General features: G+C 37.7%; 1 protein-coding gene across 2 annotated transcripts; it reads left to right on the forward strand.

The window, feature by feature from the left end:
- Nucleotides 1-12,278: 12,278 nt before the first annotated feature.
- Nucleotides 12,279-152,278, forward strand: Dph6 (diphthamine biosynthesis 6). 2 transcript variants are annotated; one of them, XM_021156493.3, is made up of 9 exons: nt 12,279-12,389; nt 19,511-19,605; nt 22,458-22,651; nt 95,521-95,594; nt 96,950-97,068; nt 127,429-127,490; nt 142,283-142,377; nt 148,903-148,990; nt 150,714-152,278. In XM_021156493.3, exons 1-9 carry the CDS (start codon nt 12,367-12,369, stop codon nt 150,765-150,767), a joined length of 804 nt encoding a protein of 267 aa, XP_021012152.1. In that variant the 5' UTR covers nt 12,279-12,366; the 3' UTR covers nt 150,768-152,278. The 2 variants fall into 2 exon arrangements, with proteins under 2 accessions (XP_021012152.1, XP_029330253.1); XM_029474393.2 differs by lacking the exons at nt 127,429-127,490; nt 142,283-142,377; nt 148,903-148,990; nt 150,714-152,278 and adding an exon at nt 118,281-118,713.
- The last annotated feature ends 136,080 nt before the right edge of the window (nt 152,279-288,358 follow it).

Consider the following 288,358-nt stretch of genomic DNA (forward strand, 5'->3'; position numbering starts at 1 on the left):
ATCCTAAATGTCTCTTTCCTTTTTACTATATGAAAGTTAAAAGAATGAGATAAGTATACATGGAGTGATAGAGAATAATGTCATAGATATAGCTGGAGTCACAGAGTATAGAACAGTGAATATAGCATGCTTCCCTGGAGAAGTATAAAAGTAATATATGCAAACACATCCATAAGCTCACTATAGAGATACAGAAAAATGTGCATCACGAGGTGGGAAGAAAATAATTGTATTTTTTGCTCTGAAATCTACATTGTCTAACACATACATCCATTCCACTTTTATTTCAAGTACTGCTTACATACTGTTTGTTTCTTCATCTTTTTGCTTTTAATATATCTGAGTTTTCATATTCAGACTAAGGCTCTTGTAGATCAAATACAGGTGTGTATCCCTTTTTTGTTCAGTCTATCTCCATTTTAGGTCATTATATATTTATACTCAATGACTGATATTGTTGGGTTTAATAAAATCAACAATGGTATATTTTGTGTCACATATTTTCTTCTGTCTATTTTGAAAGCTTTCATATTATTTTTTAAATGATTATCTTGTGGCTGATTAATAAATGTGAGTTTTTGTATTATCGAGTTTTTAAATTGTTTGCTTTAAGACTTGCGGGTGTCAAGTATACTGGTAGGATTTATTCCTTACCTCATTCACTAAGCATAAATATACTGATTTTACAGACAAAGGAAAAAAAGCACATTGAAACTACAAAGTGGTTTTTCAGAATTAGAATCAAACCTAGATTTGTCTAATTCCCAGTTGTGTTTTGGAAGCTTAGGGAAATATTAGAAATTCTTTCAACCTTCTGTACAATCAACTGTCTATGGGGGGGCATCAAATGAAAAAAAGTTTAAATGATTGAATACATATACAAATACATATCATGGGTAGTAAAGGCATCAAATATAATAGATTTCCTGAATTTGGGAACAAACTAAAGAATATGATACTGCCTATCACTCTTTCTGAGAGAGAATATCAAAACAATGATGAAAAGATTAATGCAGTGCTTTACACTGTGTTAATGATGATGTTAACGAATGCAAATGTTCTTTCGATGGTTTATAAATGATGAGTATCTGATTGAACTGAAACAATGCAGTACTTAGAAATTGTCATTAAAGACAGATTGGGAAGTTTTATATTTTATAGGTCCCCAATAATCTCAAAATCTTCTTCAAAAAAAACTCAAGCAAAAAGTGAGCTTAATATAAGAATGCATTCTGGAACAGGTATCATTCCCTACATTTCTAAAGTATCATCAATAAAGAAATTCTAGAACTCCCCTTGGTTGGGGCAAATAATTATAGGGAAAGGATGTTCCTCTAATTTATGTAGGTATACTGGCCTCCTTCAAAGTCTAACACCATCTATGCATTACTGAAAATAGAATTAATGAAGTGATACTATTTATTAGACAAATGAACATGATTTTATTGTTGTGAAATTATTATTTTGTTAATGTGATGTTAATAGCATTTAAGAAAAATCTCTACTTTCAATCATGCAGTTTGCTGAATTTTGTCAGTTCAAAAGCATAGCAGCACTGCAATGATCAAAGTTCCTCGCAGGAAAAGGCACAGTAGTACTATGACTATCACATTCTCGCATAGGGAAAGGTTTCTCAAAGGCATTTGCCTTTGCATGGACTTCCTCTTTTGACATCTCCTCTATAGTAACCTAAGCATGCTGACCTGCTCTCTAACATGGTAATATTGCCTTCGCTAAACTCTATGTAAACTTATCCATATAAAGCAAATGCTTGTGTTTGACTGTTTTTCCTACCATAATTTTAAACTTCATTAGTATCCTATGCATAATACTGATCAGTATTCTATGTTTATGCATAGAATTAAATAATTGTTTATTTAGTTCCCAAGTGACAGAAATTTCAACAATGATGCTATATCACTCATGTATATATTTTGAAGGACAAGTGTGTTCATTTCTCTAGAATAAATATCCATGAGTAGAATTACTGAGTCATAGAGAACAATGTGCTTACCTTATATATGGTAAGGCCATACTATGTGTCAAAAAGATTGTATCATTTATGCATTTCAACTAATAATGCATCTCAATTTCTTCTGGTCAATACCCTTGCCAACAAGGCATTGCATTTCTCGTGGCTGCACATACATATCTTTTTCATTCTAATTTACCCAGCAAAGGTTTGATGAAAGAAGGAGCTATACTTCCAATTTGAGCTTTTCCTATTGGCAAAGGAAAGGACTGGCTTACATAGTACAATCTGTTTTATTAATGAGTCTTCCATGAATATGGAAGTCCCTTGTAGGACTAGATTGGAATAAATCATAGCTTTGAAAAGTTCTGAAAATAACAGGATATACTACATATAGTGTGCCTTTATCATATCCATCTACCTTCTATTGCCAGCCCATGGCACCCTTTCCAGTACCTAGCCATCCCAATTTATTTTCAGTTGGTTTTAAGTCTCTACCTATGAGAGAGAACATATGGCAGTTGTCGTTAATTTTGCTTAACATGATGTTCACTAGTTCCTTTCATTTTGCTGCAAGTGGCAGGATTTCATTTTTCTTTAGTGCCAAATATTCCACTATGTATATCTACCATATTTGCTTCAGCCACACATTTTAGGCTAATTATGTATCTTAGATATTGTGAACAATGTCACAACAAACAGGAACATGCAGACATCTCTTTTGTATGTTGACTTCTTTTTCTTCACATATATGCCCAAGAGTAGGACAGCTGGGGCAGATTGTAATCCTATTTTTACTTTTCTGAAGAAGTTCCATAATTTTCATAGACATTTCACTAATTTGCATTCCCAGAAAGAGTGAATCTTTGCCTGTACCAGTATCTTGACATGTTTTCCTTTTATTTCTTTCTAGTGGTTTCAGGTCTTATATTAAACTTTTGACTCACTCTCAGTTGATTTTTCCATGAGGTGAGAGATGGGTCAAGTTTAAATTATCTATATAGGATATCCAGTTTTCCCAGAACTATTTATAAAGGTGGCCATCCCTTCTTCAGTGAAAGTTTTGGGCTCCATTGGTGAACTAGTTAGCTTTCAAAGGGTAGGCTTTTTTTCCACCTGACATCTCTATTAAGTTTCATTTTCTTGGTGTCTGCCTTTACTCTGCTGTATTAGGGCTGCTATGAATAAATAGCATGTCTTGAGATTATGTCAGATTCTTATAGCTTGGTTTTTTCTTTTTTTTTTTGGCTCAAAATTTTTTAATTCATTTTAGTTATTTAGGAACTTTTTGCCATCATATGAGTTTAAAGATTTTCACCCTAGTTCTTTGAAGAATGTCATTGATACTTTGATGAGGATTTCTTTGAATTTATAGATCATTTTGGGCAATCTGGTCACCTAAAAATAGTCATGTGTGCTTTTCTTTTATGTGTATATTTGTCTGTATTTTCTTCAAGAAATAACATACTAAGCTGGGAATGCAGTTCAGTGGTAGGGTACTTGTCTTGTGTATCCAAAGTTCTTGGCTCAATCCCCATAATAATAGGTATACAACAGAACTCTGTATGACAGCAAAGATATACACAAAAACTGAAAGGGAAATGATAGAAAATTATATTCTAAACAAATAGAATCTAAAGGAGTATAAGAATATCTATATTTTCTTACAAACGGAGTTGGAAATAAAGTAAGATGAGATCAGTACAATTCATTAAAACACATAAAATTATAAATCTAAACATACACAAAATAAACTTTCACTTAATAAAATAAACATTCTTGAGGCTAAAGTGAGAGATGAGCTCTTATATAATAAAATTAGTTGAATTCAATATTTTATTTTTACCAATGGATAGACTAAGCATATATCAAGACCAATAAAATAAAATAAATTAAAATAAAACAAAATGAAATCAAGAACTATACCTCAAGTGGACCTTAGAGAAATTCATAAAGCATTCTATCCAAAACTGAATATTAAAAAATAAATTCAATCATTCACTAATGATCATTCAACTTGATTACATACAGTGATCAAGCAGGTTTAGTTTTAGTCATGCAAGAATAGTTCAACATATGCCAAATTATAAATACAATACATCACACAAATAGAATGAAGGATAGGATTGTATCATCCTCTCAACACAGATAGAAATATGTTAATAAACTTCACAAATCCAAACATATTGCAACATGCTGAATAAGAAAAATAAAAGTATCTCTTCCAAGATTAAAAACAAAACAAAATCATTTACTATTACTTTAAGCAATGCATGCATATACCTTCCTTAAACAATGGGAACAGGTTGCTCCATTCAGTAACCACTTAATGAGTGCTATGTAAAATGCCCCCTTCTTTAACTCAAAAAACTCAGGAACACAATCTAGAAGCTATGAGCCATGGGTAAGTGGGCTAGACTGGCAATATGTCAGGTCTGGCATTGCTGTGTAATGGGAGGCATGACACAGTTCCTGCCCATGAAGCATTGCCAGGCTGTTGATCCAGGTGATCCCCACATGTGCCAATGACTGCTGCTGGCCTGAAAGTTGATCGGCTGTCTCTTCTATGTTATTTTCAATCTCTCTTTCTGGGGAATACAGTTCTCCATTTCTCAGAGCTAACCATGCCAGACTAAACAGATGCAGTTCTTGGGGATGAGGAATGGAGGTGGTCATGATGCTGTGGAGGACAATGAGCAGTCCTTCCACTTGGCCTTTAGGACTATGGGAAAGAAGCTAGAAAACATAACCACAGAGGCCATAATGGTTCTTTGTAGAAGTTGTTAATTGTGAGACTTGGTCTTGATTTGAAGATACTAGGAGATACATGTACTCTCCTGTCCAATGACTGCTGCATTAATTAGCTAAGGTGGACTTGGGGACATCAGGGATAGAGAACTAAAATAGTCTCAAGAAGAAAAGGCATGACTAGGAAAGGAAGGAATCTATAAAGTACAAGCAAATGATAGATGGGTTTATTTTACAAGAGAAAGGCTTATATATGATCTAGGAATAAATAACATGGGAAGGAAAAGGAATGAGAGGGGAGTAAGGCAACAACACAAGAAGGGAGAAAGCAAACGAATGAGAGAAGAAGGAATTATGAGAATCCTCCAGGAAAGAAAGCACTTGAACTGACAGTTTGCATCATGACTGAGTCAGCACCACTTCCATTCCTGCTTTACTCAGGACCCTTCCCATGTTGAAGCTGGATGTCAGCAGTATTGGGTATTAACACAATAAGGCAAAACTTTATTCTCCAGTGAAGTTTTGGAGAAATTTCCCTGTTTGTCATTTTATACCTGTAAATATTGGTTATGTATATGAATAAGCTCACACCCTATTCAACCGCAATATGTCTATTCTTCTAGTGGTATTTATATTTTCATATGGCTTTCTGGTGGTAATTAACTTTCTTCAACTTCTAGGTAAAAGATTTCCTTAAGAATCTTTCATAGGAGTAATATGGTGGTCATGGATTTCCCTTCTTTTATCTTTTTCTTTTTTTCTTGTAGTTTTTAAGATTCTTTTCCTCCCCTCCCCCTGCTGTCCCTCCCTCCATCCCCCTTTCTCTGCCCCACCCCCCACCCCCGTGTGTGTGTGTGTGTGTGTGTGTGTGTGTGTGTGTGTGTGTGCATATCCTTCAATTCCCAATCATAACCTTGTTAGGAACACTAATAATGGGTTTCAGATTTATTTTTTTAACGGTTTGAAATAATCCTTCCATGCTATGTTAAGCTTGTAGAATTTTTTCTAACAAATGAATTAATCTAATGAACTTTCCCTTGAAGTTCACTTAGTATGTTCTCATTTCAAGAGTTTGACCATAGATGGCTTAATATTTTCTGCTTATGTCTATCAGAAATTATAAAGTTATGGGCATCTATTTCTTTCCCATGTTTAAGAACATGTCTTCAATCATAATTTCTCTGCCTTCATATATGCCAGTGATGTAGGAGTTTGATCCTTTAATGATCTTTTAAGTATTTATATGATATTGTTATACTGTTCCTCTTTTCTTCACACTGGAACATAATATCACAAGATATGGTCCATACCCTTTTTTATTCCAGTTGATCCAGTATAATGGTGATGCATTCAAATGTGTCATCTCATCTGATGTACTCTAAGACTTTCAATTCTAAGAATTATGATCCGTTCTTTACAAGACATCTTTGCTGAACTTTTAATCCATATCCCAATTTCATTTAATTATTTATTTCCTTTGGATCTTGTGGAGTTGTTTGAAAAAAAAAATCTTTCTTTTGAGTTCCCTGTCAGTTATGCCAACCACTTTGATAGCTTTGAAATCTGTTACTGGAGTTCTGGTCTGTAGGAAGTGTTACATTATTTTTAATGTTCCTGTGTTTTTTTCATTGGGGATTGCATGTATGGCATAATGGACATGTCTAAAACTTTTATGGGATAACATTCTTAAGAAGCAGCTTTCTCCTAAAGACATGCCAGGTTATGTTAGCTTATTCTCGGCTTTGGACTGTAATATAATCTCCCCATGGCTCTTCAGCACCGATTCCAGGAGATACAGGGTTGAGTATAGTACAAACTGTATAAAGTAAGAAGGATCCATTGTCTCTGTTATTTCATACAAGGGTGGATCCCCTCTGTCATTGTCAACAGGAATAGATCTAGAATCAACCAGGAGACAAGTCTCTGGATGCAACTATGAAAAATGTCCTTGCTTTGGTTAATTGGCGTGAGAGGGCCTCTATGAAAAGTGGGTGGTACCTTCCAGTGGCAGCCTAGATATAATGTGGTCCAAGGGGAAAGTGTTTAACTCTTTCCTCTCGCTTTTACTTTTCACTGACTGGCAGGTTTGTGTACTCTGTTGCTGTCTGTGTTGTTGCTGTCTCCACCCGTCACTGCCATCAGAACTCAGCTGCTTCTTTGGCCTCTCAATATGCACCAATGACCAGTAGTTCCCTAGGAATTCTCTGGGTCTTCAGCATCAGGATGGAATCTGTGTGGCATCCAGCTTAGTGGGCCTTGGAGCTATAGGTTCTTATGATCTCCCCTATGAAGACAACCACTGTTGGCCTACTCAGATCGTGTCATGTCTACCAATCTAATAACCCCCCTTTTAATATATATATATATATATATATATATATATATATATATATATATATATATCCATTCTGCTGGTTTCATTCTTCTAGAGAACCCTCATACACTGTTATTCAATTTTAAATCAAGATTGAGAAAGTATGTTGTAGCCAAAGCAATGCAAGGCCCTCTGGTAAAGGTATTAATCCAATGGGTACAAGTCTTCTCATATTCTGATGGCTCCAAATTTATAAATATTTAAATAAGTGTGGCTTAGACAGCAAAGATCCTTAAGCCATTAGTGTCTTTGTAGAAATAAGTATGAAGCATCATTCTGACAACTTCCTGTCTAATATGTTAGGGAAGACACACTTAGCTGTTTTCCAGGCTGCTATGGAGTAACTACCTGTAGTGTTTCTTATGTGATTATCTAAGTCTTTATCAATCAGTACATCAGTGAGATATACTGCCAAGGAAGCAGAATTCAGTGACAGCTTGCAAGCTTTTATTACCGGCAACAGTGTTTGGCTGTGGAGAGTTTCCTTAAGTAAACTGGCAAAGGACTGAGGTTTTTTGAGACAAGTTTTCTGTTCACCTGCTTTGTTGGCCCTATGAGCTAAGCAGTATTCATTTGTATGTAACAGTTTTAGACTATAGAACATGAGCACACAATGTGCTTGAAAGGTGGATCTTGGGGAAAACAATTCATTGAATTACAAAATAAAAATCACTATAGTGAAAAGAAACCTTTTAACTTGTTGACATTTACTGGGTTGAAGTTATCTCTATGGCATCTGTGTAGAAAACTATGTATATAGGGTTTTTACTAAATCAAGTGTTCTTAAAATCTGAGCAAATTATGTCTCCGCAAATGGATAGTAGTTAAAAATAAGTTTTCCCTATTAACTTATGAGAGTTTTAAGAAACACTTTGCCAGGATCCACTATTAGTATGTTAGTTTGATCAACATTAGTACATGTGTTTGGAAGTAAACTAAAGCATTTCCTTGAAAATGTTGTTTTTAAGTTAGACATTCACAAATTTAGGCTGGCCCTCCTTCAAATACTATTCTTGGTTTGAATAAACTCTTCTCTGTATGTTTCTCGAGAGAGCAGAGCACAATGTGAGAGTCTACATTTCCTGCTCATTCTCATGTGGGTTGGAGTCATTCTGATTCTTTGTGGTAGGCAAGGAGGAGATGAACTCAGAGCTATTTCCAACAACATCAGTTATTAAAGCCACAGGTGAAAGCCACCAGATGACAATCCTTAACAGATTCATCAGGGTTCATTCAGGCCGTACTTTCAAGCTTCTCCTAACCTTCGCCCAGGCACAATAAATACCCAAAACCTTTGTGTTGCCCTGTCTGCACCACTCTACATGGTATCATTGGCAGAATTCCATCGTAGGCATGGAATCCCCTTGAGCTGAGTATCCACAAAAAAAAAAAAAAAACAACAACCCACCTCACTTCACAGAAAAGGAAGTACAGAATTGGGTCAGGTGCAAAGTATCTAAGTGGTACATATTGTGTTTATTTAAATAAAGCTAATCAAAGTCATATGTAAATCAGTAGCTCAGATGAGAATCTGCAAGGGTGGGTGTGGTGGTCATGCCTCAAGACATAGGCATAAGTGATAAATCAGATCTCTATGTATGACATACTTTAGGAGGAAAACATGGATCTGAGAGCAAAAGGCTGAAAGGTACATTAGCCAAGGACCTACTAAGGAAACCTCTTCTATACCTCTCAAAAGTTTTATCAAGATATTTCTAGGTCTTGGTCTGCAAAGAGGGCAGAGCAAGGAGTCACTGAATTTCAGAATTCAGAGTCACTTTAAGTACTCTGCATGCAAGGACCTTCAAGCTGGAGTTATGAGGAGGAGTAAGGATTCTCAATTCACTAGGGATAAAGTCACCCACATGTGGAACCCAGATGATCCACTTGGTGCCTTTTTCCAATTGTACCTGTGAAATGACACGTACAGCACACCAAGACTTTAAAGAATCTACTGGGCAGTGGCTGAAACCCAATGGCAGGTATAGAATGATACAATTAAGTAATTGCTGATGTTATGGGGAATGTGGTATAGATAGAAACAGATGTACCATGTAGACAGGTGAGGACTGGAATGAAGTACAATAACAAATGCTGCCACTTCTCCAGGTAACCTCCATTTCACACGTCAGTCTTAGAAGGAATTACAGACATCATGGAGCAGCTAGGTCTCCACCATTCTTGGCAACTATTTTAGAATTTGACTGCTGTGCTTTTAGATCCACTACCAATGCCCCACCAGGGCAGACTTTTCCTGCACTGCCCTCAGACAGAGTGAGTACAAATGAGATATTAGATATTAGGCAGGGAGAAGCAGGAAACCTCTGAAAACTGGATGACCTTGGAAACGGGCGTGAGCATGTTATCCCCTCACTTATAGATAAGCCTCAGTATATACACATTATACTAAGTATCTTTGATGAGATTACCCTAGCATGAGGCTAAACACAGAGAAACAAAATGTAATTCTTAATATGCAGCTTTAGGAAGAACAAGTTCTTTTCTCACCCTCTCTTGAAAAGTAGCAAGGAAAAACAATTTTAAATGGTAGAAAATTAAAAAAAAAAATGAGTCTTTGAGGCACTTGATGCTTATTTTATCAAAATAGTCCACATGTTAATTACTGATAATTCACACAGCTTTCTAAAATTGATGATAAACAGCTAGACTAACTTTCCTGGTATTGTTATTACTCCTAGTGGCATTTCCTGATTCTAGATAACTGGGCATCACCCTGACTGTTCAATTTGTCTTCCTCTCTGACCAACATAACCTCTCCACCAGTGACGCTAAACTCTTCATATCTTTGTTTGAAGATGTATCTGTTTCTCCTGTCCTTATCTTTCAAGTCCTATCCTACTCTAACTACCCATCAGTTCAATGGACTCAACTCCCAATGATTTTGTCATATGTATTACATAAATTGATACTTTCAAAATTTGATATGCTGTGCTATGAATGTATAATTTGAATGCTTTACCTCTAACCAGACACCAACATCTCAAATACTTAATTGATTTGGTAAATAATTATAATCACAGATTTTTTTTTGCACACGTGATTATAATACTGATACTCATAGCAAATTATCAATGCCATAATGATGCATACCGACTATTTGGAGCCAATAAAAGCACTTGTAGCATGGCAAGAGTGATTGCTAATGTGTATCCCACACAATGTGAGGTTTCTCACACATTCTACCTTTAGTTCATGACATTGTTCTCATTTCTCATGGCTTTCTTTAGTAACCCATATCTGTCTATTCAACTATATTGACTCTGTTTTTAAAATACTAATTCTTTTCATGTTTTGCCAAATCCATCATCTTGTTTTTAGATCACATCACATCATCTCTCCTGGAACATTAAAATAGATTTCTTCCCTAATAGATGTTTTCAACACTGCAGTGTTATAAGAACCTGTTGTCCTTTTAAAACCTTCAAAACCTGTGCTATAAAGTCTGAGATGGCCTACACCACCTTGGATGATCTTCTTTCTCCACCACCCAGACTTCATCTTCCATCATGCATTCTGGTTACTCTTCTCCAGTGATGGTAACCTCACCTGTTCTTTTGTCATCAAACCTTCAGTTCAAAACCTGTGCCCAATTCATGTCCTGCCATTAGTCTTTAATTAAAATACAATTTTAAAAGCCAGGTGAAGGGCTGGAGAGGTGGCTTATCGGTAAAGAGCACTGACTGCTCTTCCAGAGGTCCTGAGTTCAATTCCCAGCAACCACATGGTGGCTCACAACCATCTGTAGTGGGCATCCGATGCTGTCTACGGCTGTGTCTAAAGACAGTGAAGTTGTAACCCACATGTATGAAATAAATATGGCCAGAACCAGCGGGGTTGGAAGAAAAAGCCAGGTGAAAAGTAGAAATCAGAAAGGGAGATTTATTCAACATGGATACATTGGGAAGACAGATTTTGAGAGATTGGGCATTCACTGGAGATATATATATATATATATATATATATATATATATATATATATGCAGATATAGATATATGCACACACACACATATATATGTGTGTGTTACATGTATAAAATGTGTATATACATAGGCAGTGGTGGCCCACACCGTTAATCCCAGCACTTGGGAGGCAGAGGCAAGAGGATTTCTGAGTTCGAGGCCAGCCTGGTCTACAGAGTGAGTACCAGGACAGCCAGGGCTACACAGAGAAACCCTGTCTTGAAAACCATAACCATATATATATATACACACACATATATATATATACATATATATATGTATATATATATATGTGTGTATATATATATATATATATATATATACACACATATTCTTTACATATGGATAATATTCAAAGGTGTATATGTTTAAGTTAGTTTAACTCACCAATAATGCCACGTGGACCCTCTATTTCTTCATTTTTTTCTGTCTCTCTCTCTCTTTTTGGTACACATTATTTTTCACTTTTTAACATACAATTCTCTTTTTAAATGTACAGGGTATCACCTGCTTCTTCCTAACCTCTACACAAACTCCTTGTTCATGGATGTAGGTAGGCATGGTGGTCTATATCATACACCAGTTGATCCCAGGAGCTCCAAAGAGTGCTTAGTACATTCAAATAGCTAAGTACTGGCAAATGTATTTTAAATTAGATTTTCGTTTTGCTTTCTGGAGTGCAAGTTTTTCAGTTTCTGTATTGGGAAAATGCAAAAACACAGTACAGGAGGTGGAGGTCATATAGCCTCACTGGTTCAATGGGCAGAGATGCAAACCTCGAAGTTAAAAGTGTTCAGGTGTTAGTGGGGTTTTTTCTTTTTTGGGGGAGGGGTGAGTAGGAAGGGCGAAAAGATTTCTTTCTTGTAGTTGACGAAGAAAGGAGAGAGACTAAATCCCCTTTCCAAGGTAGTGTTTCAAATCTTAGAACTTGTGACTTTGAATTTACTACCCAGACAATCCCAGCACCCTCAAGCGGTTTACCAAGGACCATGCCCTACCCTTGGCAGCTTCACTGCCCTTACTTAGGTGGTTAGGCTGTGCCTAAACTTTTTTCTTTTTGTAAATTCTGAGCCGTATATCCATGTATCAGGGAACAGATGCTGACACTACCTAGCCTCTACACCCGGGTGTTCAGCAAGGTGCTGAAGGGGCAGTAGGCATGGTCGCGGGCAGGCAGTGCAGCAGACACCAGGTAGAGGACCGCGCGTGTAGGTCCAGCCTCCGCGGGATCCCGGGCCTGGCGTCTGTGGTTACCGCACGCACGCACGTACGCACGCACACTGCGCCCAGAATGAGGGTCGCGGCCCTGATCAGGTAATGAGGACTGGGGCCATCGCTTTACTCCTGGGCAAGGCTATATCCTGACGCGGCCACTGTAGAAACGTCCGGAGCCACTTCTTGGGGCGCCGCGTGGGCGGGTCGGCGCCACGGCCACCGGAAGAGGCGGGGCGATCTGCTCGGTCTCCCTGGCCCTGGCGGCGCACGCGCCTCCTCTCTGGCATCTTGGCAAAGCTAAACAGCCCTAATTCCTGGGTCTTCCTCCTCCTCCTCCGTGGGCGCATGGTTACCATGCCTGTTGGACTTTTTATTCGCTCTGAACTTTGAGAGCCGCTGTTAACTTCACTTACTTGTTAGCAGTTTTTGTCCTCTATACTTCTCCTCAGTCTTGATCCTTTCCAGGAAGGAGGAATGCAACCTCAACTCTCTTCTCACATCTGTGGCTTGCTGGGACCCCTAGATGGTTTGAGATTGCTTTGCTCCTATGTGTCAGACACCTCCGTTGGAACTCAAGCTACTGACATGTATTTCCTCCTGGTTGAGTTGAAAATATGCTAGGTTTTTCTAAATACTCTGGAGTGCGTTGGATACAAATTTACCTTACTGACCGTGGGCAACCCAAGTCATATTCCAAAAGTAGTTTGAAATCTAGTAACTTACTTAAAAGCCCAGATACTATAGCTGATAAGCAGAGCTATCCTTGATCTGTTTCAGTGCCTGGCAGTGATAAGGGGCATAGCAATATTAGTTTAAGACCCTTAAATGTATTGTTTCTTGAGATTTAGACCTCAAAAAAGTGTGAATTCCACTTTATTGCTACAGTCTCTTTTTGTTAGCCTAGTGAAGCACACGTAAACATTTGTTGTTAATGCCCTAGGTAACTGACGCTAGTTGACAGTGGGTGACAGTCTAGGTAAGCCATATTTCAGTTTTTCTAGTGGCAGGAAAATGCCAGATCTGTTGATTCTGTGCCATTTTAAGGAAATGAAAACCCACCATAACTTAATAAATTTTACACATAAAGGGAATAATGAAACTTTAAGCATCACGATTATTTGGTGAAGAGAGATAAAAATTAAATGTGAGCCAGGAAGGCAGCCATGGAACTTAGTTTACCAAAGCTCAGCAGAGTAGTAAAACATGTGAAACTGGAGAGAAGAAAGTCTCAGTGGAGCGTGTTCCTCAAAACACTCAGTGGATAGGAATTAAAAGGTGCTGTTTGAGAAATTATACAATTCTTAAAAGCTGCATATTAGGAAATAAGAATGCACAAAGTAAATATACATACACTGTGAATGATTGTGTATAACATGGCCATATATTAAAGCTTCAGTTTGATAAATCTGTGTGCATTGTGTACGTACGTGCATGTATTTGAATTTGTATGTACAACAGTTGACAGGGTATGAGTGTATTTCCAGGACAAAATGAAACACATTCTTATATATCACTAAGTCAAAGGCTAAAAAAGACTCAAAAAAAAAAAGATGTCCTGTTGAATGAAAGCTTGAAGATTATCTAGGTAGGCTATTTTAGATTTATTCTGAAGCATAGAAACCCAAATATATTGTGATTACATTGTCTGCCTTTGGAATCCTCTGCCCGATTTGGGCTGCATTGTCTGGTCTCCAAGAAGAAGCACCTAATCTTATTGCAACTTGATATGTCAAGGTTGGTTGGTCCTTAGGAGGCCTCCCCTTTTCTGAAAAGAAGGGGTGGTATGATGGGTGGAGCTAGCATGAGAGGGAGGTACTCATAGGAGAGGAGGGAGGAGAGGTGGCATCAGGGTGTAAAGGAAATGAATAACATCATCATAATAATTAACAGTAAAAGATTCTTTGTTCCTGAATGCTTTTTGTTCTTTGAGTACTCTGTATTCTGTAGAACACAGCTTGGGAAATACTTTGAAAGGATATTTAAAGAGTTGACATATTTTAAACCATAAAGTTAAGAGGTGATTATGGATGTTCACCCTTGAATCTATAACATATTTTAAAGCATTTTTTGTTTGTTTGTTTGTTTGGGGGGGAACATAGTAATAGGATCCAATAGAGAAAGTTATGAAGACCTACTTAGGCGCATATCTGAAAAGATGAGGCCTGGGATTTATTTATTTATTTATTTATTTACCTGACTGTCTTAGTCAGGGTTTCTATTCCTGCACAAACATCATAACCAAGAAGCAAGTTGGGGAGGAAAGGGTTTATTCGGCTTACACTTCCATACTGCTGCTGTTCATCACCAAGGAAGTCAGGACTGGAACTCAAGCAGGTCAGGAAGCAGAAGCTGATGCAGAGGCCATGGAGGGATGTTCTTTACTGGCTTGCCTCCCCTGGCTTGCTCAGCCAGCTCTCTTATAGAACCCAAGACTACCAGCCCAGAGATGGTCCCACACACAAGGGGCCTTTCCTCCTTGATCACTAATTGAGAAAATGTCTTACAGTTGGATCTCATGGAGGCATTTCCCCAGCTGAAGCTCCTTTCTCTGTGATAACTCCAGTTGTGTCAAGTTGACACAAAACTAACCAGTACAGCTGATATTGTAAAACTATTTTAATAGAGCTTTCTTTCTTTTTTTTCTTTTATTGGATATTTTCTCTATTTACATTTCAAATTTAATCCCATCCTACCTTCCCCTGCTTCACTGAGGGCACTCCCCCACCCACCCACCCACCTACTCCCGCCTCCCCACCCTGACATTCCCCTACACTGGAACATCAAGCCTTCACAGGACTAAGGGCTACTCCTCCCATTGATGCCCAACAAGGCCATCCTTTGCTACATTTGCAACTGGAGCCATGGGTCCCTCCATGCGTACTTTTTGGTTGGTGGTTTAGTCCCTGGGAGTTTTGGGGGTTGGGGGTTGTCTGGTTGATTGATATTGTTGTACATCCTATGGGGTTGCAAACCCTTTCAGCTCCTTCAGTCCTTTCCCTAACCCCACCATTGGGGACCCAGTGCTCAGTCCAGTGGTTGGCTGCAAGCATCCACCTATGTATTTGTCAGGTTCTGGCAGAACCTCTCAGGAGACAGCTATATCAGTCTCCTGTCAGCAAGCACTTCTTGGCATCCACAATAGTGTCTGGGTTTGGTGTCTGTATATAGAATGGATCCCCAGGTTGGGCAATCTCTGGATGGCCTTTCCTTCAGTCTTTGCTCCACATTTTGTCTCTGTATTTGCTCCTGTGAGTACTTTTTCCCCTTTCTATGAAGGACTGAACAAGCATCCACACTTTGCTCTTCCTTCTTCTTGAGCTTGATGTGGTCTGTGATTGAATCTTGGGTAGTTGAAGCTTTTGGGCTAATATCCATTTATCAGTAAGTGAATACCATGTATGTTCTTTTGTGACTGAGTTACCTCACTCAGGATAATATTTTTCTAGTTCCATCCATTTGCCTAAGAATTTCATGAAGTCATTGTTTTTAATAGCTGAGTAGTACTCCATTGTGTAAGTGTACCACATTTTCCATATCCATCCCTTTTTTTTTTTTTTTTTTTTTTGAGACAGGATTTCTCTGTGTAGCCCTGGCTGTCCTGGAACTCACTTTGTAGACCAGGCTGGCCTCGAACTCAGTAATCCACCTGCCTCTGCCTCCTGAGTGCTGGGATTAAAGGCGGCACCATCACGCCCGGCCCATTCCTCTTTTTTTTTTTTTTTTTTTGGTTTTTCAAGACAGGGTTTCTCTGTGTAGCCCTGGCTGTCCTGGAACTCACTTTGTAGACCAGGCTGGCCTCGAACTCAGAAATCCGCCTGCCTCTGCCTCCCAAGTGCTGGGATTAAAGGCGTGCGCCACCCATTCCTCTTTTGAAGGACATTTCGGTTCTTTTCCACCTTCTAGCTATTGTAAATAAATCTGCCATGAACATAGTGGAGCATGTGTCCTTGTTATATGTTGGAGCATCTTCTGGGTATATGCCCAGGAGTGGTATAGCTGGGTCCTCAGATAGCATTATGTCACATTTTGTGAGGCACTGCCAGACTGATTTCCAGAGTGGTTGTACCAGCTTGCAATCCTACCAGCAATGGAGGAGTGTTCCTCTTTCTCCACATCCTTGCCAGCACCTACTATCATCTGAGTTTTTGATCTAAGCCATTCTGACTGGTGTGAGGTAGAATTTCAGGGTTGTTTTGATTTGCATTTCCCTGATAACCTAGGATGTTGAACATTTCTTTAGGTGCTTCTCAGCCATTTGGTATTCCTCAGTTGAAAATTCTTTGTTTAGCTCTGTAACCCATTTTTAATAGGGTTATTTGGTTCTCTGGAGTTTAATTTCTTGAGTTCTTTGTACATATTGGATATTAGCCCTCTATTGGATATAGGATTGGTAATGATCTTTTCCCAATCTATTGGTTGCTGTTTTGTCCTATTAACAGTGTACTTTGTCTTACAAGAACATTGCAATTTTATGAGGTCCTATTTGTCTATTGTTCTCAGAGCATAAGCCATTGGTATTCTGTTCAGGAACTTTTCCCCTGTGTGTGTTCAAGGCTTTCCCCCACTTTCTCTTCTTTAGTTTCAATGTATCTAGTTTTATGTGGAGGTCCTTGATCCACTTTGTCTTGAGCTTTGTATAAGAAGATAAGAACAGATCAATTTGCATTCTTTTACATGCTGACCTCTAGTTGAACCATCACCATTCATTGAAAATGCTGTCTCCCCCCTCCCCCCCCCCCCCCCCACTGGATGGTTGTAGGTTGTAGCTTCTTTGTCAATGATCAAGTGACCATAGGTGTATAGGTTCATTTCTGGGTCTTCAGTTCTATTCTGTTGATCTACCTGTCTGTCTCTGTACCAATACCATACAGTTTTTATCACTATTGCTCTGTAGTACAGCTTGAGGTCAGGGATTATGATTCCCCAAGAAGTTTTTTTATTTTTGAGAATAGTTTTCACTATCCTGGGTTTTTGGTTATTCCAAATGAATTGAAAATTGTTCTTTCTAACTCTATGAAGAATTGAGTTGGAATCTTGAAGGGGATTGCATTAATACATTCCTCTGCCCTTTGCATTCCCTTTCTTGTAAGGAATCCTATAATGCAGTTGTCTGCACAGCAATGGCTGAAACACTAAGTATATTGAAGCTTGACTTGATATATGTCACCATTTGGATTTTCATTGTATAGAATTTAGAATCAAGTCTGTCACAGTCTATTATACAGTTTGAATTCGGATTTTATATCTGAATATCATCCTTTGATGGGCATTGGTAGCCAATAGTTAGGTTTCATGTAGTTAGAACAGATTTCAAAATGTTTTATTTATGCATGATATGCGTACCATTTGCTGTTTGTGGAAGCAAGGTATTGGATACCCTGGAACTGGAGTTACAGATGGGTGTAAACTGCCATGTGAGTGCTTGGGATTGAAGACTGGTCCTCTGGAAGAACATCTTAACTACTGAGACATCTCTGTAGCTCCTAGATTTTTTTTTTAATTAAGTACTTTCATTTAAGGAATATATGAAATAAGTGTTTGGAATATCATTCTGGATAATTAATTATGTGCACAGCACTTTTTTAAAATTTAATTTTATTTGTAATTCATTTTTTTTATTGTTTTTTTTTTTTTTTTTTTTTTTTTTGGTTTTCCGAGACAGGGTTTCTCTGTGTAGCCCTGGCTGTCCTGGAACTCACTTTGTAGACAAGGCTGGCCTCGAACTCAGAAATCCGCCTGCCTCTGCCTCCCAAGTGCTGGGATTAAAGGCGTGTGCCACTTGTAATTCATTTTTTACACGCCATATTCCATCCCCAGCCCATCTCCATCCACCTCTGATTGCTCCACATCCCAAACCTCCTCCCCACCCCACTCCATCTCCACGTGGATGCCCCATCCCCCACCTCACCTGACCTCTAAACTCCCTGGGGCCTCCAGTCTCTTGAGGGTTAGGTGCTTCATCTTTGGATGAATACAGACCTGGAAGTCCTCTACTGCATGTATGTTAGGGGCCTCATTATCTGCTGGTGTATGCTGTCTCTTTGGTGGTCCAGTGTTTGAAAGATCTCAGGGGTCCAGATTAACCAAAACTGCTGGTTCTCCTACAGAATCACCCTTCTCCTCAGCCTCTTTCAGCCTTCCCCAACTCAACAACAAGGGTCAGCTGCTTCTGTCCATTGGTTGGGTGCAAATAACTGCATCTGACTCTTTCAGATGCTTGTTGGGTCCCTTGGAGGGCAGTCATGATAGATCCCTTTTTGTCAGCATTCCATAGCCTTAGTACTCAGTGTCAGGCACTGGGACCTCCCCTTGAGCTGGATCCCACTTTGGGCCTGTCATTGGACCTTCTTCTCCCCAGGCTCCTCTCCATTTCCATCCCTGTAATTCTTTCAGACAGAAACAATTATGGGTCACAAGTGTGACTATGGGATGACAACCCCACAAATGTCCTGTCTTCCTATTGGAGGTGGGCTCCACAAGTTCTTCTTTTAGATTCAGTGTATCTGGTTTTATGTTGAGGTCCTTGATCCACTTAGAGTTCAGCTTTGTACAAGGTACAAATATGGGTACATTTTCATTCTACACACAGACAGCCAGTTAGACCAACACCATTTACTGAAGATGGTTTCTTTTTTTCCATTGTATATTTTGGCATCTTTGTCAAAGATCAAGTGACAGTCTTTATTCTATTCCATTGATCAACATGTCTGTCTCTGTACCAATACCATGAAGTTTTTATCACTATTGCTCTGTAGTAAATCATGAAGTCAGGGATGGTGATTCCCCGAGCTGTTCTTTTATTGTTAAGAATTGTTTTCACTATTCTGAGTTTTTTGTCTTTCCAGATGAATTTGAGAATTGCTCTTTCCATGTCTTTGAAGAATTGTGTTGGCATTTTGATGGGGATGTGCACAGCAGTTTTTATCTTATATAAAACCACTGTAACAAATATACTTTATATAGAACTTCTGTATTGTTGCTAATGCATGTAATTTCATAAATTCCTAGAAGTGGCAACATTAGACTTTCAGATTCATGTGGTCAGTGTTCTTCCTACTTACAAATGTGTGTCTTATTGAGCACTAATTGTGAAACAATCCTTCATGGATTCTGAAAAGCCAAGTAAAAATGTGTTTGATTTTGATGTCCAGTGATTCTGTGTTTACTGGTGATCAGAGGCCTGACACTCATACCCTTTTCCCTACTGACTTGTTTTACAGTGGTGGGAAGGACAGCTGTTACAACATGATGCAGTGCATTGCTGAGGGGCATCAAATTGTTGCATTAGCAAATCTAAGACCAGATGAAAACCAAGGTAAGAGTATGATTTTTTTTGTTGTTGTTTTTTGTTTGTTTTTGATCAATTTCTAAATGGTTGCAACTCAACTTCATTATTTTAGGTTTTCAAGAAATAATGAAGAGAAAACTCTGCTTCATTGGTTCTTGATTTACAATATTTGAATGCCACTATTAAAAAGATGTCCTTAGCTCTCTTAGATGCAGTGAAGCATGCAAGTCTTCCCCTTGCACCCTCCCATAGTTTATACGCCTCTTGAGAAGAGATGTAGTGCCTTAAGTCTTTCCTGTGGGTGCTCCTCAGCCCTTTAAGCTCCATACCTGTGGTAGGTATTCACTCATAGTGTACTGATAGACCAGTGAGTATTAAACTCATTTGAATGAACCAGTTTACTTCTGTTGGATATTTGAACAATTCTGAAAGTGATGTGGAAAGATGGAAATTGGGAGTATTTTATAGGAAGAAAGGAAATGGGCTTACAAAACCATGTAGGTAAATTTATACGTCAGGGCTTTATTCTAGGCTTTGGTGATGATGAGCTAGGGTTTAGAAGTAAGAGTTTTCGGAGAAAGACTCTGGTACTAACTTAAAATATGAGAAATGGACTACTGCTGCTTTAATTGCAAAGAAGCATAATCAGTTACAGATTGTGCTGTAATGGTGAGACCTTGTCTGTCCCTTTCATCAAGATGGACAAGTGAATCTTCATTTGACTTGAGAATTCTCAGTACTGAAAATGAAACAAAACAAACACACAAAAGCAAATCAAATCAAAATACTTATGTTCACAGGATGTGTACTGCATATATAAAGTTATTTTTCTCTCTTGAATCAGTTATGTCCAGCTTTCAATTTCAATATTAGATTATTGTGACAAGATTATTATTGTATAATCTCCAATGTGTTCCTTTTGCTGACAGAACAGTAAAATAAAAAGCAAGTATATCTTTTAAATTATACTTATTAATAGAATGAGAGCATTTGGTAAAATATTATTAGTATGAAAACTTCAGTAGTAAATGCAAATAGAATATTATGAATTAACAATCTGGGACTCTCATCTGACAATGTAATTGGTTTAGAAGACAATAGATTGTGTGGATCAGTAGATGTACAGGGCTGGGTAATAATGACTTAAAGTCAGCAGGATGTTGGAACTGTTGAATTAGTTACTGAATGATTTCCCCTTTAAGTGCACTGAAAGGAGCCTCACGGAGGAATGCATGGCTCCATTGACAAGCAAAGCTGGGTGTAGTGTATTCGCAGCAAATCATGATTTTCACAATATGGGTTTTCAGTAGGTACTCTGGGAAAGAATTTATTCCCATCAATGAGATAATGTGCAGTTGTCATAAACTGTACAGAGCCATCCCTTTAAGTCTGTAGTAGGGGCTTTGTGGTATGTTAATTGAAGTGCTTTAGGCAACAGTGGAGCCTTTTGGTTTTGTTTGCTCTTACACCAGTTGCTGCTGTATAGCTTCCACTAATGAAGTTATATTGTGGTAAGGACTCCATGGAGCCCTAATGAAAATATATCAGGTTTTAAAGCCATTATACTGTTTCGTAGTTGTATTAATTTCAGGATGTTTCTTGCTATGAAGCTCGAGTTTCTTTGAATAAATTTATTTGACCAATATCCTTTAGTGAAAATTCATTAAATACTCACTCTAACTTGGTAGGAAGGAAGAGTGAGTTTTTAGAGTGGTTTGACTAAATCTCTGTTTCAAACTGGCATGAGGAGTAGACTTAGAATAATGATGGGAGTATTGTTTAGTAGGAAGCCAGGCAGGGGTGGGGGTCAGAACTGTGATAAACCAAACTGAGGTGGCGTATGATTGTTGAAAGACATTTACAATGCTATTTTTTCCCTTTGATTGAATGCTTCCACATTTGAAAACATACATTTTGTAGTCTACTATTTTGTAACTTAACAAACTGTCAACACGCTCAATGGCACTAAATAGTAGTCTCCATATAATTTCTCCTGTATCTTCTCTATATGAAATGAAAATGGTGTAAAGATCATTTGAAGAGGTAAGTCATACTTTGTCCTTATTGGAGGAACTGAAAGCATATTAATCTACGAAAAATTTCAACAGAGTCACGTATTTAAAATTATTGACCTACATACTTTTAAAACTTATTTGACATACAATCTTTTATCCCCTCTTTTGAATATTAATGTGCTATAGAATTCATATTCTGCAGAGCACACATTGGAAAATGTATGCCATTTTATTATATGACTATAATATAGTTCTTTTTATAAACAATTCTGTAATGAATGCTTTACCTATAATATGTGTGGAATATTGAGATATAATTAATGATTGTATCATTTATTAGATTCAGTTATCATGTTTCTAAACATATTTGTAACTGTTCTAGTAAATACTGAAGATACATGTATATGCTTTGTTGATGTATTGATTATAAGTCATATCAATTATATCTAATTTTTCTGACAAGTGTGTATCATTTACTAAGCAGATATTTACTTAAGAACATTTTTTATTAAGAGTCTAGATGATTTTTGAATAACCTGAATGATATGTAATACAACTTCTAACTGAATAAACTAATTAAAAGTTTATTGGATGCATTACACTTATTTTTAGATGTTGTATATAATTTTAATGCTATAAATATATTGTTTATAATTAGAAACATATATTATTAAAGCTGAACTTATCAAAATTTATCTATGGACAAATGTGCAGTGTTTATATATTATTTCACTTATAAAAGCAGAGAGATATGGTTAAATTCTTAAGTTTAGTGTTGACCATTCTTCAAGTAGTAAAAGCTACTTCCTATGGTCTATTTGTTTTACTCTGTCGTGATAATTAATTTTCCTTTAACTGTTGCAGTGGAGTCAGATGAACTGGATAGCTATATGTATCAGACAGTGGGTCACCATGCCATTGACTTGTATGCTGAAGCAATGGCGCTGCCCCTGTACCGCAGAACCATCAGAGGAAGGAGCTTGGAGACAGGAAGAGTTTATACCCAACGTGAAGGTGATGAGGTTGAAGATCTCTATGAACTGCTGAAACTTGTTAAGGTCTGCACAGTGACTACCTTATCTGTTTTGAACTTGGTAATTTTTACTTATTGAGTTATTTATTATTAAATAACTTGCCCATTTTCATAGCCCAGCTCTTCTTTGAGAGAATATTTTTCTTTTGAGTGGAAGGTAACAAAAAATCTCGTTAGTATGTCTTTATATTAGACTACAGAAAAATCAGACATTGGGTATAGATTTATGTCTAGGCCTGTCACACGCTTTCTCCCATTTTTTCTTATTTTATGTGTATGTGCTTTGCCTGCATGTGTGTATGTACACCATGTGCATATCTGGCACCTACAAAAGGGAATTAGATTCCCTTAAATTAGAGTTATAGATGGTTGTAAACCATATGGATGCTAGGTACCAGTGCTCTTAACTGCTTAGTCCCCTTGTCAAGTAACATTTCTTTATCTTCAGGAGAGTGGAAAAGATAGGGTTTGAGCTTTGTTCATTAACATATTTTATTTGGTATCACTACTCAACAAATGGATGCATTCTGTTTCCTTATTACATTACACTTTCTCGTGCAAGAGTAAGACAAGGGCCAGACTAACAGCCTGGCTGATGGTGAAGAGGGCTGTAAGAAGGAATGAAGGTATGCCAAGTTGGTAATGTCTGCTAGCAGGAGGGAATGTTCTCATGGGATCGTTGTGTGATGATCATGTGGTGATTATGTGATGGTCATGTGGTGATCATGTGATGGTCAGATATGGTTAAGGTTAGGCAGACTGGAAACCAGTCTTATGAATCAAATATGCCATTTTATTGTCCATCATTCATTCATGAATAGTTTCAGCACACAAAATTTCAGAGAGAAATGTGGGCTTGTCTCTCTAGTAGATACTACACTCAGGAAATGTTAACAGAGGTTATATTGAATAATCATTCTTGCCTTCTCATTAATAATCAACTGCTTGACGACAGTTTGGTATTCTTCCCTAAATACAAGTGCTTATTCACTGACTATATGTAGTTCATATAACACATATTGATGGTGATCATAAGTCTGTGTGTACTGCAAATCTTAGTATTTTACAGAAGAAAAAGTTCCATCCTTCTGGTACTGTTGCATCTCCTCACTCTTTAGAGAATTCAGCCCTTTCCCAAGTTTTGTAATGAACATTTCATAATCTCAAATCATTGGCGCTAGTTAGAGTTTTATACTGATTAATAACTTTGATCAAAAAATACCAGATACTAAGTAGGCTTACAGTTACTAATTAAAACAGTTTCTATTTTGCATGTCAGAACATTTTTATCTTAAAAAGGAGCACAGGCAACTATTGCTTTACAGTGTGCTATTTAGTCAGCTAGCAGGAGGTGGACACTCTGCAGAGGTTGTCACTGGAAGCTGCATGTTCATTATAACTACTGGGATTTCTAAGCTGGGGGACAGAAAAGACTTTTGCTTCCAGTCATTCTCCAGAAAGCTGCAGTTAATGTTATTCACTTGGAGATGTAAAAACTAAATACAGACCTTGTATTTTCACATTTATTTTTCGAAATACACTGCAACTGAATATTAACATTTCAATATAAATAAATATTACAAAATTGAAGAACTTAAAAATCCCAAATGTAACTTTAGAGAAACCCTGTGATAATAATATCCATCCAGGAAAGGGAACGATAATAAATTACTAATCAGTTTAATTAAAAGTGAGCCGATTAGTAGTAATTAAGAAGAAATCCCCTTTCTCTCCATGCTGTCTTTGGAGAAATGGATGCTTTGCCATTATCTTCATAGTAACCCGTCAATTATGACATAAATTAATGCTAATGTTAAATCTTGACAAGTTCTGCTTTGGAATTTCATACATGATAATTATAACTATAGTTGAAAGAGATGTTATCAAGTTGTCTGGGACTAAATAGTTCCTTCTTTTCCTGTGCAAAAATATTAATTTTACTATAGGATATTTTAAAGACATCAATATCAGAAATATATTACTTTAATGAAAGAAATTGTATAGCTAGGCTTTTAGAGTTAAATCGATTTGTGAAACTATGGTGCAAAAATTCCAGTAGAGGTCTCATATACTCTAATGAATAACTGGGTAATTATGGAAGAAAAAAACTTAGAAAAGCTATAATTTCCAAGTTTGTTTCAACTTGCTCTAAGCAAAAGAACAACATTTTAATCTTTTGAGTGTTAATTCAGTAGTAGAAGTTTCTAGACTTTGATTTCATTGTTTCTTCCTAACAGGCTATACTTTTGTAAGTTTTTTATCTGTCTTTTGTTTTTATCAAGGGTGTACTTTATTTTGCATACAAAATAATTTGTCTAAGTAGCAAAGTCTTAGAACTATAAACTTCAGAAAGTTTAGAGTTACAAGTTTCCTGTGTTGTTGAAGTCAGGAAAGCTAACAGCAATGTCGTAATCCCTCTTCTCTCTCAATTGCTAGGTAACTGTGGATCTGAAATATAGATATCTGAAGCTGTTTGTAACATATTTGGTTTTATGACTTATCTTTTGTCTTCTAGTATTGAAATGTAACTTTGATTCTTTTGTAGTTTAATATGGTGTAGCTTACCTTTTCTAAAATGATTTATTAATCATATGTTAGTTTTTGTTTAAAGTGTAAACAACATAATAGTTATTAAAAGATACATAGTAGCATCATTTTTCTATAGAGTCATTTTTAAGGATCAATATATTTCTCTCTTTCTCTATTGATTTGGTGCTGTTTTCTTTCTAGATATGTGCTCTCTTCCCACCATCCCCATTTCAGTAGAACCTTTAAGAAATTTCCTAATGGCAAATCCTTTCAAATTCTTACACTTTGAAATGTTCATATTTTAATGAACATTAAGTGTGTTTCCTGTGACTCTTCCATAACTGTTTAGTGATAAAACATCTCTTTGATAGCTTTTCCTTGGTTGATGACTATCTTTTTGGTTTTTCGAGACAGGGTTTCTCTGTATAGCCCTGGCTGTCCTGGAACTCACTTTGTAGACCAGGCTGGCTTCAAACTCAGAAATCCGACTGCCTCTGCCTCCCAAGTGCTGGGATTAAAGGCGTGCGCCACCACGCTGGGTGGTTGATGACTCTCTTACAGTCTAAGTGAAAACCATTTACAATAGGATGGTGCTCTGGCTATAGTGACTGGATCAGGAATGGTCTGGCCCTAACAGAACAGAGCCAATGGTGACTGGCAGAAGGTAAGCTCTTCCACTTCCCTGCAGAAATGAGTGACCTGGACCTAGAAATTTAATAGCCTTTTGCTTTTGCCTTTTTTTTTTTTTCTTGAAAAGGAAATACCTATTGTCAGATATGTCAGAGAAAAATAGCACAGCCAGTGGACTTAAGGATGGCTCTGAGGTTACTCCTTCATTATATGTGATAATTTTCTCCTTTTAAAATTTCTTCATGCCTTTTCCCCTCCTGAAACCACTTGGTCAGAAATTATACCTTGTAGACTGAATCTTTATCTAACTTCTACTTTACAAAATATTTTTTGTTTCTGTGTCATATTGTAAAGACAATACGTCCCTAGGTAGAACAGAAAGGGCATGAACTCCTAATAATATCTCTCTGTTATGTATATGCTCTGTGTGTGGTGGGGGGAAGGGAGTAGGGGACAGGAGTTGATATTAGATGCCTTCCTCAATGGCTTCTCTACCTTATTTTTTGACACTGAATCTTTGGCTTGGCCTGAAGCTCACTAACTGGACAGAATACAGAGCACCTGGCTAGCAAGATCTAATAACCTCCCTTTTCTGCATCCCCAGCACTGGGCATACAGTCGAGCTGCTGTACCTGGCTTTTACCTCCATGCTGGACATCTGAACTCAGGCAGTGCTTGTGTCCGCATTCTGCCCAGAAAGCTTCATATCCACTGAGCGGTGTCCCAGCTCCTTTGTGTCTTTTTGTTGTATGTTTTTGAGAGTGCTTCTGGAATCTCTTTTATTTTTGTGTTGAACATTTTCAAAGTCATGTGTCTCCCAATAGCTAAGAACATTATTCATTGATTTTTACTCTTTTCATAAAAATGATTTTCTTTTTCTGTAGTAGTCACATTCCTTAACATGGTTCTTAAAACATAAGTAAGAGATTTTAAATATTATCTGTTGCTCCCCCAAATACCATTGTTTCCTTTGTGTACTTTTCTCATGTTGAATAAGAACAAGAAAAAGAAAAGCTGACTGGGAATATGTAGGTTTTAGTTTTTCCAGACTAATGTCTAAAACTCATAATCCTGGATGGAGTTAAGGCTAGGGAGGCCTCACCTGGCTCCTTAGCCTCGTTGTCTTCCAGACAACAATAGATCTCCCTTTCTCTGCTGATTCAGCAGTCACCATTCTGTCATCTGCTTTCTGACTCATCAAGAAGTGGAGACAGTCTAGCTCTTGTAGCTCTGCCCTTTTCTTTTCATGAGAGATTGTACCTTTGTTTCATTTTAATAGAATTTCAAGATCCAGTAACCTGTGTGAACTTCATTCTAATGGAATATATTTAACATGCCTCAGTAACTTCAAAGTTCAGTTTCAGCTCTCCTCTCTGAACCACTGACACTTCTTTATCCATTTTCTCATAGGCATCTCAAGTCAACTTGGCACTAACCTTAAATTCCTCAATGTACACATATAACTTAAATATGCTAATTAATTGCTTTTTATTCTTAAAATAGAATATTTACTGTTGAAAGAATAACTGAAACAATCACTTTCATTTTTATTTATTACTTTTTATTGAAAAATTTTATATCAAAGTATATTCTGATTATGGTTTCCCTTCCCCAACTCTGCTGAGATCTTCCCCACCTCCCCTCACATTCTAAACTACGCCCTTTCTGTTTCTCCTTATAAAACGATCAGGTATCTAGAGAATAATAAACAACTAAAATAAGATAAAACCAAAGCAAACAAACAGAAGAAAAAGAGCCAAAGAAAACAGAAAAAGCATGAGAAACATATATAGACAGAGAGACACACATTAGCACACACAGGAATTGCATAAAAACACAAAACTGGAAGCCCTGATATATACAAAAGGGATCTCTAAGGGCAAGACAACAATAAAGAAATAAATACCTTGACAAAGGACCACAAATGATGCCATTTGCCATTAAGTTTGTATTGGCCATCTACTGCTGAACATGGGGTTTGTCTTTAAGAATGGCTTATATTGCCAGGCAGTGGTGGTGCACACCTTTAATCCCAGCACTTGGGAGGCAGAGGCAGGAGTATTTTCTGAGTTCGAGGCCAGCCTGGTCCACAGAGTGAGTTCTAGGACAGCCAGGGCTACACAGAGAAACCTTGTGAAAGAAAGAAAGAAAGAAAGAAAGAAAGAAAGAAAGAAAGAAAGAAAGAAAGAAAGAAAGAGAGGGAGGGAGGGAGGGAGGGAGGGAGGGAGGGAGGGAGGGAGGGAGGGAGGGAGAGAGAGAGAGAGAGAGAGAGAGAGAGAGAGAGAGAGAGAGAGAGAGAAAGAAAGAAAGAAAGAAAGAAAGAGAGAGGGGGGAGAGAGAGGGAGAGAGAAAGAAAGAAAGAAAGAAAGAAAGAAAGAAAGAAAGAAAGAAAGAAAGAAAGAAAAAAAAAAAAGACTGGCTTACATCTCCAGTGAGGCTGTTGGGGAGAACTGTTTGTTTCCTTAGTGAGTAATGATCAGTTGAAGATGGCTTCTGGACTAGGGATGAGGATGAGCATGTGTCTGATCCTTCTCTTGGCTCTGGGCCCCATCTTGCACAGGCTGTGAATGCTGCCACAGTTCTCTTAGTTCATATGTCCTGCTGTATTTAGAAGGTCTTGTTTGTTTCCTTTATATACTCTTATGGTCCTGACCCTTCCCCTCTTCTTCAGCAGAGTTTCCTGAGCCCCAAGAAAGAGGGATTTGATGAAGATAGCCCATTTAGGGAAACTGAATGTTCCGAGATCTCTCACACTCGGCATGGCATCTAGCTGTGGGCCTCTAGTTAGTTCCCATCTACTTCAAAATGTTTTAATGATTTATTTATTTTAATTCTATAGCATTGGTGATTGTGGGAAGCCACATGTGCCATTGCAGGGTGGCACTGGCTTCCGCTGGCCACCACGCATACTTAGGCAGTAAAGTTCTTTTGCCAAGATGAGGTTTTGAGAATTAACTAAAATTAACCAAGCAGATGAGAGACAAGTTAACCAATCAGATGAGAGCGAAGTTAACCAATCAGATGAGAGAGAAGTTAACCAATCAGATGTAGGCATGCAAATGAGGTGAAAAGCATAACCCAAGCACAACCAATCCAGGTGTGAGACACGCCTCTCCTAGGCCTATATAAGCAGCACCAGTTCTGGGCTTGGGGTCACTTCCCCTCTGCAATCAAGCTCTCCCAATAAACATGTGCAGAAGGATCCTGTTGCAGCGTCTTTGCTTGCATGCATGTCTGTGTGAGGATATCAGATCCCTGTGGCGTGCAGTCATAGAGAGCCATGAGCTGTCTTTTCGGAGCTGTGAGTTGACCAGTACTTTGGAAGAGTAGCTAGTGTTCTCTACTGCTGAGCCATCTCTTCAACCCAGAGGAGGAAGCTCTTTTGATGACAGTTGATAGATGATGACTGATCTGTGGTATATTAGGATGTTAGTAATAGTCAGTATATGGCTACATTGCTTTAGCAGAATAGTAGTCTTTGTTTTTTCCTAGGTCTCTAGCCTGTATGGTTTCAGGTTCTTGGCCTGTTGAGCAGTATCAGAATGAGGTCCATCTCATGGAGTGAGTCTTCTATGAATCAGATATTGGTTGGTTACTCCCATAAGCTTTGTGCCACTGTTGCCTTAGCAGATCTTGTAGTCATTGTAGATGGAAGAGTTTGGTTTGGGGTTGGTGTTTACCTTACTCCTGCCTTGCAGAGTACTATCTAATACCAGTATGTAGAACATAGGGATGAAGTGTCTAGCTTGGCACCGACTTAACATCTTCATGTTAAATGAGTCGTATCTTTAACAGTAGGGCTTTGCTGTTAGTTTTGGAGAGTAGCCAATAGTTTTGGCAATAGCATGGGTTGTTTGGGGGGTTTCTGTGGAACCTTGGCGAACAACTCAATTAAGATGTTACCCAGTCCAACTTTGGAAGTTTCATATGGTGATGAGAGATGTCCAGTTGTAGCTCTGTCTTTTCTATTTAATCACTTTCAAATAAAATATAATCTATTGAAAGTAGTATAAAGGTAAGTTTAGCAACAAGTAAAAATATGGGACTTGATTAGTTAATCAAATGTTTCTTTTTTTTTCCGTTTCTATAATCTGTTGACTATTCATCCAGTCAGGACTCCTGCTGTTAGAGGTTAGCTTCTATTTATATTGGTTCAATTCTTCTAGGAAAAGTTCTAGTCACCTTACATAGCTTAAAAAGAAAAAAAAATCCAGTTTTGTTTCATTGGCCTGACACAGCATCCTCAAGCCAAGGTACTATTTCTAGACATTGATTTCATTTGTCTCTGCAGCCCAGACCAGACATTTCTGAGTACAAAGTAAAGAAATGATTATTGAATTCTGTTACTATTTTCAAGGCATACGGAAATGATGCGTCTTCCATTTAAATCAGATTCTTGCTGGCAGACGGATGGACTTTGGTAGGGCACAAAGGGCAGCAGGTTTCCAGAATCTAGTAGGTTCCAGATGTGGACATGGTGGGAGCCATGCTGACTAATTCTTCCTTGACTTAGTTCCCTGCTTTTATGGCCGCTCTCCCCACTGCTCTCTTTTTTTTTTTCTTCTTCCTTCATATTCCTTTCTTTCTTATGTATGTATTCAAAATAGTAACCATTGGTTTGACAGCCTTGGCATCTTTATAATTTAGATATTCATGATTTCCTGAACTTAATATCCTGCATGTATGATGAATATAGCAAGTTGAAAACATGAAATTTCTGTAAAAGAATTTCATATTTTTATATTTCATTTTTTGGAAAACATCATCATATACCCCATCACTGAAGGCAAACCCAAGTCCCACTATCAAACTTGAACTTTTTCTTAGGTCTGCCTTTTACCTCAGCCACTACCATTAGAACTGTACGACCTGTTGCTAATACTTCAGTGAACTGCCGATCTTGCCATGGCTGCTTGTCCACACGTATTATTCAGCAGTCTCCTAGTGTGTCATCCACATGTGCCCCCCCCCCCAGCTCATTCATCGCAGTGCTCTCAGGTACACTGCATACAAGCTTATGCTACCTACTGTTAAGAAGACTGAGCATTAGTCCCTGCAGTTCCACTTGTCTGATGCCGTCATTCCCATACAAACCATTCTGACAAACTATAAGCAGTAGCCACTTACATTTAGATTTTTTTAAAAATTCCTGTATTTACAACCTGTTGGGTTTTTGTTATTGTTTTTAATATTCTTTATTTTCCTGGAAGTTTAAGTTCCTGAAGAACTTCATCTTTTGTGAACTCTTCTGTAATTTTCCTTAGTCCTTGTCTCTCATGGCAACTTGTATATTTATCTGCGTCTCCGAGCTTGTTCCTGTGATTATTTCTATGGCTGTACTTGCTGTTGGACTACAGGACCTTTAACGGCATATGTAGTGCTCGCTCTTCCATTTTTGTATCGTTAAGTGCCTAGGAAAAGTTTGGCATACACAGGCTCATAAAGGATTGTTGAAAGGGTAGATGAGTCAAAAACTATCAAATTATTTTTTATTTCATGATTTATCTAACTCAGGGGGACCACAGTAGTATCCCATTTATGTGATGTAAGTCCAGTGAGAAAGTTTAGCGTTTTTGTTTGTGTTTTGTCCAGATACTTCAGGGGCCTGGGCATCATAGTAGAGCTTTGTTGATAAGGTGTCCTTGCACTTGGAGTGCGATTTGTGTCTGCACTAAGAGGGAGCTCCAGCTGCAGAAAATTTTGAACAAATGCTGAGCAGACAATATTTCAGAATAACTTTATGTTAGAAAACTTGCTTATAGTTAAAAACTACCCTGTGAGTCCTTTCACTTCAGATTCTGGGGGAAAGGGTCTAGAAACTAAGTGGCTTTGCGGTCAATCCAGAGTGTTTGAAATAGGAGAAACATGTAATAAGGCTTCAAGATTTATCAGAAGGACCCAGACATAGTGCTAATTAAATAGGCACATAGCCCTGTACAAATTGCTCCTGGCTCCTCAGGACTGCACAGCTTGTCTCAAGCCCTGTCAATCTCCAAGATATTGGACATTAAGCCTGGTCCATTGGCACAGTAAATGTGTTTCTAGTGTTGATTCTGGACTCTAAACAGGAAGCGCTGGCATTATAGCTGGCCAGTGTCACTTTCCCCCAGGTGCAGTGTTATTAAGGCTGTAAAGTATTCAGCCTTTTCAGAGGGTAACGTTGGACATGTGTGAGGAAGCACAATGGTGGAGCTGTTTGGGAAGCAGATGTTGTAACTGCTTCTTCACCTTCTCACTGGTCTAGACCTACCTCATTCATTATCTCTCTCTCTCTCTTTCTTTCTTTCTTTCTTTCTTTCTTTCTTTCTTTCTTTCTTTCTTTCTTTCTTTCTGTTTTTGTTTTGCTTTTGTTGTTGGTGGTGGTGGTGGTTTTTTCTTATTTTGGCTTTTGAGACAGGGTTTCTCTGTGTAGCCCTGCCTGTCTACTCTCTATGCTGGCCTAGAACTCAGAGATCCTCCTGCCTCTGCTTCCCAAATCCTGGGATTAGAGTTGTAGGCCACCACTACCCCACCTGGCCTAGACTTTATAGCAATACATTTTTCCTAAATCTACAAAATAAGACTCCTTTATTTTGAGAAGTTTATTATTTCTCATCAACTGTGAACTGTCTCTAGTTGGTATCTATAGTTGCTGACAGTATCTATAATTTTTTGTGAACTCTACCTATATATTACTTCTATCTTTTCCTCCTCTGATGACCTTCTCAGATTTTACCAATTGACTTTTTCCCTGTATTTCTTTCTTTAGGCTCTCCACTCTCCAGAGAGATCTGTCCCATTGACTTTTTTGCCCCTTTCCTGAATGTGTAAGCATTCATTTTATGGCTAAACATTTTATGGTTCTTGGCTTCTGGAGTTGTATCACCAAAGATGCTAAATTTATGTTTCTAGTCTTTTCCTTTTTCCCCACGGGTAATTTGGCCTGCCATTTGGTGTGAGATAGCTAGATCATAGGATAGCTCTACAAACATTGCCAAAGAACAGCTTTGGCACCATAGAGTGGGTAAGCTGAGGCAAATAGCCAGTAGAGGCAGTGCCCAGAGCTGCTGATGGGGGTCAGGCCAGGTACTGACTAGGGCAGCTGCCTATGGCTACCAGTGATTTTTATCAGGGCTGGCATTTCCTGTGGCAAACCAAACCAAACCAAAGAAAAGAAAAAAAAAAAAAAACCAATAACAACAAACAAAACAAAACACCCTGTTGAACTCTGTTAATTCCTCGGGGCCAGCAAGAAACAAAAGAGAGAAAATTGATGCACATACATATATTTACATACACACTGAGTGAGTGAAGCAAAAGGTAGACTCCAATAACCTTATATATACAAATGCAAACATGCGTGTATACATATAAACAGACAAACAGACATATAATATTCATACATGAATGGCTGGAACACTTCAGCAAACAGGCTCCTAGCATTTCACTTATATGCATACATACATACAGACAAACAGACAGGCACAATTGGTGGATGGAGCAAGTTCTAGCACACCAAGACAAGCTTTACTTATGTACATGCATACAGATTTGATGGATGGAACAAAGTTCCAATATACTTGCACACAAACTACACATATCCGTACATACACATACATGTATACACATATACATGTTGATGGATGAAAGAACTTTATTCTTTCTCCCATGACTTATATAGTGCAGCCAAATCTTTTAACGAGTATAACATTACAATGTGATTATGCTCTAGTTTTTTTTTTTCTAGTGAATGACTATGAAAAAAACAGTATGTTCCCCAATACCTTTACAAGAAATAACATCACATAGTACAGGTAAAGAATGCAAAGAACCCACTTACATTCATAACTAAGCAACTTGTTATAATCTCACAAAGTGTGAACAAGCAGTTTCTCTTACTGGCAGGCAGCAATGCACAGTTACAAAGAAAGGATTAAATATTTTATTATCTATCTTTAAAAGTAATCTTACATGAATCTTAAAAGAATCACAAATCTAAACTTTTATATAAAAACCAGTCATATCTATTTTAAATCCTCAGAATACATATCTACTCATAAGGAATTCTATTAAATCATATCAGGAAGCTGAGGGGAACAATGGGTACAAGAAATCAGTCATCACCAGTCCAGCCTCAGTGAGACACTGTAGCCAGTGCTGCCATTGTTCTTGTTCCCTGACCATGAAAGAGTCCCGAGCACAGTAATTAAGAGTGTGCCTTCTGAACTTCAAATTGTTCCCTAAGATTTTCTACATCAGAGTCATGAGCAAAAACATCTCAACCTAGCTTCACTAATATAATTTATTTTTCCAAATGCTTTCTAAGGATGATGGTCATAGCTGACAACCTATATCTCTTAAGTTCTTTCCTAGGGTGGTGATAGAATCATTAATCTGCCCCAGCAGCAATGCCTGAGAGAGATCAGGCATTATTACTGTGAGTGCCAGAGATGCTGCCCAGTGAGGGACTGGAAGTCCCCTTAAAGTTATCATACAGTTCTTAGATTAAGAGGAATTTGAGGGCAGTGGGCAGAGCAGAACTCCATAACAGCATGAAATCCTCTGGACACGTAGTCCTCGGAATCAGACTTCCACTGAGGCACACCCATCCTGGCAGTTGTAACCTAACTGGTGAGTTGGATTCCATGAGTTCTAAAGCCATGTGTCCTTCCTCCTACATCGCCCTTGACAATACGTCTTTCTATATTTTTGCTCTGGAATTGAACCCAGAGCTTTTTGTGTGCTAGTATATCCTCAGTTCTCTTTCAATTGTTATTTTAAGACATGGTTTTACCAAGTTGCTCAGGCTAGCCTTTAATTTACTTTATGGCCTAAGCAGGCTTTGAATTTGCCACTCTACTGCCTTTGTCTCCCAAGTGTCTAGCATTATATAGGCCTGTACTACTAGGCCTAACTAATTTAAAGTTTCAGAGTAACGTCTTTATTTTTTTCACAATATCTGTACTCATTTCCATTTTACCATATCCTCATATCAGTTTCTAGTAATAGCTATTATGACTTTGGTATGATATATCCTTGCAGTTTTGTTTAACATTTCCCTGATAGTTAATGATACTGAACATGTTTTTTTCATACTGTTATTGACCATTTTTTATTTACTTTGAGAAGTATCTAGAAGAGTTTTAAAGTTTGATTATTTGGATGCTGCATTTTGAGTTTCATATGATACTAGCTGTTAACCCTGGTCAGGTGATTTGTTACTGAGTATTCCCTTCTGTCTGGCTGTTGTTTTTCTTTGTTGTTGACTTGGCTGTGGAGAAGTCTCACACTTTGCTGTAACTGCATTAGTCTGCTTTTGTTTTTGTTTTAGGAAAACATGACAATATAGCCTTACTACTGTTCTCCTGTGCTCTTGTCTAGTAGGCTCGTGGTTGCTTTCACTTACACTCAACGGCTTGATCCATTCTGAGTTATTTATTGTCCATGGTGAGAGATAAGGGTCAGGTTTAATTTGCACTTGGTTTTTCTGTGTTCTCAGCACCATTTATTGGGGATGCTGTTTGTTCTTTCTCCAGTCTATGTTTGTGGAGCCTTAGATAAGAATCAATGCTATATAGATGAATGGCTTATTTCTAAGCTTCTGGGTTCTTCTCTGTAGGGTTGTTGTGTTTTAAGGACACCACCAAAGTTTCTGGGCTACCATGGTTGTACCTTGTGTCTTGAAAATATGCCTAACTTTGATCTCTTTTGCTAGATTTTTCTGGTTGTCCAAGGTGATCACGGCTGTCATATTAAGTTGAGGATTTTTTTTTCAGTTATGTGAAGAAAACTATAGGTATTTCAAGAGAATTTCATTATTTTTATACATTTGCTTTATCTATTATTTTTTATAATTCCTATATATGAAGTTCTTTTCCTTATGTGAGTGATGCTTATTTCCTTCTTTCAGCACTCTGTAATTTTCATTTTAGAGAGCTTTTGCTTCCTTAATTAAATTTACAGCTAAGTATTTGTTATAGTTTTTGCGAATACATTTCTTTATTTCTTTCTTGGCAGTCTTATTGTATATAAATAAGACTATTTTATGTATTGATTTTTATGTCTTGTAACACGATGGATTTATCAGTTCTGAAGAGTTTAATGGTAGAACCTTTAGATTTTCAGTACATAATACTATGCCATTTGCAGATAGGAATAGTTTCACTTCTTTTCCATTTGTTTGTCTTTAATTTCTTATTTCTTTCTCTTTCTTACTTGATCTAGCTAGCTCTTTGAGCACTATGTTTTATGTACATGCATATAATACTGGGTACTTAACTGTATGTAGCTACATTAAATGTGTGCATTCACATATATGTATTTCTTACTGTTAATAAATTCTTATAGTCAGGATTAAAAGGACAACTAAGAAGAGATTACCTAAGGAGTGACAGGGTTGCACATTCACTTCAGAGATTTCTGGCTGAGTTAATAGTAATGCAAGTAAGAGATTAGAGAAATGCAATTCTGTAAGTAAGTTCAAGTTGTAAATGAAGATGTCAGGCTAGCTGGAAAGTTATATGGGTAGTTACCAGGCAAGTAGCAATCACAGAAATGATGGGTGTACATTGAAGGGAATTAAGAAAGCTCTTTGATGGTGATTCAATAGTAACAAGAAGTTCATGTAAGTTGTATCTTAAATGCACACTCTCATAGCTAACTTGCACAGCTTTTACTGGGTAATATTCATAATCAAAGTCAATTATATTGCCATATATTATAAATATTGTGCTCTTAAATTTTATGGCATTCTGTTTTCTCCTTAATCTCAGGCCCGATGGTTTACAGTCTGCTTCATATGATTCTGGATTCATTTACTGAAGTTAGTGGTAATAAATTATTATCTTGGTAGCTCTTTTTATTGAATATTTAACAATCTCTTATGAAAAATATATGAAATATATATCACCTAAAATGTTTTGTCTTTGTTTTTTAAAACAAATTGTGTAAGTTCTCAAAAAGATACAAAGTGCTTGATAGTAGTGTATTCTATCATAGTAACATCCCATGTAGATACCCAATTCAAATTACTGCTATCATTACATATAACAGTTATTCACAGTTAAATTTTGCAAAATAAAGAGTCAATAGGTTTCATAAACCTGTGCGTCATAAGAGGTAGAACCTTGCTTTAAGCTGCTAAGGAATTGTTGCCTTTGTGCTGTGTTTATGGTGTCTCTCCCATGGTTTACTGTCTACACTGTACTGTATAAATTCTGCTGAAGTTCATTCTTCTTAAGTGTGGCTAGTCACATTTCTCTCTCCAGTAAAAACTATTTTTGCTACTGTAATGGTTAGGATTCTTGCAAAACAACTTTCATCAATTATCTTTCATCTTTCACCATATTCCCTGTTTATTTAACGCTATAAGTAATTTGAAAGGTTGGATTTGTAGCTTTTTTTTCCTTATGAGATTCAACAAAAGTTGTGGATTAGAAGGGGCATTATATTGAACTCTCTTCATCTCGAATTCAGTCATTTTGTATGCAAAATGTCAATCCATCTTTCCTTCAAAAACATGTATGAATGACTCTTTAGAATCTTTTGTTATTTTATTTATATGACTGTTTTGCCTGCATATATATCCTTGTACAACATGCATGTCAAGTACTGTGGAGGCCAGAAGGCAGTGTTGGATCCTCTAGAACTAGAGTCACAGATGATGTGAGATGCCAAGTAGGTGCTGGGACTTGACCAGTCATTTGGGAGAGCAGCCAGTGCACTTAACCACTGAGTCCTAGGATGCCTCTTAAGATCTCTAAAGCAAAGATGGTAGATTAGTTAGCTTTTAATTTTCCTTTCCTCTCACCTTCATGCCAGTCTCAGGTCTTTTTTCTCCTTTATTCCTTAACCCTCAAAACAATGAAGTAAAGTTCTGTGGAGTTATTTATTTCATAACATACAGAGCTCCACTGGAATAGTCCTATTTGATAGTAGTTGTAAGTGAACACCAAGAAACCCATAAGAATTATTACCTTTAGTAATAAGTTATGCAGAAGAGGAAAGAATAATAGTTATCCAAGTTGTAGAAGAGCATTTATTGATGGCATCGAATACTATAGTTTGGGTTGAATTTATCCAGTTTCATTCCTCACCTATGGGTGGTGTTCCTCTGGAGTGTCCTTTAGACTCCTTCAGTGTGTAATTCAGCTTCCTAAGACATATGGCATTAGTCTTTCCTCTCAGGTGTCCCATGTGAGGGTTCTGATGCTTGGCCTATTCTCCAGGGAAGTTAGGGAGAGGTGAGCCCAAGATGCCAGATGTCATCATCTGATTTTTTCCCTTGAACTTTACTTTTCCAAGTTCTTTTAGAATTTAACTACATTATTAATTTTAGCAATTATCCACATTATCTATAATATAGAGGGAGTGTATTTTCATTAATTCATTTGTAAAGAGTCTTAAGCAAGGAATTCCTTTTGAAAATTAGATGAACTGAGAGCTTAGAGGACTTATTTTTTTCCTAAGAGAATATAAAGAATATGAAAATGTATGTGAAGAGTCTTATAAAGAAACCATGACCTGCTTGTTATACAGAGATCACTGAGCAGCGGCAGAACATCGTAGCCCTTTGCAGTGTCCATGATGCATTTGGGGCAGTTACTGCTCTGCACGTCGTTGTGAAGTTCAAGTTGCTGAATGGATGATCTAACTTCAGACAAAAGTCAGTCCAAAGCCATTTCCTTAGATGTCAATTAAAGGATGTTGACAAGTCAAAAAGAAGACAAATGATATACACTCACTGATAAGTGGACATTAGCCCAGAAACTTAGAATACCCGAGATACAATTTGTAAAACTCATGAAACTCAAGAAGAAGGAAGACCAAAGTGGATACTTCGTTCCTTCTTAGAAGGGGGAACAAAATACCCATGGAAGGAGTTACAGAGACAGTTTGTAGCTGAGACTGAATGAACAACCATGCAAAGACTGCCCCAGGGGGGTGGGGTCAAATCAAAAAGAAACTATTAAACATCCAATTTTTTTTTTTTCCTCTCATAAAGACTCTTCTGCTGCCTACGTTACTATTGGTTCAGAAACCATAGCAAGAACCTCTGACCATTGCTGTAGGAACAGCTTCCTTGCAGCCTTTTCCCTTAAAGCAGTTTCCAAAAAAGACCCTTATGCTGGTTATCTATCAGTTTATCTTTCATCCCAGAATGTCACAGTTGCTATTTCTATTAAGTTGCACTTTCTGATGAAAGGTTACTTTTTTTTTTTTCAGAAATAAATGAAAATTTTAGTGCCTAACCTTCTCCCCAATTAGAGTCATAGAAGTTTTTTTCAATATTTTGCAGGAATACCTTTAAATGAGATTTGAACCACCACCAAAAGGAATAACTATTTCTTTCTCCCTCTCCCCTATACCAAAATGTTTAACAACTGTAGTTTTTACCCCTAAACATCATTTATACCATTTTGAAGGAAAAGATCAGTATTTTAAACAGCTATTTCATATGTAACCTTTTAAAATAAAGGTAGTATTTAAGTATTAAAGAAGAAAACAATTCCAAGGGTTGGAAGGAAGGTGACTTTTCATCATTTCAAAAAATAACAACTGTTTTTGAGCCAGTCATAATTTAGCTGTGTCAGACATTTTTTTTCTTGGTCTCTAGTAAATTTTGTGATTGCCTTAGGCCTCATCCCAATGCTTCTGACTTTGAAAGGTCATAAAACCCGAGCTTGCTCATAGATATCTAGTAGGAGTTGGATTTGTGGCTTTCTGTGGAAGATAATATGATTCTTTAAGGTGGCGTTTCTCAGTCTGAATGTTAAGAGTGAATCTCGTGCAGACTTTTGTACAAGTAAATTTGTGGGGAGAGAGCTCTACGTTTTCATCTTCGATGTAATAGTACTCACTCTTTTTTATAGTTTAAAACCAAAATTTTAACCATTAGTTTCAGAAAACCTTCGAAGCCAGGAATATGACCTTTAATTGGAAATCAGTGGCTCTCTGATTTTTCTTTTTATCACATGGTCATGCTGTGTATCTGATGATGAACAGAGAGCCTTCTGGAACTTGCAGAAAGTGAAGATTCATTGTGTGGCTAGAACAGGTGAGGATGCTGTGGAAATGTCTAGGAAAACATAATGATCTCACAGGACATAGTTACAAACAGTATTTTAAGATTGTAGCTATGGAGTAATGGGGACTAGTGAACAGGATATTGACTTAAACCTCTGGTCCCAGTATTGGGAGGCTGTGGCGGAGGATCACCATGAGGTGAGCATGAGCCTCAAAAGAGCAAAGGAAAGTGTGTGGGTGGGTGGGGGAGTACCCCCATAGAGGCAGGGAGAGGGATGATAGGATAGGGGACTTCCCGAGGGGGGGGGAATCAGGGAAGGGGATAACATTTGAAATGTAAATAAAGAAAATATCAAAAAACAAAGCAAAAACAAAAACTAGAAGTGATAGCAGTTGAGGCCTGTGGAAAGAGCTACAGGTGTGGGAAGCTGGCTGTCAAAAAATAGACCTATAGCTATTATATATTGGAGGGTGAGGGACACTGATGTAATAGACATCACTCCTGATGTTCCCATGTCTTACTTTCCCTTTTCTGAGTAGTATAGTGCTTTTGTGAGTAGTTATCCTACTATACTGTATTTCATTATTTATATGAATAGCATATTCTTTGTATTCATCCATAACTTTGAATTACAGATGCCTGTTTTTCTGCTTTTGGCCCTCCTCAGCATTCACTGTAATGTTCTATTTGCTCTAGGAATGTTCTCAATGATTTTCACCAATCACATAGTCAATTGTATCACAAATTAAAGGCGAAATTTCTCTTAGAACTTAGTGTTTGTAAACATTTTGCCTTACTATCTAACTGCTGAGTCTTTTCCATTACATTAACTCTGTCAATCATGCAGATCGTTTCCACTTTATCTTGTGCATTGAAAAATCCACAGTATTATCCCTACAATTCACACATTATCTCAATGGGGTATATTATCTTCAGTTTGAAGATAAGCAAACTGAGATACAAGTTAAGTAACTTGTCTAAGTGCCTAAGGTTATTCAGCTGAAAAGTGATAGGTCATGCGTCTATACTCGTGTTGGAGTATAGTTATAGCAGGGCGTGTACAGTGTAATCCAATATGCTTTATAGATTGACAATTGAAGACGAGGGCAGCCATGTGACTTGGTAACAGGTACATGAGAGGTCCTCAATTCAGTTATTGATATAATCTGTGTATGTTGATCTCCTAGACTTTCAGAGTAATTTTGGATCTTGACTCCTCAAAGGATTGTGTAGGGACTGATTGGGTATCGGGGTGCTAGTTCAGCATAAGATTTATAAAGAATTTGAGGAAAAGCACATAGAGATTTACAGTAGCTCCAATAAATAATTTTATATTATATATACATTGAATCTATTAATGAAATTTTAGTTTTATGCATTGTGTTGCCAGTAATTTTATTTCATGATTTATTTATTTTTTAATATATTTTACAAAAAGCATATTTTAAGTGCTTACATTTGTTTTGTTATTATTTTTTTTTGTGTGTGTGTATGTGTGCTCCGCAGTACACTTGTTCAGGTCAGAGGACTATAGAGGGCAGACAATGCTTTCCTTCTACCATGTGGGTCCACGGATGAAACCAAGCTTGTCAGATCTGCCAGTAGTCCTGTTTGTCTGATGGATGACATGCCCTGATATCTCTTAACTTTACATTTTACAAAACTGTGCCAGTTATGGTGGTGTGCACCAGTAGGATATGCAGGAGACACAGAGGAAGGAAGATCAAGGAACATGGCTCAGAGGCAGAGGTTTGCTTAGGATGCTTGCAGCCTTGGGTTTGGTTCAATTGGTATCCTCCAAATTGAATAACTCATCTTTCTTATACTTAATATGTCTTACAAGAAGCGTGTATTTTATTAAGATCTTGATTCATGATAAAAAGCATGAAGATCTTATCCATCATTGATAGTTGAAGTTTTCTACCTTGATTTCAGTGATATCTCTACTAAGACATTTAACATATTCAAACACGTCCACATAATCGGGCAGTAAGTTAGTATCCAAAGAAACAAGCAAGCAAAGCTTTGGATATGAACTGGAGATTTTCCCACTTACAGAAAAGAGAAGTAGTTCAGTGAGATAATGTTGGAAATTCCAAAAGAATTTTTAAATATTTTACATGAGGTAAAAATTATACATCTGAAATACAAATGTATATGTGTGTATTACATGCATATACACGTATGTGTATTAAGATTTGTTCATATTATCAACCTTCACAAGGTCTTTAAATGTTCATGCTGAATGCCTCCTTGATGAAATGAGCATTTGATAGAGAATACCTTGGTTTATTTATTTGTTTGTTTGCTCTTTTTTGCTGTGTTGCAGCATACATCTAGAGAGTGATATGGACTAAGAATATGAATAGAACTTCACGTGGGAAAAAAGTTTAGAAGTACAAGGATATTGATGTTGAGAAGTGGGTGCTATCATTGGTTTCTGAGACTCCGGTGTACTGGCTCAGGTTTCCTGGAGAGTAATTTAGCAGAACTCATCGACACAAAAATGTGGATTCCACTTGGGAGATTTATCCTAAAGAAATAAGATATATATAACAGTTACATAATTGTTGATAAGTGACTGGCTATCAAAATTATGATATGTATGATCCATAAGGTTTGGAATGCTGTATGGTGTCAAAAACCATCTATAATACCCGAATAAGGAAACACATCTTTAATATTTGGTGTAGGGTGCATTTGTATAGTGTATATGTCGAACAATATCTGAACCATGTGGCTCAACTGTCTAAATGGACTGTATTAATAATGTTTGTTTTTGCATTTTTGAACCTGTATTTTTGTCCTCTAACAGGCATTCTTTGCTTTGGGGCTTCTTTGTTGAACATTTGGCTGGTATTTTTAAATGTCCAGAATGATAGGGGGGGAAAGAAACCATAACAACCAACAGGATGTCAGCCATCCCCATGTCCTGTGAAAGTCCATGAGGAGCCTGTTTTCCTTTTGGAGCTGGTCTATGGAAGCTGTGTTTGAGAGATTTTTTTGTTTTGTTTTCTGTGACAAATGTCTGTCATTTCCTAAACAAGAGAGCCAGTGTCCTAGTTAGGTGTGCGGAGTTATTTTCATTCACTCACAGTCCTGTTGTGTTAATACTGAATAAGCAGAGACAGCCTGACTGGTGGTGAAAGATGGTAAGCCACCCTCAGGGCTTTTTCTGGTCAGTCCTAACCCTCTGATTGCCATGGCTTCCTAATTTCCCATTTCCAGGGCATCACTAGAGTGACCTTGCTTGCTCAGTCTGCTGCTCTGAATCCCCAAGCCTTTCACATGCATTTGGAAATGGGCAGCCAGGGGTTGTTTACAGGACTCCAAATGAACTGTGCACTCACAGCAAGTTTGATAAACACACATTTCCTCCTTTTATCAGTGAGATTGCAGAATGTGAAGTATGAGTTTCCAGTTTTACTCATTCCTCTCAGCCCTCTTCCTGTTTAAAAATATAGACGTACTAATTGCATGCTGGTCTGTCCCTGTTTTTCATTCTGCTTACTGGTAGTTGACGGTTTACCCCGATACTTACCTAGGCATAGTTTGGAAAACTTGCAAAAATAAACTTTCCATGTATTCAGCTTAAAGGAGATTCATCCCGAGTAATGTAATGTGAGCACTAATTAACGGTAATGACTGCTAATCACTTTGCTTTTATACTCCTTCAGGAGCACTGCTATTATCCAACGTAGTTAAGTAAAATGGTTGTATGTGAATCAACACTGCTGCATCCTCCTAGCAGCTATTGCTCACAATCAAGCTCTGCATAAATTAGAGTTAACGAAAATTGATTTTAATATGCTAGGTTTGTAAAACAGTAAACTGAAATATCTTGTTAAAATTCTGACTGTCAAAAGGCTATTGTCAGCTGATTTTGCAGTTATCCTTGTAGTAGATAGAGAACATCATTCCGCATACACTGCCCACAACCTGTCCTAGATTTCTTTGAAAACATATGTGGCTCATAGTCATGATAGCACTTTGATTTTGCTGAAAACGTTTATTTTATCAGATCAATGAAAAAACAATAGGCTAATGTTTAATATTTCTAAATTTTTCTATTGACTTCCTAGAGGGTCTCCCAGATATTTAAAGTGATATAGTCCATTTATATAACCTTGATTCATGGTATTGCACATTAATCATTCATTAAAAAGGGTTGCTTTGTTATGTTTAGACCCCTATAAAAGCTTTCTGTTTATTTATACGCATTCCACATACCTACACACTGCCTTGCCTCAGGAGAAGACTAAGTAAAACTCATAAATTAATAATTTAAGGGAGCAGTACTCAAGTAGCATTTTGGTTAAGCTAATAAGTTAAAGCCTCGAAATTGGTACCAGCAACTTTAACAATGCTTTACTTTTGACTTTTATTGGCTGAAAATAACTTGTTAAACTGGGGCTTTTGTACTAAAATGAAATCTTCATGCAGCCTTAAATCCCCTTCCCCTCTTTTTGATTTACAAGCAGGTTGACTTATTGTCGAATTCTTAACACTTTTACAGTTCTGTGCTTTGATTTCAGAGAAGGTGTTAATCTCCCTGGACATTGGAGAGTAACAAAGGTGTGTTATATAGTGAGTGGCTTTTCTAGGGAAATTTGGATTTTATAGTAGAGGTCCAAGCTTTATGATAGTACCTATGTACATGGTGATGTATGGAGCATGGTGTACTGGTGGTGTGTTTGGTGTGTATTAAAGGATTATCTTCTTGTCTCCTTTTGCATATTATCTCTAGTTTTTGGGGCATGACATTACCATTCTCTTAACTAGTGAATAATTTGAGATATTAGTTTTTAATTATCCCAATGAAATATTTTTTGTTATTGGTGGTATCAAAAAATTAAATCTGGCTAAATAAGGAAGTGTAAAAAATTTTAAATGGTGATATAATATGAAGCTTTATATCATGTATACTAGGTTTATTGTATATATTGAAAGCATAGGTATAAAACAATTGGTACTGCTTATAATTGAATTTAGTGCCAAAAAATTGTGACAGAAATGATGTGAATTTTTATTGAATAGTATCCATAAGTAATTGCTAGGTTTGTAAGTACTGTGGGTAACACTGGCACTGTTGTCCAGTAGATGTTTTTGAGAAAAACTTGCATTTTAAAATTATGTTCTGTATTTGTGTATTCCTGTGTAATAAAATGTTTAAAAGGTAAGGATTTCAGTTCTCAGTTTTTGCTTTTTTCCCAGTGTTTACTTTCACGTGAGAATGATTGATCTGTAGCTGTCATTTTACCCAAAGAGGGGACAAATGCAATTGGCCTTTTAGACAAAAGTATGCAAACAGGCTGCATTCTCTTCCTGATAGAATTATGGAAGGATTGCAGGAGGTGCCACACTCCTTTTGGGATTGACTGTGAGGAGGATTCTGCAGTGGGTGCTGTTTGCAGTGGACAAGGAGCTGCTATGATTAGTTCCCTTTCTTGGGAAAGCACTACAAAGGAAAAGGAAAGGGAGCCCGCTCTGTTCTCAGTCTGACACTTGTTTTTGTTAAGTTTTTCCCCTTATTGAAGTCCAGTCTCTTAGAAAAAAAAATATACTTTTGGTTTTTCCCCTTTATATTAAGCTTAGTAGATTTCCATTCCGTTTGACCCTTTAGAGAAATTATAGAATGTTTTTTCTTAAGGCTTCTATTGTAAAGCGTCAAAGCTGGTGCAACAGTGCCCTCTATAGTCTTTTAGGCTCAAAGAGAGATGTGGATGAATTTGCAATGTCAGGTAAAGAGCAAGATATGTAAATTTAATTCCCCCCCTCCTCCCCCCAAAAAACCCACCACCACAACCAACAACAACAACAAAGAAACCTATAACAACCAAGAGGTCCCTTTTTCCTAAGCAGACATTCTTGTTTTTCGCTATTGGCTTAACATTAGACAAAGGGAACAAAAGACCATTCTGAGTTTTCATGTGGAATTATGGGCTACCTCTTGTTGCTAACCCAGTTTTATCAGACATTAATCAGAGTAGTCTGAGATAGAAGGGATCTTACAAGCTGTACAGCCTCTTCGTGAAATACCTTTTTTGAGGTTGAACTCCAATAAGAGTATTTAAAAATAATTTAATTCTTTGTACTTGCTTCTTAATTAGAATCTTAGTGGGCTGCCTAGAACTTAACTTTTACTTGTTCTGGAATTGGATAACCAAAGCTTTATACATGAGATTATTTAAATTCAAACTGAGGCAGTTACATAATGACTAAAGTATTTTTCATTCATTAGCATTGATTTAAATTGTAGATTTCCCTTTCTCCCTTTGGTTAAGTATTTGGTATTTGATTGTACTTGTCTGAGTGGATAGCCAAGACTATCATTGTGAAACAGAACTAAATATGTGAATTTTATAATTGATTATAAAAGCAGAGATCATGTTTAACATTTTTAGAAGATAAATATTTCAGATTGAATTTACTATACTTCTAAAGGTTCTTTAATAAAAAGCCAATCAACCTACATCCTATATTCTGTAATTTTCACTAAACAGCATGTTAAACAGAATTCCAAATATCTGAACCTGATTTGTTTTTTTCCCCTTGTTTTTTTTTATTTTTTTTTAAATCTGTAAAATGGGACTAGCTTATCCTTTGAGAGTTTTGTAAAGGATTAGAGAGACTGTGTATAGGTTGTGTAGGCACTTTCAATTTTTCAAATTGTAATTTTCAAATTTCATAGAGCAAAAGTAAATTACTTTGTTTAATAGGAAGACATTTTAGTATGAAATCTAGAGCACACTTAATGCGCACTGTTTTAACACCCCTCTCTTGAAACTTCTGGTGACTTATGTGAATCTGAAACTTGGCACAGAATTCCTTGAAAATGTGGAGTGGCAAAATTACATGTGCATTGACTTTCAACTCCCTACAAATGCCATTTTCAAACATCTTAGACTAGCATCTTTATCAACTAAATCTTAGTAACTGTTCACATACTTAGCAGTATGCAAATGCTGATGATAAACTTTGGGAGTAATCCCAAGGATACCTTCCCCTCAATAAACATTTGTTTACAACTAACCATGAACAATACAATAGGTAAAGTAGATGAAAGTGTTTTGTCTGCTTAAAGTGTCTGCTTGAGGGAGTGCCTAGGGCCTCTTCCTTGAAAGAACTGAGTTAGAAAGCACAGGTCCTCTCCTTTGTGCCTTTGGATGGCTAATACACTTTCTGTTTTCTATAAGTCTTTCAATTTCTCCCAGGTAATATTGTACCAGGCACTTAAAAGACAGTCAGTTAAAGGATACAGCATACAGAATTTTTGAACATTAGTCTGTCTTATGCATGTATAATTTGAAATTTCGTAAGTATAAAATGCGCAATCTAACATGCCTGTGTAACATTTCATAATTATTTTACTTCAAAACATCTAAAACAAGCACACATGCATTATAATGAGAAATTGGTTTTCTAATGAATTATTTGGCCCACAAGCAATAATAGAAAATGAATAGCAGATATTCAGAGCTTAAATGTTGTTGGTTAGCAGGTGCCAGTGTTTTAAAGGTGGGTTTACTTGAACCTTTAGACATTATAGGTGACCCAGCAAAAGAAGCAGTCCTATCGAGAACTTCTGAATTGACTCTTCTCAGTGTTCGGGGTTATTTTTCACTGTAATAGTTTTTACTTAGTGTTACATCATGTTTTAGGATGATTTTGGTTCATTTTAAGTTTAGCATTCTAATAAGTACATGTTGTACTTGCTGGGGGTTCACTTGAGAACCTTGGGCGTACCAATTTCTCCATCATAATAAAAATGTTACATGCAGAAAATGCAAATGACGAAGTTAATAAAGTACAATAATTCTTCTTAAAATAATGACCAGTTGCATCAAGGTGCATGTTTAAAATTAAAAAGTAGCTTACAAGACTAACAGGATGCTGTCTGCTAGAGAAAGAGGCAGAGGGCGGGGGAAGGAGAGAGAGAGAGAGAGAGAGAGAGAGAGAGAGAGAGAGATTTTTTCTTTGCAGTGAGAGTACCAAATTAAGAATCTGCTTAATTAAAATAGTGATAAATGTGGATTACATTACTGAGGACAGTGAAATACAGCTGCTCTCCTTGGTGAGATTCTGCATAATTTACCAAGAGTGTACAAAGAAGCAATGGAGCAGCCACTGCAGACTGTTGGAAAAGACGGCTTGTTTATTCTACATACATTTCTTTTTTTAATTAAAATGTCAATGATAATTTTATAGCAGTCTTCAAAACAAATCCGTCTTAAATTTTTTCAAGGTGGGAGAAATGAAATGAGACCTTTACTGCTGCAGAAGGAAAAAGATTAAACCCAGGGAAAAAGTAGCATGCTATTATTCTCCTTACTAAGCCAGTTTCTTATTATTGTAAGGTAGTACTGAATTATGTGATTGTTTGTCACATAAGTGCTGCATCACAGAAATGTGGCATAATCTTTGACTATATCATTTTAGTTAAAAGTCTTATGGTGCATAAGCAAGATTTGGGTAGATATGCCTTTGTATTATATTATAAATAAAAGGTATATGTGCTGGGAGTTTTCAGGGTGGGGCATATCCTAAGAACCATCAAGAATAGGCAACTGCTGTTCTCCCTCTGTTGAAGACCTAGTTTGTGATGGCAGACACTCAGGTGACTCCGGCCAAAGCACTGTCTGCAGTAGTAAAATGGTGAGAACCTGCTTACTTCTTTAAATGGTGACCAGTGAAAACTATGCAGGTCCATATATTGGAGAAAATCAGCCTTGTGCTTAGCAAGAACTTTTTGTCAGTTTGTCTTTATGTTGCATTTTTGTTTTTCAGTTTAAAGGATGGGTAGACTTGGCCCTCAGGGTTATAGCTTTGAGGGTATTCTAGGAGCCACCGTGGGCTCTGATTTACCCAACAGTTCATTGGGTTTGTTTCCATGTTTATGAAGACTGATATTACTCCAGTTTAAAAATTACTGTATTTAATGAGATTATCTATGTTGTGTACCTCATGTAGGAATCAGCAGGAAAGGTTAGCTGCTACACTATTCGTGACGTAACAAAATCCCATGGATTTGATTGAAGCAGTAGAGTGGAGCTCAGAGGACCTAACTTTGTGGTGCCATCATGTCCATTGCATGTGTTGGTCCATCTAGGTTAGCTAGCCCTGCCTCTGTTTCCTCGGGTCCTGTGTTGTGGGCATGGTCCTTATTTCCGTAGTCATTTTTCTCAGTGTTCACCACAGCTCAGTACCTGGGCACTGTTGAGTGTGATCTCAGCTTTGTGTGCTATTTAGCTTTGACTCTGTGCTGGCTTGATACAGTTTGAAATGATTAGATATTCTGCAGGGATCAGGTTTTGTTTTTTGATGATCTTTCAGATGGCCATCTACTAAAATATTCTTAACTAAGAAGGACTTTGGAGCCTTGTGCACAGTGGTGGCGTACACACCTTTAATCCCAACACTCGGGAGACAGATTTCTGTGAATTCATCTACAGAGTAAATTCTAGGATAGCCAGGCTTATACAAAGAAACTCTGTCTCAAAAACCAATATACCTACCTACCTACCTACCTACCTACTTACTAAACAAAAAAGACTTAGGGGCCAAAAATGAACACATTATCAAGAATTTGAAGAGATACAGGAGAAAAAACCATATAAGAAAATAATTTTTAAAGAGATATCTGTTCTGTATGTATTTTTCCCCCTTGAGGTTCAATAAAATGAAAGGACAGCATGTGACATTGCTGCACACTATATAACTACTATCATTGGTGTTCACTGTGTGCTTAGGATGCACCCCTTTCACTGTTGTTCTTGTCTGGTTTTTACAGTGTCTTAGTATATAGCCTAGGCTGGATTGAATTCAAGATCCTCCTGCCTTAACTTCCTCAGGGCTGGAAAGGTAAGCATTCCCAGCTACAGTTACTTTTTACTTCCATGTGTTCTGGGCATTTTTCTAAGGGCTAGAGGTTTTTCTGATTAATATGCATTGCCTGTCCCAAAGATGTAGCAGAGTTTTAAGGCAAAAAGTTCCAGCTATGAACCTATACCTCTGGCCAGGGATGAAAACTTGTATAGCTCTCTGGAATGATGGGCACCCCTTGCAGGTACTGATTGGCACAATCCAGGACTTGTCTGTCTTGTGCTGGCCAGCATCACTACACATTGGCATTCTAGAAGACTCTGTGTGACGCTGCCTATTCCTGTTTAGAGATTATGAGGGTTCTTGTTGTATTTATCTTTTAATTATTTTATAATTTGATTATATCTCAAACCACATAGTTAGGCATTTACATAATTTTGAAAGACTTTAGCATGAATATGAGAAAGGTGTTTACCAAAGTAATGACATGATTCAGAGGTAAATTTTCATGACGTAACAGTTCTCTGTGTCTTAAAGTCTTTACATTTAGTTGCCTCATTTTAACAGACACCTCTATTTATTGTAGTATCATCTAGTTAATCTTATTATTTTGTATATTTTTATAATTACTGTGGATAACAATACATTAAGGTCTTAAGTTCCATGATATGAATTTCAATTTTAAACTTATATTAAAGAGCTTTGTTTTCAGGTGGAATTCTTGAACTTTTATACTTATGGTGAGATTTTTGTCTTTGATTTTGATTTTTCCTTCATGCTTTCGCATGTGGTTTTCTAGATGATTATGTATATGGAGTCTTAGAAAAAGAAAGACAAATAACAAGCAATTCTGGTTTCTGGGAATTTGGCATAGTGATAAAAATACCAAACATACTTTCTGGTATATTCTAAATTGATTTTAATGAGTCACTGGTATGTAAAATAAGTAAATAAAAACAAACTAGTCAGTACTCATTCACTAAATTCAGTGTTTTACCTAACAGATTTAGTATGACTGTGATGTTCCGTCCCCTTTCCTCCATGCACATCAGCTTGGGATCAGCTCATTAATTAAGCCATCTGACATGGATATGATTCTGAAGCATTTGCAGATAAACAGGCTTCGAAGTGAAGCAGAGAGGAAAACGTTCTGTTACAAAAGACTCGAACTCTTTAGCAAAGTAGCTGGAATAATTTTTTGGTAAAAAGTCAGTTTAGTTACATTCGTACTTAAGTGTATAATGTTCACTATCTTGGTAAACTAAAGATTTCTTTTACTGTAATTGTGAAAAAGGAAAAATACTCTAGATCCTTCATAGTAAACAGGTTTAGAATATATAACTTCTTAATAGAATATGCACTTATGAATAGTAACTATTTTATCTTGTTGTAATCACCTCAGATTAAGAGTAAGCTGCCTTAAAAATAGGTTTGTATTATTGATTCTCTTAAATTCCTCACTACAGATGATAGTTTTAAACAAAGTGATGTTACCATTTAATGGCAAATTTTAGGTTTCTTTGTCTAGTTACTGAATATATATATATTGTGTACAATATATATATATTGTGTTGTGTACAACCACTGGGTCTTTTTGATTTGGGGAGACAAGGTTTCATGTAGTTTATGGTGTCCTCTAACTTGGTATAATGAGGCTGACTTTGAACTCTGGTTCTGAGATCACAGAGTGTGTCACAGTACCCAGACCCACACTTCCTTGATACAGTGGAACAGTTCCACTGTAACTTTTTACAGTTCTCCTTTGCATTCCTCATGCCTCTTTCTTATTGTCTAAAAATTTCCCCAGTTTTCTTTGACATTTAGCACAATTTTGTTTTCTAAATTAAAGAAAATAAATAAATATGTAAAACATATGGAGATATGCTCAAATTTAACCATTTGGAGTTAATATTTTGACATATTTTCATATATATTTAGCATAACACACACACACATATATACACATGTGTGCATGTGTAGAACTTTTTACTTTGTCTTTTAACCAAAATATACAGGCTCTTCTCTTTGCCATTAAAATCTTCATGGATATAATTTAATAGCTACTTAATATTCTATCACATGGCTGTATAATAATTTCCTTAATGATTCCCTAATTTTGTAAATTAGGTTGGATGTAATTTTTACTATAAATAATAGCACATTGATATGGGTGCATAAATTATTACCATTTAAAAATTAATTCTCTAGGATGTATTTCTAGACAAAATTAACGGATTAAAATCTTTGATATTTTCTAAGCTCATTGATACTGCTTAGTTGTTCTGTATAAATATTATGCCCATTTATATGTTCATTGTTTATATTTTAAAATTCTAAATCTTTGTTCACTTGAGAAACCTTACCTTGGAATTCTGTTTTTGTAGTTCCTAGGATTTAGAGAGTATAAGCTAAGAATAGTATTCTGCTTCTGTTTGCCTGTATTTTATTCTTGGAACAAAACTAGAGAGATGTTTGTTAGAGTTGTTCAGTCATGTGATTCAAAACCTCAAAGGATCTCCCCCACTTTGTGAAAAGTTACACTCTGGTAATTTAATAGAACTTCCTCTGAGAAATAACCATTTACAATGTGGGATGACGTTAGTACACTGTGCACCATAACATGCCCTGTAGATGGACACAGATGTATACAGCCAGGAATGGTGGGTTTTAAGCATTACACATGTGATGTTAATTATTACTTATTTTCCTACTAGGATCTTTTTTTCCTCATGTGACCATAGTTATGTCAACTGATTTAGTTTCTATTATTATCATTAACTTCAAGAACATTTAGAAATGATTTCTAATTTTACCTCAGTAAATAAATTATAATATAATCATGAGTTAGACAAAGTAGTCATTTTGAGTATGTGTTTTGTGTCAAATGTAAAATTTTAGGGAGAGTTAACATTATAAAAATTATGACCGTGTGTTTAAACCATCGATTTATGTCTACTGACTATCATAGAACATAGTTTGTGCTTTTCTTATTTTCTTGTTAACTTTTATTATTAGTGTTGGCGATTCTGCCTTGACATTAAAAACAATGAAAGAAAACGATAGTGCCCTTCTAATTCAATTCCTAGACTTAGCCCTGTAATCATTCTTTTCATAAGAACAAAACAATGATCACTTTAGATGATTATTACTAAATCATTATTTAGGTTTGGAACACACTGATGTGTCACACTTTTGATGATATAACTACCTTTGTCTGATTCCTGATTCTCAGAACCAGTTCTTTCCCTGTTTTCTTGTGTTAGGCAACTAGAAAACATCAGCTTCCAAAAAGCACTTTTTAAATAATTCTATTCTGAGAAGTTTCTTGTGTGTGACATGAAGGTTCAACTACTGCATGACTTGACTGAGCAGGCATGAACCTGTGTGCATGTGAGCATTCATATGTGTGCATAGACATGTGAGTTGGTCTGCGAGTGGGTTTATGTGGGTGAGGAGGCGCTGCTGAGAAGGAAGTCTTCTTAGCTGGATTCCTGCATTTCTTTCTCTGGTGTTTTACACTACACATATATGTGTACTGTGCCAAGTATAAGAGCTCCATGTGCCTCCTAACAACAACTTCTCCTCCTCCTCCTTTCTTCTTCTGTTCTTTTTCTCTCCTCTTTCACATGAGAATATATATGCACATATACACATATTAATGACTTTAAAATGAAATATAAAGAGTTGAGGGTGTTTAGTTTCAGTGTTGAAGTGTTTTCTTTCGCCACTTAAGATGCAGCCCTTTCCAAGGTGTGTGGGTTTATGAGTACAGATTGTTCTGCTCCTGGTTGTTTTCTAACTCACTGTGAAGACTAATGGGGAACCAGTTACATCCTAGACTGCAGGCTTCAACTTTATCAGATACATCATCTGGAATCTTATTAAAATGTCCAGTTCTGACTCAGTATATGTGGGGAAATTTTGACATGTGCCTCAGTGATGCTGCTTGTCTGAATCTGTTTGCTGAGTAGTCAAGTTTGAAACTCTGATTCCCTGATAATGCAGAATGCCATTCACTTAGCATAAGAATATTTGAGTTTAAGAGAAAGTTCATTTACATACTATCTATGAATCCCAAGACTTCAAACATCCCACATCTCCTCAGTTTCTCCGCACTTTGGATGGTTTTTACCCATAGGGATTTAGACAGAAAGTACGATTCTTTGATCGTCTACTGTTTTCCCACCCAGGACTTCTTACATTTGTTCCACAGTGTAGACTCATAATGCAGAGAGAAGACATGAATTAGAGTTTGCTTTTATAATTGATTTATGAACTAAACACCCATTGAAGGTTGAAATCTTTTCAAGGAGTTTAAGGGGAGGGTGAAGATGAAAGGTGAGAAGTAAGATGGGTAACTGGGATCAGAGATGGAGGCCCGAGAGTAAATCTGAGAACTAAGCTCATTCGTGGAATGGCCGCCACTCTTTATCATTCCTATGGTTACTACCAGGAGAATCCTGTTCAGTCATGCTGAAATACATTGTCTGTTGAAAGGGAGATGGTCACCCAACACACCTGCTGGGGCAGCTGGCCCTGCTATGCTTTTCAGTATGGTGGAGTTTGTGTCTCTTAAATGAACAGAGCCACAGACTTCCCTTAACCAAACTTGGACAAAATTTGCAATAGTTAGTCAGTGTGTCAGAACCTATGGCATCATGGGAAGCTGCACTCATTACACAAAGAGATTATTTGACCAAGTTCTTCAGGTTAGCCTGCTCAGAGCAATCTAATGGTCAGATGTAACCATCAACAAAACACCTTTGTCTTTGAGGAAAACTTATGGTATTAATGAGAAAAGTGATTGACCTAGCAGATGTGACTGCTGAAGGCACAGGTCCCTACTGTAAGCTCAGAGGAGGAAGAGATGGAGGCTGTTCCTTTACCCACAAGTGCTGTGCTTCAAGATTAATTTTATTTTAATTTGGAACAAAAAAATTATCCAGCATTTTTCTTTTTTTCCTTTTCAAACTTCCTTTTCAAACTAGGTACAACATCTAAGTTATATTTCTTACCTTATTTGTCTCTGTGATTTCAATGAATATAGATTACCTTTTCTTTAGTCAGCCCACACTTAAAAAGCTCATGTTTTGCCATAATACAGTAGAATTATTTGTGGTAATGTTACAAGTCTCTAAACGGCATGAACATTATCCTGCTGTTTTATTGTTTTATAATGTAAAAGTAAATGCAGGCATTAAGAAATGTGCAGTGCTGTCAGGCTCCTTGAGGATTTAAGAAAATTGCCCTAACTGTTGAAGAACTGAAAATAATCTTCCCAGGTCGCAGAGAGCAGTTGTTACAGTGCTGCCTGGCATTTGCTTCTTTTCTCTCTAACGAGAGTGGTGATTTGAGTCAATGCTGAAGAAACTCAGATTTTATTTGATTTCAACAAACTGCTATTGCCTTGTAAGAATTACTTATAAAACACCATGGTTAAAAATAGGAAGAAAATAAAAGGCTCATTCTTAACTCTACCTGTGCCTAAACCACATATCTGTTTCTGGTAATTGTACAGCCCAGTTTCTTGATCCAATTTGCAAATTTGATATAATAGACGCATATAGTGTGTGTTAATCACAATGCTGTGAAATTATGTTATGCTGCATGCTTGTCATAGAAATGAGGGGACACAGAAGCAAAATCAACGAGCTAAAGCCTTCCCCAGAAGTTCTTATTGTCGCTCTGTATTTCTAGAATATAAAGAAATAGGCATTCCTTTGTCCTATCTGTTTTAAAATATTTCCATTTAAATGCAGATTTTGATTTTCCATCTGGGACTAGGTAGGAGCCATTCCATTATACTACTAAGAGTGTAATCCACTTTAACACAACATTTCTCCCTAAAGGGATGGTCTTTTCTAGTCACAAGAAATTCTATTTCTCAGAATGATATTAACATTCATAATGTGGTGATTTTATCATGATTTGAAAGATGTTTCATTCTGACAGTAAAAAGGATTAGGAGAACATTGTTTGTATCCTATTGCTAAAACATAGCCTTACATGGCTTAAGATCAGGTACTAGTGATTTACAAAGTGGTCTGAGGTGCATGTTTGATTCATATTTTATCATATAAAAGCTATAAGCCTAGTGAAATAGAAACCACTAGATTCATTCAATTGCATTCTTAAAAATTGAGTTTTACAGTCATGTTTTGTTTTGTTTTAAATAAACAAGGTCCATGCTTATTGATTTCTGAGCATGGTATGGTATATGGTACTTCTCTCTTTCATTTTCATCATGTCCTGAAAGAAAGGCGTTTGGGTGAAGAAGGTGCTGGAGCAACTAGTTACTCAGGGCATAGGTGTGTTGATTTTTTCCTCAGCCTCAAAATTATTAAATGTAAGATAGAGAGAAATTACCTTAATTAAATTGCATGTCTCTGGTAGAAGAAGGAAGGCTCTAAAGGCCTTGCCACTATTTGTTGGGCAAAGTCCTGGCTTGTAGGATATAGCTATCCAAGGCACATTGGGACCCTGTGTGGGATGGCAGCCCTATGCCCCTAGGCATGCTGTCATTCAGCCTGAAGATTAATTAACCAGAGGCTGAGCAGTTCTCCTCAGAGCCTGCTGCTTTCAGTCTCAGCCCATTCTTGAGTCAGAAAATGCAAGGTTTTAAAGACCTTGAACAGTCAAGAAAGCATTTGTGTGTGTGTGTGTGTGTGTGTATTTGTTGTTGATGTAGTTTTTAAACAAAATAAGAGTGCTTATTAATACTTGTTTTAGGGATAGCTTTTTACAGACAACTCTGTGTTTATGTAGTTTGTGTTCTTATATTTTTCTCATTGTACACACAAATGATTTTAAAAATTAAGAACTTTAAATCCCAATCAGTGTAATGTGTATAACCTCCAGGGAGGAATTTCTGATACTATATACCCTTAAAATCTTCTAATTAATGATTTACTGAATCGTGTTGTCTAGACAGCTCTTAATTATGGCTTAATGGAAATAAATTAATGTCAGTAATTCAGAACTATATAGCATGACTAGAAGAGTGTTTTAAATCACTTTGTACTTTTTTGACATTTTTTAATTCAAAAATGGTTCTTAAACACTTTGTTATTCTTATCTTTCCATAGTTGCTCCTACAAATATTCACATACTCTTGAAATTCAGACCTCTGTGTACAAACTTTGGAGATTTCAACAACCAACTTTACATATACAGTCACCTACTCTGTCCATTACTATGCTTATTCAAATTCTCATTAGGAGTACAATTTATCTTCAGCATAAAACAAGAACATAAGAAGACCTTAAGATGAAAAGTTTTATATGATAGGATTTTGTTTAAAAAATGGTTTAAAAAATAAATTTAACATGGCTTTTAAATAAATCTGCCTTTATGTTGAGTACATTAAATTTATTTTTCTGAATATCAGGTTTTTCATAGTTCTATGAGGTATCAATTTATGGGTAATGTTATATATCTTATTTTCTAAATACAGTCTAATACATACTAAAAAATTATGTATTCAGAAAAAAAATTTAACTTTAAAATTAAAACAAACAAGGAGATAACACAATGCAGTAAAGGCATATTGTTGTTTAACATTTTTAAGAGTACAGAATACAGTTGTCTTTCCCACCCCCAACCTCTTCTCTTTGACACTGTCAGGTTTTAGCGCTCTCACTGGGATTTATTTTGTTGTAGTAAATAAAAGACAAGTCATTATTAAACAGATTTTGCAGTTAATTCAATGTATGATTACCCTTTGCCATAGGTACTTTTAAGGGCTTTTATCCAAAATAAAATTCATTAAAAATGCAATTAAAAAATCTATTGTTAATGACTGCTTGAGTGACTAGCTCATAATTGGCTCATTACAATAAAAAAGCAACTGTTTAAAAATGGTGACAATGAGCTACAGTACAGAGAGAACACTTCATTGTGAGGCCCTCTGTGATCACAGGAGCCTGAAGGTGAAGCAGAAGCCTGCGAGTCTGAGGCTCCAGCCCCACTTTCTCTTTCACAGTACAGTGGGAGCAGGTCATGACCGAGCATGGAGCCCTTCTTATTTACAGTGTCCCTGGCTGTAGAGTAAACTTAGGTAATACAGTCCCCTCACATGCTGCCAGTCAGGCTCTTCTTTGTTTCCCGTCCCCAGAAATCTTTTCAGTTGACTTAAATTACAAAGTTCTAATCAGGAAATCTTTAGTTCTGTTGAGGCAGAGCTAACAAAGGCAATATTGTCATATGAGCAGTCATTATTACCTGCCCCTTGTTAATGTAGGAAAGCATGGAGATACTGTTTTTTTTTAACTCTGAATTATTTTTTAAAAACATTTTTAGAGATTTATTTTTGTTTAGATATTTTGGAGACTTAATACTGGTATTATTTTAAATTAAATAATTTTTATTTATTTTAAACCATGAGTTCAAAGTAAGATAAAATATGAATGCAGAAAGAAAAGGGAACTGTATGTGTTTCACTTTTTTTTATCTAATTCAAGTCTTATTTCAAGCTTTGTGTTTTAGGCTGGCCAGTGATTTGACATATTATGTAAACTCTGCAATGTCAGATGTCAGCTGTTCCCTTTACAGTATAAGATTATAAACTATTGAAAAGTAGAATGAAATTGACCACTAAATCTCTACTTATAATTTCACATACAAGGCAGAAACCAGGAGTTCTAACAATGGTTGAAAGGACTTCTTTAATGAGCCCTGTATTTCCAAACTGCTTTTCCTGTTTGAGGCTAGAAAAACAGTAAAAGTTTAAAAGACCCAGTGATTCCTGCTTTTGTTTAGTCTACAGCAGCAATATCAATGTTGCTTTGGTGTTTGGTGACTGGCTCTGCAGTAATTTTTCATTACCTGTATTAAATGTTGAATTCTTTTGAACTCTGAATGTTAGGCCACAGTTTGTGCAAAGACAGAGTGCAGGCAAGATGGTGACGTTCTGTTCGTATTATCATCAAGAGGCTGAGGCAGGAGGATACAGTGTGTGAGGCTAACCTGAGATATGGGGGCACACACACACAAGCTTAATATAAAATAGGGCTCTCAACACTTGGGCTTTGTTTTGTTTTGTTTTAGTTTAACTGAGCGTTCTGTTGTCTGTAGCATAAACTACACATTGCTTCAGTACCACTCAGCCTTATGCTGTTTTGCATCCTTCCACACCTTATTTTAAACCTTTGAACAAACTATTTGAGGGTTTTTGGTTTTGTGAATTTTGTTTTGTTTTGTTTTGCTTGTTTATTTTGTCTTTTTTTTTTTTCTCAGTAGAATAAAGAAGAAATACTTGCAAAGGAAACAAACATTTATGGTATTGCGGAATTCACATTTGCTTTCTAGTTCATATCTTCTCCTGCTGTTCGTATCTGCTTCTGCAGTTTGCCTTTAGGAGTCTGCCACAAAACTGAGTGGTGCCTGCCAGCGAGGAGGCTGCGGGAAGGAAGGGCACCCGAGAACTCAGGCTTATGAGCCCTTGAGTATACAGCACCATGGGGTTTATGCTTGCAATAATCAAGGCTCTTTGAAAGGGCCATCCTTGGTACCAGTGTTTGTATTGTAGACATGAGAAACCTGGTGAAGCTCAGGCATGTTAATTCGTAAACTTTACTCTTTGATTCATGAGCTCATTTTATAGTATTTATAATATGATGGTAATTTGTGCACAAACCCTTTGCCTTGAAGACAAGCCTGACTTTTTACTTTTTTTTTCTTTCTTTACTTTTGTGCAGTCAATTATTTAAGCAGAGATTTCTTGTAGAAGATAGAGTTATTTATTCACTAGAACCTTTAAAAAAAGACCTATCTTTATTCACAGTTAAGTAAAATATCTTGTATGGCTACATTTTAGGCATACTGATTAAGGTTGTACTACCATATTTGCCATGATAATATATCAGTTTATACCCAAGAATATGTTGCCTTGTTCTGTTAAAGAAGAGGTCTGCCCTTTCAGCAGCTGTGTTAAGTGACAGCCATCTTCAGCCTCAGTGCAGGAATGGCCAGCTCCACTGGAACTCATAGTGTAGGTGACAGATGACAGTATAGCACTGTGTTGCTTGGTAGAGTTGTTATTTTCAAACCAATGCTGTGGGAATATACAAGAGTGAGAGATCAGTTTTGACTGTAGGACAGCACTTGGTGGGCAGTGGGCAAACAGATGAGAAATGACTTCTCAAGAGAAGACGAATGACTTCTCCCGCAACTGCATTCTTCATGGGACAGAAATGTTTCAAAGTACGGCACGTGCGGCTCAAGTATGTTGTGACTAGACTGCATATAAGGACAGGCAGAGTAAAGGTGAGAGTGAGGTTGGCAGCAGTTTGAAAAGCCATGAATGCCACCTGAGGACTATGTGGGCCTTTGTTGTATGCAATGTGGAGCCAGTAAAAGCTGAAAGTGAAGCAGAGTTCATGGGTTTGGAGTTTGCAGTAATGCAGCTCACCCATAGTAACAGAACGATGGCCAACAGCAACAGTCAAAGGCTGACATCGAGATCATCACCATGCAATAGAACCAGGGTTCAGCCAGGAAAGCTCACACACTGTGATGATTTGGACTTGGTCATGTAGCTGCTGTGTGATTTTAGAGAAATTACCTCCCTGTGCCTCAGCTTACTCATCTAGAAAACAGAGATAAAACTCTGTGTCTTTCAGAGCTGCTTTGTTAGTACAGTGCTGGGATGGTAAAGAGAATGTCCACATGGAGGCTTGATAAGGAGCAAGAGAGGACTAAACAGAAACTTTGTAAGATAAGAGAGCTTTCGATGTGGTTCTAAACAGGGGAAGTGGAGGAGTTACTGAAGATATTGATCAGAAAGGAGAAAGCTGATTGAACACGATCCAGAGTTTGGGAAATAACACAGTGGAAGTGCAGTTAGTGGGCTGGCTCTGAGGAGAATGTGCTGAGCTTAGAGATGAGAGACAGAAAAATAAAGGCATGTCCATCTGACACCTGCAATTTTCCTCGCTTCTTGGAGGCACGATGATTTACTGCAGATGAGTGAAGATGAGGAAAGGAAGGAAGGTTGAAGTTGCTAAACTACCCAGAGTCATCTAAGGGTTGCTTGGACAAAGGACAATTTAACATTGTAATTTCAGTTACGCTAAAGGAAAACTTACAACATCTGTAGGTACGCCCACTTTTGTGTATGTATTTCATCAGTAACGATTTCCAGGAGTCATGATGGACTAAGAGAAGTTTCTGAGAGGTCAACTGTCTGAGTTAATTTTCCAGGTGCATAAAGCAGGATTGAGACTACCTGGGAAACAAGCCTCTGGGCATGCCCATGAGGAATTACTGAGGAAGTTAGAGTAGCCTTTGGGCATCAATATGGGAAATTATCTTAATGATTAGGTTAATTGAGTTATGCCAACTGTGGCTGGTACCATCCTTTGGCTTGAGGTCCAAGATTGAATAAAAAAGGAGAAAGAGAGGCATGCAGAAACCTTTTTGCTCTGCTCCCTGATTGATTCATAGTGATCAACTGCCACCATGGCTTCCCTGCCATGGGGGACTGGAACCTGGAAGTGTGGTCTGAAGTGAAGTCATCCTGAATCAAGTTGCCTTGATCAGGGTATTTCACCATAGCAACAAACAAAACATGATACAGTCATCTTATTATAGTTTCATAAAATCAGTGATCAAAGACTACCATGATGTTCAGAATCAAATGAATGACACTTCCTACTTCCATATTAATAACAGCATTACATAGAAAGAGGTACCTAGATTCATATTTAATGCATTAAAAGAAAACATTTATACAAATATTTTTCAAATATTGTTTTAATTTTTCTTGCTTAGTTTATCAAGCAATATATACACTTTAATACTTGAGTGGTCTTATTAAAATACTCTAGCTAGATTTCTATTATTTCTATCATAAAATACCAACACCAAACAGTTATCTATTGACTGTTCGGCTCATTGACAAGTGGAGGCCTCGTGGTATGGGCTTCTCAGTGCAGTCAACACAGTTCTGAGCAGAAGGGTTTGCTTGCCCGAGGGATCAGTAGTACTTCAGAGATTGTGGCCGCAGTTCACTCTGTTTTCTCTTGCTTCTGGTAACAAAGCAGTGTTTCATTAAATACTTCCTTTTCTTTCTTACTGTTTCAACTTTTTACTGAAGAAGAATTTATCATTTAGGAAATATAGAAAATCAATCTTCATATCATCTTCTAAGTTCAAAAATCTTTAAAAGAATGCTTAAATTTGAGATGTATGAACTTGTATGGCATCTTGGTTTTGATATGATATTGCCTTTATCTAGTTAATTGATGTATTTTGTTTGCTTGTTTGTTTGTTTTTTCAAGACAGGGTTTCTCTGTGTAGCCCTGGCTGTCCTGGCACACACTCTGTAGACCAGGCTGGTCTCGAACTCAGAAATCTGCCTGCCTCTGCCTCCCGAGTGCTGGGATTAAAGGCGTGTGCCACCACACCTGGCTAATTGATGTATGTTAACTGTGTGTATTTATGTAATACAATCAAAATTTCAATTCATATACAAGTGAAATGATAAAGTTTATCAATTTTCTTTCTTTGAAATCTATGTGGTGGGGGGTGGTATATGTGTGCGTGAGTATGTGTGTGCATGTGTGTATGTGTATATGGTGTATATGTATATAAAATTTACATGTTCTCTTCTGTTCTTTTTTTAATTAGATATTTTCTTTATTTACATTTCAAATGTTATCCCCTTTCCTTGTTTACCCTCCGAAACCCCTCCATCCCATCCCTCCTTCCCCTGCTCACTAATCCACTCACTCCCACTTCCCTGTCCTGGCATTCCTCTACACTGGGGCATAGAGCCTTCCCAGGATCAAGGGCCTCTCCTCCCATTGATGTCCTACAAGGCCATCCTTGGCTACATATGCAGCTGGAGCCATGGATCACTCCATGTCTACTCTTTGGTTGGTGGTTTAGCCCCTGGGAGCTTTGGGGATACTGGTTAGTTCATATTGTTGTTCCTCCTATGGGGCTGCAAACCCCTTCAACTCCTTACTTCCTTTTTCTAGCTCCTCAATTGGGCTCAGTCCAATGGATGGCTGTGAGCATCCACTTCTGTATTTGCCAGACACTGGCAGAGCCTCTCAGGAGACAGTTATATCAGGAACCTCTCAGCAAGCACTTGGCATCTACAATATTGTCTGGGTTTGGTAACTGTATATGGGATGGATACCTAGGTGGGGCCATCTCTGGATGGCCTTTCCTTTAGTTTCTGCTCCACACTTTGTCTCTGTATCTCCTCGCATGGGTATTTTGCTCCCTCTTCTAAGAAGGACCGAAGTATCCACACTTTGGTCTTCCTTCTTGAGCTTTATGTGGTCTGTGAATTTTATCTTGGGTATTCTGAACTTTGGGGCTAATATCCACTTATCAGTGAGTGCATACCATGTGTGTTCTTTTGTGATTGGGTTACCTCACTCAGGATATTTTCTAGTTCCATCCATTTGCCTAAGAATTTCATAAATTCATTGTTTTTAATAGCTGCATAGTACTCCATTGTGTAAATTAACCACATTTTTTGTATCCATTCCTCTGTTAAGGAACATCTGGGTTCTTTCCAGCTTCTGGCTATTATAAATAAGGCTGCTATGAACATAATGGAACATGTGTCCTTATTCCATGTTGGAGCATCTTCTGGGTATATGCCCAGGAGTGGTATAGCTGGGTCCTCAGGTCCTCAGGTAGTAATATGTCCAACTTTCTGAGGAACCGCCAGACTGATTTCCAGAGTGGTTGTACCAGCTTGCAATCCCACCAGCAGTGGAGGAGTGTTCCTCTTTCTCCACATCCTCGCCAGCATCTGCTGTTACCTTGGTTTTGATATAAGCCATTTTGACCGGTATGAGGTAGAATCTCAGGGTTGTTTTGATTTGCATTTCCCTAATGACTAAGGATTTTGAACATTTCTTTAGGTGCTTCTCAGCCATTCAGTATTCCTCAGTTGAGAAATCTTTGTTTAGCTTTGTACCCCATTTTTTAATAGTGTTATTTGGTTCTCTGGAGTCTAACTTCTTGAGTTCTTTGTATATATTGGATATTAGCCCTCTATTTTCTTTATAAATATATAATGGATTGTTGTGAACTGTTGTTATCCTTCTGTGTGGTAGAGCATCACACCTAATTCTTCTGTAATTCCGTTTGTATTCGCAGTGTAACACCTTTCCTAGCTTCTAGTGGCCATTGTTCTGCCTTCACTGCCTAGCCTGCTGCCATGTCCGACCAAGGACATGCATTTCATCTTCCTGTGTCTAGATCTTCCTTTCCCCCTTAACCTTATTTCTGTTTCATGCCACAAATGAAAAATCTCTATTCTTTTTATGATTAAATTTAAATTTTTCACTAATGTGCCACTATTATCTAAGAATATACATATACACATATGTTCACAGGTACAGTCATAGATATATAGTGGTGTAACTCATGGTGCTAGACAACCCTGGACATGCAGACATTTCATTTGCTTTGGATATATGCCTTGGATTAGCATTGGCAGGTCGCATGTTAGATCTGATTGTGTTCTTAAGGTTCCCTAGTCCTCCTTTTCATATTCACTGTACTAATTTACATTCATACAAGTTCCATGGTGTGGATTTTAATCTTTTTAGTTATAGCAATTCTAATTGAGGTGCTAACTAGTGACACTGATCTTTTTCTCATGGACTTGTTGACTGTTATATATGTCAGAGAAATATCAGTTCAAATCATCCCCCCAGTCATGGTCATATCTTAATTAGAATTACAGAGAAGTTCAGAGCATCATTTAAAATTGAGTATTACCTCACATAAATACACATCCAGTAGCCGGGCATGGTGGCGCACGCCTTTAATCCCAGCACTCGGGAGGCAGAGGCAGGCGGATTTCTGAGTTCGAGGCCAGCCTGGTCTACAAAGTGAGTGCCAGGACAGCCAGGGCTACACAGAGAAACCCTGTCTCGAAAAACCAAAAAAAAAAAAAAAAAAAAAAAAAATACACATCCAGTAAGTCACTCACCCATGTTTTTGAACATTTCTAAAGTGTTGTTTTGAATAATTTTTGAGTGAAAAGTGAAAACATCATGATTGTAGCTCAGTACTGCTATTGTGTCACATTATAAACACCTTTAAGCTAGATGATTAAAGGTGACGCACATTGGAGAACAAGGCATCTGATCTCGGATTACACAGGGAGGTCAGGGTTGAGGGCAGCTGTGATAAACTGAGTAGTTCCTTTTACTCTGGTTAGAAAAATGCTTATTACAGGGGAACGCCAAGGCCAAGAGGTGGGAGTGGGTGGGTGGGGGAGTGGGTGGGGGAAGGTGTGGGGGACTTTTAGGATAGCATTGGAAATGTAAATGAAATAAATACCCAATAATAATAAAAAAGGGGAAAAAAAGAAAAATGCTTATTAAAGTATAGTCGCATGTAAAAGCATGTGAATGAAATTAAAATCAGAATGGCTTCCTAGTCTTTTCATAAAGATGATAATTATCTAGTATAACAACTTATAGTTTTGAAGTTTATTAATGTAGAAACAAAAATACAATCAAAATTTATTCAGAAATGCATTTTCTCTATTTATAAAACAAAACAAACAAACAAACCCCACCAAAATCTGAACTTAACTCTCCAGTCTGCAAAGGAACTTAATAACTTCTAAAGTTTTTGTATAAATAGAATGTTGAAGGTTGCAATACCAAAATTTTTTGTGAGTTGTATATAATTGAAGATTTCTAGGAAAATTTACATATATCATCAGTTGATCCCATGTTAGCAATTTTGGGGACAGAACTAAATGTCTGAGAATAAGCATGTGTATAAACAGGAGTGCTTCAGGACCTCTGGTGGTTTTCTTTGTTGCAAAAACAAGGAATATAGTATCAAGAGACATTTTCTTCAGCAGAAAATGTTATAAATGTTAAATTATAAAATATTAAATATAATATAATATATTGAATTATTAAATATTTTGACATATTACTATTTCCAGTTGTCGCTGCAGTATTAGAAGAAGTAAGTTACATATGGGAACACATCATAAGGGAACGGGGAAGGAAGAAAGAACACATCTGAAACGAGAGAGTCACGCAAGGATTCATCAAACCAAGTTGTGTCTCACTTAATACTTTAAACATTACCTTTTACAGAACAAGTTTATATTAGAACTTGGTTTGCAGCTTATTTCTAATATGAAAAATCTGTATATGACATAGCATATTTGAATAGACATGGTGTTTTTTGTGCAATCTAGTTATTATTAAATGAATAGATAATTCCAGGAAACAAAGCAATGGAGGTTTAGTCATTGTGTGAACAAGTACACAAAGGCATACCCCACATAGCTTGTACATTGATCGATTGAGTTATTATTTAAATAGCAAAAAACTTCCTGAGATAATACAGAGGCACTTCTAACAGCAAACTTAACCTCCTCTTTTTCCTCATTGCTACAAATGCAGTTCTCAAGAAAATGAGGGAATGTCAAATTAAATTGACTTGGGTTACGATGAACTCCTTGTTAGTCTCCTAGGAACATTGACAATGTAAGAACAGTTAGCTATCAGTAATCCATTCATTGATTGTATGTGCTCAGGGAAAGGATAAGACTCATGGCTGATGAAACAGACAAACAAAACTAGTTCCTGATCAGGAGAGAGTCTGTCAGCATCCTAGGAAAAGTTCTTTCAGCATCATGGGGAGTGATTCTGATTCTTATTATGTGGTAGCATCTTGTATATCCATTATCCTGGAAATATAGAAAAGAAAGAGCTTGTTTAAGCATTTGATGAAAGTGTACCACATTTGGGTAGAAATGACAAACATCAGACTCATATCTATTTGAAACCAAATAGTTTCTCAACCAGAACTTGTCGTGGAGAAAGTAGGGAGGATCGGTCAACTTTTTGTTTAAGTGCTGAAATCCTTGCCCCAAAACTGGCTCTACTCGCAGCATTTCAAATGAGATTGATAAGGCCACAGGAACTGCCCAGAAATGTAAGTAGTGTGTAGTGTTGTACTACACACCTGAACAACAAGACAAAAGTAGAGCAATAGAACACTATTGGCTGCCTTTCTCAAAAAAATTGCAACTTTTAGAACTTCCTGTGATAAAAGAAATAATAGGAAATGGCTATCCCATTGAAACAGTTTTGTTGCAAACATAAATTAAGTACTAGAGTCAGTATATAAGCACATAGAAGATACAAAATTACACATTGTGCTTTGAGAGCATCTATGTAGTAGAAGAAAAACAGACTAAATGAAAGTGTGGTGAGGTGGCCTGAGCTGCAGGAATCTGTGTTAAAATGTAGTGTGAGCCTTAGTGGTGTGGCTAAGTGTAGCTCCTCTGCTGAAATCCACATTGAAAGAGTGCAGCTTAGAGTGAGGTCCAAGTTTCTTGGGGCCATGTTCTTAAAGAGGATTGTGGGAAGTCAATCTCTCTTTCCTTTTGCTTTATCCCTTTGTGGATACGGAAAGGTGAATGGGTTCTCCTCGACTGCACACACCACACAACAGTCAGCTTGCTGCCTCACCACAGGAGATACACAATGGGACCTCCTCATCATTGGCTGAAATGGCTAAATGTATGAGACAGAATAATCCTTACCTGTTTGAAAACTGATTTATGGCTATTTGTAACCGTATCAGGCCATAGACTTGGTAGAATTATTAAAAATAGTTAAAACCTGTGAGAAGTATACATTGTTTGGAATTATAAAGCAATTGTTGCCCTTGTATCTACTCCCATTTTAGAATCATTTGTCCCCTAAAGGAAGAAACAGGTGTTTTCTGCTGGCTGCCATTCCTAGTGGTGCTTTCTGGGAGGCGGGGAGATATGGGATGTGTGAAAGGGAGAGATAGAAGAATCACAGATAGCCTTACCTCATGCTCCAGGGATGTGTTCATAGCTAGTTCAAAGTGTTTCTTATGATAATGAAGGAATAAGTGAATTTAGTATTTCTTCCCAAGAGGTGATTTGATTTTTATAACTGAGAGTAGAGAGACAAGGATGAAGAGACAGGGTGAATAGAAACCAGGACAAGAGTACACTTTCTGTTAAAAAAACAAATGACCCACAATGCAAGGGTCTTGTCGCTGTTGTTGAGCATTTTATAAACTCTGTCTATTTTAGAACATGAAAGCCCCTAGCCCCTCAGAGATGGCTAGGGAAAAACTTTGAGGAATATTAAAAGTGTTGACATTTTATCTTGGTACTAGCACAGGACACTGTCCTCCAGAGGGGGAGGAACCAGTCATTAACATACTGAAGATGCTCTTAGTCATCATAAAGTGCTCACTTTATAGTTACATGTGGAGGCTTATGTCTAAAATTGGACAAGGATAATCACAGCTCAGTAACAGACATTATCTGACAGATGAAAGTATAATACCCATGTGTTAGCTATTGTTTCTAAACTCTTGTAGTGTTAGGATGCTAGAAATTGTTTACTTTTAGCAGAGCAGCTTTAGAATGAATGGAACTAGTAACCTACACTTTGAGTTGTATCAGTTTGTGCTTTTGGTTATCTTAATTTTTTTAATTTGTCTCTCTTTATTGTTTAGTGTCAGACTGTATACCAGTTTTTGATAAAAACTGTGCCAGAATGACCTGAAGCATCAGCTAAAACTTAACATACTGAAGTATTTGCTTTAGGTTTATGCCAATATTGGTTAATTTCCTGTTTCTTTGATTAAAAATTCCTCAAAAATAGCAACTTTGGGAAAAGCAGTCTATTCTGGATTACAGTTCCAAAAGCAGTATACTCCTCCGTGGTGGGGAAGGCCTGGCAGGCAGAGCATGCCTACCAAGCACACGCACAGTCATCAATCACACTTGCTCTCCAAGCAGGAGCCAGGGAGACAGAATAGGAAGTAAACCAGGCTACAAAGCCACAAAGCCCAACTACAGTGATGTCCTTCATCAAGGCTGCAATGGTTACTGGACCTTCCCAAACAGCATCATCAGCTAGAAACTAAGTATTGAAACAAGTGAGCCTGTAAGGTGGTTTTATATTCACATCACAATAATATGTCCTTCTTTGATGACAAAGACAACTAAGAACTAGAAATGAAACAAGACATTTCAGTTTCTATCTTAGTAGCATTTGATTGAAAATTTGAAAACTGCTTTGTTTGTTTGTTAGGCAACACTTAATTAGCTATGATATAGAATTTTTTTTCCTCAATTTCCAATGCTCATATGGCTATTTTAAAAACAAACCAAAGCATAAAATACTTAGAGGAACCCTATCAGACAAGAAGACTTAGTTGGTGCAAAGACCATGCTTGAGAGAATAGAGCTGATAAACCCTACTGGGAGATACTGTATTTTAATAGCAATGACAGTTTACAAAATGTATGAATAGTTATAAATTCACTATTGGAAATCTGTAAAAATTAAACCTGTAGTATAAAGGGAAGCTCACTAATGCTATTATAATATTTTTTGGCTTGACTTCATTATCTTTTACTTTATTCATTTGACAAATGTTTGTTGAGGACTTAATGTAATAACCCCTCTGTTCATTACTAGGTGTATATGGTAAAGAGATGCTATGTTTGTGAGCATCTGCTTAGAGTCTAGTAATTAATGTCTATGTTAATTACCAATTAATTACATAATTAACCATAAGTGTCTACAGACATTAATCAAATAAACTATCTAACATAAAATTGCAGTTAAGAGAATTGATCCCACAAAATAAGTAGAAGCCATGAGAATGAGTTAAAGAGCTCAAAGATTGCAAAAGCCTCTGGAAGTGAGGCTTGGGCATGGGAGGTTGCTCCAACCTGGGGACATCCTAGCAGCTAGTGGTCTCTGTTTGAGAGATGGGTTTGAACCCAGGTCTACCAGAGAGGAGAACAGCCTAGTGTGAGTAGTTACAGATCTGATAGGTAGTGAAGCGGAGCGTGTGTGAACAGGCTGCAGAGATGGGTAATACTTGATGGCAGCTGGTGATGATTCAATGTGTAGATATTTACCAAGTAACCACACAGATGCTCTTTTCTATAGATGCATTAATTCATAAAAAAAAAAGAACCTTTGGATTGAACTTCATGGAAAACATGTCTCCTAACTGTATCTTATAGGTAACGTTATGAACGTTCCTATACCAGCTTTCAGTAACCACTGTCTCTTCTCCAAGGGGACCTACTCTCCTGATTTTAATCCCCATCTTTTATTTTAACATGGTCCTAGATGTTATGCAGTCAGACTCATGTTTGTTTCTTTCCTTTATGTATGTGTGGTAATCCAATCCTGTCTTAGCATGTAGAAATAATCTGTCCACTTTTATTGCCAGGTAGTATTCCAGTGTGTGAATACATTGGAACAATACACTGATGTTCATTTGGGCTTTTCTAATTTGAAGCTACTATAGAAACTAGGCCTAGGACCACTTTTATAGATAACATGACATATCAGTATGTTTTGTTTCTGCAAAGAAGATGCACACGAGTCTGGATCAAAGTGCATGTATATGAAGAGTTACTGTTATATAGTTACTGTTATATAGTTTTCTAAAACGGTCAGAACACTACTCACTGTTACCAGCAACCGAATTCCAGTTCTTTCATGGCCATTGCCAGTTAATCATCTTGTATACATTTAGGTTTTAGTTGCATTTTTCTGGTGATACTGTTAATTTTCTTGTCTGTTTATCTCCTGGGAAAGTGCTTTATCAAGAGTAAACATAGATTTGTTAAGATTAGTGAGAAGAAACTCCTGAGAGTAGAAGAGCCAGAGTTCCCTTGTTTTTATGAGATCTGTGTCTGTGAGCATGTCTCCATCCTAGGTATTCTTCAAAGTACTCCAGTCCTGTTGAGTTAAGAGTTCACATTTTTATCCTCATTTCCCTCCATTATCTACTTAAAAGCCCCCTCATCGATATTTGTAGTCTTCATTTACACCCCACCCTTAATTTACCTTTCACTGTGCATAATTTCAATTTTGCATGAAATGATTAAAAGTAGAGAATTCCTTCAAATAAGCTATTTATGAGTTTCAAATTGCACCCATTCTGGGTAATGTGGTGGAATCTTGTGTGAGACCTGCTCTGACCCACCTTCATCCTCAATTGTCTCTTTGTTTAGTATACCAACTCTATTCTACTGTCTTCAGCTACAAGCAGTGATCCAGATGGTCAGGTCCACTCTCCGAGTGCTTTGGTACTTGTGCTCAGGTAGTCATGTTGCTTTGCGTGGCCTAAAACTCAAGTAGTAATACTAGCATTTCAGAATCAAATTTATTATCCATAGAATCCTAGAATAGATAAACTTAACTGTTAAAACTCCTAGCAGTATATGAAATGACTTTCCATTTCTACTTCTGTATGATATTCCATTCTACTTCTGTAGCTTCTTTTCTGTAAAATTGTTTCCTTAATTAATACATATCAATAATTGAGGTAAAAGCTTGTAGTGGTTTGATAGGAATGGCCCCCATAGACTCATGTGTTTGAATGCTTGGCCATAGAGAATAGCACTATTAGGAAGTGTGGCCTTTTTGGAGTAGATGTAGACTTCTTAGAGGAATATGTCTGTGGGGGCAGACTTGGAGGTCTCCTATGCTCAAGGCTACATCCAATATGCGAAACAGTCTCTTTCTACTGTCTGAAGATCAAGATCGGCTCCTTCTGCGGCACCAAGTCAGCCTGTATGCTGCTGCCATGTCTCCCTCCATGGTACCTCAGCCTTGTGCTGCCATGTCTCCCATCATGGTACCTCTGAAACTGAGACAGCCCCGAATCTTTTTCTTTATAAAAGTTTCTGTATCTCAATCAACAACCTACAGATTGAGGGGAAAAAAACTTCACTAACCCCACATCCAGTGGAGGGCTAATATCCAAAATATATAAAGAACTCAAGAAGTTAATCACCAAAAAACCAAACAGCCCAATCAAAAACATGGGGTATAGACCTATATCAAGAATTCACAACTAAGGAATCAGAATGCCTGAGAAGCACCTAAAGAAATGTTCAAAGTCCTTAGTAATCAGAGAAATGCAAAGCAAAACAACCCTGAGATTCCACCTTACACCAATGAGATTGACTAAGATTAAAACCTCAAGTGATAACACATGTTGCAAAGGATGTGTAGAAAGAGGAACGCTCCTCCATTGCTGGTGGGATTGCAAACTGGTACAGCCTCTCTAGAAATCAATGGTCCTGGATGGTCCTCAGAAAATTGTAAATAGATCTATCTGAAGACCTAGCTAGACCACTCTAGGGAATATACCTAAAAGATGGCCCACCATGCCAAATGGTCACATGTTTCACTATGTTCATAGTGGGACTTATTTGTGATAGCCAGAAGCTGGAAACAACCTAGATATCCCACTACAGAAGAATGGATACAGAAAATGTGGTTCATTTACACAATGGAATACTACTCAGCTGTTAAGAACGAGGGCATTTGAAATGTAAATAAAGAAAGTATCTAATAATAAAAAATAAATAAATCCTTTATTAAAAAAAAAAAAAAAAGATCGAGGACGTCCAGAGTTTTGCAGGCAAATGGATGGAACTAGAAAATATCATCCTGACTGAGGTAACTCTGACCCAAAAGGACATTCATGGTATGTGCTCACTAATAGATGGATATTAGCAACCTCCACCCCCCAAAAAAGCACAAAATATTTAAATACAGTTCACAGAACTCAAAAAGTTCAACAAACTGAAGTGCCCAAGTGAGGATGCCTCAGTCCCACTTGCAAGAGAGAAGAAAGCAATCACAAGTGGGGAGGGTGGGAGGGACCTGGGAAGGAAAGTGAATAGGGGGAGGTGGTGGAGGGAGTAGCGGAGAGAGGGAGACCTAATCTGTTTTTGGGTGAGGGAAAAGGACTGAAGCCTTCCCTGAGGGCCATCAGAAAGAGTGAAAACAAGCAACCTGGGAATTCTGCAACCTCCAGAATGCACCAGAGATCTGGGAGGTAAAAGACTCTCAGGACTCAAAGGGAGGAATTTAGATAAAATGCCCTACAGTAGTGTCTTAGTCAGGGTTTCTATTCCTGCACAAACATCATGACCAAGAAGCAAGTTGGGGAGGAAAGGGTTTATTCGGCTTACACTTCCATATTGTTGTTCATCACCAAAGGAAGTCAGGATTGGAACTCAAGCAGGTCAGAAAGCAGGAGCTGATGCAGAGGCCATGGAGGGATGTTCTTTACTGGCTTGTCTCCACTGGCTTGCTCAGTCTGCTCTCTTTTAGAACCCAAGACTACCAGCCCAGAGATGGTCACACCCACAAGGGGCCTTTCCCCCTTGATCACTAATTGAGAAAATGTCTTACAGTTGAATCTCATGGAGGCATTTCCTCAACTGAACCTCCTTTTTCTGTGATAACTCCAGCTGTGACAAGTAGTCACAAAACTAGCCAGTACAAGCAGGGAGAGGGAACTTACAAAGCCCACCTCCAGCAGGAAGACAAGACATCAAGTAAAGGATGGAGTTGCCATCCCACAGTCACACCTTTGACCCATAATTGTTCCTGTCTGAAAGAATTACAGGGATGGAAATGGAGGGGAGCCTGAGGAAAAGAAGGTCCAGCGACAGGCCCCAAGTGGGATCCAGCTCAAGAAGTGGTCCCAAGGGATGACACTATTACTGAGGCTATGGAGCATTCAAAAAAAGGGACCTACTGCAGGGACAAAAAATGGAACAGAGACTGAAGGAGAGGCCATCCAGAGACCGCCCCACTATTTGATCCATTCCATCTGCAGACAACCAAATCCAGGCACTATTGCTGATGCCAAGATGTGCTTACAGACAGGAGCCTGGTATGGCTGTCCTCTGAGAGGCTCTGCCAGCACCTGACTAAGACAGATGCAAATTCCCACAGCCAACCATTGGACTGAGCCAGTGGGGCTGGGGGGGATCCTAATGCAAAAGTTCAGGGAAGGGCTGAAGGAGCTGAGGTGGATGGTAACCCATAGGAAGACCAACTAGCCTGACCCCTCAGAGCTCCCAAGGACTAAACCACCAACCAAAGAACATACATGGGTGGGTCCATGGTTCCTGCTACATATGTAGCAGAAACTGTTTCATCTGGCATCAGTGGGAGGGTATGTGCTTGGTCCTCTGGGAGCTTGATGCCCCAAAGAAGGGGAATACTAGAGGGGTGAAATGGGAGTGGGTGGGTGAGTAGGGAGGGAGCACCCTCTTGGAGGCAAAGGGGCAGGGGATGAAGTGTGGGGTCTGTGGAGGGGAGACCAGGAAAGGGGATAACATTTGAAATGTGAGCAAATAAAATGATTAATAATAATAAAAAAGATAGTACTTTTTCCCTGATATAAAATAGAACCATACTACCTCTTATGTAAAATATAACACTAAAAACCAGATTAAAGTAACTTGTACATTTGGCTTTATATTTGTAAGGTTCTATCTTATGTGCAGTAAGCCAAAATGGAAGATTTTACTTCTTTGCATGACTCTGCTCTGATGTTGTACGGTAGTTCCAAGATGACTTGGGAGCCACCTGCCAGAGTTCAGATCCCAGCACCATATGGTACTTAAAACTGAATCTTCTTTAAACGTTATTTCAAGCATCTGCTTCAAATTTCTGATTTGTTAATCAAAAGTAAAACAGTATACTTCATCTATGTAAAATTCTTTATAGAGTTTGTTCATTAACAACCTGATGATTGCCAGCAATCTTTTCAAACCTAAGTGACCTGTCAGTTATGAGTGGTAGAAATGATCCTTTTGAGAAGATGTTTTATTCTTAGGAAATCCTATGTATGAGTAACTACTCATTATTGAATGTTGATATATATATATTAGTCACTATAGCCAACAGGGAAGAAAGGAACATCAGAAAATTGAATTCTACTACATGTTAGATAAGTATTTATTTGTTAGCTGGTAGATATTCTAATCTGTAAATTGAAAATTTAAAGAAGAAAAAAGAAAATTATTGTCTTTCATGATAGCTAATTGTCCTAGGAAGTCTAGTTGCCACCTTGTCACACCTGGGAAGAGGGAACTCCAACTGAATAATCTCCTTCTGGTTGGCCTGTAGCCATGATTTCTTGGGCATTTTCTTGATTGCTAATTGATTTTAGAGGATCCAGTTCAGTATCAGGCCTGGGCATTTGGCCTGGGCCATTTAAAAAAGGAAGCTGAGTAAGCCAGGGGGAACAAGCCAGTAAGGAGCATTCTTCCAAGGCCTCTCTGCTTCTGCGCCTATCTTGAGTTCCTGACTTGGTTTTCCTCAATGGACTTCAACCTGTAAGCCAAATAAACCTTTTTCTCCCCAAGTTGCTTTCTAAATTGGTTTTTATTCTTGCAAGAGAAAACAAACTGGAAAACTAATTTTATATTCCAGCTTGTTTTTATACAGCAATCTGGCACACAGATATGTGCAGATATCTGCGTTGTGGGCAAGTTTTGTGTCTTTGGGGGCATTTATAGAAAGTGTTTGCATTTGATACAACAAACTGTGTTGAACATTACCCTCACCCCCATCCTGAGTGAGTGGACATTATCTAATTCTTTGAAAACCTGAACATAATACAAGAGGGAACCAAGAATTTACCCACGTCCCACTCCCTATTCCAGCTATGAGCTGGGCACCATCCTTGTTTTACCTCCTTAGCACCTCACTCTGTACTCTTTAGACTTGGATTAAAATCTGTATTGGCTCTCCAATGAGAATAAAGCCTGTCTGGCTGTCACTCTTTCAGACTGATTCCTTGTCTTCTTTGGTTCCTGGCTTTTACATCAATAATTACAATTATTTATAACATTAAATCATAAAGTCCTACTTACCATGTAAACCATGTCATATCACTACATATATGTGGTATATATGCACAAACATATATTTATAGAAACTTATACATATAGAATGTATACATATAGACATGTAAACATTCCATTTTTCTAGAAAAATTTAAAATGGTCTGATCTTAATATTTGATGTTGGTTGTGACAGGTTATATGACTGATAGAAGATTACACTGAAGAAGAAGTAGTTGAATTTGCCTTAGAAAACTCCTTAAACAATGTAGTCTATTTTGTTTCTTTATCTAGTCCATTGGTTTCCTATGTCTGTGACCCTTTAATCCAGTTCTTCATGTTGTGGTGACCCCCAACCATACAAGTACTTTCATTGCTGCATCATTGTGATTATAATTTTGCTACTGTTATAAATCATAATGTAAATACCTATGTTTTCTGAAGGTCTTAAGGGACCCCAGTGAGAAGTATCATTTGACCCCCAAAAGAGTTGCAACCCACATGTTAAACACTGCTGGTCTAGTCACTGCCCCGTTGACCAACCTAGGTATCCAGCTAATCTCATTCACTTTATGCTATATATTGAATATGCTGCATTAGCTTTCTATGGCCTATTATCATACTGCCTTTGTAACTCTTTATTCTTCCACTGTTGAACAGTGTGTGTGTGTGTGTGTGTGTGTGTGTGTGTGTATTTTTAAATTCCCTAGGCAAGCCGAGATAGCACAGTGTGTTTAAGCAATGTGACTTTCGTCAGACATTGCATTCTTCCAGATATATTTTTCCAAATGGAAAGATGGCTCAAAGTTTTCTATTATTATTTTAGATGAAATGTTCTGCAATATGTTGTTGATATCATACTGAAGTAAATACTGTATGCTTAAGTCTCTCAGGGACCTTCAGGAAAATGAGATGCATGTCTCAGGAGGCTATCTCAGAGAAAAGAATTCTGAATAAAATAGCATGAATGAAGAGGCTCACATGAATTTATTACAAGAATATATTCTTTTGTATAATCCTAGATGTAAAGAAAACGAGATGTTTCTACAACAGATTGCTATCACTATGTAGCTCTGTGTGGTCACATATGGCTTGAAAACATCGTAGTTCATAATTGTTCCTTTTTTTGGTCAGATAGAATAAGGGATTTTCTGTTACACTGAGAGAGTATAGCTCATTTCTGTCTCTTGTATCCTTATTTATTGAATCTAAGACAAACCTTTCTCTTTATAACTACCAATTCCACTCTTCTCTTATGCTCCACTCTCCCTCAGTGGAATCGAAGAAGCCACAGGACTCTCAGACTTTGCTGCTAAGTGAAGTGCAAATTAGGACAAAGACTGACATGCACTTGAAAAAGCACCAGTGAGCCTGGTATACACTTAGGCTGAGTAAGGAGATAATTACTCAAATAGTCTTCTTTTAGCCGTGGGCTCTTTTCTTTAAGTTTGGGTGCCCCTTCTGCATAAAGGGCTTTCCTTCTGGGCTTAGGTATTTTCAGCAGTTTTCTTAAAGTTTATTTTCCAAAAATACTTCTGCTACTTTTTTTTTTAGTGATCGTCATTATTAGGCTTTTTAAATAAAAAAGATTGTGTGTGTGTGTGTGTGTGTATGTGTGTGTATACCCATACACATGGACACAGGAGTGCATTGAGTGCATGCATCATGCATGCTCACACATGTTTTCCATTTCTGTGTTGTTTAAGAAATATATGCAAATACTTGTTTCTGGCTAAATATTTTCTAGACTACTTAAATTTTCAATATGATTGAGATGAAATTTCCTTCTCTGCAAAATTTTAGAGAATAAACTTAGCTAACATTCTAGTAAATATTTTATATATATAAAGTTATTCCTTTCAGTAATGTATTAATTGAGGTCTCTCATTACAAGTGTCATGACGAACTTAATCTAGTTCAAAACTTTAGGTGATGATGATGATAAGGGAGAGGAGGAAGAGGAGGAAGAAGAGGAGGAGGAGGAAGAAGAGAAGGAGGAGGATTTGTATTTTATGAAACAGGATCTCATTTATTACAAACAGCCTTCAACTTTCCATGTAGCAGAGGATTGCTTTGAACTCCTGATTCTCCTGCCTCCACCTATGAAGTTCTGGCATGACAGCATATCCCATCAAATCTAGCTTTAAAAACATACTTTAAAAACAAAACATAATTTTATTAATATGAGATCTGACATTGAAAAACTTTTTTTTTAACTATTCTTCTTTTTGCTGATCCTGCCCATTTTATTTGAATAGTCTAGCTTTCTCAGATCTTTGGATGATTTTTACTTTCCAAGCCTTTGTATCTTTCAAAAGTCTTCCTTAGATTCACACTGAAGGTCCTTAGTTCCAATTCCAGATACCTGTAAAATAGACTACTGCCTGGTATGGAGTGACCACTGTTTAATCAATTTATTTTTAGGTGTTAACTTATAAAAATAATTATGGTTAACACATAAACAGTAGTTGATTGTTGTTGGGGGAAGATGATAAGTACGCAACTCAGTATGCAGTCACTACAGTTCTTGTCTATAAAGTTCTAAGTTCTAGGTAACTTTACATGCATACATATATATGTCCATACATATATACATATGTACATGCATATGTCCATACATTCATGTGAGAAGTGTGACATTGAACTTATAAGCTTATATTTTTAGGAAATTTAGCAAAACTGAAACCTCTCTATTGGAGTTGTAGTGCTAAAGTCTTCAACCAGACTTCTCAGTTCTATTTTCCTGATGGTTCTATTTACCTTTCCTCACCACAATTTATCTCCTTTATTAGAGACTTTTGTTTTACGTAATGAACAATTCATTCTTTAAAACAAAGTAAAGCAAACAAACAAACAAACAAAAATGGCACCTTAATGCTTGAGCTTGTTAGTAATTCCCAGTGTTGTATATAGTTGCAACTCATTTGGAAGATAGTGATGGCAGGAATGTAAGAGCCCTGAACTTTGAAACAGAAATCTGCTTTAGAGTCACCTGCTCATATTCCCACTGTCCAAATACAATGATGCAATAAAAGGCTGGGTAAGTACAGGCTCTTTGTGAGCAGATTGGGTGAGGCAGTGTATTCAATAGGTGGGAGAGAAACATGGAAACAGACACTCCAGTTTATGTCCTGCTCAGAGACTGGAGAAGGCATGTGATTTGGTGGAAGAAAAAAAAAGGTAATTGAAAAAAGACCTGGCTACATTGGTGATGTGTATAGATGGGAAAGTTAGATTTGTTGCTGAAGATGTCTGATGTCCATAGATAATCCATAATGATCTATTAACAGCAATCAGGTGATCATTTTAGTTTTCCTATCCTGTCAAAGAGAACTAAAACAGTTTATTAATTTGACATAATACTATATTCTGGTATAAAAATTCTGTAGTAGTAGATTAAACATTAATAAAATAATATGATTGCAATACAGAAATCCAATTGCCTTCACCAAGAATCTCTAAATTATAAAGATTTAATATGTTTCTAGTGGGCCTTTCCAACAACCTCGGCTCTCTCTACCCGGCCCCACCCCACCATGGAACATTATTGACTGTGATACTTACTAGCTGTTGACTTTAAACCAGCTATTGGACTTTTCTCTGCTTTAGTTTATGCACCTTTATGACTGAGATAATTATCATATCTAGAGAGAGAAAGGAGAGAAGAAGGTAGTTATCTATATGCAAGACAAGGGGCTTAGTACAAATCAGTACAGCCAACAGATTGATCTCAGACTAGCCTGATGAGCTCCGAGAAGATACATTTCATTCACTCTCCAAGCAGTCCACAAGGAGTTGAATTCTACCCAGAGTCACCTGCGCTTCGAAGCAGACCTGTCCACAGGAGACTCCACTGCCTGGGATGCAGTATGAACACCCTCTGTGTCTGCATCCTCAACCCACTCCCAAAGCAAAAATGAAGGAAATAAAGTAGGATCTGTCCTGAAGGTTTCCAGACGTTTTCTTGTCATTTCTGAAACAATAACCAAGACAGTGGAACATCTACTTACCGAGCAGTTACCTAAAACTAGGTATATAAATACTCAAGAGGTGCTTTTGTAAGCCTGGCTTGGTGGCGCACGCCTTTAATCCCAGCACTTGGGAGGCAGAGGCAGGCAGATTTCTGAGTTCAAGGCCAGCCTGGTCTACAGAGTGAGTTTCAGGACAGCCAGGGCTACACAGAGAAACCCTGTCTCGAAAAACCAAAAAAAGAAAGAAAGAAAGAAAAAGAGTATATAGGAGAATATGTATATATTTTGTGTATATAGGAGAATATGTATAATTTATACAGAAACATCAAGCTATACAAAAGATGTGATCACCTCAATTTTTTTCTACCTAGAGGTTTCCTGCATCTATGGGTAGTTAGTCTTGATCCATATATCATGTTAGGGAACCATCAGTCTGCTTTGTTTTATATAGATTTGACTTTGTTTTTAAAGATTCCAGGTAAATGACCTTTCCCAAAACAGAGTACTTTACCTGACATCTTTAAGCATAGTGTTTCTGAAGTCCATTCTTGATGCACACACACTATTCTAGTTCTTCCTACTGCTGCGTTGTATTGTTACACAGGTATATTTCTCTGTCATTTCACCAGTTAGTGGATAAAATTATTTTCACTCTTTTCTTTCTTTAAATAATTCTATGAATATTCATGTATACGTATGTGGAATTATTTTTTGGTTCTAAGTAGGTAACATATGAAACTGTTGATTATACTATGGGAAATTTATGCTTCAATTCTTAAGAAATTGCCAGACTTTAAAAATATGACTTATTGTTTAATTTTTTTTATTTTTTTAATATTTGGTTTTATTTTCTGTGTATAAGTGTTTTGCCTACATGTAGGCTGTGTGCATTATGCATGCCTGGTCACAACAGCAATCAGAAGAAGGCATTGTATCCCCTGGAACTGAAGACATAGATGGATAGGTGTGAGCCACCATGTAGATGCTGGAAATTTAATGTGGATCCTCTGCAAAATCAGCAAGTGTTCTTAGCCACTAAGCAATCTCTCTACCCACTCCCATTTTAAATTCTTAACCTTCAATGGATGACAGATAAAGTTTTCCCAGTCAGCATCATGTATTGTTAATGTCTTTGGGACTAAACATTGACATTTTTGTAGTTTCAATTTGCTAAATTTGTTGAGTATATATTCATATACATATTACCCACCCTGTTCTTTAGTGGACCATCTGTTCATAAGTTTGCTCAATTTTGGATCGCTAGTATTCTGAGATTCCGTTCACAAAGTTCTTTATGTAGGTATTGATTTATGGGGTTACAACCAGGTACACCCATTAAATTGAAGATATCCTGAAAGGAATGTGCTTAAAGTACTAATTACCAAGAATCATAACCAAGGACACAGTGCGTTTTAGACTACTAATCGTTTACCTTTGTAGCCATGTGACTGACAGAGCTGAGGCTCTCAGACACTGCCTGATATTACCAGAGAGTACCCTGCACCTCATGTCACTCTCCTGGGTAAAGATCAAAATGCAGCTGATGCTGTCAGGGGAGTGTGTGTGGCATTTGTACCATCACCAAATCAGCAATACTGAAGGAAATAATAAGATGGGCATTGTCTGGATAGAAAGCTTTTTATCAGAAATAGGATTTTTCCTTTGCTCCATACTTTATCTTTTTATATTCTTAACAGTGTTTGTAGAAATATGTTTTTTTAAAAGTTTGATGAAATGTAATTTGTAGGGTTTCCTTTTGCTTTTTCTATGAAGTATGATTTATATTTAAATTTTAAGCCATAAGTATTTATTTTTACTTTATGTTAATATTAGAGTGTTTTTTTAAATCAAGCTAATAGATTAAATATTAAACTGTAGATTTCAAAGGCTTCCTATTGCAAATGTCTCAAACATACTTACTGCGTATGTAGTAGATTTGCAACCCCACAGGAAGAGCAGTATCAACTAATCAGACCCCCAGAGCTCCCAGGGACTAAACCACCAACCAAAGAGTACACATGGAGGGACCCATGGCTCCAGCTGCATGTGTAACACAGGATGGCCTTGTCAGGCATCAGTAAGAGGAGAGGCCCTTGGTCCTGTGAAGACTTGATGTCCCATTGTAGGGGAATGCCAGGACCAGGAAGGGGGAGTGGGTGGGTTGGTGAACAGGGGGTTGGGGAATGGGGTAGGGGGTTTTCAGAGGGGAAACCAGGAAAGGGGATAAAGTTTGAAATGTAAATAAAGAAAATAACTGATACAAAAAATAAAATATAAATTTTTTTTAAAAAGCAACAACAACAACAACAACAACAACAAAGATACTGCAGAGCATAATTACTGTGGGTTTTCATGACAGCTCTTTACTTAAGAACAACGTGAACTTATAAGAACTTGAGAAGCCTTGCTATGTCAAGCTCAGTTTATTCAATTTTTGTGTATTCACTTATGGCTTGATGATTGCTTCGTTTACTTTATTTTATTTTTGTGATGATGGGAATTGAAAGTAGGACCTTGTCCATGCAACCATCCCCTCCACCCTCCAAATTGAATTTCAAATATAAGTCATGATTTACTCTTGAGAGTCCTCCAGACATAGGAGTTCCTTAAACAATTTTCTATTACCAGTACTCTGTAAGTGCTATTATTTTAAAAGTAGAACGCAAGGAAATGTCCAAATGTCTCCAAATAATCATCTAATTTAGGCAGGACTTTATTTTCCCTAATGTGGTTAGAAACCTGGTATTTTGAATATGGCCAGTGTATGCAATTTTTAAAATCCACAGTTAACTTTTCCTCGTTAACTCCCCTCCCATATTTAGAATTTTATTTTCTTTTAAAATCAAGGTTTGTTTTTAATCAGTGTTCAATTCTGATTTGTTTCGATCATTGCATGTGAAATTAAATTTGTCCTTAGCCCTTTGAAACTGTCATCTCCGTCCTTTTAAAAAGTGGCACATTGACTCAATCTATTTTGTACTTCAAAGCAGAGTACTTGGACTCAGTAAGTTATAAAGAAAGGAAAGCTCACTGGAGGGTAGCACTCTGAATATCAATGTGCCAGCGTCTAGTAAGGCCTGCCGTTCTGTGTGGAATGAGAAAGAGTGAGAGAGAGAAAGAAAAAGTTCAGGAAACTGCCTGCTTTTATACCATGCCCCCAACAATGGCTTCCCAACACCTTTCAGTTATTTTTAGTTTGTTAAATAAAAACCATACCAACTGTTTAGGGAGATATATTTTAGAAGATATAGTAGATAAAATCCAATAGTAAGTATATTATTTAAATAATTAACCTCATTTTTCTTTGGCCTAATTTTGTGATTGTGTGTGTCTCCTAAAGGCCAAGAAGAGGGCATCAGATCCCTGTAACTGAAGTTAACTGAACTCCAGTCTCCTGCAAAAGCAGCAAGTGCCCTTAGTCACTAAGTCATAGCTTCTGTCCCTTGGCTAATTTGAAAGGACAGACTTAATATTATTGTAGTCAAATTGAAATACTTTAGGTAGCTTTTTAAAGGAAATATTAAAATGTTTCTTTTAGTCATATTTGTAAAACGGACAAATCACTGTGCTTTTTATTTAGGCAATCTGTTAACATAAGCATCCCTGTAAAATTGTGGTTTGTAAACAGACAGCCTGTGACTATGACTATGAGGGATGCAGGTGTCAAGGGGACCATTAATCATCAAAACCCATGTTGTGAGAGAGGACCAGAAAGCTGTGGGGTTTGCTAGAGACTGCCTAAGCTACTTCTTGACCAGTATGATTCTCATTCCATCACCAAAGTCAGTTGTTAAGTTACTGTTTAATGAGCTCAAACATGTAGAAATCTTAGGGAAGTACTAATCTAGCTTTAATCAAGGTTAGTCCTTAATAAATCACTATTTCCCAAAGTGTTGCCTAAAACGAAGACTGCTTAGAACACCTAAGAAAGGAACATCACCTTCTCTCCCTCTCAAAGGCCTCTTGCCTAAACACTGACTTCAGCGGGCTGTGTTAATGCTGTCAGTGTGGTAAGGATCAACACTTTAACATTTAGTCATTCCATATTCACACATGGGAAGAAATGTGGACGTCCTTAGTTACCGAGAATACCTGGTATGTAGGAGCATGTTTATGTGTGATCCAGTGTTCAAGATTCTCTTCTGTGATTGGTCTACTTACTGCAAGTTGCACTTCATGAAGAGGAATGAGAATCTTGTCACAGCTGAAGTGTTATCTGATCATAATAGAAGAGCAAAGTAAAGATGCCGGGGTATTAATTTGAAATTCTCTTTGTCAGAGGACTTAGGATTTCTGTTCTGCTTTATAAATGGATCGTTCATAGTTTCTGTCCATTATGTCTTTCAAAGATAATTTCCTATTCTTTTTCAGATTTAGTTAGTTCCTTGCACTGGAAACTGATATATCAGTTTATAAAATAGCTGTCTTTTATAGTTAAAGCAATCTTAATTAGGAATCTGAGAATGCTTTGAAAATTGTAATATTCTCTGAAAGTTTAAGGATCTTTCAGAACATGGAATTAGAGTAGGGCCTTTTCAACCCTCTTATGAAAACAGTCTGGACTTGGATAGCGTACATTGTTTTACTGGTAATACTGCAAATGATTCATTTCTCATTGTTACAGATTAAAACAATCTTAATTAGCTTAGAGTATTGCTGTAGTTATTGTCTATCTAAGATATGAAAGAAAACTGATGGAATTATATGTGGTTCATTTGCGGTACTAGGCAGAGCTTTGCAGATTCGTGACCTTAAATTTACATGGACCTTTCCAACAAACCACAAAGTACCAGGCTTCATTGTGCCTAGTGTAAGCTACACTGGTCTGAAGTGCTTTTTCAGGGAAATCTCACTGTAAAGACCCTTTTTAAGACTCCTTTGCTCTAAACCTGTTCTATATTGAATTGTTTGCATACCTGTGCTGTTTACATGTTTATATGTATATGGATATGGTCTTAGTCTTTCTCGACATTACAAATTTTCTTAAAAATGGAAAAGGTAATTTAGATGTTGGGCATAACATTCTGTTCAGACATTGCTTCATTGGTAGGCAGCTCAGTTTAGCTCTAGTCTTATCAGTAACCTTTGCACATAATGTGATATTGTCTGAATGTCTTACTTTGTTCAGCCTTCCCTGGCTCTGATGAAGCCTAAGGCTGCTGTTTCTTTGAGTTTCTGATAATTTTTTATCTGATTAACTGACACATTTAGTTGAAATCAGACACAGCCCTTAGGCTGGGCATGGATTTAATTTAAAAAGTATCAAAGGTTTACTCTGTGTGCTATTTAATCATCATGTTTATCAGGCAAAGAGAAATTACCGGAAGGACCATAGGGAGAGGGTTATCTTAAGGAGCAGTAGCTTGGGAAATTGATAATGGCTACAAGGTAATTTACTGCTAACTTTTACATTCATTAATATAACATTTCCCGCTAATAATTACAGTGTATGTAATATACTAATTAAATTGAAAGCATTATCACTAATTTTCTTTTTGCTGAACCCTAAGATAGCTGGATAAGAAGTGAGAATGTGAAATTGAAGAAAGCCTATGTAGTCATACCAATTTAAACAGTTGGATAGCTGGACAGATAAAATATTTGTAGAGTTGGAAAATGAAACACTACACATCTTTAGGAGTTTTCATGTTAGGCTGTGACAAGGAAATGAGATTTCCAAATGAATGAAATCACTGTGTACTATAGGTCTGTAAAATATTACACTGGTCTGACCTGTAACAGTCATACGTCTACCAGGAGCTGATGCGTCACTACCTTTGGTGAGGATAATGACACCACTCTAATGGATGAATATGCCTGCTTGATGGAGCACACAGAGGCTCGGGGCCTTTGCAGTGCCCATAGTTATTATATGACTCTTAACAATGCAACATAATTCATTTTCTACTTGAAAACCTCAAGCTACATAACAAAGCATAGTATCCAAATTAATATTTAAGAAAAAAATCTCCCTCAAAGACTTCATAACAAAATTGTAACAAATAATCTAAAAATGGGTGTATTTCAAGTTTTATATAAATCAAACAATAAATGTTATACTTTGATGTATAGTTATATATAATTGTACATTTTAATCTAGCAGTAAGCCTCCAGGGTTTTCCCCTACTTCCATTAATGATATGCATAGGGTGTAATAATATCTAAAATAATATAATCACTTTTTTTTCTGTGTGAAAACTAAAACACATAATTGAGAAGTCTTATTTTCATGGATATAAGTATTAGGCTGCTTGCTGAATGCCTTTTAGCACAAATCACAAAAGGTAATTCTCTTATTTTATTTATTGAAAGTCATGTCATACAAAAATTCTTGTATTGAGTTTAATATTTTTCATGGAGAGAAATATTCAATATTAGAACAATTATAGGGACAGAACCATAAACTCTTTATTTTGAGTGCACTGAAATCTGAACAAGTTACACATAATGGCTAGTCATTATCAAAAATATATATGTAGTAAGGATTCTGTTTCTACCAGGGGATCAGTCAAAACAATTTATTGCATTTATAAATTTTATAAAGGTTTCATAATTTAAATTACCTCTATATTTTAAAGCATTTAATTAAAATTAGTAGGCTTTAATTTATACACATTTTTGTTTTATTCTATTTAGTTTGTAGCCACTCCCAGAAATATTTTCTTAATTTTACTATTATTCATTATTAGAGATATATTTACATATTTTAATCCAGTTACTTGAGACTAGGAGCCATGACTTACATTGCTTTTTAACATTGTTTCTATCTTAATTTTCTTTGTGTCTGTCTTTTTGCACTTGTGGGTGAGTGCATGTGTGGCATATGTATATACATGCATATAAAAGTCTGAGGACAACCTGGGGTGTTATTCATCAGAATCCTCCCAATTCTGTTTGAAACAGGGTGTCTTATCAACAAAGAACATCATGATGTGGGCTAGGCTTCCTGCCTCAAGAGCTCCAGGAATCTGTCTTGACCTCCCATTTCATCATTAGGAATTACACCAGGCTCTTTATGTTGGTTCTAGGGATTTAAGCTAATATCTTCACACTTTCAGGGCAAGCACTTTACTGAGTGAGCCATGGCCTAGCTTCCTGTTAAAACTGTTATTAATATGTACACTTACTTTTGCTCTGTCATTTTTATTCTCAATTGTTGGCTTTTTTATGCTGTTTATCCAGGCATTCCTTTGTTAATTTTTGGTTCTTCTAAAAATTCATGTACAGAAAGTAGTAATGGTGACATTTCGAATGTAACTAGAATATACAAAGTCCTTCAACACATCACCAAAAATTCAATTTCAGTAGTAATTACAGCAGAATGTCTGGTTTTCTATAATTGACAACACAATATTAAAGCTCCCCCCCCCCCAAAAAAAAAAACCCTGCATAATTCAACTTAGTATGTTTACAATATCATTGAAGTCTCTTTATGTGGCATAGCCTGGTTAGCTAGTCATTTTAGTCAACACTTGGTTTTGAAAAACGTTGGGAGAATTCATCAAGAATTTGGGAGAAATAATTTTGATAGTTCAGGGGAGCTTAAGACACACAGCTTCTGTGGTAGTTTGAATGAATATAGCCCCATAAATTTACATTTTGGCACATAGTTGGTGGAACTGTTTGGGAAGGATTAGGTAGTGTATCCTTATTGAAGGATGTGTATCAGTGGGGATAGGTTTTGAGGTTTCAGAAAGCCAAACCATTTCAGTCTCTCTTTCTCTCTTTTTTTGCCTCCTGCTTGTGGATAAAGATGTAAGCCCTAATTAACTATTCCAGCATAATGTCTGCCTGCTTCCTAAGAACCCAACCATGATGGTCAGACTCCAAACCTCTGGAGCTGTAAGCTTTCTTTTATAAGTTGCCTTGGTCATGATGTTTGTCACAATAGTTGAAAAGTAACAAATATTGTTTTCCAAACCATTTGACCCCTGGACATATTTCTGTATCTTCTCTATAACTGATATTGAAACAAGCACTAAAACCTATTTTAGTAAGTGTCTTGATCTCTGTACTTTATTAAACTCTTAATCCATATTGGTCTTCATTTCATATAATATCACAAGGTTTATCACATTAGTGGATCTTAGAATTTGATGTCTAAAGGACTAAGTTCATCATCTTAGAAGATACTGTTATAATCTGAAGTCAACACTTCTTGAGAAATGTTCTAGTGTACATTTCATATCCATTTTAAATTTCTTTCAAAAGGATATGCTAGGTTTTGATATTTATGACTTGATTTTTACAGCATTTTAAAGAATGGTTTACATTTATAATATGAATGTTTATGATTTTATACATAATCCCATGCCCCTCCCCACTAAATTCTCCTTGCTCTGTTATTAACACTACCCCTTCATGTCACCAAGAGTCTAATTGCTCTCCCTTGAAAGACTCCCTCCCATGGTCCTTGCCACTTTCCTGATTTCTAAAATCTAAAGATAGTTCAATTTAAACCTACATGTCTTAAGATTTGGCATTATCATCCACATATAAAAGAGAATCTTTTTCTGGATTATCTCATTCAGAATGATTATTTTCAGTTCCATCAGTTTTCCTACAAATTTCATTTTTAATAACTGATTAACATTCCATTGGGTACCACATTTTTATTGTCCATTCATATGTAATATATCCTGATCTTACTCTACTCCGTTTCTCCCCACCTATAGTTTTAAAATGTTTCTCAACCACTGAATTTCTTCTTTTCAGAACTCTCTTGATTGGTTTCATGTCATATTTTCTAAGTTACTTTGATACTGCAGTGATGAGACACTATTACCAAAACAGCTTATAAAAGAAATCATGTAAATTTGGGATTATAGTTTCAAAGTAAAACTCCAGGTCTCTCTTGGTTGGGAACATAGCAGCTGCAGACAGACATGGTGCTGTAGAAATAGCTGAGAGCTTACATCTGATTCACAAGCATGAGGCAGAGAAAGGGAGAGCTAACTGAAAACGACTTTTGCTTTTGAAATCTCAAGCTGAAATCTGGTGACACAGCTTCTCCAACAAGGTGACATCACCAAATGGGGACCTAATTTCCTCACTGTTTAGATTTTTTTTTTCCGATTTTTGTTTGTTTGTTTGGTTGGTTGGTTTTGCTTTGGATTTTTAGCTCTTTTTGTATTCTAGACATCAACCCTCTGGATAATGATTATGTAGTAAACTCGTCTTCCCAGTCTCCCAAATGATGGCGTCTTTGGCTCTTCACAAACTTGTTTAATTTTAAGAGACCCTATTTATCAGTTCTTGATCAAATCACTATACTACCTTGGGTCCCATTTAAAAATTCTTCTGTGCCTATAAGTTCAACCATATTCCATATTTTTTTCCCTCCATCAGATTCAGGGTATCTAGTGTTATATTGAAACTCTTGATCCATTTGAAGTTGAGTTTCTTGTAAGATGGGCAATAGGATTCCGTATCATGATTTTTTTTTCTCTCTCTCTGCTTGCTGGCAGGTCCAGGCAAGAGGAGAGAGGTCCCAGTCCCGTCGGGGTCTCTCCAAGGCCGAGCAGTGTCGATGGCCCAAAAGAAACATACCCTGGCCAGGAGTCTGTCAAAGCAGAAACACAATCAACTTTAAGACATAAGCCTCTTGCTTATATAAGTTCGGAACATAAGGGGAATTTTTGGTAGAATACGATGACATAGGACGTGGAGAAGGGTGACTGAGGGTGTGGAGTGACTGACAGGGCCAATTGCAAAGTTCTACATCAACAAAGGCGGGCAGAGGCAGGGCCAACAGGTCTTGCCGAGTCACCCCAATACGGAAGTGACTTAGGTCTCAAAACTTGAACCAGGCTTAGGCACTCCCACAAGGCTACAGAAACTAGAGCCAGGCTCGGGTTTGTCCTCAAGGTCCAAACCAAAGCCAAATAGGGCCCAATAGAAAGTAGATTTCTTTGTCATACAGATCATAATTCTTGTATCCCCTTCCTCAAATCCTCCCATATAGTCCCTACCTCTGTACTCACACAAGTCCACATCCTTTCTCTCTTATTAAAATACAGACATCTAAAATAATAATAACAACAGTAAATAAAATAAGATGAAATAAAAACCAAACCAGAAAAGGACAAAACAAACAAATGATCCAAAGAAAAATCACCAGGGCTGTGGGACACACATATATTCTCAGATTCTCATATTCATTCTCTCTCTCTCTCTCTCTCTCTCTCTCATACACACACACACACACACACACACACACACACAATTCATTTAAACAAATCATAAATCATAATATTTAAACAAAATATCTGTAAGGTTAGAAACAATGCCCAGACAAATCGTTGTGAGATTTAAAAAAAAAAAAAATCCTACTGAGTTGGCCATCTACTTCTGGGCTTGGGGCCTGCCTTTGAGTGTGATTTGTAGAACCAATGGGGCTTTTGGAGAAACCTAAAATTTCCTTGTGAGTAGTTATCATTTGGAGATCGTTTCTGGGTTAGGGATGAGAGCTTGTTTCTGCTTACTCTCTCAGCAATGGGACCCCATCCAGCTTAGACCTGTGCCAGCCCTGTGTGTGATTCTACATATGGCTATATAGGTTTTCCAGCACTATTTCTTGAAGATGCTGTCTTTTCTTCACTGTGTATTTTGGGCCTCTTTGTCAAAAACAAAATACAAAATACAAAACAAACAAAAAAACAAAAACAAAAACCTGCTGGCTCTAGGAGCATGGATCCTCAACCTTATTCCATTGACCAGTGAGTCTGGTTTTATGCCAAGACAATGCTGCTTTATTTCTGTGATTCTCTACTATAACTCCAAGTCAAGAATTGTAATAGCTCCAGCAGTGTTTTATTGTTTAGGGTTGTACTGGCTATCCTGAGTCTTCTGCATTTCCATATAGAGTTTAAGGTTTTGTGTGTGTGCTTGTGCATGTGTCTGTGTGTGTAAAGTTCCATTAGAGTTTTGAGTGGGTCCAGATAGGAGGGAAGTAGGAGAGGACAGGGAGGAGTAGAGAGAGGGAGAAACATAATCTGGATAGATTATGTCAGGAAAAAATCCATTTTTAATAAAAGGAAAAATATGAAGAAGATAAAACCAAAGTTTACATGTTTCAGTGTTCATTAACTCACCTTGAATTCATCATCACACTATATTTCAAGTACTGTGTTTCTTAGTATCACCATGCAGTCATTCCAGCATCACTTCAGGGAAACTGCATCATCTTCAAAGAAATATTCAAAATGCCTGGGTCTTACCTCAGTCAGAATAACTCATAAAGGGAATTAAAACTGTTGGTGAGACTGCACACAAAAGGGACTCCTTATACCCTATAGGTAGGGTTGGAAACTCCTACAGCCACTATGGAGGTTACATAGGTGGTTCCTCAAAACATTTATAATAAACTACCTTAACCTGTCAACAAAAAATGCCTTGGTCTCAAAGAGGAAAACACCTACAGCTCCACCCTTCTTTTCAGTCAGATAACGTAGAGTTTGAGTTGAACTCACCAAGAAGATGGGAAGCAAAAGTAAAATAATGCACTGTTGGGTTTTAGATGGAAGGAACTGGCAAATCATTTTGATCTTCTGTAATTTCTTATCATTTAATTTTCAGCCATAACAGCATTTTCCCTTATTTAATTGTGAAATCTCACAAAAGGAGATAATGCTGCAAATTAATGACCTAATATTCTGTCTTGAGATCAGTGTTTAATGGGACAAGCCAGATGGTGATCGCTTTCCATTTTAGAATGTTGCTATTGATCATGCAAAAAAGTAACAATAATTTTTAACTTAATAAATATATTAGTGATCTTATATTCTAAGTGTCACATACAGAAGTATTTCATTTAAATGGTATGTTTCTCTGGTTACCTTTATTTGTCTAGATTAAACGAAGAATTAGCAGTTTAAAGAAAAAGTATATGGTACTTACCTAGCCATATTAATATCTAGTTTAGTTATGCAGGCTGCAGAACATCATTGACATTCATAATGGTTTCTTGCTCAATAATGCTATGCTGCCAGAAGGCCAAATATTGCCACTTAGAGGCTAATGCAAGAGTATGTCTTTAAGGAATGATTCATATTTAAAATGTTAGAATGCCTTTTAGATGAAAAACATTTTAAATTCAGCAGACCATTTTTTCTCAACAGGCAAGAACTCATTAACAGAGCAATACTGGTAATAGGCATTTCTCAAAAAAAAAAAAAAACTCTGATAAATGCAAGATGCATATCTTCTCATCAGTAGAATAAATAGGCCTCATTTTCATTTATAAAAAAAAAGACAGCTTGTTTCCAATCTGGGGATTTCATGAGCCAAATATTCAACACTGAGACAAGTGAATAATATTAATGAACAAAATCTTAACTTGGTTCTAGGTTTCTACCTTTAAACCTGCCTAGAACCTCAGCATAAGATTATCACTACTTCTGTATGACCACCTGCCTTCATCATTGTCCTCTCTGACTAGAGCTTTGTGTATGAATAAGGACACACAGCATTAGCTACATATCACAGAACAACTTCTAGCCTTGAGTGTAAATCTTCTTGGTGCACTATTTGTAAGAATATTTAACAATCCTTGAGGACTAGGTCATAAACTCAAATGTATATATCCATGTTTATATTTCTCTCCATGCTTAAAATAGCATGGCAGAGTCTATCATTTGCTTAATATGGAAGGCTTAGCAGCGGCTACCAATGAAGTCTAGCAATTGTTCCTGTTCAGATTTGTTAGCAGACTAGTTATTTATACTTTTACAGTCCGAGTTTAAAAAAATCTGTGGGGTTGTTTGTGTGTGTGTGTGTGTGTGTGTGTGTGTGTGTGTGTGAGGGAAGACAGAAAAACAGTAGACAATTCTCAATGCCTAGATTTGGAGAACATGGCTGTAATCCCAGTACCTAGGAGATGGAGGATCAGGAGGAGTGCAAGAACAGCCTGAGATGCATGACCCCTTGCACACGGAACCAGAATTAGATAAATAAGTAATTCAAGATGTTACTCTCCATCAGTATTGCCCTTCTGTATAGTTCACTGGGCTCTACTTAGATATATCACAGTATATTAGAGTCACATATTTATCACCACAAAATTTTAATTTCCCAAGGATACCCACTGTGTTGTTTTTAAGTGATTTTTAAAATATAATATAGGACATACTAGAACTTTTTAAATTGGTATTTGGTAAACAGTGAATAATTTTGCTTCCCAAGTTGCCAGGACATAAATGTGTGTTGTATGTGCGTGTGCAGTGTGTGTGTGTGTGTGTGTGTGTGTGTGTGCATTTTGAGTAATTTCCCCACTGATTAGGAAAACAATAATATGATGTTTGAGGAAGTATAAAATTTGAAATAAAAACAGCAAAAACAAAATGCTCCTATTGGGAAATAATTATTATTTATTTCTTATGATCTATTTCTGTTTCTTTTTCTGTGGCTATAGATTTTTTTAATGCATGCATTTTTATTTGATGTACATTTCCTTCAGCTAATTTTCTATCATAAATAGTTTCACATCTTTATATCCTTGAAAAATATGTTTTCCATGACTGTTTTATTTTTCTCTTCATAATATTCTATGATTCATTCAACTATTTCTATTATTTGGGATTTTAGAATTTCCCAGGTTTTGTTCAAATTATAGGTACAATACAAATTTGATGAATATTCTCACCCATAACTTGTTTATAGTTACTTTGACAGACTATATTTCTTGGTATCAAGTTAAAATACAATGTTTGTGAGACCAGGATGATATACACTGTGAAATTATACTTCAGAAAGCATGTATAGCAACAAATTTAGTATGGCTATCTGCAGTTATGCTCTTCCCATATCCTCATCCACTACGAATGTTATTACATTTTAAAACATAAATACTCATTTTATAAATTTATCTAGTTTTAACCTGTATTTATTTATTATTGAGTCTTGACATCATTTGTATGTATTCTCTTAAAAATTGCATATTGTTATAATTTTGTCATCTTTCCTACTATGCCTCACTGACTTAAAGATTTTTATTGCTGTCATATATGTTACAGAGTATTATTTTCTTAGTTGTCTCTATGTGGTAGTGAGAGTACAGAAACACTGTAAAATTTCATGGTCAACCTTGTTAAAGTTTAGACATTTACTGAGTTATGCTTTATGTAGACTTTTCTAGAACAAAAGCCACAATAAGACTTTTTCAGAGAACTGCAGACAAACATGTAAGAGGCAGATCTCAAATAGGTGGTGTTTAGTTTCTGGTCCTATTAAAAAGAAAGTGGTCTGGGATGCAAAGTGGTGACACGCAGAAGACCAGATGGAAAAGTCAGAGTTGGTCTTAGGTGCTCCAGCAGTGGTCAGCGGGGCGAAACAGTGTACACTGCTGAGGTCACGAAGATGGGCACCTGTATCAGGAATTACTAGTCATGCCCAGCTGAAAGCCCTTAGGGACTACAGTATGAACCCACTGGGCAAGATGTGCTTACTGATGTAACAGCAGAACGTGTGCCATAGGAACAAACAAGTGCTCTTTGATTGGCATTGAGTCTGGTCCATAAGAAAAAAAACATTTCTTGTCCTATTGACCCAATTAAAAACTCATTGCAGATGAGACCACAGATGTGTGATGCAAAAAGAGCAATATGGGAGAAGGGGGTATGTAAGAATCAGAAGCAGGGGGATGTGAAATGCAGAATGTAGTGATGATCTCACAGCGGCTACAGCTGTCACCGGCAGGCTTGCACAAAACTGCATGCATCAATGGTCAAGTTTAGAATGAGGAGAGGCCCATGGTTTTGTCTGCATTGTTGACTTATCATATCTTGGGTTTTTTATTCCCAGATAAGAGCAGTCATGGATTAGAGAACAAAGCCTGGCCGGGCGTGGTGGCGCAGGCCTTTAATCCCAGCACTTGGGAGGCAGAGGCAGGTGGATCTCTGAGTTTGAAGCCAGCCTGGTCTACAACGTGAGTTCCAGGACAGCCAAGGCTACACAGAGAAACCCTGTCTTGAAAAACAAAACAAAAACAAAACAAAAAAACGAGAGAGAGAGAGAGAGAGAGAGAGAGAGAGAGAGAGAGAGAGAGAGAGAGAGAGAAGAGCCTGGTCACCGTTTTCACCAGATCATAGTCACTGAGAGATTTTTCTCCCTTAAGCTCTGTTGCCCCTAGTATAAAGAACATTCAGAATGTGTAAGGATCCAGTAGAACTTGTCATTATCCCTAGAATTTTCGAGAGTCTTGTAAAAAATTTGTTACAACTGGGCTGTGAAGTGGAGTGTGCAGAATTGTAGAACACTGTGGAGAAATGACAATGAGCAATAGAGTTTACACCCACGAAGCTGGATTCTTCCAGTCCAGTCAAGTTAAAACTTTTGAGGTATGTGGGGAGAAGAGAAAAAAAAAACGTTGTTCTTGGCAGACACAAGTAGTCTCAGCAGTGTCTTAAGTAGCACTGATGGCAACTGAAATGGTGCAAGAGGGAAATGCTGACTAAGGATGCAGTAAGTGCTAGGCACTATATTTCCCAAATTATTGGAACTTTCACAATGACAGACAAAACAGGGATTATGATGCTCATTTTATGCATGAAGAAACAGAAATCCAGTAATCACAATTGGAGCTGGGTACACAGGTGAATCTCCACTGAGCAGCAGTAATTATGATTGTTAAGCACAGCAAATGAAGTTTATCTGTGACTTAAGACTGAAGAGTAGTCATTCTCCTAGATATGATAGTGCAGCTGCTTGGTTGAGTATACACTATAATATTAACAGGATATTCTCAGAGAACGTGTATTATTAAGAAGAAATAATTGCTCTAAGGTTTTGGTGAATATTAAGTGAGAATTATAGTGCTTTGGGGGATATTACTGGGTCGTAGATATCAATCATTATTGCAACAGTAGATAATTTGGGGAAATACCAGTGGGTTTTTTTTGTTCATTGCAAAACATTTTAATAATTTTTATGATTATCGTACAAAGCAATGGTGTTCAGAATGTTGTTCCTAGTGACTTTGTTTTCACTAATGCTCCTCTCCCCTCCCTTTCCCTACATCATCTCCTCTCCCAGTCTCCAATAGTCTTTCTTTTCTCCTACCCTGTTCTCCTCTCTACCCCCTTAAGGCTGTTTTCCCTCTTCACCCTTTCCTTCCTAGCCCTGCATCCATAAACAGACGTATACACATAAATGGTATACCTGGGTCTTGAGGTAGAACCATGTGTAATTTTTGAAGTATGATAGAAACCAGATACCTATTTTTTAATTTATGTGTATCTCTTCTTTTATTTTCAGGAAAAAGAAGAAATCGAAGGGGTATCAGTAGGTGCTATACTCTCTGACTATCAACGTGGACGAGTAGAAAATGTGTAAGAGAACACCAATTTAAACAACTAATTTTTAAATTGGGATAGATTAAAAACCAATTTCATAAAAAGTTGACACTAAGCCTAGTGTCAGAGTGTGTGCTCAGAACATGCAAGGCTAGAATTATAATCCCAAACTCCTCCAAAAATAAAAAGCACTGTTAATGAACAAAAAAATAAATAATTGTACCTAAAACATGAGTAAATATGTTATACATGCTCTACAGAGCTAAACATATGCTTACCCAGATAACACAAGTCATATTTGTTTTCTATTTCTTATTTTTCTTTGGGAAATTCATAAATATATACAACTAAGTACTGCCATAGGCTCACTGTTTTCTCCTACCTCCTCTCAGAGCCTTCAAGTCTTCCTCTTGATGCCATGCCCTCCTCCTGCCCCTCCTTTGCTACTCTTCAGACACACGCTGGGTCTGAGAAGTACTGTCTGTGTGCACGTGCTCTGTGCTCATCCACTGGAACATGCACCTCTTTTTAGTGACCATACCCCCTGGATAAACCAAGTGTTTCTGATACATTTTGATTAAACTGAATATGTAAATGAATAATACGTTCATTTTTGGCCTAAGGTATAGGTGATACTACTTCATCAGGAAGTCAGTTGGTCTAAAACCTTGCCAAACTGTCTCAAAACAGTTAAGAATCTTTTCCTTCCCTTTCCCCTGGACAGTTAACGTATGGAGGTTCTGATAAACTTGTAAAGCATGAGATTATCACACCTGTTAATGTAACTATTTTCCAACCTATGGAAGCATTAAAAATGAGAATAATTATTAATTGACATTGATATGTTGTTTGGCATTAATTTCTAAATGTAAAGACTTACTAAAGTTGATATTTCTAGTTACCTGGAAATTTAATTTTATGTTTGCACATAATCCTTAAAAATTAAATGTGCAAGACATTTGTAAGTTTTTTTTTCCTTTTTTGCCGTCTGTGTTTGTGTATGTGTGTGTCTGCATATGTGGATATGTGGTGGACATGTGTGTGTCTGCGTATGCCAATATGTGCATCCCATGATGGATGTGTGGAGTTCAGCAGAGAACTTACAGGAGTTATTTCTTTCCTTCCACTGTGGGGTTTCCAGACTTGAACTCAGACAGCAGGTCAAGTGTCTTATTCTGTGTGCTATCTCCCTTGCGCCACAAGGCATTTCAAAAAAGAAAGAAGGAAGGAAGGAGGGAGGGAGGGAAAGAAGGAAGGAAGGGGGAGCATTTTAAATGTTTAAAATCCTTGAAAGAAACATTATGTTTAAAATCATGTTTCTGGGGACCCTAATATGCTAAGATGGAACAAAACCATATCATTTGATTTTGTTTTTTCTTTTTACTTTGCAGATGTAAACGACTCAATCTCCAGCCTTTAGCTTATCTTTGGCAGAGAAACCAGGAAGATTTGCTCCGAGAGATGATAGCTTCTAATATCAAGGCCATTATCATCAAAGTAGCAGCTTTGGGTATGTAATCAAATTTTCAGAACACTTGTCTACTACTCCATAGATATGCACTAAAGAAGACCAGTGATTTAGACATAAGCATGTGGAGTCATAAATGAAGTAAATACTGTGTGTGCATGTATGTGTGTGTGTGAGAGAGAGACAGAGAGAGAATTTTGAAATAGCTGTTTGCGTATTTGCAGAAGAGAAAATAGAAAATAGTGAGCATCTCCTATGAAGTGTATACTTAGTGATAAAAACTGATAATGTGGTTTTCTAAATTACTGTCTAATTTGGAATTAAGGTTAATGTAAACAGAAAATACAGGAATTGCTGGTATGTTTTTTTTTTTTTTTTTTTTGGTGTTTGGTTTTTGTGTTTTGTTTCATTTCTTTTCTCTTTTTTGGAAGCCTCTTAAATTACATAATTGTCACCAAATATTTATCTTGTATTTTAACATTGTTAATAGTACTAAAACAGAATGGTTTTCTTTGTATTATTTTTTAAAAGAGCAACATTTTTTTTTGTCAAGAATCATGGAAGAAAAGTCCCAGCAGAGAGTGTGTTATTTGATCTGTGTGAGCAAAAGGAAACTGTGGTTTTGAACTTATATCATAGTATTCATTTGGTTACATGTTTGAGGCCAATTTAATCCATGAACCCATCCCAAAGATGCTCTGTAGGTTCGGGTGGCAAGGCCAAACTGTGATGTGAACATCCCTTCAGAGTATTCACCCCTCCAGTCTCGGAAGTGATTTTATTAATACATTTGTGTTTTCAAATAGCATTTAAGAAAAGGTGAGGCACTTGCAGCACTTACCAGTACTTGGTAAACACTTCTCTGCTCTATTTGCTGAATACTCTCTAGTGAATGCTCAGCCATTCTCTTTCAAGGTTAAAATGAAAATGGTTGACAAAGTGTAATCTCATTTATGAGAGAAATCTACTGAGCAGTTCTGTGGTCCTATGAATAAAATGACACCCATACGCCCATAGGGTGTGGCACTATTAGGAGGTGTGGCCTTATTGGGGTAGATGTGTCCTTATTAGAGGAAGTATGTCACTAGGGGTGGGCTTTGAGGTCTCAGAAGCTCAAACAGGCCTAGTGGCTCTCAGTTTTATTATGTGGCCTGCAAACCAAGCTGTAGAACTCTCAGTTCCTTCTCAAGCCACCATGTCTTCCTGAATGCTACCTTGCATCCCACCATGATGATGATAGACTAAACCTCTGAACTGTTAGCCAGTTGTAAACAAATATATTCCAATATAAGAGTTGCTGTGGTCATGGTGTGTCTTCACAGCAATGAAACCCTAATTAAGACAAACTCTTAGATTACAGTCTACAATGAAGCCATATTTATTGATGCAATTCTGGGTGAATCTGTGCAGAGTATGCTCTCGTTTCTTTGCATGATTTTTAATTTCTGCTGGATTTTCTAAGATGAAACTGTGCTGTCCTGAAGTTCATTCTATACCATGTTGGAAGATACTGGTCTTTTTCACTACCAGATCTTACCATTAGAAGGAAGGATAAAGCCAAAGAATTTGACATTGTCCCTTTTATGATAATATATAGCTAGTGTTGTATGTCTTCGTTTAATATGTGCTTCAGGAAGGGAATAGAAATATTGAGTTAGTGGTTTTAAACCTTTGAGTAAAGAATATAACTGAATTAATTTATATACCATTTGTGTCTAACTAATAAAAGTATAAATCTGTGGATAGTCCATCCTTTCATCTTAGGTCCAAACTTTGTCTCTGTAACTCCTTTCATTGGTATTTTGTTCCCTATTCTAAGGAGGAATGAAGTATCCACATGTTGGTCTTCCCTCTTCTTGATTTTCTTGTGTTTTGCAAATTGTATCTTGGGTATTCTATGTTTCTGGGTTAATATCCACTTATCAGTGAGTGCATATCTAATGACTTCTTTGGTGATTGAGTTGCCTCACTAAGGATGATATCCTCCAGATACATCCATTTGTCCCAAGAATTTCATAAATTCATTGTTTTTAATAGCTGCATAATACTCCATTGTGTAAATGTACCACATTTTCTGTATCCATTCCTCTGTTCAGGGACCTCTGGGTTCTTTCTAGCTTCTGGATATTATAAATAAGACTGCTATGAACATAGTGGCGCATGTGTCCTTATTACAAGTTGGAGCATCTTCTGGGTATATGCCCAGGAGAGATATTGCTGGATCCTTAGATGATACTATGTCCAGTTTTCTGAGGAAACTGCCAGACTGATTTCCAGAGTGGGTGTACCAGCTTGCACTCTCATCAGCAATGGAGGAGTGTTCCTCTTTCTCCACATCCTCGCCAGCATCTCCTGTCACCTGAGTTTTTGATCTTAGCCATTTTGACTGGTGTGAGGTGGAATCTCAGGGTTGTTTTGATTTGCATTTCCCTGATGATTAAGGATGTTGGAACATTTCTTTAGGTGCTTCTCAGCCATTTGGTATTCCTCAGTTGAAAATTCTTTGTTTAGCTCTATACCCCATTTTTAATAGGATTATTTGGTTTTCTGGAGTCTAACTTCTTGAGTTCTTTGTGTATATTGGATATTAGCCCACTATTAGATTTAGGATTGGTAAAGATCATTTCCCAATCTGTTGGTTGCCTTTTTGTCTTATTGACAGTATCCTTTGCCTACAGAAGCTTTGCAGTTTTATGAGGTCCCGTTTGTTAATTCTTGATCTTACAGTACAAGCTATTAGTGTTCTGTTCAGAAAATTTTCCCCTATGCCCATATGTTTGAGGCTTTTGCCCACTTTCTCCTTTATAAGTTTCAGTGTCTCTGGTTTTTGTGGAGTTCCTTGATCCACTTGTACTTGAGCTTTGTACAAGGAGATAAGAATGGATCAATTCGCATTCTTCTACATGCAAAACAGCCAATTGCACCAGCACCATTTGTTGAAAATGCTGTCTTTTTACCACTGGATGGTTTTAGCTCCTTTGTCGAAGATCAAGTGACCATAGGTGTGGGGGTTCATTTCTGGGTCTTCAATTCTATTCTACCTGTCTGTTGCTGTACCAGTACAATGAAGTTTTTATCACAATTGCTCTGTAGTACAGCTTGAGGTCGGGGATGGTGATTCCACCAGAGGTTCTTTTATTGTTGAGAATAGTTTTTGCTATCCTAGGATTTTTGTTATTCTAGACGTATTTCCAAATTACCGTTTCCAACTCTGTGAAGAGTTTAGTTGGAATTTTGATGGGGAGTGAATTGAATCTGTAGATTGCTTTAGGCAAGGTAGCCACTTGATTTCAGCCCTGAGTTTGATTATTTCCTGCTGTCTACTCCTCTTGGATGAATTTGCTTCCTTTTGTTCTAGAGATTTTAGATGTGCTGTCAAGCTGCTAATGTATGCTCTCTCCGTTTTTTTTATTTTGTTTTGGTTTTTTGGTTTTTGGTTTTTTTGAGGCACTCAGTTTTCCTCTTAAGACTGCTTTCACTGTGTCCCATAAGTTTGGGTATTTTGTGGCTTCATTTTCATTAAACACTAAAAATTCTTTAATTTCTTTCTTTCTTTCTTCCTTGACAAGTTATCATTGAGTAGAGTGTTGTTCAGCTTCCACGTGTATATGTGCTTTATATTATTTTTTCTATTATTGTTGAAAATCAGCCTTATTTCATGGTGATCTGATAGGATGCATGGGATTATTTTAATATTTTTGTATCTGTTGAGACCTGCTTTGTGACTGATTATATAGTCAGTTTTGGAGAAGGTACCATGAGGTGCTGAGAAGGTGTATCTTTTTGTTTTAGGATAAAATGTTCTATAGATATATATTAAGTCCATTTGGTCCATAACTTCTGTTAGTTTCATTGTGTTTCTGTTTACTTCTGTTTCCAGGATCTGACTATTGATGAGAGTTGGATGTTGAAGTCTCCCAGTATTATTGTGTGCAGTGCAGTGTGTTCTTTGAGCTTTACTAAAGTTTCTTTAATGAATGTGGAAGCCCTTGCATTTGAAGCATAGATGTTCAGATTTTTCCTTTGATGAGTATGAAGGTTCCCTCCTTGTCCTTTTTGATAACTTTAGGTTGAAAGTCGATTTTATTCGATATTAGAATGGCTATTCCAGCTTGTTTCTTGGGACCATTTGCTTGGAAAATTGTGTTCTAGCCTTTTACTCTGAGGTAGTGTCTGTCGTTGTTCCTGAGGTGGGTTTCCTGTATGTAGCAAAATGTTGGGTCCTGTTTATGTAGCCAGTCTTTTAGTCTATGTCTCTTTTATTCAGGAATTGAGTACATTGATATTAAGAGATATTAAGGAAAAGTAATTGTTGCTTCCTGTTATTTTTGTTGTTAGAGTTGGGAATCTGTTCATTGGACTATCTTCTTTTAGGTTTTTTGAAAGATTACTTCTTGCTTTTTCTAGGGTCTAGTTTCCCTCCTTCTGTTGGAGTTTTCCATCTATTATCCTTTGTAGGGCTGGATTTGCAGAAAGGTATTGTATAAATTTGGTTTTCTCATGGAATACTTTGATTTTTTCCATCTATGCTAATTGAGAGTTTTGCTGGGTATAGTAGCCTGGGATGTAATTTGTGCTCTCTTAGGGTCTGTATAACATTTGTCCAGGATCTTCTGGTTTTCATGGTCTCTAGTGAGAAGTCTGGTGTAATTCTGGTTGGTCTGCCTTTATATGTTACTTGACCTTTTTCCCTTACTGCTTTTAATATTCTATCCTTATTTATTGCATTTGTTGTTCTGATTATTATGTGTTGGGAGGAGTTTCTTTTCTGGTCCACTCAATTTGGAGTTCTGTAGGCTTCTTGTATGTTCATGGGCATCTCTTTCTTTAGATTAGGGAAGTTTTCTTCTATAATTTTGTTGAAGATATTTACTGCCTCTTTAAGTTGAAAATCTTCATTCGCATCTATATCTGTTATCCTTAGGTTTGCTCTTCTCATTGTGTCCTGGATTTCTTGGATGTTTTGAGTTAGGATCTTTTTGCATTTTGCATTTTCTTTGACTGTTGTGTCACTGTTTTCTATGGAATCTTCTGCACCTGGGATTTTCTCTATCTCTTGTGTTCTGTTGATGATGCTTGCATCTGTGGCTCCTGATTTCTTTCCTAGGTTTTCTATCTCCAGAGTTGTCTCCCTTTGTGATTTATTTTTGCTTCTACTTTCATTTTTTGATTCTGGATGGTTTTGTTCAATTCCTTCACCTGTTTGATTGTGTTTTCCTGTAGTTCTTTAAGGAATTTTTGTGCTTCCTCTTTAAGGGCTTCTACAGCCTGGTCTACAAAGTGAGTTCCAGGACAGCCAGGGCTATACAGAGTAACCCTGTCTCGAAAAACCAAAAAAAAAAAAAAAAAAAAAAAAGATTCCTCTACCAGCATGATGAGATATGATTTTAAATCCAAATCTTGCTTCTCTGGTGTTTTGGGGTATCTATGACTTGTTGTGGTGGGAATACTGTATCCCACGCACTATCATCTCGCCAGCAAGAACACACACGGACAATCAGATCCTTCTGCAGCAATGCTTTATTATGCTAGCTTCAGCATGAAGAGGAAGACCCTGAGCCCCAAAAAGGCACTGCTTATATACACCTCAGTGCGGTGTGTCCACACCTGATTGGCTGCTTGCTCATGATCCCATTGACATGCCCCGGGATGGGCTGTGACTTGGCTTGAACACACTCTTGCACATGCGCATATTGCTTGTTTACCAGTTAGGCCACGCAGGCACAGGGGAAACCGCTTCCCACAATACTGGGTTCTGATGATGCCAAGTAGTCTTGGTTTCCATTGGTAAGATTCTCGAGTTTGTGTTTGCCTTTCACCATCTGGTAATCTCTGGTGTTTGATGTTCTTACTATCTCTGGCTGGAGCTTGTTCCTCCTGTGAATCTGTAAGCCCATGTCACCACTCCTGGGAAACCAGCTCTCTCCTGGCAAGACCAGTGCACAGAGGACTGTGGAACTGCCCCACCTCCTGTATACAGAGGTAGGCCTGGAGGACCCTTCCCAGCTGCTCTGCTGCTTCTGGGCCCTATGAGCTCTTGAATGGACCTGCCTTAGAGAGTCACTGAACAGAAATTGGTGATCCCTCCTGAGTCCTGGGGTCATAGCACTCCCTGGAGGCAAGCTCTCCTCTGGAAGAGAAGGTGCACAGAGGACAGAGCTGCTTTAAACTGAAACTATTGTCCCCACCCCCAGTGACATACTCCTACCAGCAAGGACACAACTCTGGAAGGTTCTATGACATTACCCCCCCCCCCCCCAGCCCCCAAAAAACAGCACCATCAACTGGGTCCAAGTCTTCAAATATCTGATGCTGTGGGACCTGCTACTACTTCATTCTCAAAGGATTGTGGCCATATCATAATACAAAATATATCTAGTCAGCTTCAAAATCTCCACGGTTTTACTCAACACTGCTTAAAAGTTCACAGTCTCTCAGGACTCCAGATAATCTCTTAACTGTAACTACTGATAAAAATAAAAAAGCAAATCTTATCCTTGAGGGATAAAATGACAATGAATACATTTTACTATTCCAAAACGATGCAGTCAGAACATGGTGAGGAAGTCCTGGCCTGGAGAAAGACTGCAACCTAGTAGTCTAAAGCACTCCTGGGATTCCTTGGCTGGTAGTAAACTACTCAGTGGCTAGTTCCCTCTATCTTTGCTGCCTACAATAGTATCTGGCACGTACCAGTAAACTTAAGCTTTTAATATTAACAGCTTATTATATAAACAACTTTATCCTAGTTTCACTTAAACAACATCTTCTCATGGAGTTAGAGAAATACTTGTTTTTGATTATATGTCAATGAGATTGAATGAAAACATTCTTGTTACATCACACATTTTCAAAGGGAAAGGTGTGTAAGTATTTTGTTTCCATTTTTGTTGCTAACTATTACCTTTCCTATAGTTACAAGCACACATGCTAATAGATTATACTTCAGAATTTTTATGAGTATACTTATAAATCCTCTGCTTTCTCTTTATTGTTATGTGAATTACATCTTTTCCACATACCCTTTTTCCTTTGCATTTATGTTAGAGTTTTTTTTTCCCATGTACTTAATATAGATGTTCCTTGTGGTTTTTTGTTTTGTTTTGGTTTTGGTTTTGGTTTTTTTGTTGTTGTTGTTTTGTTTTGTTTTTTTGAGACAGGATTGCTCTGTGTAGCCCTGGCTGTCCTGGAACTCACTCTGTAGACCAGGCTGGCCTCAAACTCAGAAATCCGCCTGCCTCTGCCTCCCAAGTGCTGGGATTTTTCAATCACTCAGTTTCAAGAGAACGGTGTCTGCTCTATGTAAATAGGAGTCTTCCCCTTTTTCTCATATGGTTGCTCTATTCTCTGTGCTATTTGTGGGTCTGAGACACAGGGTGGAAGATGAAATTTGGATACTGAAACACTAAGACTCAAGAGACCTAAATCTGTAAAAGCTGGATACAAGCCTATAACTTGTCTCTGACCCGGAAAATTTGGGTTGTTAAATTATTAAACATAACACAAGGCTTTCATTCTCTACAATTCCAACGCTGGAAATTGTATTGGAAAGGGTCACTACAAAGCTTCTTTTAGGGCCCAGTATGCTCTTCCTCCTGAGTGGGCATGGCATGACTGCAAATCCCTTTACACACCAGATTCCTCCTGGTGTACTTAAAATCTGGATATTAGAGATCCAAAAAGAGCAATCATCACACGTGATGTGAGACTGACTAGCTGTAGCTCTGCCTTCAGGGGCATGGTTGACTTTAGAGTGTTAAAGCTTTGGCGGATCTATCAAATCCATGAATGTCTAGAGACTCTTGCTAAAAGCTAGAGCCACTTGGACAATGCCAGTAATCAAATGAGCTGACTGCCCCTTTCTCCAGGACAAATGAGACACTAGGATCTTCAGGTGGTCCAAACCTTTTTTCTTTGAACTTGCTCAGAACTACAATCCTTCTGCTTGGGAGTGGGGTGATCCCTTGGACCTGGGCTTTCTGCAGCTGTTGGTATGAAGATAACCCCTCATTCCGCTTCACAAGGGTCTATAATCCTCTGGAAAGATGATCTGCAACTCCTCCACTACGTGTGAAGTATGGTCTCTCGGGAGATGTCCACTCATGCAGACACAAAGACTAAAATTTTGTAAAAAAAAAAAAAAAAAAAAGGTGTGCGCCACCACTGCCCTGTGTTCCTTGTGTTTTGTTCTTTAGGAAATTTTGTTAAAGTATAACAAATACAAAAATATATCAATGCTAAGTATGTACTTTGATGAAACAAAGCATAGCTAAACTGAGCTCCCATTTTAAATACTATTACTACCATTGTCTTCATCAATACTTGCCCTCCCACAGTTAGCAAGTCTGCTCACACCGAATTAAGTTTCTCTTTTATTTTCAAACTTTTGTAGGGAAGGGAGGGAACATAGGTCCTCATACATGATATACCCCTAAATTACTCACACCCAACTGCTGTACTTGTGATGTTCATAAGTGGAAGCATACTGTATTCTCTAACTGTGTCTGTGACGTGGTTGGCTCAAAATGTTTTTTATGAGAAGCATTTACACTTCGGAGACAGTAGTATTCTCACAACAAGATGATTTGTCAGTGTAACAGTATAACTTAACTCTGCCAGTAGTTGATGCTGTATTAGTAATTTTCAGTTTGACACTATGACAGTAATGCTGGTGTGACCTTATGTAATAATCTGGTCCACTCTCAGTCCTAGACATAGAGCATCCTGTTCTCAAGAAGCCCTTCAGATCATACTCGTCTACATGTCTAAATACATACCTCATGCATCAGAACTTGATGATATTTAAGTCAAATTTTGGACTCTTTAAGGACTATACTGAGTCTGTATTCTGTCTGTATTTCCTTTCTCCTTTAGTGAAAAAATTTTGATTTTGAAGGACACAGGAGGTACTATTGTTAGAAAATGAAATTACTGGTGGGAAATAAGGCCAATTGTCTGTTGTTACACCTTCTAGTCCTTCCATTAACTAAAATAATCCTCGTAGGACTTATGTAATTTTCTTGTAAATGTATTAATTGCATACTTGTAGAAAAACAATAAGTACATTGATTTTAAAAATCAATGGCAGTACTTGCTAGAGGGGAAGTCCTTATCTGAACTGCTCTTATCAGGATGCATTTTGGTATAAATAAGGGATGGGGAGATCCCAGCCAGAGAGAAAGTACAAGACCAGTTTTGCCCATCACTGGAAATTGTTCTGCTTCCTGAAAGATAATTTGCAAAGTAATAGCAAATATTTTTGAAAGCATATACAGGTATATTCATACCGTCCTCCCAATTCAACAATTTAAAACCATTTTGTAATGACACAGCTAAGTGTCCTGTTTGTCCTTATCCATTGAATAAAGTAACTAATTGATCCTGAGAAAAATCAAATAGATTTAAGAGAACTAGAGAAAGGACCCAAGGAGCTGAAGGGGATTGCAGCCCCATAGGAGGAACAATATTATGAACTAGCTAGTACTCCCAGAGCTCCTTAGGACTAAACCACCAATCAAACAAAACACATGGTGGGACTCTTGCCTCCAGCTGCATATGCAGCAGAGGATGGCCTAGTTGGACATCAGTGGGAGAAGAGGCCCTTTCTCCTATGAAGGTTCTATGCCCCAGTGTGGGAGAATGCCAGGGCCAGGAAGCAGGAGTGGGTGGGTTGGTGGTGGGGGCTGTTTTTCTGGTTTTTTTCGGAGGATAAACCAGGAAAAGGGATAAAATTTGAAATGTAAATAAAGAAAATACCAGAGAGAGAGAGAGAGAGAGAGAGAGAGAGAGAGAGAGAGAGAGAGAGAGAGATCAGCTAAAGAAGTACTGGTAGGATCCTGCTGTGAGAGGTGCTAACTGGGGGGAGAGAATTAAGTGACAAGGGGAATACAGGCAGCCTTGTATCTTTCCATCTCACAAGGTAGGTCTCACAGGATTAGCCTCTAGGCAATTCAGCCATGAGTAATGGCTGAGAATGAAGGGCCCAGCTAACTGGAGATGGCATCCCAGGGTTGTTGATCTTTAGTTGTGTAAGAAAGGCTGAGCAAGTCATGGGAACAAGTCAGTATGCAGTATGCCTCCAAGTTGTCTGCCTCAGTTCTTGTATCCAGGTTCCTGCCTTGAGTGCCTGCCTGCTCTGACTTCCCAGGATGGTGAACTACAAACTGTAAAACCCTTTTGTCCCCATGTTGCTTTACGTAGTAGCATCTTACCACAGCAATAGAACACTGAACTAAGACATGGAGATTCAGGCCTGTGTTTAATGTTGCATCTAGAAAACATAAGCTACTTTTATCCGTGAACAAAACTTAGTATGTCAGTTCCACTAGCCAAATCATGGTTTCCATTTTTAATTTTCCTTTCACATTACGTTAACAGATAACAAGTCTTGAGGAAGGCAGTGGTATAAAAACCTGATCAAATGAATCTGCAGTATATCTTCTTAAAGGCATGTATGTATACCTTCCTCCCAATGCAGCCATTTAAGAACTTTCTGTGAACACAAAGCTTAGTATCCTGTGCGTCTTTATTTATCAAATCCTGTAGTATTTTCTAAGGAAGTTATTACCAAGGCCACTGTTTTTACTGGCCCTCTGGTCTAATAACACATCTATTGAACCAGAAAGCCTAATTATAGAAGAAAGGGTTTATGTAAAAACAGTTAATAAATGGAAATATTGGGAACTGTAAGAGATGAAAAGGGATGTGCACATGAATTAAAATTATGTCGAGGGATGTAATCCAGAGTCCCAGATTAGATATCTCTTATCAATCTGGTGCTAACCCTAACGGGTGGTAAGAAAATGTCTGGACCTTTATTCTACAAAAAATGGAAGTTGATAACCTAAAGCTGCCACCTAATATAGCAGTGTTGCCAGCTGTTTTAAGAATCTCACTGTGGTAATTCAGAACCTGCAGCTCCCACACAGTTCTTGGGTAGCTTATAGTTACTGTTCTGACCATTACAGTGGTAACAGCTATTACAAATGAGTTGTGCATATGTTGTTTTTCAGTAGTAGAAGCTTAGCACTCTGAGTCAAAAGAGTCAAAAGAATATATTGCTAAGAAATCTACAAGAGCACAGTAGAAATCAGGTTCTATTATCTGCATAGCTTGGTTATCAAGTATAGAATATAAAAGTGGTCTTCCTAATGCTGAGACACTTTAATGCAGTTCCTCCTGTTGTGACGATCTCAACCATAAAATTACTTTGTTGCTACTTCATAACTGTAAGTTTACTATTTTCCTGAATCGTAATATAAAGATTTGATATGCAGGATATCTAATCTATGAGCCCTGCAGCATTAGAACCCAGAGGTTGAGAATCACTGAATTCTACAGGGTTTAGAAGACCACCCTCAAGGAATGTGTATTTGATGTGATATAATCTAGTAGATGGGTACTACTGGTAAAAATTCCATGGAATTATAAAAAAAATACCTTTATGAAAAATGTACAACATGCCCAAGCAGATTTATATTAGGTATAACATACCTGTTAGGACTTAGTGGCAAAGAACCTTGGTGGATCAGAATGCTGGAACAGAGATCATGAGTGTGGGGGGCACAGAAGGCCATCTCAGAGTGGGGACATGAGAAAGACAGACAGACAGAAAGAGTAAGACAGACAGAACAAGAGAGATAGAATGAGAGAAGAGGAAGAGGAGGAGGAGGAAGTAGGGAGGAGGAGGAGGAGGAGACAATCTGCACTGGCAGGGACCACTGCCTGAGCAAGGCCCGACGACTTGGTCTCAGGCACTGAGTTCCTAAGGTCAGATTAAGGGCACACCTGATTTCTAGTAATACCATACATCCACCTTTAAAACAGTGTTTAAAGTATCTTAATTGTTTAAACTTCTCTAGGTTAATATAAGAATAGCACATGCTAGCCGGGCGGTGGTGGTGCACGCCTTTAATCCTGGCACTTGGGAGGCAGAGGCAGGCAGATTTCTGAGTCAGAGGCCAGCCTGATCTACAAAGTGAGTTCCAGAACATCCAGGGCTACACAGAGAAACCCTGTCTCAGGAAAAAACAAAAAAACAAAAAAGAAAAAAGAATAGTGCATGCTATAGTTTGGTCAATATAGATAGTCCTTGTGTTTTAATGATACTTAGGGCCTTTTGATAGTAGTGAACACACAAACAAAGTAAAATAATTTTAAAACAACAATAATCATCTTAGGATGACAATGTTAATACTGCCTCTATCCATGTAATATCTGACAATGCATTCCCTATCCTTCCTCGGCAATTATACAGATTGAACCTGCAAACACCTGTACATGGTGGGCAAAGCCTCTGGTACCCAGCTCAACCCTCAGCCTCATCTTCCTGTTCCTAAGAATTTTAACTCAATTTACAGGGCATCCAGCTGTTTTATTCTATACATGTCTAAAGTTCAAAACATAATTTTAAGTAAATGTACAAGTTCAGTCATTACCACATCTAAATTTAGAACATTTTTGTTCCCCTCCCACCAAAAGTTCTTGCCCACTTACTATCAATATCTAATTCCTTCAAATTCTACCTTTTCTTCCCAGGCCCAATCATAAGAAGGAAAAGTTATTTTTATCTTTATAGATTTTCCTGTCTCGACTTCTTACTAATGGAATTCTACAAAATAAGACCTACCCAGACTGGCTCATTAAGAATAATATTTACAAGTTTTACCCATATTATATCATGGAGCATTTCTGGGTATTTGTGTATCTGTATAATATTCCACTACAGAGATATTTTATAGTGCATATTATTAAGCTCTTCTTCGGTCCATGAACATTGTGTTCTTCCTACTTAAGGGTGATTGTAAAGTCCCTTCCTGTGAACATTTACGCAAGTTTTCTGTTACCATGTGTTTGCATGTCCCTTGAATATATGCTTAGGAATAGAATTTCTGTATCATGATGCCATATGTATCTAATTTTGAGGAACTGCCAAATTGACTTCCAGAGTAACTTTTACCGTTTTAGTTTCCTACGAGCTTTCAAGGAGGCTTCCTGTTCTTTACATACTATCAACTTGTGGTATTTCCTCTCTTTCTTTCTATAGCTTTCCAGTGGATATAATTGCATTTCATGCCATTATTATTTTATACATTTCTAGTGACTAATGACATTGCTCATCTCATATACTTAGTAAATGACGAGAGTTCAAATCATTTGAGTGTGTATGCATGGATGTGTAGGATCAAGCCCAGGGTCTAAGCCATGCTAGGCTAACGTTCTACCACTGAGCCTTCTCTGTAGCCCTTTCTGCCATTTTGGAATTGTTGTATATGCTGTTTTACAAATTCTGAATATAATTCCTTATAAAATTTCTGACTTAAAAGTATGTTCTCATATTCTGCTATGTGTTTTTTTCCTCCACTCTCTAGTGATACCATTTAAAAGAGAAAGCATGTTCATTTTGGTATAGTTCAATGCATTAACTTTTGTAGACCCATCCTTTGAGAGTTTCTGTAGTTATATAGTCTGTCTTTCCCTTTAAGAACTTCATCCCTTTAGCCTTTATGATCACATCTATGACTTTGTGGTCCTTTACCTCACCCACTTTTATCTGAACTTTTCTTTATCTCTGTTGTTTTGTTACAGAGGTCCTTGAGGGTGCAGAGGCATAGCCTGGGTTTATTCATCACTATTGAGTGCATCAGTAATGATGGGCAAAATGCATGTGAATGATTTTAATAAGTCTTACTATAATGTATACTATTAATATGTGCTATAAATCCATTGTGTTTAATTGCCTTTTACAAAAATAAAGTGTGTGAAACTGAATTCTGTGTCACAAAAAGCATTAATGCTGTGCTTTGTGAATGGAGAGCCTGTACCTTGTCTAGGTGCTCAGGATTTCATGACAGCAAGGTGTCCTTAAGAGAGTTGTATCTGGTACCTGTCAGCTCACAGCACCAAGAAACTATGTCATTGTTGTTGTTATTCTTCTTAGATACATATTGTCACTTGTCAGACTGTGTTGATCAAAGCAACCATTGAGCGACTTGTTTTCAAGGAGTGTTAATTTCTGTATCCATTCCTCTGTTGAGGGACATCTGGGTTCTTTCCAGCTTCTGGCTATTATAAATAGGGCTGCTATGAACATAGTGGAGCATGTGTCCTTCTTACCGGTTGGGACATCTTCTGGATATATGCCCAGAAGAGGTATTGCTGGATCCTCCGGTAGTACTATGTCCAATTTTCTGAGGAACCGCCAGACTGATTTCCAGAGTGGTTGTACAAGCTTGCAATCCCACCAACAATGGAGGAGTGTTCCTCTTTCTCCACATCCTCGCCAGCATCTGCTGTCACCTGAATTTTTGATCTTAGCCATTCTGACTGGTGTGAGGTGGAATCTCAGGGTTGTTTTGATTTGCATTTCCCTGATGATTAAGGATGTTGAACATTTTTTCAGGTGCTTCTCTGCCATTCGGTATTCCTCAGGTGAGAATTCTTTGTTCAGTTCTGAGCCCCATTTTTTAATGGGGTTATTTGACTTTCTGGAGTCCACCTTCTTGAGTTCTTTATATATATTGGATATTAGTCCCTTATCTGATTTAGGATAGGTGAAGATCCTTTCCCAATCTGTTGGTGGTTTTTTTGTCTTATTGATGGTGTCTTTAGCCTTGCAGAAGCTTTGTAGTTTCATGAGGTCCCACTTGTCAATTCTCGATCTTACAGCACAAGCCATTACTGTTCTATTCAGGAATTTTTCCCCTGTGCCCATGTCTTCAAGGCTTTTCCCCACTTTCTCCTCTATAAGTTTCAGTGTCTCTGGTTTTATGTGAAGTTCCTTGATCCACTTAGACTTGACCTTAGTACAAGGAGATAGGAATGGATCGATTCGCATTCTTCTACATGTTAACAACCAGTTGTGCCAGCACCATTTGTTGAAAATGCTGTCTTTCTTCCACTGGATGTTTTTAGCTCCCTTGTCGAAGATCAAGTGACCATAGGTGTGTGGGTTCATTTCTGGGTCTTCAATTCTATTCCATTGGTCTATTTGTCTGTCACTATACCAGTACCATGCAGTTTTTATCACAATTGCTCTGTAGTAGAGCTTTAGGTCCGGCATGGTGATTCCACCAGAGGTTCTTTTATCCTTGAGAAGAGTTTTTGCTATCCTAGGTTTTTTGTTATTCCAGATGAATTTGCAGATTGCACTTTCTAATTCGTTGAAGAATTGAGTTGGAATTTTGATGGGGATTGCATTGAATCTGTAGATTGCTTTTGGCAAGATAGCCATTTTTACAATGTTGATCCTGCCAATCCATGAGCATGGGAGATCTTTCCATCTTCTGAGATCTTCTATAGTTTCTTTCTTCAGAGACTTGAAGTTTTTATTATACAGATCTTTCACTTCCTTAGTTAGAGTCACGCCAAGATATTTTATATTATTTGTGAACTCACACAATATGTATTCACTGATAAGTGGATATTAGCCCAAAACTTAGGATACCCAAGATATAAGATACAATTTGCTAAACACATGAAACTCAAGAAGAATGAAGACCAAAATGTGGACACTGTGCCCCTTCTTAGAATTGGGAACAAAACACCCAGGGAAGGAGTTACAGAGACAAAGTTCGGAGCTGTGATGAAAGGATGGACCATCTAGAGACTGCCGTATCCAGGGATCCATCCCATAATCAGCTTCTAAACGCTGACACCATTGCATACACTAGCAAGATTTTGCTGAAAGGACCCAAAGATAGCTGTCTCTTGTGAGACTATGCAGGGGCCTAGCAAACACAGGAGTGGATGCTCACAGTCAGCTATTGGATGGATCACAGGGCTCCCAATGGAGAAGCTAGAGAAAGTACCCAAGGAGCTAAAGGGATCTGCAACCCTATAGTTGGAACAACATGATGAACTAACCAGTACCCCGGAGCTCTTGTCTCTAGCTGCATATGTATCGAAAGATGTCCTAGTCGGCCATCACTGGAAAGAGAGGCCCATTGGACTTGCAAACTTTATATGCCCCAATATAGGGGAATGCCAGGGCCAAAAGAATGGGAATGGGAGGGTAGGGAAGTGGGGGGCGGTATGGGGGACTTTTGGGATAGCATTGGAAATGTAATTGAGGAAAATATGTAATAAAAAAAAAACAGTGGAAAAAAAAAAAAAAAAAAAAAAAGAAAGATGGCCTAGTCGGCCATCAATGGAAAGAGAGGCCCATTGGACTTGCAAACTTTATATGCCTCAATATAGGGGAATGCCAGGGCCAAAAGAATGGGAATGGGTGGGTAGGGAAGTGGGGGGCGCTATGGGGGACTTTTGGGATAGCGTTGGAAATGTAATTGAGGAAAATATGTAATAAAAATATTAAAAATCAAAAAAAAAAAAAGGAGTGTTAAATCCAAATTCTTATTTTGTTGTTTGGACAATTTGTGACCATGCTTATTATAAATCTCTACCAAACTAAGATAATCTTCTTCAGAGAGCACTTAGGAAATACGAATGGTTATAGAATTGTATTTTTTGTAAATCTGTTAAGATCATCGTCCTGCACTGTTGGGCAGTGTCACATGTCTGTGACAAGTCATCTTCTCTAAGCAGTGCTTGATTCAATTTCCTGGCCCTGTTCACGATTTTCTCATGCAAGTTTATAAGATGACCGGTCTGGAATTTCCTTTTAGAGAGTGACAAGTGTGGGTAATATGGCTTTATAACACAAGCTTTGAAGTGTTTCCTCTTTTTCTGAAATCCAAAAGATTTTCCCTGCAGTTGGCATTAATTCTTCCTTAGTGTTTTGAAGTTAAGCCGTCTGAATGTGGACATCTCCATGGAGAAACTTTTAGGAGAAATGCTTTTGCTCTTCTAGGTTAGATTTCAGGTTCATCAAATCTTGTTTCACTTTGATAAACTGGGTTTTTCTCTAAAATTGTCTCTTTTAAATAATTTTAAATGTTGAAGATTATAGTGATAGACCTGGTATATAGTAAGTTCAGGCCTAGCCAGGATTACATAGTGAATTCTGTGTCCAACAAAGAAAACAAAGGAGCAGCCTGCTGCTAACTGCATGTGGGTTTATGTTGTCCTAGGTTTTCCCCAGAGAAACAAACCCCTTTGTTTTTTGTTTTTTTGTTTTTTAACAATTTTTTGTTAGATATTTTCTTCATTTACAATTCAAATGCTATCCCAAAAATCCCTTATACCCTCTTCCCACCCTGCAGTCCAACCCACCCACTCCCGCTTCCTGGCCCTGGCATTCCCCTGTATTGGGGCATGTAATCTTTGCAAGACCAAGGGCCTCTCCTCCCAATGATGGCGGATTGGGCCATCTTCTGCTACATATGCAGCTAGAGACACGAGCTCAGGGGGTACTGGCTGTTCCTCCTATAGGGTTACAGACCCCTTCAGCTCCTACCCCTTTGTTTTTTATAAAATAGCTCTTAGTTTTCAGAAGCCTTTGCCTTCCAGTATAAGCTTTCTGGCATTGTTGACTAAACAGCCTTTCTGTTAGGGTTTCATGCTTTATTTCATCTTCAGCTTGGCTTCTGCTCTGCATCAGTTTTGGAACAATTCTAGAGTTGAGGTTTTGTTTATTGATTTATTGGACTCAAATTTATATAGTCAACTTACTATTTATCTGAATAATAAAAGGTATTTGATATACTTTTCCTCTTTCTTGACTTTTTTATTAATTGGCTTCCATTCTTATATTTGTTAATTAGCTAGTTAAATGTTACTTTGTTTCAGTCTTGCCTAGTGGTTACTGTACATGAACCCTGTTTCCTTCCTGGACGTGTTGTATTACTTTGCATTCTAATCTACACCTGTATCTATCTTTCTAATGTATTATTTTGTTTATATACCATTTATGTATATTACCTCCTTTCTCCCTTACTCTGTACTTTATTCTCTTTTAATGTACTTGTTTAACTCTGGGATAACTTACTCCTGCCTCAATAACTCACTTTAATATTCTTCAATTTAGCTTTGCTGGTGATAAATTCTTTTACTCTGTCTGACTAATTTTTCTTTCACATGAAATCCATTTTCATGATACTATGGAGAACACAGCATTTATCATCATTGTCACTATTTTTTACCTAACACAAGCTTTGAAATATTTTGACTCATCTGCCTCATGATTTATATCCTATATTTTTAATTGTTTATATTTTAATTATGTGTTTATATCTGTTTTATGTGGGGAAGTGAATTGTCATATGCTTGTGTGTTTGCTTGCTAGCTTGTTTACAATATAATAACTGGCTCAGGCAGAGTTTGAATTCATAGTCATACTACCTGGTCCTGGCATTAAAGGTACATACCACATGACTTAGTTTTTAATCTCACTAGTGGTCCATTAATATTGTTAATTTTGCTGCCAGTTTCATGAAGTCATTCTTTAGGTCTCCTAAAGACTTAGTGATAATCCCGCCTATCATTTCTTGTGCATTTCAGATCTTCCTTTTGATTCAGGTCTCTAGCCTGCCTACTGGTGTCTCCTTCAGAGGCTGCTCAAGACAAATACATATAGGTTTTCCTTGATTTTTTTTCTCTTGTATATTATTTATTTATCATGGATGATCTATATTTTTGATACATTCATAAAAAGTCATTATGTAAACTGTGATTAAATTGTAGGGGCTTTTGCCAGCCTCACATTCTTTTTTTTTTCCCACCACCTAGTTTTTTTTGTTTTGTTTTGTTTTGTTTTGTTTTGTTTTGTTTTGTTTTGTTTTTGACAGCCTCACATTCTTACATGCTTTGCAAAGGATATTTCAGATATGATGTAGTTACATGTTTAGAAAACTTTAAGCAGTGCTGCTATTTCTAAATAATAACATTTTAAACTAGCTTTAAAATGTTAAGCTAGAAAGATGTAAGAAACTCATCTGTGATTGACATTGATACCTAAGTAGGTTTTCTAGAAGGAAATGTTTGCATCAAACACTTAAAAACATGATCATAATGGTGATTCAAAAAGCCCAGCTTTATAAAGGTCTTAACGAGTATATAAAAGAAAAGGTTTAAATACTAATTAGATTGGAAATCGCTAATTTTATTTTATTTCTTTTTTTGGCTCCGGTATAAAAAAAGACCTTATCATAATGCATTTCTCACCTGCCTTGGGCAGGTGTAATTGGACACAAGCAAATGTAATGGATCCAGTGTGCTCCAGGGCCATTCAGCTGTGCCTCAGAATTGCATCCTTTTTTAAGGATGAAGGTTGCCTAACATATCAAGTGGCAAAAAAAAATCTTTGTTTCTCTTTAGGTAAATTACCACAACTATTTGCATTACCACATAACAGACTGCAGACAGGAAGAAGTAGGCTCTGCTAACAGTAAGGAATGTTCAGAACTCCCTTCTGCATTCATCAGCACCACCACAACTCCAAATGACTTCTGTCTTTTTCTATTTAATTTACTTCCACTGAGAAAGTTCCAGCTTTACTTGAGCAACAACATATTTGAACAGGTTTGGAATTTTTTAGCATATTTGAAATATCATTTGTGATCATTTTCATTTCCAAATTAAAAAGGCTGAGTTACTCTTAGACTCTGCTCCAAAGTAAAATTTTAATCCCTAACCCTTTCCCCATGGAGAAGAGACTTTGTATTTTTTGTGTTTGTTTGTTTGTTTGTTTTTCTCCAATAGTCTCAAACTCTTGTCAAGTGATTGTTTTGATTTTTATAGTTGTAACTCATCAAAATTATATTCAAGAAAATATTTAAGATTCCATTGTTATATTTTTGGATGTGAGCCTAGCCTTTAATGGTCAAGCCATCTCTTTAGCCTTCAGAGTTTATTCCATTGCTACTTAAAATGTGATGTAATGTTCTTATACGTTTCAGGGACATATATCCTATGTGATGCCAGACTGTGTACCTAAGAGATATAAAACAGCAGATCTCAGTTACTTAAGTAAATGTACGTAATAGTAAATCAGCATCAACTTGGTAGAAGGAAGGCCCCTGGATACTTAACACCATTCTTTCTTTACCTAACCCTTCTTACCCTTTTAGCCACTTAGATAACTGTGTGCTTGAATTTCATGCTCTTTACATTTGCTGGTAGCTTAGAGGTTATTCAAAATGCTGATGCTTTTGATAATAGAATCAGTACTGATTCATACTAACTGGATAAATCTAGCTACTACATCCAACCAGGGAAAAATGCAGCAGGGATATCTATATACTATATCATAGTATATACTATGAAGTAGATACTGTTAACTGCTAGCCCTTGGGAAAACATCCTTAGCAAGTTTTTACATTATGGTTATTTTGTGCCAGTTTTACTTGGAGGTGGCAGAGAAGCTAAGCAGATTGTCAGGGTAGAATTAATGTTAATACTGAGTATTGTGTTTGCAAGTAGTAGTTCTCTTTACAATTAGTGTTCTAGTAATGTAGGGGCAAGATGGCATAAATAGTTGGCTATTTGCAGAAAATATTAATATAAAACATACCCTAAACACAGATTACAATGCTTAAACAATAGAAATTTCCAGGAAGTGTTAACATAAAAAAGTTAAAGTATTTTTTATGCTTTTTTGTATTTCCTACCATAACTTGAAATTTCTTCTTCAAGAAGTATGAATAGTCTGAAAATGGCACAGAGAATCAACAGTAAGTCAGTGAGCAGAGCAACAGAGGGCCAGCAGTGGTACTGTATGGACACTATTTAAAGAGTCAGCTGTTTAGCCTGTGGGCTGTGGGTTACTGTACCAAAGAGAATGGGTATTTTTAATAGCAATCTGCAATATTTGAAAGACTGCTAGTACTTTTTTGTGGCTTCACAGGTCAGTGCTTAAGAGCAAGAAAAGTTACAGGTGAAGGGGTCTTGGTGTGATCTGGGAGCATCTAGTGCTGTTATGTAATGGCATAGGAGGGTGCTCAGGTCTTTGCTTGAATTGCAAATTTCTACTTCTGGCCCTTGTTCTTTCCTTATATAATTGGGCTCTTTGTTGAGACAGAAAAGGTAATAAGAGGTTGGAAAACTAAAGAATGGAGACTGGCTTCCCTTTTGTAACTTTTGACTAATATAATACAAGGTATGGAAGTAGTTTGTTCTGCAGAAGGTTATTTTTAAAATAACCTGGTATTGGGCAAGTACATATGTACTATTTAGTAAATAAACTGTCCAAGACCCCACTGAGGGTGACAGTCCAGCAGTGCTAACAGCAGCTCTTGTTGTTCTCTTTGAAATCTGTTGCTTAGACTCCACATTCTAATAAGAAACTTATGTGAATTGTGGCCTTCAGACTTCCATTTCGTGAATATTCACTTGGTTATATTTTTTCTATCCCTTAGTGCCTACTGGACTTGAGTTTACTTTCTCAATTTGGGAGTTCCTCAGTATCACAATGCCACTTGTCCCTGGTGTGAATCTTCATATCCCACTGGGAAGGAAATCTATGCTGCTGGTGACCTCCATTTTCTTTCTTCAGACTTTGTACACTTTCTTAAGTCTCTCACCCTTTTGGCTATCATTAGAAGATGCCCATGATCCACTGCTAGGGAACAAAAGAGAAATTGTTCCTGAAACTTTGTTTTCCTTACTTAGCAACTTTGACAATTAATGGCAGAAGTTTCTCCTGTGGCCTCTCTTCCTAAAGATTGTGCTTATTTATGTCCCCCAACAGTCTCATGTGACCTTGTTAAAAGCCTCATGTAATTCCCAAATAAATTACATTTACTGTTTTGCTTCTATCTAGTATTTTATTGACATTTCCTGATAAGTTTAATAGGATGGAGAGAAACAGTGTTCTCTTTATAGACTCAGTGGGCGATTTGACCTCAGCCAGTTAACCTTATCCTGATGTAGAAGGAAACTATTCTTAATTAGACTCTATCAGTTTCTCCACTATCAACACAAGAGCTTCTCATATATACCTCTATAAATCTTAATTTCATTGTTGTTCTTTCCTAAAGAAAGGCTTCATATTAACAAAACAGCACTGCTTAGACACAGTTGCTAGTTTTCAGATGCTCAGGCATGTCACACTTTATTTCCTTCAGGAACTCTCAGCTGAACACCATCTGGCCAGGGTGATTTATTACCATGGAATTTCTCAAGTCACTCTCTTTTTTCCCCCTAGGAGATTGCTTTTTACCACTGCACCACTGGTTATTCTCAAAATGCCCTTGGAGTAGTCCTTTCCTCACAAGCTGTGGATGCAGGTCTGTGCAACACAGGACCCAGTGAAGTGCCCAGCCACTGTGTACCTCTGGCTTGAGACCACTTACCCGAGGAGCACAGCACCTCCACTCATGCTGCCTGCTCATCTGCCTGTTATTTTTTCCCTTTTCTTCCTCATAGTCTTCATTTCCCAGGAATATATCACTGGTATTTTATTTTTTAAATACCATATTATAAGATGATCTAGACACTTTCAACAAATTCATGAACAGTTCTATGGAGCTGTTTTCAGTTTTTCTTTTGGCTATGTGCAGATTTCTCTTTTGACTTTTCAGATAATGTCATGATGCATAATATCTCGTAGTTACTGTCCTCTTTCTTTTAAGTAGCTTGAGATGCTTTTAAACCCTTTACTTCTCTCAGAAGGCTGCTAACTACGATTTTCTTTCCAAATTTAATGCATAGTTTTTAAAGTCTCTCCATGTGGGTTCACAATAGAGATGCCCATACTAATTAGAGCATGTGCTTTAACTGTGTAGCCTTCCCAATTGCTGGCTTCCACTCCCACGCAAGCACACTGTGGCATTCTATACATTACCTTCATCTGATTCTGCTTCTAACTGCCCAGATAAGCCATGCCAAGGCATGTTAATTATTGCTCTCTCTCTTTGTATTCTTCTGTCATTCATTTGGATAATAATGGACATAATTAAAATCATACATTGTAATAGCCTTCCCAGAAAGAATGCTGAACAGCAAAGGTTAAAAGCAATTTATGTTATTCTTTTATATTCTATAGTTAACAATTTTTATACCTGAACTTGGTTCAAATAATTATTTCGTTAAAAAGATTGCTTAATATGATTTAAAGTATAATTAATTTTGATTTAAATATAATCTGCCTTCACTTAGAGTAATTTAGTACAGATTTTTTTAAGCTTCAAAGTTTTACCATACCCAATTGTCCCATAAATTATTTACCATTTTTGACTTAAGAAATAAAATCAATGATTATATCTCAACTTTTAAGTAGATTTTATGTAATCTTCAGATTGAAATACAAATGCAACTAATCATACAACTGTATGTCCCTAAATAGAAGCATCATTTTCTCGTTTTATAAGTAGAGTTATAGATTAGAACAGCAGAGAAAAAGAATGCTGACCTTGTTTATTTTAATACTAGCATAGTGTTTCTTCAGATAAAGTAAGGCATCATAACAAATGTTAGCCATGGAATATCTGATTCTGATAAGGATAAGTTCTTTGAATTTTTTAAAAAATTGATATTCCATTCCCAAAGTACTTTACACTTATATCTTCAAATATATAATATATATGAATATCTATCTTATTTATGTATGTTTATATAAGGATATTTGTATACAGATATATAAATTTCAAGCTGTGATACCCTCTCGTGATGCATTATTTTTCAATATGATATTGTCATTTAAAAAATCATATAGACCAATAGAACAGAATAGGAAACAAAGAGCCCTGAAGTAAATTCAATCCTCTATACTGCACTTCTGCAAGTGTGCCAGTAACACAGGAGAATGGATAATCAATGAACAGTGCTGGAAAGGGGAAAAGACAAATACTACATGACCTCATTTATAGAATCTACAAGTGTGAAAGTCAGGAAAGAGTACAGAGCAGTTGAGGAGGAGGGAGGGTATGAGTAATGGGTTCTACAAGATGAACGAATTCTGGAGATCCTGTGCATGGAACTGTCACTATAGCTGATCATACTGTATTGTGTGCTTGAACTTTCCTGAGAGCTTTTGCATTTTATTAACTTTCAGTTTTTATTTGGGTAATGGTTTCTTTATATTATGTTCAACTGACCTATAAATATTGTATAGATTTATAGACTACAGAGGGTAAGTCTTTACTTTTCAGAGGGGCAGCTTGAAAGTGTCTCAACATTCCTGCTCAGGCTGGGTCACAACTCAAAATTGGGCCTAGACTAGCCTCAGACTGTGCTATGCTTTCTGCTTCAGCCACAAGTACAGGACTGCAGGCATGGATCAGCATCCTTTGTTCAGAAGTGGTTGTTACCATTTTGGAAAACAGTAAGTGGGGTTCAGAATATGTAGGACAATGGTAGAGCACTTGCCTACCAGCAGAAGAGCCTGGTTTCAGTCCTCAGTGCCGATCCCCAGAATAAATAGTAATTATGTAAGGTGATAGGAAGTTAGTAAATTTTAATATGATGAATACTCTGAAATGCGTACATACGTGAAACCTCTAAGTTGAATACTTTAAGTATACATGATATTAAGCTGTCAAATATACAATAAATTTGGCAAGAAGGGAGGAGAAATTAACTCGATCAGACTTGCATTTTACACAGTTCAATTAAAATGTCTGTTCCTTGGGCTCTTTGCTGTATTTTTGACTCACATTGAGTGTTGTCCTATGCAGTCAGTTCATCTCACAACTTCTGTTTCTATTTCCGTATCTGCCGTCCAGACCTCTCTGCTGGGCTCTGACCCCATCTTCCTCGCTGCTAATTAGAGTCTCTTCTCTGGAAATGCAACACACATCCAGAATGATAGTTACCATTTATTTTTCCTTCCTACTTTTGCATATATTTTGTTGCTTTGCACCTGAAATAATGGTAGCGGACACTGTTATCTTTTAACTTACCCCAGACTATAAAGCGAGAATCGTCTGGACTGTTTTTCTCTGGAACATGCTGGTTGTACAGTGCTGTCTGTATCACACCTAGCATGCCTTGCGCTCAGATTTGTTCTGTCCTGGTTCTTTCTTATTAATGCTTTTATTCTACTACGGCCTCTCTCCCTTACACCAGAGCGGTGGCCTGTATACTCGTTTACTATGCTACCTGCACCCATGTGTCCAGGGAAGGAAGTGGACTGAAGGAGAGTGGAGTGACCTTTGTAAATCTCAAACTGGAGCCAAGGTCGAATTGGAAAACACCACAGTTCTGCGAGAAATCATTAGTCTTCTGTAGCTATAAACTCTTACAGTAAAAAATAAACTCATAAGGACCCTCCTCTTTTTTCTCTTGCATCTCGTCTTTCTCACAGTCTCTAAATTTACCAGGCTTTTGGGTTTTAGTAGTCCTACGCTTAAAGCTAATGAGAACACTTAGGCAGGTGTTTCTTAAAGAACTATTTCTAGTATACCCGAGATATAAGAGACAATTTGTAAAACACATGAAACTGAAGAAGAACGAAGACCAAAGTGTGGACACTTTGCCCCTTCTTAGAATTGGAAACAATCACCCATGGAAGGAGTTACAGAGACAAAGTTTGGAGCTGAGACAAAAGGATGTACCATCTAGAGACTGCCATATCCAGGGATCCATCCCATAATTAGCCTCCAAACGATGACACCATTGCATACACTAGCAAGCATTTGCTGAAAGGACCCTGATATAGCTGTCTCTTGTGAGACTAGGCTGGGGCCTAGCAAACAGAGAAGTGGATGCTCACAGTCAGCTATTGGGTGGATCACAGGGCCCGCAATGGAGGAGCTAGAGAAAGTACCCAAGGAGCTAAAGGGATTTGCAGCCCTATAGGTGGAACAACATTATGAACTAACCAGTACCCAGGAGCTCTTGACTCTAGCTGCATATGTATCAAAAGATGGCCTAGTCGGCCATCACTAGAAAGAGAGGCCCATTGGACATGCAAACTTTGTATGCCCCAGTACAGGGGAACACCAGGGCCAAAAAATGGGAATGGGTGGGTAGGGAAGTAGGGGGGAGGGTATTGAGGAAAATACGTAATAAAAAAAAATATTAAAAAAAAGAACTAGCCGGGCGTGGTGGCGCACGCCTTTAATCCCAGCACTCGGGAGGCAGAGGCAGGTGGATTTCTGAGTTCGAGGCCAGCCTGGTCTACAAAGTGAGTGCCAGGACAGCCAGGGCTACACAGAGAAACCCTGTCTCGAAAAACCAAAAAAAAAAAAAAAAAGAACTATTTCTACCATCCCTCTTTGTGTTATGCATGTATATTTCACTCTTTGTTCTTTTCATGTAAAGGATTGCAAAATACTTTTAAAATAGAAAAGAGAAAAATTTGGTCCATTGCTAGTAAGTATTGATTATTATAACTGCACAATTATACTCAATGTGATTTACTAGCCATTCATTTCATATATGCTATAAATTTTAAAGTGATTCCATAAGCATGAGTCTACTTTACGATATAAAATCTCAGGTTATAGATTTAAGAAAGAAGGCCCGTACTGAGACAAGCCTCGACACAGTGAATACGACAGTTAAGCATTTGGTGGCCTAATTAGAAGAATGGAAGGTACAATGTTGAAGTCATGTCCTGCCTGACTCTTGGTTTCACATGTCAGCTCATTCTTGTCTTAGAGCTCATAGACCCAGCCTTTCTTCCTATCTGTCATTCTTAACAAATCGCATTCCATTTCATTTCCAAAATGCACAAGTAGGTTAAAATGGTAGAGCGCTCGAGTCTGGGAACAGCTAAATGTTTCATTTATTTAAAAACAAGTAAACTTTGCAATACGGGATTACCTGTTCTTGTAACTAGTAAGTATGACAGAGATGGCAAGAAATGACGTGGCACATGCATCTGTGTCTGTGTGTGCATGTGTGTGTGCCTGTGTATATATGTGTGTATCTGTGTGCGTGTGTGTGTGCGTGTGTGTGTGCATGTGTGTGTGCCTATGTATATGTGTCTGTATCTATGTGTCTGAGTGTGTCTGCATGTGTGTGTGTGATTGTGCATGTGTGTCTGTGTGTGTTGTTAACTTATAATAGATTCTCAGTTCCTGCCTGTAGTAGATTAAACAAAAATTATAGGCTGGCCAAAAATTGCTTCTCAGACTGATTATGCCTTTTCTAATATCAATAGTGATTTTACAGTAAAAGTGTACACTGCAGAAGTTAAGGTGGGAACACAATTCATCTCACCGGACTCTGTAAAAAACAGCATTATCAACTATTTTGTGATGTTTCCCTCATCGTATATTGGACTGTCCTGAAGAAATAAACCTCCACTTCCTTTTGTGACAGGAGATAATAAATTAGCTGCTATAATTCAGTTGAGATGTTGAAAACTGCATTGAAAATAATGGGGCATAACATTTTAGGGTTAACATTTATTCTTAGATGATGCAATTAAATAAAGCAGGCATTAACTTCAAGGTCAGTCAGTAAAGTAATAAAATTGAATATTTTAATTGAATTGTAATCGTTTCCCATTGATACATGCAACTAAAGTAAAATAGATGTCAGCTCTGCAAATTATAGTTCTTCCTCCTAATTAATTTCTTAATTCTGCATGGAGCTCTCCAGTGCCTAGGTCTTGTTGTGGGTTTATTCACCCACCCATCTTCCATCAAGGAATGTCTGCACGATGTGATTAAATGGCTAGATGTCAGAATTTATAGTCAATCTTTTCCTGTACTTTGGAGAAAATCTTGTTAGTAACTTAAAATCTCATGCCTGTGAATTAAAGCGTTCTTGAAATGAAATGACATCCTATATCCTCTGGACTGTCATCTTCTTTGTTAATATTTTATTTCTTTATACCACTATTTATATCAACATTAATAGATGGCTCAATGAATAAAGTTCTTAGGAGACATGAATACATTGAGACGGCATTCCATAAGTGGCGATTTAAAAAGATAAACTAAAAACATTCTGTGAGATTGAAGAGAAGCTCAATTATCATGTATTCATGACTTAGACTTCACTAGAGAACACTCACAATGTGGAGTGACTCTGAAGAAGAGACGTCTCTCATACAGAGTATGATGAATTGAAGCTTTTGAATAAGTTTGCATTAAAAGAGCCCATGAACACTTCTGGTTTCTTCATAATGCTCCCAGGGTAGTTAATGTAATGTAGCTTTACAGAGAGCGGCAAAGCACATGTAATCACAAAGATGTTTCAGGTTGCAGTGACACTGTGTTGAATTTGGGTACTGTTTTGTTTTGCTTTGTTCTGTTGTGTTTCTTAAGAAAGAATATTGTACCTTTTAGACCAGGTGCATTAGTAACTAACTAATTACTTAATTTTTAAATAATTGACTATATGATAGGGATGTGAACATTACCAAATTCTTGTTATTTATATACTTTCAAATAGTTTCACATAGTAGAACTATTTCAGCATAAATAAAGCTGTGTTTCAGGACTGCTCTTTAGAGCAGCTAGAAGTATAAATGGATTCTTCTTCCAGTAAAGCAACCAAGTTAAATTAGGAAATGAGTCATACCTTCCAAGATTTATGTTTAATTTCAACTCAAACATTGACTTGATTATTTTTTAAAAAAACTTCTAAAAAGGTCCAGTGATAATTTATTGATACTAATCTGACCCTACACTTCAGTTCTAAATTAGAAATGCTTTTGAAATTCAGAAGTCTCTGTGCATAACATCAAGTTAGAAATTCCTAGAAAGAGTAGAGGAGGGGAAACCATAATCAGTTAATATTCTCATAATATTATATGAGAAAATAATCTATTTTTAATAAAAGAAAATCTTAAACACAAAATTAAAAAAAAAAACAGAACGGAAATCTTATAGCTACATATTTATTGCAAATTAGATAGTAACTTTATATATTTAACAGGATCTATTTTACCAGATAATTGTTTTTGAAACCATTCTTCATTATCAAAAGTAAACTATATACAGATTGTACATGCAATGACAAAATATTTCTAAAATAAAAAATTTAGAAAAATATGTGAAACTATAAGAAAATTAAGAATTCAATTATATTGGGTTTTCATTTGCATGTTATTAATTGTGCAGTCATTGATGCTCTAAGAATTAAGATCTTATTGGGAGCTCTTTTGTAACTCAGTATTATGGTTAATAGGACAGGTGGTCTTCCTACCACATTCACCACCAGTAATACGCCTATAGGAAAGCCTGGGCTGATTTGAGGACATCAATAATGAAAGTGGCTTAGGCCATTGCCTTCTCAAAGACAGTAGCTTCAATCCCTAGAGGTCTCTGGCTGTTATCCAAGAAATGTTTTCTAAAAACAACCTGAAATACATCCCGTCTAGGTAGTAATCATGAGGTCACTAATGACTTGTCAACTTTCTAATGAACGGAAAAAATGAAACAATTCAGAATGCACTCAGATGATTCTCTTCCAGACTACAGGAGCAACCTAGTAGGCATTATCAAGAGCAACATATTGGCTTGACATAAGGATTACTATATCCAGTGTTTAATGTAGAAAGATCTATGAAGAAAAATTGCTAGACTGCCATATTGAATGGAGACACTTTAACTACTCAAATTGGGATATTTTTTGGTAAAGAATTATACTCTATTTAAATGGACACATTGTTTTGAGAGCAGCTATGATTTAATTTCATTATATGAGTGTATCCATATTGAACTATTAACTAAATTAATGTTATGTGTAACGTTTATTCTCTTTTCTAGTCTTATTTTATAATTTCATTTAAAGTTAAAATAAAATAGGTGTAAGACAGAGAAATCACACTATTGTCTTTAAATAAAATAAACCACCAGTAAAATGCTGAGGTTTTATATTTCCTTTTTTTTTTAATTACTTTTTTTTTTTTACAATCCAGTTGTTGCCCCACCTCGTGGTCCACGCTCACATAGTTCTCATTTCTTCTCAACCCTGTCTTCAAGAGGCTATCCCCATACACACACTCTCCAGGCCTCCTACAGGGTTAGGTTCATCTTTTCTCACTGAGGCCAAACCAGTCAGTCCTCTGCTGTATATATACTGGGGGCCTCTTATCAGCTGGTGTATGCTGCCTGGTTGGTGGCTCAGTGTCTGAGAACTCAGGGGTCCAGATTAGTTGAGACTGCTGGTCTTCCCACGGGGTTGCTGCCCTCATCAGCTTCTTCCAGCCTTCCCCTAATTCAGCCACAAGAGTCTCTGCCTTCAGTCCTTTGGTTGGATGCAAGTAACTGCCTCTGTCTCAGTCAGCTGCTTGTTGGGCCCCTCAGAGGGCAGCCTTGCTAGGCTCCTGTCTGTAAGCACACCATAGCATTGTATTTCCTTTCTGTCAAATTGTACTGTTTTCATCTTCTTTACAATTTCCAAATTGAGAAAGTCAAACTGAAGGAAGGATCTGCCTACTGACACAATTGTAATAAAGTAAAACTGACTTTTAGGGGCAAGAAAGCAGCTATCCCAGGGAAAGAGGGAAGTAAATGCTGGCAACGTAAATTTTTACTTTAACATCAAAACAACTTACAGTGCATATGCATTGCTTTCCTGGTAGAGGAAGGGTCAAGAGAAAGAAATGTGCTTTTACAGCTCTCAGCTGACACTTACCTAGATAACTTTCACCTCTCTTGACAGGCTTAGATCCTGATAAGCATCTTGGGAAAACCCTGGTTGAAATGGAGCCTTATCTTTTAGAGGTAAGAACTCGTGTTGTTCTTTAAAATATCAGCATAGCATCTAAATGAGGAAAGTAGTCCCATGGCATAATGACTCAAAGACTGATTTGTGTTTCAGAAAAATGTAGATACATTGATCTTATGACTGGTGAAAGGTTAAAACTTCATAGTGTATATAAAGGTGTGTTTAAAAAGAATTAACCCAAACTAGGATGAGTTTGTAATTCCAAGAGTGAGTAAGATCAAAGGGAAGTGCTCTGAGGACCCATGTTCCTGTTATCATGGACAGTGTCTGCTGCATGCACCCCAGTGCTGTAGATCTGAAGCACCTGCAGCCTGTTGGCCTCAGACACGGGAGTGGAAACTTCTGGAGGCTGTTGACTCTAGTCCTCTTTAAAACAATGAACCAACTTGTCGAGAATCAAAGGGATTATATCAACATTTCAAATTGCCTCCTTGTTCCTGCCACTGTCAAGTCCTACATGTGTTCTACATCCTAAAATAATTGTTTTCATTATTCCTTTCTGTTCATTCTATTGAATTGTATTGGACATTGTGGGCAGATGTTGGGTTTGATACAACATTGACAACTAAAGCAGTGTGGTTGTTAGAATGTGAGAATGTTTTAAACCTAGAGTCAAGATGTAGATAGGCTAAGTACTGTATCTCAGTTCCTTGCTGTTATCTCTGGCTATTGTCAGGGACAGCATTATGCCATGAACTGCTACACTCCACATTAACTTTATAGGTTTCATGTTGGTTTTGGAATTGTTTGTAGTTGATTGTTTTGTGGTTTATCAAAATAAACAAAGAATTCTCAACTGAGGAATATCAAATGGCCAAGAAACACCTGAAGACATGTTCAACATCCTTAGTCATCAGGGAAATGCAAATCAAAACAATCTTGAGATTCCACCTCACACCAGTCAGAATGGCTAAGATCAAAACTAAGGTGACAGCAGATGCTGGGGAGGATGTGGAGAAAGGAACACTCACTCCTCCACTGCTGGTGGGATTGCAAGCTGGTACAACCACCCTGAAAATCAGTTTGGCAGTTCCTCAGAAAATTGGATATATTACTACCTGAGGACCCAGCTATACCACTCCTGGGCATATAACCAAAAGATGCCCCAACATATAACAAGGACACATGCTCCTCTATGTTCATAGTAGCCTTATGTATAATAGCCAGAAGCTAGAAAGAACCCAGATTTCCTTCAACAGAGGAATGGATACAGAAAATGTGGTAAATTTACACAATGGAGTACTACTTAGCTATAAAAACAATGACTTTATGAAATTCTTAAGCAAATGGGTGGAACTAGAAAATATCATCCTGAGTGAGGTAACCCAATCACAAAAGAACACACACAGGTATGTGCTTACTGATAAGTAGATATTAACCCAAAAGCTCAGAATACCCAAGATACAATTGACAGACCACATGAAGCTCAAGAAAAAGGAAGACTGAAGTGTGGATGCTTCAGTCCTTAGAAGGGGGAACAAAATACTCACAAGAGGAAATACAGAGACTAAGTGTAGAGCAGAGACTGAAGGAAAGGCCATCCAGAGACTGCCCCACCTGGGTATCCATCCCATATACAGTCACCAAATCCAGACACTATTGTGGATGCCAAGAAGTGCATGCTGACAGGAGTCTGAATAGTGATCTCCTGAGAGGCTCTGCCAGAGCCTGACAAATACAGAAGCAGATGCTTATAGCCAACCATTGGACTGAGCATGGGGGCCCCAATGGAGGAGTTAGAGAAAGAACTGAAGGAGCTGAAGGGGTTTGCAATCCCATAGGAAGAACAACAGTATTAACCAACCAGAATCCCCAGAGCTCCCAGGGACTAAACCACTAACCAAGGAGTAGGTAAGGGGAAACCATGGCTCCAGCTGCATTTGTAGCAGAGAATGACCTTGTCAGGTATCAGTGGGAAGAGATGCCCTTGTTCCTGTGAAGGCTTGATGCCCCAGTGTAGGGGAATGTCAGTGCAGGAAGGTGGGAGTAGGTGGGTGGGCAAGGGAATACCCTCATAGATGCAGGGGAAGGGGATGGTATAGGGGGATTCGGAGGTGGGAGGACTAGGAAAGGGGATAACATTTCAAACATAAATAAAGAAAATACCCTGAGATTCCACTTCACTCCAGTCAGAATGGCTAAGATCAAAAATTCAGGTGACAGCAGATGCTGGCCAGGATGTGGAGAAAGAGGAATACTCCTCCATTGTTGGTGGGATTGCAAGCTTGTACAACTACTCTGGAAATCAGTCTGGCGGTTCCTCAGAAAATTGGACATAGTACTACTGGAGGATCCCGCAATACCTCTCCTGGGCATATATCCAGAATATGTCCCAACCAGTAAGAAGGACACATGCTCCACTATGTTCACAGCAGCCTTATTTATAATAGCCAGAAGCTGGAAAGAACCCAGAGGCCCCTCAACAGAGGAATGGATACAGAAAATGTGGTACATTTACACAATGGAGTACTACTCAGCTATTAAAAATAATGAATTTATGAAATTCCTAAGCAAATGGATGGACCTGGAGGGAATCATCCTGAGTGAGGTAACCCAATCACAAAGGAACTCGCACAATATGTACTCACTGATAAGTGGATATTAGCCCAGAAACTTAGGATACCCAAGATATAAGATACAATTTGCTAAACGCATGAAATTCAAGAACGAAGACCAAAGTGTGGACACTTTGCCCCTTCTTAGAAATGGGAACAAAACACCCATGGAAGGAGTTACAGAGACAAAATTTGGAGCTGTGATGAAAGGATGGACCATCTAGTGATTGTCATATGCAGGGATCCATCCCATAATCAGCTTCCAAACGCTGACACCATTGCATACACTAAGAAGATTTTGCTGAAAGGACCCAGATATAGCTGTCTCTTGTGAGACTATGCCGGGGCCTAGCAAACACAGGAGTGGATGATCACAGTCAGTATTGGATGGATCACGGGGCCCCCAATGGAGGAGCTAGAGAAATTACCCAAGGAGCTAAAGGGAACTGCAACCCTATAGGTGGAACAACAATATGAACTAACCAGTATCCCGGGAGCTCTTGTCTCTAGCTGCATATATATCAAAAGATGGCCTAGTCGGCCATCACTGCAAAGAGAGGCCCATTGGACTTGCAAACTTTATATGCCCCAGTACAGGGGAACCCCAGGGCCAAAAAGGGGGAGTGGGTGGGTAGGGGATTGGGGGGGATGGGTATGGGGGACTTTGGGATAGCATTGAAATTGTAAACGAGGAAAATACCTAATAAAAAAATAAATTAAAAAAAAAGTGGTACATTTACACAATGGAGTACTACTCAGCTATTAAAAAGAATGAATTTATGAAATTCCTAGGCAAATGGATGGACCTGGAGGGCATCATCCTGAGTGAGGTAACACAATCACAAAGGAACTCACACAATATGTACTCACTGATAAGTGGATATTAGCCCAAAACTTAGGATACCCAAGATATATAATACAATCTGCTAAGCACATGAAACTCAAGAAGAATGAAGACCAAAGTGTGGACACTGTGCCCCTTCTTAGAATTGGGAACAAAACATCCATGGAAGGAGTTACAGAAACAAAGATTGGAGCTGTGAAGAAAGGATGGACCATCTAGAGACTGCCATACCCAGGGATCCATCCCATAATCAGCTTCCAAACACTGACACCATTGCATACACTAGCAAGATTTTGCTGAAAGGACCCTGATATAGCTGTCTCTTGTGAGACTATGCCGGGGCCTAGCAAACACAGAAGTGGATGCTCACAGTCAGCTAGTGGATGGATCACAGGGCTCCCAATGGAGGAGCTGGAGAAAGTACCCAAGGAGCTAAAGGGACCTGCAACCCTATAGGTGGTACAACATTATGAACTAACCAGTACCCCGGAGCTCTTGACTCTAGCTGCATATGTATCAAAAGATGGCCTAGTCGGCCATCACTGGAAAGAGAGGCCCATTGGACACACAAACTTTATTTATATGCCCCAGTACAGGGGAACGCCAGGGCCAAAAAAAAAAAAAAATGGGAATGGATGGGTAGGGAAATGGGGGGGGGGAGGGTATGGGGGACTTTTGGGATAGCATTGGAAATGTAATTGAGGAAAATACATAATAAAATATATTTTAAAAAAGAAAAGAAAAAGAAAGAAAAAACTAAGTACTTGTTATGTGATAATCAGATAGTAAAAATTAAAAGGGAAATGAAATTAGTATATAGTTATGACAAATCATGTTTGGTTTCTAGAGAAATTGGTGTCACTTGAGTTTACATCTGGTTGCTTTCAGTGTTCAGTTGGCCTCTTCTTCCAACCATTGATGGCCATGATTCTTTTTGCAGTCATATCTAGTCACTGCCACCAGATTGAAATTAACTTCTGACTCTCCCAAATCAATATTTATGGATAATGAAGTCACTTCTAGAAAGTGAAAGCAAAGAAATGAGAGACTGTGGCTTTGACAAAAGAACTTCTTACAAATCCTCTCTGAATTTTGATGTTATAAGTTGAAGCACTGAAGAAAAATCAGGTAAATAGGGTGGCTATAGAAAATAGTACTGTGCTGTTCATGAGCCTGAAAGGAAGGGATTGACTGCTGTACATAAAAATATAACTAGTTGAAAAGAAAGGTATGTTTACCATAATTAAAATATTACATGATGTATACTTATTTTGAAATACTACCATACACCATTAATATATCCAATTTTGTGCTTTTATTTCAAATGGTGATTTTAATTCTATAAGAAAAATAAAAAGCACATAGATTATTTTGGAAGTGTCAATATGTTGGTTATAGGTAAACCTGAGTATTGCTTGGCATTTTTACGTTTAGTTAGGAGAATTAAAGTAAGGGGGAAACGGGGGGAGAAAGACCCTAATAACCTACACCAGATAAAGAAGCTCGGTTCCTAATGTAAGCACAGGTAGACACTGCCAGAAGGCATAGGGCCACCAGTCGGGATAGCTGCTGAGAGATATTAAACAATGCTCAGGTTTACATAATACTCGGGTTTGTAATACTCAAACACAAAATGTCATATAAGCTATGTGTATTTATTGTACACATATGTATATTCAACTTTGTAGGTTTGATATAAAATTTAGGACTTTCTCCAGAATATTCTACTATGTATGTTCAAATGAAACACTTTTAGATATTCAGTTTATACCAAGACATAAGGCAGAAGAAACAGATTTTCAGACATTACTCTCCTTCCGTTAGAGTTTGTCTTGCTGAAAGCTTTTGGAGATTAAAACCATACATTGAAAGTTTCAAATACTGAATTGAGGAATAATTACCTAAACAATGAGATGTAAATGAAGACTTTGAGAAAGAGAAAACCATTAGTAGTAGTAGTTTGAGCAGCAGAAGTCCCTGATAGCAGTATTTAAAGAGAAGCAATAGTAAAAGTTATGTTAGTTTCAAACTGTCCCAATTTGTAGCCTTCACATTATTCTGAATGTTTATTGAAGAGGGACTCTTAATCTCCATTGTCCTAATGATGCTTGGAGAATTGAATATTAAGTATTTTCAGAATCAACCCATGTTTTCAGTTCTGAAGAAAATGATTGTACTGGCTATTTTTGTATCAACTTGATACAGCTGAGTTATCACAAAGAAAGGAGCTTCAGTTGAGGAAATGCCTCCATGAGATCCATCTGTAAGGCATTTTCTCAATTAGTGATCAAAGGGGAAAGGCCCCTTGTGGGTGGGACCATCCCTGGACTGGTAGTCTTGGGTTCTATAAGAGAGTAGGCTGAGCAAGCCAGGGGAGGCAAGCCAGTAAAGAACATCCCTCCATGGCTTCTGCATCAGCTCCTGCTTTCTGACCTGTTTGAGTTCCAGTCCTGACTTCCTTTGGTGATGAACAGCAGCATGGAAGTGTAAGCTGAATAAACCCTTTCCTCCCCAACTTGCTTCTTGGTCATGATGTTTGTGCAGGAATAGAAACCCTGACTAAGACAATGATGAAATGGAAAGAAAACATTGAATGTTTGGCATTTTATTGTTTACTTTGAGAAAGAAAAATAAGGGGAGAAATTAGGGAAATGATGGAAGAAAAGCCCTAATAACCTGCATGAGATTGAGCAGTGGGGTTCCTAATGCAGGCACAGGTAGACGATGCTAGATGGAATAGGGCCACGGGTATGGAGTAGCTGCTGAGAGATCTTAAACAAATTTGAATGATGGGTCAAATTTACCTGGGCAGTGGCCACAAAGTAAATCAATATGAATGAAGATTCATTAGCAGGGAGGCATGTAGAGACAAGAAGAAACTTGATCTAAATGAAATTAAACAGGTGTTGATAGATCAGTAAGGAAAAGGTGAACTGGGAATGGGGGCCCATTCTTGAAGGCCCTTCAGGGATGGGCCAGGCAATTTAGGATAAGAAATAATAAGATTTAGAGGGCTTTTCAACTGCAGTCCGTGCTATTAGAGGAAGCTCTGGAAGTATAGTCTAGCAGCAGTATTCGTAGATTAGGAGTGAAAAAGTTGAAAGTTGGATGTCGGGCCCATAAAAGTGTTACAGGAAACAGATGTGAGATAGAACTACATGGAAATATTGTGATGGGAAGATGAAAATGACATTGGCATCAAACTTTCCACAGGCTGGGATGAATCAACAATCACTCATACAATGAAGGGAATCAGAATCACTTGTTTCTGTTGAAGGCAGCAGGGTTTAGAGAAAAAGAAAAAGGAAAAAAAGAAGACAAGCTTGATTTTTAAACAGACTGATTTTATGTCATAACATATAACTTAAGTGCAGATGTTTTTAACCAATGAGATTGTAGCTCAATTGAGATGGTCAGGCAGAGGGCTATGTTTTGTTATCAGTGTCCGTCACAGAGTCAGACGGTGTCTAAATCCTTGTGTGCTTCAGTTCTCTGTTTGAAGCATTTGTGGAATGCTGCTTTCCCTCTGGCTGCCACCACATGGGCTCTGTTTTCTCTGGCAGTTGGGCTGTGAGTTGCTTAACTTGATACTGACTGCACGCCATGTGCTAAGCTGTCTTTGTGCATGACTAGCTACCTGACAAGCTGACGAGGATAGTAGCGGTAGTGTTTCATTTTCAGATAAGATTTGCTTCTGAGGAGGGCTTTTTCAAGGTCACATGAGTGCGAATATCAGCCATAGAAGTTATGCCTAAGGCTCACTGATTTCAGGCATGTAGTAAGTTCTGCTCATGAGTCATTTTAAAGTACAACTAAATGAAAATAGCATCATCTTAGCGATAGAGCAAGTAATATGAGCAGTAGTATTAGTGGGAGGAGAACAGCATCCTTCTGTGATGGCAGAAGCCAGGAGATCCATGTATATGACAAAAGAGTATACTACAAAGAGCCATGATGGGGTATCTGTACCTATGAACAGCAGAGGAGAAGGAGTGTCTTCAAAAATAGAGTAATGTGGAAGCCCATGGAAGGCTATCAGAGAGACATGAGAGGAAAGCAATATAACAGGCCACATAGATTAGAAAACTACAGACGAATTGGGTCTTGGCAATAAATTGTGAGCAGTGAGTAGACTACCACCCACCCAGGTTCCTAATGTAGAAAGGTTCCATTATTCATTCATGTTGATGGCATTCAAAATTGATGTCTCAAAACAAGCCACTTCGACATTTGAGCAGAGCTACAGCAGGAAGGTCACTCTGACCTTTGGTGTTCACCCTGGAGCAGACAATGAAGGAGTACTTTGACCTTCCTCTAACGTAAGTGTGAGGCTTCCATTGCAGATGTGCCCTCACTATACCTGGAGGAAGGGGACATCATATAGAAGCACGGGAAAGAGCCTGAACAGACAGGTAGACAGTGTGCTATTCTTTGTAGGATGTGTTTGTCTGCTCACATTGCTAACCTCAATATCTAAACAGTAGTTGTAGATACCCAATAAATAAGTAAATCTACTGAGTCAGTCTATGCAACATTAAATTATATAGCAAAATACCATTTATAAAATGAAATTGGGGTGCTTTGTATAAACCTCATGGTCTTCTGAACATGAGAGTGAGAGAGAAATCCATTTGATTTGGCTCCTTGCATCTTTGATTTCAAAATGAATAAAAGATAAATGAGACTGATTTAAAAACAAAGCATTATGACTTAATAAGAAAGCTTTACAACTAGTGTGAATACTATCTGCTAAGGGGATAAAAAATGTAAACATGGAAATTATGGGCCATTTAACTTTTGTTCTGTAGTCACTCATCTACAAATAACATTATTGTAACTGTGCATATGTAAGTAGACACGCCCCCAAAACAGAGCCTCCTCTCATATTCTCTTTTAAAGAACTGAGATTCCAAAGTACTCCTCTAAGTCATGAAGTGACCCAAGTCAGCCACAGCTGCTCAAACCCTTTTATAAAAGCTTACTCTAACAATATTTAGATGACAAACCAATATTCTCCTCCTCTGTACTTTTTATCTAGAGGAGACGATGATTTAGATATCTACTAAGCATTAAACATGCTTTTATGCAATCGAAATTATATTAACACATATAAATTATCTTACTGCCTTATTAAAAAACAAACTGTTTAGAAAACAGAAACATATTTCTTGTTTTAAATTTCCTTTTAGTTTTAATTATTTTATTTATTCACATTCCAGTCACCCCTCCCCCTTCCTGGTCCCTTCTCCCACAATTCTTCATCCCACTCCTCCCCCTTGCCTCCAAGAGGGTGTTCCTCCCACCAGACCTCCCCACTCCCTTGGACCCTTAAGTCTCTTGAGGATTAAGCACATCTTCTCCCTACGCGGCCAGACCAGGCAGACCTCTGCTATATATGTGCTAGGAGCCTCTGACAGCCCATGTATGCTTCTGGTTGGTGGCTTTGTCTCTGGGAGCTCCCTGGGGTCTGAGTTAGTTGAGATTGCTGGTCTTTCTATGGGGTCACCCTCCTTTTCAGCTTCTTCAGTCCTTTCCCTAATTCAACTATAGGAGTCCCCTATTTTAGTCCAATGGTTGGGTGTAAGTATATGCCTCTGTCTCAATTATCTTCTGGTAGGGCCTCTCAGCGGACAGTCATTCTAGGCTGTAAGCACATCATAGCATCAATTATAGTGTCAGACCTTGGTGCATGCCCCCCATGAGATGGATCCCAAGTTGAGCTAGTCATTGGACTGCCTCTCCTTCAGTCTCTTCTCTATTTTTGCTCCTGCAGTTCTTTTAGACAGGAACAATTCTTGGTCAGAAATTTTGACTGTGGGTTAGTAACCCAGTCCTTCCACATGAGGCCCTATCTATCTACTGGAGATAGACACTCCTAAATGTTGGGCATTTTGCCTAAGGTCACCCCCACTGAGTCCTAAGAGTCTCTCACCTCCTGGGTCTGGTACTTTCTAAAGGTTGCTTATTTCCATTCATTCTCCTGGCCCTCTAGGTTTCTCTCCTGCTCCTCCCCCACCTATACCTGATCCTGTTCCCCCTTTTCCCCTCCTCCTACCCCCTCCCATCCATGTCCCTCCCTGCCTCTGCCTTCCATGATTATTTTCTTCCCCCTTCTAAGTGGGATTGAAGTATCCTCACTTGGGCCTTTCTGCTTGTTACATTTCTGGTCTGTGGATTGTATCCTAGGTATGCTGTTCTTTTTGGCTATTATCCACTTATCAGTGCATACATACCATGCATGTCCTTTTGGGTCTGAGTTATATCACTCAGGATGATTATTTTCTAGTTCCATCCATTTGCCTGCAAAATTCATGATGTCCTCATTCTTAATAGCTGAATAATATTCCATTGTGTAAATAAAACACATTTTCTGTATCCATTCTTGCGTTGAGGGACATCTGGGTGATTTCTAGCTTCTGGCTATTACAAATAAGGTTGCTGTGAACATGGTGGAGCACATGTCCTTCAGGTATGGTGGGGTATCTTTTGGGTATATGCCCAAGAGTTGTATAGCTGGGTCTTCAGGTAGAACTATTTCCAGTTTTCTGAGGAACCTCCAGAATGATTTTCAAAGTGATTATACCAGCTTGCAATCCCACCAGCAATGGAGGAGTGTTCCTCTTTCTCCACATCCTTGCCAGCATCTGCTGTCACTTGAGTGTTTGATCTTAGCCATTTTGACTGGTGTGAGGTGGAATCTCAGGGCTGTTTTGATTTCCATTTCCCTGATGATTAAGGACTTTGAACATGTACGTGCTTTTCAGCTATTCAAGATTCTTCTGTTGTGATTTCTTTGTTTAGCTCTGTACCCCTATTTTTTAACCAAGCAAATTACAGAGAAATAGCAAGTGTGTTCATCTTACCCACTGACCATCTCTATCACCTTCTGTGTTAACCCCAAATGATTAATGTCAGGGAGGAGGAAAATAGCAACATCACCTAGTCAGTGGCTAATAAAGAAAACATTCCTCATCCGGGGTTTAGATCGTTCCCTTGTATTAGCTCTCCAAGAATAGAAAATTTGTATCCTGTTCCTGAGGGAAAAAGAAAAGGCTTCAGCAACTTCCTCCTTCTTTTCCTTGATACATATGACGTATTTGTTTCTGGTTCAAACTGAACTTGTCATTGTCAGTTCATGCCAGTCAGGCTTTTCTGAAGGGGCATGTGCACATCTGAACCATAGCAAGAGGGCCATTGACTGTTGAACACTGTTTATGACATAATGCCCAGGGGGCTTAGGAGACTGTCCAGGAAATGTAAGAACAGAGTCTGGTAGCATAAGAGCCATGCATAAAAATCTTTTAAGGTCCAGAGGTAACCCAGGATTAAAATACAGAAACACGAGCCTCAGAACAGGATAAAGTACCACAGCCTATGAAGACTAATTCTCTGTGGTGAAGAAAATGAAACTCACTCAGGGTTTGTGTTCCTCACTTCATATTTTACTTTATAAAGGTATCCATTTAATTTTCTCAAGGCAGCCAGGATCTTTCCAAATCTGCTAATCTGTTGTGTATGCTCTGATGCCTATATATTCATGTGAAGGATAGGACAGAATGACAGAAGTCTTTGGTTATCACTTAAATACTATAGTTTTATCCTGTAGGTAGCAGTTGACCACCCAAAGATCCTGAGCAGAAGAATCCAGTATGTACAGTATTAAGGAAAAGCAGTAAGGTTGTCACGTGTAGGAAAAATTGGGAGGGCGAATATAAAAGGCAAGAAAGGAGCTAGTGTTTAATAATCCAAGTGCAAGATGATCATCAGGGCTTTAAAGTCGAAGAGACGGTGCATTATCCACCTTGCTCACTGCCATGCTCCTAGCGGACATAATGGAATCTGCAACTGCACAGTTCTGAGGAAACAACAGACGTCTGAGATGTTGAGTCAGTAAGGAATGAATGTACTTTAGAAAGTGAAGCTGTGGGTAGAACAAAAGCGGAGTTATACTCTGCCAGTATTCCAAGCCTTTGTGCATAGTTGTACTTAGAGAATTGGGCTGAGGGGAACTAAGAACATTGTTTTATTTACATTGAGTTTGGAAGAACATAAGGAAAGGAAAAAGTACATCTTTAAAAGATATGAAAAAGACTACTATAATTTCAGCGTGAAGCTAAGCTAAAAAAAAATATTTTTGGTGTTTTCTTTACAATAAGGCTGGCAGACTCTTATCATGGAGTAATTAAGTATAGCAGATAGTCCCAGGTTTAAAACACAGCCAGACATAGAATAGAGATGTATGTATGAGAACTGTTGCTGCTTAGTGTGAACAGTATAAACATTGATAATGTTCATTTACAGGTCTTAAAAAATAAAAGTATGCACTCTGAATATTTTGTGGAAGGTACACTTCTGGGTCTAAAACTTTTGGAAAACCATCATTTTCTATCCTGTGCATATTTCTTGATTTCATACTACCAGAGTCGTGTGTTTTCATAGACTGCCAATTCACTCAACAAAGCAGATAAAATGAACTTTCACCTCTGAAGAAGATACCATGATGTTATCAAGAACCTTAGCGCTCACATTTAGGGGTCACTTAAATATGTTATAGCATGAAGCTAACTGAGCTTAAAAACCAGCAGAGATATCAGGAATCAATAAGAATATTTACTGATTTCTCAATCCTAGAAACCATGGGAGCCTTTAACCAAATTTAGTGGCTGGAAACCTATTATTTCCATACTGGTAAATTAATAATAGAGGAGGAAAAATATTCTAAATACTGGTTTATGTGGGCAATATTACTGTTATATCATTATTTTGTGGTACTACAATGTAGAATGAATTATGTCTAGTGAATTTTAAGAACTAAACATATTATCTTAATTTTATCTTTTGCATCTCTCAAAGGTGTTCCATAAATACCTGTTGAAAAGTCATTGATGAACTAACCAAATATTAATTATATTGTGTAGAAGCTAAGGATACTTCAGAGCACATATAGATGCCAGTGTGCACCTCATAAAAGCGAATGTTGAATAGACCTGGCCACTTGCATTTCTTTTATCAGGAGCTAACAGAACCACATCTATAGGATGTGGCAGCCACAAACTGTAATGCTCCAGTTATGCTTTGTATTACAAAACAGCACAAGCATTCCAGTGAGACATTTGCCAAAACAGAAAAGCTAAATATTGATCACATACACACTCCACATAGACTGGCCAGTGAAATCAGAAAGATGAAATTAGAAGGCCCATGGTGGGAAGTTGTTGGAAAATCAGTAGAACACTTAAGTGTAGAACAAATAAATACCCTGAAATCCATATCCCATTATTGCTGCTGTGTGGTTTTTATTGCAGAGAAGATATTAATTTAATTTAGTTTAGTATGGCAAAGCATTCTTGTCCCATTATTTGGTTCCATAGGGACCACCTCTCATAATTTGGACTTACCAAGTCTCTACTTTATAACCCAGGCAAAAGTTTATCTATTTTGCCCATTGTAGCTGTTATAGAAAATATTATCCAGTTCACCTTCCCACACTCTCCCTTGCTCTTTGGCTTTACAGTGTCATCACATTATTTCTGACTCTCAGTGGGAGGAGTAGAGTGTTCTTAGATCCATTCTTTTTTATTATTATTATTCTTTTTTATTAGATATTTTCTTTATTTACATTTCAAATGCTATCCTGAAAGTTCCCTATACCCTCCCTCCGCCCTGCTCCCCTACCCACCCACTCCTGCTTCTTGGCCCTGGCATTCCCCTGTACTAGGGTATATAAAGTTTGCAATACCAAGGGGCCTCTCTTCCCAGTGATAGCCGACTAGGCCATCTTCTGCTACATATGCAGCTAGAGACATGAGCTCTGGGGGTGCTGGTTAGTTCATATTGTTGTTCTCCCCGTAGGGTTGCAGACCCCTTCAGCTCCTTGAGTGCTTTCTCTACCTCCTCCATTGGGGGCCCTGTGTTCCATCCTATAGATGACTGTGAGCATCCACTTCTGAATTTGTTGGGCACTGGCATAGCCTCACAAGAGACAGCTATATTAGGGTCCCTTCAGCAAAATCTTGCTGGCATATGCAATAGTGCCTAGATCCATTTTTTAAATTTATTTTTTAATTAGTTATTTTCTTCATTTACATTTCAAATGCTATCCCAAAATTCCCCCAAACCCTCCCCCCACCCACTCCCCTACCCACCCACTCACACTTCTTGGCCCTGGTGTTCCCCGTACTGAGGCATATAAAGTTTGCAAGACCAAGGGGCCTCTCTTCCCAATGATGGCCTACTAGACCATCTTCTGATACATATGCAGCTAGAGACATGAGCTCCGGGGGTACTGGTTATTTCATATTGTTGTTTCACCTATAGGGTTGCTCCTTGGGTACTTTCTGTAGAAGGACTTTAATAACCTAGATCTATTCTTAAACACAATTAAAAAAAATTACCAAGGAGGCTTATACCCAGCAGGTAAAGCTGAAGATGTAGGAAGCAGCCCCATCACTGGCACAGTGGAATCTCTCCTCTTCGAGCTGTAATGATTTGGACTTGCAGCAACTAAGAGCAGGGAAAGCTGTTCCCTTCTGAGTAAAGGAACCATGGGGTTGTGCGGACAAAACTTCCACAGAGAATGATAGATGAGTATCAATGACAGTCTGTGCAAGTGACCAACATGGACGCCCACTGTGTATCCAGCAAGCCATTTTTCTCAGTATCAAGGTCATTACATAGTATGGCTTGTAGTTAAGACAGATGAACAGGCTTTTTGTTTCTTTCTTTCTTTGTTTTTGTTTTTTGGGCTGTTTTGTTTTTGGTTGGTTGCTTGCTTTTTTTTTTTTTTTCTTAACTTCAGATTTTATTAGACAACATTGTAAACTGAACCTTACTAAGACTTAGGAATGTTGTAAGACTTTCTATGTCTTTAGAAGTTCACTGGTTCTTAGTACCCTATAATATTCCTAAAAATAACAGCACCTATTGTAATGTATGTGATCATAGGCCCGGGAAATTTGAATTTTTTTTTTTGTCTGGTAAAATCTCTAATAACAACATTTTTTCCCTTCCAAGTCAAAAGGCAGGAGATGTATATACCTAGGCTCTGTCTTTTCTCATAGTAACTTACCTGCCTTTAAATCTAAACCAAACTTCCATGCTAAAATTTATCCTTACTTTAAGTTTTACCATTATAAAGAGAAATGTTGCTTCCCTATACCTTTTTAAGAAGCATTTTAGGTTACTAAAGTCCTGATGCTTTAGCCACTGTTCTATGGAAACGTTTTTCAAATGTCCTCTTGAGACACATCTTAAGCAAAAGTAATTTTCTGTAACCTGCAATATGTTTTCAAATCAGTATCCTGCATTGGTTTTCAGGAACAAATAGCCTGATAGATGAGTGTTTTGAGGGTGTCGTTTTAATTTTTCTTTTTTTCCTCCTGATTCTCAGCTTTCTAAGAAGTACGGTGTCCACGTGTGTGGAGAAGGTGGAGAGTATGAGACATTCACGTTGGACTGCCCTCTGTTCAAAAAGAAGATTGTTGTGTAAGAGACCATTTCGCCATCTCCCCTTTTCCTAAATATATACATGATAGAGGCAACTGGCACTTAGCTTGAGGCAGCTTTGGCTGTGAGAAATAGAACATGTCCTCTACGTTCACAAACACTCAATTTGTTTAATCCCAAGGAAGTTGTGTGAATACTTAAATCAATACCTGACAAGACGAGGCCTTCATAGAAGGCTGTAAACTTTTTAGACATTGCACTTTCGTTTACTTTCTGATTACGGCCTGCAGTAAAACTAGTGCCTCCACACTGACACTTTTATCCTTTCAGGAAGTGTGAATTGCCTGTATTATTTATCTCTCATTACAGCTACGTTTGATAAACTGCCCCATCAGTAGCCTGTGGGTTCCATTAACTCCGTCCTCCTTTTCCTCTTTCTTGGCTTTACATGTTAGAATGATGACACTAGACATTTCTCTTCAGTTGGTAGGGTTACTTTGACATGTAAACTTCGTTTTGAAGTTGATTCAGCTTATGATGAGTGCTGTGATGCCTCCACAGTGAATCTAAGATTAGTGTAACGCAGATGGGGACCTGTGTCCACTTCATCACTGCACTATCTGTCTGTCTCTATCATGCTGCACATCTTGTCTGCTGGAAGAACATTTCTTCTGTTTGTTGTTCTTGGTTTTGTTTTTTTTTTCCTCCTAAGCTCAAACTTCTTGTAAATAATTGTTAAAATTATACTCGATTAAATGAGCAGCTTTGGTACTTTTCAACATTAAGACTTGAATTCTTTGAACAGTTAATAATGAGTAAGGGGATAATCTGGGAACATTAAGATTAAAAAGGTTTCATTCCCAACTCCAGCATTCCTCACTCTTTTGTGTTCTTCAAATGTCTATTGCTTTAATAATTGACATACCACTAATTTGGCATTTTTTTTTATGTAGCACCTAAATTCCATCAAATTCTGCAGGTCACTGTTAATGCCCATTGTTTCTACCTTTATAAGCAAGGTAGGGAAAATATATCTTTCTATTAACTATGATACAAGATTATTACATAGGCGTTCATAGATGGGATAGATTTTTAATGGCCATGATGATCACAAAAGGGTTTTGTTAACAGAAGAAAATGCACTTCCATGAAACAATGCTGTTTACTATTAAAGAAAGACATTTGCGTATTTGGTTAAACTTAAGAGTATAATGGGAAAATGTGAATAAACTTATTAATACAAAATTAACCACAAGAGGAAAGAATAACAGAGCAAGAAATGAAAACTAATGATAACCCAACCACCCTTCTGATAGATGAATGTCCTGGAGTACCCAGAGATCTTCATAGACACCTACATGTAAGAAGTACTGCTTTTTACTTTCTCACCAAATGATCGCAGCATCATGATAGATTAATGTCCTGGAGCACCCAGAGATCTTCATAGACACCTACATGTAAGAAGTACTGCTTTTTACTTTCTCACCAAATGATCTCAGCATCATGATAGATGAATGTCCTGGAGTACCCAGAGATCTTCATAGACACCTACATGTAAGAAGTACTGCTTTTTACTTTCTCACCAAATGATCGCAGCATCATGATAGATTAATGTCCTGGAGCACCCAGAGATCTTCATAGACACCTACATGTAAGAAGTACTGCTTTTTACTTTCTCACCAAATGATCTCAGCATCATGATAGATGAATGTCCTGGAGTACCCAGAGATCTTCATAGACACCTACATGTAAGAAGTACTGCTTTTTACTTTCTCACCAAATGATCGCAGCATCATGATAGATTAATGTCCTGGAGCACCCAGAGATCTTCATAGACACCTACATGTAAGAAGTACTGCTTTTTACTTTCTCACCAAATGATCTCAGCATCATGATAGATGAATGTCCTGGAGTACCCAGAAATCTTCATAGACACCTACATGTAAGAAGTACTGCTTTTTACTTTCTCACCAAATGATCGCAGCATCATGATAGATTAATGTCCTGGAGCACCCAGAGATCTTCATAGACACCTACATGTAAGAAGTACTGCTTTTTACTTTCTCACCAAATGATCTCAGCATCATGATAGATGAATGTCCTGGAGTACCCAGAGATCTTCATAGACACCTACATGTAAGAAGTACTGCTTTTTACTTTCTCACCAAATGATCTCAGCATCATGATAGATTAATGTCCTGGAGCACCCAGAGATCTTCATAGACACCTACATGTAAGAAGTACTGCTTTTTACTTTCTCACCAAATGATCTCAGCATCATGATAGATTAATGTCCTGGAGTACCCAGAGATCTTCATAGACACCTACATGTAAGAAGTACTGCTTTTTACTTTCTCACCAAATGATCTCAGCATCATGATAGATTAATGTCCTGGAGCACCCAGAGATCTTCATAGACACCTACATGTAAGAAGTACTGCTTTTTACTTTCTCACCAAATGATCTCAGCATCATGATAGATGAATGTCCTGGAGTACCCAGAGATCTTCATAGACACCTACATGTAAGAAGTACTGCTTTTTTACTTTCTCACCAAATGATCTCAGCATCATGATAGATGAATGTCCTGGAGTACCCAGAGATCTTCATAGACACCTACATGTAAGAAGTACTGCTTTTTACTTTCTCACCAAATGATCTCAGCATCATGATAGATGAATGTCCTGGAGTACCCAGAGATCTTCATAGACACCTACATGTAAGAAGTACTGCTTTTTTACTTTCTCACCAAATGATCGCAGCATCATGATAGATTAATGTCCTGGAGCACCCAGAGATCTTCATAGACACCTACATGTAAGAAGTACTGCTTTTTACTTTCTCACCAAATGATCTCAGCATCATGATAGATGAATGTCCTGGAGTACCCAGAGATCTTCATAGACACCTACATGTAAAAGTACTGCTTTTTTACTTTCTCACCAAATGATCTCAGCATCATGATAGATTAATGTCCTGGAGTACCCAGAGATCTTCATAGACACCTACATGTAAGAAGTACTGCTTTTTTACTTTCTCACCAAATGATCTCAGCATCATGATAGATGAATGTCCTGGAGTACCCAGAGATCTTCATAGACACCTACATGTAAGAAGTACTGCTTTTTACTTTCTCACCAAATGATCGCAGCATCATGATAGATTAATGTCCTGGAGTACCCAGAGATCTTCATAGACACCTGATCTGATAGATTAATGTCCTGGAGTACCCAGAGATCTTCATAGACACCTACATGTAAGAAGTACTGCTTTTTACTTTCTCACCAAATGATCGCAGCATCATGATAGATGAATGTCCTGGAGTACCCAGAGATCTTCATAGACACCTGATCTGATAGATGAATGTCCTGGAGTACCCAGAGATCTTCATAGACACCTACATGTAAGAAGTACTGCTTTTTACTTTCTCACCAAATGATCTCAGCATCATGATAGATGAATGTCCTGGAGTACCCAGAGATCTTCATAGACACCTACATGTAAGAAGTACTGCTTTTTACTTTCTCACCAAATGATCTCAGCATCATGATAGATGAATGTCCTGGAGTACCCAGAGATCTTCATAGACACCTACATGTAAGAAGTACTGCTTTTTACTTTCTCACCAAATGATCTCAGCATCATGATAGATTAATGTCCTGGAGTACCCAGAGATCTTCATAGACACCTACATGTAAGAAGTACTGCTTTTTACTTTCTCACCAAATGATCGCAGCATCATGATAGATGAATGTCCTGGAGTACCCAGAGATCTTCATAGACACCTACATGTAAGAAGTACTGCTTTTTTACTTTCTCACCAAATGATCTCAGCATCATGATAGATTAATGTCCTGGAGTACCCAGAGATCTTCATAGACACCTACATGTAAGAAATACTGCTTTTTTACTTTCTCACCAAATGATCTCAGCATCATGATGATTAATGTCCTGGAGTACCCAGAGATCTTCATAGACACCTACATGTAAGAAGTACTGCTTTTTTACTTTCTCACCAAATGATCGCAGCATCATGATAGATTAATGTCCTGGAGCACCCAGAGATCTTCATAGACACCTACATGTAAGAAGTACTGCTTTTTACTTTCTCACCAAATGATCGCAGCATCATGATAGATTAATGTCCTGGAGCACCCAGAGATCTTCATAGACACCTACATGTAAGAAGTACTGCTTTTTACTTTCTCACCAAATGATCTCAGCATCATGATAGATTAATGTCCTGGAGTACCCAGAGATCTTCATAGACACCTACATGTAAGAAGTACTGCTTTTTTACTTTCTCACCAAATGATCTCAGCATCATGATAGATGAATGTCCTGGAGTACCCAGAGATCTTCATAGACACCTACATGTAAGAAGTACTGCTTTTTACTTTCTCACCAAATGATCTCAGCATCATGATAGATTAATGTCCTGGAGTACCCAGAGATCTTCATAGACACCTACATGTAAGAAGTACTGCTTTTTACTTTCTCACCAAATGATCGCAGCATCATGATAGATTAATGTCCTGGAGTACCCAGAGATCTTCATAGACACCTACATGTAAGAAGTACTGCTTTTTTACTTTCTCACCAAATGATCTCAGCATCATGGTACTTCAGCAGTGAAGTTCAATGCCTTCATTTCATAGCTATAGAAATGCAAGCCTGATGCAGATGACATAGGAATATTGGTCATGCCCATTAAGGGAAGGTGTCCAGAGAAGGAGTATTTAAACAGAGCCCTTTTTACCTGACAAGTTCTCCTCCTATTTCTCTTTGTTTAGTGTGCATCTCTCTCCCTCTATCCCTCTCTCTCCCTCTTTCCCTCTCTCCCTCTCTCCCTCTCCCTCTTCTCCTCCTTCCTCTCTCTCTCTCTCTCTCTCTCTCTCTCTCTCTCTCTCTCTCTCTCTCTCTCTCTCTCTCTCTCTGCATTTGTATGTAAGGGGGGAGAAAGAGAGCTGTAAAGAGGGGTAGACAAATATGACACAACATGCATATAGACGACGTCAGATTCACGTGTGGCAGTAGGTTCTCCTTCCACCTGCGTGCTATCTCTTTCTGTGCTGTTTCTCCTTCCCATTTTATCTGGCAACTTATTTGCATTGATTAATCAATAAAATCTCATTGTACATTTTCATCAAAAACTTGGTCTTTTAAAGGATCAATGTGTATAAGTTGCTTTTCTTTTAATGTCTTTTTAATGTCATTTTATAATATGAAGATTCATATTTGATAGTAAAGATTCATGAATATATATTGAGTATTTAATCATCATATATACAGTTTTATATATCTTGCAGGTGAAATGTAATCATATTTTCCTGTGAAAATTTAGTATTCTGTACTCAAGTACTTTGTGGCCTCGTCTATTGACATTACATAATATTCTAATCAGAAAAAAAATAAGATTCAAGTATGTTTTACACTGATCTCAAGGAATTGAAGAAAATGTCTAGAGAGGTGGTTCCTTTCTGTTTTAAGAGTGTCTACAGCTCTTGTAGAGGACCCAAGTTCAGTTCCCAGCCATAGCATCTAGAAGCTTATAGCTGCCTGCAACCCCAGACCTCCACAGGCTTTGTAGTCACGTGCACAAACCGACACACAAAAATACACACAGTTTTAAAATACAGGCATAAAAAGAATTTTAATGTAAAAAATTAGAGTCAAAATAAGAGATCTGGAGAGATGGTTCAGCAGCTAAGAGCACGTGCTACTCTACAAGAGGACCTGGGCTTTATTCCCAGAATCCACGTGGTGCACAAAATCATCTGTAACTCCAATTGCAAGGGATCTTATGCCTTTTTCTGGGCCTAAGTTTACTAGGCATGCACATGGTACATATGTACAGCCTAAACATACACATAAAATGAATATAAATGAATTTTTTAAAGGAGTTTAAGATTATCTTTGCAATTCCGCAATGGTTAGGTGCTAAGATTAATATATGCAGTGGAAGTAATTCATGAGAAATTAGATATTTGGAATATCTGTGTTTACATTTTCACTTGAAATGCAGAGCATTATCACTGTCTTAATAACAAAAATCATTAGTTAATATAATTTTACAAATAATCCTAGTTATTTATAACTTCTTTACAGGGCATTTTGATTAAAACCAGTTAATTTCTATGTATCCATCTGGTGGCAGCAAGCAGTTCTTACCTCAAGGTGCTAATTACCCTCTTACAGTCTATGTTGATGGCAATGGTCATACAGTGTGAAGAGTTCAGCCGGAGCTCAGCAGCAGCAGCAGCTTGCTTTGGTGAGGAATGGCTTAGGCAATGCACAATTCATTGAGTCATTGCCTCTTTAAACCAGAGGCACAATGAAGACCAAGCCATGAAGTTTAATGTTTAGCCCGTGCAAGTTTGTGGAGCTAAAGTCTCCAAAGCATTCAGAGTTTTGTGGAAACTTTGAGTATGAGCTGTGTGCCATTTTACATAGGTAAAGCAGCAGTGTCTTAGTGTTGGAGGATTCCGGGTGTCTTCTTCCAGCAGTAGGAGTGACTAGCTACAGGCTGTGTGCTTGCTAAGTCCCCTAACCTCTGTGTTGCAGGGACTCTTCAGAAGCAGTCATCCACTCAGCGGATGCATTCGCACCTGTGGCTTATCTGCGGCTCTCCCGGCTGCACTTGGAAGAGAAGGTAAGTAAAGCTCAGATTGCAGTGATTTCAAGGCAAGTGGGAGGTATACACTAGCTCTGGGATAGTATGCTCTAACACAGAAGTTCTCAACCTGTGGATTGTGACCCCACCCCCACCCCCCAGAGAGGTCACATGTCAGATATCCTGCATATCAGAAATTTACAGTAAAATTCATAACAGTAGCAAAATTGCAGTTATGAAGTAACAACAAAATAATTATATGGTTGGAGTCACCACAACAGTAGGCAGTGGAGCAGAAAAAAATATAAATTTACTCAGTCAATAGCTAATACTTTTATAAATGCTTATAGAACTAAGAATGTTCTGTAACAAAACATTTCTGAAGAGATTGAAGGTTAGTTTTTTTTTTTAAAAAAAAATGATAAATGCTAAGAACAGGACAGGATAAAACCAATAGTAAGCCATCTAGTGTGACACTTAGATTGTAGTGCGGAAGCATTTGGGGAAAGACTTGGTAGTTAATTGAATTTTTATTGTATAGGGCTCCGGAGGGGAAAAAAAGGAGAGAAAAGGTTTTCTGAAACTATAAGGAAGCTCTGAGTGAGAGGAAATAAAAAACGATGGAAAGGTAGATGAGGAGCAGTACAATCAAACCAGTTTTCCGTGACGCACGGAGCAGGTGATCCGGACAGAGCAGATGCCTGTCAGTGTGTCTTTGGAGGTAGGTGAAGATCCGTGTTAGATCTTTGCATGAAAGACCTAGAGAGGTTACCCTCTGTTTTCAAATGGCAGTCTGTGAAGAAGAGTCATGATAGAAAACAAAAATAATTGGACAAGGTCTTCTGTCCTGCTTTCTTCCCCACTTCCTGAGGCACATTTGCAGCTGCATATGTGTTACATGGAATCACAGTGACATTTTCAGAGGATGCAGCGTCTCTAAAAATAGAATGAAAACTGGTCCACAAACCTCAGGGTAAGGCAGTAAGAGAGAGTAATGCCAAGGCCCAACAAGATGACAATTAAGAGAGAAAATGTTTGCCATGAAACCCCAAGGAACATACAAACACACACACAAATAAATAATCATTATACATGTCACTTCCCATCAGCATTAAAGATGAACAAGACTGGATACTGATATATCATTAGAGTGGGCTAAAAGTAAACATTGGTGACCTTTTATAAAAAATTGGTGACATCACAGAATGGCATTATCCCATCTAAACACCTTCTAAAACTTGAGAATGGAGCCTCACCTTAACCCTCGGCTCCTTTTGGTGCCAGGAGCACAGCTAAGAAGCTAGTGCACTAATCTCTCGCTGATTCATTCCTCCATTTCAAATAGATAAACCCTTAGCCAGACACACTAGAGAGCACAGGGACAGCATCCTAATTAACAAAATCAGAAATGAAAAGGCAGACATAACAACAGATCCTGAAGAAATCCAAAACACCATCAGATCCTTCTACAAAAGGCTATACTCAACAAAACTGTAAAACCTGGAAGAAATGGACAAATTTCTAGACAGATACCAGGTACCAAAGTTAAATCAGGATCAAGTTAACAATCTAAACAGTCCCATATCCCCTAAAGAAATAGAAGCAGTCAAATGCAACCTCACCCAAGTAGCTCCCTGGGCTTCTCTTGCTATTTCATTGGCCTTCACAGGCCATTAGCCCACCATAGGTAACTACTGTTTCTTTATGATAGGGTATTACTGACATTAACAAATATGCCACACTTTTCTTTGTTTCCTTGTAGGTGTCGTCAGTATCTGCGGATGATGAAACAGCTAACTCTATACACAGTTCTTAACATTTATGCTGCATTTTAAAATTATTATGACCTATATTTCTTACTACATTTTTTTTACTTCTTTAAAAAAATATATATTGGGACTGTTGAATAACTGGAAGAATTTCAGTGAACTCTTCTCTGATATTGCCAATTTCTTCAACTTACTTTCTTTAAAAAAAATAATTCATTTTTTAAATTCTTATTAGATTATTATTATACCACCCACACTTTCCTCAAAACCCTACAATATATGCACCCACACACACACTCCTTTTCCAATTTATGGGCACAGTTTTCATTAGTGTTGTTATACATCTCTCTTTCTCTCTCTCTCTCTCTCTCTTTCTCTCTCTCTCACTCTTTGTGTCTGTGTGCCTGTGTGTGCATTTGTGTGCGCATTTGTGTGTGCATGTATATATGTCTTTCTGTGCCCTCCTCTCTTTCTCTAGACACACACACACACACACATTTCTAAATACATAAATATAGCCTGCCCAGACTGTATAGCATGGCCTGTATTGTGTTTTCAGGGTTGACCATTTGCTGTTGGATAACCAGCTGGTGTGCTCTTCCCTCATGAACTTCCTCATCTACTTTAGCATCTGTCAGTGCCCTCCTTCTTCAGACCATGTTTCAGGAGCCATGTTGATGAGACTTCATGGGTGCAGCTCCGGAGACTCCTGGAAGAAGCAAACTCCCTGATCCTCTGACTCTCACCGTCCTCTATCTCCACTTTACTTTCCTGTTGTGAGGAGTCTCGTGGCCTTTGTGTCGCATGCCCCTTTATTGCCCTTTGATTTCGCTCCAGCTCTCTGTCTAACGTTTCCTTGTCTGACTCTTTTCTTCCCTCTCTTCCACATCCCATGTCATGAAAAGAGGCATCAGAAAAAGAAGACTGCGCTAGGCAATCAAGCTCATTGTAATCAGGTGTCAGCGCAGGGATTGACCTTCATTGTTTTTTATATATTCATTGTTTGAAACATTCAACATCATTGAATAATCGTAAATATTATCATAAATAGCTGAGTATTTTATGATTGGTTTTAAATAATTTTTAAATATCATTTATGTATACCTTATACATTAAAAAGACTATTTTTCTAGAATAATTTTATGTTCACTTCAAAACTGAATGGAAAAGCACAAAGTGCCCATGTATATGTTTTGTTCCATTGGAACACTGTCTGCCTTATATCAGTATACTACTCCAGAGAGGTATTTTGTAACTGATAGACTCACATTGCTAGATCCTTATCAAAGGTCTGTCTTTAACCAGAAGTGGTGGCTCCCCCTATAATTCCAGAACTTGAGAGATTGAGGCAGGAGCAATGTTATGAGGGGTGGCCTAGATTACCTTGGCTCAAAACAAAAAAGTCATAGTTTGTATAAGATCTCACAATTGTGGTTTTACATTCCATGGGATTTAACAAATGTTCAAAGACGTATATGCATCATTACACTCCTTTTTTTTTTAATTTTTAATATTTTTATTACATATTTTCCTCAGTTACATTTCCAATGCTATCCCAAAAGTCCCCCATAGCGCCCCCCACTTCCCTACCCACCCATTCCCATTCTTTTGGCCCTGGCATTCCCCTATATTGGGGCATATAAAGTTTGCAAGTCCAATGGGCCTCTCTTTCCAGTGATGGCCGACTAGGCCATCTTTCGATACATATGCAGCTAGAGACAAGAGCTCCGGGGTTCTGGTTAGTACATCATGTTGTTCCGACAATAGGGTTGCAGATCCCTTTAGCTCTTTGGGTACTTCCTCTAGCTTCTCCATCGGGAGCCCTGTGATACATCCAATAGCTGACTGTGAACATCCACTCCTGTGTTTGCTAGGCCCCGGCATCGCATCGTCTCACAAGTATAACACAATAGTTTTACTGTCTTAAGAATCATGTGTAGCCAGGCAGTGGTGGTGTACGCCTTTAATCCCAGCACTTGGGAGGCAGAGGCAGGTGGATTTCTGAGTTCGAGGCCAGCCTGGTCTACAGAGTGAGTTCCAGGACAGCCAGGGCTATACAGAGAAACCCTGTTTTGAAAAACAAAAACAAACAAACAAACAAAAAGAATCATGCGTGCTCTACCTATTCATCCTCTGTCTGCCCTGACTCCTGACAACTACTATCTCTATGCTCTCTAGTTTTGCATTTTTCAGAATATCACGTGGCAGCAATCCTTCACTTACTAATATGTTTCGATTACCTCATTTCTTGTTATGGCTGTTTCTACTTTTTGGCAAGTATGAATAAAGCTGCTATCAACATTCAGGTACAAGTTTCATGTGAATGTCAGTTCCTTTGTATGACTACCAAAGAGCATAAATATGCTATCATCAGTGTGCTAGATTTATTTCCATTGCTATGATATATATTCTAACAAAAAAAAAAAAAAAAAAAAACGAATAAACAAACAAACAAAAAACAACCTAGTGGAGGAAGGGTTGTTTGGCTTACAATTCTGGACTAGCATCTATCATTAAAAGCAAATGGGCGGAAACTCAAGCAGCTAATCCCATTGCATCCACAGTAAAGAGCAATGATCTCCTTTATATTTCACTTCCATATAGCTCTCAAGTATCTCACAGTCCTGTCCATCACCCCTTTTAAAGTTGTATCTTCCCAAGCTCCTTCATTTTCCATTTATAGGAGTGGTTTTCAACCTTCCTAACACTGCAACCTTTAACACAGTTAATTCTAAATGTTGTGGTGACCTCCAACCTTAGAATTGTTTTTGTTGCTGCCTTATAACTTTTGCTACTGTTTGGAATCATAATGTAAATATCTGTTTTTTCTGATGGACTAAGGCATATCCTGTGAAAGGATCATTAGAACCCCAAAGGGGTCAAGGCCCACAAGTTGAGAACCAAAGCTTTATAGTGTTTGGATTCAATCATACAATGTTATCTACATTAATAAGATCATTATCTATAACCAGAAACCAGAAGCACATGTCGTAATGCTCTAAGATCTTTCATTACACTTGGTCTCCGGGAACCATATGATCATCCTTGCTTAGAACAAATTGATGCTCCTATGTTGTGCCACAACTTTCTACCTCCCCTGACCTTTGTAAACTGTTTGCACCACACCAATGGGCCAGTGTTGAATTCAAATACTTACATTTAACCGTACAAGTTAAATTGCCTCAATGCTGACTTTGTTTTCTGTTGTAACTTTATTCAGTTGTTTGGGCATTTATCATTTCTACTGCTTTGCAGACTTTTGTGAACCACTCCTTTTTCATTTTCTTGTCATCTGAGTCATCTATGAGATCTAAAAATACCAGCTAAAACTTTAAAATTAACTTTTCTAATGAACTATCATTTTTCAAACTTCACTTTCTTCATGAAGAGTTTTAGAGATGTTTTTCCATTACATATTACAAACAAGTTTACATCTCTTCTGTTATTATTGGACAAAAGTGTGTAAGAAGACTGGAGTGCAAAATACAAAATATAGAGATTGGTATTGGACATTTTCAATATATCATTTAGACACTCAAGTTATAAAATGATAACTTTAGATAATTTACTTAAATTTTATGTTTTTATATAATCAGTTACTGATTTAAATATTAAAAGTATACCAATTAGATATGAAGTCCCAAACAATGTAACTAAATAATGGGAGGCCTGGGTTAAAATTCAGAAAATCGATATTAATCTTTCTTTGGGTCTCAGTCTTTATTGCTTATGGAAAATTTGATGCTAAAATGTACCATACATCACACAATGACAAGGCTGAGAAAATGAAAAGTACAAAGCCTTACATAAATCAACGAAAAGATCACATCAGAGTGCCTAAAATTTAACAGAATAACTATTCAAACACCCACCCCACCCATTTCAGCTTTGTGGAAAACAGTATTCAAAGTAATTTTTTGGAAAAAATTGTATTTTAAACAAGGAAAGGATTGGAAGCTGGAGAGATGGCTTGGCCGTTACAAAGCACCCCTCTTCCAGAAGGCTGGGGTTCATTTCCAGCACTCACATGGCAGCTCACAACCATTGGTAACTTCCGTTCCAGATGATATGGTGCCTTCTTCTGGCCTCCACTAGCACTGTGCACATACCTGGTTTACAGACATGCAATCAAGGAAAATATTCATACACTTTAATGAATAGAATTTTAACTGGTCGCAGAAATTTAATCTCAAATTCATTACTTTCTCCCAATACCAGTTCATCCTTAATTTTCCTTCCTTTGAAAAGAGCCTTTTAGTACTAATGTATATGTTGTTGCTTAATGCTTAGCTTTGTCTTTTGCTGAAAGGCTCGCATGGAAATGGTTTGTTTTGTGTAATTACATATATAAGAACTCCTGTTCCAACAATTTGTAACTTTTAAAAACATCCTCAGTCTCAGCCTGGTTGTCTTTGTTTGTTTTAATGTTTGGCATTAGATCAGCCATATCCTCAAATATCTCAAAAATAACATTAAACCTACTCTGTTCTAATTTTTCTTAATGTACATCTATCACTACATTGCTTTGCAAAATTATTTTGTCTATCTGACGATTACTGTGAATATGGTCCAATTACAAAATAATTCTAGATTGCCATTCTGTTGAAGTTACTGTCTGTAATTATTGTACCCATTGCTCATTACAATGGAAGGCACTACTAGATTTACTAATATGAACTAACATGGCCTTGGTATACTGATGTTTCAAGATGAAGAAAAACATTTAAATTATGGGCCTATTTTCTGAATAACAATTGGAGTAGAGTTATTAGTGCACATATGAATGAAGATAATACCCCAAGTATATCATTGCCAGATTTATATTGGATTTTTTAGGAAGAGAAAAAGGAGTTGAATTCATCAAATTTTCATAATTTTAACTCATTTAAAAGACTTATTTTAAATTAAAAATAATTAAGGAAATTACCTGGGAATAAAGTAGTATAGTATGTTCTACTTTTTAATACACACTTAGTCCTCTTCTAAAGAGTCCTTTAAACTTTAACCAGAACTCAAGTAAAAACAGTCCCCACTAGAGTTGAAATCTCACTGAATCTGAAGCAGAGTGTAAGGAGAAACTTTTGGGTAGAAACTATCACGTATAAAAGATGACGGACATCTGAAGACAGCAGGCCTCTTGTGTATGTCATGCAATGGAATCTCATTTGCTGCTTACAGAAACCAATATGCTATCAAAGATCCCTTTCACAGAGGGACACTTTCTCCCAAGGTGACTGGGATGAGCAAGGTACTTAAAACCTGAACTTCTAAAAGGAATGAACCAACTTACTTGTAGGAGTAGATCACTCAGGCATTGAAGTCACCTGGGCATGGAGCTTCTCCGTGCATTTATGTCCCTCATCAGAGAGGAAAGAAATACCAGAGCTAAACACGTCTTATGCCCTGGATATATGGAAGGTTTACCAACCAGGAAAGGAAAATAACAAGAAAAATAAAGGGTCTTCTCTCTTTTCCTTCCTTTTTTTTTAACCCTGGCTATACTATTACATGTCACTTTGTTGTTATTTGTAAGAAATTGGGTTTTTATTGGTGTCTTCATTTTTTTTTTAGGTTGGTAGCCAATTTTTTATTGATTTACTTATTTTTTTACATTCCATATTTTATCCCCCACCCCCGACCACCCTCCAACTGTTCCACATCCCATACCTTCACCCTATCCCCCTGTCTCCATGTGGATGTCCCCACCCCCCAAGTTTCAGTTCTGTGTCTCCTCATCAGTTAGAAGCAGGTACTACTTGAACCACTCTTATGTATATATTGAATGCCTAAACAATCCCAGCCACTTTGAAAAGTTGGAAATACAATGCAGAATTAAACAGCCAAAAATAATCACCTTCGGGGATCTTGAATTCTGTGAAGTAAACCAGGCAAAGCTTGAGCTTCTGAGACATCAAAGCAGTGGGTACAGTGATTACAGACAGGACAGGTGTAATGATCAGTAGAGAAAGTGAATGTGATCTGAAAAGCTGGCTATGGTACCAAATTTAAAGCAGAGTGAGCAAAATAAAATGCCAGTCTTGACGTGCGGTCAGTCCCAGGTTCCCCATCAAAAGGCTAGTTGTAACCTCACACACTTGTAGTCCCAGCCCTGGGGAAGCATGACAGGCAGAACCCTTGTGCTCACTGCTGTCTAGCCTGCCATATTTGGTGGATTCCAGGCTGCTATTTCAAAATACAAGTAAAAACCTCCCCTCAAATGACACCCAAGATTGTCCTCTGACTCCATATACACATACATGTGTGTTTAATGAACAAATACACACATACACACATAGTAGACTACTTTTGCAGAGTTGCAGGATACAAAAGCAACAATTGAAAATCTCTTGTATCTCTGTGTATCAACAATGCATAATCTAAAATGAAAAGTAATACAGCATTCAGAAGAATAAAATATGTTTAGATAAATGTGACCTAGGTTTGTTTCTGTAAAACCTTGTGGGGGAAACAAAGAGATCATCCATAGATGTGGCGGTTTGAATAAAAAAGGATCTCCATAAGCCCATATGGAGTGGCACTATTAGGAGGTGTGGCCTTGGAGGTAATGAGCCACTGGGTGCTTGCTTTGAGGTCTCAGAAGCTCAAGCCAAGCCTAATTGCATCTCAGTCTCTTCCTATTGTCTGCAAACTCAGATGTACAGCTCTCAATTACTGCTCCAACACCATGGTGGCATCCTTGCCACCATGCTTCCCACCATGATGATAATGTACTAAACTTCTGAGACTGTAAGGCATCCCCAATTAAATATTTTCCTTTATTAGAGTTTCTGGGATCATGGTGTCTCTTCATATCACTAGAAACTGTAAGACAGTAGATATCCACTATCTATTCAGCACTCCAGGTAAGCTTCTAAAAATGGACCACATTCATATCCTAGATCACAAAACAAACTTTAACAAGTGCAGAATTAAAATAGCCCCATGCACCCTATCTGACCATTTTGCAATAAAACTGAAAATAGTTAGCAAACAAATTTGTAATGAGTTTACCAACTCATGGAAATTACAGCGCAATACTAATAGATAAGTGGGCCAAAGAAGAAATCAAGAAAGAAAAAGCTTCGTGAAAACAGAACACAGTGCCTGGGACATATTAAAAACATATCTGAGAGGGAAATTTTAGCCCTAAGGAACTACTCTCAAAGGGGGAAAAAATCAGAACACAAGTAAACAACTTAACAATGCAACTTAAGAATTTGAAAAGAAGACAAAATCAAACCCAAATCCAGTAGGTAGAAAGAAATAAGAAAAATCAAAGCAGAAATTAATTAGAACTCCTAAACCTGATAAACAACTTCAGTGAAGTAGCTGGATATAAAATTAACTCAAATCAGTGGCCTTTCTCTACACAAAGGATAAACAAGCTGAGAAAGAAATTAGGGAAACAGTACCCTTCAAAATACTCACAAATAATATAAAATGCCTTGGTGTAACTCTAACTAAGGAAGTGAAAGATCTGTATGATTAGAACTTCAATTCTTTGAAAAAAAAAATCTCAGAAGATGGAAAGATCTCCCATGCTCATGGATTGGCAGGATTAATATAAAAAAAGGGCTGTCTTGCCGAAAGCAATCTACAGATTCAATTCACTCCCCATCAAAATTCCAACTAAACTCTTCACAGAGTTGGAAACGGTAATTTGGAAATACGTCTAGAATAACAAAAATCCTAGGATAGCAAAAACTATTCTCAACAATAAAAGAACCTCTGGTGGAATCACCATCCCCGACCTCAAGCTGTACTACAGAGCAATTGTGATAAAAACTTCATTGTACTGGTACAGCAACAGACAGGTAGATCAATAGAACAGAATTGAAGACCCAGAAATGAACCCACACACCTATGGTCACTTGATCTTTGACAAAGGAGCTAAAACCATCCAATGGAAAAAAGACAGCATCTTAAACAAATGGTGCTGGCTCAACTGGCAGTTAGCATGTAGAAGAATGCAAATTGATCCATTCTTGTCTCCTTGTACAAATCTCAAGTCTAAGTGGATCAAAGTACTCCACATAGAACCATTTTAGAGGGGAAAGTGGGAAGAGCCTTGAACATATGGGCACAGGGGAAAGATTCCTAAATAGAACACCAATGGCTTGTTCTGTAAGATCAAGATTCGACAAATGGGACCTCATAAAATTGCAAAGCTTCTGTAAGGCAAAGGACACTGTCAATAAGACCAACAGATTGGGAAAAGATCTTTACCAATCCTAAATCTGATATGGGGCTAATATCCAATATATATAAAAGGCCACCAACAGATTGGGAAAAGATCTTTACCAATCCTAAATCAGATATGGGGCTAATATCCACTGTATATAAAGAACTCAAGAAGTTGGGCTCCAGAAAACCAAATAACGCTATTAAAAATGGGGTACAGAGCTAAACAAAGAATTCTCAACTGAGGAATACCAAATGGCTGAGATGCTCCTAAAAAAATGTTCAATATCCTTAATCATCAGGGATATGCAAATCTGAACAACCCTGAGATTCCACCTAACACCAGTCAGAATGGCTAAGATTAAAATCTCAGGTGACAGCAGATGCTGGTGAGGATGTGGAGAAAGAGGAACACTCCTCCACTACTGGTGGGACTGCAAGCTGGTACAACCACTCTGTAAATCAGTTTGGCAGTTCCTCAGAAAATTGGACATTGTTCTACCAGAAGATCCAGCAATACCACTCCTGGGCATATACCCAGAAGATGCTCCAACTTATAATAAAGACACATGCTCCACTGTGTTCATAGCCAGAAGCTGGAAAGAACCCAGATGTCCCTCAACAGAGGAATGGATACTGAAACTGTGGTATTTTACACAATGGAGTACTACTCAGCTATTAAAATAAATGAGTTTATGAAATTCTTAGATAAATGGATGGATCTGGAGGATATCATCTTGAGTGAGGTAGCACAATCACAAAAGAACACACATGATATGCAATCACTGATAAGTGGATATTAGCCAAGAAGCTCAGAATCCTTCTTAGAAGGGGGAACAAAATACCTATGGAAGGAGTTACATAGACAGTTTGGAGCAGAGACTGAAAGAATGACCATCCAGAGACTGCCCCACTTGGGGATCCATCCCATAAACAACCACCAAACCCAGACACTATGGCAGATGCTAACAAGAGCCTGCTGAAAGGAGCCTGATATAGCTGCCTCCTGTGGGCCTTTTGTCAGTGCCTGTCAAATACAGAAGTGGATGCTCACAATCATCCATTGGAAGGAGCACAGGGTCCCCGATGAAGGAGCTAGAGAAAGTACCCAAGGAGCTGAAGGGATCTGAAGTCTTATGGGAGGAACAACAATATGAACTAACAAGTAACCCCAGAGCTCCCTGGAACTATACCACCAATCAAAGTCAACACATGGTAGGACATTTGGCTCTAGCTGTATATGTAGCTGAGGATGGCCTAGTCGGTCATCAATGGGATGAGAGACCCTAGGTCCTGTGATGGTTCTATGTCCCAGTATAGGGGAATGCCAGGACTGGGAATGGGAGTGGGTGGGTTGGGGAGCAGGAGAGGGGGAAGGGGATAGGGGATTTTCAGAGGGTAAACAAAGAAAGGGGATAACATTTGAAGTGTAAAGAAAATATCTAATAAAAAAGGAAAAAAACTAGAAAGAAAAACAGTTCAAACAAAGAATCAGTGAATCTCGAAGAAGTGATTTTTTTTTTTGAGAAGGTAAATAAGATTTGCATTCTCTTGGCCCAGTTAACCAGAAGAAAGATATAACCCTAATTAACAGAATCAGGATTGAACAGATAACAAAACATTACACAGGCACCAAAGAGATTCAGAATACATAAGGAAAATACTTTTTAAAGATCAGTGCTCCATTAAGTTGGAAAATCTAAAAGAAATGAAAAAAATTTTTCCAGATTCATCCAAATTGCCAAATTTAAACCAAGAGGAGATAAATAACCTAAACAAACAAGTAATAAATGAGGAGATTGAAAGTGTAGGAAAAAAGTAAAATAAAACAAAAACAAACACACAAAAAAAACCCTTCAGAGTAGTAAAAGCCCAACCAAGAAATACAAAGTCCACTCATTAAGTAGCTGCTCTCTGGGTTGGGCGTGATGGTCACTATGTTGAAGCACAGTTACCTGAGACACTCTTTGCTCTCCCCAGTAACATCCCAGAGATGAGGGGGTTGATCAAGAGGGATTTATCAGCGGGGAACTGCCTGTAAATTGTACATCTGCCTTTGAGTCATTCTAAGTACAATCACTGGATAACCATGATGGATTTGAAAGACGTCAGTCTGCCTGCATCTTCTGAGCTATGTAGAATAGATGTTATTCTGTGTCTCCCCACAAGCCTCAAAACAGTAAGACTGCTTCCTGCCTGACCCAGGGAAGTCTATAGCAAGAGAATTGCTATGAATTCAAGGCCTTATCAAAAGTGAGACCCTTTCTTAAACAACTACAAAAAAGTCTGTCTTCCATTTTTATGTCAAATTACTTTGTTTTATATAGCCCCTCGACTCAATTTTCACATCTCTAATGTGAGAGAAGGGATAGCAATACTATACTTTCATGATTTCATTTTTCACGGTTAATTCTATTGCATACTTTATCATATTTTCCTTAGGCATACAAAACACATTTTCATGTCAAAGTCTGCTTTTTCTTTCAATTGACTAAAGGCAAAGAATTTAAGTCTCCACTTTAGAAATAAGATTTGCCTATTTCAGAGGTACTTGCTCTAGACCGGTTCCAAAAGCAGCTGAAGTTCTCTTTGAAAGAAGATAGGGACAGCTCCCTGTATGTATTCCTTAACACATGATTTAATATGGAAACAGAATTTTCCATTGATCTTTCTTACTGACAAGTTCAAGTAGAGGCATGAATTCCAATAACCTACTTTTGTCTGGCTATATACTATTTATTTTTTTATTGATCCAACTTGACATCTTTCTTTGATTATTTATTGGTCCAAGTAAGTGAGTATCTAATGAGAAGTTGTTTCAATTTCTGGGTCACATTTATTTCCCAAACTAATTATAAGCTAGGTGTAAATTTCCATTCCATATAATAGGGTTTCTGCTTGAACCAAATATTTCTGAAAGGCAGAGTTCATTTGTGAATGGGTCTAGGATATAAGACTGGCAGTTTGTTTTCATTCTTTGTACTTTGTGTATCTCCTGCCACCTGATTATCATCTTTTTAATTGGCCTCTATTACCAGTGACACTAACCCATCACATAACTCAATGGAGACATGACGCTTCACACTTAATTTATTACATCAGCTTATCAAATTAAAGTAGTTTCACCTTCCTTAAATACAGTCAACTTTTATTAAAGGTGAAGGGAAATGATTGCCTCTCCAGGGGAAAAAAGCTACATTCATGAGTTTCATTTCATGAGTGTTATTTGAGTGACTCCACCATTCTCTCTTTCTTACCCCCGCCCCCAAATCATATTTTCCACATGTGAAACGAAAGTTAAATATTTTTAAATTAAACAATTTTTAAATTTTGGAATTATATTTATGTGGATCTTCTTTTGGCTTATTCTCCTATCAGACTAAGTTAAAAGCTTGATATAATGAGAGATTATTTTTCCTTATTGACTGCTGATGTCAACAGTGTATATATCATTACAGAACTGAGCATCCAGTAGGCAGTCAATCGAGGTTTACTATATTAAGTTGAATTGACTTAGCCTTTAAGTTTGTCAAAGGATAAATGATTTATCTATGAACCATCTCTGAAAGTTTAGCATTCTACCTATTCATTACTACCACAGATGAGCAGTTAGCAGAACAATATAATAAAAAGCGGGACAGCCTTGTTTACTAGGAAGATACCATAGTCTTGTGTGTGGCTTGCTTAGAGCCAAAGCCAGCGTCACCCTTTTCTTTTCTTTTTTTTATTTTTCTATTTATTTTTAAAATTGTTTTAAATTCACTTTATATCCTGATCACAACCCCTTTCCTTCCTCTCCTCCCTGTCCCACCCTTACAAATACTGCCCCTTTTGGTCTCCTCCCTTTTCCGCAGAAAAGTGCATCCTCTCTTTAGGTATCATGGCATCTTTGGATATCTAGTCCCTGCAGGACTAGGCACATCCTCTCCCTCTGGATCCCAACCAGGCAGTCCAGGTAAGGGAAGAGTTCCAATGGCAGGGAACAGAGATTGAGACAGCCACTTGTTAGAGGCTGTTCCCTCAGTCTGTGTTCCATCTTTATCTCTGTACATCTTGTAGGCAAGACACATTTTGGGTTGAAGGTTTTATGGGTTGATTCATGTCCTCCTCCCTCCTCTAGAAGTTCTGGCTGGCTGCAGGAAGTAGTCAATTCAGTCTCTATATACCTCTCTGGTAGGGGTCTCACCTAGGGTCATCCCCCACAACTGCCATCCCATTCTCCTCATGCCCTTTCCTACCCAGTTCCCTCACCCCATCCACCTCCAATGACTATTTAGGTCTCCCTTCTGAGAGAGATTACTGCACCCTCCCTTCTGGTCTTACTACCCAGTTATTTTGGATCTGTAGATTGTAGCTAATGTCCAATTATAAGTGAGAACATATCACATGTGCCTTTCTGGCTCTCAGTTACCTCAATCAGGATGATATTCTCAAGTTCCAACCATTTGCCTGCAAAATTCATGATGTCTTTGTTTTTAATAGCTGCGTAGCGTTCCATTATGTTCATGAGTGCATAAATATGGGCAAATGGTGGTTACTCGCAGAAAGCAAAGAATCTAATACAGCTAGCGAGTTCATCTATAAATATAATATCATGTCAGAATTCTTCCAATTTCTTAAGAGAAATTAAATCTCTTTTCCCTATTTACTAGGTTATTTTTGGTTTTGTTTAGTGTATTTATATGATGATAATGGAACATTCAAATAATGACTAAGTGTATCTTAAGCATTACGGCACACGAAGAGATGAGCTAGGATTTTGCTCTGAGTATTTGAATTTGACTATTGGCCTTACATATTACATTTCACTCAATTTTGACATAAACATTTAAGAAATATTTTAGGTATGATATTAGTTTTCAGGTTTTATATTAAAAGAACAAAATGGAGTTCTCTATCTTTTCTTATTGATATGAATGCAGATGGGTACTAGGAAGTCTTGGATTTCCATCTGTGTAATTACTGTAGGAATAAAGGAAAATGAAGAGAGTACAGACATGAAGACCAGCCTTGAACAGAGAGCTTTTAAGCCAGCTGGCAACAAGAGTATACTGAGGGCAATTTGCATTCAACTACGTCCATATGAATGAATTCAAATGTTTAATAAATGACTTAATTTCAACTTCAAATGACAGCAGAAATCCACATGATCATTAATTAATCTGCTTCATTTTTCTAAAATCTCTAAATTATCAACCAGTTTTATTGAAAATGTTTAACATTTTCATTAACATTCGTGTTACTATTTTTTATAGAAAAATCCAGGTTAAAGTCTATTTAGAACTTTATTTTAATAATTGAGAAATTCTACTTTATTTCTCAGTTATACAATACTTATTTTCAAAACTATTTGAAACCCAACTGTGTTTGAAGTTTAGGGGTCTGGAAGCAAGGCTCAGTGATTAAGAGACAGAGCCTTACTGCTCTTATAGACAGAACTAGAGTTCCATTCTTAGTATCCACAAGGCAGCTCACAAATGGGCCAGACTCCAGTTTTAGGGCATGCAATGCAACCTTTGGCCTCTGTGACATAAACATACCTTCATGCAAACAGATGCATATAATGTTTTAATGAAAGAGTTTGTTAGAGTACCTATGGAAGTTGATTTATAAGGTAAACTAATTTTCTTTTAAAAATTGGTCACTTCGTGCTGGAATTAAAAGAATGTATCCTGCCCCATTCCACTTATAAATATATAATTAAAATGGATTAAAAATTGATATATCTTAACTGTTTGGTGCCTATTTGATCCTAAATGTTCTCCCACTACCCCACTGTATTGATATGCAATTGCCAATTTACGATGATTAATATGAGCTTAATTTCTTGCTTTAAGTTCATTCATTTGTTTTTTATTTACCTATGTCTGACAAGCTAATTAATGTATTAGTTAATTTATACAGTTAGAGTCATTTATTAATGGTGTTTCTTAATAATTTTTCTGAAGTAAGGTCTCACTATATACCTCAAACTAGCATTGGACTAACTCTGTAGCATAGATTGTCCTCAAACTCATAGCCCCCCTCCCTGCCTTAGTCCCCTAAGTGCTGTGGTCAGATTGCCTGCTCCACCACACCTGCCATATAGTAAGCCACATCTGCACGATCAACATTTTTCCTATGGAATTATTTAACGGATGTGCTTGCTGTTTATTCCTTATGCCTTTAATAGCTATAATATCTCCTCCTTTTCTTTGAGTTAGCCAGAGCATAACTCCTTGCTGTTAGAGTGTGCTTTTGATCTTTTCATGGCAGCCATGTACTGAGAGTGTGTGCGAACTGCACTGTGACTTCTACCATTCACATCGGTCATTGATCATTTATTTGCATTGTCAGTATTTACTTCTTTGCCATTATCAGATATCACATTTTACTATGAGCAGATAAACCTTCGCTTCTGCTCTACATTTTACTTTGAGTGGATGCAAATTGCCCTTACCTGTCAGGTTCTTTACCTTTCTTGATTCATCATTTGTTTCCTTGCCCACTAGCTTTTTCTTGGTTCTTAGCATATTCAAACAAGCCATTCATGAGTAGCTGCTCAGATGAAGTGAACTGTATTGAGAACAACACATTTAATAGAAAAAGAGCACCACAAAGAAATTGTAACCTTCCGTATGGAAATTATGGATTGTCTTTGAAAAATAATGAATATTTTATTTATATATTTATTATGTGTTTGGGTGTTTTGCTTACATACATGTCTATGCACTATGTGCATGCCTGGTGCCCCCAGAGACAAAAAAAAAAAAAGGCATCAGTTACCCTGGTACTTGAGTTACATACATATAGTTGTTAGTCTCCTTGTGGGTACTTGAAATCAAATCCCATTCATCTGAACGAACAACCAGGGTGTCTCTGAGCCATCTCTGGCCCCCTTTTATTTCCTTTATTTCTTTATAATGCAATATTATGTTAAAGTTGCTGTTTTTACTTCCTAACTTTTGCATAACACTGACAGCAGTACTCATCATTACATAGGAAATAATGCTATTTACTATGAAATAGACAGTTGTCTGAGGATTCAGATGCATTATGGAGTTCAATATTAATTGTAACATTTTTGAAATTTTGAATATATTATTATGCACTACTATAATCACTGTTTTGCACACCTTATATGTTGTAATCTTGGAACTCAAACACAAGCATCAGACCTAGACTTGATTAAGTTTTAGCCATTGTGCTATATGGGCTTTTAAATATTTTCCAGTTATTTATTTAGTGGCGTGAATGTTTGTGTGGCCATGCATGGGGAGGAAGTCAGAGGATAACCCAACAGAGTGTTTTTTCATTCCATGAATTGAACTCAAGTCATCAAGCCTGAAAGCAAGCCCCTTTACTCACTGAGACATCTTGCTGGCTCTGGGAGTATACTTTTAAAAGATACATCAAGATACTGTGTTTATAGACCCAATTTGAAGCTTCATGCCTACTGAATAGAATTCCTGTTGCTAGAAAGAGCTATGCATCCTACTGGATGAGAAAAGTAAACAGCAATATCACACAACTGCAAGACCTATAACCTACACTGGTGACATTCCTGCAAGATACCCTGGTACAATAGTCATGAAAACCTTGTGGGAGTAAAAAAAAATCACATTTTTAATAGTAATACAGATTCACTCCATGAAATGTAATCAATACCTGAGACTACTAAAATTGCTAAGAACCTGAAACCAAATAGATAATGGGCCAAGGGGCAAAACCTACTACTCTTATTCGCTCAAGCAGTGGTTCTCAACCTCGGGTCCCAACCCCTTTCACAGGGGCCACATTTCAGTTATACTGCATGTCAGATATTTACATTACAATTCATACAAGTAGCAAAATTGCAGTTATGAAGTAGCAACAAAAGTCAGGTTATGGTTTGGGGTCACCACAACATGAGGAACTGTATTACAGGGTTGTGGCATTAGGAAGGCTGAGAAGCACTGTGTTAGAGTAACATAGCAGTAGAATGAGTATAAGGGACAGGATGTGTTACATGAGTTGCTATGATCAGTATATCACTCAGTATATCTTCAGACTGTAGAGGATACAGCATAAACTCACAACTCATCGATGTGCAGTGAGTGAGAGAGTTTGGAGCACTTGACCCTAAATGGAATGTCTTTATAAAACTCCTCATCCTCAAGGTTCAGGGATCTCTGTGGGAGAGGAAATAGAAAAACTCAAAGATCAAAAATGGTATGATGTCAAGGAAACAACATCTTTCAGACAAAATAGGCCTGTTAACATATGAACTCACAGAGATGATGACAGATTGCATAAGACCTGCACCCATTTACACCAGACACAATACCAGCATGTGGAGGGGAAGGGGGCACATCCCTCCTTCCCCAAACAACAAGCTATTTGCAGATGGTACCTACAAAGAGAGGGAAGATCAGTTTCCTCCAGTGGAGTGACACTGGACCTATCAACCATACTCCGTTTGGCTCCATGATCAGGAGTATTAACCAAACCAAAATGGATTCCATGTTTTTTAAGTTTTGTTTAAATTGGAGTTTTGATTTGTTTCATGGTTCTGTTTATGTTTATGATATTTTTTGTTTGTGTTTGTTTTCATTTCAGAGGGTTTTTTTTGAGAAAATAGGGAAGATAAAACATAAAATTTGGTGGATAAAGATGCAGAAAGGATCTAGCAGGAGTTTAGGAAATGAAATAATATTATCAAAATATCGGTATGGAAAATTTTAAAGATGTTGATGTAGAAAACAAGATAATGCATTCATAATATTAATGCAGCTGAAATTTATGCAAGTATTCAAGGCCAGACCATCCATTGACTCCTCTGTATCTTTAAACATGTCTTATTTGCCATGTTGTCTTAGTATTAACATTAATTTCTTCTTTTACATGTACATTCATGTGCCATCAGTATGTATATGTGTGTGCTGTGTATGTAGCATGTGTTTGTGCAAGTGCATGTGATGCCTTTTCATGTAGCGACCAGGGTTTGACATTGTCTGATTTTCTCCATCACTCTCCATGTTATCTATTGAGGCAGAATCTCTCCCTTTAACCCAGAGCTTTCCCTCTGCTCTGGAACTCTCCAGTCCCTGCCTCCCTGTCCTTGGATGGCTGTCAGTCCACACACTTGTCAGTTATCTGTTTAGGGGCTGGGGACCCAGCCTCCACTTCTCACCCTGTTTTCTCAGCTCTAACATTAATTTCTTCTGAAATGAACAAAATACATTGATGCAAAATATCAGATTGATCTATTCATATATGTGAATTGTTGCTACAAATGTGATCCTTTTCTAAGTATTTTAGGACATTTAAAACATTAGATTTTTCCATCTTCTGAGATCTTCTTTAATTTCTTTCTTCAGAGACTTGAAGTTCTTATCATAAACATCTTTCACTTCCTTAGTTAGAGTCATGCCAAGGTATTTTATAATATTTGTGACTATTGAGAAGGGTGTTGTTTCCCTAATTTCTTTCTCAGCCTGTTTATCCTTTGTGTACAGAAAGGCCACTGACTTGTTTGAGTTAATTTTATATCCAGCTACTTCACTGAAGCTGTTTATCGGGTTTAGGAGTTCTCTGGTGGAATTTTTAGGGTCACTTATATATACTATCATATCATCTACAAAAAGTGATATTTTGACTTCTTCCTTGCCAATTTGTATCCCCTTGATCTCCTTTTGTTGTCGAATTGCTCTGGCTAGGACTTCAAGTACAATGTTGAATAGGTAGGGAGAGAGTGGGCAGCCTTGTCTAGTCCCTGATTTTAGTGGGATAGCTTCCAGCTTCTCACCATTTACTTTGATGTTGGCTACTGGTTTGCTGTAGATTGCTTTTATCATGTTTAGGTATGGACCTTGAAGTCCTGATCTTTCCAAGACTTTTATCATGAATGGGTGTTGGATTTTGTCAAATGCTTTCTCAGAATCTAATGAGATGATCATGTGGTTTTTGTCTTTGAGTTTATTTATATACTGGATTACCTTGAAGGATTTCCATATAATGAACCATCCCTGCATCCCTGGAATGAATCCTACTTGGTCAGGATGGATGATTGTTTTGATGTGTTCTTGGCCCCCAATGGAGGAGCTAGAGAAAGTAACCAAGGAGCTAAAGGGATCTGCAACCCTATAGGTGAAACAACAATATGAACTAACCAGTACCTCCTTCCCGCCCCCCTCCTGCCCCCAGAGCTCGTGTCTCTAGTTGCATATGTATCAGCAGATGGCCTAGTCGGCCATCAGTGGAAAGAGAGGCCCATTGGTCATGCAAACTTTATATACCTCAGTACAGGGGAACGCCAGGGCCAAGAAGTGGGAATGGGTGGGTGGGGGAGTGGATGGGGGGCGAGTGGGGTACTTTTGGGATACCATTGGAAATGTAAATGAAATAAATATCTAATTAAAAAAAAAAACATTAGATTTAGGAAGAATCCAGTCAGTCTCCATCCTGGGGACTTATTTCCAGATGGACAGTCAAAGCTTTCAAAACTGCCTTGGCATTTGAGCACCAAATTCTGCTTGTCATCTGATGCTGTTACCTACTTGGACCCCAGTTCTTGCCAAATGATAGTTTCCTGCTGTAGACTTAAGCTACTCTTTTCTCTTTTCCTCTGCCGCGGGCTCTGACTGCTCTGTAGTCAGAGAAACTACTCAACCTTCCCTATGTTGAGTTGGGAAGTTGGGAAGTTACTTATACCCTCAGCCATCCTCAACAATTGTGAGATAGGACAGAAATTTGCAATTAACATATCTTTCCATTATAGTATCCTTCTGATGAGTGTGTTAGAAGCACATAATAAAGACTTAGTTGGTGAGTCCCCCATAATCATGAACTGTTTATGTAGGGTTTTCATAAGCATTTTCCTTCTCTATTTCACACCCTATGTTTCCTCAGTGCACTGTCCTGGGGTTATCTCCCAAAGAAATAATTGCCCATATCAAGGTTCTAGTGGGGCATTCTGGAACAACCCAAACTAAGACAGGAATTTAGAAGACAATCTTCAGTTACCTCAGAGAGAATTTCAGTCCTTTTGAGTGTTGCTTTGTAATTTCAGAGATCCAATGAACCCCATTCAGCCCATGTGCATGTTATATAATAATAGCATTGTTCATCTGCTTCAGGAAATGATAAGTTTATGTTTACTTTATACGAACACTTCAGTGTTCAAATCTATATTTTAAATTAAACTGTTTGAAAAATGTTTGTTATTGTACAATTATCACCTCTAAATATGCACAGTGTGCTTTTTTAAATTCATGTTTTGGTGGGTATACCCTTACCACTGTAGGGTTTTTAGTTTATATGGCTGTCAGACTAGAGTAAGGCTAAATAATAAAATTGTTGATTTAATTCCCATCATTATGAATTTTATTTAGTGGATTTGGATATTTGGTTTTTGTTTCAAGGTTTTAAAAAAATAATAGTAATGTTCAGAAAAAGCATATGGTGATTCCCGGTAGGTTAGTGGTCCCACAATCCTCTTCGCCTATTGACTGGAAACAATAACTTCCTAACACGTTTCCTCTCTCTAAGGTGCTTCATATTTAGGGAGGAAGAAACTTACTTTTAGAATACAGAAAAGAGAGTTAACAGGTTCAAATACTGTAGATTTTATCATCCTCTAAACCTAAATTTATGAATATTTGGTATCAAATGACCTTTAATGATTAAAATAGACTGTCTGGTGATATGCCTTTACTTGGAGACTCATAAACATGAAGGTTGTAGAGAGCAAAATATTATAGATTAGAATTATCTCTGAAATGTATTCTATAGCTTCATGCAAATAGCTGTGGCTCCTTTCTATGGTCAGGCCACTTGGATGCATGTGTGGATGTCTGCCTCCTAAAGTGCTTTTGTTAACACCATAATTTTAAATTAAGTTTTCCAGAAAGCTGTTCCTGCTGTACATTGTGGCATCTAAGATTAGGTCAGTAGCCATAAATCTCATTTATGTACTTAATGCAAAGGAGATACAGCTGCCTTGGGAATCATGGAGCCGGATGTCTTGCTTTGCCCCTCTTACAAGATATTGACATATAAAACAAAATGCTCCCATTTTACTTTGCATCTCTCTTCGTTTAAAACTTTAAATAAAGAATGTTTATGCAGGGTTCTTTTTCATTCATAAAAATGGAAATCACCCTTAGTGTCTGCATGAGTAGGCTTGTATTCTTGTTCACGAATTCACATGATAGATTGGCCCATAAAATCTTCACGTTAGGCTTGTGCAGCTGAGTTCATGACTGAATACAGAATGATAAAGAAGTCTGAGCATTTTGTAGAAAGCAAAGAAATCATGCCTTCTAGATGGCCCTTAAGCTAGCTTTTAACTGCCTGGAAATCAGCTAGAAATGTATAATCAAACTTGCCATTAAAGGCACAGTGTGTAACATAAATCTTTGGGACATAATCTGCAAATTAATGCAAAGGGGTTCTTTCACATTCATTTGGTTTTCATTATATTTGCATGGAAGTGTGCCAATCCAAACACATTTTTTTTTACCTTTCTATCCATCAGAAGTTAAAATAGAAATGATGGATTGTGTCACTGGCCAGTCCAACAGCCTGTTTCTTTCAACGCATTACTGTGTATTTACTGTTTTAGGTATATTGTTTTCAATTTCTGGCAGAATAGTCCGTTTTTGATCCTTGGTAGAAAATGTCAGTGCTCACATTTCCTGTGGGGCTTTGGCCTTTTTGTGAAAAGGTAGGGGGAGCTAAATGAATTATGATGCTGTCATCTGAAGAAACCACAATATATTTCTTTGCCAAATTTTAGCAAGAACAGGGCTGATCATCTGCTCGTACAAGCCTTTCGCTGAACCCTACCAGCAGTTCGCACAGGCTGCTGCCTGTTCTCTTTCATGCTGGGAGAATGTACTGTGCACATGTCCTTTTAACCTTCCCTTTGCAAGGTTAATGGATTTAATAACCCCCAAGGAAGAGATGTTTTGCCACAGGGACTTAGGAGTCTAAATTTATGAATTTAGAAGTTCATAACTGAGCTTAAATAAAACTAACACCAGGTTGCTTCATAATGTAAGCAGGGTATGGTGAACGCACTTGTCTTTCTCTAACTTCTGGAGACTGAGCACCAGACTCATCCTTTTTGACTCAATATTTTTATGTTCTATACATATTTTCTGGCAGCATTTGTATATCTCAGCAAACAACAGAGTGTGAATATTTGTAGAGCATGTAAGCACTACACTCATGGCAGCCCACTATCTACAGTCCTTAGATAGTCCTCAGTAAGCATCAGTTTATAGTATCTGATTGCCTTCACTAACCCATGAGAAAGTGTCTTTTCTTCAGTTAGTTACATTATTTTTCAGCCAATCCATAACACATCATAGGAATAACAATCTTAATCTTAAGGCCTTAAGGATGGTTTATATTTGTTTCTTATCCTTCCTCACTCTAACTTAGAACCATGTTTTAACAGTTGACTGCCAACTTATCTTTCTTGAATAATATGTTAAGTATTTGGTTCTTCTTTGGTTTTGTTTTTTATATTTGTCTCATCACTTTTTATTCCTTGGCTACCCGAAGCCTAGGGTAGCCCCTTTCCATGACATACATGTAGCAATCTTTTTGCTGCCTACTCTGTGTCACATCCTACATGATACATGTTAGTCTTAGTAACTAAAATAAAGAATTCTTAATTTTTTTGCACTAACTTGGTTAGAGTGTGGTGGGATAAAGTTATATAATGATAAGTAGGTAAGATGTGAAAAGCTGACATCTAGACTGACGGAGAGAGGACAGAGAGAAGGGCGCATGCTGATCTTGATTGCAAGTGTCAGGTAGTTAGGGAAAGATGGTAGAAACAAGGAGGGAAATAATACCTATCTGGCAATAATTGATCAGAGTAAATAAATGACATTGTAAGGCTTAAACACTAAATAGTGTGATAAGACACATGACTTGAGAGAGAAAAAAATGAAGGCAGAAAATCAGTTACATAAGTCAACATAGAAGAAGCACTGAGCCTGTGTCAAGTTGCTTCAATGTTCTGCTGTTGGGTTAAAGAAATGACTGAAGAACAGGGTGCACCCTCGGAGAACTTCAAATCTACTGGTGAAAGTGCCTGCATTTTGTATATAAGGACTGAGCTAGATTATGGTTAGAGAAAAAAATAAGCTCTGAGGACTATTCAAGAAATATTTTGACTCTGTGAGTGCTGTCAGGCATGTTACCTGCCTTGGCTATAGATCAAAAAGGCAAATGCTTACAAATTATTCCATATATGTTTAAACCCTGATGTGATAGAGTCTACTTTTGGATACTGAGGAAACTTGAAATGCATTCGCGTTTTTTCATCTCTGTTTGCCAGACTTCAAGTACATCAAGGTCATGATGTTACCCAGGACAACAAAAGTGAAGGAAGGAAGGAAGGAAGGAAGGAAGGAAGGAAGGAAGGAAGGAAGGAAGGAAGGAAGGAAGGAAGGAAGGAGAGCAGCCCCTTTTAATGGAAGAGAATTTAACTGGACACAGCATGGCCGCAGCTTTGTGCTACAGGACTGTGAATTCTTCAGAGTTCATTTCACTGAGAGATTAGAAGATGACTAAAGAGGGCAGTAGTCCCACTGGAAGACCACAGGTTTTGGTGAGCCAAACTAGGGATAGTCAGAGAGAAGGGGAGCGCAGGCTCAGTCTAAAGTTACTAAAATACCCTGTTCCACAAAGAAACATGAACTGAGGACCCTTGAGTCAACCCATCTGCTCCATTTCTAGTATAAGAAATTCAAGGCCTGACAACATTAGAGACCAATGCCTCTAACATAGGCGATGGGCACATAGATGAGATGAGAACCCATTCTTTGACTCTAAACCTTGTTTGCAGAAGCTTCACTGCCTATCTCAGCCTGTGCTTCTGAGGAATAAGACTGTGTTATTTCAGAAAGTTTATTGCACAAAGCTTTTACCTCCTGGGTTTTAACTGTTGAGCTCAGGACAGGTTCTAGAATGCAAATACAGGGCTTTACTGCTGAGAGAGAACAAAGGCCTGAATGAATTTTTAAGGTAGTAACACAACTGGCCCACTCATATGAAGTTTTCAGACCTAGTTCAGTATCCTTGCTATAGTTTTACTCCTTGTAATACTCTGTCGACAGCATGGCTCTCTTCTTGCCCCCTGCGGGATATTTCCTATCTGAGGAGTTCTCCCCTAGCCACAGTACCTATGAAGTCCACACGTTGACATCAGTTCTTCCTCTTCTTCCTTGCAATATGTATTCAGCTTCCATGGCTATTGAACATGGGGCATATTTTACTGTTTTCTATTGGTTCATTTTCTTTACCCCTTAACTAAAATGTAGACATTGAGGGTGGGGTGTTAGGGTAACATGGAAGAGTCTGCCATGCTGAAGGGACTCCTTAAAGTGTTGAAGTCTACAAAAAAACAAAAGCAACCCACAAATATATTCGTAGCAAATCAGTTTGCCAATGTCAATGGAAATTGGAAAAGAATGATTAGAAAGTTACAGAAGTGACTTTCTACATCATTCTTAAAGGTTGAGTAGCTTTCATTGATGGTTATTGTTTATATCTGACAAGTAGCAGTTATATAGTTATATAATTATATAGTCCCAAGGAAAATAACAACATGCTTATAATAAATAAATATCTGAGGTAAAAGCCTAAAATATATTCCTTTGTCATAATTTTAGATATCAATATAAAAAGGATTTACTCTCTCAGAAGAGGATACAATAAAAAGCAAGGCTGAAAGGTGGTGTGAGTTTGTATTGTGTTCAAGGCACCAGAAGGGTTACTGAGCTCTGTGTCCATGTAACACTTGATAATGGTTTTAGTTTTAATTTCTCTATTCTAGTTGGTTGCTGTGACATCTTATCTTGACTTCAAGTTGCATCTCTCTAGTAACTAGTGTGATGTAATATCTTCTCATGAGTTTATTAGTAATTTTTTTTGGTAAGAAAAAAAGGTGACTATTTAAATGGTGTCTATTTTTCTATTGTGTTATTTGACTTTTCAATTGATAAATAAAATCTAGAGAAGAGACTTTGTCAAAAGTATATTGCAAATGCCTGTCAAATTCCATGACCTATTATCTGTGACTGTACCGATGATGTGTTTTAAGGACAGAATTTATGAATTTATTGAGGTACAACTTACCCCTTTTTCTGCTTGGTAATGTCAATGTCCTACTTAAGAAACCATTTCTAGGCCTAATCCAGAAAGCAATGTTAAATCTTTTAGAAGTATATTCTTTATCTCTCAGGCTTTATGTTTTCATGTGGACATACAACTAAAGCAACCCCTTGAAGAAAAGGACAATTCCAGTATTCTTCAGTTATTTTTTTCTCATAAATTTTGCATTGCAAAACTGTGACTATTTCTACAATTTGATCTGTTCTGTTAGTTGGTGTTTAGTCCAGTATGACAGGATTTGGATTACCATAGCTTTTAAATAAGTTTTGATAGTCAACAAAATAATCATTCAACGTTGTTCATCAAAATTACCTTGGTTCATTTTAACTTTTTCTGTTTCTAGGAAAATTTTATAATTAATATTTCAGTTTCAACCAAAGAAGAGAAATTTGTGTGAGGAATTCATTAAATTCGTAAACTAATTTAAAATATTATCTATCATATAGATTCTAACTCCTGTACTTGCTATATACTGCATATGAATTATTGCATTCCTTGTTTCATTTTTACGAAAACCTTAAAGGAAAAAATGACGATAAAAACTGAAATACTTGTCTTTATTATTATTATTGTTCTCTGATTTGAGAAAATTGGGTCTACTGTATTCCTATTCTTCCCCCTCCTATAGTTAAAAATAATTACCATGCCTATAGCTCTTCTAAATGGTGCCTCGTAATAGACAAGTAGTATCTGCACTGATTTATCTTCGGACACTGTCATCTCCTCACGGTAAAGGGAGACACGCTGGCTACTCTTGTCTCGTGTGTCCACGGCAGGCATCCTACTAACTCATTTACCTTTACCAACATGCTGTGGATTATATTCCTGCCCCTTTTATGGAGGATGAGACTGGGGCACATGAAGGTTGGCAAGGTTGCAGCTCCATAACTGAAACAAATACTGGCTCCCCTGCTGGTGGTTTGACTTCTGAGAGATAAGCTCTCCCATCAGCAACGAGGGAACAGACATTCAGTCTGAGGCTGAAGGGTGGAGTGAGGTGGCACAGGCTTTCCTCATGCACCTTAACTATGAAGTGTTAAATAATGAACTTATCAAAAAACAAGAAAACAAAAACAAAAAACAACAAAAAAAGACCCAATGTAATTTTGATAATAATAGTTTCTCAGTACTGGCATTATTCTGATTATGCATTCAGTTTATAAGAAACTAAAAATACTTCCCCAATGTTGTTAAAACATTTGGTGATGGAATACCTTTAGAACATTAGTCCTTAGTTTGTAAGTAAATTCACCTTTGGAGGGAAATGCACAACGATAAGTTGATGTAGCTTTGGGTGAACAATAGCCTTCTATTAGAGCATCTAAATACAGCAGAAACTAAGGAGGGCACTGGCAGCTGTGCTGCTTGGAAAGCTACTGATTTTTGGAGCCAAATGATGCTGTCAAAGACATCTCTACTGTTCAGATATGGACATCTGATGACATCCTGTGCTCTCTCCAAGCAAGAATAGCCTCAGAACAAAAAAGGAAACAAAATAGTCCCCCTCCTTTCCTAAGTGGAGCATTCTCTTGGCTACCATCCCACAAATATGTTTCCTTGAAACAAAACCAAAAATGTGCTTAAAGACAGTCCTAAAACTAAGATTCTCCTTAAAGAAAACTGCTTCAAAGCCATTTTCAGGAAATGGTATGTCCGCAGCCTCTCAGGACACTGTCATCGCCATTCAATAGGCTTTAAAATGCACACTTCAGGACTTAGCATACAAACAAAGTTAGATACTTGAGAAGGGAGTATTTCAAATCCTGCTCAAACTTATCCAGGAGCATTGCAGTTATTATTTTGATTTTGTTTTACACTTCTTTAAATGAGCAATATTTGAATGAAACAATTAATATTTTGTAAATAGTCAAATGGTTCAAACCCATTAATAAACACATCCTGAAATGTGCAGTTTTAAGATTTGTTTGTAAACCTACCATCAGATAGATATGATCTAAGACTTCAAAAATACTTATGATTTTGCTGTATCAAGGCCATATGATAGAATTTAAACTGTAAGAATGAATGGAGAAACTCAGAAACTTCACATCAAACAAGAATGTGCCAAAGAATATTGAACAGGTGTATAGCCTGGGAGTAAATCTAAAAGATATGAAAGATGTAGCAGTCCCCACATTAAAAAAAAAAAAAAAAAAAGGTGATAGCAAGTAAGTAGTGTTGATACAATTTTGGAAAAAAGACACCACTGTGATTAGTTTTTAAAAGATAAGATTCTTCAAAGAAGATCTCAGAAAATGGAGAGATCTCCCATGCTCATGAAATGGCAGAATTAACAAAAGAAAAATGACCATTCTACCAAAGGCAATCTATAAATTCAATGCAATCCCCATCAAAATCCCAACACAATTCTTCAAAGACATGGAAAGACAATTCTCAAATTCATCTGAAAAGGCAAAAAACCCAGAATAGCAAAAACAATTCTTAACAATAAAAGAACAGCTGGGGGAACCACCATCCCTGACCTCAAGCTTTACTACAGAGCAATAGTGATAGAAACGGCATGGTATTGGTACAGGGACAGACATGTTGATTAATGGAATAGAATTGAAGACCCAGAAATAAAACCACATACTTATAGTCACTTTGTCTTTGACAAAGACACCAAAAATATACAATCAAAAAAGAATGCATCTTCAATAAATAGTGCTGGTCTAACTGGCAGTCTGCATGTAGAAGAATGAAAATAGACCCATATTTGTCACCTTGTATAAAGCTCAAGTCTATGTAGATCAAGGACCTCAACATAAAACCAGATACATTGAGTCTAATAAAAGAGAAAGTGGGAAAGAACCTTGAACTCATTGGCACATGGGGAAATTTTCTAAACAGAACACCAATTGCTCATGCTCTAAGATCAAGAATTGATAAATGGGACCTCATGAACCTGGAAAGCTTCTGTAAGGCAAAGCACATAGCCAGTAAGACAAATTGGCAACCTACAGATTGGGAAAAAAAAAATCTTCACTAACCCCATATCCAATAGAGGGCTAATATCCAAAATATATAAATAATTCAAGAAGTTAATCACCAAAAAGCCAAACATCCCAATCAAAACATATGGTATAGAACTAAACCGAGAATTCACAACTGAGGAATCTCGAATGGCTGAGAAGCACCTAAAGAAATGTCCAAAGTCCTTAGTGATCAGAGAAATGCAAATCAAAATGACCCTGAGAGTTCACTTTACACCAATCAGAATGGCTAAGATCAAAACCTCAGATGAAAACACATGCTGGAGAGGATGTGGACAAAGAAGAACACTCCTCCATTGCTGGTGGGATTGCAAACTGGTACAACCACTCCAGAAATCAATCTGGAGGTTTCTCAGAAAATTGGATCTATCTGAAGACCCAGCTATACCACTCTTGGGAATATACCCGAAAGATGCTCCACCATGCCACAGGGGCAGGTGTTCCACTATGTTCATAGAAGACGTTTTTGTGATAGCCAGAAGCTGGAAACAACCTAGATGTCCAAGGACCGCATAATGGATACAGAAAATGTGGTTCATTTACACAATGGAATAATACTCAGCTATTAAGAAAGAAGACATTCTGAGTTTTGCAGGCAAATGGGTGGAACTAGAAAATATCATCCTGGGTGAGGTAACTCAGACCCCAAAAGACATGCATCATATGTACTCACTAATAAGTGGATATTAGCCCAAAAAAAAGTACAGAATACCCAAGATACAGTCCACAGAACTAAAAAACATCAACAAGCTGAAGTGCCCAAGTGAGGACATCTCAGTCCCATTTGGGAGAAAGAAGAAATTTATCACAAGTGGGGAGGGAGGGAGGGACCTGAGAGGGAAAGTGGAAGATGGGGGGAGTGTGGGGGAGAGGGGAATCTGATCTGGTATTGGGTGAAGGAAAAGGATTGAAGCCTTGAGGGCCAGCAGAAAGGATGGGAACAGGAAATCTAGGAAGGTAGGAGGTTGGGGGGACCTTCCAGAATTCACCAGAGACCTGGAAGTTGAGGGAGGGACTTTAGATGAAAATATCCTATAGTAGGGAGAGGGAACTTGTAAAGACCACCTCCAGCCAAAAGACAGGACATCAAGTGAGGAATGGTGTTGCCATCCTACAGTCACAACTCTGACCCACAATTATTCCTGTCTGAAAGAATTACAGGGATGGAAGTGGAGAGGAGTTTGAAGAAAATAATATCCAGAGACAGGCCCAAAGTGGGATTCAGCTCAAGGGGAGGTCCAAAGGCCTGACTCTATTACTGAAGCTATGGAGCACCCACAAGAAGAGACTTATCATGGCCAACCTCTGAAAGACCCAACAGGCAGCTGAATGAATCAGATGCAGATATTTGCACCCAATCAATGGACAGAAGCAGCTGAGCACTGTGGTTGAATTAGAGAGGGCTGAAAGAAGCTGAGGAGAGGGGCAATCCTGTAGGAGAACCAGCAGTCTCAATTAACCTGGACCCCCGAGATCTCTCAGATACTGGACCACCAACCAGGCAGCATACACCCACTGATATGAGGTGGTGTCATTTATAGCAACACATATACAGCAGAGGACTGAGGTGTCTGTGTTCATTCAGAGATATTGCACCTAACCCTCAAGATATTGGAGGTCCCAGGGAGTTTAGAGTGGAGGGTGTGGTGGGTAAATATCCATGTGGAGACAGGCGGGGGGGGGGGGAGGTATGGGATATAAATTGGGGAGAGGGGAATTAAATATGGAGTGTAAAAAATAAATTAATTAATAAAAAAGATGATTCTTATAGCCACTGTGGATGTCTGTACATAACATTCCTAAGATAAAGCCATTGAACATTTTAGCATGGAAATGGAAGGGACTCGTGAATCTCCACCCCTAACAGGCTCTGTTGACAGTTAATGTCTTCTGGGAGAGAGAAAGCATCATCGACACTGTAGAACTCCACACCAGCATGATCACCATCCTTCCCATTCTCCAGAAAAAAACAAAACCATGGATTTCACAGTTTCATTGGATTTTATCTAGATTTACAAAGTATTTTTCATCCTTACAAATCTTTCTTCTTACTCCAAGTTTTGCTTGTGGTTATTCATTTATGTTGTTATATGGATGTCCATTTTTTCCTGAGAATAATATTTAAAATGTCATGGTGTACATTTTCTTCAGATCTTTCAGGCAATGGAATATCCATTTTTTTTCAATTTAGAATTATTGGCTATTGTAAAATGTGTAAACAAATTGCACTATTACCACTGTAGCTTAGAGTTCCTGCTACCCCATTCATTCACTAACATTTTGTATTGTCTAATTGTTAATGTTTGCCATGCTACTGCTTTTTTAAAAAATCTGCTATGTGTTTGTGTGTGTGCAAGAGAGTATAGGCATTCATAATGCACAAGCTCATGTGTGGGGATGGGAGGACAATTTGCAAAAATCAGCTTTCTTCTCCCATGCAAGTTCCAAGGATCAGACTCAAAGGACAGACTTGGCAGTAAGTCCTTACCTTCTGCTGAGCTGTCCTTCCAGCATCAAGCAGCTGTGAGCCAAGTTATCTTAATGTTTTATCTGTAGATCTAGGAACACACAATTTTTTTAATCATTTAAAATTCTCCTTAGTAACTGCATTCTCAAGAGTCTTATTCAAGCACTTATAGAATTGTCTGCCATAGATTAAAGATGGTTGGTCGAGCTTATTAGTAATTAAAGCTATTATAATTAATATCTAATTCATACTAATTTCATTAAGACTTGATTTACTAATAATATCAATAAAATCAGTACTATTTTAAGGGTGAACGCATTGTCAGATATGTGTTACAGTAGTTTTTCTTTTCTCTCTTTTATACTATTTGATAAATTATTGCATCATTTGTCTTTTAAAGTTAATACTTTCCACATTCAATTTAAGGAAAACCTTTCTTTGGATTGAGGATATGAAACCACATAATCCTCTATATTGTCCTGGAGTTCTTTTTTTTGGGGGGGGGGTCATCCTAAATATGAACTATGAAGATTTCCTTAAATGTCTCCCTCAAAAAGATTAAACCAATTTTGCATAATACTAAAATGTATGTAAGCATTTAACTTCCCTTACGCATAGAAACTTAATTCAAACTATATTTTCTTTCCTTTTAACTTTTTGATAAGTGGAACACAGCTTCTTTTTATTTTAATTATAAGATACTCTAAATGTAAAATGGTGAGGTATTATTTTTCTTTTTATTACTTTTAAAATTAAGATTATAATGTAATTCAACATTTCTCCCTTCCCTTTCCTCCCTCTGAGCCCTCCCATACACTCTTGTTGCTCCTTCACAGCAATGAGCTTTGTAATGATATTCTACATACACTTCAAATGCACTGTAATTGTGTTCACACCATGGCACTATTCTGTCTCCATTTACCCTTCTGCTGACCTCTTACTCTTTCTTAAATGTATCACTTCTACTTGACTGCATTTGAGTTTTTTTTTAAATTTTAAGCTAGAACATCATGTAGAAGGAAAACTGTAACATTTATCTCATAGGTGTGTCTTATCTGATTTAACAGAATGGTCACTATCTGTTTTCCCTACATGTCACATGATCTTGTTCTGTGACATTTATCTTCTTATCCTTTATCTTCTCATCCACTGATGGGAACCTAGGCTGACTACATAGCTTGGTTATTGTGAAGACCCTGCAGTAAATATGTGTCTGGAAGCAGCTCTATTGTTTGCTGAAATAGATTCCGTGGGGCATTGACTCAGGAGTAGTATACTTGAACCATTTGGCCAAACAACTTTCACTTTGTGAGAAACCTCCATTTCTATAACACTTGAACCAGCACACACTGTCAACAACAATGGGTAAGAGTTCCCTTTTCGTCACATCATTACCAGGTTTTCTGGTTTTATTGTTTCCTTGATATACTATGACCTTATGAATGATGTCAGAAGGAATCTCAATATAGAAATTGACTTCAGTTTCATTGATGGAGAACTTTTAAAGTACCTATTAATCATTTATCCTTCTGTTGAAAGATGCTTTGTCGTGCTTGCAGGCAGGAGCCTAGCATGGGGGTCCTCTGAGGGGCTCTACCAACAGCTGACTGAGACGGATGCAGATACTTACAGCCACCCATTGGACAGAGGTCAGGGAACCCCTAGAGAAGAGTAAAGGGATGGACTGAAGGAGCTGAAGGAAATTGCAACCCCATCTGAAGAACAACAGTATCAACTATCCAGGACCCCTCATAGCTCCCAGAGACTAAGCCTCCAACCAAAGAGCATGCATGGGCTGGTCTGTAGTGGCACATATGTAGCAGAGGCCTACATTGTCTGGCCTCAGTGGGAAAGGATGCATTTAATCCTGTAGACATTTGATTCCCCAAGAAAGGGGGATAGAAGGAGATAAGGTGGGAGTGGGTTGGTGTGGCAGACACCCTAACAGGAGCAAAGGGGAGGGAGTAAAGAACTCATTGATGGGGACCAAGAAGGAGGTTAACATTTGGAATGTAAATAAATAAAATAATAAAATAAAATTAAAAGTTGAGTTGATTGGACCATTGGGTTATTTATGCTTTTGATGCTTAGTTTAATGTCTAATAAAGATTTTTGTCTCACTCTATAGGTTGTCACCTCACTCAGGTGGTTTTTTCCTTTGCTGTACAAAGGCATTTGAATTCCATGCAATCCCAACTCTTCTGATTCCTGAAGCTATCAGAGTCCTCTTTAGAAAACCATCACCTGCATCTGTTGATACATTTGTCTTTATATTTTCCTCTAGAAGTTTCAAAGCATTGGGTCTTTTGCCCAGTATTTGGGGTCTTTTTCTGATTCTGTATGCATTTTCTTTTTTGGAGTTCCCATTACTTCTTTCTTTTTTTCTTTCTTTTTTTTCTTTTTTTAGCTTCTATATGCTTTTTTTTGAATTTTTTATTGAGTATTTGTTTCATTTACATTTCCAATACTATCCCAAAAGTCCCCGACCCGCTCCCCCACCGACTCCCCCACCCACCCACTCCCAATTCTTGGCCCTGGCGTTCCCCTGTACTGCTGCAAATAAAGTTTGCACGAACAATGTGCCTCTATTTCCACTGATGGCCAACTAGGCCATCTTCTGATTCATATGCAGCTAGAGACACTACCTCCGGGGGGGGGGGGTAACTGGTTAGTTCATATTGTTGTTCCACCTATAGGATTACAGATCCCTTCAGCTCCTTGGGTACTTTCTCTAGCTCCTCCATTGGGGGCCCTATGATCCATCTAATAGCTGACTGTGAACATCCACTTCTGTGTTTGCTAGACCCTGGCATAGTCTCACAAGAGACAGCTATATCTGGGTCCTTTCAGCAAAATCTTGTTACTCTATGCAATGGTGTCAGCTTTGGAAGCTGACAATGGGATGGATCCCCGGATATGACAGTCTCTAGATGGTCCATCCTTTTGTCTCAGCTCCAAACTTTGTCTCTGTAACTCCTTCCATGGGTGCTTTGTTCCCAATTCTAAGAAGGGGCAAAGTGTCCACACTTTGGTCTTCATTCTTCTTGAGTTTCATGCGTTTAGCAAATTGTATCTTATATCTTGAGTATCCTAAGTTTCTGGGCTAATATCCACTTATCAGTGAGCACATATTGTGCGAGTTCCTTTGTGATTGGGTTACCTCACTCAGGATGATGCCCTCCAGGTCCATCCATTTGGCTAGGAATTTCATAAATTCATTCTTTTTAATAGCTGAGTAGTACTCCATTGTGTAAATGTACCACATTTTCTGTATCCATTCCTCTGTTGAGGGGCATCTGGGTTCTTTCCAGCTTCTGGCTATTATAAATAAGGCTGCTATGAACATAGTGGAGCATGTGTCCTTCTTACCAGTTGAAACATGTTCTGGATATATGCCCAGGAGAGGTATTGTGGGATCCTCCGGTAGTACTATGTCCAACTTTTTGAGGAACCACCAGACTGATTTCCAGAGTAATTGTACAAGCTTGCAATCCCACCAAAAATGGAGGAGTGTTCCTCTTTCTCCACATCCTCGCCAGCATCTGCTGTCACCTGAATTTTTGATCTTAGCCATTCTGACTGGTGTGAGATGGAATCTGAGGGTTGTTTTGATTTGCATTTCCCTGATGATTAAGGATGTTGAACATTTTTTCAGGTGCTTCTCAGCCATTCAGTATTCCTCAGGTGAGAATTGTTTGTTCAGATCTGAGCCCCAATTTTAATGGGGTTATTTGATTTTATGGAGTCCACCTTCTTTATATATGTTGGATATTAGTCCCCTATCTGATTTAAGATAGGTAAAGATCCTTTCCCAATCTTTTGATCTTATTGATGGTATCTTTTGCCTTACAGAAGCTTTGCAATTTTATGAGGTCCCATTTGTCGATTCTCGATCTTACAGCACTAGCCATTGCTGTTCTATTCAGGAATTTTTCCATTGTACCCATATCTTCGAGGCTTTTCCCTACTTCCTCCTCTATAAGTTTCAGTGTCTCTGGTTTTATGTGGAGTTCCTTGATCCACTTAGATTTGACCTTTGTACAAGGAAATAGGAATGGATCAATTCGCATTCTTCTACATGATAAGCGCCAGTTGTGCCAGCACCAGTTGTTGAAAATGCTGTCTTTCTTGAACTGAATGGTTTTAGCTCCCTTGTCAAAGATCAAGTGACCATAGGTGTGTGGGTTCACCTCTGAGTCTTCAATTCAATCCCATTGGTCTACTTGTCTGTCACTATACCAGTACCATGCAGTTTTTATCACAATTGCTCTGTAGTACAGCTTTAGGTCAGGCATGGTGATTCCACCAGAGGTTCTTTTATCCTTGAGAAGAGTTTTTGCTATCCTAGGTTTTTTGTTATTCCAGATGAATCTGCAGATTGCCCTTTCTAATTCGTTGAAGAATTGAGTTGGAATTTTGATGGGGATTGCATTGAATCTGTAGATTGCTTCTGGCAAGATAGCCATTTTTACTATATTGATCCTGCCAATCCATGAGCATGAGAGATCTTTCCATCTCCTGAGATCTTATTTAATTTCTATCTTCAGAGACTTGAAGTTCTTATCATACAGATCTTTCACTCCTTAGTTAGAGTCAGGCCAAGGTATTTTATATAATTTGTGACTATTGAGAAGGGTGTTGTTTCCCTAATTTCTTTCTCAGCCTGTTTATCCTTTGTGTACAGAAAGGCCATTGACTTGTTTGAGTTAACTTTATATCCAGCTACTTCATTGAAGCTGTTTATCAGGTTTAGGAGTTCTCTGGTGGAATTTTTAGGGTCACTTATATATACTATCATATCATCTGCAAAAAGTGATATTTTGACTTCTTCCTTGCCAATTTGTATCCCCTTGATCTCCTTTTGTTGTCTAATTGCTCTGGCTAGGACTTCAAGTACAATGTTGAATAGGTAGGGAGAGAGTGGGCAGCCTTGTCTAGTCCCTGATTTTAGTGGGATTGCTTCCAGCTTCTCACCATTTACTTTGATGTTGGCTACTGGGTTGCTTTAGATTGCTTTTATCATGTTTAGGCATGGGCCTTGAATTCCTGATCTTTACACGACTTTTATCATGAATGGGTGTTGGATTTTGTCAAATGCTTTCTCAGCATCTAATGAAATGATCATGTGGTTTTTGTCTTTGAGTTTATTTATATACTGGATTACCTTGATGGATTTCCATATATTGAACCATCCCTGCATCCCTGGGATGAAACCTACTTGGTCAGGATGGATGATTGTTTTGATGTGTTCTTGGATTCGGTTAGGGAGAACTTTATTGAGGATTTTTGCATCGATATTCATAAGGGAAATTGAACTGAAGTTCTCTATCTTTGTTAGGTCCTTTGTGGTTTAGGTATCAGAGTAATTGAGGCTTCATAGGATGAGTTGGGTAGAGTACCTTCTGTTTCTATTTTGTGGAATAGTTTGTGAAGATCTGGGATTAGATCTTTTTTGAAGGTCTGATAGAACTCTGCACTAAACCCATCTGGTCCTGGGCTTTTTTTGACTATTAATGACTGCTTCTATTTCTTTAGGGGATATTGGACTGTTTAGATCATTAACCTGATCTTGATTTAACTTTGGTACCTGGTATCTGTCTAGAAACTTGTCCATTTCACCCAGTTCTCCAGTTTTGTTGAGTATAGCCTTTTGTAGAAGGATCTGATGGTGTTTTGGATTTCTTCAGGATCTGTTGTTATGTCTCCCTTTTCATTTCTGATTTTGTTCATTAGGATGCTTTCCCTGTGCCCACTAGTGAGTTTGGCTAAGGGTTTATCTATCTTGTTGATTTTCTCAAAGAACCAGCTCCTCGTTTGTTTGATTCTTTTAATAGTTCTTGTTTCCACTTTGTTGATTTCGCCCCTGAGTTTGATTATTTCCTGCCGTCTACTCTTCTTGGGTGAATTTTCTTCCTTTTTTCCTAGAGATTTTAGGTGTGTTGTCAAGCTGCTAATGTGTGCTCTCTCTAGTTTCTTTTTGGAAGCACTCCGATCTATGAGTTTTCCTCTTAGAAATGCTTTCATTGTGTCCCATAAGTTTGGGTATGTTGTGGCTTCATTTTCATTAAACTCCAAAAAGTCCTTAATCTCTTTCTTTATTCCTTCCTTGACCAAGGTATCATTGAGAAGAGTGTTGTTTAGTTTCCACGTGTGTGTTGGCTTTCCATTATTTATTTTGTTATTGAAGATCAGCCTTAGTCCATGGTGTTCTGATAGGATGCATGGGACAATTTCAATATTTTTGTATATGTTGAGGCTTGTTTTGTGACCAATTATGTGATCAATTTTGCAGAAGGTACCATGAGGTGCTGAGAAGAAGGTAGGTCCATCCTTTTGTTTTAGGATAAAATGTTCTGTAGATATCTGTTAGATCCATTTGTTTCATAACTTCTGTTAGTTTCACTTTGTCCCTGTTTAGTTTCTCTTTCCATGATCTGTACATTGGTGAAAGTGGTGTGTTGAAGTCTGCCACTATTATTGTGTGAGGTGCAGTGTGTGTTTTGAGCTTTACTAAAGTTTCTTTAATGAATGTGGCTGCCCTTGTATTTGGAGCATAGATATTCAGAATTGAGAGTTCCTCTTGGAAGATTTTACCTTTGATGTGTATATAGTGCCCCTCCTTGTCTTTTTTGATGACTTTGGGTTGGAGGTCGATTTTATTAGATATTAGAATGGCTACTCCAGCTTGTTTCTTCAGACCATTTGCTTGGAAAATTGTTTTCCGGCCTTTCATTCTGAGGTAGTGTCTATCTTTTTCCCTGAGATGAGTTTCCTGTAAGCAGCAAAATGTTGGGTCCTGTTTGTATAGCCAGTCTGTTAGTCTATGTCTTAATATTGGGGGTTGAGTCCATTGATATTAAGAGATATTAAGGAAAAGTAATTGTTGCTTCCTATTATTTTTGTTGTTAAAGTTGGCATTCTGTTCTTGTGGCTGTCTTCTTTTAGGTTTGTTGAGGGATTACCTTCTTGCTTTTTCTAGGGCGTGGTTTCTGTCTTTGTATTGGTTTTTTCTGTTATTATCCTTTGAAGGGTGGGATTCGTGGAAAGATAACGTGTGAATTTGGTTCTCTCATGTAATACTTTTGTTTCTCCATCTAAGGTAATTGAGAGTTTGGCTAGGTATAGTAGCCTGGGCTGGCATTTTGTTCTCTTAGTGTCTGTATAACATCTGTCCAGGCTCTTCTGCCTTTCATAGTCTCTGGTGAAAAATCTGGTGTAATTCTGATAGGCTTGTCTTTATATGTTACTTGACCTTTTTCCCTTACTGCTTTTAATATTCTATCTTTATTTAGTGCATTTGTTGTTCTGATTATTATGTGTTGGGAAGAATTTCTTTTCTGGTCCAGTCTATTTGGAGTTCTGTAGGCTTCTTGTATGTCCATGGGCATCTCTTTCTTTAGGTTTGGGAAGTTTTCTTCTATAATTTTGTTAAAGATATTTGCTGGCCCTTTGAGTTGAAAATCTTCATTCTCATCTACTCCTATTATCCATAGGTTTGGTCTTCTCATTGTGTCCTGGATTACCTGGATGTTTTGAGTTAGGATCTTTTTGCATTTTCCATTTTCTTTGATTATTGTACCGATGTTCTCTATGGAATCTTCTGCACCTGAGATCCTCTCTTCCATCTCTTGTATTCTGTTGCTGATGCTTGAATCTATGGTTCCAGATTTCTTTCCTAGGGTTTCTATCTCCAGCGTTGCCTCACTTTGGGTTTTCTTTATTGTGTCTACTTCCATTTTTATGTCTTGGATGGTTTTATTCAATTCCATCACCTGTTTGGTCGTGTTTTCCTGCATTTCTTTAAGGGATTTTTGTGCTTCCTCTTTAAGGTCTTCTACCTGTTTAGCAGTGTTCTCCTGAATTTCTTTAAGTGAGTTATTAAAGTCCTTCTTGATGTCCTCTACCATCATCATGAGATATGCTTTTAAATCTGGGTCTAGCTTTTCGGGTGTGTTGGGGTGCCCTGGACTGGGCGAAGTGGGAGTGCTGGGTTCTGATGATGGTGAGTGGTCTTGGTTTCTGTTAGTAAGATTCTTACGTTTGTCTTTCACCATCTGGTAATCTCTGGAGTTAGTTGTTATAGTTGTCTCTGGATAGAGATTGTTCCTCTTGTGATTCTGTTAGCCTCTATCAGCAGACATGAGAGACTAGCTCTCTCCTCTGAGTTTCAGTGGTCAGAGCACTCTCTGCAGGCAAGCTCTCCTCTTCAGGGAAGGTGCATAGATATCTGGCGTTTGGACCTCCCTCCTGGCTGAAGATATAGGCCCAAAACTGGACCTGTCCCAGAAGCTGTGTTGCTTCTGTAGTCCACACTCTCACCTGCACAGACTAGTCTCAGAGGGATCCGGGAACCAAGATGGCTCCCCCAGGTGCTCCTGCAAAGCCTCCCTGAATGGGTGGACACCTATCCTCTGGCTGGGAAGGTGCCCGGATGTCCTGAGCCCGAAAAGAGGGCTGCCTCAGAAGCTCTGTGGCTCCTGCCTGTCCCAGAAGCTGTTAGCTTCTGTAGTCCACACTCTCACCTGTGCAGACTACTTTTGGCAGAGTCCCGGATCCAAGATGTCTCCCGCCAATGCTGAGGCAAAGCCCTCCTGGGCTGGGAGGACACCTATCCTCTGTCCGGGAAGGTGCCCGGATGTCGCATTTTTTATTTTTTCCTTGAAAATTGTAATTGAAATTTTGATTACCAGTGCACTAACTTTATAGAATGTTCTTAGCACTTTGTCCTTCTGTCTTTATATCACTCTCAGTTGTCCCTTCCTCCTCTCAAATTTCTATAATGTCCCTTTCTTCCATACTAATGATCTCCTCTTGGATTATTATTGTAACATATTTAACATAACACACACATGTATTATCATATATATATATATATATATATATGTATATATATATATATATATATGCATGTATATGTATAAACCCACTCAGTTGATTTATCATACACACATACACAAGTGTGCGCGCACACACACACACACACACAGAGTCCATTGAGTGTTATTCAAAAATATGTGCATGTGTCCAGGACTAACCACCACTTGAAAGTGGACATTTTATATGGGAACTCATCCCTTAGAGAAACTAATTCTCCCTCTTTGTTGATTACCCATAGCTCTTCATCTGTTTGTTGGGCCATGTAGCATTTTTCCTGACCATTTTTGCACATTAACTGGTGTGTCATTATACTGATCTTATTCAGGCAGCTGCTTTGTTGGGAGTTCATGGGTATATTTTTCCGGTCATGCCTAGAAGACACTCTCTAGCAAACAGGCACCATGGGCCTCTAGCTCTTAGAATTATTCTGACCCCCTCTACCATGATTTTGCCTGAGATTTAGATGAAGTTACATTGCCAATTATTAGTTGAGGTTGGGTACCCCACCCTCCCTTAATGTGCATTTTGACAATTTATAGACCTCTATAGTTTCTATACAATTTGGAAAAAAGAAGGTTGATTAGGGGTGAGAGCTGCACTTATTTGCTAATATGAAGATGAACATTTAAAATACAGTCAGAAGTTACTCTGGTTTAGGAAAAAATAGCAGTAGTGGGTTCTCCACTGGGTCTACAGTATCTCTTGATACTGTGGACCTTAAGACAGCCATTGGTAACACAAGATACACCTGCCAGTGTTCCAACATTAATGATATCTTGCCAGTCCTGTTATTGTTATGATTCGTGGGCTTTACAACTGGGTGACAGCTCTCAGGAAAGAGGCTTCCAGGTCACTTCTAGCTCTATTCCTCCACATCCTATGTCCAAATTATATGGTGCCTTAAGCAAGTGGATCTTAGGTTCATGTTCTATGTGGCAATATCAATAGCCCATATTGTTTTGGGATGTTCTTCTGTTGTTCCAGTTCACAACCCAAGGAAGGGTTCCTATGCTTGGTACTAGGGTTTTTGTTAAATAGTGCCAGGCTCTTAAGGGAAACATCATCACCCTATGTGGCATAATTCCAATAACACCCCACAATGCACATCTACAAGCAAATGTATAATACATAGCTTAATATGCTTGTAAAATAGTACATGTCCTGTGGCTTTTTAGAAAATTCTTAGTGTTGTATATTTCCCTTTCCTCCCTCTCTTCCTGTACTCTGCTGAGAAACAACATATAATTATAATAAAAATTTATTTTTTTAATTTTTTATTAGATATTTTCTTTATTTACATTTAAAATGTTATCCCCTTTCCTGGTTTCCCCTTCAAAAACACCTCCCCCCCCATCCTCTCCCCCATCTCCCTGCTCACGAACCCACCCACTCCTGCTTCCTGGCCATGGCATTCCCCTACACTGGAGCATATAACCTTCACAGGACCAAAGGCCTCTCCTCCCGTTGATTAACAACTAGGCCAGCCTCTGCTAGATATGCAGCTGGAGCCATGAGTCCCACCATGTGTACTCTTTCATTGGTGTTTTACTCCCTGGGAGCTCTGGGGGAACTAGTTAGTTCATATTGTTGCTCCTCCTATGGGGCTGCAAACCCCTTCAGCTCCTTGGGTCCTTTCTCTAGCTCCTTCATTGGGGAACCTGTACTCAGTCCAATAGATGGATATGAGCCTCCACTTCTGTATTTGTCAGGCTCTGACAGAGCCTCTCAGGAAACAGCTATATCAGGCTCCTCTCAGCAAGCACTTGTTGGCATCCACAAAAGTGTCTCGGTTTGGTGATTGTATATGGGATGGATCCCCAGGTGGGGCAGTCTCTGGATGGTCATTCCTTCAGTCTCTGCTACATACTTTGTCTCTATAACTCCTTCCATCTATATTTTGTTCCCCCTTATAAAAAGGATTGAAATATCCCTAAGAAGAATTGAATTATCCACACTTTGGTCTTCCTTATTCCTGGGCTTCATGGGGTTTGTGAATTGTATCTTGGGTATTCTGAGTTTCTGGACTAATATCAACATGGGCACAGGGGAAATTTTCCTGAACAGAACACCAATAGTTTATGCTCTAAGATTAACAATTGACAAATGGGACCTCATAAAATTGCAAATCTTCTGTAGGCAAGGCAAAGGACACTGTCAATAGAACAAAATGGCAACCAACAGATTGGGAAAAGATCTTTACCAATCCTACATCTGATAGAGGGCTAATATCCAATATATACAAAGAACTCAAAAAGTTAGACTCCAGAAAACCAAATAACCCTATGAAAAAATGGGGTACAGGGCTAAACAGAATTCTCAACTGAAGAATGCCAAATGGCTGAGAAGCAACTAAAAACATGCGTAATGTCCTTAATCATCAGGGAAAGGCAAACCAAAACAACCCAGAGACTCCATGTCTTAGTTAGGGTTTTACTGCTGTGAACAGACACCATGACCAAGGCAAGTCTTATAAAAAAACAACATTTAATTGGGGCTGGCTTACAGGTTCAGAGGTTCAGTCCATTATCATCAAAGAGGGAGCATGGCAGTATCCAGGCAGGCATGAAGCAGGAGGAGCTGAGAGTTCTATGTCTTCATCCAAAGGCTGCTAGTGGAAGACTGACTTCCAGGCAACTAGGGTTAGGATCTTATACCCACACCCACAGTGACACACCCATTCCAACCGGGTCACACAGATTCCAACAAGGCCACACCTTCAGATTGTGCCACTCCCTGGTCCAAGGATATACAAACCATCACACTCCACCTTATACCAATCTGAATGGCTAAGATCAAAACTCAGGTGACAGCAGATGCTGGCGAGGATGTAGAAAAAGAGGAATACTCCTCCATTGTTGGTGGGATTGCAACCACTCTGAAAATCAGTTTGGCGGTTCCTCCGAAAATTGGACAGAGTACTACCTGAGGATCCAGTAATACCACACCTGGGCATATACTCAGAAGATGTTCCAACATGTAAGAAGGACACATGCTCCACTATGTTTGTAGCAGCCTTATTTATAATAGCCAGAAGCTGGAAAGAACTCAGATGTCCCTCAACAGAGGAATGGATACAGAAAAATGTGGTACATTTACACAATGGGGTACTACGCAGCTATTAAAAACAATGAATTTATGAAATTCTTAGACAAATGGATGGATCTGGAGGATATCATCCTGAGTGAGATAACCCAATCATAAAAGAACACACATGTTTTGCACTCACTGATAAGTGGATATTAGCCCAGAAGTTCAATTTTTTTTCTTTAGAAAGCAGCTTAACTGTTCAGTCCTGCAGCCTTTAGCAGCCTTTCTTGGTTATGAACATTGGAAATTTAAGTATAATGTAATGTAAAAGATTCTCTTTCTGGTTGTATCTGTTTGGAATTCTAAATGCTTCCTATACTTTTATGCCATTATTTTTGCATTGATTTAGGGAATGTTCTTTTATAACTTCATTGATAGATTTTTCTCTGCCTTTGGTTTGTTTCCCAGTCTCTACAGGCTCCTGAGTCTCAGGTTTGGTCTCCTCTTTGTGTCCCAGAATTCCTTAATCAAGCCTTAATTTCTTTGCTTTATTTATCTGTTTATCTAAAACTCCTTTAAGATCATCCATAATTTCTAAAAGTAGGCATGCAAGTTCTTTGTTCCATATTTCAACCATTTCCTTTTCTTTGAGATTAATTACTGACATATTACGAACAGATCTTTTAATTTTTTTCTTGATGGTATTTTTCCATCCTTTTAGAAGGGAATTTAGATAATTCATCTTCTCCTTTAAGTTCTCTCTCAGTTGATTTTAACTGAAGACACATAATCAGGTTTTCTTTGCTTAGTTTTTCCATGATCTGTGTTGTCTGATCTCATTTCCTCTAACCTATATCCACCCTTATGCTTAAGAACTATCTCTTTTTTTTTCCTTTCCTCCATATCTTTTTAATTTGGATAGCAATATTTAACACTTATATAGTGCTTGTAAGCCAAGGAATAGAACTATCTCTTTTAAGTAGTGTCTAGTCGTGCTTTCAATCCAGTCTTCATTTGTTTGTTTGTTTGTTTTTGTTTTTCAAGACAGGGTTTCTCTGTGTAGCCCTGGCTGTCCTAGAACTCACTCTGTAGACCAGGATAGCCTCGAACTCAGAAATCCACCTACCTCTGCCTCCCAAGTGCTGGGATTAAAGGCATGTGCTACCACTGCCCAGCTGAAGATTATTTTTAATATAATTGCTTGTATGTTTGTGATAGAAGTTCACTGAGACAGATAGACTTGGGCTTTGATAACTGCTTTGGTGTGTTAATAAAGCTGTGTGGTGATGTTTCATATTGCAAGTGATTTACAATCATGTTCAAGGATGATCTTAACTTCTGATCCTCCTGCCTTTTTGTTTTGATTACCATCATCTCTATATCTATATTCATATTTATTAATCTATGCTTCATTCCCCCAGAGCACATTGCTAGTTACTGTTTTCTACAGCCAATAAATGTTTATATTTGTAAGTAATTTTACTCTCTTATTTCCATTTCACTCTTTTTTTTGTTTTGTTCTTCATATTTGGAATCCCTGATTTGTTTTTGAGGTATGCAGGGGAGAATTCACTCACTTTCTTTTCCTTAGAAAATATATTTCTAAGGAAAAGAATATATGAAATTAGAGAAGACCATTTTTATTAGATAGCTTGAATATATCACTCCATTGTACTTTAATATTTCTATTGTTAATTCAACCAAAACTTTTATTGCATTCCTTTGAAGTTATGTATTTATGCCCTTCAAGAATTTCTGCCACCGCCCCCATCTTTTCGTTTTATCAGTTTTACAGTTTTATGGTTATAGACTCAGGTGAGTTTTCTTTTTGTCACTATCTACTGTGACATCTTTTCCCTTTACTTTTTCAGTTGCTTCTCTCCCATGTTTCTTCTCCCAGACTTGCTGGTCTGCAGGTCCAGTTTAGGAATATCTCTGGAAGAGTCTGATGTTGTAGCTAGAAAAGTCTTGTAGGCTTCCATATATTTTATTTACCACATCTTATCACAAATATGTTCTGGTGTTGCTTTTGACTCAGTAACTCTCACAGCAGCATCCATGGCCTATGTAGCCTGCCTGTCACACTCCTGCTTTCGGCTCTTACAGTTTCACAGCACCAACATTGCTACCCAATCATTGTTTGTATAAATTCTTGCTCTTTGGAATTTATAAATTCTTCAATATATCACCTGTTTTAGACATATTAATCATAGCTATTTTGAAGTAGTTAGATAATTTTTTAAATGAACAATTTAGGGTTTTGTTTCCTGTCCTGTTTTGTATTGTATGTCTTACTTATTTGTTAAGGTAATGCTAAGTGTTATGTTTGTTAACTTGTTTCTCTGGAGAATGTGGCTGCTCTTGGTGCCTCTGATTGAGTACTGTAAGGTTACCCAGTTATCCTCCAGGTAATCCTGAAACTCCACTTAAGAGCCGGTAATGCTCAATCTGTCCTTTATTAAGTCACAATTTCTCATATATGGACACCTGAGTTCCCCATTGAAACTATGGGCATGGGGGGGGGGTCAGAATTTTTTCCTTTTGGATGTTTTTACTGTAATTCTTGTTCCTTAAGACTGTGAGACTGAAAGACTCTGCTCAGCCCTTCATTGGCTCTCTGCCTAGCTTCTTACTCTCTTATTTTAACCACTCAAGTAACTCATCAAGTCAATTCTTCTTTCTCACTTAGAGAAACAAACGTTGTTGTTGTTTTTACACCCTTAACCAAATTTCATGGTTTGTGTCATTGGTTATTCCCATTTGGAATAGCCAAAAGATTAGAAAGTTTAATATTGGAAAAGAGTTAAGCCACCATCTCTGTTGGCTCCCCTCCCACACAGTGCAGAAATGCTTCCTGCAGCATCCTTGGCATATGCTCATCCGGTCTCAATTTGGATATCTTCAGCAAAGGAGTTCATCATTTCCTGAAACAATCCATTCTGTTGGACAACTCTATTTTAAAAATCCTTATGTTGAGCTAAAATATGCCTTTTTGTAACTTATACTCATTTACTCATTGTTTCAAGTTTTCCTTCTGGAATTAGTCAAAACATGAGAACATTTCAGATAGCTGTGTTTAAAGCAGATCTAAATGGCATTCTGTGTGTGTGTGTCCTGCTTTTTTATTGCTTTCTTGTTTCAACTCATTGAACATAAATTACTGAACTTGGACTAATAATTACAAAGACATTTGGTAGTGTTTACAATATTCTCTTTGTAATATACAAAATTTTCTTATATTTTAAAGATAAAAGTTTGTGTAGTTAATTTGAGGTTAATACATAATATGTGTGCATTCATATATTATATACACATTTGCATATACGTTTTAACTTTTTAACCTCCTAGCTCAGGCTATCTAAAGACTTATAAGCTTCCTGCTTTAATCTTCCTACTGTTGGAAGTGAAGTTATGTATCCCATCCTCAGATTGAATTGAATCATTTTTATAGAAAAATGAAGGAAGTCTACCATATGTTTTCAAGGATGATATTCCATAACTACTTGTGGATATGTAAAGAAAGTGAATCATTTGCCAAGATTCACAAAAAAGTCCACAGAATGTATGTATATCATTGTTTAATCTTAGTTCCTGTGGGTTATCTTTAAAGACTGCCATTAATTATTAATAACAATAATCACATAGCATTGAACATTTATTGAGTACTATGTGTGATTCATTTAATGTGTCTCTACTTTGGACTGCTCAGTAATAGCTCACTCCTATTCCTGTGACATTGACAGTTGAGGGTAGTGCTGTAAATAGTTACACTGAGACAATACATATAAATAGGAGTTATCCTGGCAGACCAGGACTTACAATCATTCCATTTTTGTGAAAGTATGCTATATGTGTATTGTTGCAGAAGGAAGCAAGAAGAGGGTACAGGGTACTCAGGAGCAGTGATCCGCTATAGATGGATAATGGGAACTGAATTCCAGGAGGTCATTATCCTCAATAGATGGATAATGGGAACCTAGTGATCTGCTATAGACAGATAATGGGGACCCAAGCTAATTCTTCAGTCCTCACAGTCTCTGGAACTATAATTTGATAATTAATATTTTATAATTAAAATAAATAAACAAAGGATGATCTCTACTGCCTGATGATCGATAAATACAGATGCAAATAGATCACAGATTGCTTCGAATAACACTGAACAGCAGAGTTGTCACACACCAGTTACCATTTAACTTTGTCCTTCCATCCTGGTTCTTTTTCACGTCGTGGACAGCATGATTTTGTCTGTAAAATTTGTGCTTTCCTCCATAAACTATCAAGAGTGGGGGAAAAGACAATTGTCCTGTTCTACTTTCCCTCAGCTGAAATGGAGACCAGTGTGAGTTTGTGACACTCAGAGGCCTCCCTCAGGCAGACCCTGCACTCAAGCTATGAGCAGCATTAGAGTTAAGGAGACAAAACCCCTCCAGTAATTTCTCCCCAACATGCAAAGCCCACATGAAGAACAGAATAGGGAGTACGCAAGATTCAGACACTTCACAAAATATCATATTTCTGAAACAGACAGCACAATCCCAAAGGATTGCCCATGCTTACTCTGAGCAGCATCCTCACCCATGGATAGCCACTGAGTGAGCTGATGCTGATGCCTGCTTTTCAATCTGATTAGCTTAAGTCTCATGGTACTGTAGTTAGACATCCTCCAGTCAGCCAAACCTGGGTCTGAAGTTGGGTCTTTGAGCAGAAGCTACTATGGCAACAGAATTTTTTTTTCTCCTAAACTCCAGAATCATGATTGCAAATGTTGACACAGGAGAAGTACTACTGACAGCTGAAGTCACACAGTGACCTGTAAGTGATCTCTAAGATTACAAAGATTTACAAAGCCAGAACAGCAAATGACTGAGTACAAATATTTAGGGTTTTTCTTTCTTTTTTTTTTTTTTACATTCTTTTAAGAAAAGAATGCCTTGGGAGACAAACAGAACTTTATGAATTAGAGGCCAGCCTAGTATACATAGTGACTTTCAGGAAAATCAGAGATACCTAGAGAAATCCTGTCAGGAATACAAAAACAATAACAACCAAAACCGAAGGGAGGAAAGAAAGGAAGGGAGGGAGGGAGGGAGGGAGGGAGGGAGGGAGGGAGGGAGGGAGGGAGGGAGGGAGGGAGTTAGTTTAAGCCCTTTAGCATTGATCCTGTCCCTAAGAAAAGGTTCACAATTTTCTCAACTCTCCTTAAAGGATTACCATAGGGTAATATCTTAGCCTGTGCTGCCTTTCACCTTTCCCATACTCTTCCTGCTGTCCTTAACATCTCAGCTATCTTTCTTGCATCCTGTCTGTGCTCTTTCTGAAATTTCATCCTCTGTTCTCTTTCATCTATTAGGCATTGTCAAGACCAACCCATGTATATCACACGCATGCACACACATATGAACATGCCCCACCCCCACCCCCACCCCCCCGCGCGCGCGCGCGCGCGCGCGCACACACACACACACACACAGTGATGAGTTGAGAAACTTATTTTTTCATTCTTAGTTATTTTACATCATGATGTTATTTTCTCTGTCCCCCACCAGCCCACCCTCACCATACCATTTTCTTTGTATCCAAAAGAGAACTGCCAAATTGTAATCATGACACATTAATTAAGTTTCCTGATCTAGAATGAAATGAGTCTCACATGACTAGCTGCTCAGCTCTCATACCCACCTCAGGCTCCAAAAAAACCTGTCAGAAGGCCAAACTCCAATCAGACTTCAGTTCCCTGTTAATAGTTTCTTTGCATACCTCCCTCTACAGTGAGTACTAAGGATGAACTTGTGTACATGACATGAGTTCATAACACATTTCCAAGTGCAGCTGGAATGCTTAACATTTGATTGTTACACAAATAAGTGTTGGAGAACACGTGTGAGCTGGGCAGTGTTAGTACCAGATGTCCCGCTAACGTATTTTCAACGTCCACCTCACCCTCAGCATTCAACTGTGGTCGTGGCTCGTAATCTGCTTTTAGATAAGTAGATGTATGAACTTCATCACTGATGTCTACAACAATTTTAAATTGTGTAATTTATAGTAGTTATTATATTCAGTGTCCAGTAGTATAAATAACATAGCCCCCTATACATTTTCTCACACATATCTTCTTTTTTTTTTGATTTTTGTTACATATTTTCCTCAATTACATTTCCAATGCTATCCCAAAAGTCCCCCATAGCGCCCCCCACTTCCCTACCCACCCATTCCCATTCTTTTGGCCCTGGCATTCCCCTATATTGGGGCATATAAAGTTTGCAAGTCCAATGGGCCTCTCTTTCCATTGATGGCCGACTAGGCCATCTTTCGATACATATGCAGCTAAAGACAAGAGCTCCGGGGTTCTGGTTAGTACATCATGTTGTTCCAACAATAGGGTTGCAGATCCCTTTAGCTCCTTGGGTACTTTCTCTAGCTTCTCCATTGGGAGCCCTGTGATACATCCAATAGCTGACTGTGAACATCCACTCCTGTGTTTGCTAGGCCCCGGCATCGTCTCACAAGAGACAGCTATCTTTGGGTCCTTTCAGCAAAATCTTGCTAGTGTATGCAATGGTGTCAGCGTTTAGAAGCTGATTATGGGATGGATCCCTGGATACGGCAGTCTCTAAATGGTCCATCCTTTCATCACAGCTACGAACTTTGTCTCTGTAACTCCTTCCCTGGGTGTTTTGTTCCCAATTCTAAGAAGGTGCACAGTGTCCACACTTTGGTCTTCATTCTTCTTGAGTTTCATGCGTTTATCAAACTGTATCTTATATCTTGGGTATCCTAAGTTTTGGGCTAATATCCACTTATCAGTGAATACATATTGTGTGAGTTCCTTTGTGATTGTGTTACCTCACTCAAGATGATGCCCTCCAGGTCCATCCATTTGGCTAGGAATTTCATAAATTCATTCTTTTTAATAGCTGAGTAGTACTCCATTGTGTAAATGTACCATAATTTCTGTATCCATTCCTCTGTTGAGGGACATCTGGGTTCTTTCCAGCTTCTGGCTATTATAAATAGGGCTGCTATGAACATAGTGGAGCATGTGTCCTTTTTACCGGTTGGGACATCTTCTGGATATATGCCCAGGAGAGGTATTGCTGGATCCTCCGGTAGTACTATGTCCAATTTTCTGAGGAACCGCCAGACTGATTTCCAGAGTGGTTGTACAAGCTTGCAATCCCACCAACAATGGAGGAGTGTTCCTCTTTCTCCACATCCTCGCCAGCATCTGCTGTCACCTGAATTTTTGATCTTAGCCATTCTGACTGGTGTGAGGTGGAATCTCAGGGTTGTTTTGATTTGCATTTCCCTGATGATTAAGGATGTTGAACATTTTTTCAGGTGCTTCTCTGCCATTTGGTATTCCTCAGGTGAGAATTCTTTGTTCAGTTCTGAGCCCCATTTTCTAATGGGGTTATTTGACTTTCTGGAGTCCACCTTCTTGAGTTCTTTATATATATTGGATATTAGTCCCTTATCTGATTTAGGATAGGTGAAGATCCTTTCCCAATCTGTTGGTGTTTTTTTTGTCTTATTGATGGTGTCTTTAGCCTTGCAGAAGCTTTGTAGTTTCATGAGGTCCCACTTGTCAATTCTCGATCTTACAGCACAAGCCATTACTGTTTTATTCAGGAATTTTTCCCCTGTGCCCATATCTTCAAGGCTTTTCCCCACTTTCTCCTCTATAAGTTTCAGTGTCTCTGGTTTTATGTGAAGTTCCTTGATCCACTTAGACTTGACCTTAGTACAAGGAGATAGGAATGGATCGATTCGCATTCTTCTACATGTTAACAACCAGTTGTGCCAGCACCATTTGTTGAAAATACTGTCTTTCTTCCACTGGATGTTTTTAGCTTCCTTGTTGAAGATCAAGTGACCATAGGTGTGTGGGTTCATTTCTGGGTCTTCAATTCTATTCCATTGGTCTATTTGTCTGTCACTATACCAGTACCATGCAGTTTTTATCACAATTGCTCTGTAGTAGAGCTTTAGGTCCGGCATGGTGATTCCACCAGAGGTTCTTTTATCCTTGAGAAGAGTTTTTGCTATCCTAGGTTTTTTGTTATTCCAGATGAATTTGCAGATTGCACTTTCTAATTCGTTGAAGAATTGATTTGGAATTTTGATGGGGATTGCATTGAATCTGTAGATTGCTTTTGGCAAGATAGCCATTTTTACAATGTTGATCCTGCCAATCCATGAGCATGGGAGATCTTTCCATCTTCTGAGATCTTCTAGAATTTCTTTCTTCAGAGACTTGAAGTTTTTATTATACAGATCTTTCACTTCCTTAGTTAGAGTCACGCCAAAATATTTTATATTATTTGTGACTATTGAGAAGGGTGTTGTTTCCCTAATTTCTTTCTCAGCCTGTTTATTCTTTGTGTAGAGAAAGGCCATTGATTTGTTTGAGTTAATTTTATATCCAGCTACTTCACCAGAACATTCTATCCTAAAACAAATGGATATACCTTCTTCTCAGCACCTCATGGTACCTTCTCCAAAATTGACCACATAATTGGTCACAAAACAGGCCTCAACAGATACAAAAATATTGAAATTGTCCCATGCATCCTATCAGATCACCATGGACTAAGGCTGATCTTCAATAACAAAATAAATAATAGAAAGCCAACCTTCATGTGGAAACTGAACAACACTCTTCTCAATGATACCTTGGTCAAGGAAGGAATAAAGAAAGAAATTAAGGACTTTTTAGAGTTCAATGAAAATGAAGCCACAACATACCCAAACTTATGGGACGCAATGAAAGCATTTCTAAGAGGAAAACTCATAGCTCTGAGTGTCTCCAAAAGGAAACTAGAGAGAGCACACATTAGCAGCTTGACAACACACCTAAAAGCACTAGAACAAAAGGAAGCAAATTCACCCAAGAGGAGTAGACGGCAGGAAATAATCAAACTCAGGGGTGAAATCAACCAAGTGGAAACAAGAAAAACTATTCAAAGAATCAACCAATCAAGGAGCTGGTTCTTTGAGAAAATCAACAAGATAGATAAACCCTTAGCCAGACTCACTAGAGGGCACAGGGAAAGCATCCTAATTAACAAAATCAGAAATGAAAAAGGAGACATAACAACAGATCCTGAAGACATCCAAAACACCATCAGATCCTTCTACCAAAGGCTATACTCAACAAAACTGGAGAACCTGGATGAAATGGAGAAGTTCCTAGACAGATACCAGGTACCAAAGTTGAATCAAGATCAGGTTAATGATCTAAACAGCCCTATATCCCCCAAAGAAATAGAAGCAGTCATTAATAGTCTCCCAACTAAAAAAAGCCCAGGACCAGATGGGTTTAGTGCAGAGTTCTATCAGACCTTCAAAGAAGATCTAATCCCAGTTCTTCACAAACTATTCCACAAAATAGAAACAGAAGGTACTCTACCCAACTCATTCTATGAAGCCACAATTACTCTGATACCTAAACCACAAAAAGACCCAACAAAGATAGAAAACTTCAGACCAATATCCCTTATGAATATTGATGCAAAAATCCTCAATAAAGTTCTTGCTAACCGAATCCAAGAACACATCAAAACAATCATCCATCCTGACCAAGTAGGTTTCATCCCAGGGATGCAGGGATGGTTCAATATACGGAAATCCATCAACGTAATCCAGTATATAAACAAACTCAAAGACAAAAACCACATGGTCATCTCCTTAGATGCGGAAAAAGCATTTGACAAGATCCAACACCCATTCATGATAAAAGTCTTGGAAAGATCAGGAATTCAAGGCCCATACCTAAACATGATAAAAGCAATCTACAGCAAACCAGTAGCCAACATCAAAGTAAATGGTCAGAAGCTTGAAGCAATCCCTCTAAAATCAGGGACTAGACAAGGCTGTCCACTTTCTCCATACCTATTCAACATTGTACTTGAAGTCCTAGCCAGAGCAATTCGACAACAAAAGGAGATCAAAGGGATACAAATTGGAAAAGATGAAGTCAAAATATCACTTTTTGCAGATGATATGATAGTATATATAAGTGACCCTAAAAATTCCACCAGAGAACTCCTAAGCCTGATAAACAGCTTCGGTGAAGTAGCTGGATATAAAATTAACTCAAACATATCTTCTTAAAACACAGATATTTCAAGTCCTCTGTGTTTATAGCATGGAGGAGAAAAAGAAAGAATTTTCTATAGGCATAGTGTATACTATGAAGACATTGATTTTTCTAAATTATAGTCAATCTAAGTTGTTTGATGCCTCTTTACCAAGCAGGCGAATTTTTTTGTCTAGAACACAAACCTCATAGTTTTCTCATATCCAGCACTTCCCATAGCTAGTGATATCTGCTTTATTGGTAAGATAATTTTGCTTCTGGGGTTTTCAAATAACATATACTTATATATGTTAAATACCATAAATATAAAACAATTAATCATGGATAATACATACGCATAGTAAACATATAAGCACATACATAGCCATATATATATATGTATATATTAAACATGCATACATGTATGTGTTAAATATGTGTATTATAAAAATCACATGTATATAGAATAAACATATGTATATATTAAACAATGCTTATATACATATAAACATTTGTACATATGCATTTGTATATATGTTTAGTTGTTTTACATTTGTGTTTGCTTTTAGATATGCATTTTTTAGGGGTGCACACATAGCATGGGGATTATGTGGCTAGAGCACAACTAGCAGGAGCCAGTCAGCCCTTCCACCTTGTGGGGTTTGGGAAGCAATCCAGATCATCAGACTTGGCAACAAGCAGCTTTTCCAATTGATCCACCTTGACCCTGATTACATAAAAGTAGAGAAAAAATTTAGATTTTAGAATGAGCAGATCTATTAACTGATACATACATATACAGTTATTTTTCTGAAACACTACAGAAGCATTTAATGTTCTAAAGTAGTTTTTCTTCATAACTTCACTTTACAATTATCTCAACAAACTACACAAAACATATGGAATGTGTACATTTCTGCATTCTGCTCACATTCAGTATGTTGACATATGTCTCATTTGCTTTATCATATGGATTCTTGTCACTCATTGAATATAGATATGGTCAGAGCACATAAAATTCATATATATATATATATATATATATATATATATATATATATATGCCAGCACAGCCTCCTAAAATATTTGAAAATTAGCAAATTACTTCTATATCCTTCAGAGTCGACTTCCTAAAAATAAATATTGTCTTATGTAGAAGTAAACTTTTGTGTCTTTTATTAATATTTTTTACACTCTAGATTTTATACAGAAGTTGGAAATTTGGTCCTAAGTAGGTACTCTGGAGAGATGGTCAAATATTTAGAAGTGGGGCTCAGTGTTAGGATCAGTAGATAAGAACACGGTTGCTCCTTTTCTTTTTCTTCCTGACCATGAACTGAGTAATCTCACACTGCCAAGTGCTTGCCAGCATCATGACCCAGGTCTCCTACTTACTGTGGGACAAAATAAGCCTTTCCTTTTTTGTAAGTTGATTATAAGATACCTGTTGGGGTTACAGGGAATATCTCAAATCATGTAGGAAAGAGCAGTAGATAAAAGGAATGGTTGAAGAAAGGAAGTGATTTCTGGTCTCTTGCTTTAGGCTCACAGCTAAGATGCATGGCACAATTCTGGAAGAGGAGAACCAATTAAATTCACTGTTGAATTGTTTTCCATGATAAGGAGTATGTTTTATTTATATGCAATATTGTAAAAATTATTTTAGCAACATAATGTATAATAGACTTCAAGCTCACCTTCAAGGTACAGAGAAAAAAATGTTCATGAAGTTAGTAAGAGTAGTCTAATTAGCATTCTTATAGAATGAGCTGTAGATTTACTGGAGACTTACTGAAGAGAAAAATACCAGAGCCCCAGACTAGCACATCAATCTTTTGAGGCTGCCTGACACTCTTGAAGAGGATATCCTGGCACAGAAAGCATATTGCTGTCTTAAGGCTGTGGCCCTGGGTCAGAGCATAGTAAGAACAAAAGATGAGCAGTCTTGAGAGGAACCAGCTGGCTAAGGTGATTCAAAGTGCACAGATGTTAAAGGCTGACTATTCCAACATCATTATTGAACACAAAAATAAAGAACAGTGATTAAAATTTTTTGAGACTTGATTTACCTTGTTGACCCTTCAAGTATTGCTATTTGTGAATTCTTTTTTTCTTTCATGCTAATTTTTAAATGGCCACTTTTATTTTAATATCATTTTGTACTTTTTGAAAAATAGCTGTTAAAAACCAACTATATATCCTATAAAACTTGAAGATTAAACTACAGCTTATCTTTGTAAGAAATGCATGCAGAAATGTGTTAATGTTAAGTCCTGTAGAAGGGGTGTGTGTGTGTGTGTGTGTGTGCACTGAGGCAGTGTTTTATTTACCTAGGGTGGACCCACGTTTTGATAACAGGTGTATATCTCCAGACCCAGGTCTTTCATAGGCTTTTTAAGTGGTCTAAAGCACAATAACCAAGACCTTGCTATTTTCTGTGTCTTCCTCAATAGTTCTACAGCCCTGACACAGAGGCTTTTATGACAAGAAACGGAATGGTAGATATGAAGGCAATTATAACATCTAATATGTGACTCATTATGTGTTGGGGTTGGGGATGGAGATCTAAAGGTAAAGATGTGAGTGGTCTGAGTCTCGGGAGTAAGCAGAAACTAAATGCATAATTAGTTCGGAAATCATTAATTTTGTAGTTACAGGGCATGGGTGTGAATGTGTATAAAGTCATGGAAAAAAGTATTACATTCTTTAAGATTACAGCCTTTGTTTTATACTACAAACACTGAACACTTAGTGAATATCAGAAACTGCACAAAGATGTTACAAACTCTAGAAAAGTATTATTGTGCCCTTTAAAAATAATGAAAACATCATATACTATAGGGTCAATACCATACTGACTCAAAAATACTCAAGTTTGCATATTCAGTAAATATTGAAAATTCTTTATGAATAGCTCTATAGCATCCCTGAGCACATGGTGTGGTCACATGAAAATTGCATAGTGTGTCCACCATACAGGGCAGGGGTGGCATTTACTACTTCTCTTATGAACCCATGAAAACAGTGATACTGGCAGTATCCTGTGAATAGCTTGTTTCTGTTTTCAATTCAGGGATAATTATATGGTATAAAATAATCAAAATTACAAACTTGATAATGATGCTTTGTAAGTCTGTCATGTGTACATGAGATTTGTAGTCAAAGGATGTGAGTGAGAATAATGTAGCTTCAGCTTGTTCCTCTTCTTCATTTCTCTCTCTCTCTCTCTCTCTCTCTCTCTTTCTTTCTTTCATTCTTTAACAATCAAAATAGCCTCATGGAGATGAGCTTTGAAGAATGCCTTAAATGTACACTTTTTTCTTTTCTCCTTCGGTTAGTAGCACTTGAAAAATCAAGATAGGCATTCTTACTGGAACATCAGAAGTAATGCCTGGTATGAAGAGGCTGACACTATACTTAACCACAGTAATCCTTCCCAACACACAGAGAGACCGATAGATAACCAGATTTGGCATTTCAAATATTTTTTACCCAAGGCTAAAGCTTTAGGGTGTTTTCGTGGAATTAGAGAGTTTAGAGATGAAAAGCATGTCATTTATTATTTTCTCTTTCTGTCAGCTTAGTATGTCTTTTCAAAATCTTGTCTATAACCCTGAGCCTATCTATTCTTGAACGTCTCACCTGTTGAAGGATACTCCATTATAGAGCACTCTCACATTTTGTAATACAAGCATCTCGGGTCTTGTAGGCAAATAAAACCAAATAAGCATATCTGTTGGAAGAGAAAGTCGGACTTTGAATCCTGAGTTTAGTCCTGCATTTGAGGGAAGCCTGTGCAACCCAACCCTGAAGATTCTCCCCCCCCTCCCTCCCCCTCTCTCTCTTTTGTTTGTTCTTCATGAGATATGTAAGAGGGTTTCTAGATGATTTTGCTGGGTAGATGATCTGATAAATGTGTCATTTCTACAAATTAGACAGAGAAAACATTGAAACAGTTTATGTGAGACTGTTAACATCAGAGAACCAGACTTTTATTTCTAAAGATTCACTTTTATATGTGTGTTATGTTTGAGTAGTGGCAATTGAAAGACCTCGTAGACCTGGGAGCAGGAAATAGTTTGCTACACTTTCATCTTCAATAGTGTTTACAGATGTCCTTGAGTGCAACTTCTCAAAATTAAACAATTAACATCCACTTCTGTTTTCTATTAGAACTTAATAAGACAATGACTAACCTCTCTTAAAAGGTTAACCTACTCCATTCTTCAAAAATGAAAAACAATATTCGCTCAGGTGGGGTGTTTCCTGCCTTGAATGCCAGCACCTAAGGAAGCTGAAGTGAAGGCTTTAGAGACTCTTCAGACTGTGAGATATTATATGGCTGTGTTTTACACAACTGTTCCGCCACCAAAGCAACCAAGCCACCAAATGGCATGAACAACCATTTGCTATAATTTGGATGTGATTTCTTTACCAATGGTCCATATATTTTTTGGACCCTCAGTCTAACAGTCTTGAATTTTCATCTCTAAAACCGTTCTTATTCAACCTTAAACATTACAATGTGGTAGAACAACAAAACAAGATATTACTGAACCCTTTGTTTTTCTTACTTGAGAACCCACTGCTCTGTATAATTTATATGTCACCCATGCTGTTAGAAGATTTTATTTTATCAGTGGGTTGTTTCTGATTTCAAAAACATAATCTCTGGTTTAATGACAGTGAAAACATGCACAAGATTTTAAGTCTATAATCTGAATCCCAAAATCTTTTCTGTCACTACTACATATATCTTAGTGTTTAAAATGGTTGTCAATAACTTTTTGACTTTACACTGGTGCAAAAGCTGGGAACATTCCATGGAAACCATGCTTCAGTTTTAAATTTTGATCTAGTCCAAGGTTATGGGTATACAGCTTATTATTTTTTGTGCTGCTGGAAAGAAGCTCTGAACATGCTGTGTAGTATTCTTATGTGATGGTGGACAGGAACATTGGAACACAGTTCCCAGTCATTCATGTGGTTGTGAGGGACAGCGGCCCTCTTCAGTGCATCCATTGTGCTGTTCAATATTCAGTGTTAAAACCCATTTCCAACCTATGATACTTTCACTGTAGCACAAACTTGGGAGGAATTAACCTCATTTTAAATCAACAAGCATCTGTGAGATACAGGAAAGTCCTTTAATATCTCTGACAAGGTGGTAGCAATAATAGCTGCCTTCAGAGCTCTTGTCAGGATCAGACACAATAAAGAATGTAAATCCTGAAGCTTAACATGCACTATTGTTAACACCCATCCTTTAGAAAATATTCTAGAATCTTTAATATTTAACAAAGTACAATATTTCCATCTGACTACATGCAGACAACATTGTAGTTTACAGAAAGATTTACAAAATACAAGTTTGAGGATGTGGCTCAGTAGATAGAGTGCTTCTCTACCATGTCTGAAGCCCTCAGTTTGAATGCATCACTCCCTAAGCCAGGTACATACCAGTAATTGCAGCATGCAGGAGGTTGAGGAAGCAGGATGAGAAATTTAAAGTCATCTTAGTTACACAGCCAGGTGAAGGCTAGTCTGGTCTATGTTAGGCTCTGTCTCAAAATATACAAACAAATTAATATAAAAATAAAGTTTTAAAATTCAGAAATGAAAGACAGAAGAAAGATGAATAGAGCCAATATTTCTCAAGTGCCCAGCCACACTGTCTTGATTGAAAAGACCTACAGTGCCTTTATTTATTTATTTATTTATTTATTTATTTATTCACTCACTCATTCATCCATCTATTTATATAACTCCTTCATCAGGAATAGGGCTTCTATATGGTATCCCTTTAAGGAAACTTTATGGAGACCTCTTTAGAAGAGATGGAAGCTTGTTTAGGATACTACCCGTTGTGATACAAAGAATAATTGTAACCAAATAGAGAAACTCCAGCTTTTCTCCTCCACACAATTAATCCAATAATACTCTCAGATTATATTTACAAAATTCATTTTTACACAAACAATTAAAAAATGCATAGCTTACAAAGACCAATGTAGCTCCATACTAAGCTGTGAGCCAATTTGTGTTCGGGAGACTGCGTTTCAAGTTTGAATGCTGGTGAATATTTAGCTGAAATGTCACAAGGGATAAAAGGAGGAGGAAAAGGAAAACCTCCTTCATTATGAATATGAGATAATTACTTTTCAAAAATCATTGCAACCCCAATCCAAGAAGGGGCCACAAGGTTTAATTGTGGGTGTGCTATTTACAGATTAATTAGGGCATTTAACTTCACTTTTTATACCACAGAATTAATCCTATAAAAATTAGTGATCTCGAAGGAGTCAGTTGTCAAGTCTGACAGGATCTCTTTGCCATAATCTATTAAAATGCTGCTTTTATCTTGTCTTGCCTGTGTCATATTTTATGGATTTTTTCATAAACACTGCCTATACTTCATAAATGTCTCAATTTTCTAGTCTATTAACATTACTTCAAAAGCAATTGATAAGAGAGTAGGGCATGCATGAAATAATACACCAATAATGTGAAGTGCTGCAGGCAAGAACAGTGGGTAGGATCTGCACAGCTTGTGAGCTGGAACAATGAAAGTATGTCTCATCCCACAATAAAGAAACAAATGATCATTTTGATAGTAGAAAAAAAAAAGATCGCCAGTAATTGGGCAGATGAAAAATGTGTTACACAGGAAATATAGCACACTTTGAAAATGATAGCTGCAAATGAGAAAATAAATACCCCCAAGGATCTATTTACACTAGGGGAACCTTTCTTTTTGGTTACCAAAGATGTTGCATTTAACAGAGTTTGACTTTGTTCTTGACAATAGTTGAATTCTATATATAAATCATAGTTTGTATATATTTTTACAAGTATAATATATGTAGTATGTTTCAACTATAATATATGTTAGAATTAATTTTCTTGAATCTTTGTAATTTTATTATTTTCTTCTTTGTCATTGATTTTATCTTTATTTATTTCTTTAAGTTTTCCTTGTTTTAGTTTTGGAGACATATTTTTGGTGCTACAGTCTAGGATGGCCTCAAACTTGTGTTTTACAGTTGGGTGAAAGTTAATTCATAGACACATAATTGGTCAAAATGCTGAAACTGAGTGATGGTTGAGTGCTTAGCCCTGAACAGAGCATCTACATTACCCCCTCCAAGGCTCAAAGAACATCAAAGAAGGTTGGGAATACGGGAGAGTTGAAAGAATGCTGTGAAATGCTGTTTTCTGGATACAGCAAGGCTGTTGAAATCATGATGTGACAGAAGTTATGGCTACCTACCCAAGACCTGGAACAGGTAGGCCCATTAACATTTTATCATGTGTAGGGAGCTGCTTTTAAGGCTCCATCCTTCCCTGCAGAGCTCTAGGCAGCTAATGGTTGCTGGGATGTAGTAGTCATATTCGAAGTGGTATGTGGTATAGTTATGATGAGTTGCCCTTGATGAGCTAAATAACTCCCCTATCTATACTCATGTAAACAACCCGAATTAAATGCAGTGATATGGACACACACACACACACACACAAGCAGTAAGTGAAAGGGAATTTGTTGAGAAGTAGAGTGTGACAGGAAGAAAAGGAGAGGATGATTCAATAAAATATGGCCAAAATACATTGTATGTAAAAATTGTTAAAGTATTATTTATAAAGTTTCTTTCTTTAAAACCTGGAAGCAATACCATTTTGCAGTTGCTCACATCAAGAAATAATCTGTCATAACTGCGGTGTGATAATGCACCCCTAACATTGGACATCAGTTGCTATCACTTACATTCTGAGAGAAGATGATAGATGTAGTAGTAACTCTGTCTAGTGGAGTTCTGTAAGGTAGGCAGCATGGTTGGGTAATGTCTAAGACCTGGCAAAATCACACCATCACATATGTCTGAGACCTCACATAGATACAAGAGAACATGATCAAGGGCATGCTTTATTTCTTAACTGTTTCAGAGAGTATTAGAAAGCACCAGCCCTTGGAATGGACCTAAGGAGACAATGACTAAAACCATGTGAGAAATAGCCAGACCCAGCACAAAACATAGAAAATATACTGTGATAGTCCAACACCCACCCTACACATACAGTTTATTTCTTCTCCATTTCAGGAAACAACATAGTCAAGCAGTTCTCAAGCCAAAAAAAAAATGTAATTTTTCATTTTCCTTCCTTCTCTATTGCATCCATCAACAAATTGCACTACCTCTGCTCCATAATTTGTCTGTTTCTGTCTGGCTGCAGCCTATCTTCTCCATCCATACACTCCTCATCCATGCCACCCCCATTCTTTTCTGTGGTATATAACAGACTTGTGACCAAGTCTTCTCCACACTTCTCTTTTTCTCTCCCCTGTAATTTCTTCTCTACATAGAATTCATAATTATTTCCTAGTAATATAAAATTGATCACAAAATTCAGTAAATACCATTAATTTCACAAAAAATCGAAGCTTTTCAATGTGGCTTATGAGCAGTATATGGTAACCCACCCGTACCCCATTCTGCTAGCTTACTGCCTACCCTTCTTTCTTGGTTCTCTTTACTCTAGCTATAGTACACATCCATGGTCAAAATGCATAAACACACTTACCATAGGACTCACGGGTGCAAGGGATATGTCTACAACACAACTCCACATTGAAGACTCAGGGAAAATCTTAGAAGAAATGGTCAAATGGTGATAAGAGCCAGAGGACAGGAAAAGAAGAAATGAAATCATGTCTCCTAGAAATAACAAGGAATCTAAATACATGATAACTCAACAATACCAGTAGACATATTATAATGGAAAGGAGCTGTCTCACAGGTCTCCATCAACAGACAAAGAACTCTAGGCAACTACGTACTTCTGAGAGAGGGAGAACTTGTTTTTCTAATTGATGAGCCTCTAAATTGTCCAATTCTAAGTGGTCAGCCCTGAAATCACATATATCCAGGAAACACTAAATAGATTCAGTAGGTTATAGATATCATTGATGTATTTAGATGTCATAAATTTGAGAGAGAGTAACAGGTGGAAGGGAGACATGGCAGGGGTTGGAAGAAGAAATGGAGAATGTCCTCCACTGGATAGCATGATTATATTTTATTTTAAAATTAAGAGGCGTATCTTTAAAAGTAATCAGGTAGTGGTGAAATAAAAGTCTGAATAGAAAAAAAATGATATCAGAAAACTGAGCCGAGTGGCTTGTAAATGTGTACTGAGAACTCAGACCAGTCACAGTTCAGCAGTGGGGGGAAAGTCTGGGAGGTAACGTTCACAGTGGAACTGAAATGGGAGGAGAGACGGTGAATATAGGCCCTGACTTCAAGGAATTTGCTATTAAAGGCAGCTGAAATATTGTTGACAGGGGAAATTAGGTATGAGAAGTAGAATAAGAAAAGATTGTTTTTAAGATGGGCGTAATTAAAGAATATTTTATATGTTAACAGTTATAACCCATTCCAATAAAACAGCACACATGGTAGGAAAAGAATAGTTTTGGAACACAAGTCTCCATGAGGTTGAATAGGTGGAAACTTGGAAGGGAATGATTAATCTTAAATGAGAGGAGAATGATTCTATGGTTGTCTTGGGGAAGATGCAGCATGATGGGAAGAAGATATTTCATCAATTTAGAGAAAGGGGGATATATAAAGTGGTTGTCAAAAGAGTGAGAAAATTATAATATGAAGTGCAGTAGATAGTATCAACTGTCCACATCTTCTGAGAAAAGTGTCTCAATTGAGTAATTAACAATTTTTATAAGATTGGCCTTCAGAGGAGGGCCCAGCCCACTGTGAATGGTACCAAACCAGGTGTTTGAGGGCAGTATAGGAAAGCCCACCCAAAAACTTACAGGAGCAGGGGTCTAAAGGAGGCAAAGTGCAGGCCAGCAAGCAGTGTCACCTCACAATTCCTCTTCGTAGGTTTCTGCCTTGAGTTCACAGTTCCATGGAAGCCAAATAATTTCTTTCTTCACCTAACCTGCTTTTGGTCAGAAGTTGGGCTTTGTTTTTGTTGTTGTTGTTGTTGTTGTTGTTGTTGTCTCTGTCGTCGTCGTCATCATTTGATTGTTTGCTTGTTTGTTTTGTCACTGCAACAGAAAGGAAGGCATGACACTAGGGAATTTTAACGGGATTGGGCAGCAGAAATTTGTAATCAAATTTTAACATGATCTCTATCTATGTAGTTGTTTTTTCTCTAGCATTTTTCAGTGGCTAGAGGATCACATGTAGTTTGTGAAGGGCTCTGTGTCTAATAGGGACTTTCGTGCTACATTACAACATAACAAAGCATACCATGGTGAAGGTGACATGAAGCAAGTGTGCTAGCTTAAAGACTTATTACTCTCTCTCTCCCTCCCTCCCTCCTTCCCTCCCTCCCTCCCTCACTGTCCCTCTTCATCTTTTATCCTTTAATCTCCTCCCCTCCCCTTTGTATAAAGGTATTGATATCACTACAGGGACTCCACTATCATGATTTTTATCCATTTCTAAATATTTACCAAGTCCCATTAACACAGTGATTCATAAATTAAACTTCTAACATGTGAGCTTTGGAAGAATCCATTCAAACCTTGGCAGTTGGACTATCTGCTCACATGTTGAAGCCATCAAGTATGTTGACAGGGTAAGTCACAAAGGCAGTGAAGCAGGATCCAAGTCAGTCAGTGAATGAGTGTGGGACCACAGTGATTAATATCTAACAATATCAAGTGGGAATGGTGGCTATCTGGTAGCAGCTTGAGTTGCTAGGAGGTTAGAAGTTCTAAAGAAAAGGGCAAAACTACCAGCTCTGGATCCTAGAATATGAGGGTAGAGAATGGAAAACAAAAAATATCAAAACAAAACAAAAACTTCTCCATAGGACTCAGGGAAAAGATGCAGAATTGAAGCATAAGGTGGTCTCACAGTGAGGAAAACAGCTGGGGAATAACATTGTGGCTATGGAAGTGAGATGTCTCCCAGAAATCCTGACTTCTGCAGGGCCTAAGAAAAGGTTATGGAGGTCAGACTAAATGAGAAAGTAAGAGGCTTAGACCAAGACTAAAGGTGGAGCTGGTTAGTCCTGATGGGACAGGAGGGAGCTGTGGGCAGCTGGGTTGGACTAGCTTTCTGCTCAATCTCAGTTTCTTCCTAATTTGCAAAGATAAAGTGGTAGCATTTTTAGAGGACAAAAGTGGTCTCAGTACTAAAGCTCTTTTGGAAACAGTCCTTCAGTCCTGAGGTGGCTGCCAGCCATGTGGCCAGAGCAGTGAGGAAGACCCAGTGTCACTGTGCTCTTGTGGGTCACCATGCCACAGGATCTTTGCATGCATTTCTCTATACTCTGCACAAGCTTCCCATTTTAGGAATGCCCCCTAATTCCCTGACCTGACTAACCAGGATCTTAGTACATTCTGTCTTTCACCTTTCCCTACTGCCACGGGCGCCAGTGTGCCCCTGTCTCTGGGAATGTTTTAGTGACTTTGAACTTCTTTACTACCCAATGCCCTATGCAAACAGGACTGTGAACACTTTATCACAATTTTATCTCAAGCATAGTGTGTGGAATATAGCAGGTTCTCAGCAAGGATGAATAATGTCGATTAAACTGGGTCTTCAGACGTCAATGTTGGGAGGAGAGTGTGACAGAAGCTGAGTACAGGGTAGGGAGGAAGGGCGGGGGCGAGGGCATAGGGAACTTTCGGGATAGCATTTGAAATGTATATAAAGAAAATATCTAATAAAAATAAAAATAAATAAATAAGTAAATAAATAAATAAATAAATAAATGCGAGGAGGGATTTTGTTCAATTCCAGTGCCTTTTTGCATTATGGCATTGTGATATGGTCTATAAATGTTTAGGGGTTTCCATAGCAGCTATCCAGAGAGACATACTGCCACGGACCACAGGTTGGACACACTGGCAAGACTCCTTTTGAACATCTATAGTCCCAATGAATATGATCTAGTTGATCTTGAAAGGACAATACCAAAAAAGCTATTTGTGGAAGCAGAAACTGTGTAAAGACTTTTCTTAGTAACAATGATCTGTAAATTCAGGTGAAATGGGAACTGTGGGATCAAGGAGCCTCTAGAGCAGTGGTTCTCAGCCTTCCTAATGCTGCAACCCTTTAATACAGTTTCCTGGGTTGTGGTGAGCCCATCCATAGTTATTTTCATCGCTACCTCATTACTGTAATTTTGCTACTGTAATTTACATTATGATCATAATGTAAATATCTTACATGTAGGCTATCTGATATGGTACCCCTGTGAAAATGTTGCTTGACTCCCAAGAAGGTTATGGTCTGCAGGTTGAGAACTGCTGATCTAGAGGCAATAGGACACACAGATTCTTTGAGAACTTAGCCATGACTAAGGAAATAAATAACATGTCACCTCTTGGGACTTGTCTGGTAGAGTAAAGTGGAACATGGGAACAGGGGAAGACTGAATGTGAGAAGTTATAGGGACAGAAGAAAGTTCGTGGGGGAGCAAATCTATATCCTGAAGCATAGAATAAATTGCTTTTATTAGGAGTCGACTCAAGAACTGGAGCATGTTTCAGAATATGACTGCACCAAAAACCCAGTGACAGCTTACTGGGGAAATGGAGAGTCAGCCAGACTTGGAACAAACAGCTGGATGGCTGAGGTGTGGGACTCTCAGGGAGTAGAACCTAGATGTTAGAATGCCGGAAAATTCAGGGTGATTGTGCTGTCCCCTTTAATACTAAGTGAAACTAAGACACAGTGAGAGAGTAACGTAGAATTAAATCATCTTGGTTTTAAAAACTCAAAGTTGGCAAATGACCACATGGGGAAAGTTCAGTAAGCTTCTATTTTCCTTTTGTACCCTCATTTCCTACCCAACACTCTGGGCATTTACTATACACATTCTTCGTTTCCCCTGTTAAGACTTGCTTCGAAGAAGAAGTGCCTTTACCCTTGTTTCTGGGTCATCATTCATAGCAAAGTAGGACATCCTTGAACAGTCACTGAGTTTCATTTTTCTGTCATAAAGGAATTCAGTGACTCACCTCTAGCAACTGCATTAGCTCCTCTGGGCCAAGAGGGCACTGGCCAGAGTTTCAAAGGAAGTAATTTACTAAATGGTGCCCTTGTGGGCAGAAAGGCTTAGCACACATAAAAGAGATAAACCACAGATTCCATTTCTCTTCTTTTGAGTGTTGGTAACAATTAGGATTAATTATGTGTTTTTGTGTGCGAGTGATGATATGAATCTCAATGACATATATGAAAAAGAAATAGGCCTATTTTTAAGTGAAATAGTTCTGGTTTAGGTCCATTATAGCTGCACAATGCTGAGATGAGATATGAAGAGATAACTAAATTATTCATATTATAATTTTATTTGTGTTCTATTCTTTATTTTTCCTGTAAAAATGTCCCTATTTGTTATTAAAACTAGCATGTTTTATAAAGAGATTTATGTTAATTACACGGAAAGATGCCTTAGTCAGAATTCTGTAGTGGATTTTAGAGTTTTGTAGTGTGTGCTCTCCGTAGTGTAGAATATTTCTTGCTAATGGTTCATGCCATCTATATATATAGTGATCTTTGAACTCTGTGTTCATTATTATGGTTATAGCTATGCCCAAATGGCAGCATATTATTAAAATATGAGGTAATGATTGAAGAAATGAGATATAATTATGCCTGTGAAGGAAAACAAGCCTTCTAGGAGTAAGTTTTTAGAAGGCAAAATAATACCTTTAAAATGTTATGCTCAAAGTAAACACATTATGACAGATGAGAAATGCCAGGGTTTTAGACAAAGCGGGGGTGGGGCCTGAATGCAGTATCTCAGGCCCTCTCCAAAATGTTGCTCACTGCAGAAATGTTCACTTTCTAGAATGCCTAGCCTCATGGGATTTCCTTCTGGTGCATTTGAATATTTTATTATACAAATGAATAAATACAAAAGTTATTTTTTTTATATTAGTTAGTCCCAAAACCTTGGACTGACCCATGGATAGAGTCATACCCGACTTTGCAATAGGCCTGTTTCTGTGGCTTGCAGCCTAGAAGCCCCCAAAATACCTAGTTCCTGCTGCCCATTAAGTCAGTTCTGCTGCAACATCATCCCTAAACAGTGGGAGCAACCCGGAGCTCAGAATGAGAGCCATGCCTAATCACAGCTCAGAACAGAAACCAACTTGAGGGTGGACCTTGCAATGGAAGTTGCTGATGGGCCAAGAGAAGGCTATTGAGACATGAAAATTTCTATGCAGAGCATAAATTCAGTGTCACTTAGGAGCAGGTAGGCAACATACCTAATATCATAAAAGGTTACTACAATTGCAAATATCTGAGTGCATTTAGGTTGGGTACAATTAAAAAGGATATATTTTAACATATATTTAACATGATTTTTTTTCCTCTAAGTTATTGTAATCAAAGAAATTTTTCATGAAATCATTCAGAATTATGTGAACATTTAGATATTTGTATTGGCTAGGCTTATGCTAATACTTGAGGCTTAATTTATTAAACCACTTTAGGAGAGGAAAGAGATGCTTATGAAGAAGCAAGAAAGCTGATAATGAAAAGTGTATTAGGAAAAAGGAGTGGCAGTGGCTGAGGTCAGAAAGGGGGTGAACAAAGGGACTCAAACACAGGCTAAAAGAAAAAAGTGCTTGTTCACAGGACAGGAAAATAAAGCCTGAAGAATTCCTCAAAGCAGAGCAGGGGGGATTGCACATATCATAGAAAGGTACCACGACCCCAAATATTTTGTTAATCTCCATGCACATCCCATTTCATTCTTCACATCTGTGTAGTATCATTCATAAGTAGATGTAGTTGAACTATCTGTCTTAAGCCCTAAGAAATCACAATAGCATCTTGTCTACTTGAAATGCCGTAGTAAGTTAACCCTAGAAGAGAGCAAGAACATTCAGAGTTTATGAGCAAGTTTAAGGCATTCTTCCAGAAATGAGTTTCTCCTTCCATAAAAAGATCTCATCCAAGAAAAATAAAATGGCAAAGGCAGTCCAGAGAAGAAAACATAGCTAGTCTCCAGACATAAAGACAAGGTAGGCATCTGATGTAGCCTCTCACTGTAGCATAAGCATTTATAGTGCGGAGCTCTCACACAACCACACATGCTTTACATGGAGAACTAAATAATTTTCCTGTTTCCTACATATTGTTGATGGCCTGGTTATAAGAATATAGGATTTTATTTCAAATTCCAATTGAATTGTGAAGGCTTTCTTTTTGAAAGTAGCAACCTGGTGATTTCCTACACTACCCTGCTTTCACATCTTTAAGGGTTGGCTTAATTTATTCCTAATGGGTTTGGGTCACAGCTAAACAACCTTCTTTGCTGCCTGGCATTACCTTATAGGTAGACATTGTTTCTTTTATTTAAAAAAAAAAATCATGTATTTGAATTAGCTGCATGAGATTGGGTTGGGTCTCATTATTTTACCTTCTAAAATCTATTTTAGTTTATTAGTCAGTATTCCTTGTGTTTATAAGAAGTTTCCCATACACAGACAGCAATCAACACCCCTAACGTTAAGCAGCACAGTGACATGAGCAAAGGGTGGATCTTTAAGTGGCCGAGAGAGGAATGGAAGTAGGTAATTATTTGTAGCAATGCTGTTGCTGTTGTTCAAACTGAGACAGACTAACAGTGGCAGCAGTCATTTTGCTGAATCAAAGTCCATGTTAGTCACATTATACACTGCCACAAAGGGTTGTTAAGGCTGGTATTAGCATGTACCACTGAGGACACTGGAAGGACTCGATCTGTCACACTAAATCGCCTTCTTGCCCTCAACCATTGAAGTCTCCAGCTCCTCTGACATGTTCTTTCATTAATGGCCTGGCCTTGACAACTGATCCTAATTGCCTCTGAACCGCACTTCATGTATTATTGGTGTCTGCCTGCCCTGGTTCATGTCAACAAGCCACAGCATGCATAGGGTGTGCCCAGTGTCTTTGCTGAACAGACATTCATATCGTCACGTTGCTCTGAGGGGCTTGAGTCTCACTGGGAACAAAGTAGAAAGCTAAGGATCTCCCTGTCTCTTCTTAGTAAAACCTTAATGTTGATTTGTACTGTATATATATATATACACAGTTTGTCTAGTGACTCGCTGAAACATTAAAACAATTAGGCAGCATTACATTAGGGCACAGACGCAAATGCTGACTTCAATTTGCCTTTATTGTAGAGAAGAGGTAAACGGTAAGCACATTGTAGAACCCTTGTCAACCTTAGCTCGTCTTACATTCCTGCAACTTTAGTACAGTTTACATTCCTTTTTGGACTATGCATAACAATTTCAATTTGATGTATGATAATGGCATAAAAGGACTATAATATTCTGTAATTTCCAGTTAGAAATATGCATTAGACCAGAACTCCTCAAAAGAAAATTATTACATGTGTGAATAGGATATTTTAGTCTTAACACTTAAAAACAGATTTATTGTGCTACATTTTCTAGAAGTAGCTAAAATAATCAATTTCAGTACATTACACGCATAACATGCGTTAAAAAGCCTTTATTATTTCTGACATTTCAGGAAGCATTTATAAAGGACAAAACAGTTTAGACAGATTTTAATTTATAAGTTGAGTTATTTGCTCACAGAAATATATTTTAAAATCCAAAACATCACACTAGAGATACTCAGGATATTTACCTGATTTTTTGGAAGTGTTTCACTCAAAATTTACCTGATTGCTCTGACAGGGCTTTGTAATCATCTCTCTGCACAATGATGTGAGATCCTTGCATTCTTTCCATCCTGTTTTTATTTATCCAAGGCAGTTTTCTGGAGATCCTTTTAAGCGTATAAGTTCTACCCGTGATCATAAAAAGTAAATCACAGAAGCTCTCTGATGCTAGGTATCGTTTAGCTTCATCTAGACAGTGACATTTGGGCCACTAACAGCATAATCATGGTTATTGCTACAAATTGCTCCATGTTTGAGTTTTAATGTTTATAAGTAAATTATGCCACTGGATAAAATATATGTTTCTTTGGGAATTAAACATGTTTACTTCAGCAATGTGGCCATGGAATGGAATATAGACTTTAAGCTTCTTTCATGTGGCTTTACCGCCACCTTCTGAAGCCTAGAAGAATTGTTCTTAAGGCTAGCTGCCTTCCACTGTAAGAGACTTCTCTGGTGACCATTTGTAGTGGGTGAGTATGCAAAACTTCAGTCAAGAGCTCTGGATGGGGAGCACCTCTCTTTTTGATCACATTTATTGTAAGTTAATTCTAACTCTTCATTTTAAGTAGTTACAAGTGAATGCAAGTATCCAACAGCACATAAAAATACAATTTCCCCTTCTCATTTTATTCCCAAGCCCCGCCCCTTTTGATAGAGTGGTGGCTTTGTCAAAAAGTTCAGTTGATATAAATTTGATTCAGCAACACAACTTACATAGTTGCCCGGCAGAAGTGGGACAGTGGTGGCCACAGCTGGAACCATAAAGAGGGGACAAATCTTTTCCTATCATTCAATCAGACAGTATGCCCTTCAGCAGAACAGCAACCCCCCTGATTCTTCAGAATTAGTGAGATTAGCATGAAGCACATAATTCAGGATGATGGAGTTTGTCATAATTTGCATTGTCCTGGAAAAATTCGGGTTGATAGAGCGATGCATCTTGGAGCCTGTCATGTCCCACGGGCAGGTCACAGAGTAAGCTTGGCAGAAATAATTTTGTGATACGTGCATCAGTTGCAAATGCTTCATAGGCAATTTGTCAAAATAAAATAAAACAAATAGGAAGATGCTACGAATACAAAATCAAGTCATTCTAAAAGTATATCACGGAATCAGCTATGCTATCCTCTGTATCACATACGCTGTATTTAGTCAATTCATACAATGAATGGCTGAAGCCTTCTCCTTTTTGTTCAAAATCCCCAAAGCCCAATTGGTCTCTCCTTTTTACATGACATAACTGTATAAAACATTGGGAAATACACATGCATTTCCACAAAGATTATTTATGGACATCTCTTACAGGAAAGGTCCAACACAGTACCATTAGGAAAGGATTTCTGAAAGATTGCTTCTGACCTTGCTAATGTTCCCGGACTTCATGTAGAAAAGGATAATCGGTGCCTGGTTGACAAAAATGAACATGACAGTGTTACTTATCTGCAGCAACATTTCTGGAAATGGGCATGAAGAATTCCGACAAGCTAGGGAGCATGCTTATTTAGCAGAGCATCCCAAGAAAGAAAGGTCCGATGTCAGGTACTGAAGAGGGCTTATTTATGGAGCGCCTGACAGTGATGCCCCTGGCTTCAGTATTTAGGAATGTCTTCTATGTAAGAACTCTAACTAGTATTCACAGGTTATGTTATTTATCATTTCAAGATCTACTTAGGCTGCAGAGACATTTGTGATGCCTCCTTTGTTTGTCTTTATACATCTCAAACAAAAGATTAATGCCGGCAGTTGAGTAACGCTGATCTTTTATGACAGTTGAACATTTGTAGGTTGAGGGTTTAATATGAAAAAGAATTAAGTATGCAGTATAAAGAAAATGAAAACTGAGCCATTTGTGACGACTGGACTTCTAATAGAAACGTTTTATACTATAGAATAAGATAGGAAGAATACTCTATTCCTTTCAGGTGGTTATAACTGTGGAATTAGACTTTATGAAAACTAAAATTACCCCAGGGCACAGCTCAAGGAGAATAAATCTTTCAACACTTGGTATCTGGAAACACGATACCCATGAAACCAACAGTGGGCTACAATTACAAGCAAATCAAGACGAGCTGTGAAGTCTTTAAAAAGCATTATTTATTGAGTTCTACAACATGAAAGTGACTCCACATGATGCTAGTTCAGACCATTTTAATTCATTTGTTGTTTGCAAAATAATACCTCTCTATCTAAGCCTTGTGTGTTTTGAGCTTGCCCTCTTGTCTGTATTCTTTAAAACGGCTTGCTGTCAATCAAACTGTTTTACTAATCAGGGATAATAACTGTTTCATAGCACCAGTTATCAAAAGCTAGTTTTTTATGAACATTATTTCCCAGATATATCATCTCTTGACTCATGAGGTTTTTGGTTTTGTTTTTGAATTTGATTTTAATGAAAGCTGTTTGCTCATTTGTAACACCTAGCATCTATGGCTTAAAGAAGATAGCTTGTATACTTGTTCCCTTAAAATTTGGAATTAGGACTCATTTTCCTCATAGCCGTGTCGTGTTTGGTTATTTTGTACTGTCCCCTTTTTTGGCTAGATACTACTGTGCAAAAGTAACAGGTACCTGTTGCCTTCCTGTGACATTGCTTTCCTACCAGGCACGAGCATGTAGAGACAGATGATTTGCTTAGTTTGTACTTAGCATTTTCCATTATATTGAAAAGCCATATATTTTTCAATAATCTTTAGTGAGAGAAAAATATATCTTTTACCTTTCTTGATAGAAAATTTTATTAGAGGACATTTAAAAAGAAAAGTAACCCCTGCCCACAATGCTTTTCACGAACTTCTAATAACTACAGAACTCACAAACCTGCTTTTGACCCAAACTTTTCTAAGTTGAATAAACAAGGTGATATGGTAAATAGACCCGATTTGGAAGGGTCTTTAAGCTTTATGAGCCCAACTCTTAGGGCCAAGACCCCATTACCCGGCCATTCTGGTCTTCTACTGTCTTGTGAGTTCATCCAGTCACCTGCACACTCACCCACTTTATGTTTCCACTGTTTATGGAGCTGCATCTGTGTCCATGAAGGATGCCATGTAAAGGTGTATTTTCCAGAGTGATGGAGAGTGAAGTAAACAGAGGAGAATGAAGCAGCACATGTGACTGAGAGATAGTCACTGAGCTAAGCAGTTCTTGCAGAACTAACAGCACTGACACTCTGCAAAGCACCTCAGAAAATGAAGAGATAACAAAAGACTCCCTTTACTAACATGCTACCTTCACATCTGGAAAGGTCCAGAGCTCAGCACTTTCAGGGAAAAGTCATCCCTGCTGCATTCTCAGAGGACTTGGAAATTGTCATGGTAACAGAGAAGCCTGTACTGTGCGGTCCTTAGCTCTACTCTGTGATACAACCCAAATCACTAATGTATTTGAAAATGAGGTTGTAGAGTTTTGCCTTCAACAGATGTCTTGATGCAGTACACTCCATTTGTTTTCTGTTCTGCTTTAACTAACTTGTCTTTAATAAATGCAATGCCTTGGGGATGATTAATGAATCCTGTAAGCTTTATCCATTGCTGCCAAAGCTTCACTCCTGTCTCTTTGAGGGCTCACCTCAATTTTAAATCTGCATCTCAGGATTATGTAGGGTAGAAAGGAAGTCTTAAGGAAAATATGTCAACTATAAAGTCTGCCAGAGATCTCACTAGGAATAATATGCTACAGAGATGTCCATTTTATTTATTACAGGCTACGTGGGTGACTTATTTGAGTAAAGAAGAATGGCAGCTTAAAACCTGTCTAATGAATATGGCATGAAGTATTTATCTCCAAACAGAGGGGAGATTGATTAAGAAATTACTTATTTAACCATCATTCATTTGGGTCAGGAACTTAGGCCAGCTGTTAAGAGCACTTGTTGCTCTTGTGGGGCTCCTGAATTTAGTTTCCAGCACACATGGTAATTCACATCTATTTATAACTCCAATGCCAGGAGATCCAATGACACCCTCTTGGCTTCCTGGGATACCCAGGTATGTACATAATACATTTACATATATAGAGGCACCCACATATACATTTAAAAACTTAAAATCATTTAAGAATTATCATTATTACTTTAAGATATTTGGTTTCTATAAATGTTTTAAAAGTTGGTACTCAGAAGTAACACAAAATAAAGAGTAGGAACAAAATGTGCTTTTTTGTGATAAAGTTTTTTTTTCTCTCCACGAGTATAGACATCTCTAATGTGTCTAATTCATAAACTTTGGATGATCCATGCCAAAATTTTCCCTTTTTATTTGTCATAAGTTTCCATCTTTTAATATAAAATTATTTTGTTCATGGCTCAACTCTGAAATACAACCATAAAATCTTTTTATTAGGACAATGAGAGAGAAAACGCTTCTTTCCTTATCCAGCATCACATTTCATAAGCCCTGCTCCCTGCCTAATAGGGCTTCATCAGCTGATATAGAATTATTTGTATTCCATATATCTAGCACGTCTTATAATGTAATGTACTTATAAGGTAATCATTTTGAACACAAATTCTCTCTTTTCCTCTTCATTAGTTTTCTGCCCACATTTTTACTCCTATTGTCTTAGGGATAGTTAGTTACCATTGCTGTGATGAAACACCATGACCAAAGCAACTTTGGAAGAAAAGGGTTTATCTTGAGAGGACAGAGTTAGCCAGAGCCAGGCTGACTCCATGACAGGCTGCAAACTGGAAGTTTGGGAGACTAAGTTCTGTTTCCCAGAACTCGATCAGTCATTTCTAGGAAAAACCACCCTTTACGGGCAACCAGTCAGGTCATGATGTTTCATCACATCAATAATATCATTCTTTGCAAAACACAGACCCTTATAATTTCACTCATAGTTCCATATAAGCTAGAGAAATAGCTAATGTAACTAATCTATGGAGCTATCTCTACCTATTATTAGCTTATATTACTGTAGAATATATCACACAGGAAGAATGTCAAAGACAGTCTTCCAGTGTGTTGGTAGTTGTGTGTGTGTGTGTGCATGTGTGTGTATGTGTGTGTGTGCCACTTCCCAATGAATAAAAGCCAACTACATCTTTCTATTGAAATGATAGTCACTAATTGTATGTGAGGTTAGAATATTTTGATGTTGATAATGGAATTCCAGAGGATCCATTCCTGGACCAAGGAACACAAAGAGAGCTGGTAGAAACTAGTCTTGCTTTTGACCAGGAAGTGAGATAATGTGAAAGTAAATGGTCCAAAATAATGACTATTCCCCTTCAAGAGCACAGGAAGCCTGTCAGTTAAAGTCATGCATGTAACAAGAAAAATAACGAGGAAAGCCTAGTTCCACTAATTACTCTAGCCACTCTTAAATGCAAACTGGTCTGATGACTAACGGCTGGTGAGGAGCCGACACTGGCATCTATGAAGACTTGCAATGTTCCTCGCATATGGCAAATGGTTTGTCACTTAACCCTCATAGCCATCTTTTCAGAGAAAATTAGTGTGCTCACGTAAGGCACAGAGATCGAGTCAGAGAAATTGTGTAATGAGTCTGAAAGCTCTCAGCACATAACTGGGGGAGTAATGGTACCAACCTCTGTTCTATGTGACTCCAAACTTCCTTTCTTATCATACAGTATTTCTTATCTTTGAAAAAACAAAAGAAGCCCAATTCAAGAGGAAAACCTGAGTTCCCCAATCACAGTGCAGAAAACTCAGGTAACAGGAAACAGACTGACCTGTTAGTTTTGTTTTGTTTTGCTTGTTATAATAGAGCAGAAGAGTTTGTTATAATTTTGGTGAAATTAAAATGATATAAGTTGCATGAGGTATTGTCTGCTTGATACAGCTGACCCCTCTCTCCAGCCTGAATACTGTACTTTTTTTAAAAGACAAGGTAATATTACTAGTCTCTTGAACACCGGGACTAAAGGTGTATGTCACCACACCCACCTACAAAAAGTGCATTCTTTAACGGAATGTGTCTAAACCACAGGAAACACTATGAAGTGATATGAACAGATAGGATTGAAAACAAGAGAAGAAGAACATAGCAACAACAATTTGTTGCATGTGAGAATGTGTTGACAGAAGGCTCTGAGAGACCAATGCAGTCTACCCTAGTCACCTACCTCACGCAGCCTCACTGGCAGCAGAACTCGCTTTGTAGACCAGCTTGTTTTGGAACTCCTTGCAGTCCTTCCTCCACTATCAGCTGAGGTTTGGGATTACATGTGTGCATTACAATGCCCTCCCTAGCTGTCCCTGTTGGACCTCTGCAGCACCTGCTGCTAAGGTGTGCTGGCTCTGGGAGATCAGCAGTTGACTTCATACCTGATGTGCAGTAAAGGCTCAGGCATGAATGACTGAACCAATGCCTTCCATTCTATCCGTTGTTCATCGTTATCTTTCTACAAAGAGTGATGGCTGCAGAGGGGACTGATATATTGAGCAATGGAGTCAATCTTGAGGAGTCAAAACTTTGAGAAATGCCATAGAAATGAACATGAGTTTCCTGCTCTTCTGCTCTTGCCTCTCTCTTGCCTCTTGCCCCTTGATCCCCATTCCCTTCCCTGATCTCTCCATGAGGTCATGGTCATGGCTGGCCTCTGCTTCTCTATTCCTTCTCTCTGCCTTTCTCTGCCTCTACTACTCTCTTAACTCCCCTCCCCATGCCCTAAATAAACTCTACTCTAGAAAGAAAGAAAGAAAGAAAGAAAGAAAGAAAGAAAGAAAGAAAGAAAGAAAGGAAGGAAGGAAGGAAGGAAGGAAGGAAGGAAGGAAGGAAGGAAGGAAGAAAGGAAGGAAAAAAGGAAGAAAGGAAGAAAGGAAGAAAAGAAGGAAGGAAGGAAAGAAGAAAATGAGCTTCCGGCTTCCAACCTCCTGCTTAAGTGATAGGACAAATCTCCTTTTGATTATTAACTTTTTTAGTGAAAACATGTTTTTAGGTCATGCTTTCTAAATTCACTTAGTTTTTCAGGGATCAAATACATCAAGAACATTTAAATGACAATGTTCAACTAATTTTTCGACATTGTTTTTCCTGGGTCTTTAATTTTCTAAGCTTTGCAGGCAGGTACACCCTGATAAATCTGTTTTCGAATGGGCTAATTAGGTTTAGAAGCTTAAAAGAAAGGGGTGATGAAATGTAATCGTGAGATCCAGAAATAAGAGTATGCTTTAAGAAAACAAGATCCAGGTGCCCTTTTGAGACTTAAAAGACAGTTCACTCAGAATTGGAAATGTAGTGGGAATAAGGGTTGGTGACGGTGACTTAGCCATCTCTAAATCACATTATTTATTTATTTATTTATTTATTTATTTATTTATTTATTTATAAATTCATTCATTGGTAGGAGGCATAGAAAAATAGTAAACACTTGCCCAACAAAAATCTAGGGCAGCTAACCATTTGTTGTTGTATATGGAATCACTTGAGTTTTTGTCTCTTTAAAGTTTTTGTTTTTATTTTTAATTAACATGTATGTGGTAGTGGTGGTGGTGGTGGTGGTGGTGGTGGTGTGTGTGTGTGTGTGTGTGTGTGTGTGTGTGTGTGTGTGTGTGTGTGTGTGAAGATGCCCATGGAGGCCAGAAGACGACATACGATTCCCTGAGATGCAGTTATGGGTGGTGGGGACTGCTTGATGTAGATACAGGAACTGAACTCAGGTCCTCTGCAAGTACAGCAAGCTCTCTTAACCACTGAGCTATTTCCCCAGCCCATAACTTGAACTTTCAAAAGCTGCTTGTTCACAGTGATATTCGTGAATAAAGTTGAGAGAATTCATCTTCCACAAGCAAAGCATAAAAGAGAAAAATAATTTTACCTGATGTATTTTGCAATTCTTTGTTTTGTTAAATTAAATATTTAAAACACTTAAATTCAAAACCTGTATCTTTAAATAGTTTTAATTAGTTGCCAAATATTTTTCTATAACTGTTACAGCTCAACATGAAATCATTAAAATTTTTATATTTGAATTGTTTTAAATTAAAGCTAATGTTTCTTTGCCTTATCAGTTGCAGAAACCTACTGTTGCTGTTTACCTGAATGGTAGTATTTACTGTTCTGACGTTGTGCTGTCATTGAGATCAGATAGTTGTCCTCAGAAGGTAAATAGGACTTAGATTTAGAACCAGAAACTAAAATTCGGAATACTAAGAGAGAGAGAGAGAGAGAGAGAGAGAGAGAGAGAGAGAGAGAGAGAGAGAGAGAGAGAGAGATTCATTCAAGTTTTTAGCCTTATTGGGTTTCGAAAACAAAATGCCTCAAACGGATGTCTTAAGCAGTAGGAAAGTGTTTCTCACAGCTTTGAAGGGCAGCAGAAGTCTGTGATCTCTAATCGGATCTCTAGTGTGGGTTGTCTTCCTAACGCGCAAACTCTCTGGCTTTTCTCCATGCAAGTAGTATAAAAAATTTCTTTTCCCTTTCTTATAAGGTCACCAATCCTGTTGAATTAGGGGCTCACTTTTATGGGCTTGTTTAACTTTAATCGCCTCTTGAGAGCCCTATCTTCAAATACAGTCACATCAGGGTTTAAGACTATAGCATATCAATTTGATGGGGGAGAGAGACACAATTCAGTCCACGCTTCCTAGATGAAGGGCTTTTTTGTAAGCACTTTACGTTTATTAAGTTTTGGATGCTCACAAAACCCCTGTGAAATAGTAACTTGTCTGAGAAGTGATGAAGCCTCCTGGCTCTCCAGGGCTGAGGTAAATCCATCACCTGTGTGAAGCCAGAGTTCCTCCCATGGCGGCTTCTACCCACATGGAAAAACATGTCTACCCTCAATCCCGGGTGTCCACCTTACAGGGTCTTTAGTCCCCTTCCTGTAAGTATGAGGAAGACAGTTCCATTACCCACTTGAGACATCTTTGCCCTGTGTCCAGTCTAACAGTATTGGTAGAAAGGAGCCGAAGACAAATGGTCACATAGATTTCTCTAACTCCACCACGTGCGGGCCATGGTTTCCTTTGTTCCCTGACCGGGATGTTTCTGTTGCTCTCTATTATGGGGCATCTCGATCGCAGTGCGTTCCTTAAAGCAATTTTAGCTGTTAGAAGTATAAGATGCGTTATCTTCTCTTTCTGGGGATAAGTTTGAAAAGCATGTTTTCTTTTTCTGTTTTCTTCAGATTGTGGAATGACTGGGACAGGAAGGCAATGCTTTGTTTTTAACTCCTGGGCCATTATTTGAATCCCTCGATGTCTACGGGAATTGTATGGGGCTTTGGAAAGCAACTTTGGAGAAATAGGGTAAGTTACATAATAACCAAGTTTAGCTGAGGTAACTCGTTCTACAAATGTGGCTTCCAGTGACTTCCTAGGATTGTTCACGTCCCGCCTTAACTTCGATCTGGTCACTAAAGAACATGTGGTTTCTAGGTCAGTCATCTTGGCGTCCACTCCTGCTTCTGCCAGTTCCCAAATTGTGACCTTCAGTAAGTCATCCAACGTCTCTAAGTCTGTCCTAAGCTGTACAATGGACACGGCTTTCATAATAAAACTGTGCAAACTAAAGTATGTAACTTTCTTAGCTTGTCTGCCTTAGATGCTCAACAATGGTGGCTTTCTTCCCCACTTGAAGAAGCTGAGACATATGTGTATCACAACGTTGTTTATTTCTGCTCAAATTTCAGAAACCAAAGCCCAGATGTTTCTGTTCACCATTGAAATGGTCTTGATTTTAAGTATGACACTCCACAGTTGATGCTGCTGCCAAACCCAGTCGGGCCTCATTTGCATTATAATCTCTCTCAAGGCATCCTTCTGCTTCACTGCAGTGACTGAAGATCAGGGGAAGTTACATTTTCTCACCACCGGCCCTTTCTCTTCCATATTTCCTGCTTTTAAACTTAACACCGATGGATACGGTTCTAGTGTTGCATAAGAAAAAATAAGTCCCAGCTCTGCAAATTAAATCTTTCATGTAAGTGAATGTTTTGAAGCATCTAGAAACATTCCCTTAGCAGTGTTGTTAAGGACCAGTGAGATGTCTCTGTGGGCAAAATCACTGGCCACAAGTTCTTACATCCTGAATTTGAAAGCTAGGACCCATACAGTAGTAGTGAATAACTGACTCTCAAAAGCTGTTCTTTTGCTCCCCTACACACAACACAAACACAAACAATAAATAAATATAATAGGAATAATTAAAAGTTTAAAATGTTAAAAAAAAAAAAGAAAATGAGTGACTGAACTCCATTGAAGTAGATTTATTCTGGCATTGTGTAAATTCTTCCATTTTGTGGAGATATAGATAGATCATATTATAAGATGCATTATCTTAAGAAAGCACTCAGAGTTAGATGGATTTGTAGCTGGTCTGTGCTACTTTGTAGGTTCTTCTATTTCCCACCCTTTAGACACCTTATTTTTACCCTCTACCACTAGATAGAGACACATTGAACTTTTTGCTGGAGTCTTGAAAAAAAAATCCATCCTTTGTCCCCTGCTGTTTTTTCTATGGCATTTGAAGTCAAATTTCCCATTTTTATCCTTAACTTTGAGCCCCACATTGAGGTGCCACTTATGGTTGACCTTTGCTACTATGTGGATTCTTTGTTTCCCATCCTTTATCTCCTCTGCACCTGATTACTAGATAGTAGAGAAAGGATAGTATAGATGAGAGAGAGAGAGAGAGAGAGAGAGAGAGAGAGAGAGAGAGAGAGAGAGAGAGAGAGAGAGAGATCTGTGTGCTTTATTTCTTGTTTCTTCTTTGAGCATGACTACTAACAAACCCCAAACAACCCCCCGCCCCGAATAACTTCCATCCAGCTATCTCAGGGCCCTAGCATTTATATACCATCTGAAAAGTTCCCAGAATTCCAAAAGTCACACAATCACAGAAATTATCTACAGATGGTTAACAATGCCTCTGCTAGAGCACAAGGCAAATATAGTTAGCTGCTACAGTCTGAAGCAGCCCTGTATTCCCACACCTGGGATTTAAATGAAAACATATTCTTGTAATATTTCTGTTTTTTAAAGAAACTAAAATTCCAGAGTCATCACTACATGGCTCAGTGGTTAAGACCTTACTGCTCGTGTGGAAAACTCAGGTTTGACTCCCAGCACCCACATGGCAGCTCACTACCATCTGTAGCACCAGTTTCAGGGGATTCAATGCTCTCTCTTAACAGCCATAGACAGCAAATATTCACACAATACACATACACACAAGAAACAAAATATTCATACACATGAAAAGAATAAAATAACTTTTAAAAATAGAATAACCACTAACTAGTTACTTTAAGACATTTTATAGGGTGACAGAGAAAATGAGTATTAAGTTTAAGGAGGTGAAATGTCTTAATCTAGAAAAGGAATGATTTGAAATGGAACTAATGTTCTTCCAATTTATGAAAGAACACTAGACCATTCTCAAGTTATGTGTCCTATCTTTATTACAGGGCAAGCTCCATAATGAGCCTCCAGATTATTCTAGAAAACAAATGAGCATATGACAGGTTGAGCCTAAACAAGTATTCTACACTCTATAGAGGCATATATTATTACAAACAAAAAAATCAGACTGGAGCTATTCGAAACTCTCGAGAATGTAATGGTGGTAGATAGAGAATATGAACCGAGGGATACTCATTGAAATAAGAATAAGTACCCGATGGGTTAAAAAAAGCAGTAACAGAAAGGTGACTGACACAGAAAAAACCCTCAATTCTCCCACATATCTAGTCTCATAGGTTAAAGAAAAGCAAAAAAGAACACCCACCCTGGTGCATGACCTTTTGGCACACATGAGTAAAGTGCCCGAGTCCAAGTCCAGGCATCTCGCCCAGTCTGATTAAACAGCTCCTCACTGCTCACTCACCACAGTTTACAAGGTCTTTTGGAAGCAAGCCCCTGGCAGCCAACTTTCACCGCTCTCGGTTCTGCAGTTCCTCAGTGCACTTTATACAGCGCAGGCATGTTTCTACTGTCTGCATTATCAATTTTTATTTGTGTGTTTCATCTCATCATTTATGTATCTAAATCTCTGGTGCCATTTAAAAAGATGACTGGCATTGTCATCATAATTTTGCACTATCCCAATGATCATACATTCTGGTGAACATCTGTGATTCCACCCAATTCTTCTTGTTCAGTCCTTAATGATTTTACATGTATTATATAAGTACATACATGTATAAAGTCCTATGATGCAGGACTTTAAAGAACAAAAAACACATAGGAATAGTGATGTAGCTCAATGGTAGAGCATTTATATATTATGCCTAGGGCTTGGGTTTGATCCCTGCCCTCAAGCATGCTGAAAAGGAAATCCTCTAATGTATTAGCTAGGAGCGGTCTCAACTACTCTAAACACACAATGATGAGAGACAATAGAGAACTTGACCTCTTTTAGATATTCAATACCAAACAGAAGTAATATTCAAAAGCATTTCTTAGTGAACTGGTATTAACCAGAATATATTTGACTAGCACTGTGGCAAAGTTTACTTATCATTTATTCAAAAGTTCGAATTCTCAATAGTTTATGAACCAAAATAAAACAGAAGTCATATGGTGCTCAACTACAATTTCAGGGTTATTTGGTAGCTGGACATTAACTATTAACTTATTTCTTTTTATTACATTTATCTGAAAAAGCCAGTGAAAGCCAGTCAACGTAATACAACAGCTAGCCATGCCTTGTTTCTCTTTCCCCTTCCGTCTGCAAAGGTTCCTCTACATACAGTATTCGATGCAACTGTGTGTCCCATAGACATTTATTTCCAACTTTCTTAGCATCATATTTGGACTGTTGTAGTTCTCTGTACTTGATAACCATCTGCTTTGGTTACTTCTATAGCTATGTGGTTGTTCAAATAGCAAACAGAGCTGAGCGGTCCTTCCTGCACGGCATAAGGTGTACGTAACCTTCCTGACCACTTCTCCTGTAGCTGGTTGGGGCTGTTAAGTGTTCAGACTACACATAGTTTCACACACATGTGCAAAATGTCTTCCTACATCCAAACTAGAAGACTAGTATACAGTAAACCAGGCAAAACCTAGCTAAGTCATTCACATCTAGAAGTGTTCTTCTGAATACTTCAGCATCGATGAAACAGTTTAGGGTTTTGCTACTCTGAGTCACTTTACATTTTTATGTTTCTTCAGAATCCTACTGAGCATGTGCTGTCACGAGAGCAATTTTTTCAATGTATTAAAACCTCTTGTTTTTTATTATTATTCCTTCTATGTGCTATCAACGATAAAATATAAAAATTATAAAAATTTATATTTTTATAAATTTTTATATTTGAAATATAAAAATTTATATTTCCAAACTGACACCCTTTTCTATTATGAGAAATAAGGCTGTGTTTTTAAAGACAGTAGGATAGTCTTAATGGAAAAGCAGGGGAGATGGGATTTTTAAAGCCAAAGGCACGCCTTCATGATGCTAGTACCTTCAGATGCCTTTACCCCATGGAGCAGAGGAGAACTCTCTTGCAGATGGAGAAAGTGATGTGGAAACTTACACAGACTTTGTCCTTCTCTGATTTGCCCACTGTGCAAAAGAATCTGTCAGGTCTCATTCATTTCTTTGAAGACATGCCTAAAGAATGCCTGTTCAGTCTGGGTGCACCTAGGCATGTGTAAGATTGTAGATGCCTTCAAGAAAAAGATAACATTCTGGAAAAATGCACTTTAAGGGTTATCAAAAGGAAGTATTTTGGCTTTCTATGAGTGAATTTAAGCAGTTCTGGGAATCCATATTTTATTTAATTTTTGTATAGCCTACTTAAGTTTGAAGTTGTTTTATTGTTTTTATGGTAAAAAGATGGTTGTTTTTTTTTTCAGGTTTTCTGACTCAAGAATTTCTAACTTATGTTTGGTTATTTTTCTAAGTAGGCTATAGCTAGCCTCCTGCAGTCTGTAATCAGATACTTATTTCATCAATCACTGTGAGCATAGAATATTGTAGATATTGTAAACTATCTCCCATCCCTTTATGAATGTCTGACACATTTTTCTAAACTTTGATTTTTATGTTTTGCTTATCTATCAGAGACCAAATATTTTCTCAGTGCAATATTCTCTGAACACCTGTAGATCTAGATACTCTGCCCTTCTTTTCCCCTGTGTTTAATGCCTACCTATATTGGTAAATATTTGCTGAATGCATTAATCCACAAGTTGTATATGTATTGTGATAAACTGATATTTTATTTAAAGTTCATTCCAACATATATTACATATAATTATTTTATGTAAACTATCATTTTAAACAATAGCCTGTAAAATAAAAATGTAGGATGCTGAGGGCTGTATCACATGACACTCTTGGATTTGCAGGCAGTGACTCGCAGGGCAATGTCAGGAAGGTGGAAGTGTGGAAGGTGAAGAAGCTTCTTGCAGAATTTTTTACTAACATAATATAAAATTAAAAATAGTAAGCCCTTTTGCTTTCAATCAACACCTGTAAAACAGTGTTTCCAGAGAGCTCTAAAAATTAAAGAGATTCCATTATGGTTTCAGCTTGACCACATGATAATGGTAATATAGATATTCACCAGTTGGAACAGGTCAGTAGAAACTGTAGATGCTATTTTGAGCAAAGCTTTGCTAAAAATAATGAGTGAGAAACTGACATTGCCTGTAGCAGGAAAAAAAGGGAAGAATTTAGGTTAAATGAAGGTCAAATCAAGTCTAATTCCCAGTGAGAAAATGACTGTGAAGGAAATAAATTAATTCTTGGATTCTTTCTTGATGCAACAGTCAAGAAACACGCTAGATTGTGTCTTAAAACAGATTTTGTTCCCTACTCAAGAACAGGAAAAACTATGATATCTAAGAAAAGTTTATTTGTATATTTGAATAATAAATGCAGCTTGATCTCTATAAGTGAATTTCTTTTTTACCTGTGTGAGAAGTCACCATAAACTGAAAATTATAGCATATACTCTATATAAGATACTTTCTCATAATTACTCACATATGGATGCAAAGATCTTATAGGAGAATCTTCTAGAATTAATTAATGCCTGTATATCTCCAAGTACCAATCTCTCACTGAGGGTTTGTAGCAAGTAATGAGAAATATTCATCAAATATCTGAGATGTCTAGATGAACTGTGGCATGTAAGTATATTATTATTAATGTTAATTGTTATGATATTTTAATAGATTATATTTGCTATCAAAGGTAAATGAGTTTAGATCCTTTGAAAGGACTCTATGCATTAGAAAGTTTCTATGTCTTGCTCCTTGTGTTTCAAGCAAGGGTTTGACTTTTGGCAGGTAAATATCTATATGGAGCTGAAATATCTGAAACTCAGCCTCTTCACTTTCCTTTCTTCCTTAAGATTAAATTACTAAATTTTGAATTATTAGTAAGGACAAATATTTGCACAATTTTCCTATTTCTATTTTGTACCTTACAATAAATATGGCATGTAACATTCTAGAGGCAGATTTCAAGATGTATGGCAAGGCCCATGAGAAGGCTTAACAAGTAAAGCAGTTTCCTCTCAGACCTGAAATCTGGGTTCCAGCCCTGGGACCTATGGGGGAAGGAGGAACCACATGTCCACACACACATACACACACACACACACACACACACACACCTTACACACATTCACACCCATCATATATAAACATCTTAAACACATCATATGCACACATTATACATTCATACCACACATACATATTCATTCATATCACATACACACATTTTACACACATAAACACCTGCACAATACACCCACATCACACATATACTTATCATGTGCACACACATCACGCATGCATCACAATCCATCCATGTCATATACACACATAAATACACATCATGTGCACACACATCATACATATATACAAATAACATGCACTCACACATACACACACATCACACATACAGACCAATAGTAATGTTTTGACAAACCAAAGTCTCAGGTTGGCACTCAATACCATCAAAACCTAAATCATTTAGAAATGATCATTTCATGTCTTTAAAAAGACATGAAAATCAGAAATTACAGATTAAGTGTGCTCTGGATCACTAAAATGAAATGGAGGTCACTGGGCAGTGGTGGCGCATGACTTTAATCCCAGCACTTGGAGGCAGAGGCAGGCGAATGTCTGAGTTCGAGGCCAGCCTGGTCTACATAGTGAGTTCCAGGACAGCCAGGGCTACACAGAGAAACCATGTTTCAAAAAAACAAGAAAAAAGAAAAAAAAGAAATGGAGATTTCATGTACTATGCTTAGTTTAGACACATTTAGGAAATTATGTAAAAAAACAATAAATGTAATCTTACCTTTGGAATAAGCAACCTGGAGGCCATCACATGTAAATCCATTTATAATCGGTAATCAAAGACAAATAGCACAAATTCACATAATATATTAACTGTTGTATAATCAAGAGATACGGGCAGTCTTCCTAATATTTTATTACCTTATTTTTAAAAACAAATCAGCTCCACTTTTTCCACATCAGAAAAAGCATCATGGCTGTGGACCATGCTGTGGGAAAACTCATCTCTATATGACTTCACCAGGCAAAATTCAGGTAAAATATTTTAAGCCATGATTTGGACCACTTTTAAATTAAAATTACCATTCTCAAGAATACTTCTATTTTTATGGGGTGACTTTTTTTCAGTTCTAGAATTGTTCTAGACAATAAATTTAGCTAAGATAATCTTAAATTTTCCCATTTTTTTAAATTAAATTGCATTTATTGTCTTTTCCGCTGAATTTCTAGGCCTTTATCACCCTTATATCCTAACCTGTCTCTTTATTCTCGGCTGATATACCACATATTCAAATGTTGTCCCCAATGTTCTAGGGGAGCCAAATATATATCTCAAAGACATTGTGAATGATAATTATGGAGGAATTTCATAATGATTTCTGCAAAAACTAATTACTCTGGGGACTACAATCAAGAAGTCTGAATGACAAGACAAAGACAAAGCAAGGAGGAATTTGGATGGACCTTAAAGACAACAAAGACTTTAGGGTATAACTAGATTTCATACCAGCTCTATGTTTTGTGGGTGTGAGAGCAAGGGGCTGTGTGATTAGGAGCACTGTTCGCTGAACACACTCTATGCAGTGTTGCATCAGAAGAACAAACTTCCTCTATGCAAGCTGAGTGGTGCTGAATATGCAATGTATTTCAAGCATCCCATTACAGTATGGAAAAAAATGTAGTCATCTGGGTAGGAGATAGGAAAAGGACTGAGGTCTGCAGAAAGGACTTTCGAGAGAAAATGATTTAGTAGATAGTAGGCTCTAACTTCTGGGAATTTCTTTTCATAAATCAATAAGCAAGACATGGATAAGTATAGAGATGGGAAGGTGTTAAAATGTTACAATATGTGTCAAATGAAAAGAATGACTTAAGGTTCATCAAAAGAAGTTAATGAATATCACTATGTAATATCCTCTAAGAGGTCAACTGATGCCCTGGGATCCAGGAGTCTGAAAACGAAGACCAGCATACTCTGCAGAAACTGACAAGCTTCCTGAAATAAATACAGGAGACTGAAGAATCAAAATCAGATCTAGAGGATAATACACTTGGAAAGGTGCCTTTATATAGGAAATGCCAAAATGGAAAAATAAATGAAAATTATCATATACATTAGTATCAGAGTTGATATGGATTAAGGAACCATTGTATAAAGTTACAGCGTATATCCTAAACTCAAAAAGATTTCTAAAATGTATTTCCTTTTGCCTGAGTGTTAGAAATCAATAAATACATTGAAAAAATATTTTTGAAGATTTGGGGGAGTTCATCAACACTCCCTCTTCTTCTCCTCTTCCCCTTTCTTCTCCCTCTTCCCCTTACCCCTCCCCACCCCTTGTGTGTGTGTGTGTGTGTGTGTGTGTGTATGTGTGTGTGTGTGAGAGAGAGAGAGACAGAGAGTCAGAGAGACAGAGAGAGACACACACACATAGAGAGAGAGAGAGAGAGAGAGAGAGACAGACAGACAGACAGAACCTGTTCTAAAGTTTTGTGAGATTTTACGTGGCTGTTTTAGGATCTATGTCTACTGTTCAGTGTTTTATTCTACAGGTAAAGGTGGGGAGATCTGATCTCAGGGAGCTGTACAAACATTACCTATCTCAGGTCTTCAGACAAGTGTCTCTGAAATTGTCACTGTCATCACTGTGCCAAATATAAAGAGGAGTCACAAAGCATTATAATTGAAAAATATATATATGTTTTGATAGTACTTGAAATGAGAATTGTAATTCATTAGAGAAATGTGTTCTGTTGATTGTTTTTGTTTGTTTGAGGAGTGCTGGAGATCAAGCCTGGGGTCTTGTACAGATCAGGCTAGATTTCTACTACTCCATTCCCAGTCCAAAAAGTATCCATTCAATGGTGCATTGTGTGTCAAAAGCACTCTTTTAATGAGACATAAAGTGTGTATTCATAGTCACTCTTTAGGCACAATTTCTGCATTCATAGTTAACCAACCACACTCGCTTTCAGTTACCCCCACATGATTTTAAGAAGCAGGATGAGAAATGCCAGCTTATGCTTGCAAATTCAGTGCCAAATGGACTTTGAGGAATGTGAGGGGTACATGAACCTATGATGAGAATATTAGGGAAAAGAATATGGAGGGCTCAATCCCTGACACGATTAATGATACTCTGTGATGCCTGCAGATAGAAGTCTAGCATGGATGGTCTCTAAGGAGCTCCACGCAGCAGCTGACACAGACAGATACAGACACCCACACCCAAAGAGTGGATGGAGCCCATAAGGGAATAGGAACTCCACAGAAAGACCAACAGAATTAACTAACCTGGACTCTTGGTGCTCTCAGAGACTGAACCACAAGCCAAAAAACATACACTGCCTGGACCTAGGCCTCCCTGCACATATGTAGCAGATATGTAGCTTGGTCTTCATATGGGTCCCAAACAGCTGGAGCGGGGAATCTCCCAAAAGTTGTTGCCTGCATGTGGGATACGATCCTCTACCTGGGCTGCTTTGTCTGGCCTCAGTGGGAAAGTTGGCACCTAGCCTCACAGAGCATTGATGTTCCAGGGTAGGAGGATACCCAGGGGGTCCCCACTCTATCAGATGAGGAGGGGAGAGGAAGTGGGGAAGAATTGAGAGAGGAAGTGACCAGGAGGGGGGCACTGAGCAGTATGTAAAGTGAAAAAGTAAAATGACAACAATAAATATTATTGTTGTTGTTATTGTTTATTATTATTATTATTATTACTATGCTAAGAGCTAAAAATACAGAAGAAAATGGAAAAGGATTAGAGACCCTAATAAAAGCATAAACATTTGCCACTAATAAAAACACTGTCTTCATTAAATGCCAAGGACCAACCTCAGCTTGGCTAGGGGTTGGAGAGAAGGGATATCTGGGAGCAAAGAAAACAAATTTCTCAAGTCAAACTATAAGTCCAAGGTGACGGCCTAAGTTCTGATGGAGACAACTTTTCACTCTGCTTTCTCTGTTCTGCTTTCTTTCTCTCTGCTGTTCTGCTTAAGACAGTGCTCCAAGCAGTCCTCTCTTGCTATTCTAAAATAATTCCCTGGATAGCTAATAGGAAATAGTCTAAAAGAGTTGTGTCAGCACTCTAAGTAATTCTCGGGATTTTTGACCAAAATCAGAAATCTTGTTAGAAAAAAATCTTGAAGAGCTGTTTTTGCTCTCCAAAGATCTTCAGACAGCTCAGTTCTCAATAGAAAAGAAAACTTCTAAAAAAAGAACTGCTTGCTCATCTCCTGCAGACCAAAAGCCCAGTTTTTTATTTACACATCAATTCAATTATTTACTCCAGGTTTTCTTTTCGTTTCTATGAATCAGCAACCCCTGACCCCAGTCCCTTAATTCTTAAAGACAGCAAGCACACATTTCCTTTTAACATTTGAAAGAATTCAGCAATCTGTCTGCCTCTGTTAAACCCGGACATTAAGCAAGCTGAGTAGGACCCCATCCTGCAATTACCATATCTACCTGACCTATGTCCCAGGCTAGCCTTGAACTAAGGAATCTGCCTGCCTTTGTATCTTTCAGACAAGCTGGCTCATAATGTAGCTGCCTTTGTTCCTTTAGATTCATGAGTTCCTCATTGTTCATATTGTATCCTTCTATTTTGCATAGTTGAAAAATACTATATTTCATGTTTTAGAACTCATGTTTTTAGAGTTCTTTTCCACAGCCTTAAGGGCTGTCCTGAAGGTCCCAGTTTTTACCATTTTACAGACATTAGCCACACCTTGGCCTCCTGGACCTGTGCTGTCTGATGATCATGGTCATTTGATTATCATTAGTGTTAACAGGGATAACATTCCTCAGAGGGATGGGGAAATATGTACATTATTATACAAACAAGTCTTGTGTCCAAAGCAGCCATCAAACTTGTAGAAGCCCTCCTCTACTGGCCCTGTCCCAGGAGTAGGAACCATGTCATTCTGTCCCCGCCAACTAAAGCCCTTAGAAAGCCATGTAAAAGATAAATTCCCAAGTGTTGGCAAAATATAAAATTTAGGGCTTTATAAAAACTTTTATTATGATGGTTTACTAAATCAAAAGCCTCCTGAGATAGCTTGAGGAAGAAATGACATTAAGCCTAAGTCTAACTTTGTGACTAAAGGGCTCTCTAATCTTTAGTGGGCACTATGAGGTATGAAAATTGTGTCAATAGGTAGTTCCATTGTTGTATGAAAATCATAAAGGGTATTTCCACAAACTTAGGAGGCACAGGACAGTCATCAACTGTACCATCTTGATGCAGTCAGAGATGCTGAGTACAAGATGTATGAAGCATACCAGTACAACGCAGCAGACTAACTTACAGTGAGTTTTGTTCATATATATACACATATTCATATAGTTATATGAATATATATATATATATAGGCATGTTATAAAATGATTACACAAAGCAGAGTGTATCAGTACATAAATCAAGAGCAGGGATATTTATTATTCATTATTATTAATCATATTATATCAATTGTATCATTTTTCATTGTCAAATATTAAATATGTTGCACAATTGGGTGTTCTCACTTTAGTATGGCTGACATCACAGTAGTTTGTTTACTACAGATTCATGAGTGATACCTTGTGCAGCAACACTAGGATAGTGACAACATCAGTGAGGAGCAATTCTTTTCAGGATCACTATAATGCCATGTATCTGATATCATTACTACCTTTGTACCTGAAGACCGCCATTAGTAGAACTACCATTCCTCACCATATGACTGTCCTTAACCCAGTCTTTTGTTTTCTCACTTGAGAAATTAATTGAGACAGATTATTTCTACTATCCCCTCCACCACAAAAAAAGCGCAATGATTTGAGGGGGAGAAAATTTTAGAGTATTAGTTTAACATGTGTATAGTAAACTGCCATCAAAATCAAAGCCTCTTCTCTTTTTGTGCTTCACACTTATTTAACTATTGTCATAGTTCCCATACCTAGCGCTTCCTTCCTGTAGAAACACTCAGGTCCTCCTTTGCAATAAAAGCCACTCTAAAGGGCTTCCTGTAGAGGAATACAACTCACACCCTAATCTCTCACCAATGGGTGTTTGCTTTTGTTCAGGAAAAGTTCAAGAACAATTGTTCCCTTAACATCCTTATCAGATGATTCACATCAAGTGAAAATTAACGTAAATAATTCGAGGCCTAACAATATATGGATTGGGCCAGTAAACAGAGTGCTGAAACAGGGATTCTCAAATAAGCTCTGCTAACATTCTAATGAAACAAGACGTTCGTTTCCAAAAGTCCACCACACATTTCTCTGGAGCTCCTCTACATAACTCACAGGAGAGCTCGGCTTTACAACTGGAATTGCATATACCTCTAAGAAGTGTTTAAATTGTCATGGCTCCCAAATCACTCCCATCCTACTGAATCTATCAATAAGATGTTGAAATAAATTCATGCAGTTTAGTCCTATACAGACACGGTAAGTGACCCTCTGGGACTTTTGAGTTTGAACCCATTTGGGAGCCTGAAGTTGTTTCTGTAATGAGACCCTTTATTCTCACGGAAGAATAAAATGGAGAACATGGGAGAGAATGGGGGTAAGAAAGGGAGCAGTGGAGAGAAATACAAAAGAGTAGGGAGGGTTAAATAACACTGTGGTCAAAAATGACAGAGAATCATACTACTAACTACCTACCTACACATAGGTATAACACACAAACATTGATATAAAACACAAATATATAGTTTAAACAACATTTCCATCTGACCTGACCATGTTCCATTCAAGATCCTATGGACCACCTAACAAAAAACCCAACACCCAGCACAAGAAACTACTGAGTTATTGGTCAGGGTAGTCTTCAAACGTTATAGACTATTGCCATTGCCTTTGTTTGCCCCAAAAGATGGAAAACAAGTACCCATTGCTGAAGACATCATGTATTTCAGACACTGGACCTAGAGGACCTAAGCTGGAATTGAGCTTAAATCCTTGTCTATGAAGATTAGTTTTCATGGTACCAGAAAGTGCCATGTAAGCTTCCAAAGGAAGGAGACAACCAACAGTCTTACCTAGCTATGACACCTACGAACCACCACAACAATCAGCATGGCACAGTAACTCTATGGGTGCAAGACTGGCATACATAATTAGCACTACCCAACAACTCACTAATTAGATGTAAGATGATCTTGAGGTCTCAATATGTGGAAAACATGCCAGGTACTGGAAATCTAACCAACTACTCAGAACTAGTGAAGCTATGGATCCTGGAGGAGAACTTACAAACTTCCCTCTATTAAACTGCATAATATCTCACTGTATTCTAAATACCTGTCCTTATACCCGCAGATAAGTGTAGTTCTTGCCCCTCATTAAGCAAATATCTCTGTGCAAGCAACGGAGACCATCTACCCACAATAGATGCATCTACAAAACAAATTCCCCACCTAAATCCCAGGAATCATTGTAGAAAAGGGTGGGAAAAAAAAAACTGTTCAAGCCAGAGGATCAGGGAGTTTGCTGTGAGATAATATCTCCTAGGAATGTCAGAAGCACCAACACTAGAGCCTAAACATGAGTTAAACAAGAACAGTACCAATAGACAGTCGGTAATGGATGTGGGACCACCCAAGAGGTCTCAACCCTACGCAAAAGAAATATAAGCAACTATAGAAAGCTGAAAGTGAAAAAGAAATCTTCCCCAGAGAAGAACACACTAATTAGTTCTACAATACTAAACAGTAATTACTGAAAACATGCAAGTAACACATACTGAGAGATCATATTTAGGAAAAATATATTCATATATATATATGCAATAACAATTAATAGGCCACTAATTTGAAAACAATCAAGAATAGTGAAGAAAAGCTTAGGTCCAGGCGTGATGGTATACATCTTTAATCTCAGCAATCAGGAAACAGGCATACAGATCTCTGCGTTCTAGTCAGTCAGTGTCGTTGAGTCAGTGAGTAGAAAGGCACTCAGTTCATGGCATTCAGAGGCAGTTTTTGCAGGACAATTTTACAGAGAGAACAAGCTAAACATAGGAGAAGATAGAATCAGCCAGAGAATGAGAAGGAGCCAGAAGATGAGAACAGACTGCTAGAGTTAGTTTGAGACTAAGCAGAGCAATTCAGTGAAACCTCAGTTTGAGTCAGTCAGCTTGAAGGGGAGTTTGGGATAAAATGGCTCAGTTGACCAGACTGACAGAGTTGAGAAAGAGCTAGAAAGAGTGAGCTTATTCAGCTATAAGCCTCTGAGATGACAATTACATCAGGTGAATAAAAGATTTTTTTTACAGTTATTCAATAACAAATGGCCAGCCCTAAAACACATATACATACAGATAGTATTATAAGGAGTGATCAATTATAACGAGGGTATGTATATATGTATGTATGTATGTATGTGTGTATGTATGTATGTATGTATGTATGTTTCCATTTGAGAATCAATAAAGAAGAGAAAATTATCTTTACAGACTGTTTTAACCCAAGGTTTTAAATTCTGTCTTCACCATCCTCTCAAATGTTTCTATGATCTCTTTGAGATATTTTACAAATTCTTTTACAAAGCCAATTCCCCCAGAAGTTCATGTCACTTCAGTTTGAATATAATTTCCTTTGATTTTTAACCAGATACTCTCCCTGCAGCTCAGAACCTTTACGCAAACTTTGTGGAGCAATCCTGGAGGATTCAACGTGTCCATTTAGTTTAGAGTTGATGAGCTTATCCACTACCTTCTGCAGATGAAGGTTGCATTAAGTTGATTTGTCTTGCCTGATGTGATAACCCAGACCTACTATTTACTCATTCATAAAACAAAGGCTGCAGTTCTTTGTTGGTTCCAAGGCAGCCTGGTCTACATACTCAGTTCTAGAGTCCTATGCCAATCTGGTCTACATAGTAAGTCAGTGATTCTCAGCCTTCCTAATGTTGTGACACTTAAAGTTTCCTTGTGTTGTGGTGACCCCTAACCATAAAATTATTTTTGTTGTAACTGTAATTTTGCTACTGTTATAAATTATAATGTAAATATCTGTGTCATTTGATGTTTCTTAGCCAACCTCTGTGAAAGGGTGGTTCAGTCCCCAAAAGGGTCGTGAGCCACAGGTTGAGAACCGCCGTAGTAAGTACTAAAGCTGTTGGACATTCCAGGCTACAGAATGAGAGCCTTTATCTGACTATGAGAAAAAAGAAATCTTTTTCTAAATAATTTGAATGTTTTCCTTAGAAGTTTAATTATCCTATCAATTTACATTTCCCTTTATCATTATCCAACTAAGCAATAATATATTCCATAAAGGGGTGCATATATACATAATTACCTATATTCATAGATATATAGTTATTAATGTAAATCTACATAGTAGATTATACCTTAGTATCCATTTGAAATGTTAAAATATGCAAGTGATCTAGTCCTTTATGTAGAATATAATAGAATATGCATATAACATAAATGCATCTTTCTGTCCACTAATTTGAAACATCTCTAAATTACTTAATATTCCATAAACAATACAAATATTGTATAAATGATTGCTATACAACATGGTTTAAGGGAGAATGACAAGAGAAAATCTTTCTGTGTTCAACACAGACTCAACAAAAAAAATTTATATTTGTGAGTGTATGTGTGTGCATGTGTGTGTTTGTGTGTGTGTGTGCATGTGTGTGTTTGTGTGTGTGTGTGTGCGTGTATGTGTGTGCAGGCATGAGTGCCGTGGCATATGTGTAGAGAGGTCAGAGGACAATTTTGAGGGAGTCAATTATAGTTTTCCATCATGTGCATTCCAAGGATCAAACTCAAGTTGTCAATTTTGGCAGCAAGGGCCTTTACATTCTCAGGCATTTGGCTGGCCCAGGAATTAATTTTCCTTCTTCCTTTCTTTCTTTCTTTCTTTCTTTCTTTCTTTCTTTCTTTCTTTCTTTCTTTCTTTCTTTCTTTCTTTCTTTCTATTTTTACTATTTTGTAATTATAATATAATCACATAATTTCCCTGTTCTTTCCTCCCCCCACAAACCCTCCCATATATCCCTCCTTATTCTTTTCCAAATTCCATGCCTCTTTTCCATATACATACATACGTACATACATGCATATTCAAAATGATGGAAGATCAATGGGTACAAAATATGGCTCAGAACAGCAAGGTCTATGTGAGAGGATTTGAGAAGGTTCCAGAGCAGGACTAACGAAGAACCTTTTTTTCATGCTCAAATTATGCTTTGCTTGCTGCCTAGTCATAATGTGCCTTTATCTGCGATACTAACACCATTCATGAGTCATAATTTCCATTTGCTAATTGATGATTATGTTATTTATTTCCAACATCTTAATCTGTAGCCCTAGCTGGCTTAGAATTAAGTATGTAGACCAGGTTGGGTTTGAACTAGCCACAGTCCACCTGCTCCCTCCTGCCAAATGCTGGAATTACAAGGATACAGAACTAAACTGGGCTGTGCCTCCCATTTCCTGGAGTGGAGGAGGGATGCTAGTGAAGTGCAAATGAAAACCACAGTTGTAAATCGAGTTACAAACAAATTTTGCTTCAGGCATGAACCATAAATTAAAGTAATGATCACTTCAAGATGGAACTTTACCCCCCTCCCCAAATCCCATCTCTTAAAATCAGAATGAAAGTAGGTCAATGAATTTTGGGATTATTTTAGAGTATGTACAGTATTGTATTGTTTGCCAGTACCTAATTTACAATTACAGAACTCCATGAATATTGAAATGATTCAGCTTCCCATTACAAATGTATGTGGCAGTTTGGTTGTTGATCAGTTTATGAAGTTAATGCAAATGGAACTGTCTTCCTGTCAGCATTTGAAATCTATAATGCAGTCATGTTGTATATTCAAGGACAGGCCATTGACAGTCAATTAACAAGTTTGATTGGTATGTCAACTCATTCTTTTGAATTGTTAATAGTATGTTAATAGCATTCGTTTCTTTGTGCAGTCCCATTTGCGGCTTCGCAGTTACAGCTATTTTTTATAATTCTCGGTAACCTAAAATAGTGCCTTAATAATAGATTATTAAACACCTGTCTAGCATAGCTTAGGGAGGTTTTTCCAGACTGGGAGTTTGCAGTGGATCTCTTTGATATTCAAATCAACAAATGATAGCCTTTTTATTCAAAACGCAAATTCTTTTGATGGTTAGCTTGTTAAGAAATATTCAGCTCTAGTCTGACCTGATCTGGGTTCTCATGGAAAAGATCTGATGCCGTTTGAAGGTTCATAAACGGAATGCCAATGACAATTTGTTGTTGATGTTCCTGCTGCCTCAGCCCTCAGATGCCGCTGGTTGAAGCGCCTCTTTAGCCTCACCAAATAAACCTTGCAGGTAAAACGACCTGGAGAGTCAGCTGATGCTTTCAAAGCCAAGAGGGCTCTTCTGTGGTCTGGATTTCTAAGCGTGGAGGGGGTACTTAAAACGATGCTTCAGAACTGACAGATAAATTCAAAGACACGGAAAGATGGCGGTGTGGGGGGAGTAGAAATGTGGGAATGTTTTTAAGTGACTAGCATATTACTTAGAGTTTTGAAAACCTTCAACTGTCGATCAGATCGGCTCCCTATAGCAGATTTATTTCCATCTTGGTTTTTGTTATGGTTGTTTTGTCTGTGTGCACAGGTTTACTCTCACTTTTCTGAGCAAGTTGATGAGACATTAAATGTATTATTCCCGAATGGTGCTTTGGAAGAAGGTAGTGACTGCATTTGCACAACCATGTTTTATTCATGTGGTTCCTGTACACCAGAATATAAGAATCTGCCATTCCTCTCGCCTAAAAAAAAAAAAAAAAAGTCTATACCAAGGAGGCAGTAAAAATTTTATTTATTTCCTCCATTCTTCTTTTCCCTTGATGATGCTTTCCGAGACCCACTGTTTATACTTTGTTTCATCCACAGCTGTTTCTTTAAAGTAAAACAGGGAGGGGGCAACCACCCCACAACGCTGTTTAGAAATTTAGTTAATACTTTTCTGTTCTGTGGCTTCAGTGAATTCGGAGAGCTTAACTTGCGTGTACTTGAATATTAAAATTAGACCGTTATCGAAAGACAACTATTCAAATACTCCTAATACATCAGTAAGTAAACTGAGGCAAATACCTCTTAAATAGTTTCAGACTCTAATGTCTTTATTCCCAACTCTGCACACATCCAGCTTGCTGTCTTACATGAGATCTCTTTGAAGGACACAATTCTAACTCACATTTCTCAACTGTACTAAAAAAACAAAACAAAACAAAACAAAACAAAACAAAACAAAACAAAACAAAACTGATGAGGTCTCCCTTAATGCAAGCATTTATGATTAAGAATGATACTAGGTAGATTTTTCTATACTGGTAAAATAAAGTTATATAGAATATGCATTTCTTAATGTGTACTGTAGCAAAAAGAAATCTGTAAATCAAAAGAAAAAAATGTCACCCAATATAGTTTCTTTTTCACAATGTGCCCTTAGGTAAGATCGTAGCACTGTGACCTAGCTCCAGATGGAGCTCCAGTACAGGAGGAAGCCACAGGCATGCAAGTGTTAACTGATGATGGGTTTTATGTCACTCTAACTTCTGGCAGTGTTCCTTGGTTTGTTTTACAGACTGCTCATCCTAAAAGATGCTTGGCTGCCAAGCGTTAATTTCTCCATCTCTAAGTAGCAACCCTAAGAGTACCTATTGCCTGAGGAATAAATGAGTTAATGCCTGTAAAGCACTTAGAATAGTGTTAATCACATTGTTTTACAGAAGCGTTTACTTTTCGTATTATTTATGAAAATAACATTGTTGGTGGTGTTATTATTCTATGCAGCCGTTTTTTGACCATTTATTTGAGTTAATAGCATATACAGGTAGAGTAAATTTTATACTCTACAAGGCCTTGATTAGAACCTGACATTTGATTAGTTAATGAGAGGTGTGAATGAGGGAAAGCATACATGTAAACTGACCAATCACAAAGCAGTTTAATTGATAAGGACCAAAGAAGTATTGGAGTGCTAAAAACAAGGTCTACTTGGGGTCAATTCCAGTCTTCTTTCTTCTGATCATAATCAATCTCTTCCTCCCTGGATCGTTAGGTTATCTATAAAAGGGGTTTGCAACTCAATATCTCCTGGATACTGGAACTTGCAGCAGTCAGTAGAGTGACTTGAGAGAAAGCCATCCCCAGCACCCCTCGACTTTGCAGCTTTCTAAGGTCTTTTAATTCTAGGCTGCCAGTAAACCAAAGACCTGTTGCATTGGTGTATTCTTTTCTGAGTCATACCACTTCTAACCTGTGTTTTACATTAATTGCTTCATATGCCTTTTTCTTCCCTCTCTATTCCTTTCCCCTTTTGAGTTTTGGGGATCATAAATCTTTGTCTTTTTATTTCCAGATGCATCTACAATTGTCTCAGAGTATCTGGGCTTACTGGAAGGACTCACATGTGCAAAGACATTCTATTGCTTTCACCTTGAAATATGTTTTAAAATTTAGTAGTACTAGTTATAAAATACCATATAAGAACATTTGTATAATATATTTTTGTACCTTTCAAACCTTGAGATTAAAAATTAAGATTTATTTATGTGTGTATGTGCGCGCGTGCGTGCGTGTGTGTGTGTGTGTGTGTGTGTGTGTGTGTGTGTACCTGCAGGAAGCCATAAGACTGCAGTGATTCCCTAGAGCTGGAGTTGCAAGCCACCTGACCTGTATGCTGAGAATCAAACTCATGTCCTCTGGAAGACCAACAAGTACTCTTAATTGCTGAGTCATGTTTCCCAGCCCAGCAAGCTTGAGATTTTATTGCTGCGTGACATATATTTGATCTGTCATGTTATGTGAGCACAAAACCAAATTATTCTTTTGATGTTTATTAAATGACAGTTTCTCTCAGTGGTGCAGGAATAATTATAATTATTTATTTTAATAATAAACCTTACTTCTTTTTTCGGTTGCGGCACAGTGCATTCACATGGCCTTCTCTTTGAACACAGAAATCTCTAGTTTCAGGGACAGGAAGCTATCAGGTTGTATCTTATACAATTTTATCAGAAGTTGATTGACTGTTCTTCTTGTTACCTCATGCTGTGCTTATAAGTATTTAAATTTACTTTTATGTTCTGTCAGTTTCCCATCCCTTCACATATTACACAAACTTAAGTGATAACAGAAAAAACATTATCAGTTCCAAATTCATAACTAATATGCTATTTTTAAAGTTCTTCTTTAACTCTTAAATTGGAGCAGAGTATTATTTTCTAGGATCCACTCTATTTAAGTAATTCAAAGATTATAAATCTCATCTGCAAAGAGATAAGAAATAAAAGATAACCAATATAAAAACGGTAGAAAGTCTTAAAAGTTTTAATAATTATTCATTCTACCATAAAGAAGTTATACCTAAAATAATTTATATATGCTCTGTTACCCCTGGGAATGTAGAATTATACACTATATCAGGATCTCTCACTCTAAAATTTCTTTTTTTCCATAAAAAGAATTTATGCCTTGATAAGGCATGTAATCATAAAATTTCCCTTTATCTATAACCTGTTTTACTGAACTACTCAACTTTTCCTCTAATCACGAAACTACCCTAGTTCTCATAATACTCCTAAAATTACCAGTGACTTTAAAACTCACACTCACACACACACACATACACACACAGCATTTAATAAGACTGATTTGAAGGTCTGACTAAGGAGTACAGTCGTAGAAAGTATGAACTGCATCCTAGTCTTCAGTAAAGAAACACATTCCTAACATCTTACAAATTCTTTGCAAATAATTATAAAACATTCTAGGAGTCTAGCGCTTTGATTCTAGTTTTTTCTAATTCTAAAACACCTCCATCTTTGCTCATAGTTAATTTTGATATCTTAGACATATTTTCATTGAATAAATTGATTTTTACCTTATTCTTATTTCTTTTAAAAGTATTTTCCCCTGTCTTTTAAAAATTATGTTATTGTTTTTAAGCCAGCATAGTAAAGTTAATTGAAATATATATATACACATACAAATGAAGGTATGTGTATATATATATATATATATATATATATATATATATATCCATGAAGGTAAAGAAGTACAGTAAAGACTGACAACTTGCATGCATATAGTTTTGTGGAAAGGATAATTGCAAAGTGGAGGGGTGATTAGGTCTCCACTGAGGAGCTGTTTCTCCTGTCTCTGCTGAAGCAGACCTTCTTGAGACCTGAAGTTCCTATTAACTGCTTGAAACTAAAAAGATTCGTTTTCAGTAAGCTAAGAAATCCAGATTTAGCTTGTGCCTTGGTAAAAGTTACTTGGTGGCAAGAAAGTGAGTCTCCCTAATGAAAGCTGGCAGGCAGGACTCTTGCTACACTCTGTTGGCATCTAAAATTGCGGCACATCATTCAAGCGAAATCAATAATCCAACTTTTATGTCCCAGGCTCACTACAGTGAAATTTCATTATTCTATGATCATTTGGGTCTTGCTGGATTAGGCTGTGTACTGCAGCAGTAAAAGGCAGCTCAAATAGATCAAAACTGTATTCGCCGACTTACCCCATGATCCTAACATTTAAGCAGAGATGTTGTAAAAGTTAGAGCCTAATTACCTGAATATTCCTATCGTGAATAACATTTAGAAGTTTAATTGACCGTATTGAAGAGTTAAATTTATAAACTGTAGTGTTCCTTAATCAAGGCAAACAGAATCAGCAAGAGGTAGCTTATTTCAGTGTAAAACTTGGAGGCTTACAAGAGAGAAACTCTGCCTTCTTTCTCTTTGGACCTAACTTCCCCTGCAACCCTCTATTTCTATGGAGCCAGAGTATTTTTATAGAAAAGAGGACTTGGTCTTAGGGAAGGTCCACACGGCGGTAAAAGCTAGGTAGTACATTTGCTTTAAAGCAGGAGCTCCTTAAGTGTGTTTGCACAGGGAAGCATGGACCAGGCCCAAATCCAGGCTTAAACATTCTCTCCTTGTTATCACCTCGTTAAGCTCCCAGAGTCAAGACTATGCCTCCTACATTCACAGGTATGGGGCCACTAATTAAGAAGAAGGGGATCATTACCAGTTCTCATTAACATCAATTGGAGTTTTAAAGCCAAATCCCTGGACTGAAAATTTACCCCCTTAATGTTCAACACAGGTGAACGAATAAAATCATTTAAATGCCTGTATCATGGGGGAGTGCAAATGTGCTCTCCAAGGATGAACAAATTGCTCGCTGCAGTCTGGTGCTAATCCTATTGCTCAGTAAAAGGCAGGCAGAGCTTTGAAGGAAAATATACAACTGGAAAGAGAGACACAGGTGGAGAAAGAGATGCCGACAGAGTGGGTGGTGCTGATGGGAACAAAATATGGGAAGGGGGTATCTGGATTGTCCAGGCTATTGTCTGAAAGTTGTGCCATTTTCAGTAAAGATATTCAGGAGAGCAAAAGTATAGCTGGAACCTAAGCGCTCAGTAGATATTTGGATTGATTAGTGAAGAAGTAATGCCCACTCATATGTTTTAATAAATGTTAACCTGTCAAGGAGTGCTTGAATCTTGTACATGATTGGATTCTTATTGTTTGAAAAATTTCAGGATCATACTCCTTAGTTGAGCTCTGTAATTGTGAGAGTGATATATAACACTTTTATCGTAGGGAAATGTTATATTAAGATGCTTCAAAATGCTTCAGTATATGAAGAACTTAAAGTATCTTGTGTTGGGTGATTTGAGAGTTCAGTCCACTGGTGTGTAAGTCATATGCAAATTGCCTTTGGGCAGGACAAATAACTTTTACATCGAACAAGATATCCTCTCCTTTGTAATTGCAGAGGGTAACAAAATTTTTTAAAGGAATTCGTACTTTTCTTGATAATTTTCACTCTTTACCTCACTGTAAACAAGCCCAAAATATTCATAAGATTAATATTTGCTTCTAAATGATATTCACATTCAATAACTATTTCTGGCTTCACAGACTGATGAGTAATATCACTAATTATTTTATGAATTGCCCATATTTAAATTATATTAGTAATGTGGATTGTGACTAGCCTTCTGCCAGAATATAAGGGTCTAAATTTTTCAAAACATCAGATTTCTTCATATTACTGTCAATAGTAGATACAAAATCTTAGAACACTGTCACAGGAGGGAACCTTCAAAGCCATCTAGTTAAATGCTACACTTTACTTTTGAATTCCAAAAATTAACAGACTTTACAAAGTTCGTAGGATCCTATTAGAAATTTGGTTTCCTGACGCTATAGCATCCCTGAGGTGAACAGTTCTCTTGAGACAGCTCTTGTCCTTCATTTTGTCAACTCAAACTATCTGGGCTCAGATTCCAAAAATGTTTTAAATTTGTCATGAATAATAGCAAAATAAACCTTGCTAGAAGAAATATATATTATATTTGGATGTATGTATGCTAACATATATGTATGGAAGATATATATATATATATTATATTAAATGTATAGATAAATATAAGTGATCTCTTCTTTTCCTTCAGATAGGCTTGCTTTACCACTACGTAGACATTAACTTTTTATCTGTTCACCTGCTTAAAGATAGAAAGACAGTGATAGTAATAGATGTATAAATGCATCATGGGATGAATAAATTGTATGAGTAAGAATAGATACAATGAATGTGTTCTTGAAAGAGCAAGCACATCAATCCGTGGCCACGTGGCATTTGTACCCATGTGTCTAGATACACCTCACCAATCAATCATTCAGAAACCTCTACTCTAGCTTTCAGAAGGGAAAATTCTTTGATGCAAAAATGTGATAGAACAAGCCTAGCTTTTAAAGAGGTCATTCAAGGGACTCTCCTGACTTGCAGAAAGGAGGTAAGAAAAGGGTACCAACTGTCTGAGAAAGCTGTAACTTAGCATTTTGATATATTGGTTGGTTATGAATCTTTGCCATTTTATATTGATTCATAAGCATTAGTTAATGTTGCTTGGTATAGCAAACCTTACCTGAGCATGAAGTGTTGACATTTGTATGTAGCTTCTATCTTCAAGGAGCTCAAAAACTAAAAGTGTTTATCCTTCAAAGCTTTTCCCACAGTGATGACTTATAACCTAATCCTGTTGTTCTTGAGCATTAAATACCCAAGCATTTATGGAAAGTATTTTGAATCATCCATCAAATAATTATTGGGTTTTTTGTAAGATAATATATTAGTTGCTGTCGTGAAGTAGTTCATAAACTGTTAAGACAAATAAAACTAGCTTATAAATATTTATAAATTAAATGGAATTAAATGACAGTATTATTTAGGAAACACTGTCTATTCTAACAAACCCGAGGCAATAAAGACAGAATCACAGAAATGGGAGAAAACGTTTGTCCAAACACTATCCGTGTTGAGTAGCCATATCTGGGATCTGATTCCACCAGTCACTAGGTTCTCAGTAGCACTGTCTCTTTGAACATGGTGTACCATTTGCACAATTAAAGCAAAACGAATATTGGAATGTCATAATAAAATGTTGCTCAGTAGTGAGGAAAAGCAGCTTCGACCGGTAAAGTAATTTTGTAAGTAGAAATATTGTTTTTCCTGTAAAGTCTCTACAACATCTCACAGTTTAGTGGTCTTTCAGATTGGATTTTCAAATGGAGAAAATAGGAGAAACTGTAGGTGTGGTGAACCATCCAGAGGAAGCTACAAAGGAAAACTCAAACAACCAACTCATATTAATAGGCATCCATTCCAAACCAAGGACAGCAGTATCCCTTGTGACATACAGTCTGTATCCCTTGGGACACACAGTCTGTATCCCTTGTGACACACAGTCTGTATCCCTTGTGACACACAGTCTGTATCCCTTGTGACACACAGTCTGTATCCCTTGTGACATACAGTCTGCATCCCTTGTGACATACAGTCTGCATCCCTTGTGACATACAGTCTGCATCCCTTGTGACACACAGTCTGTATCCCTTGTGACACACAGTCTGTATCCCTTGTGACACACAGTCTGTATCCCTTGTGACACACAGTCTGTCTGTAGCACTGAGGTGTTAGGTATTGAAGTTGAACTCATGAGCTTTAGAGCTGACCAGAGAACAAGTTCAATTTTGCCTTTGTTACCTGTCAGTTAAGTGACCAAATATCTCTGTCATCTGTAAAAACTAGCTAATGTCACAATAAAAATCAGTAACAATTTTTACTTCCTTGCACTGTATTTCTTTACCACTCTTGAAATGGAAAACAATCATTTCTTTAAAAACCTGGTTTCTTATCATTTGTTACAAACTCAAATGTTGTCCCACTAGCTTATAAATCAATTTGGAGTTTGATTTTTTTTAAATTCTCTTAATGCCTAAACAGTCCATGCACATATTTCAGTGTGACTTGATTTGAATTTTATGGGTTATCTGAGTCTCTGTTTTGTTGCTGGGAAGAGAAACCATGACCAGAGCAATGCTTATAAAGGAAAAAATTTAACTGGGGTCTAGCTTACAGCTTCACAGTCTTAGTTCATTATCATCGTGGGACCTTGGCAACATGCAGGCAGGCATAGTGCTGGAAAATTCGTTGAGAGTTACATCCTGATCTGCAGTCAGGAAGAAAGAGAAAAGGGGAGCTAGCTTCAGTTTCTAAAACCCCAAAGCCCACCTCCAGTGACACACTCTCTCTAACAAAGCCATACCTCCTAATGACCAAGAATTCAAGTATTTCAGCCTATGAGGGTCATTCTTTTCCTATTTTTTATTAGATATTTTCTTTATTTACATTTCAAATGCTCTCCTGAAACTTCCCTATACCCTACCCCTGCCCTGCTCCCCTACCCACCCACTCCCACTTCTTGGCCCTGGCATTCCCTTGTACTGGGGCATATAAAGTTTGCAACACCAAGGGGCCCTCTCTTCCCAGTGATGGCCGACTAAGCCATCTTCTGCTATATATGCAGCTAGAGACATGAGCTCTGGGGGTACTGATTAGTTCATATTGCTGTTCCACCTATAGGGTTGCAGACCCTTTCAGCTCCTTAGGTGCTTTCTCTAGCTTCTCCATTGGGGGCCCTGTGTTCCATCTTATAGATGACTGTGAGCATCTACTTCTGTATTTGCCAGGCACTGGCATACCCTCACAAGAGACAGCTATACCAGGGTCCCTTCAGCAAAATCTTGCTGGCATATGCAATAGTGTCTGGGTTTGGTGACTGATTATGGGATGGATCCCCGGGTGGGGTAGTCTCTGGATAGTCCATCCTTTCGTGTTAGCTCCAAACTTCGTCTCTGTAACTCCTTTCATGAGTATTTTTGTTCCCTAGTCTAAGGAGGAATGAAGTATCCACACTTTGGTCTTCCCTCTTCTTGATTTTCTTGTGTTTTGCAAGTTGTATCTTGAGTATTCTAAGTTTCTGGGCTAATATCCACTTATCAGTGAGTGCATATCTAATGACTTCTTTTGTGATTAGGTTATCTCACTAAGGATGATATCCTCCAGATACATCCATTTGTCCAAGAATTTCATAAATTCATTGTTTTTAATAGCTGAGTAGTAGTCCATTGTGTAAATGTACCACATTTTCTTTATCTATTCCTCTGTTGAGGGACATCTGGGTTCTTTCCAGCTTCTGGTTATTATAAATAAGGCTGCTATGAACATAGTGGAGCATGTGTCCTTATTACCAGTTGGAACATCTTCTGGGTATATGCCCAGGAGAGGTCTTGCTGGATCTTCTGGTAGTACTATATCCAATTTTCTGAGGAACCACCAGACTGACTTCCAGAGTGGTTGTACAAGCTTGCAATCCCACCAGCAATGGAGGAGTGTTATGAGGGTCATTCTTATTTAAGCCACTACATTCCATTCTCCTGGCCCCCACAGGCTTCTAGTAATTTCATAATGCAAAATGCATCAGTCCAACTCCAAAAGTCTCCATAGTCCTTCACAGTATTAACACTATATAAAAGTCCATAGTTCAAGTTCAAAGTCTGAGACTCATGGAGATGCCTTTACTATAAACCCCTGTAAAATCAAAAACAGCAGATCACGTACTTCCAACACACATTGACACTGAACATGCATTGCCATAGCAAAGGGAAGGAAAAGGAGCACAGTGGGGAAATACTTGACCAAAATAAGACCAAAAACAAACAAACAAACAACAAAAAACAGAAAACAAACAAAAAATGAACAACAACAAAGAAACAACAACAAGAACAACAAACAGCTGGGGAAAACTTCGTCTGATGCCAAATCTCCATGTCTGATCTTGAGGTCTCCAACTTCTTCCATTTTTGTTGACTACAACACACTTCTCTCTCTTGGGATGGTTCCACACCTGTTCTGCAGCTTTCCTTACCGGTATCCCAAGGTTCTGGTATCACTAACATCTTGTGGTCTCTGAGGCAATCCAGGCTTCATCTTCACAGCTTCTCACCATAGCCTCTCTAGGACTCCATCAGAACCCCTGACATATATCTGATTTCAAAGGTTTCCTTAGCCATGGAGGGAGACTCTACAACTTCTTTCTCACATCCTTGGCTCTAAAGCCAGAACGGTGTGAGTGACGCTGTCCAGTTCTACTGCTTGCTGGGCCTGGAATATGACCCCATTGTTCAAATACATTTCTACCAGCTTTCTGCTTTCAATGGCTTCCTTCACTGTCCAAGTTTGGGTGTCCTGGAATATCTTCTATATACCAGGCAGAATTCAAACTCAAGAGATCCACCTGCCTTTGCCTCCGGAGTACTAGGATTAAAGGCGTGTAGAACCATGCTCAACCATAAGCTTTTCTTTAATTCCTTTTATATGTAGGAAGCTTAGCTGGGTGGGGTCTTGCCCCAAAGAAACCATTCCCTTTATTTCATTTAGTATTTGGCTCATCTCCTTACACTTTTTATCTCCTTAAACATTGGACTTATCTCCATTTTTACTTCCTGGTGCTTCTTTTCAAAGTATACATTTTGTAATTTGCCATGCTCAACTTGTTCTTGTTCATTATAAATCTGATAAAACTAACCACTAGAGCCACACAACTGAGTCAATACTAGGCTGCCTTGAAATCTCCTCTGCCAAGGCCATTGATCTAAAACTTTTCTATTTAGCCTCATGCAAACGTTTTTGGACAAGAGCAGAAAGCAGCCACATTCTTCACTAAAATATTACAAGAATAATCTCTAAGTCACTTACTAATTAATATTCTTCTCTGGAATCTCTTGAGCAGAGCTGTTATAATCTGCTTTACTATCAGCATCACTGTCTCCTCTGCTCCTCTAGTATGATCAATAAAAGCCCAAGTAAAGCATTCAACTATTTTTTCCTAAACCAAAACCATGGTCAGACCTGTCAGCACAGTGCCCTAGTCCCAACCTCTCTTCTGGTACCAAATTCCATATTAGTCAGTGTTCTATTGCTGTGAAGAGACACCATGACCAGAGCAACTATTAAAAGGAAAACATTTAATTGGGGCTGGCCTGCAATTTTAGAGGCTTAGTCCATTATAATTATGGTGAGAAGTATGGCATCATGCAGATAGACATGGTGCTATTGATCCTACATCTGGATTTTTCAGGCAGAGAGGAAGATACTGGGCCTGGCTTGAACATTTTAAACCCCAAGGCCCACCTCCAGTGACACACTTCTTCCAACAAGGCCACACCCACACCCACAAAGCCACATATCTTAATCTCTGTCTAGTACTACTACTCCCGAACAACCAAGCAGTCTACTACATGAACCTATGGAGTCCATTCTTATTTAAACCACCACATTGTATATCCTGAGAATGACACTGAAAAAGATGTTAACTTGATGGATGTACTAAAGTTGTATTGCTTCTAAGCATAAAACGTCCATATCTTAATTCAGTTCTTATCCTATGGGCCAATATATTTTATAATTCATGCTATATTTGAAGCATTACAGGTTTACAATGAATATCCTTATAATTGCATGTTATTAGAAGTGAAGTTAGAAATGGTTAAATGTCGTATTTCTTTGAATTTCCTTCTGACTTTCTTGATCTCTCAACCATGTAGTTTTGAAAAGCTCAGAGTGGGTCCGTTGATGCTGAGAACATGATATAACTTGGGTGAACTTCTTAATATCTACCCATTAATTTGTTCACTAAAAACTATACACACCGGGTTTTATTTTCAACAGAATACATCAAGGGTGTCAGAAAAAGTATTGTATAAATATTCCAACCTTGAAGTCGATGAATCACTGAACATCTTCCAGAAGGCAAACAACTACTCCTATGAAAAGTTAACTAAACCTATGAACTTACATTACTTGATAGCCCTCCAGATAGGACATTAAAATCATACATAGGTTCCTAGTACCTTCCTACCTACATATGACAGGTTTCCTAGTGTGTCACCAAAATATGGCAAATTCCTAATGGGATTCCAGTGCCAACACTGTTATTCTTTTCCTGTGTGACAAATGTCAGCAAAAATCAAGTGTCAACCTTGACACTGTTCCACCACTTATGTTGGCCTAGATAGCAACTTTACAAAATGAATTATTTTTCACTGAATATCATGATTCTGACTTAATATACTGCATTACACTATATATACATTGAGACCAAAACCAGAAAATGTATACTCTGTGTAACCAAAATCAAAATAGTCAGTGAGAAAGTATGTAGTGAATAATTTTTCTTTATTAAATTATAAAATTGTGTATATTGAAATACAATTTGTTAGATCATAACTATATGATTTTGCCCTTCCCTTTATTCCTCCAAATATTTCCATATTGCTCCACCTTTTAAATTGATGTCCTTTTAAAGTTATTGTTTTGCACACACACACCACACATACCACATACCACACACCACACACACACACACACCATACACACACACACACACCACACATACCACATACCACACACACATACCACACACCACACACACATACCACACATATCACACATACCACACACACACACACCACACACACATACCACACATACCACACACACCACACAGACACACAGACACACACAAACACACACCACACACACACACAGACACACACACACACACACACACACATCCCTTAATGCATAACTATAACCCACTCAGTCAGTGCAATGCTCCTTGTATGTATGCGCTTTCACTGCTGAATTCAGAGCTCAGAGATCATTGAGGAAGATGGGATGGAAAGATTTTAGAGCCAAAGGACCAGGGAGTTTGCTGTGCGATTGTGTCTCCAAAGAAGCTCAGAAGCGATACTCACAGTTTTTTTATTAAATATTTTCTTTATTTATATTTCAAATTATATCCCCTTTCCTCATTTCCCCTCCAAAAACCCTCCTATCTCATCCCCCCTCCCCCTGCTCACTAACCCACCCATTCCAGTCTCCCTGTCCTGGCATTCCCCTATACTGGGGCATCAAGCCTTCACCAGACCAAGGCCCTCTTCTCTCACTGATGTCCCACAAGGCCTTCCTCTGTTACATATGTGACTGGAGCCTTGAGTCCCTCTATGTGTACTTTGTTTGGCGCTTTAGTTCCATGGAGCTCTGGGGTACTGGTTAGTTCATATTGTTGTTTCTCCTATGGGGATGCAAATTGCTTCAGCTCCTTGGGTCCTTTCCTCCATTGGGGACCCTGTGCTCTGTCCAAAGGATGGCTGAGAGCATCCACTTCTGTAATTGTCAGGCCTGGCAAAGTCTCTCAGGAGACAACTATCTCAGGCTCCTGTCCGCAGGCTCTTGTTGGCATCTGCCATAGTACCTGGGTTTGGTGGCTGTATATGGGATGGCTTGCCGGGGGGGGGGGGGGGGGGGGGGGCAGTCTCTGGCCTTTCCTTCAGTGTCTGCTCCACACTTTGTCTCTGGAACTCCTCCCACAGTATACCAGCATGATAGCCTAAATGTGAGCTGCAGCAGGACACCAATAGCTATGCTAAGGCAGCAGTGGAGAGCTCACCACACCTCAACCCTACACAAAGAACTGCAGGTAACTCAGGAATGCTGAAAGTGGGAGAAATCCTCTCCCTGAGGGAGGAACACACCAATTGGACACCTAGCACTTAACCTCTTTAATTTTATTTCATCCCACGCTAAACTAAGCACACATGGTGGTCTTATGTCAGCACACAATTAGTTGCAGCTTTTTATGCTTTTTTTTCTCTAAGAAAATACACCACAAACTACACGTTGAAGGCACACCCAGTAGTTCCTAGACTGAATACCCTGCAAAACAGTATATTTTCCTGTGACACAGAAAGCAACTCCATCAGTGTCTACAGCATGCTGTAAAAAAATAATAATTTTGTAAGTGAAGGCCTGGTGTGTATGAGTTCAAGCATTTAAGAAATAATTCCCAGTTTTAAAAAGTTAAAATCTAGACAACAGTAAGTTTTTCTAACAGAAACAGAAACAGAAACACTCACAGACTCGGAACTGAATTTTTTATAGGAAGAGTCTGCAAGATTTCAGTGCAGTCTGTTTTCTCTGGAGCCAGCTCAAATTAGGCAAAGGAGAAACCTCTCCTCCTAGGTCTACTGTTTCTCTTGGACCTTTTCTGCTAATTGGCTGACCCTTGAAAGCAAATGGAGGAGGTTCCATCTTAGAGTCAGGCTCTGAGATGCGGATTTGTATGCAAATGTCATGAGGAATGTTCAGGACCAGAGAGAACAGGGAGCTCAGTAAGAGATGCTATACAGAAATGTGCCCTAACCAAGACAAAGGAACTGGGCTTTTCTAACTACAGAGCAGGTAATCTACCAGATTGCCTGTCACCTATGAGCCATTAGCACATTTAGCTTTACTGAAGGGAAGCAAGACCACGGACTTAGTAAGAGGGGTATCAGGAGCCAGATGTGAGAGCTCATGACAATAACCCAAGCACTTGGGTGAGAGAGACAGAAGGGTCACAAGTTCAGGGACAGCCAGGGCTGTGTAGCAAATATAAGGCTGGCCTGGGCTTCATAAGAAGACAATTTCAGTAACAGCAACAATGAAACAAAAACCTTCTTGAAAAGAGAGCACTTGTTTTGACTGCTCCAGATCTTTTGGAATCCAGATGTAGAACCTGACTTGTGATTTAGGTTTTTTCTTCAGTGTGTGAGTGAAGCCATAAGCAAATAAGAATATTCTGATTTCGGATAAAGAAACTAAGTCTTTCATATAATGTAACTTGATCCAGTGTTCGTGCAATACCATTAGGTTTTGCCTCTCTGTTTTGCTTCTTGGGTTTAGTCCACCCTGATAAAACTTTCCATCAGTTCCTCTCTCCTTATGTCCACAGCAGTTTGCAAGTTTGATGCACACACATCACCAAACCCAAGCAGAAAAGAAATAATCTACATCCAAATTCTGCCAACAAAAACACTCAAGTGCTTGCACAGATACAGTTGAGATCACATGACCAATCCTATTCCAAACTATAGGGTCATGGAAATGTAACAACTTCATTGACTAACTTATGTCTAGTATGTGCTAATCACCAAATCTTGCTCCTGTCTGTGAGTATAATTAATGTTATTCAAATGTCATTGTTTAAATTCTGGATAATGTAATAAAAGAAGATAAAAAGTATATGCTGGAATTCTAGAAAAAAAATCAGCCACTTGTCTCTCATCCTTAACATAAATTTAAATTGTTTATACTCTGAACTTAGTTCAATTTAGTCTACAACTATGACAGTGTGTGAGTAAAACTATAAACCCAACTAGAATTAGTGCAGAAAGAGAGACAAGAACTTCCTAGAGGCTAAACTATGGTACATAAAACATGGGATCTGCTTCACCACAGTTGCCTTTTCACCTTACCCCTACCAGATACTATAATTTCGATTAACGGGAATTTTCTTGCATTCAATCCAAGTCTAGACAAATGTGTGAGATTTAGTCTGCTAGTCATATGACTGTTCCTGGCCATTGCTTCTTTCATTCACTCAATAAAGACAAAGTAGCAAAAATATCGAAAGCACTCATCTGTGGTACAGTAATAGAGGCTGAAGAGATAGCTAAATAGTTAAGAGCAGTTGTTGCTCTTGCAAAACATCCAGTTCAATTCTCAGTAGCCACATGGTGGATCACAATTGCCTATAACTCCAGATCCAGGGCTATTATATGGTAACCACTTCAGGAACCACAGTCAAACTTGGTGTAGATACATAAATGCAGACAACATGGTCATAAACATGAAATGAATAAATCTAAAAATTTTAAGTATGTAACATTGAGTGCTTTTTTTCAGGGGAAGGTTGTACACAGTAACAAAAGGGCAAACATATGAGCAAGACACCTTTAGAAAAATAATACATACCATGAAGAAAACAAAACTAAAAATAAACTTGAGGTGGAGAAAGCAGAGAGTTCATCTGAAGGACGTTCGGTATGACAGTTGATTGACAAGAAGAAGCCAGCAACACAGAGATTCAGGACACTAAGGGCAGTGGGAATATCGTGCACAAGGATAGACAAAGGAGTAAAGGCAATGCATGAGAAAAAAGAACAGAGGCGAGGCCGAGAGAATGCTAAGTGATTGGACAACCAGACACATGCAGGGCACTGGGTCAGACCAGTGTCAGACCCAGAGATGAGCCCTGTGTCAGATCCTGCTCTCCCCCATTTCTTATTCTGCTCATGGGGCAGAGGTTCTTGGAGCATTGGGGCATCCACAAATCTGGTGAGTCTTGATGGTTTGTTTGGCACAACATTCATTTCTTTTTCTCTTTAAACGTTTTGTATTAAAATGTCTTTACTCTGTCCTCACTTTTATTTTTATCACATTTATTGTGCTGGCTTATAAAATGAATGCTTCCAAATTTTTTATGTTCACAAAAAGAACTCATAAATTTTATATCATTTCTGCTGACTTAATAAAATAGCATGGGCATTTCTCTATGTCAGTACACATGATACCCCTTTAATTCTCTTTAGTGGTTGCATGCTGTTTCTGTTGGTGGAGGTGTGATAATTCATCTGTTGTCTATTGATAGATATATCTATGATTAGCAGTTCTTTAGTATTGTAAGCATTTCTGCAGAATTCCACATATCGCCTTTCTTCTCCTTTCCTTCCTTCTCACTCACCCAACAGTCCCAGTTAAAACAAATGTCTTTGCATTCCTGTTCAACAATTTATGTAGAATGAATTTCCCATTATGGAACTACTGTGAGAAAGTATGAGAGTTAGGATAAATATTGCTAACTGCCTATGAAAATGTTGTGCCATCCTCCTCCCACACTTGGCCAGTGCTGAAACCTGTCAATCTTCTTTTATATTTGCAAATGTGATAGAGAGAGAAAAAAAAACAGAAATTCTTATTTTATTCATCCACAGACTTGGATTATTCTTTCTTATTCCTTGAATGCTTTATCTCCAGGTTCTTTGCCAATTCCTGATAATTACAATATTCTCCCAAAGTAGACAGGATCATCTTTCCAAAATTTGGCCTAACTCTTCATCCCAAACGCTCAAACACTACTTGTCATCACCAATCATGGTTAGCCCCCACAGCCTCTTTTTAAGCATCCCACTCTGGTTGCCACCTCCTAATTTCTTTATTTCCTGTGTTGTTCACACTGAAAATCATCATCACTCCTACTACAAGATCCCATACTGAGGAAGACTGTCTTTGCTGCTAAGGAACTTATTAGGTAAGTTTTTAATGTCCTGGAGAGACAGCATGGCATGGGGCTTTGAGGAGGGTTTAGACCCATGTGGCAAAGTGAAAACCCCTCTAACTAGGGGATGTTGTATACCATGTAGCTGATGAGTAAACCATTGTGCATGTTTATATTCATGTTGTCTCTCAATCCTTGATGGTGGGGGGGGGCAAAGTCTTGATCCCTCAGGAAAGTGTGTCCATCAAAATGGATATGGCATAGGTAGGTCCTGATTGCTTAGGACACTTGGCATGCCTCATTTGGGGCACTGAGAACTCAGACATTTTTTTTAATTGCTGCTTTATTCACTATAACAAAATTTGCAATCAATCCAGATGTGCATCAACAAATGGATGGATAATGAGCATTTGGTATGTCTACACAGTTATGTATTTGGTATGTATACACGGATAATGAACATTTGGTATAGTACTACACAGTTCTTAAGAAAAATTCTTAATTAAGTGCCTGTAATTCCCTTGCTTTGGTAGGAAATAAAGAGTAGGCTATGAGGACAGACAGACAGAAGACATGCTCTTGGTAAATGTGGACTGAGAAGTTCCTAGCCCAAACTTGAATATACCTTGTCTTGAAGTTTCTTAGCCTTTTCCCCTGGCTCAGTCTTTGCCAGGATGTATCTCAACATACATCACCATGGTCACTCCATGTACATCTTTCCTTCTCCCTCCCTCCTTCACACTCACTAACAAAATCCCCACCACAGTGGACACCAATGCACTGTCTACTCTTCATCTGTGCCCTGACAACTAGACATGGCAACAAAACAAAACAAACAAACAAACGAACAAACAAACACACCCAGCAATCGCTGTCACACTACCTGTCTTCACTTTATCTTTATGAGTATTAACCTTAACCAGTGTCTATCTGACTGTGCCTGTGTGCCCTGATCCTTCACTCTCTCACCCTCCTTTGAGGCTAGTTCACAGTTTCTCTTCTCCTTCTGATTTCCAAAGCTTTATTTTTCTTTCAGTCTATGATGATGACCTGATTCACTAAAATAATGGAAACAACAGAGGGAAGATTATTCTTGTCACCAACATTTAATATTCTCTGTGTCTCCCTCCTGTTAGCGCAGATGAACTGTCTCTGCACTGACTCAAGGCCAATTTTCAGTGAAGGGAACTTGGAGTCATAAATAGGGATACTGACTTTGGAGTAACTCAGTCTTGCACATGGGCTGGGCAGGGAATGGAGTGACAGATCTGCCATCGGTCTTCTCACACACTGACATCAACAGGGTCTAAGACCTCATGTCATCTTGGGAATGAGCAGACCTCATAGATCACATCAGAAGTTGAGACCTTAAAAGTAAAATGGCTTTCCAAAAGACAGGCGCACTCTTAAAAAAAAAAAAACACTGACAGTCAGAGGAAATATGGCAAGTACTATATGAGTCGTTTTTCCCATATTGTTAACCAAAAATTAATAAAAATAAGTTTTAGGTTTAAAATTTGTATTTACTTCACTTTTGACATTTTCATGCATGTATACATGAATTTTACGTCATCTCGCCCTATGTTAGCCTGTCTCCTGCCTTCTCCAGTAAAACTTTTGGTTTAGAATAAATTCCCCTTTCTTTCATGCCTCTTCTCTGTGTGGACCCAGAGTTTAATAGGATTGTCTGACTGAACAAAGTGAGAAGTTATTTCACTGGACATAGGCAATTTCTTAATTGTTAAAACTGTGACATTCCTTTCCCCAGCCAACATTAATTGTCTATAGTCGTTTAGGGATAGGTGGAGTTTCATAAACCCTTTCCTGTCCAGGATGAACTTTAGAAGGATCCAAGTCTATGCAGGTCTTGTGCATGTAACCACATCTGAATTGAGCTCATGAGCACACCAGCTATGTCAAGTATAGAAGACAGTATTTTTCAACCATTCTTCTCAATCTCTAGCTCTTACAATCCTTCCTCCCCCTCCCCCCTCCTCCTCTTCCTCCTCCCCCTCCTTCCACTGCTGGTGCTGCAGCAAATTTCCCCAATTCTTGAGTAGGGAGTGTAATAACATGTAAGCTATTTAGGACCAAGTACTCCATAGGCACTTATTTTGCCTAGTTTAGAATTTCTGTATTAACTTACATCCATTGGAGGTAGGGCAACTTCTCTGATACATGTTGGTATCTGTATGGATCCACAGGTATAACAATAAGTGTTTAGAAGTCAGATTAATACTCTGTACATTTGGCAAATAGTAAGTTCTCCTCTACTACATATAAACTCCAAAGCCATGAGTTCTTGGCCAGGTAGTTCACAAGGATTTCCCTTCTACAGAATAGGCCTTAAATTTAGTCAGAAAGCATTTGGTCACTCATATAAAATCCATGCCACTATTTTACCAATAAGCCTATCTTACCAGTGGGCCATTATTGTAGCATACAGGGCTCATGGCTGTGTAATGCTGTCACTGGTTTTTCTCCTACAGCAGCCTACAAAGAGCTTTTTAGCACTGTGAATGCTAAGGAGGGCTTCCAGATCAATATTTGTGTGATTTATCCATGTATGTTGACCAACGTGTGTCTTTTCTAATAAGATCTTACCATCAAGTTCTAGTGGGCAACCAAGCATAATGGCAATAGCCTGTGTTTCCTGGGGTAGTTCAACATGGCCATGGGAGTTTATTTAGTAATCCTTGACTTCTGGGAAGAACATTACTCCCATGTAATATATCCTCAAACTCTTTTTTTTTATTATACATTTAGTAGGTTTATAAAATAGTTTATTTCAAGCACTATGAGTGTTGGTTATCATTTCCTGACCCCATTCTCTCCCACCCTCCCAGCCCTTTACCAGACTCACACATTCTCTCCTGGCATTACCTTATCTCTTTCAGACCACATGGGTCCCCTCCATTCATAAATATCTTTTTTCCACACCCAATAGTCTCTTAATAGTTTCCTCGCTTCTACAGAGAGTCAGGGTTGAGCATGCAAATCTAAGGTTTCAAAGATAGAATCCTAATATGAGAGAGAACATATAGCATTTATATTTCTGGTTCTGGGTAACTTCAATCACTATATTTTCACATCTTAAATATGATTCATAATTTCTTTACAGCTGAAAAATTCCATTGTGTACATGTACTACATTTTCATCTTCCATCCAACACTTGATAGACAACAGGCTGATCCATTTTCTGGCTATTGTGAGGCAACAGTGATCACTGATGATCAAGCATATCTGAATAGAATATTGTGCCCTTTATGCATAAGCTGAGGAATGCTATACCTGGGTCATATGCTAGTTGTATTTCTAATTACAAAAAGACATTTTAAATACTGTAACTAGAGAAATATAATATATATATATATATATATAATGAATTAAATTTAAATAAGTAGTGTGACTATAATAAGCTTTCTCTTTCAGAAAATACTGCAATGTGAAGAATATTTTTAAAACATTTAGTAAATTATTTTAATTTGATGACATTATCCCAAATTTCCTCTTCAACTTAGAGATTAAAAGATCATGGTTAAAAAGAAACAGGGAAAATATGTTGATTAGTTTTCAAGATCTGTCCTTTATTGTTTACTATAATAACTCAAAGCCTTAGTTTAAAGACCCATCAATCTCAGTCATTTCCATTCTGGCCTCAGTAGGGGTGAAGAGGAGAAACAGAGAACAAGCTGTGGACACGATTGGCTTGATGATAAACAGCAAGCAACAGCCAGCAAAGTCGGTGACACACATACAGGTTTAAAGACTAAGATGAAAACATCTGTGGTTCTCTGAAATAGACAAACCAATCAGCACCCAGAGAAAATTACTCACAAATATGACTGACGGATATGGCAAGTGGGTTCAGGAGGCATCGTCAAAAGTAGAAATCAGGAACCCTTCTGTAACTCAAGGGACATAGGCCATTGGAATAGAAAACCTGGAAGGAGTACAGAGGCACTAAATCAAGGCTAGGGTATTTTGGAAAACCTGACCTGGTTTGGAAATAAAATCTAGCAAATATATTTTGCTTTTGGCAAAAGCAGCATAGAACACGAAATTCTATTTTGAATTCTCCACAAGAGAGATGAGCCAAGGGTTAAAACCATTGGCGGTTTTTCCAGTGGACTGTGGTGCAGTTTCCAGTACTCACATGGCAGCTCACTAACTCCTGCTTCAGTGGTGATACAGTGCTCTCTTCGGGTCTCTACATGTACCAAGCATACACACAGATACATGAAGACAAAACTCTCATACACATGGAAAAAATAATTAAAACAAAAATCCACAAGAATCCATACACAAAATAAATTACACTTTAAAAGAGGTACAAAATTCTTGCTATTTACACTTCAGGAGACTGATGAAAGTTAGGCTTTATGACATAATTGATAAAATAGAAGAGAGGGAATAAGATTTTTAAAAACACTAAAGAAAAAAATGTAAGAAAATATAACCATGAGGAAAAATTAAAGAGGTTAAAAAAGAAACATGGCAATGTAGAAATCCCAGGCTGTGGTAGAAGACAGGACTGAAACATATCAGAAAAAAACAAAAACAAAAACATAAGGTCAAGAAAATTCTGGAATTTAAAAATAGAGAAGTATATGAGCACAATGAAAAATTAATGTATTTGCATTACATGCTAAAAGTAGGTACCGGGGAACAGAATGAATGGCCTCACAAAAATTTACAGAATAACCTCAAGAAGTGAAAAAGACTCAAATAAAATGTATGTCCATGTTGAAAAAGGTTAAGAAATAGTAACTTGAATAGAACTGTATCTTTAAGTTATGAAACTACATGGATTTTTTTAAAAGAATTTAGAGGGTCCAGGAAGATGGCTCAGGTACAGTTTCACTTTAAAGGCTGGGTCTGGCAGTATGCTTGTAATTCCATGGCTGGTGAGGCAGGAAGAAGAGGTTCTCTGGGGCTTTCTGAACAGCTAGTCTAGGGGAATAGTAAGCTGCAGTTTCAGTGAGAAATCCTACCTCCAAAAACCAAAGTGGAGAGTGATTGAGAAAAGATACTTTATGTCAACATCAGTTGTTCATAAGTACATGCACATGGTTTCAGAAACATGTACAAATGCACACACACACACACACACACAGAGTAGAAAAAAAGAGATCCCTTAAAAGAGAGACATTTAAGAGTTGACATTTTATCAACATTATAAGTGTAAAGACAAATGAGTATTTTCTACAGAATGTTTAAGCTAAAACTATAGAACCATGACTATTAGGTAAATTAATATTCTTGAAGAAAATTAAACTATACATATGTAAATGAATCACAAAGATGTAATTTCACAAACTTTAATTTATTCATGTCTTAAACTTCCATTTTCAAAAGAACATATTAGATTCCAGAGCTGTCAGATAACACAATAAAAAGTATCCAGTTTAACGAAAAAAATTAAGATAAATAAAAAACTCTTTTAATAAAGATAAGGCAAATAAACTATTTAGAGTAAGCACATACTAAAATTCTATTCCTTTTTTACAAACCACACATAAGTGGACTTCCTGCATTTACCAAAACCCTATGTAATAGGAGAAACATCTTCCAACATTTTTTTCAAAAAAGATGTATGTGGCTTTTAAAATGTACAACATTATTAGTTGCTGATCCAGTGCTGTGACATGATACCTGACAAGTGCAATTTAAGATATGGTTTATTTTGGCTCATGGTTTGAGGGTGCAGTCCATCATGCTGGGGAAGGGGTGGTCACACCGAGTCTATAGTTGGTCATGTGTCTTAATGGCCACTTGGGTGCAGCAGAAAAAGCCATGAAGTTCACTGTGATAGGAGAAGTGGGAGTGTCTCCACAAGCCAAGACTTTTGATGGATTCAACACTTCGTGAAAAGATAGACTAATAAATCTTTCAAAATCTCTCTGTTCACGATGTTCACAAAAAGGGGAAATTAAGAAACTTAGAAAAGGGCCAGGCAGTGGTGGTGCATGCCTTTAATCCCAGCACTTGGGAGGCAGAGGCAGGTGAATTTCTGAGTTCGAGGCCAGCCTGGTCTATAGAGTGAGTTCCAGGTCATCCAGGGCTACACAGAGAAACCCTGTCTAGAAAAACAAAAACAACAACAAAAGAAACTTGGAGAAGAAGAAACTTGTCTGCCCCAAGTAGAATCAAAACAGAACAATCTCCCTGAGGTATGGCAGCACACGAGTTTTCCCCAAAACAAATTTGGACTTCTGATCCTAGAAACTGAAAGATGACAAATTAAAGTCATCCTAAATTAGTAAATTGATAGTGTGCAACAGCCAGACGACACAAACATAAATTCCTTCCGGAGAAATGTGAGGAGAGAGCTGTGCCAGGCATTAGGTCACTCCCCAAAATAACAGAATGTGTGGGGAAGCAGCCATCAGTCATAAAACAATCAAGAAACACTGAAAGACAATGCCAGAATGTAGAGCCACAGAATTAGATGCCCAGGAACTTATTTTTTAACTTAAAAAAAATAAAAACTTTTAATCAATGTGTATTCCTTGTAACAGTAATGTGCTTTGTAAGTGCATTCTCATTCAAGTATGTTGTGAACTTTGACCTTGTCACTGCTTCCAAGCCTCCCCTTCTTTCTTCCTTACTCCTGTCAGATCATCCCCTTCTCTTGGACAACCCCACTTCTAGTTTTATCAAGTATATAAAAATTATTGTCTATATTTACAGGAAATCTAAGTTCCACAAATAAAAGAAAACATTGTATCTTGACTTTCTAAGTTTGTTATTTTAATAGCAACAATTACATTCATCTTTCCTGAAAAACTTCTTAAAAGAAAGTTATTTTAGAGAGTAAGTATTAAAGTTATTTGAAAGATGTTTTTAGAAGTTCAGTTAATATTGTGGGGTTAGAAATATAGTAAGCATTCTAAGAATGACTGGGTACAGTGGTATATGCTTAAAATCCACACTTGGTAGGATGAAGCAGGAGCATCATAATATGACGTCAGTCTTTGAGACTTAGGAAGACTGAGCAGCAGAATAGACACAGTTGAAGGAGGAAATTAACCAACAAGAATACAGAGTTAAAGAAATCCAAAATGAAGCATAATGAGAAAAAGTTATAGAATATGTTAGATATGAAGATCTCTGATATAAGATCAGAGATTGGTACTGTGGAAGAAAATACTAAAAAGCATAAAACCAAAGTAGTTCTTAAACAGATCATTCTAGAACTGAGTACAATAACTTTCATGTAGAACAAATAAATCCACATTTAGATATGTGGTGTTTTTATCAACCCCAAAGATCACAAGAAGACTTTAAAATAAGCCCTTATGATTAGACCATATTGATCAAGATTTGCAGATGACAATTTTGCCATTTACATTCTAATTTAAATGAACATTTAAATCATCCTTTTACATTGTGATCTTGTTAGTTTATTCTTAGAAGATACCCTGATAACAAGGGTTTTTAACATTGTATATCTTACAACAATAAATAAACCATAAATCCTAACAGTACTTTGAGATACTATGTAGCAATAAAGGCTAGGATGTGTGTATATCCATATTTATTGAAAAGGGCAGATCTCTAGAATCAGTCTATTAATAACACACATAATAGAAGAGCATACTTCATACAGTTCTCTATGACATATATATACACATACATATATATATATATATATATGGATATTGGGGTTTCAGGGAGTTTTCTTCACAAAGCATGGAAAAAGTCATTGCTGGAACTATCCTAGTTTCATTTCTGTCACTGTGATAAAATACTTTGACTAAAAGCAATATGGAAAATAGAGGATTTAACAGTTTCAGTAAGTCAAGGCAGGAACTTAAAGAATCATATCCACGGTCAAGACCTAAAAGATGATAAACACATGGACTCTTGCTTGCTTGTTTAATACTCAGCTAGCTTTCTTCTCTGATACTATTCAGGATCTTCTGCTTAGGGAATAGTGCTGCCCACAATGATCTGAGTCTTCCTGTGTCAATCAATCAGCAATCAACGCAATTCCCCATAGACATACACACAAACAAACCAACATGAACTAGATAATTTCTCATTAAGACTGCCCTCCCAGTGACTGTAAGTTGCTCAATTGCTAATCTAAATTATGAGATCCAGTTGGTCCTATCTTCAAAACTCAAAGATGTACCCTCAATTGCCTGATTGTTTCAGCAGATCAGTGAACAGGAACTGACTTCTTCTCAGCAGAATGTGAACAGTATGGATGGCTTCGTAACAATCCCCATGGCAGGCTGGGAGAATTGAACACCTATAGCCCTGGAATCCATCAGTGTTCTTGCTGTGATTCAGAACTGTTTTATTTACCATCCCCAAACATATTTTTTAATTACTACAGCATGATGATAATTTCAGCTTTGAATGGTGCATATTTCTCATTATGAATCTAAATACACAGACTGTTTGCTCTGTTTTCAGTCAGCACACAGTGTGAAAATGGTGTGTTAAAAATAGTATGACATATTTGCATATTTATCAGTATTAAAAGCCTCACGAAACAGTTATTGCAGATACACAGCTGTTACTTTTCAAGTAACTTTAAAGGAGCCATGTCTCTCTCCTACATAAAATACACACGTGTTCAGTCCGAGCCAGAGGAGTAGCAGAGTTCTCAAAGGAGTATAAATTTTTAGCTGCTGTGTCCAAATGGCATTTTTTAAAACCTAGAATGATAAACTTGTTCCTTTTCCATGTAAGTTATTATACATTGTAAACAGAAAGTAATTCTGAAAGTGCCTACAAATAATGGTTGCATTTCTTCACAGAGATTGTTTATCTACACAGAAGTGCACATAAAAGAACATTGCCCTATATCAAACACCATACAGAACAGGCTGCTTTGAGATTTCTCACGGCGGTTCCTATTGCAATAATACCTTCTTTTGTGCTTGCATGTGTGAGTACAGTAAGCACGTAGGTATGCACGTCTGTTTGCATGTATGTGAGCATGTGCCCAGGCACACGTGTGTATGGTGTCCAGGGTGTGATGTTAAATGTCTTCCTCCATAGCTCTTTTTATTTTAGATATTTATATATTTATTTAGATATTCAGGTTTCTAGCTGAACCAGAGCTCATGACTCAACTAGTCACTTTCTCTGGGAATACCTGTTTTCTAGTGCTGGGCTTATAGGCATTTCAGAGCCCAGCTGCCATTTAGATGTAGGGATCTGAACTCTTCTTGCCCTGGTGAACACTTTATCCACCAAGACAATGGCCCAGCCTGAAACATTCATGTCTTCATTACTGCTAATAGAATTGTCTTTATTTTTAATCATCAAGAAGCTTTATGCACTCCACTACCTGTATTATCTTAAACAGTTGCCAGAAAAGAGAACAAAGCTTTAAATGCAACTGTATTAAATTTCACTTTGTCTAGAATTTTAATGTTCCTTTTGGTTCTTAGAAAGATATTTCCCTATTAACTTCGTGATCATATGGCTTGTGGCTGATTACCACACAATTCAAATAACCTCAAGTTCTCATTTGAGTCTTGGGGGTCTCTCTGCCTGTTTCCTTTTTACTTTTTAATTTCATATAATTGTCTAGCACAGTACTGTACCACATAAGGGCATTTTCATGGAAGTATAGTATATGCTGAGAACATTCTCCTTATATCCTCTATTCCACACTCTTTCTCTTTTTAAAAGCTTATAAACATCGCTGAAGCTTAGGTCTCACACTTATTTTGTAGTTCAATTTCACAATGTTAACTAAATAAAAGAGGATTATCATACATTAAATTAAAAGTTTGCCACTTTGCAGCATTAATCCCATTACAAAAAGATGCTTCCTGTCTAACTCAATCAGCAAGAGGTCTTTATTGCTCAAAGTACTAATTGATTAGGTTCTCATTAAGGTCAAAAGTACACTTGGCTGACCAGAGGCAGCCAATTAGCAAATTGTCAGTCATGCTTATTTACATTGGCTGAACATAATGGTGGTTATCGGACTGTCAAGTCAGAAGGTCACAGAATCTGTTATGCACTTTGCCCTCCAAAAGGGCAGCAGTCACTGGGGCACCAGGATGCATTTATAATAGAGATTTAGCTTAAAACTTATTGACTTAAATCATTCTTAGAAAACAGGTGTTTCCTCCTCGTTTGACAAATATATCATTTCTTTGTAAAATACTTGGGGTTCAGTTGAAATCCAGGAGTTAATCGTGTCCTGGGATGTTTGTTCAAGGAACAATTTACACTTGAAACTTTTAATAGCTGCTTAAAGATCAAACTGATCCAGTGAGAGCCTTCTGTAACAGGCTTCTCCTCCTGCTGAGGCTCCTCTGCCCTGGCAATGAATGGTAAGAAGCAGATTTGAGTTTCACTGGAGTCAGGACATTGTGATGTCTTCTGAACACTCAGGCTGGTATGGAAGATTGCATATTTATTGTAGAGCAAGGGGCATTAAGATTCAGCCACTCAGAGCAGTCGGTTGAAATATCTACTTATTTCCTGAGATTCTTGTCATCACAAAGCATCACCTACAATTTAAATGATAGTCGTTTAACTAGTTGCATCTATCAACATTTTATTGCTTTTTTTCCTACAAATTTTCTCCTACATACATTTAATACCACTTTCCCTTTTAATTTTTCAATTATTGTTTATCACTGGTGATTGCATGCATTTGAATTTTAAGAGAAAATTCTTTCGTTGAACACATCCATTTTATAAGCTGTGCCTATAGATCAGACTAGAAAGCAACCTAGTCAGGCCTGAGCCTTCACTGAACACTCAGCCTTCCTACAGAAGGGAACCCAGCAAAAGTCACAGTTCACTGGTTCTACTGATGAATGCCATGGATAAACACAGGCCTCTCCAGGTTGGTTCAGTGCTTGGCACGCATAAGCACTTGGTAAAAAAAAATTATATATATATATATATATATATATATATATATATATATATAATAAAAAAATAAAAGAAGCCAGGCATGGTGACGCATGCCTTTAATCCCAGCACTTGGGAGGCAGAGGCAGGCGGATTTCTGAGTTCAAGGCCAGCCTGGTCTACAAAGTGAGTGCCAGGACAGCCAGGGCTACACAGAGAAACCCTGTCTTGAAAAAAAACCAAAAAAGGAAAAGAAGAGAGAGAGAGAGAGAAATAAATACTGAATAAATAAATGAATGACAATAATTAGGTTTATGACTCACCTAAATATAGTCTTTCATAGCAGAGTAATTTGTTATGATTTTAGAACTGAGTGAATTAACATTTTTAGTACTGTTAAATTACAAATTTACACTTTCTCAGACTTAAAAGAAGCAATAATGTTTTAATCCAGCAGTGTAGTTAAGCCAACTGCACTAAATATGAAAATAGAATGAGAGTTGGAGGAAAAAATACTTTCAATTGTTAATTTTGAGTAATTAAGCTACCACTTGTGCCAAAAATAAAAATCTATATACCAATAAAACATTTGCTTTATTTGGGAAATCTGTGATTTTTCAGATGATTTAACTTATCTTGTGAGTATAATGTAATATATGTATATATATAAATGCTTCTATGTGGAAGGTGTGGATATAAATGCCAAGTCCGTGTAGAAACTCAGTATGCACTCTAGGCACTACCACTCCCACAAAAATTAAAGAACTAGCTTCATTGGGTAATTTGGCCAAATGCATATGACACAGATCTTGCGTGCTTCAAATTGCAAGTTCTATCTGCCATCTTAATCTGAATTTGTGTTCTTCTTTAAAGTCTTTAAAGCTAGTGTAAACAATTTTAAAACCACCAAAATATGCAGATGTTTAATGTCTGAGTCTACGATGGGGGTGGGGCAAGAAAGTACAACCAACAATGAGAAAATAACAAGGAGATTGAAAGGTGGCATAATTTAGTAAAGGCTGGGTCCTCCAATACCACATTGTCTTGTGCTCATGTCCCAGGTCTGCTGTTTGCTCCCTGTGTAACTGAACTAAGTCACTTGATGACTTTAGGTTCTAAAGTCCTCATACTTATGATGAATACTATAACAGATCCTAGTAGTAGATCACAGAGGGTTGCATTTACACCAGATACCTAATAGAAGAATGGGCACATCACAGGGGCTGAGTAAATGCTAGTAAGTGTTAAGGTAGTAAACATTCTCCACCAAGATAAATGGTTTGTGCTATTTCTATTGATGTTTGTTGAATATAGATACTCTGGGATGGCAGAAAAGTGTCGTAAGAATCTTCTGTTACTCTGACAAGTAGACCATAATCTGCTCATAAAGATATTTAAATACTTCCGTTTATTAGAGATTTGTAGTTTTACCTAATCTCTACCAAGCTAACAAATGACCCCGCTTGTCACCTACAGAGAACTATGTCTGTCCCTTATGATGCTTCTCAAATATAGCACCAGTGATACCAACCTCTGGTCATATACACTGGGGTTACAACAACTCACAAGTTAAATCTGTAGGTTTTGTCTGATTAACCACCAAGCTCCACGAAGCCTGTTCATTTCATTTTAATAGAAGTACCAGAGGTTTAGCCTAGTGTTAAGGAAGTCCCTTGAAACAAAATTCTTTGATGTAGATCTGGAGCTATGGATGAGTAGTTAAAAACACATAATGTCAAAGAATTCTCACCTGAGGAATACCGAATGGCTGAGAAGCACCTGAAAAAATGTTCAACATCCTTAATCATCAGGGAAATGCAAATCAAAACAACCCTGAGATTCCACTTCACTCCAGTCAGAATGGCTAAGATCAAAAATTCAGGTGACAGCAGATGCTGGCGAGGATGTGGAGAAAGAGGAACACTCCTCCATTGTTGGTGGGATTGCAAGCTTGTACAACCACTCTGGAAATCAGTCTGGCGGTTCCTCAGAAAATTGGACATAGTACTACCGGAGGATCCAGCAATACCTCTCCTGGGCATATATCCAGAAGATGTCCCAACCGGTAAGAAGGACACATGCTCCACTATGTTCATAGCAGCCTTATTTATAATAGCCAGAAGCTGGAAAGAACCCAGATGCCCCTCAACAGAGGAATGGATACAGAAAATGTGATACATTTACACAATGGAGTACTACTCAGCTATTAAAAAAAATTAATTTACGAAATTCCTAGGCAAATGGATGGACCTGGAGGGCATCATCCTGAGTGAGGTAACCCAATCACAAAGGAACTCGCACAATATGTACTCACTGATAAGTGGATATTAGCCCAGAAACTTAGGATACCCAAGATATAAGATACAATTTGCTAAACGCATGAAATTCAAGAAGAACGAAGACCAAAGTGTGGACACTTTGCCCCTTCTTAGAAATGGGAACAAAACACCCATGGAAGGAGTTACAGAGACAAAATTTGGAGCTGTGAGGAAAGGATGGACCATCTAGTGATTGCCAAATGCAGGGATCCATCACATAATCAGCTTCCAAACGCTGACCCCATTGCATACACTAGCAAGATTTTGCTGAAAGGACCCAGATATAGCTTTCTCTTGTGAGACTAGGCCAGGGCCTAGCAAACACAGAAGTGGATGCTCACAGTCAGCTATTGGATGGATCACAGGGCCCCCAATGGAGGAGCTAGAGAAATTACCCAAGGAGCTAAAGGGAACTGCAACCCTATAGGTGGAACAACAATATGAACTAACCAGTACCCTGGAGCTCTTGACTCTAGCTGCATATGTATCAAAAGATGGCCTAGTCAGCCATCACTGCAAAGAGAGGCCCATTGGACTTGCAAACTTTATATTCCCCAGTACAGAGGAATGCCAGGGCCAAAAAGGGGGAGTGGGTGGGTAGGGGATTGGGGGGGTGGGTATGGGGGACTTTTGGGATAGCATTGAAAATGTAAATGAGGAAAATACCTAATAAAAAATAAATTAAAAAAAAAAGAAGTTAAAAAAATATCCAAAAACAAAACAAACAAACAAACAAACAAACAAACAAAACACATAATGTTCTTCTGGAGGATCTGAGTTCGGTTCCCACTGTCTATACCCAGCAACTAATACCTGCAGCCCCAGGGGATTTGAACATCCTTTGAGAATTTTCGTAGCCTTGTCATACTTCAGTTTGCTCTCTTTGCTTCCAGCTTGCAGTTGAAGATGTGAGCTTGTTTTTCCTGCTCCAGTTGACATGCCTGCTGCTTGCTTCTATGCCTCCTTGTCATGATGAGCTCTGTCCCATAAGTCCAACATAAGTCCAAAGTAAACTCTTTCTCCCTTCAGATGTCTTCAGTCATGGTGTTTTATCACAACAACATAAAAGTAATATGCAAAGTTTGGGGTATGAGCAATATAAATACATAGGATGAAAAATTCTGTAAATCTTGCTAAGACTACTGTTTTGAATATATTGTCCCATAGAATTTTTGCAATCAAACTTGTTATAATAGTTAAGTTGCTCTTGGTAAATTCAGAATGGTAAATTATATACCATTGTAGTTGTCACATCTGAGAACAGCACCGTCTTACTGGGTCTCTATCTCTCTTTCTTTAAATCTCTCCCTGACTTCCTCTATCTGTGAATCTCAGTTTCTTTCTCTCCCTCTCCCCAGTCCTTCCCTCCCTCTGAATTTGTCTCCTTCCCTCTTTGGGTCTCTCTGGGTACATTTCTCTGAGATTAAGCAAACTCTTTGTCAAAGCAAAACTAAATCAAAGAGAATTGTTTTTCTAGTTCTGAAAATCAAACTGAGAGCCTTTCACTCCCCAGGAAACTCTCCAACCCAGGATCTCACTCTTTTAAATCCTCATTCATAGGCAGCATCAGAGATCCTTAGTCAACTTGAGCACATATCATCTGATCAAATTAGACCAGCTATAACCCTTTTGCTATGGGGACAAGGCATAGTTCTGAACCAAATTGGTCAGAGTTTCTCCCCTCCATATCTTTGAGCTGACCCTTATCAAAATCCTGAATGCTTTTCTCACCACTTGCATGTGAAGAGAGCTTTAATTTTAAACTCTTCCAACTTAACGCAGGAAAGGGTTAGAAAGAATGTCAACATCCTCTCAAGAAAACAAGCAAGTGACCCACAACTCCACCCTGAAATGGAGCCAAAACCCTGCCAATTTTGCTCCCATGCCTCTGAACTGGGTCCTGACTCTTCATATGACCCGTGGGTGCTGTTCACAAGACTGATCTGTCCTCTTTTCTAAAATTGCTATTCTGTCCCTATTTCAAAACACTCGGAGATATTTTATCATTAATTAGTATTCATATTATGTCTCAAACAATCTGTTCAGGAATAGGGGAAGTGAACTAGAGGGACAGCTCTTCTGCTTGTTTAGTAATTAACATAGATGATACGTACAGTACTGAAGGCCTCACAAGTGGAAGAAGTGGTCAAGTGTTGGGTGGGCAGCTCCCACAACATTTAAATGCTTACCTATTTTGACAGGCTAAGCATGCCTAAAAAAATACACTTGGCAAACAGGATGGGGAGACACAGGGCTCTGTAAAAATAGACCCATGCCTCTGATTCACAGCACCCTGGCTTTCCTTCCCAGCATGTTAACATGCCACTTGGGAGCTGGCTGGACTCCCTTGTTCAGTGACATAGATTTCATAGTGTTTTTAAAAACCATTTGTTCTATCAACCACAACATGCTTTGAATTTCTCTTTAAAATTGAGAATGTATATATAGATTGATCAAAACAATATTTTTAACATTCCAAACAATCTAGGAAGATAGTAGATGGGTGTCACTTAATCTATTATGTTCTTCTCTTCCTCCCTCCCCCCTTTCAGCTGCTAATCTTAGAACTTGCGTGCCAAATTGTCTAAGATATTCTTCCAATAGCTACATGTGTGACTCTTTTGTGAGCCCCACAGACAGTTATGAGGACAGATTTGGAGTTGCATATGGGACTGTCACATGGTTTGAATGCCTTGTCTTCCAGGCACTGAGATTTCTTTTCACATTGCTTGAATACTGAGGAATTTTCAGTTGTGATAAAGGTTCAACAGAGTGCCTATTAAAGAATTTGCACACCCTAGTAAGGAAAGAGTTTAGTGTCCATCATTCTGCATCTGATGTCTGAACAGTTCAAATGTTTACATGTTCCCTAAGGAGAAAAAAAGAGGTCATGGTGTTGTCACAGAATTTTTATGAAAATCAAGATTTGTACAAATGTATTGCTCTCCTTATTCTTTTTTGAAAGCAATATTTAGCAATCGGCTCAACAGAAAAAAAGGCAGCAAATGTTTTGTCAAAGGTCTCATCACTTCTGTGCAATTATTTTCAGAAAAATGAGATCTCTACATGTCCGCAGGAACCAAAAATTCTGCTGTATACGGTATAAATCATTTCCAAACTTCAGATAAATATTTGAAATAATTCATTGACAACATAATGCCACACATCCCCTCATCCCATTAAACTAAAGGTGCACACAGTGTATGGGTGGTGGAATGCCAACAGATGCTGTGGGTCTTCAAGACCTATGCAGACAATTCTAGAGGCATTGCTGAGAGACTTACCACATGGTCCATGAACCTGGACACAGAACCTGGAAGTTCATCATCACTGTTCGGTAGGCATGGAAGAAGAACTTAACAAATAAGAAGGTACCTACAATGTGAGTGTGTGTGTGTGTGTGTGTGTGTGTGACTCTGTGTGTGTGACTCTGTGTGTGTGACTCTGTGTGTGTGTGTTTAAGCATATTTTACACAAACTTAAGGAAGAAACTTTCAGTTGTTTCACAAACATTCATGCTAGTTGTTTAAATGCATTGGATTTAAATTGTGCTATTTATATTATATGATTATCAGAAAATGAAAAGATTTACAAAAAAATGGAATGAAGTCAGATAATGTTGGAATAGACCCCAACAAGAAAATGAGTGTACGTTGTTGATGTTAAGAGTTACACCATTGGGGCTGGAGAGATGGCTCAGTGCTTAAAAGCACTTGCTGTATTTGACCTGGGTTCAGGTCCCAAAAGCCACATGAAGGCCCATAACTGTTTGTCACTCAAGTTTAGGGGCTCCAGCTCCTGCTATGGTCTTCCCAGGCAATAGGCAATGTACACACATGAGACACTTTCATAGAAACATGAAAGATACTTATACAAACAAAACAAAAATAAATATTTCATTTTAAAAGTATATGCTAACAAAATAATTAATTTAGATATTACTAACAATCTTGTGTTTCCATGAGCCATGAAAAATTATCAAGATCAATTTTACTAAGACTACTAGGTAGAAATATATATATATATATATATATATATATATATATATATACACTTCTAACTATAACAGTAACCAGTTTTAAAAGATAATGAGAAGATGTAAATGGTAATTTTTAAATGTTATTTAATAACTCTATTAGTTATTAATATGACCCGGCTAAACCCCCAGTAATCAAGGCAAAGTCCCATGGATTTTTAAAATCAGTTCTAACACAATTACTGGATGAATTAGTCCTAATCTATTTTTCTATATGATAGACTGTTAACTCCCAGCTGTGCTCCCCAGGTGTCATTCGCTTCTTCTCAGGGTCTATTTCTCCTGGCCACATGCTCATAAGCCATCCAGCCTCATCTGGGCTTCTCCTCCCTCTGTTTTCCTTCTCCTTTTTTCTTTCCTCCTCTTTCTCTCTTTTGTTGGTCCCTCAATGACCCCCAGCCTGTTAAACACTTGTCTGCCCTATTCTTGCTAGTAGTTGGCTGTAGCTACTTTTATGTAGCCAATAGCTTAAAATTTGGGAGCAGGATTTACACAATAAAGACTGGTATAGTGGGAATTTGTTTGTCTGGGGGAAACCAGATCTTGAGGGTCTGTATTAAGCATTTAAATACATAGCAACAGCAGACCAAACCCCAACAGGAAGGGGGCTAGAAAGATGGCTCAGCAATTAAGAATGGCGACTGCAATTCCAGAAAAGCAGAGATCAGTTCCCAGTGCCCACATGGTGGCTCACAAATATCTGTTAACTTACAGTGTGGTGCATAGATACATATGCAGGTAAATACACACAAGTATAATTTTAAAAAAAATATTTGTTTAAAAAATCATCAGTGAAAAAAATCACTTAGATTAACATAACTGTAGGAAAAATTTCAACTGTTAGAAAAACAACCCATAAATCCTTTTTTACTGTGTGGTCTAGGCTGGCATCAAATGGTTCTTTTATTGCTGAGATGACAGGTGTGGCCACTTATGCAACAAAAAATGGTTTGAATACAGATTTCAATGTGACAGGGAGAGGAAAGAGGAAGGGGGAGGGAGGGAGAAGAGGAGGTTTGGAGGTGAGAGGTAGAAGGCAAGAGGAAAGGAGAGAGGAAGGTAGGGAAAGAGAGAGGGGGAAGGAAAGGAAGAGAGAGTGGGAGTAGAAAGCAAGAGGAAGAGAAGGGGTGAAAGAGACACAGCAGAAAGAGACAGCATTCAATTATCTCATGGAAGAATGGCTCCATTACAAAATAGAAAGATATGCCCGTCATAGTGGCACATATCCTTATCCTAGCACTGGGGAAGCAAAGCAGGTGGATGATTTCAAAGTGAGCCTGAGTGGGTTCCAGGACAGTCACACACACACACACACACACACACAGACACACACACAAACACACACACACACCTCCAATCAAACAAACAAACAAAAAAGGATATGACATGTTCCTGATTTTCTTTCAGGGGTACGGAGAACCCATCCAGGTCCTCTCTACCACTGAACACATCTCCAGTCCATGTGTTCTTCCTTTTCCTTTTGAGGAAAGGACACAGGTAGTTCACTCATGCTGACCTAGAGCTCTTTCTGTACCTCAATTAAGCTATGAACCAACAATTCTCCTGTCCCAGCCTCCCAGGGAGCAAAGGTTGCAAGCTTGCACCAGCAAACTTGGTTTCCTGATAAGAAATGATTGCAAACGAAGCTGTTTTCTACAACTTTCTTTAAAAGTTAAATTGCCTGTATGAGAAGCATACTTTCTAGGTGGTCTTGACACAATAGTGCCAAAGAAGACATGGAATGGACTGGATTGGCAAACAGTAGCCTGAAAACTTTATGAAAAGAAGTTAATCATAAGAGGAAGACTAGGATGTCCTGTGCTGCCCCATATGAAAATATATTCTAATAATACAATTAAAATCATCTATCATCAGCCTAATAACCATCAGAAATCTGTGGTTCAACTCTTGAATGTTCTCATGAAAATTGTATATTCATGTAAGGACAGAGGTCAGTGTTTCTTTAGATCAGACAGGAACATGGTGCCATGCTGCCTGGTACTGTGCTATCAACGTGGCCTTGGGGATCCCTGGTTCTTGGGAATGAGCTTTCCTGATGTTGCACTTGCTGGCAGCTTGCTGTGAAGGTGGCCTCTTATCCTCTTATGGACCTTGTCATCTTTTTTATGACTATCAATATATCTGACACTTTTCTATCCATGTCTCATGGCATTGCTTTCTGTAGCCAATGGGGGTGGGGGGTGGGGAGGGGGGTAGTTCCTAGATTAGTGCTTAACTTAAATTTACTTCTGCTGTGGCTGACACATTTGAATTGGAGCTAATTTGCAGTTCTACATCCACTGATAGCTTCATTCAGTATCCACTCGAAGCTATAAGTAAAAGTAAAATGTCATAAAAAATGAGATTATTTAAGCTCCATCCTCAGGCTTTAGCACAGAGTAAACATAGCTATTCATGGTACATTTCTTTTGACTTATCCACAGATGCTGATCCAAACTCAGAACAAATTTCACCAAGGAAACTATTCATAGAACATTCTCTGTGAAGGTGGTGGCAAAAAAGTGCCAGTCATCTTAAAAGAGCTTGAAAAGCACAGGTAAAATTTAGGCCTGCCAGCCACACCCATCTCAAAACTGAGTGTACTGAAAAGTACCACATGAAACAAGAAACTTGAAATTTCCAGTTTAGTTCCCTGCCTGGTTAATGTCAGTGTGAATGCTTTTCAACAGTAATTTTCTGTAGTCATACTACTACGACATCATTGTTTTGTCTTAAGAAATGCTTACAGCCAAGAAGAAATTTGATTTGGAAATACCATTTTGCCACGTTGCCATTTATAACTTGCACTCCAGGTATAAGGAAGCTCATTTTCTTTTAAACTGATTGAATATCAAAAGTTGAATGACCATTTTATAATTTAATATGAAGCAAAGAAATATACTTCTAATTTAATTACTCGTGCCTGAAATGATAATTAGGTGTCTTCTTGCTGGGATAATTTGTAACCAGAGCATACCCTAATAAGCTACTGTTCTCCTTCCAAAATTTCTTCCTTCTGCATTTTCCCTTCAAAGTGTTAATGGGGTCCAGGACTGACACAATATTATTCAACAAGCATTTTAGTATCAGAATGTTGCTTGTTAAAAGTTTTCTATACTGAGTTGACAATTTCAAATTAATTATCATCTTGTGTTTTCCTTTCTCCATATCTTTCTAATGACACTGTCAAATGATGTGATGGCTTCAGGAGTGGTTTTGCTGCCCCATTCATCAGCATAATCAATGAGGAAGGAAGCCATATGGGTTGTAGTCCGTTTCTATTGGATAGGACAGATGGCATTATTGATAAATGGAAATATTCCAAATATTTATTGTGTGATGATATCACAGGAACACTGACTTCTGAATTTTAATTTTAATATTAACTTTCAAGGATTGGCAAATTAGGCAGTGTATTTAGTTCCCATGTATTCATTTAATCACATTAGTTTGTGAGTCAGAGGCCCTAATCACGTTCAGCTTTATTTTACATGATGGACACTCCCTTGCAAAGGCATCTCTTTTACTTCTCTGATTTTCTGCCAAGCTATTCTTCTAGTCTTCAGGGTTTGAAAGCTTAAGCAGTATTTGGAGTAGGCAGCATATTGAGGATAGGATCCCAAAAGAGAAAGAAGAGAAGATTTCCTGACACTTCTCCCCATTATCACTTCCTGTGGGAGACAGAAGGGGGAGGGGGGAGTCGAACAGACTCTTGACATTTTCCTGTTGCTTCACTTTCTAAGCTCAGTAGACTTCCAAAATTTATGCTCCAATATAATTGTGGACATAAAGACATAATGATATGGTTCAGGTTCTAATTACGCTTCATTTTCCCCGATTTGAAATGAAGTCATCTGAGAAAGGGTTGCTGCTGGCGTAGGATTCTCGATGCAATGCCCTCCCAAATGGTTGGCAATGTTCCAAAACTATGTTCACACTACGAGAAATCAGCAGCACCCATAGAGGACTTAAATAAATATACTTTATAGTGTTTAAATGCTTATCTAAAGAAGTATAATTTAATTGAAGCCCAACTCTTCTGGGATAAATTTAAAAATGCATTGCCTATCTTTATGTCTCCTGTAGAATCCCTGCAATTCTGAAGGTCAATACCCCACTGCTCTTCAAACATCAAGAAGAAAATTTAATGTTATTTAAATCTTAGCATTTCCTAAGATATACTTTTAATACCTTTAGTTCATCTGGAACATGTTGGGGTAGTATGAAATTCTGGAAATAGAAGCTAACTGTCAAATGAAATAAAATATTTGGGTCCTCATGTTACCTTACTTTTAGAAATGTATGACTCTTTGGAATGGGGAAGAGGTATGTCATATACAAAACTAGAAATAAAATAAAACAAAAACCTTAGAAGGGACTAAAACACGAAATAAGACACACTGGGGAGAGCTGTGTATTCTCGGAAAATGTAACCAAATGGCTCAACTTCAGAGACCTGGAAATGCAGTGATATCATAGAATTTAAACAGGAAAAAAGAGTCCCAAACCTTTCTGAGTTGTTGAACATCAGATGCTAGCCATTGGTCAGGCTAGTGAATGAAAATATAAACTTTGACATCCTAAAGCAAAGCATAAGCCCAGAGTCCTATGACCAAACTTGTCTGTCAGTGGCAGAGCCTTCAAGTACAAAAGAGACTGGTGTTGGCCAAATGTGTAGTCAGGGGGGTGGGCAGGAAACCAAACAACTATGTTTTTGAGCTTTGAGGATTGCCAAACCAGGAAAGAAAAAAATAAATAAAATCTCAAAGTGCAATATTGATATACCTTGTCAAAGAAATGTTAATTCAAAGCAGGCTTCCATTTGAAAAACACAGTATTAAATTTCCAGGCAAAAGACTGCTCCAAAATATGGCAATTAATGCAAAGATAGAATTTTAAAGGTACAAAGTGAAAGCTGACAGAAAGAATAAAAAAAAAAAAAGGCTGTCATATTATCAAAAAGCTATTTCCCAGATTTCAGGGTCGTTGATCTCCTAGTGATTAATTAATATAATCAATTACATTTCAAACGGAAAGCTAAGAGTTTTAGAAAAAAATCAACATGGGTCATGTAGAATTCACTCATAAATGTAAAAGCTGAAATACACAGGTTTCTGTTTACTCCTTCAGCATCATCAAGTTTATGACATTTATTTGATAGCTATATATTGTTTTGAATGCTCAATGACTTGAGTTATTAAAGTTCTTATGAACCACAGCAAGAACAAGCATGGCATGCGAATGAGAGGGTAGCACAGCCTGCCATTCCCAAGCACTAGATTTCTTTTCCCCTGGGTCAGGATTAAATTGAGATTTTGTATTCATCTGAGGTAATTGTAATGAGAATATTTAAAATGGGTCAAATGGAGAATAGTGGTACCCTGGAAAGGCTTGGAAATGATGTACTTTTTTATACATTGTCCCACAGTGGGAGTTAAAAAGATCAACATGCCTGGTTTATGGATGCTATATTACTGTTCTATTTGTAAATCTAATGAAATCTTTGGCAGAAAAAAATGCAAAGAGAATAAATGAGTTTTGGAAAATAGGAAGACATCTGAATCAAATAATTATATGTTTGAAATGCATAAGATGATCTTAAGAGACTTTACATAAAGAAAATCAAAGATAGGTATATTTAAAAATTTTTAAAAAAACCCTCAAAAACCAAAAACATAAGGCTTTCTTATTACCATAGTGGAAAGAGGAGGGATTGTATCTATTTTTTCCATTAGACATGGGAAATAGTTGCTTTGCAGAGCTGTGTCCATAGAAGAGGTTTTCCAGACTCTTCTTTCCCCTGAAGCAGTCTGTTTTATTTGAAAACTGTAAGTGAGTTTTCCATTTTCTCACTTAAGTTCACAGGTATATTGGCTCTCCTCTCCTCTCAGGACACTGACTCTATTAGAGCCAAGAGAAGATAAATCATTTTGTTGTGCTGGCTGTTTGTGACTTGCTCTCATGTTAAAATTTTAATAATAATAATAATAATAATAATAATAATAATAGCAAATCTGTAATAGCCTATGTGTGAATTCTGGCTTTTTGCTGAGTGACTAGAAACTCAAAACCCAACTAAAATTGTGTCAGATTGGATAGTATCTCCTATCTAAGAGATTTAGTTTTTTTAAAAGTGCCAATAAAAGTCTTTGGGTTCTAAATGATATTCAGAGAGTATTTTATAGCTAAAACATACCCAGTGATTGCTTCGGGCTAGGTTACATTGCCTCAGTAGACTATAAGTTGGCTCAATGTAACAGGCTAAAATAATACATTTTCTAATAGGTTTCTGCCCTAAGTGGAAATATATTTATGTTGAACATATTCTAGCATGAAAGGTTGGTAAGAATGGTCCAATAAATTCAGCAAGTGCTTTAAGAGAAATGGAAGAGTTCTTTACCCTGAAAATTATGAAGGAAAGTGATACCTTTTGTTGAATAAATTCCCAGTAGCTACATGGGGCATTTGTTAGATCATTCATTCTTTGATATTCCCAACCAAGTGGGCAAATGTCTAAGTCACTATTCCTTGTTTATATCAGTGAAGGCTTTTCTCCTGTGCCTCAAACAGCCACTACATGTAAATAACTGAAGCCATCCTCATTAGTATCTGGGAAAAAGCAAGAGTACCAAGCAAGTGCTTAAGGATTTCAGGAACTCTTCACCAATTCAGTAAGGCATAATTGAACTAATGAAAGGTGCATTACCAACAAGTGGAAGATCTCATTTATTTGTATGAGATAGTGAAAGTCATGTGATAATATCCAGGTCAAGTATATCTTAAGATTTCTAGGGTTTACCCTCTCACTTTCAAAAGAACATGGTAAAATGAAATCATGAAAATTGGCTCATATCATACAATTCTGCATCTGTTTCTGACTTGCCTATTAAATAAATGTGTATTTGTGATGAGTAACTTCTACTATGAAAGAAAATTGGCAACAATAACAACAAAACACTTACTTCAGCTAAAGAAAAATTAACATGGCAAGATACAACATATATATTTTTAAATTTTACATTCCTAAACAACATCTTGACTTGGGGATAGAGTCACAATTTTGAAATCATTGTTAACATGCCAACTGTGAATTGTATAAAACCTTTACCTAGCAAGATTTTTAAAACTTTTCTAAGTGATATATGAAAAGATAAATACTTGTCGAGAACAACTCTTCTGAAAGAGAAATTATAAGATGGCAGTTAATGTATAACTTTAACAATTAGGCATAATTTTAGCACATCAGTCAAAATCCTGGTATGATTATTTTAGAAACATAAAGTTCTCTTCAAAAATGGCAATGTTCAGGACCATAAATGGAGCTTACTTAGTGTGTATAAGACTTTGAGTTGACCCCTTAGACTACTACAAACAAACAAAAAAGTAAGTTAATAAATGGTACAATGATTCAGAATGGTAAAACATGGTTTTTAAACATTGAAAGAAAGGAATATATTCCTTTCTTATATATATTATAAAATATATATAGGGTATATTCTACAATCAAATATTTAAAATGTCACAGAACAATTGCAGCAAATTCTATACATACACCCTAACACAAATGAAAAGCAAGATTCTGACTTAAAAACCCCATTTCATGAAGATGATAGAGGATCTTAAATAGGACATAAATAACTCCTTAAAGAAATACAGCAGAATACAGGTTAACAGGTAGAAACCCCAATAGAGGAAACACATAAATGCCTTAAAGAAACACAGAAAAACACAAACAAACAGGTAAAGGAATTGAATAAAAATCTCCAGGATATTAAAAGGGAAATAGAAACAATAAAGAAATCACAAAGGGAGGCAAACCATCTCCATCTTTGGAGATGGAAAACCTAGGAAAGAGACCAGGAGTTACAGATGCAAGTATAACCAACAGAATACAAGAGATAGAAGAGAGAATATAAGACATAGAAGATACCATAGAAAATATTGATACAACAGTCAAAGAAAATACAAAGTGCAAAAAACTCTTAACCATAAAACATCCAGGACATTTAGGACACATTGA

This window comes from Mus caroli, unplaced genomic scaffold (genome assembly GCF_978045245.1).
Source record: "Mus caroli unplaced genomic scaffold, Mus_caroli_1 scaffold_2, whole genome shotgun sequence".
Lineage (NCBI taxonomy): Eukaryota > Metazoa > Chordata > Mammalia > Rodentia > Muridae > Mus > Mus caroli.

Bases quoted from the DNA above. Each gene is read 5' to 3' on its own strand.
- Dph6 (XM_021156493.3), top strand. From the start codon at position 12,367: ATGAGGGTCGCGGCCCTGATCAG. The intron at 19,606-22,457 runs GTAAGAGTATGA...TAACTGTTGCAG, and splicing joins AAGACCAGATGAAAACCAAG to TGGAGTCAGATGAACTGGAT. The intron at 127,491-142,282 runs GTAAGAACTCGT...CCTGATTCTCAG, and splicing joins TGGAGCCTTATCTTTTAGAG to CTTTCTAAGAAGTACGGTGT.